This window comes from Leuresthes tenuis, unplaced genomic scaffold (genome assembly GCF_036924035.1).
Source record: "Leuresthes tenuis unplaced genomic scaffold, fLeuTen1.0.hap1 SCAF_5, whole genome shotgun sequence".
Classification (NCBI taxonomy): domain Eukaryota; kingdom Metazoa; phylum Chordata; class Actinopteri; order Atheriniformes; family Atherinopsidae; genus Leuresthes; species Leuresthes tenuis.
In genome coordinates this window covers 26,351,846-26,569,584 of record NW_027325359.1, presented here as the reverse complement: position 1 = coordinate 26,569,584, position 217,739 = coordinate 26,351,846, and the positions used below count along the sequence as shown (strand labels likewise).

The window sequence follows — 217,739 nt, the reverse complement described above, 5'->3', positions numbered from 1 at the left end:
TATCAATGATGCGTATCAGGAACTGAATGGCTTATTCTTTCTTCTTTCTTAGTCAGAACTGGCGCAGTGAGGCAATTCTAGAGTCTCTTGGTGCCCTCTACAGATATTCACAGGTCCCTCCGACCAGGGATCATCACCCTTACATAATTAATAATCTGACACTAACAAAAGATGTGAAATGTAAACACTGTTGTCATAATAATGAATTCCTCAAATGCAACTTTTGAATATTCTTTGGCATAGCTTTCACTACTCTTCTTCATTATGTAAAATTTTCCTAGTAAATATGATTTAACATGGCTCAAATACAGAAGATTAAACAGTGCTGAAGCCTGCATTATGAGTCTACAGGAGTACATTTACAGCATAATGCAGCACATAAATAAATAGTTTTCAGAAGCTTAAAGTCTACACATAAGGAAAAGAGAATAAAATGTACACACACAAAAACTTATATCCATGCACCTTAATAGCACACTACCCAGATTTCTTGCCTATGAATTCTATAACCTAGCATTCCAAGCTTGACTGTTAACCTTGGCTGGACACAGCTTATGATTACAAAATATCTATAATTTGATAACTAAAGAAAGAGCATTGTCCGAGTAAGCTGGTTTTGTTTTCAGCCTCCTAGCTCAGTAAACATTATGGTGTCCTTACCGCAACACGCAGGAAGTCAACAGGAGCAGGACAGATTGACCAGCTCTGAGTGAAATTAGCTTCTGTATGACCTGCACAACTGTCTTGATGTGTTTTTGCTCCTGACTGATAAGTTGATTGACCCGCCCTCACGGGCGCAACCGGCCGCGAGAGCGAGAGGTGGGGGCGGGGCCACCTTTGGGTGGTTCTGCGCCGGCCGACCACTGTCATTGCAAAGTTCTCCCATTGCTCTGTTTTCATTTAAACTTGGTCAGCCCCCGGAGCCCCCCTCTTCTAAAACCTTTTGCCTGCCCTGCCTGTAGGCAAGCAGTGCCTCGAACATCGAGGTCGGCGTCTTCTTAATGGGAGAGTAGGCAAATACACACACCCGTAACCCCTAAGAAGGGCAATTATTTGATGGCACACTCTGTAATGTGTTTTGCTGCAGCAGAACAACGAACTTAATTTACGATTTAAAAAAAATTAAGTACTAATGTGGTGAAATTGCTCATTCGCCTCCTGATATAAAACCCGAATCTGTAACCTCTGCAGGGCTACTTTACTTGAAAAGAAAAGAAAAAATTCAAGATCATTTACCTGTAAGAAGAAGATGTGTCCTTCGTGTGAGCGTTAGAAAGTGAAACTGGTCTGTAGGGTCCTGAGTTCTTCCCTCTGCGGGGCGGGCCGCATCTTTCTTCCTGTTCCTGTCTCACAGCGATCTGAGGCTCCTCTTTCTGGCACGCGTCAGATACTGTTCCCTACTCTTGGAAGCACAACTCACTGTAAAGGGAAGGAAGTGCTTATTAGCAGAAATCCTGACTAACAGCTTTCTTGGCTGATTTCTTAATGTCCATAGTTAGGAGACTTATAATGAGAGTAAAGGGACAACTACAGTTGACAAATCAGCTATAAAAATTGATTCCTGTAGCGCCAAGTAATGTTCTCTATATTGTAATCTTCTCTAGACCACAGTTTTAGAATATGTCTAGAAGAAAGGTCAAAATCTTAAAATATGACTTAAAACGGTACAACAGTACATCATATAAGGTAAAGCTCCATGGCAAATATAGAATATTTGCCCTTCCTTTGAAATAAAACTATGCCATTCAAAAAGCAACAACAGAAAATGAATCGAACCCTGTAGAACGAACCATAGACACACAAAGTAAACATGGGAATTATTGGGATACAAGGGATGAATTCTTAGATTATCCTCACCAATCTATGTTTCATTTTGAAGTTCAGGCTTATCATCTTCCTCTGTACAGGTGCCGCCTCTGATCATTAACTTCACTGTCTCTGATGGTTTGTGGGCTTTCATTTTGAATACATCCCACCTCTCAGAAATAAGTCCTTTGTTAAAGAGCAGTGAAGCCAGGTAGGAGGACAACAGGCAACCCTATAGCAGGCTAGCTATAGCTTGTAGTTTCTTGCAACAAAACTGAATATCCCAACATTTACTGTTTTCCCCAAACACTTAATCAAGCTTAATAAAACACACAAAATCAGAAATATAATGTGATCACTCAGAGCCTTTAAATATAATCAGACATAGCCTCAAATTTGTGGAGGGCTGTGCTCAGTGGAGCAGCCAGTAAGTCCCATTTTTTTATGCAAAAATGCAGGACTCAAAACCCCTGGCGGCCAAGTTTATGTTTATGCATTAAGCAGACGCTTTTATCCAAAGTGACTTACAAATGAAGATTTAACAAGCTATATAAAAAGCTAACAATAAACTACATTGAGGGAACCCACGAGTCAGACTCTGTCAGAGGTGACAGCGTAGAGATAGAGTGCAGGCATAGAGGGAAGTGCAGAGATGGGGGGGTAGGGAAGTACAAGGTAAGTGCTAGGATAGGAGATGCTCTGTGAAGAGCTGGGTTTTCAAGAGTTTCTTGAAGATAGACAGGGACGCCCTTGTTCTGGTAGCCAATGTACACACGTACACACAAATTATTTTATCTGGCATCAAGCAGGAGAATAGATTGACAGGAGAATGAGTTCTTCGGACAACAAGTTGCAAGTCTAAGCATGCTTTTCCCAAAAGCAGTATTGAAAAAATGTTTCTACTTCTCTACATTTTCAAGTCCTATCTGAGGTGAGCAACCACTTCCCATCTCTTTGGCTCAGATGCTTGTTATCACTGGTTGTACGCTTGCACTGTCAGAAGGAATACATGGGTAGTAGTACATACAGTACCATTGAGAAATTACTGAACGCCCTTCCTACCAGTAATACGAAACCATCCAGCCACTTCCACATTTTATCATTATCTACGGAACCAATCCAAGGGGCCTGGTAGGTGAAGTTGAAGGCGGTTTTGGTAATGTCAGTTGAATGAGGGTTTATCAGGAGGAAGGGGACACAGAGCCACTGCAAAAAAAGAGGGGGATTTCAAATCTAATTAAGTTTTATTCTGTGGAAAGCTGTCAAAGTGCAAGTTCGTATAGTTGGACTTAGAACAAAAGAGTATGCAGCCCATCCACCTGCTTCTGAACTTTCAGATTCCAACTGCAAATCAAACCAGCACCATCATCATGAATAAAACTATTCCCTTCTTCTTTAGGCTTTACTGATCGGTTGACCCCTGACCTCCTTCCATGACCATCTCCATCCCATTAGTCTTTTTGTAAGTTTCAGAGCATTGCAAGACATTTTTTGAGAGAAGTTTTGCAATTGTCAGAGTGCAGATTTGTCATATTACCTGCAGCAAGCAGATTAAAAAAAGTTGCAATCACTAATCTGGGGTTATACTGCAAAATTTACTCAAGTAAAAAGAAAATTAAATCAAGTAAAAACCCTTTATATACTTTTTAAACTGCCATTGCATTTGATTAAGTATGATTTGTCACTTTTGTCTGAATTTATGTTTAGAACAGCCGGGACACGGACAGAGACAATCTGAGGGTTAACAGTAGATCCTTGGGTTGCCTGTGGGTTGCAGGGTGGGCTTCCTTCTTTCAGATGCCATTAGACTGGTATCCGAGTAGTTTGGAGACCAATGCTTAACCTTTCCAAGACTTTCTTTGCATCGTAGCAGCTCCATTTGTATCTTCACAAAAAGACGACCCACATTTGAAAAAGCACAAGCCAAATTTAAAAAAGGGTGCGTAAATTCTAAATGAAAAACAGAAGGAAATGAAACCGGCATTTTATTCACATTAGGACATATAAGATCTCTCAAATGTTGAAAGACATTTTACTTTGTCAACAAGGTTATTTGCTCATCTTGAATTTGATGGCAGTAATAGGTCTCAAAAGGGAGTACAGTTTAGACATGAATGTCAAGCAGGTCAATGCTTGTATACATGAATTACGGATATCTACAACGTCATTTCACCTAGTCAAAACTTCATTTAAGATATCTGAAAAGGGACATATAGATATCTTTAATTGAGGTGAATTAAAGATATCTGTAACTGGAATTATGAGAAGTCGTAATTCACGTAGTGGATATCCGCAACCGAATTGTAGATATCTGGAATGACAAAAAATCCAAACACATGAATGGCAAAAGTGACGTCATTTGTCCTAGCAGGAATACAGTTGTGGGTATCTTTTTGACAAGGCAAAACTGAATTACAGATATTTGCAACACACATCCAGTCTGGCTATTAAATGTTAAAATGGCTTGCCATAGATAGTGTGGCTTTGACAGATTCAGATTAATTTTTCTTTTCTAGTAATCATCTCTTTAACTAAATGAAAGTGTTTTATTGTTCTTGCATCTATCATACAGGCATATATAACAGACTTTTGTCTCTTTCATGTAATCTATATTGTTTTGTAAAATAAAAGCAGGGGAAGTTTGTTGGCAAATAATGGAAGGAGGCAATTGTACTATTCCAACAGAAAAACTAAAAACCCCAAAACTGGGTGGGAGGAGGGGCCCGGAAACGCCGACGATCTGGCTGGAGCTTAAGGCGTTGGAGACTGAAACGCTGGAATGGCGGGAGCGAGGAGGCTGGGGTAGTGTTGGGAAGTTTGACTCTTTTTACTGACTCAGAGATTTTACTCTCCAACAGTAAATTAAACAAATCTTTGAACGAGTAATTTCGTTCATTTTTCCAGAAGGTGGCACTGTAGCCCTACAGTGGGAGTTGCACAAAAACGGCCACGGCTCTAAACACTTAACACTGAAGGAAACATAGTTTGCTTCAGCTGAGCTGACAAAGTACAATACACAAAATGCCACAAACAATTCAAACCATGTGAAAACCTGGGAAAGCAAATATACAACGCAATAAGGTGACTTGTGTCTGTATCCTCCCTGCAATTGTTGCTTAAAGCACGACAGTGACTCGGTAGCTGTCACGTGACAAATGATAGGGGACAAGTGAATGTAAAACTCATTCATTTTGACAATTAGTAACACAATTAAGTGAGAAAAAAAATTAACAATAAGTTCCTTAAAATGTTACATGGTGCATGTATTGTGTTCTATTATTGTCATCATTATTATATTATTATAGAGTATAACACAAAATCAACATGTTGATATAATTTTCAAAAGTATTTCACATTATCACTTATTATATACACAAGAACACTATACACATTTACAAGAACCGAAGACCACTAATTAATTACGATTTCATGACAAATGAATGAACATCACAAATAAGACGTCATTCATTTCCTCCTTCGTTTCTCAGTCCACAATAGAGTCATGCTGTTTTGACTTTTTTCTTCACCCTGCTCCCGCTGAATTTCTGACCATTACCACCTGCAATGTGTGTGTTACACTGCCGCCCGCAGCCGCAAAACTGAGAATTTATGCCCGCACAGTAATACCCAAACCAGGCAGACGAAGGGCTGACCTCTCCCAGAGCACGTCCATCATTTTGGTCGCCTCCATCAGTCTCTCCCAGGGACTGGACCTCACCACCAAGCAGCCATGAAAACTCTGGAGGGCTTGGCTGAGGGCCTGGAGGTCCAGAGATTCTGACGGGGTTCGGAAACCGGGGCTGGCCTGGGCGCAGTTGGTAGAGAAGCTGGAGACAGCGGTGCAGGAGGCCGGTTTGAGTCCGCTCCCTTCTCCACAGGGCGGAAGGTAGAGCCCCTAACTGGAATCATTTTCCCCCAGAAATCTCCACAGGGACAGTGGAGCTTGTGGTCGGCGGGAGCGTGTCTGCTGGGTCCGCAGTTCGGTCAGATCCTACTGTCACGGTTTTAGGTGGTGGAGGCGAAGGAGCAGGACCCAGATGGAGACACGGAGAGGAGCCAGAGGTAAACTCAAATGGTTTATTGGAGAAAATAGAAATCACAGCAATGCTGGAAAAAAAACTCAAAACTAAAGAACCAGAAAATGCCCTGGAAAACTAACAAAACTACACTATGCAAAACCATAAGGAAAACCACGGGGATGAAGACAGTGAGGATCTGACCAAGACTGAGAAGAAACCTGGAGACTAAATACTGTGGAGAGGATGATTAGTGATATACAACACCTGAGAAGAATTAGCACATGGGAGTGGAACTGATGGGAGTGGAACTGGTGACTGACACAGTAAATTGCCATAAAATTGCAATCTGAAGCATCATCCTTTGCTGGCTTCTCTGGCAGTTTAAGTCTGAGGACTGTGAGGGACATGGTTATACGTTACCATGATATGTTTTTGATTATGTGCATTGTGGATTTTTAGATGTGTTTAGGATTATTATGCTGTTGTAGAGACAATCCTCGTTTCATTGGAAACTGTTTTCCAATTTGTGTGATGCTTACCTCCAGAATTAGCTGCTATTTTATTGGATGCATTCTTCCACACCCTTGCTTCACAATTGGACTTGTGATTTTTCATAAAATTATTTTATCCATGAAGGGTGGCCTTCACAAAGTCAAATACAGAAGGTAAACAGGGAGAAAAGGCTGAGGTATGTCAAATGATGGAAACATGATCAATGGAAACATATGCATAAACATAATCTTTAGCGTCCTTCCAGATCAGTGCTAGTGCACACATCTGATGGTGACTGAAAAATGACACCCTACTCTCAGGCATAAGAAAACAACAAACACTGGAACACATTTACGTTTATCTCAAACTGTGCTGACGTGCCTACAGCAGAAGGTTTCTATGCAAAGATCTGCTTCTGAAACTACTATCAAAATTCAAATATGATGATTTGTTAGTATTCACCAAAAAATTGTAATGCCTCTGGCAGTTTATGTACCTGCAATATCTACAGCTGTTAAAAGTTGTTAAAAGGGACCATGTCTTGAACTAAGCCTAAATTAATTTAAAGCAACTGAACCTAGCCGATGTTATCAGAAGATATTTCCTCTCTTGAGTGTTCACAAGTCTGTTTAATGTGGTCTGTGGTGAGCTAAACCCACTGTTGAGGGAGGAGAGCAGTGATTCATGTTGACATTGGAGCATGTCGCTGAGTCATAGAGCACTGTTCTGAGGTTTCCTTTAATACAGTCCAACTGTTTGATTATGAAGGACTGAAACTGTCATAATCCAAACTAGAGTTTGGAACATGAGGGTTTCCAGTAAAGAGGGGTATCGGGCAAGAATGCAGCAGTTCACCCTTTCTGTTTATAATGGTTGCTAAGTTACTAGCTATAAGCATCAAAAGTAACGGAATCGAACGCTTTAACATTTTGGACTTAAACATTTTAATAAGCCTGTTTGCAGATGACAGTACATTGTTCCTAAAACATGAGAGAGAAATCCCCCTTGTAATTGATTTTTTGTAATTGATAATTCATTAATCAGACCTCAAAAGCGTCAGTTGTGAAGTTGATTATAGATGAATATGAGACATTTGCCATTCATGACAAAGTGGTGTTTGCTTTTGAAAAGAGTAGTCAGACTCACCTTTGCAGCATCTTATGGGGAATATATTGATCAGAACGACATAGAGACATGTACATGGCAGCATGCACGGAAATTCCCAATGACTTTAGTTTGTGAGATCTTCTTATACCTCCTGATATCATTCTGTGTGTATGTGGCCCAAACCCAATCTCTATCTGGCACCTGCTCATTCTGGTCCTAAACAACACATGGTTCAGTCAATTTGTGATATCAAAGTAAAAATTAATGTGAAATACTTGGGTATCACAGTTACTAAAAACCAAGATATAAAGGAAAAGAGGTAGGGCTCTCCCTTCCAGCAGCTGCAAATCTAAAATGTTAGATTAATAGGTGAGCAATAGTATATACAGAAATAGGGAGAACATGCAAACATCCATACAGAAAACCCAACCTAGGATTTGAACCAGCTATGAGGCAACAATGATAACCAATGCCCTGCTGTGCAGTCCATCAGTTAAGATGGTTCAGGCATTTGATTTGTAGGCCCCCTAGGCACCTTCCGGTGGAGGTTTTTTATCACATCCATTTTGTAGGAGAATAAAATAGAATTCAATGGATGTATGGATATATACATTTACTATTTTTTATATAATCTGTGTTATTCTTTCTATTAAATACAATACATTGAAAGAAAGAAGAAAAAGACAACAGACAGCCGCGCGTCCTGAATTCCCCACTTTTTAGTGGTGCAAAAGAACCACAAAGTCATCAGTGGATCATTGGAAACATTTATTTAGTGCTGCGTAAGCAATATTTATGGTCATAAAACCTTTTGACTTTCAAAATGTGGTTTGTGTGAATTTTAAGGTTTCACCATAAGTTCAACTTTCATTCTGGCCTGAAAGGATAGGACATTGAATCTTTCAGCATCTGGGCTTTTCATCCTCTGTGCAGGTCTTGCTGACAAAGAGGCTTTTGAGGAAGAGGAGCTGCAGGTATCCAGAGGTGATGATGAGGATGCTGAGAGCTGTCGACCACCACGTGATATACTTCGAGTTGGACAACAGTAGGAAGTAGTCGGCACTCTTCCTCATTCGGCCGAAGCTGTAGTAGCGGAACATGTGGAATACATAATTTTCCACTTTGTGGGTTGCACCCTGAAAAACCAAATCAAACATATCAAGCATTAGTGCAAATCAGTAATTTATTCATTTGGGACATAGCTGAACCTGATAATGTTGGGTAATATTGATGAATTACCAACATATAGCTATTTGTCTTTAATTTCTTGTATACAACTATAACTTTGTTATTTGTTACATCTATCAGTTATGCAGAAATATGGTGCAAGCAGTGACAGCAGGTGGTAGAAAAAGAGAAGTGAGGCATTAAATTGTGAACTTGAGAGGAAAAAAATGTGATTCCGGGGCATGTTAAAATTCTGAAATGTAACAGATTACTTTCACTAAAGCTAATGATCCACATGTCGCAAACACACTGAATAAAGTACTGTCGTGATGTATGAAACTGAGGTATGTGTCGTTTACTGCCAGAGATGGATAGATAGACACCCGATCACAAAAATATTGTATTTTTTCTCATTTGTGTATTATTATTGGACAGCTAGTGAGGTTTTAAAATAAGACTTTGGCATATAAAATTCACAAAGCTAAATGATATATATTGAACTGCGTTGTTATAGATGGTTAAATCATAATTTGTGTGAAAAGGATATTAGAACATCTCTTAGTTCTAAGGTTTTACTTACAACATTAAAAAAATATTACCCTTGCCAAATAAAAAAATGGTTTTATTCTTCCTTCTTCCTTCTTTTCGAATAAAAAACTAAGAGAAAATGCAGAGGCTTTATGTAATATAAGTACAGTCTTACTGTCTCCATAGAAATTAAGAAAAGCAGTCAGGTGCTGCTAATCAAATGCACTTGATTTCAAGTATAGGGTGGAGTTTTCTCCATAGATCTACAGAATCATTCTCTGCTACTAATGTAGCCATATGGGAAATTGATGGCAGATAAGGCTTAGCCGTGTATATCGAGTGAGGGGTCTGCAGTGTAGTTCCAGTAAAATCCTAACACTGATTGATCTACTGTCAATTCTTTGAGTTTACTGTGAAATCTCTGAAATAAGTTTATGTCACGATTTACGTTCTGTTTCATGTCTTGTCTCGTCATTTCCTGTTTTATTTAGAAAAATCACTGACTTTCCCCTCTCGTTTCAGGTATCTTGCCCTTCCTCCCGTGTCAAGCGTCTCATTGTCTTCCCTGATTCCCAAGTGTTTCCAGCTGTTCCCCTTGGTCCCTCATGTGTTCAAATAGTCTGCGTTTCCCTTGTCTTGTGCCAGTATGTTGTCTCTCCCCATGAGCTACATTACAAGCCTTACTTTGACCCATAGTTTCCACGAGCCTGCAGTGAAGCAATCCTGCTATGGCGCTATCTTGTTTTGTAGTTTATTCTTGTTCATAGTCTTAGTTTATTTATTCTATACGGTAAGTTTCGTAGCCTTGTTTGTTCCTCCCGTTTGGAGAGATTTTCAGTTGGTTAATGTTTCATAGAAACCTCCGCTAGTGGAGCGATTTTTGTTTGTTTGTTAAGACCTTTTTGTGCCGCTGTTAAAGGTGAGCTTTAAGTTTACAGTTAAAGTATCATAGTGCCTCTGTTTTTTAAGAGTGCATCCTTTGTTCATATCCGCCTCATTAGGAGAGCATGTCTTTGTTTTGTTAGATTGTTCATAGCATTTCTGTTTTCCTCCAGCGTGGAGAGATTTGTTTAACTTTCATACCTGTGCTCATCCTCCGCCATAGATACTGAGGAGAGCGCTTAGGTTTTCATAGCCCATTACTTTGCTCTGCTTGGAGATCCTCGTCCTGCCTGGCTGTGCTCTGTGTGTTTGAATAATAAACATCTCCTTGAATCTGAAAAGACCCTGAGTCCCAAGGTACTTGACAGTTTAACCTGTCAGAGGGATTATTATTACAATACATACATACAATAGTTTGTCAAACGTATTAATTCCTCCAGCCAAATAATTAAATTGAGGTGTATAAATCAAAGCACCTCGGCATGCAGACTGCTTCTACAAACATCTGTGAACTCCAGTGTGGTACCGTGATAGGATGCCACCTGTACAATAAGTCCAGTCGTGAAATATCCTCATTACTAAATATTCCACAGTCAGTGGTATTACAACAAAGTGGAAGCGATTGGGAACAACAGCAGCTCAGCCACAAAGTGGCAGGCCACGTAAAATGACAGAGTGGAGTCAGCGGATGCTGAGGTGCAGAGTGCACAGAGGTCGCCAACTTTCTGCAGAGTCAATCGCTACAGACCTCCAAACTTCATGAGGCCTTCAGATTAGCTCAAACAGTGCGTAGAGAGCTTCATGGAATGTGTTTCCATGGCCGAGCAGCTGCATCCAAGCCATACATCACCAAGTGCGACGCAAAGCGTCAGATGCAGTGGTGTAAAGCACCCCACCACTGGAATCTAGAGCAGTGGAGACGTGTTCTCTGGAGTGACGAATCACGCTTCTCCATCTGGCAATCTGATGGAGGAGTCTGGGTTTGGCGGTTGCCATGAGAACGATACTTTTATATGACTGCATTGTGTAAAGTTTGGTGGAGGGGGGATTATGGTGTGGAGTTGTTTTTCAGAAGCTGGACTTGGCCCCTTAGTTCCAGTGAAAGGAACTCTGAATGCTTCAGCATACCAAAAGATTTTGGACCATTTCATGCTCCCAACTTTGTGGAAATAGTTTGGGGACGGCCCCTTCCTGTTCCAACATGACTGCGCACCAGTGCACAAAGCAAGGTCCATAAAGACATGGATGACCCAGTTTGGTGACCTGACTGACCTGCACAGAGTCCTGACCTCAACCCGATAGAGGTCACTGTAGGCTGACGTCATATTAAACTCTATGGATTAAGAATGGGATGTCACTTAAGTTCATATGTGTGTAAAGGCAGATGAGCTAATATTCAAAGAGCTAAAAGCATTTTGAATTGCCTTGTCTACAAATATACTTGCCTTGCCTACTTTTGCCAATATAGTGTACAAATATATATATATATATATATATATATATATATACATACATACATAAATCAAAATAAAATGTGCAAAACGAATCGTTGCTTCTACCATTACAACACGTCAGAAACAAAGCTACAAGGAGGCGGAAACCGTCAAAAGGTGCATTGTTTTAAATGTGCACATTTAAATTCCAAGCTTTACAGGTCAGACATGAGAAATAAACATCTAACGATGTAATTGAATAAATCTGTTGTATGTACAAGTCATATGGAACTCTGTTCTGTTGTTGTTTTGTACCCACAACTAACTCTATGCAGCGGTGTAATCACTTCAGGTCTACATGACAACCAAAGATGATGCTGTTGTGTCAGCCATTACTTAACCTTTTTTGTCTTTAATTACGTGAGAGCGTAAAATTCCCTTTGTGTCTGTAAACTATGGCTTCAGAATTAACCTACATTTACTGGTTACTATTACCAGTAAACAACTCTTTGAATATCAACAGGAATATAAATGCACCTCTATGATGCTCAGTGTGTTGTTTAGTTCTTTGCCGATTTCCTCCTCCTTCATCATTTCTTCTTCTTTCTTCTTGGAGGGGTCTTGGTAGTTTTCATAATAAACACCAAAGCTGAGAAACACCTGCATAGTGCTCAAGCGGTTGTGGAAGTTGCTGAAACACATCTGATAGAAACCTGAAAAAGTAAAATACAGAACATAACACACCAGTCAAAATTTGGAGGCATTTACTGAATCAAAGATTTGTCATCATTACTTCTGCTGGGAAAAATATATTACCAGTTTGTTTGTTTACGGTGGGGGAGAGAAGCCAAGAAAGAATACAATTTATGGAAAATACAAATTGCACAATTCTGTAATTTTCTACAAACAGATTTATTTAGATTTGTGGTGGATGAGGGTATCAGGATTGGGTGTAAAAGCAGCGTCTTTTCATGCAAGGAAAGGTGCACCACTTCATGAAAAAAATCTCCATTGGAACAAAAAAAAAAGAAAAAATGCAAAGAGGATATTAAAAAGTGCCAGAATCACCAGCAGAAATCATCCACGCAGCACAGCATTATTATGTTTATTATTTACAATGTTATCTTATTATGTTTCTGTACCCACAAATATTCTGGTAAGAAAAATAACTACCATTCTCCATGTCTGAACTAATTTTGGATAAGTTCAAGCTAGGTTTTGTAAATCATGGATGTTGCCTCCCCGAAGCTGAAGAAGAGTGTGAGCACCTGGCACACATGAGAAATATTGTCAGCTGATGGTATTGAGGTGGGCCGTCACATATGGCATGGGTAACATTTTGCACATATTTTTCAAGTCACCATTAATGCTGAATTGTATTCGTAGATTTGGATCAACATGGGCTGCTACATGATATTGTTCTCAGTGAATCATTTTCACACAACAATGTTAAATCACATTCTGCCTGTTTCGTAATATTACAGTTCTGTAGTAAAAGGAAGTAAACAATGCACCATGCTCCTTTCTTGAACAAATAAAGCAACATCACATTTTGTTGAACACTTGTAAAACCCAGGCCCAATCATTAAGGACATGTAGCCTAATATCAGCTTATATTTTTTTTAAATGTTTAAAATTTTGACACAACATGTATTATGTATTGTATCACTTGTTGATTTGACAATACATAATATTATATTACTAAAACTAAAAGATATGGGCAGCTGTAGCTGAGGAGGAGGAGCAGTCGCATACCAAACGGTAGTTTGGTGGTTCAACTCCCGGCTTCCATGTCAAAGTGTCCTTTGAGCCAGACACTGAACTCCACATTGCCTACCAAGTTTATTGTGTGAGTGAATGGATGAATGTTGTGTGAAAGTGCTTTGAGTGGTCAGCTAGACTAGAAAAGTACAGACAAGATTTTTTTCTTTAACCTTTAAGGGTTAATACCTGGGCCATGAAGTTCTAATGATTAGAAAAAATAAGAGCAGAAGTAGAAAATAAATGACTATACATCACTTCCCATGGCCATTGCTGTGCAGCTCAATTCTCATGAAGTAGATAGATAAATTGACTGTCTAACTTTCAAGCAAATAAGCAGATACCTGTTGCCTTGGCCTCGAAGTTAATCTGACCCACTGCATCATCAACAATGGATTCTAAAAGACCGCTGGGAGAATTGACAGTGACTGATAGGTGTCTGTCTGTGCCAACTCCTGTCACCCACTGGACCTACAAATAGAGTTTACAGTTCCAAAGGAATCTGAATAGATTTTGATTGAGATGATAAGCACTTAATACAAACCAGAATTTTTGTCCGCATTCAGAGGAAATTACAGTATATACACAGGGTTTATCAGATTTACATAAAATGTACTGATTCTTTGTGAAAAGGATAAATTCTTGAAAATAAAATCTCAAAAAAGATTTTCTGTTTAGATAACATAAGTTTTAGTGTAAAAGGATGTGACACCTTCACGGCTTATATTGGTTTTAGTGTCACAGAGAAACAGGAGCTTGTTGAACTAGGAAAGGCTGTCTTTGTTTTTCACAAAACTTAGTTCAGCTACTATTCCAAAAGAATATATAACAACATAATGACAAAAAAAAATGATGTACTCCGTGTTTCTACTTACCATAAAGTTTAGGTAAAATATCTCTCCATAGTGACCAAAGTGCCAGAAACACTCTGTTCCAGCTGCAGGAAGCACCACAGAGAAGTCATACTGATCAGCACCCCAGAATAGCTCCTGATCTGTTATGTTGGGATTTAGGCTTGTCTGGGGCCCAGAGTAAACTGAACCCCAAAACACAAAGACAAGTAAAAAGTAGGGAATCCTAAACAACATGTCTGAAAAATGGGAAAAACCTCTTGTCTAAATGAATGGTACAAGCAGAGAGTTGACAAAATGGACACATCATAAATTATTAACTGGACCAAACTGGTCCCTCCATCAGTGGGAACACTGAGCTGTGTGTACAGCTGAGCTGGAGTCAGCACTGATAAGAAAAAAGATGATTTTACTGTGTACATTTACTTTACTGTAAATATTATCACAAAACTATTTCGAAACCAAATTATCTACCAAGAGAGTTTACCTGTGTTAGTCAGGTAGCGGTTTATATATTACCTGCTACTGCTGCCAACGACGTCTGTGACATCATCAGCTCAAACGTTGCCAGACTACAAATACAACATCCCAAAATAGTCATAGCGATTTCTGAAGGTTTCAAACAAGTCTCCCCTTGAGCTCCAGTTCCAACCTTTCAACGTTTTGAGCAGGCGGCTGGCGGATGGGAAGACAGGACGGGGACCTTTCAACCAGACCATAAGAAGTCCAGCAACATGAAAAACAGGGATCTCTCAGGTGCATGGCCTGGTGGTACGTCAAGTGGGCAACTAGGTGAATGGTGAAAAGGTTTAGAAAAATAAATATTTTAAAAAATATTTTCTATGACGATATCTCCTGAAAAGTTAAGGAATAAATCAAAGGAACCAAACAATTCAAAATTGTGAAGCATTGAATAATGACTGACTGACTGACTGCTGACTTGGTGTGTGTGTAAACTGGTTTGATTGTACTATTTCTGCTTCTGTGTGTGAAATCCTGCTGTTGTGTGTGGATCTGAAAAAGGTCTTGTGTGTGCTTATTATATAATTAAAGCACACACATAGATTTAGTAAATACAGCCTAAATACACATACACACACGTGGTGTAGGTTGAGGTTTTTTGTGTGTTCCTGTGTAAGAAAATAATTTTTAGGATAAGATTTTTCTTTTTAGCTATCACTGCTCACTACTGATACATTTGCTATAACACAAAAGACTTGAAAGAAATAACAGAGAATAAATACATTTACATTATACATTTTTATTTCTATTTAAACACTATCTGATGGTGTGTTTAGCCTTTTCCACTTTGTGTTTGTTTTAATTTATCTTGTATTTACCTGTAGATGTATGTTCTGTTTTTGTTAATAGCTTAGTTAGGCCTGTTTCTGGTTTAGGTTGCTGGTTTGAGTTTTATTGCATTGGAGCCCTTGAATGCTTAAATACTTTTCCATTCTGTGACCGTAAATGTCATTGTTATAATCATACTTTTAATCATGTTGTTGTAGTGTCTCCGGTTTTTATAATATGATAATTATTTTTATAATTATTTTTTTTATTTAACTTTATTTCTTCCTGTCTCCAGCCTGTGATCTTGTATTTTGGCCCTTCCTTAATTTCTTACAGAGTGTTACTAACATTTTGAGTTGAAGAATAGGGTGTGGTTCAGCTGGGTCTTTTGCCTGCTAGATTACAGATTGGGAGGAGTTAATAAGATCCTGTGAGGCAGGCTTAGTGGTGTGTTCATATTTAATTGGTGTCACGTTTTAGGTTTTGATTCATGTCTTGTCTCGTCATTTCCTGTTTTATTTTGAAATACTAACTGCTACTCTCGTTTCAGGTACCTTGCTCTTCCTCTTGTGTCAAGTGTCTGATTGTCTTCCCTGATTCCCAAAGTGTTTCCACCTGTTCCCCTTGGCTCCTCATGTGTTCAAATAGTCTGCGTCTCGCTTGTCTTGTGCCAGTGTGTTGCAACTTGTCACGTTCCTCACTCTAGCGTCCTTGTCCCACGTAATCCATAGTCACGAATCCAAGAGCCTGAAGTCGAGCGATCCTCCTTCAGAGCCATCTTTATTTGTAATTTATTCCCTAGCCATAGTTTATATTACGGTAAGTTCATAGCCTGATTTTTTTTTTGTTCCTACCTTTTGGAGTGATTTTTGGTTTGCTAATGCTTCATAGACACCTCCGTTAGAGGAGCGTTGCGTCCTGTATTTGGTTAAAGTTTTATAGTTCCTCTGCTAGTGGAGTGATTTTTGTGTTTTGGTTTTCAGTGACCCTGTTGTGTCTCCGTTAAAGGAGTGCTTAGATTTAAGAGTTAAGTTTAAAAGTACCTCCCTTCGTGGAGAGTTTTATGCCCCGTTTATTGGGAGAGCATCTTTTGTTTCAGTCCGCCTCTATAGGAGAGCGTGAGAGTTTATTTTGTAATAGTTTATAGCCTGTTCTGTTTTCCTCCTGGAGTGGAGAGAGTTTGTTTTTGATAATTTTCATAGCTGCACCCTCTTCGAATATAGTTATTGAGAGTGCTTCAGGAATTTCGCAGCCCTTTCCTTTGTTCTGTCTTTTCAAAGTAAGAGTGCTAGTAAACACTCTTACTTTGAAAACGACCCTGCATCTGTGTCTTCACGGTCCGTGACAATAGGTCAGAATTTATAGAGTTATGATGTGGATGGTTGTCTCGGTTACATGCTGCCATTCCGACATCTCGCCATTCCGACATTGGCCTCCAATTGTCCAATTGTTGATTTTTTTTTATTAAACGTCCCGCCATTCCGACACTTTTTTCCTCCTATGGTCGGAATGGCGGTATGTTTTTTTTTTTTAACATACCGCCATTCCGACAGTTCCTTTTAATAGCCTATGTTTTACCCAAAACATTTTGCACTAATGACATGCCGGTGCAAATACGCGCGCTGGCATATCAGCCTCGCAAACAAACTTTAATAATCTATTATCAAAATCCCCTGAAATGTCAAATATAAAAATACAGGTATTAATGTAACTCTGGCGAGACTGAAACTGATTAAGCAGAAATACAGTGTCAGTGACCTGTCTCAGCAGCCAGCTGGAGCGGAGCTCTCCACAGAGCCCATGCGTCTTTTGCGCGCTGTCATCATATGCAAAAGTAATAATTGCAATTACAGATATCACGGCTACTGCACAGGATACAGTTGCGAGCACTCTGCCTTGCCAATAGGAGAGGAGATAAATGACAGCATAGAACGTATAAAACACAACAAAATGCAGTAAAAACGTTTATTCATGTTATTCACGTGATTTATGAGTACTCGCTCCAATTATGGGAAGCGCGGATGGGCTTTGCGCATTTGGCACAAACACACAGCCGTTGCGCAAGGCTTTATACAGCCTGTTGATATCTTAAGGTCCTAACTGGTCACACCTGTGAGTAAATGTCATGTAGAGATTGTTTGGCATTACAGCTGAACATATAGCTTTTATCCACATTCCAACGTGGGAGAGCCCGAAGACGCATGTGCCAGACGCACATAGGCATGCGTAAAACCAATTTTGACCACTTCATGCTGTTTATTTGCTTTCTTTTAGTTAACTTTCGTTTCTTTTGGATTCTTGTGCGTATTATGGAGCCGTTTCGGTCCATATTTGTAAGCCTTTTTTCCTGGATTAAATTTTCGGAAGTTGAAACAAGTGGCATTGGAGTGTGTGATTAAAAACCACCACTGTCTGCTTCTCCTCCTCCAGTTGCCGAGACTTTGTGTTTTTAATAACGCTTATCTGTAAACATGTGTTAAACATTTAAATTGCATGAACAGAAAGAAGGGACTCACCTGTTGAGTAACGCACATTTCCCTATACGGAAAGCCTTGTCGGAATGGTCGGACGTTTGAATGTCGAAATAGCGGGATGTCGGAATGGTGTGGGATGTCGGAATGGCGGGATTTCGGAATGGGTGTTGCCACCCGGTTGTCTCATTTAGATTGGTGAAAGGTTGTTGTGCATAGATCCCATTGATGGATCTGGCATCTGGGTAGGGCAAAAGTTAGGGCAACGCCTATAGCTTGAGTCAAAATTAAAATGGCAAATCCTAACTAACTCCTAACTAACAAATCCTAACTAACTCCCAACTAACAATAACAATAGCTGCAGGCTACATTAGCCAAGCATTAAATTAGCATTGGCTTCAGCCTAGCCCAGAGCATAGGCCTCTTAAGATAACATAGTTTAACACCAGAAGTAGCCTAGCCATAAGCATATTTGTGCAAGATCCAAATTGACCTTTCCTAGTATTAAGCTAGCATGAGCTCGAGCCTAGCCTATACACAGGTGTGCAAAAAGTTTCTCTTTTTTATTTATTTTTTATTGCAACCTCGAATAAGTCACAACAATCAAGTGTTACCAACCCCAAAAAAAGAACACTGTAAATTTCTAGGGTGAATTGATTATTGGAGAATTTGGAAAAAAATAAGAAAATAAAGAGTTCATGTCTTTTGTTTAAACATATTTTCCATAATAACTGTGGGCCTGATAGAGTGGAGAAAAGATTAGATAAGTTGAAAGAAGGAATTATTTTTATTCATCATCAAATTTGAGGTCAACAGACCTACATAAGAGAAAAAGAAAAGAACAGCATTGGAAACTTGGTCTAAGAGCAAGATCTAAATCAAAATCAGCTGAGCAGCATCACAGTAAATAATTAATCTTTTTCAAATAACAGATAACCTCCAAACCAACATGCTGCTTCATAATGTTCTCAATTTAAGTTTTGACTTGTTTTGGTATCCTCAGCTTTGTCATAGACGCTCTCACCCTAAGATTATTTTATCTCAACCCTGTTTCCTTCTTCTCTCATTCAGCCCTGAGAGTGAGGACAGTCCAAACAATTCGACATTTTTCTACATATTCTGAGTACCTGGTGGTTGATCATCAGCCTATACTTTAAGACTACCAGAGTTACATAGTTATTTAATGGATGAGTTTACATATGGCAGCAATGGACCAACCTGCTCAATGAGGTGTCTATGTGTATATGTCTATGGTCGTAACTCTGTATATACTCTATAGCTCTGGGGTAGAGTATACATCATTTGGCGCCACCGACAGCGGGAAACTTAAAGTCAGTCAAGTACTGTCGCAACAAAATGTTCAGATCATTGTTAACTTACTTAAACTAAATGTCTATTTTTTCATCTTGATGTTTTTGTGACAAATTCTCAAATAGATGGACATACGTTATTTTTTTTTTAAAGGAAACAGCAAAGGGCAGGTGAGAGAATATAATGCCACTTAGTAGTATAGCAAGAAAATATTTAATAGATATTAACATCTATTTATTTTAGTTGATATAGTGTATTACTTTGTCTTTTTGATGGACAGTACAAAGAGAAGATGAGGATAGAGAGAGGAAACGGGAGAGAACAAGATGAAAGAGGTGAGAACATGAACAGGTAGTCCAGAATGCCATAATAATAAGCATCTTTTTGGCCACATTAATTGCATTTGCCCATATTTATTTACTCAATCTTTTAAAACTGCTCTGTCCCAATGTACATTGACAGGTTATAATGTAGGCCTGCATTTGCTGTATTTACCCCAGAATTTGGCCCACTGGGCTTGTTTGCTTTAAGTATTATTATAAAGGTTTATTACAACTTCCTTACAAAACATTTGTATGTATGTAAAGAGGGAGAGAGGAGCATGGAGAGAGGACAAGACCTGGAAGAAGCAGGTGAGAAAAAGGCATAGGTTGTTACCCACCTCACCAATTACCTATAAAAAGAAAGTACATTATATTTAGAGTAATTTCATGGATTACTTTCTTTAAATACTTCTGTCATTTTTTTACTAAGGAGAAAGAGAAGAGCAGGGACAGTGTTTTGCTGTTGAAAGGGAGCAGACCAGAGAGGTGCACGAAGAAGCACAGATAGAGGAGCAAGCAGAAGCATCAGTGTCTGCAGATGCAACTTTTGATTAGGGGATAAATCAACACTGGTCCTAAACAATTGAGGCTGCCTCCGTACCCTTTAAATCAGTTTGGCACGCAAAAGCGAGCCTTTCAGTCTAAGTGGTTCCAGAGTTTTATTTGGCTGGAATACTCTGTGAGAAGAAATGCTACATTCTGCTTTACTTGAAGGGTGTTTGCCAATAAATTAAAACAGGAGGAATTTGTGAATTGTGGGATAAAAAATTGGAAACATGCACTGAACTTGTTTCAGAAACATGAAACCGCACAATGCCACAAAGACGGTATAGTCTGCTGGCATAGTTATAAAGCAAGCCAAACAAAAGGCAGTGTTGTTCACCAAATAGAGTCTGCAACTTTCAGTGAAATAACTGAGAGGAGGGAATACTTGAAATGTGTCAACTGCGTTCTGTTAACGCTGTACTTGCCAATTTCCCTGCAATCATTGAGTGTCTCTCTACTATTAACACACCCCTTGCAGTGGGAGTGAAAGCAAAACTCTCTTTCTCATCAGTCTATTTGCTGTTTGTTTTCCACTGTCTCCTCTCAGATACAGCAGGTCTTCAGAGATACTTGCAGAATGAGACCATTGATCTTGCTCAAGCAGTATCATACAAAAATGCAGTTACTGATTCTCTTAAGGAGAAGAGGTGTGATGCCACTCCTGCTGTGAGTGGTGGGGCTGTTGAGAACATGCAGGCAGTATATAACCTGCTAGATGCAGACATGTTCCCCTCACTCAAAGCAACTATTCAGGCTGCAATGACCATACCGGTTAGCAGCTGCAGTTGCAAAAGGTCCTTCAGTGCTTTAAGGCGTCTCCATACCTGGCTTAGAAGGACCATGGAGCAGAAGAGGCTCCATCACCTGGTAGTGATATCTGTTGAGAGTAAAGTTCTTGAGAACAGTGTCAGGAACCGGCAGGACAGAGGCGCAGGGTGTTTCAGAATAAGTAGTTTATTTGACCACTTACAGTTCTCCAGGTCAGAAAAATCAACAAGCTATGGAAGACTAGCACACTTCCCTCAATAACTACAATGAGGGCAGTGTGGCTATAAAACTTATCAAAATAATATTCTCTCCACTCCAGGAGGAAAACTGAAAGAGCTATAAAAAGATTAACAAAATAACTTTAACGCTCTCTTCTAAAGAGGCAATAAGAAACCAAACACACTCCTGTAAACAGTCACTATGAAATATAACAAAACCAAAATCCCTCCACTAACAGAACTATGAAAGATTACAAAATCTCAACCACTCCTTTAACGGAGGCACTATGAAACTTTATCAAAACAAAGTCGCTCCTTATGGAGGAAGCAAGACAGGCTATGAATTTAGACGAGGCTAGACTATGACTAGGAATCAAAGGGTTACAAAACAAAACCACTCTGATGGAGGGAAACGCTTTCTCGCTAGGACTTGGGTTCAAGGCTGTGAATATCATGGAAGGCTAGGATGATCGTATTCTCACAAGGTTTGTAACGAAACACACTGGCATGGACAGAAGGAGACGCAGACTATAAATACACATGGAGGGAAAATGGGGGAACAGGTGGAAACGCTGGGATCAGGGAAGACAATCAGACTGGTGACACACGAGGAAGGGCAAATGACCTGAAACGAGAGGGAAAGTTAATCCTTCAAAATAAAACAGGAAATGACGAGACAAGACAGGCTAAAAACCAAAAGACCCTATGTGTATTTCTGGTAAAAGTCACAATATTTCCCTCAGAAATATAGTGGTGCAGCAACATCATAAAGCACTTCAACTTTGTGCTTATAAACTGAACGTGAGTAAAACTCATTTGTTGCAACTTGTCATCTCTTTCCCTCCACATCTCCACTTCTCAGTGCACTACTACTTCGGAAAAATAGTCGACAACCTTTACAATGCGTGTAATTGTATGAAATAATATAATGTATGTAAAACAATAACCAAATCAGGATATTATTAATAAAACAATCTAAAAGTTCTTGGAAAATTAAATTACAATGTCTTGTCACCTGAGATGTGACTTCTGACTCCATAGTGACCTCCAACGGTCAGAATCAAAACTTTCTGTTCGTCCCTTCCTCTCAAAAAGTGAAGCGTCGTCGACTAAACCAAGTTAACAGGTACGGTAAACTGTTTAAAGTAGATGAGTGACATATAGAGAAGCAACAGAATTTGGGCTTCAGCTTTAGTGAGATACGCATTTAATGTTAGTTTTCAGTTAAATTGTGTAAGGCTAACCTCACATTAGCGAGCTAGCTGATAGGCGCGAGTCAGTCTCAAACATCGAACATATTTTTTCTGGACTGTTAGCTAATGCATAATGGTGCTATCTGTTGTTCATTTAATTTGCAGGGTTTGGTTGTATTTAGATGGTGGTGTGGATTGACGAACCCCAGAAATGTTGAAGATATCCATTTTGAAGGTAAGCTAGTTTTTTTTTTAAACCCAATTAATGAACCCACACTTGCCTCACGCACTATTACCTTACCTTAATGTGAAAGCTGTAGTTTCACGGTGTTTGATAAACTTCGAAGTTTAACCGCTCGGTTTCACGTACGATTGCATTTTTGTGAAAGACATGTGTCCCATGGTGTGATCATAAACTTTTTTCGCTTGTGATATGGCAAAACAGCCAGACCGAGATCAAGCAATTAAAAAATCATTAAATCTTTTATCATTAAAAATAATCTATAATTCTATTTCCCGAACAGTTAAATGAGTCCCAGGATGTGGAAATATTTTCTGCTTTTGTAGTCTGAAATGCAGATCTTTAATAACAATATAGCAGTGGTGGAATCTTGACTATTTTTTTTTTTTTTTTGAACAACCCTTTATGTTGCATAAATCCTATAGCGCCAAATCCCAACATCTCATGTCATCTCAAGGCACTTCAAAGGTATAGTTAAATTCTAAATGAGTCCAGTATCTAAATGACCCCTAATGAGAGTGGGTGAGAGCCTTTGTCTCTGTGTGGCCTTGTGATGGAATGGTGACCTGTCCAGGGTGTACCCTGCCTCTCACCCAATGACAGCTGGGATAGACTGATGTTATGCACAGCTGTATATATATCTCAAACATGGATAGCAGCCATCTGCCTCAACTGGTTTGGGACTGAAAAACAGGAAAGAAGGTTCATCAAGCACCATAATACTAGGCCAGGGATACCCGCTGAGTGATTATTTTTTACCAAACAGTATCTTTGGTTAAGGCCATAAATACAGTTTTGTGTAATGTGACATTAAAAAAAACTATTTAAAAATTGCCCAGTTGTAGCTTGAAACCAGTCTCAAGCAATGGCTTGTGATTGACTAATGTGAAAACTAATGGAAATAGTCAAAAGTATTGAAATATTTTTCATGTCTGTGCCTTTTTGTCTACACATTTAAACTCTCGTGAAAGTTGTATTTTTGCTGATATGAGACCAATGTGGTGACCAACAAATGTATGTTAGAAACCTCTTCCTTGAAGCTCAACCTGCGCATCAGAAATACGCCAGATATTGAAACTCTAGATGGCACACAGCTGGGTACATACATGTACATACAAGCAGCCAGTGATGATTCTCCAATCTGCTGACTATCTTAGGGGATCTAAAAGTAGTTTAGTGCTTCTCATCTAACTGGAATTACACATTTATTCAAATCTTTAGCTTTTTAAAATTATTTCTATGTTGATTTGATTTTGGTCAAATGGCTTGTTTTTATTTTCTGTATTTAGATAATCACAGTATATGATAACATTTGAATTAAGTATTGTCTGAAATATAGAATAGTGGATCTTTTACAATGTGAGCAAAATGTTGTTGTGCCTGAAACTGGTATCTACTGCCAGGTGTTAAAATGTATTCTCACTTCTCCAGGTTGAAAATCCATCTAGCCTTTGGGGTCGAGTTGTTCGGGGGCCAGGCTGTGATGCAGAGACCACAGAACATTACAGCAATCTCCTGGCTCAGATGAACCTGTTCTATCATGATGTCACTCAGGACTTGCGCAAGCTGAAGCACATATCATTAGAGGAAGGGCAGGTATTGTTACGCTTTCAGTTATAAATCACATATTGATTAACTGTGCCTCAGGGGTTAGAATAATTGTCCATCTACCAGAAGACCAGTAATTCAACCCCCAACTCCTCTGTGTTGAAATGTCACTGAATTCTGTATAACCCCTGATTTTCACATTTATGCATGAGTATCTGTACAATAGAGACAAAAAGAGCTAACTCTGTGAATGTCTGTGTGAATGGAATAAATGTGAACGGTCCCGACTTTAGATAGCTTCTCGTTTCGCTGGGTCTCAACTTCGCTAGCTCGTCCTTGAAGTCTTTCTTTAAACGTCCTTTGAGTTTGGAGATGGCTAAGTGAACGTCATTTTTGAGGTCACGGACATTGTTTGAGATAGTTGACAGTTCCTGAAACAGCTTGTCTGTAGATTCACCTCCATCTTTGCTAGCTAGCAGATCACCATTTTCAAATAACAGATTTAAGAGTAGGGGCAATACTGTATAAAATAGTATCATCTGAATAATAATGAATGTTGCGGGTTGGGAAGGAGGGGACAATGTTATTAACGTAAAGAAAAAATAGGAGAGGGCCGAGAATGGACCCTTGTGGAACACCCTTGTGCAATACAAGAGAGTTGGATCTAACTCCGTCTGCAGAAACTACTTGCGTTCTCTCAGTGAGATAGTTGGAGAATCAGTGGAGAGAGGGGCTGTTGAGGCCAATGGACGAGAGCTTGTTTACGAGGATCTTGTGTGACCCGGTCTGAAACCTGACTGTTCTGGTTGAAGGATGCTGTTTGATTTTTGCTCAATATACTGTCCAATCATGCACAAGTGTCAAAAATCCCCCCAGCACTATGATGCCTTTGTGACTCTGAGAGGTATGTCTGAATAACGTGAACTTAAATGTATGCATGCTCTGCGGATTAAACAGTTGGTGTAGCATATCTCATGTGTAAGGATTGAACTCCAAGTAAATCAGAAATCAAAATGCATACTGAGTTTGTCACATCACAGAAATCTGTGTTATTAATCACTTGGGTTTCAGAATCCCAGGAAAATAAGTTGAGCTTCCGGTCTGAGATGCTTGTCTGCTTTGATTGACAGATCTCAGATCAGCTGAAACAAACCACATTGTTTGTACAAACAGAGTTGAGTTGGTTTTCACCTTAAGATAATCGCTCTGATTGGTTTTACCTGTGTCATGGATCCCTGGAAATCCAACCATCCATTTTCTGTACTACAAGTTACTGATATCTTCATGGGAATGCTGCCTTTGCTGTTTTTTTCTTCTTCTTGTCACATTTCCACTTTGAGCCTAACATTGAATGCACCTCACGAGTCTAATTAAACAATGTACTGCTTTAATGGAAGTATTTTGTTATTTATTTTTTATGACAAAGGGAAACTGCATTAATGTGTTTTTATTGCATTCACTTGACAGCCTTGATTTAGATATATTGCATGACAAAAAAATTAAACCCTGTTAATTTTGTCCTTCATTTATTTTCTACACAAGAAAATAAACAAAAGTCCCGTGTTTGCTCTCAGGTGTGTGTTGTGTACTGGGCAGTGATGAAGTCATGGTGTCGGGCTGTGGTGGAGTCAATTATCATGGACTCCATCTCCTGTCAAGCTCGTTGCCTCCTGGTGGACCATGGAGAACGCATTGTGGTCCCCTCAGACAAGTAAGAGTAGAGCAACATCACAACTCTCCTCACCTCTGGACCACTTTCATTTTACATCTACAGATGTAGGACTGGTCTGATACAAGATAATTTAATGGAAATTTTCTTCTGTTACTCGTCTTTAAGACAAGTAGATTTTCAATGATGTTAGATACGTTTATGTCAGAGATCATACATGTATGCTCGATGTGTTTTTGATGTCTCTTACAAGGGTGAGAGTGGCAGTGCCAAATTTCCTCCAGCTGCCATTCTGGGTGAGAAAGTTCCACCTGGCAGGAATCAAGCCAACAACCCTTCGAGTGTCTGTATATGAAGAGAAGGCAGAGCTCATGTAAGACGAGTGTGTTACTTACCTGGTTTTACCCTTCAGATGTACCCCCAGTTATTAGAATTGTTTACAAAAAGTTGATTTGATCCATTGCCATAGATCCATCTACTCAGTGTTTTTTCTAATTAAAAAGAAGTGTTTTTATTCGGCAGTCCATCCAGTCATTGGGACAGCTCTGCCACGCTCTACCTGCACAACCTACTTCAAGGTTAGCAAATTGGTTGATAGATGGATTACAATAGGAGTGTTATAAATATAAATGTTAGCAGCAGTAATTCCTGTGTTCTTTACTGCTGTCGAAACATTTTTGGGAATCAGAAAGTTGACCTCATTTCATTTCAAAGCATCCACCCGGACAGAGGCCATTTTGCTTGAATCCGAGTCAGGCTCCACTTCCATCCAGCTCTATTTGACTGTCAGCAGCATCAAGGTGAACTGAGTGATAAACACTCATTTTTACTTAGCAGATTTACACAGATATAAAATACATTGTGATTAAATACCTTCAATATTCATCCATGGTTTTATGCATTGAAAAACATTTTATCTGTATGGATTTTCCCTCCAGATCTGTGTGAATGATGACATGGTAGCTAAGAAGTTTGCATATTACAGTGGAACGTTTGCAGACAGTGGTGGTCTGGATGCAGGGGACCGATCCCCTGTCATGTTGTCCTCCAACATCTTAACTCAGACTTCCCCGAACAAGCTGACAGCTCAACCTCAACAACCTCCTGGTAAATCCAAAAGCGTGGCTGCTTGCTCAGTCACAAGGCAAACACAGTTAACTGTACACTATGTTTATATGAAGGATCTGTAGATTAAAGAGTACATTTATTTGACCATTTGTCCTTCTTTATGAAAGGGGAAAGGAATGATCAGTATTGAACTTGATTGTCATCAAGATAATACATTTATTTAGTTATATCTTCAACAAAACAGCCGTTGCTACCAGTTTTAGCTGTATGATAGTGTTTTTGGCTCTTCACCCGACTCTCGTGATCAGTTTTCCTAGTATTTCATTGATGTAGAAAGTTCTACATGAATTTTTAGCCATGGAGATGGCAATTCTGTCAGATGATCACAAAATGAAACTTTAAAGCTGCAAGCTTTAGTAACACATCGCATAGTAACCTGGCCAAGTTTGAAGCCATTACCATTACATCTGTAGCAGGAGTTCGATCATATGCGCGGTGTGGAAACAAAGTGACATTTCCAGACACCAGCAGGTGGCGCTATAGGTGAGTGTCAGTATGTGCATATGTACGCAGTCAGGGCAGAGTCCCCAGCAAGCCTATGAAGTTTGGTGAAGATCGGACAATGTTGGCACAAGTTTGAGGGTTTGCCACGGCCACACCCTTCAGACTTTAGAAAAGATTCTACTAACTTTTAATCCCCCATGGCTGAAGAGTAACCTGACCAAGTTTGAAGCCGTAACCATGAAATCTGTTGGAGGAGTTTGATCATATGCAAGAGGTGGAAACAGGTAAAACGGCACCAGTTTGCATCTTCCACTGAAAATGGCCGACTTCCTGTGGACCTGGCACCATGACGTCGAGGCTTTTTTGTGTGCCCGGGCAGGACGTTGGCGTGTACCGAATTGCGTTTGCCTACGCAAAACTAACCCCAACGACAGAGGCATTTAAAAAATTTGTAGGGGGTTCTACAGAATAATTTTTCTCCGCTCATGGACGCAACTCCACTCAAACGTATAGGCCACCAGGCCTGACGTGCCTGGCAAAATTGGCGCGTTTTAGTGCACGGGAAAGCGCAGAAAAATGCGGAATAATAATAACGGTTACAAACGGATACAATTATACGATATAATTTTGTGTGTGTAGATAAATATTTATAGATATTTATAGATATATATCTATATATATTCATCTCTTCCTTGAAGCATTTACTTTTTGATTATAATTTTAAGTGAAATAGTTTTTCTTCATCACTCTGATTTTGATCTTGCTTATACCCTCAGTAACATCGGAGAGCTTTCATTCAGCTGGAGCTGGTGACTGGCTGATGGCTCACCCTCTTCCTCAGGTCTGCAGCTAAATTCATTCAGTCACTTTAAACCTCGTCTATTAAACCTTTAACAACAACTATCTGATCATCTTATGACATAATTAGTTTTTTTTGTCTGTTTAAAATCATTTGAGAAACGGTAAGCATTTTATCTTACAGTTTTATTCCATTGGCACTCATATTGTTTTCACACTAAAAGTTCAAACAGGTTTTGTAAATCAAATTACACTTACTAAAACAAGCTGATAATAGCCTTACTCACTGGCTACAGTAGCAGGTTTATCGTCAGCCATCTGTGAGCTAAAACTTGCTGGTCCAGTGTAATTCTAGAATAGGTGTCTCACTACAACAGCATAAGGAATGGTGTCCTGCAGACTAGACTGTGCCTCTGACAGTCACAGCTCTGAAATAATCAGGCCAGAGTGGAACACAGAGTAAGCTTCCACCTGTCTTGACAGGTTAAAGAGTTCTTTGTCTGCAAGTTGTTTCAGTCAGGTTACAGAGCTGTGTGTTACAGGGTTCCCGCGGGCTCTTAAAAAGTCTTAAAAGCATTGAATTTATGAATTTGGAGAAGATACCTTAAAAAGACTTGAAAATGTCTTGAATTTTTAAATATGGGTCTTAAAACTTGTGCAATATGTAACTTCTCTGTATCGCATTCTCCTCAAAAGTTTTGTTTGTCAACCAATATTATTTTGATTAAATAACGTAGCCTAAATAAAGAGTGGTGGAACCAATAATTGAGAATGCAACTGCTCTGGGTCTGATCAGTCACTTTGCGACAGCACGGGCCACCACACAGACACGGGCAACAAGCCGAGCAGAAGCGCAACACAAGAAGTTTGTTTTTAACGTTAGTTTACCCATTTCATGTTTTATGGGGAAATTTAAATTTAACGACAAGAAATGCAAGCATTTTGTCACTGGTTAAAACCGGTGGACAACAGTGTGTTCCAGGCTTTTTGCACTGTATGCAAAAAAAACATTCAGCTTGGTACCATGGGCATGAAGGCTTTAGAGTCTCATGCCAAGTCGTCCAAGCACACCAAGTCAACCAAAGGGAAGTATTTCAACCCGCTAACGTTAGCAAGCAAGCTGTTAATGTGCCTGAAGCAGCTAACGTAAACCAGCTAGCTGCTAGCGCTACAGCCCCCCCTAGCTACGACTGCAACTAGAGTGGATCTGCGCGCAGCTTTTGGGTCCACACCAACGATGAAAGTTTAGTGTGGATTCAATTGTGCAGGACTCTCTCTACTCCCCATATTCCCAGCATGGACTAAGTAGCTAGCTGATGTAACCAATGTTAAAACAAGAACTGAACTGTGTTAGTCAAACTTTTGTGTGGCCTGCTGAAACTTTTTTTTGGTCCACATTTTAACATTTGTTTGAGAAATAAATGAACACTTTTTTTTTTTTTTATTATTATTTGCCGGTAGGTCTGTGAAATAGGTATTAAGTTTTTATATTAAGGGTCTTAAAAAGAATTTGACTTGAAGAAACCTGTAGGAACCCTGTGTTAGAGTTGGTAGACATATGAGAAAATGTGGGCTGTGCCCTTTTTCCTCATCCTGTATGCACCATCCTTAGTGAAACCCAGCGTCAAGTACACACAGGATTTGTGTTCTCCCTAATGCAGAGGTGAACTGGAGCTGATTAAAATCCATGTATACTGCAAAGTCATTTCATGCAGGACTGAATGCAGGATAAACACTCTCAAATTGCATTCTAGAGTCAGGTGTTAGCAGGTGTTGGCAACTTTTTTGGCCAGTGTAAAAGAGTTTAAGAGTCTGCTGAGCTCAGCTCTGTCCAGAGCAAAGCAGAAGAATCACAAACACTTTATATACACATCCAGCAGAGCAGAAAGAAGGGAACAAAACTCCAGTTGACACTCACACTGAGCTGAGTAAACAGATGATGTGTCGCTAAATGCTGATGTTAAACTAATCTGATTCCTGTTCATTGCTCCGTCATAGATTAAACTGATTGCTCTCTTGGTTTTGTGTTGTCCCTTACTTTTTTAAATGTATGATTTTGAAATGATGACTTTCAGAGTCAGCTGCATGTTGCCTCTGAAGGAGACAGAAGTTCAGAGGTGTCGAAAGTTCAAACGTCTTCAAGCAACGACTCCAGGAATGACTCTGAAGCTGCTGCTGCAGAGAGGTGAGGGTCGAGATTCTGTTCAGTAGTTCAGTCATGATTAGAATGATTTGATTGAGGCTGTAAAGATTTTTTCGAAACAGTGAAAAGTGCAAATATCCATGCTTGCATAACTAGAGAAATGTAAAGGCTGACACTGTATGGAAAGTTAATGAGTTGTGCCATCGGCCTTGTTTTTTTTGGTCAGTGTTTCTGTTGATTTTTGCATATTCAGAAACCAGTAAAAGTTTGAATTATGGTAAAGGTATAAGTTAAATCAGAGTATGTAGTTTGTTAATTATACATCCATGTCAACTGCCCTGGTATTTCAGTGACTCGTCAGAGGACACCGACTCATCTCTGGCTGCAGCTTTAACTGAAAATCTTGATATGTTCAGGTGAGAATAGGCTTTTCCCACTAACTTTAATGTGATTGGCTGACAATGACACAACAGAATCATATCTGGACTTGTTGCTTTGAACTGTGCAACTTTGTTCCTTACAGGTTTTTAAAGTTTATGAATCCTGGCAGTGGCTGCCAAGAAGCAGTTTCCATTGTGAGTACATTTAAAATCTGGGGTGTGGGTAAAAAAATAAAAGTTTCTTATAAAAATTGAATTTCTAAGAGTCAGAAATACATTTTTCATGACCTTTTTCTGTTATGCTTCTTTGAGCTTCTGTTGTTGATTAAGTATTGACATTGGGACTGGACAGTGGTAAGATTTCCTGGGTTCAAATCCCCTGCATGAAAGGTACTACGTCCAGTAAGGGTCCTCTGGTGAGACCCCTTTACCTGCCTGCCAGTGTAAGTCACTTTGGATAAAAGCTTCTGCCAAATTAACATAAACACTGCTGGAGCAGCAGCACTCAGGTTTGTTGCTGCTAAACTTAACCGTTAGAGTGAGCAATTTGATTAAGATAGCGCAGTAAGAAATTCAGCAAGAAATAGAGCCAGGCAAGTTCACTTTGGATTCTAGAATGTTCTGGGCAAGTGGGTGCCAGGCATGTGTCTTTGGGTAAGCAACTTTTGCTAAATGAAAGTCAAGTGCTTTGGTGATACCACAAATGTCCTGGCTCACATATGGCACAATCCCATTGAATTGAAAGAAACCATCTACTCATCACTTTACCAAATTCTCAGTGAATTCTGAACCAGACAAATCTGTCCTGGTTCAGCTTTCACTGCTTTATACTGAAGACTTTACATTTATAAGAGATAGTTGAGCTGGGATATATCATACCATCACATGGTATCCCAACAGAGAGCTATGTCAGCTTTACAAAGACTTGTAAGCCTTGTAAGTTGTAAATTTTTTTTTTTTTTACGTTTTGTAACATTTTCTACTGTGTTTTGTTCTGTAGCATCCATATTACAGGTTCATACAACCCCTGGAAAAACATTGTGGAATCACAAGATGTTCATGTCATCTTTTTCATTTTGTAGAAGAAATAACGCAGATATGACATGAAACAATTTGAATTAATCTGTGCATTTTGCACAAAATTCACATGAAATAGAGGGTAAAATTGTTTCCTTGTGTCATGAGGAAAAAATTCTGTAACCGAAAAAACAAACAGGAAAAAGAACACAGGACAAGGGCGGCTGTAGCACAGGAGGAAGAGCGGTCATCTGCCAATCAGAAAGTCGGTGGTTCAGCTTGAACATTGTTCTTGGGCAGGACATTAAACCCTGCGTTGCTTCCAACGCGTCCGTCTGTGTGTGATGGAGAGAAAAGTGTAGCCTGTAACAGTGTAGAGACTAAGACGTACCGTGTGAATGTGGCTTATAGTATAAAAGCACTATGAGTGGTTAAGAAGACTAGAAAACAGCTTCATAAGTACAGATAATTTACCATCTGCTTTGTTGAACCTCGTGCTTTTATGACAACTTACATTTGAGGCATGGACCTCACTAATGAAAAACTATATCTGCGAACAACCACAATCTTTTGCCACTTTAAGTTGAATAACCTTTTTTTTCACTGACAACCATGTTTCTTTTCAACTGCAGACTCGTTTGCAGCTTTAGACTTTTACAGGTATTGTACAGGTATTCTAAATGCAAATTACTGGGTGATTCCACAAGTTCTTTTTCTTCTTTATCTGAAGAAAGATTGCCCACACATTCAGAGCAGTACCTGCTTTTTGACTCACATCATCCACTTGAACACAAAGTGGCTGTCATCAGAACGCTACAGCCCCGGGCGGAGAGTGTACCTACCAAGGCTGAGGGAAAACGGAATGAACATCAGCACTCCAAGAAAGCTCTTCAAACCTGTGGATACCCAAACTGAGACTCTGTCAAACCAGCACAGAGAAATGGACCAAACCACACTGTTAGAGAAGCTAAGAGCGACAGACGCAAACATACTGTAAGTCCATATGTGGCAGGAGTCTCAGAGAAACTTAGAAGGATCTTCTCTAAACATGACACTCCAGTGCACTACAAACCCAAGAACACCCTCAGACAGAGACTGGTTCACCCAAAGGACAAAACACCAAACACAAACTGAGTGGTGTCGTGTCTGCAAGATTGTACGGACCTCTGTATAGGAGAGACCAAACAACAGCTCCACAAGAACATGGCACAACATAGGAGAGCCTGCTCTTCAGGTCAAGACTCAGCAGTGCACCTACATCTCAAGGAGAAGGGACACTCTGAGGACAGTAATGTCCATATTCTGGACAGAGAAGACAGATTGTTTGAGAGAGGAGTCAAAGAAACCATCTCTGTTACACTGGAAAAACCATCTTTGAACAGAGCAGGTGGCCTCAGGTATCACATTCCAGCACCTAAAATGCAGCATCGTCTCTCCCCCTCAAGCAGTTTCACAATCATTTGCACCTTGGATCCCATGACCAAAGCTCTCCCTTTCAGGCAGGTAGACAATTCAGAGGTGATGATGACTCTAATAACGTGCCCATTGGTGGGGGTTCAGTGACACATGACTGTAAGGACACTCAGATCCAGTCGTCCTTATTCAAGCTCTTATGATTACCATGCGGGTGCTGATTTCTGTTCAATAGTACTGTTCAGGTTGTGCAGTAGAATAATGCCATTGTCAGAGGTCTGTGGTTGGTTTGAATCTGTGCACTTTCTGATTAGCTCGTACTGTGGTCTTGGTCACCGTTACATCAGTCTCTGACTATTCCTGTATATTGATATGGTGGTTATAGGTCTCTGCCTGCTTAAACATATCAAAATCTGTGATGTTAAAGCAGTCTCAACGAGTGGAGAACTGATCTGGTGACTTTGACCCTTGGTCGGTATGCTAGAATTAGCATAACAGTGATGTGATCAGAAGCGCCAAAGTGAGGGAGGGGGTGAGGCCTTGTATGCTCATTTCTGGGTCCGGACTGTTGTTATAGTTGGCTTTGTTCGGAGACATTATGTATTCATATTCTGTATTTCTCTAAATAGCCTATGTTTTTATCTTGTTGATATGAATGGAATCTATTAAAAAAACATGATTACTTCATTGGCTCTTAGCAGGCTTCCATCAGACTTATTCTTCTTGACCTTAAAGCCGGTGATCTTTTTCATCCACACATCTCTCCTATTTTTCTGCTGGAGCTTGCTTTTCTGGCTTTTTTCTGTACACCTCCTTGCTGTCTGTTATCTTTTTTTCAGGTGTTTTTTTTTTTTAGTAGTCCTCACTGTTTTCCTCTTTCTTCTTTCCAGTTTCTTCTTAATGTTCACCAGCTTTTTTAAGGTCATTTGTGATCCAGGGTTTATTATTGGAGAAGCACCTCACTGTCCTTGCACTCCTTGGCTGCACAGTGGTGTTGTGGGTTAGCACTGGTTCCTCAAAGCGAGAGATTCTCCAGGTTTGAGTCCCAGCTGGGGCCTTTCTTGTTGGAGTTTGCATGTTCAGCTGTTTTTGAACAGTCCTCAGTAACTCGCTGTATCCCTGAAAGCTTTTTTCAATGTTCAGCAGCATTTTCAGATCACTGGTAATCCAGGGTTTTATTATTGGGGAAGCACCTCACTGTCCTTGCACTCCTTGGCTGCACAGTGGTGTTGTGGGTTAGCACTGGTTCCTCAAAGCGAGAGGTTCTCCAGGTTTGAGTCCCAGCTGGGGCCTTTCTTGTTGGAGTTTGCATGTTCAGCTGTTTTTGAACAGTCCTCAGTAACTCGCTGTATCCCTGAAAGCTTTTTTCAATGTTCAGCAGCATTTTCAGATCACTGGTGATCCAGGGTTTTATTATTGGGGAAGCACCTCACTGTCCTTGCACTCCTTGGCTGCACAGTGGTGTTGTGGGTTAGCACTGGTTCCTCAAAGCGAGAGGTTCTCCAGGTTTGAGTCCCAGCTGGGGCCTTTCTTGTTGGAGTTTGCATGTTCAGCTGTTTTTGAACAGTCCTCAGTAACTCGCTGTATCCCTGAAAGCTTTTTTCAATGTTCAGCAGCATTTTCAGATCACTGGTGATCCAGGGTTTTATTATTGGGGAAGCACCTCACTGTCCTTGCACTCCTTGGCTGCACAGTGGTGTTGTGGGTTAGCACTGGTTCCTCAAAGCGAGAGGTTCTCCAGGTTTGAGTCCCAGCTGGGGCCTTTCTTGTTGGAGTTTGCATGTTCAGCTGTTTTTGAACAGTCCTCAGTAACCCGCTGTATCCCTGAAAGCTTTTTTCAATGTTCAGCAGCGTTTTCAGGTCACTTTTGTATGGTACATTCTAGACTTGACAAAAAAATAACAATTTATCAGGTTTTTTTTTTAGGCATGTTTCCATGTTCAGCTATTAAATAACATTGATTTATGCTATATTTGTCTCTTTTCTTTTTCTTTGTAAATGTGCATCCTTGTGGTGAAATATGAAATGTGGTGAATTCATACTTAATTGGTGATATTGCAAAAAACTTTTGGTCTGAACAATTTGGTCTGAAATATTTGAACAGTGAAATCCAGAAGAATCCTTGTTTGGTTTGTTTTCTTCCAGATGGGTCAGAGTGATGAGCTTCATGATTGTGAATCTAAGGAGAGGACTGTTATGTCCACAGCTCGCACAGAACAAGAACTGGATCCCGTCAACTTGTCGTCAAACACCCAGTACAATTTTATTTGATCAATTTGTCTTACCATTACTTAAAAAAGAAAAAAAAATCAGTTGCAAAATGCATAGTTTTCATCTCTAAGGTTTACAGAATATTAATTCACATCTTAGACCATGCATGTTTTGTCACATAGATTAACGCCTTTAAACAAAAGTGAGCCGCCATCGCCAGGACAGGATGCATTCCTCGTTATGAGGTATGGCTGTGCCGTTTTGTTCTCACTTCACATTTCAGATTTAGTTCATTTTAACTCGTGTTGTGCTGTGCCTGCCTTTGTCTGAACTTTGTCTTTACAGCAGTCAAATTGAAACTCAATCAAATGAAGAAACGAGGTACACGCTCTGCACTCAAAGTTTTTTATATTTTAATCATGTATAAACATACAGTGTGTGTGTGTATATATATATATATATATATATATATATATATATATATATATATATATATATATGATAACAGCATTCAGTAGGATGCAGCAGTGGGCCCTGCAAAAACTGAAAAGTAAAGGCAAAATTCTGATAAGTTCACCAGGCCTCCAAAACTCGCCAGGTACCATTTAATGGCATCTTTAGAAAGAAAACCCAGACTGCAAACTCCCCACCCCATAACCCATAGGACTAAAAAAAAGTACCATTTTATTATTCCAGTACAAGAGCTTCTCTGTGATGGCATCTCAGTATTAGGAATGGACATAGTTTTATGGTTGATCACTTCAAATCAGATAAAGATTGATACACATACAGACATTGGATGAAAACCTCATTTTCTGTTTCTCAGCAGACTGTTTTCATTTTTAAACAGTTCCAATAAAGCAGAGTCAGGGAGAGCAGATACAGGAGAGACATGGAGAAGCGAAGAGGACTGGATCTGTTCACGGTGAGTTGCAGCTCTGACAGGACTATGTGCACCCCATACTAACCTTCATTTTTCCCTCCAGCAGTCAAGGGCTATGTTTACATGGACAGCAATATTCAGGTATTAACCTGGTTAAGACACTAATCTGAATAAGACACTTCTATGTGACAGCAAAGCCATACACCTTACCATATAAGGTCATATTTGGCATAAGCAGTAATCAAAATAAACTACTTTGAATGTGCTATATTATTCACATGATAATAACTTATATACTGTACATTTTTATGGCACTATCACGGCCCCCTAAAATCTTCAGTAGAATAGGGGTGGGTGGATGGGGGGCTGGTTTCATCCAGCATTATGCTAATGTTAGCAAAGAGTGATACAGCAGAGTAATACATTGTTCACATGCTGTTGAAGACCTTGGAGAAAGCAGATGAAGCTCCCATCTTAGACTTCACTTTGCAGAGATGACTAGACCTGCATCCTACAGCCAAACAAAAGCCCAGGTGATGCACTCGATGAGTGACAGTGGCTGGGCGGTGTCCTGGGAAGAGTGGCCTGTTAAGCAAAGAATATCATAATTTTTAAACTGTGATATATTAGACTACTTTGTAATATTCAGCTGACTCCAAATAGGCCAGTAGTATCCCAGTATATCATAGACTTTCTGCTGCTTGACATTAGGTAGGAAAGTTCAGGATATGAAAGTAATGCTTTTACCTAACCAACCACAGGCTAGTGGGGGACACTGCTAACCACTGAGAGTCAGAGAAGGGCAGGTCAGCTTTGGCTTAAAACAAACGGAAAAACTCCCATCGTCTTCAAAGTATTACACCACTTTTACTTACTGAATAGATATTAAATGTAGACTTCTGAGGTGATTGATTTGAATCCTACAAACAGTATGTACAATCCTGAGGTGGTTCACTCAAACATTGACACTGAATAGATGCAGCTGTTTTAATAAAGGAGAGTTGTCTGATTTTTGAAAGCACAAAAAAAAAGAAATTCAGACTGATAAATTGTATTTATTTATTTAAAAGTTCCTTTGTGTGGATGGATAGTATTTTGAGTATACAAAATACAGATATGCATGGATATGCATCTTAATACGAATTTGATAATTAATGGGATGATATACACATCAAGTTACCGTGCTATTAAAGGGGAACTCCGGTATTTTTAAACCTAGACCTTATTTCTGGCATGAAATACGTTTATCTACTCACCGAGAACAGTTTGGCGAAAGTCGGCGTCCTTCAGAAGCTATTTAGATAACTCGCGAATAACTCTAGATAACTCGAGTGAACAGGGCAAAGACGATGCAGCCTCTAAATAAGGCATTATTTGTCTTTATTTCACCAATACTTTAAGAAGAATGAATGAACGAATTTTTACTATTTATTATTGCTCTTTAAGCACATAACTACGGTTATGTGGCTACTTGCAGCTATAGGAGAGCTAACGGAAGGAATTCTACACACACCTCTACTGGGACCACTTTATCCACACGCATGGCTGCAGCACAGCTCATTCACTTGTTGCACAAAACTAGCAGCAGCAAACTCCGTGTGAAGTTAGCCCACTGTCACAGAGCAAGGAGTAAATAAACTGTGCTCCAGGGGGGCGTGTGGATGAAGTGGTCCCAGTAGAGTTCCTGTGTAGAAATCCCTACGTTAGCTCTCCTATAGCCGCAAGTAGCCACATAACAGCACCTATGAGCTAACAGAGCTATAGTACACATTCGTTCATTCATTCGTCTTAAAGTATTGGTGAAATAAAGACAGATAATGCCTTATTTAGAGGCTGCATCGTCTAAGCCCCGTTCACTCTGTTATATGGATCGCGAGTTATCTAAATATCTTGCAAAGGACGCCGACTTTTGTCAAACTGTTCTCTGTGAGTAGATAAACGTATTTCATGCCAGAAATAAGGCCTAGGTTTAAAAATACCGGAGTTCCCCTTTTAAGAGATTTGACAGAAATGCTATTTTGTTTTCTGGCGTCTCATACAGGCTTTTGGAGTGGTTGAATCCAGAGCCTCTTAACTCTGACCCAGACACTTGTAACAATGTGGTAAGTTTTCTTCATTCTGAATTTAAAAAAAAAACTTCTTTGCAAAAACTGTTGGTCAAAGTTTTTGTATGCGGATTGATGATACGTGCTGTGGTTGCAAAAGATCTTCTAAATAGAATCATTCAAGCTGAAGATGTGTCTAAATATAATGCACATCAGTTTAGAATAATAAAACTAAACTGATGACTGTAAAATTAAAGTAGTATCTGAAGAGTTGGATTTGCTGTTCCATGCCCTCTGAAAAACTCTGTTTTGATACATAGTTTGATAACCATTTTTCTTCCACCAAGAGCTTGGCTGTGTGGAAGAATCTTTAAGATTTAGATGTGGATTTAGATTATTTCCTTTAAATTTCTTTGATAGGGCACTGGCTCTTCTGGTGACAGTCTTATTTGTCTTCATCTTGTCTCCATATTGTTCTCAGGTTTCACCCAGTGATCCCAGGATGAATGGGATTCTGGTGCATTCAGCCCTCCAAGTCGAACCCTGTAACAGCATGGAAGATGCTCCCATCACAGATGCTCTGCGCTGGGTAAACAATAATGTGCTCTGAGATGTTTTCCAGGCTGTTTATGCATGAGAATAACACAGAAACTCTGCCCCCCACCCTCACTGCCCAAAAAACAAGACAAAAAACACAAATGTTGCAATAATGAGATCGGTAAAGTGATGTCACCCTGAGCTTCCATAGTGTGGGTTGCTCACATCCATCGTTACTGATTTCAGTACACTAACTTTAAGGGGTTGATGTTATTTTGGTTGTTAATTCACACCTACTGAACATTTTAGTCATTTGATGAAAGACTTGTTGTAACATCCATTAGAGTTAAAGGTTGTTTTTTTTTTAAAGTATCTTTACCTGCATTGATAAAGGTTATTTAAGAGGTGAAATATGGTTTATTTTAGAAGGGATCTATTTTATTTGGTATGCACTCTTGAACTGCAGCTCTTTTATAGTTGCACTTTGAAGCTTGATTTCAGCTTGTTGTATATGCCCCTGATTTTGGGCATCCAGCCCAGATAGCTTTGGTGGCAGATATTAAATGAAGAAACCAGTGAATAATTCTCACTTTCCTCCTAATTATCCTTTGTTGCTGTTGTTGGACAATGCTGCTTTATCCAGTCTGTTTGTGCTGTAGTGTTGTCACGATACCAACATGTATTTCGATACTTTTCCAAATAAAAAGAGAACACAAAAAATGTAATTTTTAATATAGTATTATAAAATAAATAATATAGTTAGGCTATTTAAACCAGAGAAAGTGGTAGGTAATTGCAATGTAGCTTTAATTTGTTTTCCAGAGCTTCTTTTGTGGTGAGTAAAGGGGGCTGGCGTTGCTTGCTTTTAGCACTGAATGTGGCTTTTTTCATGGGTATATCAATTATTACCTTATCCTTCTCTGGATTCCTCATCCAGGTCTGGGTGCTTGTACTTCAAGTGTTTTGCCAAGTTGGAAGTGTTTCCACCCTTGACTAGACATGTTTTGTAACACCGTTGGCACAGTGGTGCTTCGGTGTTAATGGCTTCACCGTCCATATAGCACTTGGCGCACCTGGTTTAACCCCCCGCAATGTGACCATTAAGGAGAGGAGATGTTGTCCAGACATTCAACTGCTGTCAGTTGGTTTCTCTGCGTTCTATGCGTCCAGAGAGTTCACATATACAGTCGTCATCGTTGTTTACATTCTACAGAGGGCAGCACTGACAACGGTGTGTGACGTCATCCATGATGCCGTTGCTAGGATACATACCCAGCATCCTGAGGCATTCATTGCAGTGACAGGAGATTTCAACCACGTCTCTCTATCCTGCCTGACTGGCTTTGTACAGTATGTGGACTGTCCAACACGTAGAGAAAGGACATTAGATCTGTTCTATGCTAACATGAAGGAGGCTTAAGACATATTTTCACCTGGCACGCGCTATGAAAAGGTGGCTTGGTGCGTAGTCGTTCACCAGTCAAAATTTGTAACTTTACGCATGCGGAGAACGACAAACAGGATAGACAAATTCGAATCCACACTCAGCGAGGAAGTGCGTCTGTAGTGCCTGTGCCAGTGCCTTCAACACCATACGGCCTCCCATACTGAGAGACAGGCTTCTATGTATGGGTGTCCTGTCCTTGTTTTTGAAAGTCCGATTTCCTATTATTTGATATTTGTTTAATGTCTTCAGTTGTGTAGCTTTTATTGTTTGGATACATTTTTGACTGTTTTAGGTTGGTATAATGGACTCAACACAAAAGTTGATGAAGTCTGTGGTAACAGTACATGCTGAGTCTAGAGTGCCCTCCCTCAGCACTCCCAGTTAGTGCAGTCAAAGCAGGCCACAAAAGTTTCTTTGTTATCCTGAGTGCACAGCCGTTTGACATTATTCTGAGGTTTAGTCCGATATGTTGGGATGAGTTGGACCACATTATGATCAGATGAGGCTATCAGTGGCTTGCTTCTGGTTTGATAGCCCCCTTCATGTGTATATATAACAATTATTCAGTGTACTTTCCTTTCTTGCTTTGCATTTGCAACGCAGGGTTCAGTTTCTTGCCCCAGGATGCTTCGACATGCAGTCTGGGAATGCCGGGAGTCGAACTCCTTGTTGCATCTTATGTGCTCATTGGTCACTTATTTTGCCAAAAAATCGTTTTGCAATAAATTTAAATGAAGAAATGGAAATGGCTTCAAAAGCAGTAGAACTCTCACAATTCAATTCAATTCAATTCAATTTTATTTATATAGCGCCAGATTACAACAATTGTCATCTCAAGGCACTTAAGTAATATAGTCCAATTCAAGCCAATTGGAATTCAATTCATTGTAATCATAATCCAATTAATTCATATAGAGCCAATTCAAAAAATTAATATCCTAGCTAAGGAAACCAACAGATTGCACTGAAACTTGTCTTCAGTCCAATCTCCCGTCCTGAGCGTGCCTGTGGCGACTGTGGAAAGGAACGACTCCCTTTTAACAGGAAGAAACCTCTGGCAGAACCAGACTCAGGAAGGGTGGCCATCCGCCTCGACCAGCTGGGGTTTGAGAAGACAGAAAAGAGGGGGGAAAAACACCATAACGCCATTCAAAGGATATCTGTAATAATCATATAATCATCTTATTTCACCAGTTCCCACACAAAAAAACCCTTGAACGTGAATAGTTTAGTAGAAAAGCACCATTAACAGGTGATATTTCTCTATGTCTGAGGCAATGTTGCCAAATCAGCTTAATGGAGTTTTTGCTTGCTTTGATAACCTCCACAAAGAGTCGGCTGCAAAGTCTACTCAACCTCCAGCACACCTGCTCCTGTCACCATCCACAGTGGATGTTAGAATAATTGTCCTGATAATTAACACAAGCAAATGTGGAGAGCACAACACACTTATAACAAAGGTCTATAAACAAAAAGAATGGAATTCACATGGTGGGTTTACTGGTTTCTGCACCAGATACCAGCCGGTCTTCAGATAGCAGAGGTAGCCTGTGTCTCGGCAAATATGATTATCCTTGATCCGCCGATCAGCCCCAACTACTCATGCTTGGCAGAATCCTATATTAACAATGAAAAGGCTAAAGACTGGGGTTATTACTTTGGTGTGGACAGTTTGCTCTGTATTTACACTGAAACTGCTGAAAGCATCTGAATTTGACTGAGTGACCGATCTTTCTCCAGGTGCTACAGAGGAAACAGTACTGCGCTTTGTCTCCAGCTGACTCTTACAGCTGGCCAGCTGTGGCGCGAGGATGCAACACTGTAATCATCTCCCACATCACTGACCAGCCACTCAGCTACCTCGCCCCACTCCTCACCCACATCCTACTAAATTCCATCTTCACCTCCCTCACGTCCAGCTCAGGAGTAAGTATGAACACACAAATACATGCAGTGGCTTTTTATTCCAGTGTCAAATTAAATAACATCACTTTTAAAAGTATACTCTTCATGTCACTGTATTTACGTCCAGCCAGTAGCAGTGGTGCTGTGTCCTGGGTGGGAGAGGGCCCAGGTTGTGTATAACTTGCTGGAAGAGAGCAAAGTTGCCAAAACTCTCCATCCTGTCATCGTAATTCTGGGCATAGGCAAGGACGAAGCCAAAGCTGTCAAAATCCCCAAAAACTGTAAGCCAACATATTTTCAGTCTGTCAGTTGTCAGAATGACTCCAGATTTTTTAAGATTTTTATTGGAAATCTCTAAATGTGTTTATTTAGAAATAGGAATCACATAATTTTATTTTCAACAGGCCTGCTGTTAGTGACCACACCATTCACTCTGGCCCGTCTATTGTCCTGTCACTGCTTCCTGTTCCTACGGCTGTACCACCTGGTACTGGACGAGGCTGACAAGCTCTTTACTGTTGCTCCTGATCAGGTAACGGATTATAATTTCTACAAAGAAAGTACCTGCTATCCGATTAGGATTAACTGATGTGGAAAAGATTATGAGGTCAGTATTTACAAAGATAACCCTAGGACTTTCAGTTGGGAGTTATGAATCGTCAGGAGACTGTTCTTTGTTCTCTTGAAACTTAATGTCAGACATTAATTTATACTAAAATGTAGTATCTGAGTTTGATACCGATTGTTGTCTACCTTGGATGATCTGTTAGAAATTCCTTTTGACTCAAGATGACTAATTTCAACAATAAATGTCTTTATAACCTCTATTAACAACATATCCCATGCAAAGATCAGGGCTGAATGGGAGAATGAATTGGGGGAGGAATTGAAGGAGAAACAGTGCTCTACGAAGAGTAAATGAAAGCTCTTCTTGTAGTCCAATACAATTTAAGGTTTTACATCGCAGTCACTATTCCAAAGCAAGGCTGGCGAAAATTTACCCTAATGCAAATGCATGCTGGGACAGGTGTCATAGCACTCCTGCCAACCTAACTCATATGTTTTGGGCATGTCCCTCCCTGACAACCTATTGGTCGGTGATCTTTAAAACACTTTCAGAGTGGTTGAATATTAATCTACAACGCAGTGCTGCTATCGCTATATTTGGTGTCACAGATAGGAACTGCTTTACAATTAGGAAAAGACATAAACATATCATTGCTTTTACCACCTTACTCACACGCAGCAGAATATTATTACATTGGAAATCCAAAAATCCACCTAAAGTGTCATTATGGTTATGTGATCTGATGCAATTCATACAACTAGAAAAGATTAAACATACACTCAGAGGGTCTTGGGAAAACTTCTTCTCTGTCTGGAACCCAGTGTATTTAGGTAGATTTAAAACCATGCCTTCTTGATGAGCGGTCTTTTCTCTCAGTTATGCTCCTCCATGGCTTTTTGCCTTCCTTGCTTCTTTAGGTGAGTGTCCCTTCAGTTTGTTATTTGCGGGGTGGGATGGGGGAGTGGGGGTTGGGTGAATGCGTGAGTATGTGTGTGACATATAATAAAAATATGTGAGCATTGTTCCAAGGATCTTCTCTTTGGTCTGTATTTGTTAATTGTCTGTGCTCAAATAAAAAAAAAAATAAAAAAAAAAGTAACCCTGATTCTCCACACAACATGAGTATCTCACATTGGAACTAGCCCCCATACACCATCCTCAGAAGCTCTGTTACATTACCCCAGTCTTCTTTCTTCAGAAAGAAATGATTTCTGCTCCCTAGGGGAGGCACTTCCTCCTACTGTAAGAGCTTGGCCCAACATTACTTCCTCAGTCTAGGTAAGCACACCTCTTCCTCCCTTCAGGCAAAGGGAGCGGTCTGATGAGACACCCAACTTAAGTTTCAGAGAACCGGGGGCAATTTCTTAACTTAAAGCACTCTTTCAACATTTGTTTTGATATTAAGGCTGCAGCAAACGTTTGTTAGGTAATCAAGAATTCTATCAATTATTCCATTGACTTTTACGTTTAGCCCAGTGTTTCTCAATTCCGGTCCTCATGACCCACTGCCCTTCATGTTTTCGATGATTCCCTCCTTCACCACACCTGATTCAAATGATCAGCTCGTCATCAAGCTCTGCAGTGGCCTGATAAGTAGGCATTCATTTGAATCAGGTGTGGTGAAGAAGGACTGCATTAAATGTGGCAATGAGACGGAGTACAAAGCTGCGAAGTATGAGCTGAGGAGAGCCATCACAGCGGCCAAAAGGCAGCACAGAGTGAAGCTGGATGGTTTCTACTCTTCTGCCGACTGCAGATCACAGAATGCAGGAACACCACCAACATCATTAGCTCCTCAGACAGCCTGCCTGATAACCTCATGAACTTCTACACCCGCTTCGAGACCACCAGCGGCATCACAGGGAGAAGTGACTATACCTGGCCCACCCAACCCCCCGCTTCCCCTCCACCAACAGTATCTTCAGTCAAGGTATTCAAAACCTTGTAGAGGATCAACACCTGCAAGGCAGCAGGGCCGGACAGCATCACTGGGCAGGCCTTCAGAACATGTGCCAACGAACTGGCAGATGTTCTCACCTCCATCTTCAACCTCTCCCTCATCCAGAGCACCGTCCCCTCCTGCTTCAAGACCACAACCATCGTCCCCCTCCCCAAGAGGAGCCCACCCACCTGCCTGAATGACTACAGACCAGTAGCACTAACTCCAATAATTTAGAAGTGTTCTGAGAGAGTGATGCTGGCCTACATTCAGAGCACCATGCCGGACACTCTGGACCCCCGCAGTATGCCTACCGGTCCAACAGATCTATCTCAGATGCTGTTGCTGCTGCCCTCCACTACTCCCTCTCCCACCTAGAAAACAAAGACTCCTACATCAGAATGCTCCTTGTTGATTACAGCTCCGCCTTCAGCACAGTCACAGTCATCCCCCACAAGCTCACCCATAAACTGTCTGCTCTTGGCCTGAACCCCACCTTCTGTGACTGGCTCCTGGACATTCTGACTGGCAGGCTCGGATCGGCAACAGGACTTAGGCCAGTATCATCACAAACATGGGCACCCCACAGGGATGTGTCCTCAGCCCTATCCTCTACACCCTCTTCACCCACGACTGTGTCGCCTCCCACAAGGACAACATCATCCAGAAGTTTGCGGATGACATCGCAGTCCCTGGCGGGGATGAAGCGGCCTACAGGAGGGAGGAGACCTCATCAGCCACTATTCATCCGAGACCTTGCGCTGGAGAAGGTGAGCACCTTCAAATACCTGGGGGTGCACATCAACCACACAGGTGGTGAAGAAGGCTCAACCGCGGCTGTATTTTCTGAGGAGGCTCAGGAAGTTTGTCATGTTGGCTGAGATCCTCAGGAATTTCTACAGTTGCTTTGTTGAGAGCATGTAGACCAGTTGCATCACTGTGTTGTACGGCAGTGCCGCTGTCATGGGCTGCAAACGCCTGCTGAGAGTGGTAAAGACAGCCGAGAGGATCATCAGGACTCCACTCCCCTCTCTGCAGTAACCTGTTTACATTTAATTTTTGCACTATTCAGTGTATATATATTCATTATTTTTTCTTCTGTTTATTTGTATTTTGTAGATAGAATTTTACTGTATATAGCATTTTTTACTGCTTTGACTGGCATTCTTGCAGACAGGAAAGTAAGGGCTCGTCCACAGGAGTACGCAGCCTCACCCAACACGCTGTCGTTTCGAAAAAAGTCTCTGTAAACATGGCGTTGTTTCCAGAAATATCTGCGTCCATACGGATTCACTGGAAACCACCCAAAACGCTGTAGTACATATGCCAGGCCTGTATGTGACGCTGTGATGCCGCCACACCAATACACTAAAACCAGAAGAGAATCCATGGAGCATGGGTATAAAGGCATAGACATATAAAGAATCTTTATAATGTCTATGTATTAAGGTAGTACAAGCCTGTAGTCTGCCATTGTTGTTGTTATGACCGTAGTACTTGTACTTGTACTTGTACTTTTTCTGTAGTTTGGAAAAATACAAGTACAATGGACTTGTTAAAGTTTTATTCTTTATATGTCTATGGTTATGACATGTCTAGCGACAGCGGCTGACCTTAATGGTTAGTGGGGCGGGGCTTATACGTCATTGTTTCAGAAAAAATGCGCATTCTTCGTCCATACGACTCCGGGCTATCCAGTGTTTTAGGATTAGGACGTGATTTTCCCAGACTCGTGGATCCGTCTGGACGCGAGGCCGAAAATATAAAGTATTTATGCGGATTCCACAAAAACATTCTCATGTGGACGGGCCTTTTTCATCGTATACATATGACAATAAAAACTTTGAATCTTGAATCTTGTGTATGTTCTGCTCAGTGGACTATTTGTGAACTGAGTGGGTGCCTTCTGCTCAGATGTAAATTCCGATTTACAATGGACCCACTTTATTTTTTTATTTGATCTGAAACTGTCCCAAACATTTTTTGTCTTTTTATCTAATTTTGCTCCAAGTTTTCTCCTGTTTCCTCCATTGCGCCATAAAATCAAGCTTGGTTGAAACGGCACGTGTAATAGGGATTGAGCCCATGACTTGAACGGCTGCTTCAATAGTTTTATTTCTTTTCAGCCCCTTGACACTGGCCGGAGACAATGTGCTCTCTTTATGAACTGATAAGTGATTGGGTGTTGCCTCACGGTTTTGCCTCCATAACCTATGTGACGAACTAGAATAGTGGCTAGGTACACTTTGGAATGTGGACAAAGCCAGATCTTTATCCCTCATGTTGACAGTGGGTACTAGGCTCTCAAGAGCCACCACCCCTGCTTTTGTGCAGCAGTCCTCAAACACATGCCATGTAATGTTATATGCTTTATATGCGCAACAGGTGGAAGAGGCTCTGACACTGAGCTACACACGTGGACAAAATTGTTAGTACCCCTCTGTTAATGAAAGAAAAACCCACAATGGTCACTGAAATAACTCTATTTTTAAAATGATTCTGTTGAACCACAATTCAAAAGCAATGTCAGATTTTCATTGGATCATTTTCAGTAAATGCTTTATTTTTTATTACTTTTGTCAGTTTCAAGTTATTTCAGTGACTACTGTGGGTTTTTCTTTCATTGCTTTCTGTCTTTTACTTTCATTAGGGGTACCAACAATTATGTTCACGTGGGCTGGCCCTTGGCAATAATAGGTGAGCTGCTCAATACAATCAGTGTGTCCCAATGGGTGCAGATAACATGAGCACAGCCCTCCTTGTCTGTTGATATACGCTATCATCTTGGTGTTGTTGTTGGTGTCATAATTTTTTGCTGAATAGTTTAGCATGTAATTTTGTAAAAGCCAAACAACGTATAAAGAAATCTGCATCATATGTCGACTACTGACTGTCCATGTTTCTAAAGATTGGCTTCGTCCAAAAAACCCCACATTTGTTTACTTCCTCCTAAAAGTCCCTTGTTCCAGGGAAATATCATCAGAATGCAGCTATTGGCTCATGTTTACAAAACTTGCAAACGGTTGCATGCAAAAAAATGTCCAACACAGCAAAATAAAAAGAAGCACAGAAAGAACAAGAGGGCAGTGTGTAGAGAAATACATCTCAACACACGTCATAAGACATGAACCCAGAAATGTTATGTTGCTTTAATGCAAATGTTATGCCCAGCCTGCCTTAAAACGTGAACACTCTCCTGTTAGATGGCAACCATCTTGAAGCATTTCCAGAGGGTGACTTCCAGCGAAGAGAAATGTCCGAAGCAGCTTGTTGCTTTGGCAAAAAGGTGGACCAGTCACATGGAGGATCTGATAACTAATCACATGCCTTACCCATGCGTTGTCATAACTGTCCCTGAGGAAGCTGCTCTTTATGGTAACGTTCAGCAGGTCAGTCATGTGGAAATCATATTGTTACCACGGTACACTTTGCTCTACTAAGTATGAGTGTATAATTATACAATCAGTGGCAGCATGTTATCTGGAAACATGTATTGGGCTCCTCCATAAAGGGAAATAAGGGGGAGGTGTTTTTATTAAGTGGGATGACAGACAGGTCTAAAGAAAAAAGTCTAAAGATGTCAGAATCCTAACTACAAGATATTGTTTGATCAACATCTTTCATCAGGGTCATAATCTAAAGAATTGTGTGACCTTAATGGAATATGTTCTGGAAGTCCATTATAGTCTGAGGACTACAGAGTAACAGTTATCAGGCAGGAGAATAAACAGGGCCTGTGGTGCATATTATATAGAATATTTTATGGGTTCTTAAATATTAAACCCTTATTATAGTGGCTGTTTGTTTAGCAAAAGATTGGCATAGGCTGTATTACTGTTTTTCTCATAAATTCGTTAAACATACATGAGAATGAACAAATAAAATGTGTATTTGTCACAACTTATACCAGATTTCTAAAATCTTTTTTTTTTTTCTCTGTGCAGGCCACCCTCATGACTCTGGAGAGCAATAAGATCTCAGCACTGTTGGACGTGCTGGATTTCAGCCCTGACATTGGGCAGAAGACTCTGATTGTAGCAAACTGTGTTCAGGAGGTAGAAGATGTTTACAACGTGAGTTTCGGTTATAAATCCCAGTGCTTTGCTTACTCTTCCTTTGTGCATGTCCTCTGCCTTTTTTTCAAACAACAGCTGCTCTATTAGTGACAAATATATTTTTGTGAAGTTGTGTCAGTAGCATGAGCTGTCGCCTTTTACTTACAGCTTTCTGTGTCCAGTCAAAGAAGCGTGAATAATTTGTCTAAGAAAAGACAACAATAATAAGTTAAATGTCAAGCACTGCTGTAACTGAATTAGAAACTGTATGAAGGACAAAACATGATTCAAAGGAGACATATTATGGAAAAAAAATTTTTTTTTCTGTTCTTGAGAGCATATGAAAGTATTCAGGGAGTCTGAAGTCATCAATAAGTTTAAAAACTTTTTTTTGTGCCCCTTGTTTAAAAGTTCCTCATTTAAACATTCTGATTATTATTTCAAATTTACGTCACTGCTCAAGTTCACTCCACCTCCTCTGCTAAGCCTCGATCGCTGAGCTCCTCCCGCTCACATCCAGCCTGTTGCCTGTTGTCAACTGTTCTAAGTAGCGTGCATCTTACATCTACCAGCAGCCTCAGAGAATATGAGAACCTGTAAATAAAAATAAATAACAATAAACTACGGTATATTTGAGGGTAATGTCCCAGCAAGAGTTATCTAAAGGCTGTTTATGTGCAGCAACCACTTATCATCTGACTTTTAACATCTTGGTCCAGTTCAACACTGGACTGAAGCGGCTGTGTCACAAAAAGTGATTAGTTCCAACTCGATGCCTGAACTTCGTTTGAAGAAAATGTAAGTTTTTCGATTAGCTGTGGCTAATGCTGACAGCTTTGGATAATGAGGAGGACATACATTAACTTCTAAGGAGTTATTGCTGTTACTTGCTGAAAGAAGAACATTATTGTTACCACATTACGTTTTTAACTGAAGCTTTCTAGTTTAAGCGTTACATTCTGTAGTTCCGGCAACCCACAGTTCTGTGGATAAGGTGTGTTTTCAACACACCACTGGTCCTCTCCTCACCCTCGTTTCTACATTTAACGCTGTGTACCGCTCTCGGTGTGTTAACATTACATTATTGGCATGTTTCCGAAAAATGTAGAAGTGGGGGAAAGCACTTGCTCAATCTACACCCTTCCAAAGAACATTTTTTACAAAGTTATCAAGAGTACTGACAACGGAAGTTTGAAATGCTCTTTTGCCACATAATTCAGATAATTCCAGGAAGTCTTCAGTGGACAATTTGAATACATATAAATGGAGGGAAATTAATCAAATTTTTGGTCATTTTGACATTTTTGACACATCTGAAATTATCTTGGTAAAATAACTAAATGTTTTTGGTATTCTGATCCAATGTTTATATATATATATATAGAGAGAGAGAGAGAGTGAAAAAGAGGAAGCATTTTCAAAATACAAATTAAAGTAATTTCTAGTTCATCTAAATCGTTGTTTCACCTACTTCCATGATATATACTGTTTATTAATCTCATATTTTCTACTGTCAACAAAGACACAGGAAGACCAGCAGGTGACTGTCAATGACTGTCTCCAACAGTACCATGGATCAGTGGGTTTGAATCAGTATAAACTTATGTTAAATGTATTGTCTGAGGAAATTTATTCTGAAAAAATGGAATTGGCCTCCATGTTTACGTATCTAATATTAACACATTTTTTCTTCAATTTCAGATTAGTTATACTGATATATTACTGGTTTGCATGTGCAGTAACCTATAACTGAAACCTGCACATTAAAACACATGTTTAAATTTGGGACTTTTTTTATTCTACTTATTATTTACTTATTCTTACAATGATTAAATGAATCTTTAACAGAAAGAAAAAACAGCATTTCAAGTTGTTTTTATTCTTTTATCCCTTTTGTTCCTATATAGTATTAAACATTGTTGTACTGCATAGGAATGCTCCAGTCGATCAGGAAAATATGTAGATAAGTATAAGTTGGTGGCTCAATTCAACAGAAGCAACACTGACAAAAGAGATTGTAAGACCACTCACTAGTTTGATATTTAGATTGATAAAATTAAGAGCGTAGCTGGCAAAATCCTGAACCTCACGTTGCCTACTGATACATCCGTCAGTGTATGAATGTGTGTGAATGCATAGAAGAAAGCACTGTGTAGACTCCATGTAGACTAAGATGTGTGTGAGATTTGAGTGTGTGAGTGAATGTGTAGCATATAGTGTAAAATCGCCCTGAGTGGTCAGCTAGACTAGAAAAGCGCTATACAAGTACGGTCCATTTACCCATCACCATTTGTTTTGGTTATACAGACACCGAATAGCCCACAATAGCGACTCCTGTACCCCATATTCCTGCAGCACCCCCCTCAGAATCCGTCAGGTAACATGTAGACTGGCTCGTCAAACTCCCAAGACCCCTTCAGTAACTCTACAAGGGTAAAGATCTGGTCCACTGTTCAACAATCTGTACGAAAACCCCGCTGCTCCTCCTGAATCCAAGGTTCGATTATTGTTTGGAACCTCCTCTGCCAACACCCCGGAGTAAACTTTCCTGGCTGAGTAGTGTGATCACCCTGTAGTTGGAACACACTTTCGGATCCCCTTTCTTAAAAAATGGGTACCACACTGAAGAGGCATGTCAGCCAAGACAGCCCCACATTGTCCAAAGCCTTCAGCATCTCAAGGACGAACCTCAAACTTTCTAAACTTTTTAACAACCTTAGCAACCTCTGCCAAGGTGGTGGGTGAGTCTTCTCCCATGTCCTCTGACTTCTGCCTCCTCATTGGAGAACATGTTGGCCAGATTGAGAAGATCCTCAAAGTGCTCCTTCCACTACTCGATGATATCCTTAGTTCAGGTCAGCAGTTCTCCGTCCAGGCTGTGCTTGAACTGCTGAGTTCCCTTTCTGAGTCGCCGAATTGCTTGCCAGAACACCCTTGAGGCCAACCAGAAGTCCTTCTCCATGGCATCGCTGAACTCCTCCCATGCCTGAGTTTTAGCTTCAGCAACCACCAACACTGCAGCCATTTTGTACCAGTCAGCTACTTAAGGTCCTTCACCATTGGTTTACATGTCCCCACCCTCCCATGGTAAATGAGAAAAATTCTCCCACAGGTCAGTTAAAGATCTCATGGACTGGTGCCTCTGCCAAACATTCCCAGTTCACCCTCTCTACCAGTTTGGGCTTACCAGGTCTATCCGTCAAGCTTCCTTGCTAATGAACCACCATGTGGTAATCAGTTGACAACTCTGCTCCTCTCTTCACCTGAGTGTCCAAGACATACAGCCGGAGGGTTTGATGATATGATTACAAAGTCAATCATAGACCTTTGGCCTAAGATGGTACACTCGAACATGGTTTTTGTGATGGACAGTCCATGACTGGCACAGAAGTCCAAAAATAAAATGCTGCTCGTGTTCAGATCAGGGAGGCCGTTCCTCCCAGTCACTCCTTTCCAGGTCACTCCATCATTACCCACATTAGCTGTAAAGTCCCCCAGGAGAACTATGTAATCCCCAAATGGCAACCCCCTCTAAGACCCCACCCCTAGGCTCCAAGAGGGCTGGATAGTCTGAGCTGCTGTTTGGTTTATGCGCACAAACAACTGTCAGAACCTTCCTCACAATGAGGAAACCGTCTCGCTCACTGGGGAGAATTCCAACACCATGGTGCTCATCTTGTGAGTACATGAGCTTTTAAGATATGACCTTATTCTATAAACGTTTTCCCCTTAAAAAGTTGAGAAAAAAAGTGCCCATGTGGTTGCATTGCTTATTTTTCTGATATTGCTTCATGTGTACTTCATGATCTGCCATTGCTGTTTAAAAGAGGAAAAAAAAAGGTCCGTTGGAGTGAACGGAGGTGACGCCACTCCTAACAGAGCAAGCATGGAATACAAACTCAAAAGAAACATGAACACAGACATTCATAGAAACAGATTCATGTTGACACTACAATTTGAACTTGGGGAAACAAATGCAAATAACTAAACAGGACACAGAATACAAACTCATGACAACAAAATCTAATACAAGAGGACTGAAGACTGAAAGAGAATCCGCACAAAGTAAAGCTCAGACAAAATACCAGAGCTCAAAGAGGAACTAAACCAAAACGGAGACTGAACCACTAAGAAAAACCAAACTATGCAACAATGACAATCAGATAACTAAAGTGGGTAAAACATAGGATACCAAGAGACCGAAAGACAAAGAATGAACTACAGTACAAAACCCCATGAACTAAAACCCCATGAACACAATAAAACCTAAACACTAACAATCATACTGTCAGAATCTCTAACAGCCAGTGATTACTGACGGCATGTTTCTCTTTTGTGAAAGTTCTTTACTTCTTTTAAATGGTAATCACTTTATTTAACACACTTCTGTTTGAAGTTGGGTGAAAATTCTAAAAAGGGAGGTTTACACCTTTCCCACATCAAGCAAATTACATGAGGTAGTTTCCTGTAAAAAAAAGAATGTAATACTAAATATATTACCAAAAACCATCCTCAAATAATTTTGACATTCTTACTCTCACTTTTACTGAGAGAGAATTTCCTCCTGTTCAGCTGTGCAGGTTCAGCTTGCTAACCTGCCAACACATAAGGATAAAGAATTTTCTAGATCACTGCAAGAAAGGTGTAGAGGCTGTTTTTGGGATGTTGCCTCGAACTGAAAATTTGTGGCTGAAGCCGAATAAAAAATCAAACGCTTGGCCGAATGTACCGAATGTGGTTAACTTTTTCATTATTTTTTTTCTTAGATATTACATAAATAAAATACATTTTAGGAGACTGAGATGATTTTCAAAGAAAGTAAATGTTTAATATTCTGACATTTGAATATTCCAGTAGTTTCACATTTATATTAGCCCTATATAACAGAAATATCTACTCTGTAGGCCTTCAAACAAAACTTGCATTACAAGTGCATTCCCAAAAAGCTGAAGTGCATCACTGCACATTTTTTGATTGTAAAACATAAACATTGTTTAAACATAAACAAAGATGTCGGCAGTGTGGAGATATTTTAAAGTGTCGGAGAGCGAGAAAAGAATCGCAGTTTGCAACGAGAGTTTAACCAAAGTATCTAGAGGGGATTCCTCTGCAAAGACCTTTGGCACTACTGCTTTAATGAATTAATTGCCAAAAGGACAATAATTAATTTGTTGTGAGTTTATTAAATAAATAACTCCTTGAAAAATGAATCATGAAAATAGGGCATACGCTCTATTTATATAAAACTGACCTGAATAGCTTTGCATTCTTACTTATCCTGTATTTTAGGCTGTGAGAAACAAATCGGCATTCTGTCTAATGACCCATGAGAGATCAACACACCAGTTTGACTTCGTCATCCAGCAGTGGAGGAAAAACATTGGACCTTGCACTCATGTCATTTTGGGTAAATTGATTGTAATTGTGGTAACTGTTGTCATCAGTAAAGATATTTTGCAGCCATTCAGTTCATTAACTTTAAATAGCAATACTGCTGCCGTCACTTTTTGTTTGTTCTTTGTCTTTTCATCTGTAGTCACCACCAATGAGTGTCTGAGGTGTCTTGGCATCAGAGATGCAACTTGTGTCGTCCACTACGGATTTCCCACCTCTCCCAAACTCTTTGGAAGCAGACTCTTCTGCATGGCTGAAAACTTCAGAAATCTTTCTGAACGAGTAAGCCCAAACAGACAATTTACAGTAGCGGTACAATTCTTGTCTAGTTCACAATCACAAAGCACTTTTTTGGAAGTTTCGGTTCATCTACTTATTCAGTTATCCAGTCAGGCATTGTGCGACTTAAAACTCAAAAGATTTGCTCGGGAGCATGGGTAAATAAGTCTTTCACATCGAGTGCCAGAATTAGAAGAAATTGTGCTGAGTGATTTTGATTCTTGCAAGTTGAGTGTAAATTATACATTAATGTAACTCCCATACATGGTTAGTGAAGCAAATGATCTAAGCAGCCTTGGAAAACTGTTCCATATGTGGACTGCAGAATTACATTTTTACAGAATGTGGTCACAATTGCACAAGTTTGATAACCGGGGCAAATGATCCTTTTGTTTCTTTGCCACAATTGGATTTCTTGCCATGTGTCCCTGTTGTCCGTGAACATTTAATGATGTCAGATGTGTGCATTGAAAGAGTTTCCCTAAATTCCTTTTCAGTGATCTGCCCATGACAGATAATTGAGTAGAGGCATGGCTTATGTGTCCTGCTCTTGATTAGTCTGTTGTCAGGACCCATCTGTTTTTCTCTGCATTTCATATGGTGACTTACCTAAGGATGTGGCTTCTTGTCATTTTAATAGCTATGCAACAGCATGTGTTAAAAGTCATTGCATTCAAATAAGTGACCAAAAAATGTCACAAAGTAAATGTCATCTCATCGAATGCCTCCTCAGTCACCTCCATCTGAATAATCTGGGATGTGGTAGAACAAGGATTTGCTGCATGAATGTGTATCTGACAGAATTCTTGCCATCAAGCAATGAATCTCTTTGGAGAGCTAAAGGAGTTCCTACACATTATTGACATGGTGTCTAATGAAATCTAAGTCAAATGCAAATGACATTAACAAAGTGTCCGTGTTTACAGCTAAAATATTGCCTTCATATATTTTTCTTTTGAGGATCAAACAGAGAGCTGCTCCCTCATCACCAGGTCGGTGCTGCTGATCTCAGAGAGGAACGCCCGCCATGTTTTTGGAGTTTTGCGCTACCTTGGACGAACTAATGCAGTGCTGCCCCCTGAACTGCTGTTGTTTGCCCAGGGAGTGCATGTGGCCCGCGAACACCAGAAGATAAATCGCCCTCTTTGCAGCTACCTGAAAAGCTTTGGATTCTGCAGGTCTGGCTTCCACCTCGTTAGATAAGAATAAACAGCTCTTTTGTCCATATATTGATATTTCTATATGATGTAATGATCTAGATGTTAGTTAATTTATGTAATATTTAGTCTATGATCTAAATTTAATGATTAATGTTGATAACAGCAAATCAATGTTATTTTTACCAGGGTCCTGAACTGAAATAATTGGTAATCTTTCATTTAAAAACAATTACAAAAGCAGCCCAGAATCAATACAGCCTTCAGTTATAAGTGTCTGTACTGTATGAACATACTATACCTTAACACAAAAATATCCCACGAATCATAATTCATAATCATCATATCATAATCATAATTGCATTTTTGACACAATTTTAATATGTCATTGTTAGCATTACAATTAAGATTAATAAACTGTAAAACCCTTGATTTGATTACATTAACTCTTTAACCCCATTGTTGCAGAACTGCGACAAGCAACTCCACTGAATAAAACTGGTTAAAAGTAGCATATAACGCATCAAATCTGGTTTCTACTCCCTACCACTAGATGGCATATATGTATTATTTGAATTATAAACCCAAGGTAATAGTAACGATAATTATAACTTATTAATAATAATAAGTATCTTCCCATAAAGAATTGTTCAAGTAACTTGATGTGGAAGTAAACTAAATAACCGTATTGGAGACGACCATTAGTTCATGCAGTTTTATCGAAAATGTCGGGGTCAAATTTTGAGAAAATGAACGAGGAATATTTAATGATAGAAGATGCTTTGGTTAAAATCTTTGCCTATGATATTTCAGATGGTGAGAATTTTTTGTTAGGGAGGGACAGTTCACTGCCAGAACAGAAAAGAACGTGGCAGATCGGAGGACAGTAAAGGTAATGATTTCAACCCGTTGCCCAGCAACAGTGGTTTAGGTCAGTGAAATCATAACCCCCTGGGCGATATTGCTTAAAAATGATATCACAATATTTTTCTAAAATATCTAGATGACGATATCAAAGACGATATTACACATTTCTGGTTTTGTACCTTTCTTTTAATGGATTTGGCCACACAATAAGTTGCAGCATCAGTTATGTCCTTCCACTGTTTGCTTGACTTGTTAAATAAAGCCTCGTCAATTCCGTGCTGTACTAGTTTGGTTTGTTTTTTGCTTATAGTCCCCGCCCCTTCTAAAGTCTCACATCTGCATACACTCTTCATAGAGCAGAGGATGTTTGTATTTTAGGTGGCTGAACAAATTTAACGTATTTCCACCCTTACCCGACACAACCTACTTGCATGTCTTGCAAAGGATAGTGGTCTGATGCACGTCTTTGTTTCTAAAGCAAAATACTTCCAGAAGTGGCTTCCTTTTTTTTCATCGAGTCTGATGGTATTGGTTCAACACTGCTTGGCTCCGCCATGTTTACTTGTTTACCCAGCTGAGCTCACCTCATGATTCACAATATTAAATATTCTACCGGTGTTCTCATGAATGATACAATATGGCACATCCCTGCCGGGGGGGATTAGACGCTTTGATGAGCCTGTTACTATTGAGGAGACAGAGATTTAGTCCACTAGTTTTGTCCCTCTTCCTAACTGATGATTTCTGTCACATTAAACTGACGGATACAAAGAAGTTTTATAAAGGAGTATCAGTAACCTATTGTTTTTATGTCGATAAAATGACAAAAACTGAAAATCACAAGTTTATCTTTGTTGATAGTAGTGTGCATTAATTTACTAAAGAAGCTGAATAAAAGAAATCTGTGTAATTGTGTTCTATGTCCACTGTTCACTAGAAGTTGTTCAATCCAAGATGTGCCACATAGTGATGTCATCAGTAATGTAATCACATGCAAATTAATCTCACACATTTCTAGAATCCCTGTATCTTAAGCCACTTTTAAAATGTAGCCATTTGATATTCTTTTGGCAAAATGAATGTTTTTCTTTTTTTTAAAAAAACCTAGCGCTTAAATGGTTAAATATGATCAAGAATATGAGAAAAGGGATTCTCTTTGCGCCATACAGCTGCTTATTGTTCCTAACACTGTAGGAGAGACGACGAGCCGCTGAGCGTTCAAGTGTCATTCAGATCAATTATAGATTTGTGATCATGGGACTTAAAGCATGAAAGAAAAATGTATCCATATGACAAAATTCCCTTTTTTTCCCTGCAGAGACATTAGTACGTGTCCTGATCGTCATAGGTTCAATTCCCAGCTGGATCAGTCTTTGCTCCCTGCATCTGGAATCATAGAAGTGAGAACATTTCTGTCTTTCTTGTTAGCTTTTCATTCTAAATTATCATCAGATACAGAGTGTGCTTCTTTACGAAATGTTTATCTGCAAACAGTATTACCTCAACAAGAATTAATGAGTCCATCCATCCATCCATCCATCCATATACTACACTGTTGATACAAAAAGTACTCTACGCTCTTTTTTGTTTCATGTTTGTACACAACATGTATTGTAAATTTGACACAGTTTGTTGTATCCGCATGTCTTCTAGGTTATACCTGTCTACATTAAGACTGCCTCAGTCTTTTATGGGCGAATGGTCAGAAAGCAGGACAGAGGTTTTGACGAAATGACTTCTGAGATGGCTACTTATTATGCTGACAAAAAACCAGGTGCCAAGGAGCTACATGAAGGAGGTCTTTATGCTGTGCAGGAGGATGAGCTTTTCTACAGGTCTGACAGAAATCCATTTCCATCACAAAAGACCGTACTAAATGCATAAAGAAGCTAAAAGCATTCCTCTTGTTAATCTGGCATCATATTATGTACCGTAGATAGTGAAATTCTGTGTAATGTTGCAAGTAAACAAACACTTAAAATATGCATACCACCAATCATCTTTTGTTTGTTTGTTTGTTTTAAACTCATCTGGGGTAGTTTCTGGAATATCAAGTTTTGTAAGCAGAAAAAACACAGGCGTATAACCACAAAGAAAAGCGGACGAAATTGCTACTATACATTAATACATGTTGAATTAAATGTGCTAATTGTCTGCTCAGTTTTCAAGGCTGTGCCTGCTAGCATGCTTTAGCTGATAACAACCAGTATACTGCCATAAGGATCAAGGCAAACTAAAGGTTGAGAACTTAATTTTTTGAAATTTGACTTTTTCGACAAATACTTTAAAGATACAGGTTGGATCACAGGGAGCATGAGTGCTCTGCAGCAAATGTTAGGAGACAAACACATGCACATTATGACCCTAATATGCGATGTACATTGTGATTTCTGGCAGGGTGAAGATCCTCTCTTTGCCCAACAGCAGTGACAGTCTTTTTGTCAGCATCTTTGTTCAGTTCATCGATGTGGGAAAGGAAGAGGAAGTCAAATCTCATCAGATCCTTCATCTGCCAGAACAGTTTCATTCACTGCCTGGCCAAGCTATCGAGATCATCGTCTGCCGGGTGAAGCCAGTTGATGTGGAGATTGACTGGCACCCCAAGGTTTCTTGTTCACCTCACTTTGCAACTGCATTCACAAAGTGTGTGTGTATATGCATGTATATATACACTACTGGTCAAAAGTTTGGATACACCTTCTCATTTAATGTTTTTTCTTTATTTTCTATTTACATTGTAGATTCTCAAGACATCAAAACTATGAATGAACACATGGAATTATGTACTAAACAAAAAAGTGTGACATAACTCTAAACATGTTTTATGTTTTAGATTAATCAAAAGTTTTGATGCCTTCAGTAGGTGCATTCCCATCAGCCTGTTTAGAAAATTATGATGGAAACGCTATAATTCAAATTAAAATCCCCTGATTCGCACAAATGAAAATACGCTCCCTTGCACCGGACTTTGGTTGATTCGAAAGGGATGGAAACAGCTGTGTTCGCATCAAGTCTGACGTAGCGCACTTTCACCCCAACTGCTTCCAGTGTTTGCGGGACACTCACAAACATGGCTGAGACAGAGACCGATCTCTGCTTGGGCAATTAAGTCAAAGTCAAATTTATTTGTATAGCATATTTCATGTACAAAACAATTCAAAGTGCTTTAGATAAAATAAAAGCATTGTAGCAGGGAGTGGAAAAAACATTAAAAGTATGTAAAAGAATAAGAAAGAAATAAAATAATTATATATGAATAAAAACCAACAGTCTCGATAAGTGAAAAGATATCGTGCAGATTTCATGCATAGATACATGAGAAAAGAAATGTTTTTAACCTGGATTTAAAAATGTCCACATTTGGTGACAGTTTAATCTCCACTGGCAGTTTGTTCCACTTGTCGTAACAGCTAAATGCTGCTTCACCGTGTCTGGACTCTGGACTGGACCAGCTGACCTGAGTCCATGGATCTAAGAGCTCTGCTGAGTTTATATTCTCTGAACATATCACAGATGTATTTTGGGCCTAAACCGTTCTGGGATTTGTAAACCATCAGTAGTTTAAAACCATCAGCTTTTAAAATCTATTCTGTGACTGACTGGAAGCCAGTGTAAAGATTTTAAAACTGGTGTGATGTGTTCAAATCTCTTAGTCCTGGTTAAAACTCTAGCAGCAGCGTTCTGGATGAGCTGCAGATGTTTAATGCTCTTTTTGGGAAGTCCAGTTAAAAGACAATTACAGTAATCGAGTCTACTGGAGATGAATGCATGGAAGAGTTTCTCCTGGTCTTTTTGGGAGAAAAAAACTTTAATTCTGTTGATGTTTCTGAGTTGGTGAAAAGCTGCCTTGGTGACAGCTTTGATGTGGCTGCTGAAAGTCAGATCTGAGTCTATCAACACTCCAAGGTTACGAACTTGGTCAGTGATTGTAAGGGCCCGAGTCTCAAGGTATTTACCAATGCTGACCCTCTTCTCTTTGCTACCAAACAAAATGATCTCAGGTTTGTCTTCATTTAATTGTAGAAAATGAGAGAAAGAAATGATTTCCTCCAGACACTGACACAGTACATCTGCTGGGCTGCAGTCGTTTGCTGACAGAGACACATAAAGTTGTGTATCTGTATAACTGTGATAATTGATGTTAAAGTTCTGTAATATTTGACCCAAAGGTAGCATATACAAGTTAAATAGGTGAAGTCCAAGAATTGACCCCTGGGGGACTCCACAAGTCATGGCCACTTGCTCAGATTCATAGCTGCCAATTGTAACAAAAGGGCATTAAGGGCATTAAATAACACCTCTTACCGCCTTCTCCTCATGACAGCCCCTCTAATCGCCAGGTGGGCGCTAACTGGGCTGCCAGCTCCAATACCACTTGCCCGATTCTTAATAAAGGTTCAAATCCTCTCTCCACGTTGATACACTCCGACTCGGGAAGCTGGTAAAGCGTTTACAGGCTGGTTGTCATGCCAACCTGTGGAAAACTTGCGCGAGTTAGTACTTTTCACCAAAGTCCGTACTTTTGATGGAAACATGACTATTGAGAATCTACAATGTAAATAGTCATAAAATAAAGAAAAACCATTAAATGAGAAAGTGTGTTCAAACTTGTGACTGGTAGTGTATATATATGTATATATTTATATATATGTACAGTGCCTTGCAAAAGTATTCACCCCCTTGGCATTTTTCATGTTTTGTTGCATCACAACCTGGAATTAAAGTGTTTGAGAGTTTGCAGCATTTAATTTACAGAACATCACTACAACTTTGAAGATGTATAATTTTTTTATTATGAAGCGAACAACAAATAGGACAAAATAACAGAAAACTTCAGCGTGCATAACTGTTCACCCCCCCTAAAGTCAGTATTTTGTAGAGACAACTTTTGTGGCAATTACAGCTGCAAGTTGCTTTGGATAAGTCTCTAAGATCTGGCCACATCTTGCCACTGGGATTTTTGCCAGTGTGATTTTTGGACTTTGACTCGAACAAACTTTAGCACCATCCATCTTTCCCTCGACTCAGTCCAGTTTCCCAGTCCCTGCTGCTGAAGAACATCCCCACAGCATGATGCTGCCACCTCCATGTTTCACTGTGGTGATGGTGTTCTTGGGGTGATGGGATGTGTTGAGTTTGCGCCAGACATAGCGTTTTCCTTTTTGATCTCCTCTGATCAGAGCACCCTCCTCCATACATTTGGGGAGTCGCCCAAAACGTGCCTTTTTATTTCTAACACTAAGTAACTGGGAAACTGTTGAATCTTCCACACAGCCCAGCTCTATGGAGTGTATGGTTTATTGTGGTCCTATGGACAGATACTCCAGTCTCTGCTGTGGAACTCTGCAACTCCTTCATGGTTACTATTGGTCTCTGTGCTGCCTCTCTGATTAATGCCCTCCTTGCCCCGCCTGTGAGTTTTGGTGGGCGTCCCTCTCTTGGCAGTTTTGTTGTGGTATCATGTTCTTTCCATTTGAAGATGATGGATTTGATGGTGCTCTGGGGATCATCAAATATTTGGACATTTTTTTATAACCCAACCCTGACCTGTTTGGAGAGCTCCTTGGTCTTCATGGTGTGATGCCTCTTGCTTAGTGACACTGCAGCATCTGGGGCCTCTCACAAAAGGTGTGTTTAAACTGACAGAGCATGTGACACTTAGATTGCACACAGGTAAACTTAATTTCACTAATTATGACTTTTGAAAGTAATTGGTTGCACCAGAAATTTTTAGGGGCTTCATAGCAAAGGGGACGGATACATATGCACATGCCAATTCTCAGTTTTTTATTTTTTTTTATACTTTTTTTTATATATATATATATATTTCTCATTTCATTTCACCAACTTAGACTATTTTGTGCAGATCCATGACATAGAATAAGATTTAAAAACATTTAAATTACAGGTTGGAATGTAATAAAAATAAAAATCCAAGTGGGTGAATACTTTCGCAAGGCTCTGTATATATGTATATATTAATGATGTGTGTATATGTGTGTATAAATATCTAAGCTTATCTGACTTTGCGTACATCTGAGCACCTTCTCAGTCTCCTCCCACTCTGGTAACTCACTCTACTGCACTCAAATTGTAAAACTCACTCAGTGTACACAAGACTTATGAGATTTTTGCATAAAAGGCTGCACTTTTATTTGTTTTGTCTTTAGTTAGATGACAGTTGAAAAAAATTTTGTTAATGGGACCAAAAAATACATCTTTGTCCAACCAAAATCGTATGAAATCAGACTTCTTAAAATGGGGCGAACACACCCAGATCATGCATTTGGGGACTGAATCATTATGCATGTATATGGTCACCGAGACTCCAATGGGTCTGAGTACTCTAGATCTGCTGCAGAGTTCTGTCTTTTTGTAAAATCAGTAAAGTGTAAGTGCATATTAATACAGCCGAATTACCAGTAAAGCTGCTCTCATATTTTCCGTTTCAGAAACCGTTATGATTTTTTTTATTGAAATTCAGCCAGAATATGTCAACTTGTGGTTATTTAAAGAACTTTCAGACTGCCGTTCTGCTCTAACAAAACCCTGTTTTAGAATTGCAGCATTGTCTGACAAAATCACCATTCAAGTAACTTAAAAACAACATCTCTGCATTGTATTCAGCTGCTCCGACATGTACGATAATGTCCTTCAGAAAGATGTAGAAGAGGCAGAAGGTTTGAATGTTTATTCACACAGTCCCCCGTGTCGCAGAGTCAGACATACTTCAGGCAGTACTTGATTCTGCGCTTATGTATGTGTCCTGGGACAAGGAGAGAGGTCCATTTAAATGGCACACTCAAGCTGTAACTGCAGCGAAACAAAACTGTGCATGTAACCATGCTAAATGACTCCGCCTGGGACTCATTTCTCAAGAGCCACCAGTGATTGAGTGCGTATTATCTTCATCCAAGCTTGCAGCCAAGAAAAATAATCTTAAACCACTTCTGGGTTCCCACTGATGAATACTGATTAACAGGGGTTTCCTGCGCTATAAAAATAGATTAATGGCACGCTCTTTCGTACTTGTGATATCTCCAAGATGATTGATTGTAACAACGTAACAACGTTACAATCAATCATCGATCAAAGTTTTCAGAATTAAGTGTCAAAATCGAGCTGTGAAACTTGAGACCTGTGTAAAAAGTATGATAGACTGGTGAAGAGATGCACTGGCAGCAACAGTGAATTGAGTAAAAGTGAGTTTCTTAATCATTCATAATTCTTGTACCCAAAGAGTGAGTATTTTCTTGCTGTTAGATATTACGTTATGCGCTGAGCAGTTTTGGCTGACTGCTCTCTCAGCTGTACGGGTTCAGCGGTACACAGCTACAGACAGCCATCTTGAAGCTTGAGTACAGGAATTGCTTATGAGTGGGACAGAGCACAATAAGCACACTAGTTACTGGTCCTTGCTGGATTTGCTGCAATTAACTGATAGCCAGGCCCAGACGGCAAAGGGCATAAGAAAAACCGCATAAAAAGAAATTAACGTCAACAGACATGCATGCTCATACTCGCATTTTTTTTACAGGAAAATTATTGGAACAGTATCTCACTTTGTAATGAGTTTAGTGTCAAAATACAGTGGTTTATGCATCAAATTTGCGATGCAGTTTTTTTTTTTTTTTTAAATGAAGACTGCAGACCTATGTTCTGACTTGTATTTTAGATGGAACATTGCATTTCCTCCAAATGAACAGAATCTAAATTCACATCTTTCATAGTTTTATTTTCATGCTTATGAGATTCTATTTTTTTTTTCATACCATCAATTGTTTGCAGCTCTTTTTCGTCTGAAATGCTCTGTTTAAACCTGTATCTTATTGAGATAACTGTCTTAAAAAGCCGAGATTTGCTGAAATCTGCCTTTTTACAGTCGTGCATAGCTAACCAGTAGGCTTGTTATCTGATGACATGGCCACGTGCCACATGGGGTTGAGTAATGCCAAGAAATCTCTTATCGGGTTTTTGCAGGTCAGCAGAGCAATCAGCCTCAAGATCCGAGGTCTGCAGCATCGAGCCAGAGCTGTTTTCAGTCTTGGAAACACTGTTTTTGTTGATCCTATGGTAAGGTGGCGTTTTACATTTTCTAAACTTTCAATCGCATCATTATATAGCCATTTATACAGAATTATTGATATTTATTCAAATAAATTTCACTTTCAGAATGCAAAGTTACATTGAAAGCCCAAAAATATTATGAAAATGAAAGTTTGTTGTGCATCATTGAGCCCCTTTTCTTTGTCTTTTTGTGGAACCATGAGTAGCACAGAGGAATCTGAGTGGTTAAGTTATGCAAATGATGTTGTGCTATTCACATTGGCTGTTGTCCATTTCAGCACATTTAGGAGTAATCTCTCTTTCAGAGTACATGGGTACACCAAGGGCTTCATTGTGTCACACAATGATAAACAAATGATTAACAACATGACAGAGCAGACTGACTGTCAGACACCATGTTTCAGTACAACGCAGCACAGAACAAATTTTCAGACCAATGGCGGAAGTGAGAAATATCCTTAAATTTATAATTTAGTAATGTATTCCCATGCACGTCATCAGTGGATCACCATGCCTTTCCCTCTGCTTTTGTGCTATTTTGGGGCAGGAGGGCAGCAGCAGCAGTAAGTTCCTAAGGACACATTTCCTGCCCTGATCCACTTATTCATATTCAGCCCTGGAAGTACTTCTCACTTTTATTAATGTAATCAATCAGACAAATGTAGAGTGGTGCAACCCCCAACTATTGAGATTTACCATCTGTTCAAAGTTTTTATGTTTGTTTGTGTTGTTTTTAGCTTTTAAAAATGACAACATATCAGTGAGAGTGCTTTTTAAGTACAGAAACTGTTCTGTTCTGCTGGCAAAACAACAGGTAGTCTTGTTTTTCTCAAGGTCCGGGTCACCCAGCTGCCAGGAATGAAAACTGTCATCAATGAATATAATGTCCAGTCTGAGATCCTGAACACAGGGATGGGAGTCAGCAACCCCAAGCATCTGGACCTTCTAAGGGCGCTATGTCAAGATGATCTGGCCAGCAGTGGCAAAGATGCTGGTCATGCATCTAGGTAAGGAAACATGAGAATTGGTTAAAATGGTGGTTATGAGTCATATTTGACCAGCAATCTTCACTAAAGCTGAGTTCACATTACAAGATTTTAAGACAGATCTTCACAGACAAATTGCCCAGATCTAAGGTGAATCTGACTCTGACTGGTTGCCAACAAGCGCTATGTTTGAATAGTCCACAGATGGGATTGTGAGGCTCATAGAGACATCCCAGTACTCATGTATATGTAGCACATTTGATACGTGAGGAGTTGTTGAGTAAGCTGTTTGTGAGAGGTTACAGCCAATGACAGCCCAAGAAACAGGTTCAGGGCACACAGCGGTTAAACTCAGAAACAGAAAACAGCAAAAACAACAACAACAAACATGATGGAGAACGTGGTAAAGAAACTGCAGTCTGCTGTGGAAACTCAGCATATTTTGGTTAATTGTAACAAGAACACCCAGGCTGGAGCCCTTTGACTCCTTGCCATAGGTTAGCCATGTACTTTAAACACTACGACTTCAAAACTCCCAAATGAACATGAAGCCTGCAGTGTAAACAATACAGCAACCTGGTGGAATATCTTGGCTTAAAACAAGACTGAAGTGCAATATTTCTGTTTACATTTGAAGGGGGGATGGTTCCTCACCTTTGGAGGTCAGTATCAAAGCAGAGGAAGAAGTTCTGGCTCCAGCCTTCAGAGTTGGTGAGGTCAGGAGTGTTGCTGCCCTTGACCCTCCTCAACTTAAGCCACATGAGACATTTACTATGTTGGCTTCAACAAACCAGTCCCTGGTCCAGGCATCACCCAGACCTGAAGTCCATCAGGTCTCAATATGTGATCAGCATTCACCGTTGGAGAGCCAGAGTGACAGCAACCCCACTGGGCAGATGGAGAGGTTGGTATCTGTAGGCTGTGAGTCCTGGGCAGTTTTTGGCACAAAAATGCTCTTTCAGTTAAGGTTTTTTCCCGCTCTTGCATGCTGAGAATACAGATGCATTTTCTCGCACAAATAATTAAAAAAAACTCAATACTTGGTGTACTGAAGAGAAACTTTCATCTCAATCCACAGCTTTGCAGATGGAAGAGAACTTAGCGCAGTAAGCAAGCTTGCTGCCTGTCTGAGCATCTATGAAAATGGTAAAATGTAGTTATTTTTGTATTCTGTCAATTTAAACTGTATAGTCCAAATCTTAGAAGAATTGTAGAAACACAAGTAGTTGTGACATTTTTATTGTCACTTAGAGCTTGATAATCAGTCAAACTGTGCGGGATTATACACGATAGATTTTCCAAACTTCGTATACTAAGAAAACTATTCTAAGAGTTAAGATGATGCTTTTTTTTAAAACTTTCCTGTCCTGAACCTGGCGATTATTTTCTACACATTTGTCTCCAGGTGTGCCTGAAGGTGATGATCAAAGGAACAGGTATGTTATTGGTAGTAATTGGACAGACTGCAATTCTTCGACAAACAGGTGCATAAGACTTTAAGAGTTTTCTTATACAACATCTGTACTGAAATGTCCAGTGTAGAATTTAATTACAGCCATTATAGCTGATAGTAAATCATTAGATAGTGGTCCTTAGAAAAGTGAAACTGAGAAATAGCAGGGCTGTAAGTTAACTTTTACAGCACATAGCACTAGTGCTACAGAGGCTGACAGTTTTTTAGCACAGGACCAGAGTTGTAGCACACCCTAAAAATGCCTGTCACCTCTACGGAGGACAATTAATGCAGCTCATCACTTACACAGTAACATCAGCAAGTGTAATTCATACATACCTACATAAGGTAATACAATTATAGGATTATGACCTAACATGTTTTCAGATACAGAAGAAGCATCTTTATTACACTTTAAACAACTCATTTTTACATAACAGGCGTGACATATTTACACATAAAGCACTGCCAGTCTAAATACTGTCTGCTGACAGAGACAGACAGACATACAGAGACAGACACACACGCAGACAGAGACACAGAGACAGACACACACACACGCAGACAGAGACACAGACACATACAGAGACAGACACACACACACGCGCAGACAGACCCAGAGACAGACGGACACACACGCAGACAGACAGACACACACACACACATATGCAGACAGAGACAGATACACACACGCACATACAGAGACAGACACACACGCAGACAGAGACACAGAGACAGACACACACACACGCAGACAGAGACACAGACACATACAGAGACAGACACACACACGCGCAGACAGACCCAGAGACAGACGGACACACACGCAGACAGACAGACACACACACACACATATGCAGACAGAGACAGATACACACACGCACATACAGAGACAGACACACACGCAGACAGAGACACAGACACAGAGACAGACAGACACACACGCGCGCAGACAGAGACACAGACACATACAGAGACAGACAGACACACACGCAGACAGACACACACACACACACATGCAGACAGAGACAGATACACACACGCACATACAGAGACAGACACACACACGCAGACAGAGACAGACACACACATACAGAGACAGACACACACATACAGAGACAGAGAGACACACACGCAGACAGAGACAGACACAGAGACACACACACAAACAGAGACACACGCAGACAGACACACACACATACAGAAACAGAGACAAGCAAACATACAGAGACAGACACACACAGACAGACAGACAGACACACATACAGAGACAATTTGCTCGAGCCAGCATGTGACAGTGGGATATATTGTGTTTTTACACGTTGTCTTTCTTTAAAATGCGGTTGCACACAACATGAGGATTATCCTTTCTTATTTTAAGCGGTGCTGTCTGACATTTGGAGCAATACATAACTTTAGCTTTGTCGCATCGAACTTTAGCCAGGCGAACTCCTGCTCCCACTTGGTGTTGTAGCTATTATACATTTAGCTTTCACTTTTATCGTAGGCGCGTTTTTGGTCAGTGTTGGTGGGTCCTCGTTAACTTAATTTACGTTGCTGTCTGTGTGGTCCGGGGTGTCTTTCATTTCGTGTCCTCACGCGAACAAGTTGGAAAAAATCTCTTCCTGTTTGTTGGGACAGAGCGGGAAGCCGCGACCGTGAGGAATTGTGGGAATTGGCGTTCAATACACAAGACTTAAGATTAAACACTGATCACAGTTGACTGCAGCTACCAGGGAGGGTAGTCGTGGTGCCATCGTAGACATACAGAAGGATTTATTTTTTATTTTTTTCCAAACGCGATTTGAAACAAGATTATGGGCTAAATCTGCCCTTAGCACCCATGCTACAATTCTTAGCACAGGCGTGTTTTGATGTAGCACATGCGGCATTTATGTTGCATTGTACAGCCCTGGAAATAGTCTGTTTTAACTTGGTGCATAAAAACAGCTGGTTCTCTTACTTTGTGTAACAGTAGATGTTTAAAGAGTGCAGAGGAATTTCCCATTTGAATTTCTACTGCAGAAACCAAAGCAGTATTTTAGGTTTTCCTAATTTCTTTTTTTCTTTTTTGGTTTTCAGGTTCCACCCTCATGTGCGCTGGCACCAAACTTCTGACTCTGTGATTGTGAAAGTGAAGCTGACGAACCCAGAGAATCAGCACTGTGATTTCTACCCTGACAGAGTCGTATACAGGTCTGTCACCACCAGACCAAGGACGGCTCAGTTGCTTCTAATCACGTCCAATATTCAGTGGAACTTTTTCTCACTGGTGGTAGTAGGAACATGTTTAGGATAGCCAGTCTGTGTGAGAATTATTTAAACACACATAAACATGAGTTTGTGTCTCAGCTCAGGGATGTAAAAGAAACCTATGTAGGTATATATATTAGGGATGTCAAAATGAATGCGTTAATAACAAGTTAACTATGGACAACCATATGATTAATTATTTAAAAATTAACCAAATAAGAAATATCTGGCACAGAATTGTGTGGTTAATAACCTTCTGATGGATTCCACTTTCTGAGTGAAGACATGAAGGAGATGATTTTAAATAGAGGTGTTGACAGACTGAGGTAATGCAGTAACGCTCTCCTGATTGTTTTCAGTGGCAGAGTGGATGGTCGGTCCTACAGAGCCGACCTGGAGCTTCACCAGAATATCTTGGCTGAAGTTTGCTGCTGGGAAATTATGTCTAATGAGCCTGTTCTCAAGCTGGTGAAACAGCAGCAGGGATACTGGGAAAGACTCGTGAGGACCAAGGTACTGAAGTCGCGTTTCTTTATACACATACTCACACAAATGGATACGGACATGATGGATTTGAACCATTTCTTTCCATAGAATATTTTTGTGAGTTACGACATGGAGCACATTGATGAAGATGTAGAAAATGCATCAAATGGTGAGACATCAAAAACCTGCAGACATTTACATTTAACTGCAATGTGTGATATCAGAAAGTAATGACAGAAGATGTTGATGCCTGCAGGGCAGTTCCATGACCTATGTCTGCTTTTTGTGCGTTGGTTCTCAGGTCCGTGCTTTGTGGAGAATACAGGAGAGGAAAACTGGTATGTGAATTCAGAGAGTGGCAGCGAAAGCGACTGAAGAATAAAGACAACACCACCATGTGAAATAAAATTACCCGTAGGTGTTCAGTTAGATTGAGATTATGTGTCTGAGCGGGTCACAGTATATTCACTTCTCTGTCATACTGATTAGGCTTTTCAAAGATCTCTCCTGCTTTGTATGGAACACTATATAATTTCCCTCAGCTTTTTCCATAAGTTAAACCTTCCTGTGTATGTGCTCTCATGAGAATCTGTCCTTTCATTTAAAGGAGAAAACTTCAGAAATAAAAGGTACATTTTTTGTTCCATGATAGTTCTCCACTATACTTACCGCATTTCTTTAAATGAATTTGATCTGTTAATCTGATTCATCATCGTAAATTTCTCTTAAAAGCTACGAGGGAAAGAATACCTCAACTATGTGGCATTAGGACACAGGTCATTTAGTAAAAGTATTAGTGTGTTTAAGCTACCAGCACCTACTTTAATATACAAGTATCCCAGGAACCGTTAAATTAGTAAAGAGGAGATCCAAATAATCACCATATTTCTATGTTTCAGTGCCTTCTGTTGATGCCTTGTCAAAGAAAGTGGAATAGACATCAGTGGACAGCAGCAGATAGACAACACATTTAATGCCAGTAATAATTTGGCCAGCTGTCCCTATGGTTCTATTTCTTTCTTGTTGAGTTCATTCAAGTCTTTTGATATTCAGGCACTGTGTCCAGTGTTTTCTTTATTTTTTTTCCTTATTTTCCTAAATGCAACTCTGGAAAGAAATATGGATCTCCACACATGGAGGATCTTCAGCTGCATTTCATAGCTGAACATATTTACCCAAAATTACACATGAAAAATGGTTCAAAAATGAATCCCTCAGTTCAGGGATGTCAAACTCCGGTCCTCGAGGGCCGCTGTCCTGCAGGTTTTAGATGTTTCCCTGCTTCAACGCACCGACTGGAGTTTGACATCCCTGCCTTAGTTCTTTGTTGCACCTCCTTTGGCTTTTAGGACAGCTTGAAATCTTTTAGACGTCACTAATGAAAAAACACTACGCCTCATTAATTGAGTTCCAACTTCTTTATGTAGCAGTTGTCAGACCAGCTTTGCAGATTTTTTTTTTTCTTTTTCAGTTTCAACTTTAAATTTTCAATCGGATTGTCACTGCATGTCTTTCCTCAAGTAAAGTTTGAGCTGTCTTTGCTCTGTGGTAAAATGTATTATCATTATCATAGCATCAGCACCACCAACCCTCCTTTTGATTGATGGAATGAGAAAAGTGTCCAAACTGTCTGTGTCCTCATGTGCATTTACTGTAGAGGTAATGGCTCTGCTATCTCCGCTGGTCCTTTACCTGACATCAACCCCATATTGTCAATGATTGATCAATTTTCTGTTTAATTGGACCTGAACAACATCAAAGTTCCGACATCATCTCTTAGTCCGATGCAGATTGGAGATTCATCGCTGAATATCCCTTCCATCCAATCATCCACAGTCTTTAGCACTTTACACTGGGCTAAAGACTGCTTGTCTTTAGCCCAGTGTAGCTTCTGTTTAGGTGTTAGTGATGCTTTACATTTAGCTTTTCTGGATGGAAATCCCATTCCCTTCAACTAGTTCCTTACAGTTCAGTCACAAACATTGCCTGCTATCTCTGCTCCTTTATTTGTCTTTTCTTTTGTTGTACATTTTCTTTTTTCCAAGTTATATTGCTTTGAGTTTTCTGTCCTGACCAGGGCTGCCCCCCCAAAAAGCTTGTCTTGGTTGATGAGCAGTTAAAATGTTCTGTTTCACTCACGCAGACACAAATAACGTCATCCTCTCCTCTCTTAATACACGATCATGCACAGAGAAATGCTTGCTTGTTGCTTTTGACACCTTTAGACCCTTTTGCCATAGTTTTTTGGGATTACGTAATGCTGATGTACTGAAGCTGATTCAGTGAACAAGAATCCAGAAAACAGCTGAAAAGAGTGAATGTGAGTGTGAGAGAGGAAAATGTAGGTGTACTGTTGCTGTTCATCTGAAAGTTTTTGAACCTTAAAGCTATGTGCTTCTGACTCGTTTTTGAACAGCCTGAAACTGCCCTGAAGACTCAGTAGTTTCCAACTTTTATTTTCAGCGCTGCACAACACTGTTTTGCTTTATGGTCCTTTGACATATTTGTGGGCTTCTGATGGCCTCTTCAACATGACAACAAATTCATGTATAGTATATACTGCATGTACTCATATTTTAAAGTATGGACACCTCCCCCACCATTAACTGACCAGTGAAATTCAGCCAGCTAAGATTTTTATTGTCAGTTAAAGCTTCGTTGATTATTAGTGGGCAGCCCGAGTCCTGACACCATGACTCTTTCTTGGTCGAAATGTTTGCCTCCCTTTTACAAAGTTCCCATTTTGTGTGCAATTACTCCAGATTTTAGACAGCTGAATGAAGCAACGAACATCTTTTTCCAGACTCTAAGTTGAATGAGCTGCATTCGCATGCTCCGCAAGTTACAGAATGATTCCTTCAGAGACTCCGTTCTTCCTTTACTTCATTTGAGAAAAGAATTTACAATTCCAACAATTTTACCAAAAAAGTTTTTAAGGCTTCATTGTGCCAGAATGTTCAGCTGTTAAATGAAAGAGTTTCATTTCATCAGTTTTTTTATTTATTTAAACAGGATGGACAGAAAGTGTGGTGATTTCATAGTTTTTGTCAAAGGTTGTACCGGCACAAGTGTTGCCTCATTGAATCGGTAACTGACCTGTATTCTACAAAGAAAAAGAAAAAAGCACCAGCAAAGGTATTTTGAGTGTTCTCAAAGTTTGTATCAACAATTTTGTGTCACAACCAGGCTGGAACTCAGGACGCAGGTGCAGGGATTCTGGTTCCTCAATAAACTATCTTTATTGAAGGAAACAGGGTCAAATCTCCAAGACAGAGAAATCAGTGCATGCTAGCAAATAATCCCTGATACACTTCTTCCAAAAATGGAAGAAAGTGTGGCCATAAAAATGACAAAAATAATAACTGCTCCACTAAAAGGAAGAAAACACAAAAGACTGTAAAACGTCATCAGTAACTGAAAATCACTCCCGCTGTGGAGGCAAAGGTCTGGCAAAATAAAGTCAATATAACAGAAAACACTCTGGAGGCACTAGTCTATGAAAAGGTGAGCAGAGGGAGACGCAGACTCACCCACAGGGTGATGGAACAGGTGGCAGCATTCGGTAGACAATCAGACCGAGACACGAGGAAGGCCAAGTGACCTCAAACGATAGAAAAGTTACCTTTTCAAAATAAAACAGGAAGTGACAAGCCTAGACATGGAGACAGGCCAAAAACCCACTGTGACATTTTCTTCCGAACGTTTTATTTTAAATCAGTAAATGTCTTCTTTGCTTTGTTCTTTCCTTTTTGAACTCAAACTTGAGGAGTAGTGAGTTTCAGTTGTCCTTCACGATAAAATAGTCAGTTTTTTTGTTCAAAGGGCGTGTAAATAGAATTTTGGAAGTATCAGCAGAATTTTTCTCATATATGTGGTTACATTCATACATTTGGTTTAACTGTATCTACTCGGGCCATCCATTGTATTTTTAGTGGGAATAAGTGAATAATGGCCAGAGGTGAAACCACCAGAATAAACTCTGACCATTCCGGGTGTGGATAAAGAAAACCTTGAGGCCTGTCTCAGTTGTTTCCTCTCTCATCCATCCATCTTCCTGCCTGCGATTTGGAAATCAATCTCAGCAAAATATTTGAAAGTATGTATCTCAAATTGTAACATGCATGTGGATTAGAAAAGGTTTGCTATAAACAAAGACATCAGTACATTCTTTGTGGAACTCTTTCCAGCATCTGTGACATGTTAATTTTATACTGTAAATTGAATTAGAAAAAAGTACATATATTGTCAATGTTCATTTGAAAGAAATAATTAAATCCAGCAGTTTGCTACAACAGAACATTTGTTTGATGATGCAGTTGTGTGACATCTTATTTACTTCATATCTAAAATGAGGCTTTGAAGTAAGGACCATACCCTTGGTCTAAAATGTTTATTCTGTGTTTATGAAACTGTTCCAAGCATAAATGAAGAGTGCTGCTTTTGTATTTACAGCTGCGGTACAGATGAAGGCAAAAACATTCACCCTCATGACTTTTGACTTGAATTCTGGTACAAAATGTGCTATTACATCATTCTTTTTTCTACTTTGGACATCAAAAATATGAAATAATGTATCATGTGGTAAGTCCCTTTGTTTTACACATGGCTTATTCTTTCAACCAGCTCCGAGGTGCCATAGTCCCTTTTATCCTTCTTTAAAGAGTTTCCAGACACAGTTAGGTCTAGAAATATCTGGACAGTAACCTTATTTAGCTGTTTACGGAAACTGTATCTTAGTTGCAGATGAATAGAAAATTTTGCCTTTAAACTCAGACTTGGTACTCATGTCCCACATTGGAGGAAGCGCGTTGTTTTCATAGACTCAGATATAATTGGACAGTTGAGTGAAAAACTTTAGTGGACTTTAGTTAAACTCGTAAAAGACCTGGAACTGATTCCAAGCGTGGCCTTTGGTTTTGGAGGTTGTTGCTGTGAATCCACGAAATGCAGGCAAAGTAAGTGTGTTGCCTCTAAACTTTCAAAGGAGAGATAAGCATTTATGACAATTGAAAAATGTAACTGCAGGTACACCTTATACGTCCTTCACCTGATTTAGTGCCACACACCTACAGTAGGATCCATTATTGCAGTTAAAAGATGGCCTTGATCAAGTGTTTTCCCCTTGGATCAAACAAAGAGCTGCTCTAATGTCACTAGGTTGGTGAGGGTCGGTCCAAGGGTTTTGCACAGTTATGTACCTCTACATCTAGTCCCATGCATAGACAAACATCAACACACTACTCCTTACAAAGCTACAAGCATGCATCTGATATATGCAGTGTTCATTAGTTGGCATTATTGTGTGCATGGAAGTTCCCCATAACTACACACAGAACGGGACCTCTAATCATTTAAACTAACAGACACGATATTGCAGCTAGTAATATTTAAAGCTTATTTTATTGTTTTATCCTAATCTGGCCTTGCTTGATACCAGGAGTGTCATTTCATTCCACTCTGAGTGATTTCTGTGAGAGCAATGAAATCAGTGTGAAAGACTCATTTTAAAACTGCCATAAAAAACAAACCTTACACAAGATCAGAATAAAAATTACACCTCTGGCTTCCCACATCCCTTCTGGCGCTCACGGGGCAAGAATTATTGGGATACGACTTCTACTTTTCGAACAGCGACCGTTTGTTCCAGACTTGTGCTTCATTATTAAACCCCCAGATTTTAAGGGGACAAAGTGAGGTGCAGATTTGTCAGTGTGCCCACTGTGCAGCTGTTGCTCATAGCAACTAATGAGGAGGCCAGACTCAACGAGCCCCAAACTGTCCTATTTTAGAGGGCAGTAACTCAGCCATAAGGTATCACAGACACATCATTCAAACTTTAAAATGTTCACAAGACATTCAGCTATCATCTGATTATGCAGCTTTTTCAAATATTAAGCCAATTCTGAAATATGACAGTTTAAAAAACATGAACATTTTTGCTCCTTCTTGATTTTTATGAATGAGAAGATTAGAGTGGCAGACTGATCATTTTAACTTTTTCTGATATTCAAACAAATTCCTCTAACTTTCATGCTGTTTAACTCAGACAAACAAATCATACCTTAAAATGTAGGTACACTTGTCCTCTTTCAGCTGACGTAACTACTAAATAGCTCACATTTACAGAATTTCAGCTATGAGCCTTGAAGCGAGAGAAACCTTTCAATTTCTCTCACTAACTCCAATGGAAATTTGTTGGAACGCCAGAGACAGGTTCAACTGTGTTCAACTCGCTGCCGTTTAAATTTTTTTCACTCCTTTGAAATAAAAACTACATTGCCGCGTTCCTCCAAGCCTTCTGCTTCTTACGGTCTTCAAATGATTTACCTCGCTCTTCCGGTTTTCTCACAGGAGGTCATAGTATCCAAAAATGCAATTTCTGCAGGTTATACAGGGAGAGAGCTGCAGCTGTTGACAAACATTGCTATCACTGATGACATCACTCTTCCACTCCCTGCTGTATATTACACTGAAGCCATTTTAACTATTATTCACTTGATTTCTGATAAATTTCCACTCGATTCAGCTATTTGAGCATGTTCAACTAATCCCATTCAGCTACTTTTCTGCCTTCTTAAAGCTCCAGCTCCTTTCAAAAAGACATTTCAGGCCTTTTGAAACTGCAGCAAATTACTTTTTACTAATATTTCAACTGCACATTTTTCCTCAAAAATTTTTAACCTTTCAACTTCTTCAACTAAGACTTCTGCAGTTTTTTCCAAAAGGTTTAAATGATTCCACTATTTTATTTTCATCTTCACTGCTTCAACCAGGATTTCAGCAACTTGCTTTCTGCTAAACTTTCACTATTTTTAGTTTTAGAAATGTCACACTTTAGAAATGTCAAGACTTTTCACTTATTACCTGCTTGAAATCCTTTTGTTGTTTTTAACCCTTCAGCTTTTCTTTGCTGACAGTTACTCCAGCCAACATGGCGGCCCTATTGTAAAAGCTTTATGCCAGCCTGTGTTATGTGTGCTCCTAATACAATGTAACATGGCGTTATCTGTCTCTCAGCCATCACAGCACAAACTTCCATGATAAAGAAGCTGCACTTCTCTCCTTTAAACTGACAGTGAGGGCTGTGCTAAAACTGCCATAAAACCTGTATTCTACACAGGACCTTGATAGAAATGACTTACCTGTCTGCAGCATACCTTTCTGCTATTAACAGGTTAAAATTGTCTTTTACTATGACTTATAAATATATTGAAGCAGCTGATTGTTCTGAACAGGCACAACCTGTCCTCCTCTGTGTCTCTGGCTTAGGACGTCCTTCTGTGTGCTTTCCCTCATACTGTCCTGGTAAAACCTTACTGCTTTTGGCATCATGACTGTCATATTACAGACTGGATTTGCCATATTTAATGCTTGACTGGTAACTAGCTGGCCTCTCAGCACAGCATCTTCCAACAACCAGTCCTTTTTGCATGTTTCTTCTCTTTTCTGTACTTTTCTGACTTCTTAAAGCTTCAGCTCCTTTCAAACATACATTTAAGGCCTTTTTGAAACTCCAGCAAATCATTTTCTGCTAAATATTCACATTTTCCTGCATTGTTTGTCATCTTTCTGATCTTTTTCCCTTTTAGTTTAGCATTTTTCTTCTCTTTCCTGTACTTTTATGCCTTCATCTAGCTTCAGGTGGCTTAAACATTCACATTTTTCTGCATTATGAACAGAATTCATCTCACATCTCCTTCTTTAAACCTTCATTTTTTTCTGCTAGGTCTTGTAACTTTTTTATACGACATTTAATCAATTCTGCCTTTTTTTCCAGTAAGTTCAAGTCATTCCAATGTTCAAATGTTCAATCTTCAAATTCTTTCAACCCAGATTTCAGCAACTGGTTTTCTGCTAAATTTTCACTATTTTCAACTTTTTGAGCATGGTCAGCTGTCCCCATTCAGCTAATAAGCATTCTCACAGCTGTTTCGCAGGAACAGCTTTTTCTAGTTTCCTTTGGACTTGTCTGTGTTAAACAAAGGTTTAAACAAATATAATAAATCACAGATTCAAGTTTTCATTACATTTTAGAACATTGCTGGAAATATGGTTTGTCGAACCAGTTATTAGTCTCCCAGTATGGGATCTGGAAGCAGATGCCCTCTCTACCTTCCAGATTAAGGTTTATAGACGACGCTGTCTCAGGTGATCCAATGCAATCCTTCCATTATGCTTCTATAGGCCTAGACTTCTGGGGCAGGTTCCACACTGCACTGAGCACCTCCTCACTCTACATGTATGTATGCTGGTATTGCTATATCTGACTTTGTGTTTTTCTTTTCTCTTCCCCACAGCAGGTAACCACCTGTCTTCCTACCAGCTGTGGCAGACTGAAACCCTGTCTGAGTTTCAGTGGAAGGCCACAATGGAGATTTAATCCAACTGAATTTGTGATGCATTCTGTTGGTTTGCTTTGCTTGACAACTTTTTACAAAGTAGCATTTTATAAATACCTTTAAAATGAATTGCTATGAATTGGATTATCATTGGATTTGACTGTATTTATGTATTTACCTTACCTCTAACAGACTGTCTTTACTGTCTCTATAAAGTGTCCTGAGATTAATTTACATTACTTTAAAAAGAAAACAGCTCAATAGAATAAAAAATTAAATAATGGATAGACATTGAGATGATTTTATGGTCATGATTTAAGACAATTTTGTTGGTGAGTGACCAAAAGCTTATATCCAAAAGCACATAAGGATGCTTAGAATTAAAAGGGTGGATGTTCTTTTTTTTTTTTAACACGGTCAGACAAGATTCCAGACTTAAATGACTTGAAACCTGCCACTGCAAAAAGGAGCTTGAATGTGTAGCAACAACAAACATCTTAAACTACCAGGAGACAGGTGAATAAAAAATGTCTATCACCTAATAATTGAGAGGGATGCAATTGGTTTGTTTTTATTTGGCATCTTTTGTGGTCATTGTTCAGCAACTTTAGACATATCTGATTATTGGTTCCTTGTATTTATTGCAATTAGATGATGTTTTTTAGGTTTAACTGTGTTTTACTCTGCCTGTGGTGTTTGGTAGATGGTAACTAAATCCATTTACTGAATTCCTTGGTTTAATACTTATTAAGTATTTCCTGTTTCTTTGGCTTTGTTGTTTTACTCCAATACAGTTCAATCAAATCAGAGGTTTATATGGCACTTTTTTGGTTTACTGGTATAGAATATTAAAACATACATATAATTAACATGTAATAATGTGTTATAGATTAACCTCCAAATAAACAAAACCAATGAAATTGACAGCCAATGAAACGCCTCACCTTTGCCAGTTGCACTGTTAAAGTGATGCACATAGAACTGACCACATCATCTGCTCTGTCTTACACTTCCGCTACTCATTTGGCAGATTGTCTTGATTGTCAGCGCTCTTTTATTCAGCTGGTTTCCTTCTAGCTCTTTGTTTTAGTTTTAATAAGTAAAGAATAAAGCTTGATTTTTATTTGGCCTGTAATGTGCATTTAGACACCCTGGTCTGGACCACCTCTAGCTGTAACGAGTACTTTTGAATTTTGTACTCGTCATAAGTATTGATACTGAGTCTTCAGTTAACTTTAACATATAATATTCAAAAGTAGCAGTCTACATGCAGGACATTGCATATTTTGCACATTGACATTTCATTACAGTAGAAGACATGAAAAATGTCATTCTGAATATATTCCATGCACCATGTTTTTTTTCTTAAAATGATAAGCACCATTCCATCACATAATGGTATAAAGCTATAAAGCTATAAAAAAAATGGATACTGACAATTAACCTCTTTATCTTTTATGTGTGGAGAAATAATCTCATATCAGCCGTTTTACTCAGCCCCAGCTGACAGTTAAGAAGTGGCTAAAATGAACTTTTATTACAAAGCGTAACAGAAAATCGTGGTCTCTGAGATTTGGATTCTGCCATTTAGATTTCAGATACCCCAGACAGTCCTCTTAGGGCCACATGGAAAACCTCAGATCTTATATCATGATGCCACATTTTTGTTCCAACCTCTTGAACTGACGCTCAGATTGTAATGGTCTCTGTGGACGATGACATGAGCATTTTCTGGGTTTTGACAGCTCAAATTCAAATTAGTTAAAGGAAAAACATACACATTTACATTTGTTAAATGAATAAAAACAGCATCCATCAGTTGATGTTCTATACCCCTACCCCTACCTGCTTCACCCTGTTCCGGGTTATGGGGAGCTGCAGCCTATGCCAGCTCATCGGGTAAGAGAACCGGTACATCCTGGACAGGTCACCCCTCGATCATAACAACTATTTCGTATTTATGTCACATAGCCCCCTATGTGATGCACTACACTGTTCTGGGCGATAGAGGTCAGCTTGTACCACAGTGTATTAGATGTCCCCACTGATATCTGAAATGAACCAAACAAAAGCCTGATGGATGAAACTACTAGGTGTTACCACTTTCTGTATATTCCGGTTAGTAAGTCTTGAATTAGACTGCACACACGTTGATTTCAAAAGCATCGTTTTCACAGCTAACTTAATGCATTTCCTCTCAGATTTCTGGCAACTTGAAAAAGAAGATGAGGTCGTCAGCTGTTCAGTAGCCAGATGATCGCAGCTCCTCACGGGCTACTGTAGGTGTTTTGCACTGCCATGTCAAAGCCTGAATGACTTGAGGGACTTTACAATAATAGGTAAATACACCCATCAAACAACTCGTCGTTTATGTTAGCTGAGCTCCATGTGTTAATGTCTAGTTGCTATGCTAACAGAAGCTAATACCGTACTCCATAGAGCTACTGCTAGCTTAGGTGTGTGTGTGTGTTTTTGCTACTTGACGTACGTTCATGTCACCCATTGTCGTTTAGCAAGCTGGCTGACCTGAACATTTCAGTTCCCGACGTCTGTTAGGCTGAGTCACGTTAGCATGTGTGTTAACTACAGAGCAAACGCCTGTTCACGTTAACTGCTAATCAAGCCCCATATCCGTCCTATCACATGCCATGAGCATGGTCAAATCCACTCTTATTAGCTGTCATGAACGTCAGTGTGAAAGCTATGCCATCTCTATTTAAAAAAAAAAAAAGATGCAGTGGAAAATATCATCTTGAAAAATGTACGTCGCGTTTTAACCAACACGATTAAAAAGTTAAAGTAGTGAAAGTAAAAGCAAGCTAGTTTTTCTACACGTAGAACTGAGCCGCTTCCTTTATGATCATCGGGAGTGCTCTATTTAATCTTTGGGGGGCACATGCTTGTACTTCTACGTGTTAAGATGTTTGCCAGTGATTACTTCCATGTTAAATGCTCCCGGAAATGTCGTCCATCAATGTTTGCTTGACATTTCCTTGTTTTGAATGAAAGCCCACTGTGGTTCTCAGACTGGGCGCTTGTTTGTGTTCACGGCTGATCACGTGATGGTGATGCGGGCGCGCCCCCGTTGAGTAGATCTTCTGATCCTTTTCTGTCTCTCTGTATACGCACTGTTGCAGTTAAGATGAGAGGAATGCTGTCAATAAATGTTAGTTGAACAGTTGACAACAGCACACAAAACTCTTAAACTTTTAATTTGATAAAAAAAGTGCATTTAGGTCTGACAAATACAAAAATCACATAAGCCATTGTTCATCAAAACAACATTTGATTGATTAGAATTCTCTCAGATATAGTACATTGGCTTAGACTAAGTAGAATGTGTTTCAGATGCAGCCTATAGAATGGACTTTTGTGCAAATAGAAACAAGATTTGAAAACTAAAATAGCTCATTCAGCATCAACTGAAGGCTTGGTTCCTGTGGCAATGCAAAGTACAACCCATGTTTTTTCATGCTAAAAATGCAAAACATCTTTGGTGGCACAATGTCAGGCTCAACAGGTTTGGATATGTGTGTATTCCTTCAGCTGATCATTGAGTTCTAATCCAAAGGGACTGATTTTTAGGTAGGATTAAAATTCACGGTGGATCAAATGTTAAATAGATTAAATACTGAAGAAATGTCACCAAGCAACATTGTATTGTGGTTCAGTTTGGCAATTAAGATGCCAACATTAAATCAACATCTAGGTTAAATGTGATCCACGATTAAGATGATGGTTAAACAACAATTTGTCTTTTTTTGACAATCCAGTGTGTATTCCCTTAATCACTCTCTATTTTGCTATGTTAGACATCAACTTTCAATTCTTCTGCCTTATGACGTTTAAATGTTGTTTCAGTCTGATTTAGCTGTTTGTGATATCATCAGGGGGATAATTAGTGGAAAGAGAGAGCCTTTTTTTCAGATGATTTAATCCGAAACTCCTAACATACATTGCTCTGGAGCAGGTTACGAGTTCAGCCTATGTTACTATGGTGATATAGCCAAAGACAGCCACCTTCATGACACCGAAAACTCTGATTAGACTCAACATAAGTCACTAAGCCATTATTCTATGGGCTTAAATTTGTCTAAAAAATAACTGCAAATGCACAGGGGATGATCTACAAATATGCCTTGAGTTACACACGTGTTTTGCTATCCACAAATTTCCTGTTTGTAACTTGTGTGTTGGTTTCTACAAATATGTGTATTTGTAAATATATCATTTTACATTTGTAAAACAAAAAGCCATTTGTGAAACTGAAAATTCTGTTTGTGAATCGTGACTCAGCATTTGTGGATCACCAATTACACGTTCGTATTTTTGAGACATTCCTTCCCGCAAATTCACACAGATCCACAAACAAATAGCTGGGGATTCACAAAGCACCATCCATTAGATGGCACTGTTGTTCACTGATGGCTCGGCTTAAGAACGACAAGAAAGAAGATCGCTGATTAGCAGTAACCATAGTAACGACATGGATGCGTCAGTCGGATGCGATAACCTTTATGGATGGTGTTTGTTGTTAGTCTGTAGGTTTAAAGTTCAAGTTTATTTCAGTCAATCAGCCTAACGTTAGCAACGGACTGATCCGTGAAAGGGTCGGTGTGGCTGCTTTGCAGTCTGAACCAGTTCAGTTGATTGAATGAAACAAGTCAGCTGTGCTGCTGCATGGTTGGAACAAAAACCTGCAGCCACACCAACTGTTAGTTTAACTGGCTACCGTAATATCAAAATTGGGCCAGCTTTAACTGGGGACAGGTCACCAAAATCGGGGAATCACCCTGACTCCCTAGCTGAATAAGTCTGTCATGGCTGTTGAGATTATCTTGGCCTGCATGTTTGCGAGTACGTTGCTAACGTTAGACTGGTTGACTGAAAACAACACAAAGGTGTTGTTTTCAAATAAAACTTAAACTTTAAAACTACAGACTAGCAACAAACCATCCATAAATGTTATCACATCCAACTGAGTCCATGCCGTTACTATGGTTATTGCTAATCAGCGATCTTCTTTCTTGTCGTTCTTAAGCCGAGCCATCAGTGAACAACAGTGCCATCTACTGGATGGTGCTTTGTGAATCACCTATTTGTTTGTGGATCTGTGTGAATTTGTGGAAAGAACGTCTCAAAAATACGAGCGTGGGATTGGTGATCCACAAATGCTGAGTTACGATTCACAAACAGAATTTTCAGTTTCACAAATGGAAAATTATATATTTACAAATACACATATATTTGTAAAAACCAACACGCAAGTTACAAATAGGAAATTTGTATTTGTGAATAGCAAAACACGTGTGCAACTCGAGGCATATTTGTAGATCACCTCTGTGCATTTGCAGTTATTTTTGAGACAAATTCAAGCCCATAGTATTCCTGCTTTGTTGTTTACTCCTCAGGTAACAGCCAATGAGCATCAACCACAAATTAGTAGGAGCGGTGGAGTAGAACATCCTGCACAGTACACAGTACAGTATCAATGGTTGAACACATTCTTATGGGGAATGTAAGATGCATACATAAAAAAAAGGTTTCCATGAGACTTGTACATTTTAGTCTGAATAGTTTCATAATGTAGGTGCTTTAGTTTCAGCCATGATGTGATAGGAGCATGTTATCAGGGTTGATTAACATTAATCTCTGCATTTGTTGCTGGCTGCTCTTCTTCTGAAATAATTCAGGCAAAACAGGATGACTGTAAGGGGAAGGGTGTAATGTAATGCTGCGTGTTGTGCCTGAGGGGATGGACATTCCTCTGAACCACTGAATGCTGTTTGCTTCAAATCCGTGAGGTCACGAGGACTACAATGGTCATGTGACTCATGCCTCAGTTTCATCTTTGCTGAGCAGCCGACATGGGGCAGCTTGGGTGGGGATACTGTGTCTGCTCTGCTGAGTTGGTTCCTGATTAGTGGGCTGAAGAGCTGAGAAAGATGAAGCTGATCTTTGAGCACAGTGATGAGGTGAGTGGAGCAGATTTAAAGGTGTGGATGGTCAGGTTGATTCACGTCTGAGGATCTTTAATGACAGGTTGGTCATCAGATCGTCTCAGTGGTGCTTTAAAAAGCCCCGTTTTGTTTTTATGCCTTCATATGAAACTTCTTATGGCGAGACCATCCAAGTGTGTCTTCTTTCTGCAGGATTTCTTTCAGTATTTATTTTCTTATTTATTGATTTGAGGGAATTATATAAAACAGGCATTACATTTTTTACATTACAGAATGAAAAATAAATTCCATATTTTTGTATATAATTTATCCTGGTATTTTCTTCTATTTGCTTTCAGCCTAAAACTAACATTTGAATTAGTGATTTAACAGTGTTAGACTGCATATAGACATGAGAGATGGTCTCAGCTGCATGGCTGTGCTTCATATTGTTCTCTTAATTTCTTTCATATTCTTTATAGTAAAATAAGATAAAAATGTACTTTTATTGATGATGAGTTTGCCATTTTTGTCTACTTGTGAGCTTATTCATTTTGTAGGAAACACTTCCTCTGAAACTCCCAATCTTGGCTATGAGCTACCAAATATGAAATGTTCAATTAATACGTTATTAGCCTGGAACTTACTCATAAAGAAGTGTCAAATTACTAAGTGACTCACTTCCAAGTCCTCTTGGCATTGAAAAGGTCTCTGAAGTTTGTTCTTTGTTCTGACGTTTTTCTCTTTGTAGAATCTTATGAGCCGACACCTGCCTGGTTTTCCCACTTCTTTCTTTGCTCAACAATACAGCAGTATCAGATAATCATACTTCATTTTTTGGCCTGGGTACAGGTGGACCACACAATGCTGTCACTGTTTTATTGCACAGCAGTGTGGATGCTCGCATTGTTATGGTCATCGTTGACGTTCTTGGTGTGAATGATCCTTTTGGATTGGCTTTTTGGTGAACATTTGTCTTGATCAGTAATTATCACCATCTTGACCTTTTGCCAGAGGTGGTATTTTTTTAACAAGAGCATGGAGATGGAGAGTGATATTTGAATGTGTATCCTTATAGTCTCTTTAGTTGTAATGTAGTTGTTGGAATTATATTCAGAAAGACAACTGACACACTTATTAGAAAGAGTGACTCCAGTTAATGACACCACAATGACTTTTGGATAAAGAATTGTGATTTATTATTTCATGAGTATTTGACTCTTTTTGAATGGAAGCCTGTGAGAGCCAGAGATGTTTATGATCTTAGGACCAGTCTTCTCATTCTTAAAGGCACCTCACTGAGGGTGAGTGGCTGCATCCATCATTGTTCTGGAGCCAGTCTTTGTGCTCACATGACGAACTGCAGTTTTTGGCCTAAGTGTTGAGGTTACAGTGTGGTGTTTTCATTAATTCATTCAAAAATGGTTTGACAAAATTCCTTGTGACAAAGATTCTGTAGTTGACGATAGGCCTGTTACAGTGATTTATTTTTATACAATTTATGAGCAATAACTTGCAGATCATACTTCATTTACATGCCAGCAGGATACAGTATTAGCCATTATGATACTCAAATAAACTGGATTTTCGCGCTACCATTGTAAGACTTTTAGAAATCAAACTTTAGAAATGAAGGAATTACAACCCCCAACACAACCTCAGAAACCCCTCTGAAAGGCACTTTGTCTGGTGCCTTTTCCTCAACTCATGCTGCGGATTGAAAAGAAATTATATTAAGACTCATAGTGCAGAAACTCATAGCTTTCTTTTTGCTCAAAGATTAATAATTATCTGTAAAGAAAGTTTTTAAAACATGGTAAGTATTTCCCCATGCTTTTCCTCAGAAACGCATGTTACCAACATGTATCTTTTCCTCACAGTTGCAAGACAATGTTAGTAAACCATATAGATTTCTCCAGTCATTACTTATGAAATATTGTATTATCTTAATCAAATTCACAATTATAGACACACTATCTAGGTGAAGGAAATATTTACAAGTAGTTGTAGTTTGAATAGAAATAGAAAAAAACTTTATTCTTCTCCCAGTGAGGGAAATTCAAATTAGTCGAGTAGCTCAAACAATTATGAATATTTACAATGATTGCATACTCGACAACAACAACAATAATAATAATCGTAAAAATAATAACAGTCAATGACGAAATAAATAAATGTGAGAAGAACATGTCAGAAGTCACTGTTAAAAAGCCTTATGGTTGTGGGGACAAAGGACCTCCTGAACCTCTCAGTCCTGTGAGATGAGCCTATGTCTTTACTGGACACATTGAAATGCTGTTAGTTCAGTCTGGAAGTGGGTGAACTTTTCTTATAGCTTCCAAAACTGCTGAGTTTGGTGTTCAAATTAAGGAAATAAGATTGAAAGTGTTGGTTTCCCTGTCTGTTACTAAAAAAATACAAAGTTTGATTCACACCATCACCTGCTTTTCTCCAAAGAGTTGATGTAAAATAAGCCTGTATCGCAGACAGTGTGACGGCACCGTGTTTAGAGGTGCACACTAAAACCTTCCACTTGTGAAGCATGGTGGAAGGAGCATTATGGTTTGAGCTGCTTTGCTTTGCTACTATTTGTATGAACATTTTTAGGTCATCTACAAGGGAATGGTGCACCTGAAGCTTTGGAGAGGTTTGGTAATTCAGCAATTAAACAAGACAATGACCCAAAGCACACAAGTAAATTAGTTCAAAAAGAATTCCCAAGTCTGAGTCCTTAATCCAGTTCAAATGTTTGAATGAGCTGAATATGGCTGTTAAATGAAGACCTGAAAAAGATCGATTGATTGATTTTTGCTTCATCATTCAGATATTTGTAGTTATGATTGGAATGTCTGGACAGATCTTGGATGGATTGTCTTTCCAGTTAAAAAATGTTGATTCATCCAGTTAATGTAACTCTCAACAGAGTCCTGTTTAATTTCAAGGGAACAACTTCCGTTATGATTACTCAGCAACAGTGTGAAATCCCAAACTTTGTCAGGTTGATCACATTTCTAATACATGCCATGTGCTGGAGAATTACTGGAAATAAAAAGGTTTTTTTTGCTGTCTCTCAAAGCTCACCTTGGAAAAAAACACTTCTCTCTTCCCTGTAAACTATATCTTGTGAAGCTTGATTCAGTAATTCTGATCATTCTGCATTACTCATTTGCTCCCCAGATTCCAGACCTGCAGCTCCCCATGGCTGTATATGATGAGAACATCTTGAAGAACCCTTTCTACTTGGCGTTGGAGAAACAGAGACCGGACCTCTGCAACCGAGTGGCAGAGCTGCATGGCATTGTGAGTCATGTATGTTGTCCATTTTTTAGATGGCTAGACTTCCCAAATGAACAACCAGGCATTATTCACGAGGAAGCCATGATAGCTGAAAACAGATGGGAAAATGGCAGAAGAAGAGCGATACAATGTGGGGCTTATGCTGGTCAGCTCCTTCCCGTGTGTGCACTTTAAAAAAAAGAAGAGGAATCAAGAACAGATATATCTGCATACATAAATTCTTTGATTTCTTACATGATGGAAAGATGGTTAGACCACAGAAAGAAAGTAAACAAAATGGAACTGGTGCAACAACAGGGAAGTGTTGCTGCTTATGTCCAACACAATTGCAACACGAACAAGCGTGATCAACAGTGTAAGAACATTTTTATTGTGTAATTATTTTTAGAAAGAGAGACCACAGCTTCAGTGTTGAATTCGCTGTGGGTTAACACAGCTGAAAGGTAGCAGAGATGACATCTGGGTCACGTAACACAAAACAGAATCTGACAACAGTTTGTTCTATCATTCTTTTAATTTTGGTTTAGGAAATGAAAATTGGGAAAGTAACAAAAACCTAGATGGCCCAGCTTTCCACCAGCACTTAAATGTAGCTTATCTGGATCTAGGGGTTGTGAATGGAGTTTCAAAAGTCCACATGCACAGTAAGCTGATTCTTGCGCAGTGTAACTTGATCCATGTGCATTAGGATCTGCAATCACATGCATTTAACAATACACAGGAAACTTTTCTAATGTGAATCTGTGAGGTTGAGGGTAAAATCTGTGTAAGATCCATGTTAATGTGCAGTTTGTAATGTGTGCTAGTGTAAAATAATTGTACACGTTCAAATGATTTGTGTGTGGATTTCAGCACTGTTGTACACGTTGGAACTATTATGAAACCATACTTTCTGCTCTGTAAACATAATCAAGTTGAGGTTTAATATTCTCTTTCCTGTAGCATTGTGCCGTCTGTGTCCAAAGTGCTGATTCATTTAACTTTGTGCACCATCTGTAAATATTACCTTAAAACGTTATTTCTTCATTTAATTGGTTCTATTTCACCTTTTTTTAAATCCAAATTTTTATTTCTGTTATTTTCCCTGTACATTTTCTCTCTTCTTTCATCATTTTGTTTTCATTTTACGATTAATTTCTTTTAGTTTAATAATTTTCTTTATTTATAGATGTATTTATTTCATGGATTGGGGTAGAAAATGCATAAATAAATACATGTAAGAATACAGAAAAATGACAAAAATAAAATGAAAAAAATCTGAAAAAATTGAACCATATTCTCTCAGCAAGAGACATCACATCTTGAAAAATAAATTAAGACAAAGACTCAGTGATAGCTTCATCCTGACGTGCACATGTATGCCTGCTGTTCTTGTCTTATTCGTCGTCTTAAACAGTGTTGGTTACCTGAAACTGTGGCCGCTTCTCACTTCTTTGATGCGACCAAATAGAAAAGCAGAGGCTGTACAGAACCATCGAATCTAATACCATGATAACTCAAAAGATGAATCGCACAGATGCAAAGCGTTGATGTTTGGCCGCCTGACGTTGAGAATTGTTGCAACAATTGTCAAGAGATTAGACACACGACTCGTTAGATTGGCCTCCGCTGCTGATGTTCTCGATTTTCCACCACAAGCTATGACAGCAACGTGAAGCAATAAACCCAGAATTCAATTTGGCATCATAACACGCCTGAAATACGTATGAAATATGTATGTTTGAATTAGACTTGGATTCATGGATGGCAGAATAGTTGCAACCAGCTCTTTGTACTGTGGCAAAATTTGCTGCCGTCTCTGCACACTACCAACCCTTTGTTATTCTATCTTTTAACTTCATTCTTTTAAATAATCTACCACACTGCTGGCGTAAGGTTTCTCAGCAGAATGGAAGTAGGCATTTGTCCACTGAAGCTTTTCAGTCAGTGGGCTATCTTTAGTCACAAGACCTGATTGGTTAGAAACCTCACTGCACAGAAACGTCTTGCAGAAAAACAAGATTGTGAAGAAAGAGACTCTTTTCTAACATGTATAGAGCTTGTACGAAACTAAACGGATAATAACCATTAAAAAAAATTAAAATTTTAAGGCAAACTTAAGGCAAACAAATTTTAAGACAAATTATGATTGGTTGTACTGTCATTTTCTTTTTTGCAGAATAGAATAGAATAAAAAAATTTTTTTTATTATTCATCCGCCAGTGGGGGAAATTCAAAATTAGTTAAACTACTCAAAATATTTTCTTTTTTAATACAATATTTACAGTGATTGTATATTAGAACAATAGCAGAAACAGTTGACCAGCACAGTCCCTCAGAAGACTTGGACAGACTCCATCTGGGCCTGCAGCCCTCCCTGACTGAAGCCTCCTGAGCTCAGCTCCAGCCTCCTCTATAGTTAGACACAGAGGTTGTAGCGGAGGGATGACGACAGGAGTGATGTTGCTATCAATCATAGAGATGGGGGTGGGGGTGCAGCTGGACAGAAGAAGTCTGTTGGTGGGAGTTGCTGCAGAGGTGGAGGTGCAGTTAGTTGGAGGAGGAGGTTTGGCGTTGCCATTGAGGTAGAAGTACAGCTGGGCAGTGGAAGCAGTATAGAGGACGCAGCTGTGGGGGTGGAGGGAGCAGCAGCAGAGGTGGAAAAAGCCACACTATCAAACCTGTTGAAATATTGATTAAAGTATTGGCTCTGTCACCATCACCTTCCACAGACAGAGTTTTTCAGTCTGTATCCAGTGATGGTCCTCATGCCCCTCTACCTTTTTCTTGTACTCCACCTCAGCTCGACGTCTTTTTAAGCTCCTGTTGTACATACCTCCGCCTTTCTCCATCCCCAGTCTGGAACGACATCTTTTTCTGGTTCAGGAGGTCTTTGATGTCACTGGTGATCCATGGTTTATTATTAGGATAGCACGTTACAGTTCTTGGTAATGGCCAAATAATTTGAACAAGGTGTGTTGTAGCAGGGAAACATCTAAATGATGCAGGGCAGTGGCCCCTGAGGACCAGAGATGAGGAACACTGACTTGCAGGAACCACCATTACCCTTTTATTTTACTTATCAGTCACCGTGTCCAAACTTTTTACAGGTACTGTGCTTCAGCTAAGAGGCAACTCGCAACCAGTCATTATCTAATGCTGTCAGTTATTGTGATTTTGTCTTGTTGGGATGTGTCAGTTAAAATCTGTGTTGAGGGAATTATGTAGAAAATAACCTGTTTTACTTAAAACTTGCAGGTTCTGGTGCCTTGTTGTGGAAGTTTGAGTGTCCACAGCTTCTCAGACTCTCACTTCGACAGCTATGTCCTACAGCCTGTGGAGGACAGATACAAAACTGCTGATGGAAAGGTTTGCCTTCTGTTTTACTACTAATCCTCACTTTTTCAAATCTGCTTCAGATGCACTCAAAAACTCAGTAAACTGCACTCGAATGACTATGACGGGGTGTCATCACTGATGTCCTGATTCAATTCTGATTCAGTGTTTTCACAAACCTATACATCTATATCTATATATGTGTGTGTATATGAATGTATGTAGGTTTGTGACATGTCCCAAGTCTATTATCTATTTGTTGTAGGAGGTCAAGATCCAGGACAGGCAGGTCCTGCTGGGCTCCGGCTTCCCGACTCCATCAGTGGTCCCCATCTTGTTTGAGGAAACCTTCTACAATGATCAGGAGCAGAGCTACAGCATTCTGTGCATCTCCAGGCCAGTGGAAGTGGAGCAGAACCCAGCTGAGGGCAGTCCGCCACCCTCTTACTGCCTGAGGAGCCTGGAGGACGTCAAGGAGTTCCTGGGCCGTCATGCCCAGAAACTGGACAAGTTCATCCACAGCTTTAGTCAGGCCTTTAAGGAGCAGGAGAGGAAGGGACTCCGACACCACATAGTAATAAATACTAAAGTTTTTCTACTTTTTTTTTATCTGTAGTACCTTTTATTGCTCATATTCTATTTTCAGTGGTAGAAAGCAAGTATTAAAAACAGTGAGTGAGTGTTGTGATTTGGGAAGAGCTTCTTGCAATTCAAACTCTCCTTTCTTCCATCCATTAGGACTCTGTAAACGGTCTTTACACTAAATGTCTTCAGTGTCTTCTGAGAGACTCTCGGTTGGTAAGTAGAAACCAATGTAAAAGGCCAGCTGTCAGTCTGGAAATTGGAGACTGATAGTGATTATGGTGTTGTGATGGTGTTTGAGGACTGAGAGGTGGAGTGTTCAAATTTAAGATTTAAAAACCCTTCCCAGCCTGTTATGACATCATTTTAAAGTGCTGACAAATGTGGCAGAGAAATGCAGCCATCTTGTGGAGATGAACAAGGATTGTTGGCACCATTAGCGATCATGAGTTACCCCACATGAGGTGGACCATGTTTCTTTATTTTTCAGCCTCTAAAGGAAATAAAAACTTAAATTGAAAGACATTTGAGAATTTAAACAAATTCTTTGGACAGACAATCTCTCCACAGGAATCTTCTGTCATATAAGGTCAATGATAGTCATTGTAATGAAAATGTTTTTTCCTTTTGAATTTTTTTTCTGCATCTGAACTGTTTCAGATCTTCAGATGAAAACTAATATGAGTCAACCCTCTTGTGCTTTGCTGAGCTGGAATTGTTGGGTGTCTGAGTGAAGTACATTGAGATGCTTTTTGCTGAGAATTGCCATCATTTGCATTCAATTTAATTAAATTAGACTTATATAAAGTACTCTTAGAAAAAAAGAGAAACACCTACATAGAAGGTTAAGTGAGAGTGGTGTGACTGCTCGAGCGCGGCATTTCATATGATGCACTGTCAAAGTTCGTCATTAAGTATTTACTGCTTTTAATGTGAGTTAGAAACAAGCTGCAGTGCTTGTGTAGATGTAAATCGCAGCATATCTGATTCCTAACAGTTACTCAAAGCTGTGAATGATCTGACCTCTGATCTGAGACCCTCTACCCTCTTAATGATTGCTCTGCCTCTTGTGTGTTTTCATGGCTGTTGGTGATGGTGAATGGTAAAACAGAGAGATTGGCATGATGTGAATGGATAGTCACTTATTAATTCTTTCTCATTTGTTGCGGTAGATGTTTACATCACTTGTGGTTGAGCTGCTTTCAGTCTGTGCTGCCTTTGTTCAATTTTGTGTCTAATCACATTGAAAGGACGAGTTGCACCACATCTTCTGCAGTGACACATTTTTGTGTGTTTACTGGACTCTGTATTTATTTCTTTGAACCCTTTTGTTTTTTACAGAAACTTCTGGCAAAGCAGGAGCTTCAGATGACTCTTCTCAAGCAGGCAGTGGAGGTACCTTCATTAAGTGTGTTTTTCTTGGTTTTATTAAAGGAGCATGTAAAAAGCATGTTATTAGTTTCAGTTGAATTGCTTTAAACTGCCAAAGCACATTTCCGCCCATACATGTTCAAGATAGAATTATCTTTTTTTTTAGTTCCTTAGGAATATTGTGACTATCAACCTATGAAAACCAATTTATAACACAAGGTAACACAGGTTGAGCTCAACATGAAGCCTTTGCATAGTTTTACTCTTACTTATAAATGCCATTTATATCATGCGAAAAAGTCTTCAGATGGAATATATATATATACAGTATATACTGTGTGTGTGTGTATTTGGAATACATTTAATTCCAACACAGACAAACCTGTTGTAGTTGTCTTTATACTCAGTCTGACTTTATGCCAGAATACTACTTTGTTTGAAATGAAAAGCAACTGTTAATTGGTTGACAGTGTTGCCTTATAAAGCCACAGTTTCAAATCCTTTAGTGCAAGCAAAATTCTGAGGTGTACAGACCACCTGAAGTCAGTGTAGTGGGTGTAAATAACTCTGGATTGTGTCTGACAGTAATATGCGAGGACTGTTTTTCTTCTTCTCTGCAGATGTATGTTCATCATGGTATCCATGATTTAATCTTTAACTTTGTTGGAACACTTGAAGCCAGTCAGGTAGGTGTGAACTCTCTTTACAGACCTCTGCTGCATCAGCACGATGGTTTTGCTGATGTATACATAGCACACAAGTACAATACTCAATTAGAATACACTAAATGCTGTTTTATGTCATTGTGGACAAATGTAAACTTTTTTTCCTGTTGATAAATTGTCCGATAGTGACCTGACAGCAGCAGCTTTGCATAAATGAAGAACCATGTAAAACTTTTAACAGTTTCAGTACATAACTGTCATTTTGACTAACTGGCAGATTTGGCTGTTGGTGTCTAAGAAGATTAAGTTTATGCTACAGATTTGAGCTGTTCCAGATAAAAAATGACTAACTTGAAAGAATCATGGCAGTATCTTTAGTCATGGCTTAAAAACACCTCAGGATAGCCTGGGACCAAATTCTGCCAGCCTCAGAAATGTGAGTCCTGCTCCAACCATCTACCAACCCCCAATAGAGATGGAGTATGAAATGGCAGGTTGATCAGTGGTGCACTGGTGTCATTGTGAAAAAAAACAAGGGGGAAAATAATCAATTCCAACAGAGAAGAAAATCTAGTTAATCTTATTTGTATGATGCATCCTTCTGCTTATTTCAAGGAGAAGGTTACATTGAAAAAATAATGAAATGGGAAAATGACCTCTTTGTATCGTAGCCCACATTTCAACAGGTATGATCACTGCACCATCTACATGCATCAGAAATACTGTTGTGAACAAGTTTATTCAATCCATGCTCTTCAGTGTGGTTTTCAGTAAACTTAGAACATTCTACAGGTGCCTTTCAAGGCAGAATGGAATGACAAAATATGCATACATGAAATGAATTAGAGCAGATCAGAGTCGTTTTCTATTTATTCATTCACAAGTATTTCTTTTTCGATCTTGATTTAAAACATTGCTGACTTTACTGAAGTCTCCTCTGCTGCTCAACAGGATGCTGCCTTCAACAAAACCACCAGGAGTCTGCAGGAACTTCAGCAGAAAGATCTTGGAGTTAAACCTGAATTCAGGTCAGTTCAGTACATCATAAATTCAGTATGGAAAGCCATCGTAATCTCCAAATGAAAAAATGGACACCTTTCCCATGGCTACGACTGCCATATCTCACGATTATGATGTAAGATTTTAAAACTATGAGATCCTGATCTTTGTACTGCATAATGTGCATCATGGTTTGATTCACAGAATTAATTAATGGGAGTTGGCGGATCGATCTGGTAAATCATTTTTGGGGTACTGTTTTTTTTCTGCATGTGGAGAAAAAAACTTCAGGAAGTTAGGGTTGGTGTGACAGTCACTGCTCACCTAAATCTGAACACAAAGACACAACTTGCATATTTTAGTCTTGATACGGTTTAGTTTTAGCAGAGCTTTCAGTCTTATATGATAGCTTCATAGGATGCAGAAGAGTCCCAGAAATTGTGTATCACATGACCTGTGAAGTATTGAATTGAAGTATTTTAAAAAAGCCACTGTCACTCTCCAATCTTATGATATTTAACTGACTTTTCCATATTCATTTTTGTTTGAAACAGCTCTGCTGACTGAGTCTTTCTAAGTGTGTATCCAGGCTAATCTGATTTGTGTGTTATGTGTGTTTCTGTAGTATAAACTTGTCTCGTGCAAAGAGAAAGCTGAGTCAGCTCAACCAGCAGACGTCCCCCCTCCTCAAACTGCTCTGCTTGCGTAGAGTTGTCCTGACTGCCACCCAGACCCCAAGATACACAAGTAAATACAGTACATTCTCTTTGTGTGTGTGTGTGTGTGTGTGTGTGTGTGTGTGTGTGTGTGTGTGTGTGTGTGTGTGTGTGTGTGTGTGTGTGTGTGTGTGTGTGTGTGTGTGTGTGTGTGTGTGTGTGTGTGTGTGTGTGTGTGCGTGCGTGCGTGCGTGCGTGCGTGCGTGCGTGCGTGCGTGCGTGCGTGCGTGCGTGCGTGCGTGCGTGCGTGCGTGCGTGCGTGCGTGCGTGCGTGCGTGCGTGCGTGCGTGCGTGCGTGCGTGCGTGCGTGCGTGCGTGCGTGCGTGCGAACGTCCCACAAAGAGTTTCATTGTAATCAGTTTACCAGATCTTGAATTGTATGAAAGAAAGGGGGACACTGAAATGGCCTAAAGTTCTCAGAGATCGCTACCTTTGAAAAACTGACTAAGCATCTCTGAGAACTGGTTCTTCCTGAGTTTTCTGAAATTTTCCATACCTGAGGCACTGGAAGCTGACAAACAATGACTCACAGCTCTGGCTACTCGCCCTGAGAAGGTATGCCAGGAGAATAAACTGGATGTTTTTCACTGAAGCATCCAAAGTGTACTCTCAGTGTCAGGGTAATTAGATGAGAATTGGGCTGAGACTGAACAATACTGAAAGAGGATATGGGAGAAAGAGGCATCAGATAATATCATTGCTCCATGGCTGGTGGATGAGAGAGCAGTGATCACAGCAACAAGAACCAGTGACCATCATAGTATGAAGCGCTGGACTGCACCAGACCCTGACATGATACACACCTACTGGCTAAAGAAACTAACTGCGCTTCATAAATGTCTAGCAGCACAAATGCACCAGTTGCTGATGGATGGGACCCACCCAGACTGGTTAACCCAAAGTCGGACAGTACCGATCATGAAAGAACCCCAGAAAGGGTGGTTCCATCCAGCTACCAGCCAATAACCTGCCTCTGTACAACATGGAAGCTTCTGTAAGGCATCATAAGATGAGTAAGCACAGATTGTGCAGGGTGCAGAGGGGAATTGGGAGTAACACCCAAGGAGCTAAACACCAGCGACTGATCAACAGAACTGTCACTAAAGATTGTAAGATCAGACATACAAATTTGTGCGCTGCCTGGATCAACTTCAAGAAAACCTACAGGACACTAAGAGCCTTCATCAGGAACTCAGTGGAAGACAACCCTTGAGACCAGTTCCAAGCCAATTGTACAAGTTAACATCAAGTGTGATATCTACCAAGGAGATGCTCTGTCCCCACTGCTGTTCTGCATAAGCCTGAACTCCCTCAGCCACATTAGTGGCTATGGATACTGGTTCCGAAGTGGAGTGACCGTCAGCTGCCTCCTTTGCATGGACACCATCAAACCGTCTGCCAGATCTGAGCAAGACACCGATACACCTCTCTGAGATATACAGAAAGGACATCAGGGTGTCATTTGGACCAGATTAATTAAGAAGAGAGATGACAATGAATGGATGAATATATACATATACACATCTGCTTATATATATATTTGTATGTGTGAACAGATAATACAGTATATGCAGTGTATATATATATATATACTGTGTGTGCATATATGTAAATATATATACATTGTATAGACTGTTCATATATATTTCTATATATACATATATGTGCAGTTTTTAGAGGAGCCAATCTGATTATGTCTTCAACAACCATGAAAGCAGATCTGAAAATTGAATAGTTTTAAATACAGTTTCTGGTTATTATAACATGGAAACTTTTTTGATAAGATATGTCACACAGAATAATGAAACACTCACTAATATTTTGTACTGTCAGAGTGAGTCAGTCAACTCTATGAGCAGGCAGACTGAACTCTGTATAATCAGATCAGCAGGCAGCACAGTACATACTCTGTCAGCCTCTAATGTGTTTATTCAGTTTGCTTTGGAAATCCATACTTGGCTTACAGCAGCCCCACTGTCAGTCTGCAGAGTGGGATAATCTACCCCTAATTGAGCAGTAATTGCTTTGAACAGAGGAAGAGTCTGGCAGTATCACCAAAACAAAGCAAGATGAAAACATGCTGTTTGATTGAAACCGATTGATTTCATGAGTTTCCTATGTTGACTGTCTTCCTCTGCAGTCAGTATAGAAGCTGTGAGTGCAGACGACCTCCTCTCTGTTGTCCTCTATCTTCTGGTGAAAACGGAAATCCCCAACTGGTGAGCAAAGAGGGAACTTAACTGTGACCATCACCTTGTTTCTGAAATAACATATAGTAAGGAGACCAAGCCATTCAGACCACATGCAACTTCTGCATGCTCACTTTGCAGGTTTGATCCTTTCAATAGTTTCTACTCGACCCTTATCTGTGTTTGTTGTCTTTCAGTACACTTTTAACAAGTAAATATGGCAATGTACACAATAGTTGCTGACAGCAGAGGTCTCAGCCAACAGTTACTAAATCAGTTGGGTGCTTTAGTGTAGTAAAGCTCTTTGGCTTTAACTTGAATTTTAACACAGCCGTCACTGCTGAGCAAACTTGGCAAAATGAATTGTAACAAGAATAAACTGAAACTCTTGATTCTTATTCTCTGAGTGATCATAATATCACTGAGTGGAAAGTTAATCTGCCAGTGGAAGTTAACCTCATCAAAGGTAATTAATTAAGCTTTTACTTTTAAGTTGACTTCACAGAGAGAAAAAATGGTCTCAACTTTCTTTTGTCTGCTAAAGTAGTTGAGTGGAATGTTTTCATGCTGCTTAAGTGATTGGTCATTGAACTGTCCTGTGTGTCTCAGGATGGCGAACTTGAGCTACATCAGGAACTTCTGCTTCAGCCACTCCAGTAAAGATGAGCTTAGCTACTGTCTGAGCACCTTTGAGGCAGCAGTGGAGTACATCAACCTGGGGAAGCTACAGGACACTGTGAGAAAAGTGATATTATGCAGTCAAGCCAGTGTTTCTCAGAAAATGCACGACACTACTGTTCTCTCCCTTTTTTTCCCCCTTTCACTCCAGGTCTCAGGTGAAATTAGTGACAAGGCACTGTTCAAGGAGAGGATGAGTCTGCTCGCTCAGAATGCTGCCATGCCCATTCACTGTCTGTTTGAGGTTAGCTGCATCACTGCTCATACAACATTCAAGGTTACCAAACCGTTATTAGGGCTGAGGGTTCAGGTTAAGGCAGGCTTACCTTCAATTACTACATTTCTGACATAAACTTGGAAACTCAGGATGGCATGTTTCAAAATGACTGCATATCTTTTCCACTCCGCTGTGTGGCATGCAGCTGTTGGTAAATTTCTATGGGGGTGACTCTGGCTGTTGACTGTTACAAACTGCTAAAGCAACATAGCATGCTGACTTTTTACATTTAGCATTTTCCTGTCATACACTTAAAAAAGAAATAACACTATTAGTTGCCATAAATGAATAACAAAGCTTTAAATCATGAAGTTAGCTCACTACCAAATGTGGCACAGTTGCACAGCTGAAGCACATGAGGAAAAGCAGTCGTCTGTCAATCCAGTGGTAGACAGTTCAACTCCCAGCTTCCCTGGACCACATCTTGAAGCGTCCTTGGGCAAGATACTAAACCCCAAGTTGTCTATCGATGCGTCCATCAGTGTATTAATGTGTATGATCGAGACGGAAAAGCTCTGTGCAGCCTGCAAAATTGTATAGACTAAGACATGCTGTTCGAGTATGTGTTTGAAATACAGTCCAGGGCTGGTGGTTAGCACCATCGCCTCACAGCGAGAGGGTTCCAGGTTCAATCCCCACCTGGGGGCCTTTCTGTGTGGAGTTTGCATGTTCTTCCTGTGTATGCGTGGGTTCTCTCCGGGTACTCTGGCTTCCTCCCACCATCCAAAAACATGCATGTTCTAAAATTGTCCTTAGGAGTGGAGTGAGTGTGTGTGTGTGTGGTTATTTGTCGCATTTGTCTCTATGTGTCCCTGTGATGGACCGGTGACCTGTCCAGGGTGTACCCCGCCTCTCGCCCAATGACAGCTGTATTAGAATGGAGTTCAGTCCATTTACCATTTGACGGAGAATGTCTCATTGGTTTAAGAAAGTGAAGTTGTAGAATAGCAGCAACACTAGAAGCTTTAATTCAATAAAATTCAACTCAGTTTTATTTATATATTGCCAAATTGCAACAAATGTCATCTTAGGGCACTTCAAACATACAGTGCAATTCAAGCCAATTATAATTAAATTCATTGTAAATCAATCATAATACCATACAATACAATTCATTAAATTCCAAATTAGTCCAAATCCTACAGAACCATAAAAAGAAAAAGTTGCCTAGCTAAGGAAACCAACAGATTGCACCGAAACTTCTCTTCAGTCCAATCCCCTGTCCTGAGCGTGCATGAGGCAACTGTGGAGAAAAAAAACTCCCTTTTAACAGGAAGAAACCTCCATTAGAACCAGACTCAGGAAGGGTGGCCATCCATCTCCACCAGCTGGGGTTTGAGAAGACGGAAAAGAGGGGGGAAAACACCATAACACCATTCAAAGCATACCTGTTGGAACAGCGAAACACAAGTTAATAACCACAATAATGTCATATGTACATGGAGAGTTAAGAGAGCAGAGGGAGGAGAGGTGCATCATGGGAGCTCCCCCAGCAGGCGAGGCCTATAGCAGCTTAACTAGGGGATGTTTCAGGGTCACCTGAGCCATCCCCAACTATAAGCTTTATCAGAAAGGAAAGTTTTAAGCCTAATCTTAAAGGTAGAGAGGGTGCCTGCTTCCTGAAGCTATACTGGCAGCTGGTTCCACAGAGAGGGGCCTGATAACTGAAGGCTCTACCTCCCATTCTACTGTTAGAAACTCTGGGAACCACAAGGAAACCTGCAGTCTGAGAGCAAAGTGCTCTGTTTGGAAAATATCTAACAATGAGATCTTTAAGATATGATGGAGCTCGATCATTAAGAGCTTTATATGTGAGGAGAAGAATCTTAAATTCTATTCTGAATTTAACAGGGAGCCAATGAAGAGAAGCTAAAACTGGAGAAACATGATCTCTCCTGTTCGATCTCATCAGAACTCTGGCTGCAGCATTTTGGATCACCTGGAGGCTTTTCAGAGAATATGTGGGAGAACCCAATAATAAAGAATTACAGTAGTCCAATCCTGAAGTAACAAATATACATTATATAAAAACTTGTATACTTGACATTTGTGCAGCTTTAAAAGATCTTTAGTTGGTTTATGTAGAACCAGTCCCACAAGTCTTGAGTGTCATTTTAATTTAATTTTTGTTTTATTTACTTTTTTTCTGAAAAAAAAGTTTCAGAAGAGTTGGAAAGTTTTTCTGAAATGTAACAAAAACTTTAGCTTGTAAATCCATTTGGACCTTTATTTTGTCCTCACAGGTACAAAATGATTTTTGAGGGTCAAGACAAGTTATAGTCGAGTGTAGGGTAAGAGTTAGGGTTAGTCATCCAGTTGTGATGGTTAGGATGAGGCTTAGGAATGCATTGTGTCAATGGAGTTCTCACAGTCACTATAAATCTGATATGTCTGTGTGTTTCAGCACATAGCAAACGGAAATGAAGCAGAAGTGGAACGTCTGTTAAGTGAAAGCGAGGGCGATGAGGACATCAGAATGTGTCACCCCCTGTGCTCCTGTGACCTCTGTGATGTCCAGCTGTCTGGGTCAGTGTCCAGACTCACTCACATGAACACTCACTTGCACAGTAGATGCAGATATGAAGTAAGAGCATTCAAAGGAAATCAGCTTTGAGCCACTATCACCTGCAGAGGACCCTGGAAGGATTTGAAAGTCTTTCCACACAATGTATCTGTGAGCACTGCACATCGCAGGCTCTGCTCTTTGCTCTGCTCTTTGCTCCGCTCTTCGCTCCGCTCTTTGCACCGCTCTTGGCACCGCTCTTGGCACCGCTCTGCGCTCCGCTCTTCGCTCCGCTTTTTGCACTGCTCTTTGCTCCGCTCTTTGCTCCGCTCTTTGCACCGCTCTTTGCTCCGCTCTTTGCTCCGCTCTTTGATCCGCTCTTTGCTCCGCTCTTTGCACCGCTCTTTGCTCCGCAAAGCTCTAGCTCTGAATTTATTTTTGAGTATGCTATACGATACACATTTAGTACAGTTTTACCGGAATGGGAAGGGGCTCAAAGTGTTTTTGTAGTTGGTTTTTCCAATACACTGATTTTGCTAAACTCTCAGAAACTACTGTCACCAAATCTGGGAAAGACTGCTGTTGTGAACTTACACTGGTTGTTTGCTTTGTGTTTCAGGCGTTTGAACGATTTGTCCATCGTTACACCGTTCTCCAGAGATGACAGAGGATACACTCCACTGCACGTTGCTGCCCTCTGCGGTCAGCTGCTGCTTTCAAATTGAGAGATAAAATATGGCTTTGTTTTACACTTAGAGCCACAACTTGCATATAAAAATGATCTGCCTGTGCATGTGTGTTTCGCATTGCAGGTCAGGCCCAGTTTATTGACCTGCTGGTGCACAAAGGGGCTCTAGTTAATGCTACAGACTACCACACCCTCACTCCACTGCACCTGGCTTGTCAACGTGGATACCAGGGAGTCTCTGTGAGCACACGCTAACACACACACACTTACTTTGTTTGTCTATCTCCATGAGGGATATTCATTTACACAAATTACTTTAGCCCTTACATTAAGGCACTTTGATTAAATTTAAGCCATGGTTAAGCAAAATTTTGAACAGCCAAATAGAAGATCTTTTGTATAAAGTAAATTTTGCGCTGAATGGGAGAATATCCCCAGTTCTCAAATTCATTGTTCAAGAACTACTTGTTTGCCATGTATTTCTGTGAGATTGATAGATTCATTGGAATGTTTCCCTATACCGCATTGTCCTTTTTTTTTTTAATCGGAGCCACATCCGGAGATCCAGAAAGCAGCCATTTTCCCTGTTGGCTTTTTTTTTTTCTCATTTGGGGGTGCAACAAACTTAGTAACAGAATAGTTTCCTTCGCTATGGCCAGAGATGGCTTCCTTACCGTCAGCAACAGAGCCTGTGTCATCCTCATATCTGTCACTAGATGTGAATATTTTGATGTTTGGGGTCACCATCTGTCCATATTTAGTTTTAGAGGCATTAACAATTGTTGTTTTCAGTTTGAGTAATGTTCTTTTCACCTGCCCCTTTCTTATTGTCCTCCTCTCTGTCAAACATGCACAGTGAAATGGCAGCAAAAGAGAGGAGATGCATATGATGCATAAATACAGTTTAGACTCTCACACTGAGCTATTTTAATTTCCTTTGGTTTGAAAAGGTGAATAGGTGGTTTAACTGCATGTTGAATGTTATGGCACAAACTACCAAAGAATTGTGAATTATTAAACAAAATCGAATATGTGAATAATAATATGATGCCTAAAAATACAAAGTTTGAGTACACGCAGCCTGCAGGTTTAAAAGGTCTAAAAATGGCTGTGATGATGTACTGAAAATCCAATATTGTTTGTTTTGTGACAGTCAGATAAAATCGGTTAAACATCTTTATGTTTTCAGTACTAATGCTTCAGGGAAAAACCGTTACATAAAATATAAGTGTAAAGCTAACATTTTTTAGCCCTCAGTCTACTTCCAGACCAACGCAAATGGAATTTTATTAACTAAGAACAGGAATAAAGAGTTCATATTTTTTTAATTTTGTGACTTTGTTTAAAAAATGTTTAATTTTGCCTTTCATTTTTAAACTGACATGATCTTGAAAGTATTGCATTTGATTCTTAGTTTTTCTGTTATTTAGCTACTGCTGCTGCATTACAAGGCAAATGCGGATGCTCAGGACAACAATGGCAACACACCACTGCACCTCGCCTGCATGTATGGACACGAAGACGTATGTCAATAACTGACTGTCTTTGTCAGTCAGTAGATAAAATCATTTAATGTTCAGTTTGAAAATGTGCTCATTAGATTGGTTAAAATGCTAAACATTTACTGGTTGTAGATGCCCAGTTTTGAGGATTTTTGTGAGGATATGATACTTTTACGTGTATTATTCCTTCGGGCTCAATAAAGTATTTATCTATCCATCTTTCTATCGTATTATATTTAAGTTTTATTTGCTTTTAGATCTTTTATTGTTCTCTGTGTTGTTCGCCACAGTGTGTGAAGGCCTTGGTGTATTATGATGCACAAACATGCCGTCTGGACCTGCAGAATGATAAAGGTGACACAGCACTGCACATGGCGACACGCTGGGGATACGAGGGAATCATTCAGGTGTTGTTGGAGAACGGAGCAAGCACCCACATCCTCAACAAGAACAAAGAGTCACCACTGCAGTGTGCCCTCAACTCTAAGGTCAGCAACAAGTTGGCCAACAAAATGAAATGTTCTCAAGGTCTCTGATGTTCATAGTTGAGTGTAAAAAGGAAGCCAGACATAGGTTTTCACTTGGCACAATGACTTCATACATGTTCAACGCTTAAGAAAAAGCAGCAAAACAGTGGCTCAGGTTTTAATAAGATTTAAAGGAATCATTTGATCCTCTTTTTCACAAATTGATACACTTTTCTGAGGTCGTGATAAAATATTTTTGACATGCCTCTGTTAAAACAGCCCAGTGACACATTACAACCGCTCGCATTTCCAACCATGTCTGTACAGCACTGTTTATACTGTAGCAGTTGTTTTAGGGTGTGGAGAGAGCCATCACCCCGTCTTTTGTTGGAGGTGGCCTTTTTAGATCGGTGGTACAGCTTTACAAATATGCAAATGTACATAGAATAATCCACTTAAGTGGAGTAATAACACCTGAAGCCAATCGTCTGATATGTACCACCTCGTATCAGTATGTAATTAACTGTCAGACAGTTTTACAATTATCAAAATGTAATATTTACCATTAATGTCTGCATCAAAGAGAGAAAAGTATCAACATTAACAGATGATGTATATTAACTAGACTTAAATTAATTTCAATTAAAGCTCATTGCCCTTTGATTGTAACAAACAATCCTACATTTACTTTTCCAGATCCTAAAAATGTTGATATAAGATCCATTTGTGAGCTGTACGAATGTAAATGGATGGTTTAAATAAGGCACAAGGCACAATAAGGCATAAGGTGTAGTTGCCATTCGTTCATTCTATTTACAAAATAAGACAAAAAAAACAAAATGAAAAATCGGATAATGGACTTTGTGTTTTCCGATTTTGTGCTGAGGTCAAAACATTTCTTACAACAACGCAAAAGACCTGTTAGAGAATCTGCAGATCTCTGGTACTGAATGAACAAGGCAGATCATTAAAATAATACCGAAATTAAAGCAATTTATTTACTTGTTCTCACATCAAATGATTTTATGAAGTGCTGTCCTCTGTGAAAGTAACATGTTTTTTTCTTCCCCTAAAGATACTCATGTTGTTGCAGACATCTCAGAATGGGATTGATGTGAGTTTCATCTGTTTCCATTTCTTGATCAGCTAAAACCTGACAAATACTGAAAATATGTGACCCTAAGATTATCTCATTTCTTCTCAGTAAAACAAGCTATCAAAAGCCAGCAAAAATGTTTCATTGCAAATTTTTACTTTTAATTTATGGTAACACTGAAAATCCTGTCATGCAAATGACCAACTGTATATTACAGACATTAGTGCACAAAAGTGTTCAACCACCCCTCAGTTTTAGTTTCCAAGCAGCCACACTTTATTATAATCTTTTAAAGTGGTCTTGAGCAATAATTCTCCACCTTTGTGAAGGTCTTTCAAAGTTCTCCTTTGGACGTTGGCTGCTTTTTCACTCATTTTCAGTCTGGTCCTTGCACCTGACCATTTTAAGAGGAATGTGGGTGTTGTTTTTTTTCTGAAGCCACTTGACATTGACCTTTGCATCACTGAAGTATAAAAGAAGGAGCTAACTCGTTGGATAACAATGTTGTGCCTATAAATAACTGACAACTTGGCAAAGAACCTTTTTTAGGTTGTAGCCTGTCACAAATACACAAAATTTGTTCACCTTTATTTAGTTGTATCTACAAAAAGACGACACAGTCTAGCAGGTGTAAGATGGTGATTTTGCACAAACAAGGTGATTCCCAAAGAATTACTCACCAGAAACTAAGCCCATCTCTGCAGTGTCCTTTAAAGATGTTTCCAACTAAATAAGAAGTTGCAGGCAATTAAACTACCAGCAGTAGATGAAAATGATTTTTTTTTTTTTAAATCCAGCAAAGGCCTGACACAGGACCTGAGCGATGCATCTGGACCTTTTAGTTGATCCATTTACTGTTGGCCCAAGCCTCATCAGAAATGGTCTTCATGGAAGTGTGGCCGTTCTTGAGGATGGGTAACAGGCTGAAAAAGTCTGAAAAAAGGGAGAAAAGGCTGATATATGCCAAACTACACAAGAAGTGGACTGAAAATCAGTGGCAACAGGTCTTATGGAACTTGACCATTACTGAAGCACTGTGGGATTGTTTTGACAGGGAATGTAACAAAAGGCAGTCAACATGTAAAAAAGAGCTTTGGAACGTTCTTCAGGTAGCCTGGAGAACTACTCTGACAAATTCTGTCCCTGTTTCAGTTGTGTAAATTGCACCCTTGTATGGATTTTTCTGCTCTGTGATTGATTTTATCCAAGTTTTAATTTAGTTATGACAGGTTAGCCAAAATTCTGTTGTGAAAGAATACTTTAAGAGTTGTGTTAGAGCTGGCAAGTTTAACAATTTGAGCTTTGGATGTCCCAATATGAGATCAAATTATAGTAGCAGGACTTCACTGCACTTTTTAGCTGCTTGTACATGAATCTTTTACATATAGGGGCTTAATATTTCTCCCATTTATGGTTGCAATCAATGACCATTATGAGATACTCCAGTATAAAGTGTCAAGAATAGATACAGCAGCGCATCATGTTCAGTAAATCAATATATTTGAGCAGAAACGAGGCACAAGACAATTTCTCAAACACTTGGAATTTTGTTTTCTATCAAAATAACTTCCAATCATCATTCCTCAATATAGAAGACATCATCGTTGTTATCAAGCACTAAAGGCCAAAAAATGTATTTGCATGTGGAAAATCTGTTCATTTGCGGTCTGGCGGAGGGGATTAGCCACATAGCCTGATTATAACATGTACTGTTAATCATTTTTTCTCTTCTCTTCTCTTCCCTTCCTCCTTCTCCACAGTCTCCCACCTGCTCCCCTCTGGCCTCAGACTGCAGCAGCCGTCGCTCATCCATCTCCAGCACATCCTCTCTGGGCTCCGAGCCCAAACCAGAGGCAGAGAGAGTTCGGCACAGAGAGGTGAACAATTGCAAAACACAGCTCTGAAAACCGAGAAACACTGAACTGAGCTGCCCTCACATCAGACTCAACTAAATGACAACTAATATTGAATACAGTAACAACAGGAACATCAGCAATAGCAATCATCAGCAGTACTAATGTCTGGAAACACTAGTTACATCAACAGCCCCAATGAAGTGGCAAATTGTTCTGCTGTGCTTCTTACAGAAAAGGAGTAGCAGTTTCTTCTACAATTCCACTTCCAAAAAGGTTGGGACGCTGTGTAAAATTTAAATAAATGCACACAATGCAATGATTTTCAAATCACAAAAAATAATTGAATTAATCAGAAATATTAGCTCACCTTGAATTTGATGGCAGCGACACATCTAAAAGAAACAGGTGGACGGTCGGTATGGCCCCCCTGACCAGCCTAAACGGACTGTTCAGCAATCCAGACTATCAGGGGTAAAGTGGACATTGCAGAGACGGGTGGTGGTGGTGATTATTAATTTTCCACAGTAGCTCCTAACAAAATCGATCCACCGTTTCTTGATGCTGTTGTCAGTTGGAAATTTGAATAAAGTAATGGAGCCACTACCCTGGACACTGTGGCATCCAGGGAAGATGCACAAACAAGGAGGAGACATGACAAGTAAGTTACAGTTGTTAGCCAGCTAGCTGCAAACTACCGTGCTATGCTATCCGAGACTCGAGACCAAGCGGGAAAACCACCGAGGCTAATGCGCTGAATGTATTCATGCTGCTACAGCAGCAAGTGATCCACAGTGATTTCAGACCCGCCCATTAAATCCTGACACAGAAATGTTGAAACACGGTTTGTGAAGCCTAGCTCCACAATTCCAATCTAAATGGTTGAAATGTTTTTTACACATTGTTGAGAAATACATTTATGACCTATTTAATGAAGAAGAAGAAGAAAATGACTGAATTCACTTTACACGGTCTTTAAGGTTTTTGAATTGGTCTTGGAAGCAACTCTTTGGATCATAGGACTGCTCAAAGCCCTCTACCACATTAAGGTGGTGATTCTACAGGGCTGAATATTGGTTTATAAGATTCACAAATCATTTCATTATGTTTTTATTTCCATTTTATTCAGTGTTTTTAGAATCGGTGTGCCACTGGTGACCACAACGCTGTGGAAGCAATAAGCTGTTGCTATATATTTTGTCTGACCCTGTCTGTGTTTGAAAGGTGGAGAAGCTGCTGAGAGCTGTAGCCGATGGGGATGTTGAGATGGTGAGTTGAATGACGAGCGTTATCTCCAATATTGCCATCATGAGATCCATCATCTCCATCTCTTCACCTTGTTTTGGGGAAGTAAGCTCAGGAGTAAGTGTGTCTCTGTCTCAGGTGCGCTATCTGTTGGAGTGGATGGATGAGGAAGAGGAGGATGGGGAGGATGGGGGAGAACTACAGTCCGAGCCTCTGCTTTGCCACCCGCTCTGTCAGTGTCCAAACTGTGCTCCCAGTCAGAAGGTCTGACATCCTTTTTGAGTGAACTTTTTAATTGAAACATTCGCAGTCAAAGACTGTGTTAAATATTGTCTCTGATGCGTTGCAGCTGTCCGTGCAGCACGCCGGAGCTCTCGGCGTTAATAGCTGTAATAGTGATGGATTCACTCCACTACATGTTGCGGCGCTCCATGGCCACTCGGCGCTGGCTGCCCTTCTGATACGCCACGGTTCCAATGTCAATGCTCGCACCAACCAGAACGCCACGGCGCTTCACCTGGCCAGCCAGAACAGTCATGTTCAGGTAAGAGCAAAATCAGTATGAAAGGTCACTGTTTGTCAGGAACAGTTTGGAAAAATTTCACTCAGCCACAGAGCCATTTACATTACAGAAAACCTTCCAGAGTTTCCCAAACTTGTCAAGCTTATTTTTCAAGGTGCAGCTTATCTTTTCTAATCCAAATTAAAAAGACATTCCTCTCAACCATTGTGAAGTGGCACAAGGTTTGTCTTTTCTCCATGAACAAAAACAGAACATTTAAATCTTTTAGCTTCCAAAAAACAAATATTGTGCAAGGATTTTTCATTTTTTGGAGGTCACAAAGTCACCCAGGTAAATATTCAGTAAACAATAACTTTGGTTTGAGAGGTACTTATTTATCAATGACCATTATCTGGACCAATCTTCCATGAGTGTAATATGTATTGTGATGACACTTTGAATTACTTACAAGCAAATTGTATAAAAAGGACACCTGCCCCTTGGAGTCTAAAAATGTCATTGTAAAGCCTTCAAGGGTAGGCAGCAGGGGGAGATTCAAACCATTACACTGCCTGGCCAGCATGAAACTTCTCAACTGAAGATATTTAAAGAATGTTTTGAGGATATTCTACATGTGGCCTTAAGTTCTTGGAAAAACATAAAAGTATGATTGAACGTATCCTGGCTTGGTCACACTTCTGCAGCACACCACCCATCCACAGGGGTCCCCCAAGGTTCAGTACCGGGACCTCTTCTCTTTGCCATATCCCAGTTTACGAATTATACAGTGACAATTATACAATGACAATTGACAGTTGGTCAACATTTTCTCCAGGGTGTAAACCCAGTGCAGCGTATGCACGTGCTTCAGTTAACAGAAGTCTTACAATCCTCACAATATTGCTTGTTCAACTAAATGTCTGCAGTCTGTAGATGATGATAAACCAAATATTACATAATTTTACAGTTCATTGGGCACATAATGTACAAAGTATTGTAGACCCAAACTACCAGCAAATCAGACACACACACACACTGCTCAAATGCAGATCTACACGATGCTGAACCAGAAACAAACACTATTAACATGTAAAAAAGAGAGGCAAATGTCTTAGCATACATGCTAATGTGGACCTGTACCTGACCCAATAATCTATAGACTCAGTGATGTTTATATTTTCAACTAATTCAGGAGTGACAATAAAATTCACCATTATTCATGCTATAATGCTCAGTATTAAGCATACATAACAACCACAGAGAAGGCTGCATTATTAGGTCCTAATGCTCTTTTTTGGCACCAGAATAGTGTCTGATGTCTCCTCCTTTCCTCTTGCTCTGCTCGAAACCTGACTAGAACCAGGAAATATGACAATATTAGTCCAGTACTCAGGTCTCTGCACCTTCTTGTCGCTCAGAGAATAGACTTTAAAACACCTCTGCTTATGTACAAGTCTCTTCATGGTCTAGTGCCAAAGTACATCTCTGACATGTTAGAACCATACGAACTAACTGAGACTCTGAGAACCTCAAGGAGGGGTCTCCTGCTGGTGCCCAGAGTCGGGACTAAACAAGGTGAGGCTGCGTTTCAGTTTTATGCTCCTAAAATCTGGAACAGTCTTCCAGAAGATGTGAGACAGGCTTCAACTCTGACAGTGTTTAAATCCAGGCTGAAAACAGTTCTATTTAGCTGTGCATATGACAACTGAAAGTATTTTATCTGCACTCGTTGCTTTTAATTTAATTAATTAACATATTTTTGTTTTTGGAATGATTTTATTTGCCTTCTTGTGATTTTATGTAGCTGTAAAGCACTTTGAATTGCTTTGTGTACAAATTGTGCTCCACAAATAAACTTTCCTTGCCTTGCCTTGCCTTGCCTAAATTGATGTGTTTAATTAACATCTGCAAACCTGGAGTGCATCTTACAGCCAGAGCTGTACTACTGTGGTACGGACATGCACATCCCAAGAGAGAGCTGCAACTGCATCACTCCATGATTCCGACTCTGAAACTCCAAAAAGACTGTATGCAGGCCATCGTGAATGATGTGATAAATTGAAACCAAACTTGACTCAAACTTGACTTGGACAAAATTGAAACCAACTCAAAATTGAAACTTGAGTGTGACATCTGCTGTTAAAAACATAGCCCTGTTGGACACTTCAAACTTATGTAGGGTGTAAATTCTTGCTCCAGATGTGTTTTAAATACAGTTGGAAGACCTGAAGAAAGCTGATGTCGTGTCTATAGCAGTAGATGAGTCCACAGACAAAAGTGATACTGCACAGTTTTCATCTATGGCTGTTTTTTAATGGCAAATACTTCAGCACGTTGGTCAGCTCCTCAGATGATATCCCTGCACTGCATTGTGCATCAGACTATGTTGTGTGCAAAACTACATTGGAGCATCACAACCTGCTTTTGCACAATGATATCAGATGACTGTCCAAAGGCAAAGCTCTGGGGTGTTTCTGTGATATCAGAAAGGAGATCACAACTTTCCTCTGCAACATGAAGCAAAAAATACACTTGAATGCCATGCTGGATGACAACTTCACAGCTGATATCTGCTTTCTGAGAGACATATTCATACAATTCATGAACTCAATAAAATGCAGCTCCTGTTACTCCATGACTGATTGTCAGAAAAATTCTGGCTCAGAGTTGCTGGTGACAATTAATACAAATTTTATTTCTCGCAAGAAAGAGACAAGTCCGCACAACCTATCAGGAAGCTGACTCAGAGTTGTCTGCCTTCACAAAATTATACCATTGCTATTTATATTATTTATGTTTACTGGCCATTCAATGTTGTGAGACATTGAGTTCAGACAGTGAAAAACAATTTCACTAGCTACACAGTGTCATGAGAACCAAGAGGTTGGAGGAAACCTCCCCCCATCACATAAACCTTTATTCTTGCAGCTTTTCTCATGGTATAACTTTTTTCTAATACTGATGCTGCTCTTTACCACAGCCTTCAGATTGTATTGACACATTACAAACCAAAGGTCACTGCTGTTGCTCATAACAAAGCATTTTACATCACATTAAGAGAGTCAGCAGGGTAACCCTAACCCACCAAATGTGGGATGTGTAACGTAGCAACCAGACAGAATGGCAGGTGGTGATTTCCAACAAACCTATGTTCACCAGATGTGTACCAGACCTGTTCATGTGTTATTGTTATCATTTGTAATGGGTTTGTTCACTGATACCTTTAAGAGCATTGACGGTTCTTTTTTCCTATTAAATACACTTTTAGATATGCCGGATCATGTGACCAAATTTATTTAAATGGTACTGTAGTGTGTATCATATAGTAGTGTAGAATATGATAATATGTTATTTTTCATCATTATTATTCTAACATATTGTTTGTGTATTTGATGTTTAGGTTGTGAGGTTTCTGTTGGAGTGCAATAGCAAACTAAATAAGAGGGATAACTATGGAAACACACCTCTGATCCATGCATGTCTCTGTGGAAACCTGGAAATGGCCAGTACACTGTTACAGGTAAACACACACACACTTGCAGTCAGATAGTACCCTTTTACAATATGAGATGAACTGATTTCCTTGAAAAAAATGAGTGTCTGCAGAGTAATGCATTGGTGAACATAGCAAACCTTCAGGGGAATACTGCTCTCCATGAGGCGGTGCGAGGTGGACACCAGGCGCTGGTGGAGCTGCTGCTCAGGGGCGGGGCCTCGCCTGGCCTCAGGAACAAGAGGCAGAGGACACCGCTGGACTGCGCATATGAACTTGGTGGAAAGGTGCTTCCATACAAATACTGCATAGACAGATGGCCAGCTCTTTTGGTCAGTGTGTATATTGTGCATCATATACATGCTACAAAGGTTTTGGGGAATAAGATTAAAAAGAAATATGTAAAAAATAATGGTGTCAATACTTTATTTGTTAACTTCATGCAAGTTGCAGTAAAAAGAATAAACATATCAAACTCCCCAGAGAGTTTCAGGTAGTTTTGCTCCGAGATCGTGGAGCTTGTCACACTTGTCACACTTTGGATCTGTGGATTCTCCTTTTTTCTGTATAGCAATTTCTTTTGTTAAATCTGGGTCAAAGGCCTAAAATGGAACTGTGAGGGATGCGTAAATGATACACCAGTTTTAAATTAGTACTCTGTTATACATTTTATGGGTCCAGATATCACACATACATGCTTGTCGAAATGTTTACATGTCAGTTTTTCTTCTAGGGATATGTATGCCAAAGATTTTCAGCCCTGATCTTTTTGAGCACTGTTAAAGTACTTGAAAGTTAAAGATTACTTGAGCTGCAGGGCTGCATACAAGAAATCACCCAAAGTGAGAATATTACCAGCAACAATAACTTTTTCATGCTTTCTTCTGCAGAACACTGAAATCCTGAGAGCTCTGCAGAAAGCATCTGGACTTTCCCCTGATGCTGAACCAATCAAACTTCTCTCTGTGCCCAAAGGAGCCCTGGGTATCAAAAATAGGACCAATTACTTTGTTGTTGTTTTTTTTAAAGAAAAGGCACAAATCATCTGTAAATGTTGTCTTGAACCTTGTTTCTCAGTCTTTGGAACAAATCTGTTATCTATTCTGATGTAACAGAAAAATGTTGAGGCTCATCACGATTAAATACTTTTTGTGCTTGTTGCAGCTCATTCATTCGTTCAGCGCCTGAGGCTGCAGGATAACTCCAGCGGCAGGAGACAGAAGCTGGCCCAATCCATCAGCAGGTTGGCTGTGACAAAGCTCCACCATCTCATATTCAGCATTCACATTCGCCAAAACCAAAAGGAAAGGTCATTTAGATGATTGGTGTGTTTGCATGTGCTTTGTTGTAGGATGCAGCAGATGAGAAAAGGTTTGACTAGTTCACCGCCCAGGAGTTCACCGGTTCTCAACCAGGTACACTTTTCCCACTCTGATACGTTACTCATTCACTTATTCATCCATTTATGTATGAATTAATTTGTTAAACTTTTATTTAAACTTGTAAGATTAAATAGATAAAGTGCTGGTACATTATTTAGTCAAATTTGGTTAATTCAATATCCAGTTGATAAATTGTGTCAGATTCACAGCTGTGCCAGTTTTTTTAATCCAAGTTAAATTCAAAGTCTAAGGTATTCTTTTGGTGGATAAAGACAGTTAAAATCTATTACTTTATGCTGAAGCATTAGCTAACTTTCATGTTTTACAGGCTTTCAGCGCCCACTCAGAATTTCATAGCAAACAAATGTAATAGGACCACAGAACCCATCTGATTTTAAGAAATAGTGTGTAACAGCTACTGACATCAAGCAGTATATTCAGAAATAAGCAGAGAAATCTATGAAAACAAGCCCAAAAGGAACTATTAAGTTCTAAAAAGAAGCTCAGAATCACATGATCTATGCAATCACTAGAACCAACAACAATGACATATGTGTCATATGTATAAGTATCGAGTCAGTTTTATTGTCAATTTGCTATATGCATAACATACAGCTAAATTGAAATTTCGATCCTCAGATCCACGGTGCAACATGCAGAAACAGTAGAAAAATAATAGAAAAAGATAATACACACAGTAGAAACAAATACTTACATCTCAACTGTTTTTAAAAAAAAGTGAAATGCAAAGGAAAACTTAAAAAGAGAGCGTTAAACAACGATAAATATACAGTAATAACATAAGGCACATTACAGGTGAGGTGAGGTGTGTGTGTGTGTGTGTGCAGGGGGCAGGAGGGCATAAAGTGGCTGGTGCAGTGCAGTGTGTGACAGAGAGTGGACCCTGGAGGTCCCTGGAGATGACAGGATCTCAGATGTGGGGGGGGGGGGTTAGTACATGACAACCTTAAGCCAATTTGAGTTCAGTCTTCTGACTTGATGTTGATTTCTCTTTGCAGGTGAATCCAGACAGGAGGAGACTGAGGAGGGGGGAAACATTGGAGGTCAGCAGCCCTTTAGGAAGCCCTCGTGCTCAATCATGCCTGAAAGAGCGGCCCTTTGGACGCTGTCACACCCTGGACTCTGGAGTGCTCACACCAGAGGAACCTGAGCTTACCCACACTCCAAACACCTCCAAAGAACATTTTTTCGAAAGTGATCTGACAGATTGCGTACACACTCCCAAAGAAACTGAAGGTGCTCAGCCAGCAAGTGTTCAGACCTGCAGGGATGCAGACAGTACACAGCCTGACACCAACGTACCATGTTCCACAGTTGTGTCAAACTGCAGCACAGGAAATGAGACCTTGTATTCCTTGCCCTCAAATGTGTCTTCACAAGCTGACTGCTCCGCTGACTCCCATCACAGAGTCCCGAGCAATCCCGATCCACATCACCCTGAGAAGCCATCTGACGCCCACTGCCAGAGTGCCTTGCCTGTAAATACAGATTTTAAGGAGTCATCTCAAAGCCAGACTCACTTTCATGTTGAGACTGAGGCATCGCAGTTAGAGGGTGGGGAAGATGATATAAGTCCAGTCTGTCCTGCTGACATGCATCCTCCCAAGACACAAGAGCAGAGTGGAAGCAGGGACGGCTGTGACTGAAACAGAGATGTTGGGAAGAGTTTTCTTGACCAACTTTTAGAAACCTGTCAAATGGGAAGAAAGGCTTTTTTTTTTTTATATATAATTTTTTCACTTTAGAATGACCAAAAAAAAAATTTTTTTAAAAAGCACATTATTTGAGATTAAATGTGACCAACTCTAACAATCTGAGGTAATTCATACAATAGAGAATTAAAGTTCAGAGGTAGATTCAGCCAACTTACAACACATTTTCCCTGCTTTCCCAGCAGAGTTTGTGGTTTTGTTCGTCCCAGTTTTTAGATAACTTTCCTGGGCTGCTGCCTCTATTCTAATAGAATGCAGGTTAAGAAATTTTCTGTGGCGCTCTAAGCATAAAGAATAAACTTATAACTTGTTTATTAAGTCTGTGTCCAGTTTATTCATAGACTTTTGTTGAGGTCAATACCATGAGACATGAAATGCAATTCAGGATGCCCACTACGAGTGGTAGATCAGTATGTTTGAAGATGTAATATGTACCAAAGCCCAGTAGATATTCTTAATAGATAAAGTATCTCAAAAGCTGCATGGATTAGCTCAAAATTATCACCATTTCCTAATCAAATAGTTTTTTCAGCAAACAGAAAATTTAGTCTCAATGAAGAGAGCTGGTAATCAAACAATATGCTGAAAATACCACAAAACCTTGCCCAAATAAATTAGATTGAGTCATAATGCTGTCTGCACACAGCAAATGTGTTTACTTACAAATATGTGTATGAAGAGACTGTTATCTCCTCTTCAGAGTTTTAAAGCACTTTTTTTCTAGCCTTCATAAGAAAAGGGACATAAACTGACTTCAGTTAAATTTAATATTGTATAAACAGATGGTAGCTTAGAGTGCAACATCATATTATATTTGATGATAACTCTTCTTTAGTTTTTAGTTTGATATAAGTTTTAAAAATTGCTTCTTATTTTTTTATTTATTTTTAAGTGTGTTAAGTGTATCTGAACTGTCCCTCAACATTAATAGATGTGACCTAGTCCCTATACAGAATCTACTATTGCTTCAGTAAAAAAACATGGAAATAACAATATAAAATATCCTGTTAAACGAGAGAACATTAACATTTTTAACCGTATAGAAGATGCAAACAGGTGACTGTCAGTGGCTCTGCAGAGATCTTTCACATTAAGATGAAGCTATCTCCAAATTAATTTATCTATGTAACTCCTTTTATATATCTACCGACCAATATTAAAAGAGCAAATTCTCTTTATTATCTACCCCTTTATATGGAAAAATTAAACCCAATTTTAAAAAATCTAGAGGTCATTAAGAAGTATTGCAAAGAGTTTCTGTCAAAGCTCTGGATTTTGAAACACTAACCTTTAGGGTTAACTAGATCAAAGCATTCCTCCTGCACCAAAAAGCAGAAATAGTATCACATTTTATTGGCAGATCCCCCTTTTATGAGCATGATATTCCCACACAATCTTCTATAACTTCATGGGGGGGGGGGGGGGGGGGGTGAGATCGAGTCTCCGCCCGTCCAGTAGGGGGCGACGTGGAGGCCTGTGCATCTGATCAACGGCAGACGAGAAAAAGATTTTGACGTTCTGGAGGCAAAATCTATCCTTTGTAAAGCTAAGCAAGGAAAGTCAACAGTTTTGACTATAGTTTGCTAACTTTTGACATACATTATCCTGTAATCATTCAGTTGGTTTCACATTAGTTGGAGGAGGCTATTTGGTGTTTAGCGACATGGAGACCAAAACGCCTGATTTAGTCAATTCTGTTCCTCCTTACGGTCATGTAATTTGCAACGAGAAATGGAGGAATTCTTCTCTTATTCAAAGCCTAAAAGGTAATGAATAGTTTTATAGTCGTAGTTCAATATTCAATAAGTGATGGTCTGCCAAATACTGATACTGGTCACTTTACTGTTTCAGTTGCTCTTCTCAAAATCAAACCCACTACATTATTATTTTTATTAATTAAGCCATTTTTAATCCATTCAAGACAAATGAGGGAGTAATCTTACATGATGTTGTTCATAAACTAATTTTAGAGAATGTATATTTTACACGCAGCCGTCGTCAGTTTGCAGATGTGTTTATTTTTGAATGTTTGCAAAGTGTTGATTATAGAATCCTAAAAATAAGGCTCTGAAATGAACTTGAGCCATTGTAAAACAGAATACATGTTCAGTCTCGAGCTTGAAGCCATAACCACTTTTTAGCTGAATAAACACTGCATTCATGCTATTTTGAAGGCATAATAGTAATCTTTACTGAATAACTTGAGTACAGAAACAGCTCTTAGCTTTTGTTAAAAGGAAAACTCTTTGGGTTGCATCTTTTCCCATTGGATATTACAGTATTGAACGTGGCTGAATTCATATTAATGTCAGACACAAAGCACCTTAATAAAGCACTGTCATAAAAAGGCCTTCAAAGGAGAAGATCTCTGTAATAAATAATCTTCCCATTGATTATGTTAATATCTGTACTTTCTAAACTCAACCAAGTATGAACCATAACCACACAGAGCCTAAACGGTAACCCGTGTAAAGAAGATGCCTTGTTACAACAGCACAACGTTTCACGGTGACTGTCACCGTGGGCATGATATTATGGGTATTTGCTGGTTATGTCAGTTTCAGAGTGGCGGTAGACCACAGAAGGAACGGCTCTAACAGGCGCCTCTGTGCAACAGGGGAGTCCAGGATCAAAAGTGTTTGAAAATACTTTTAATTTGTGAAATTATTGTTTCTCGGCATTTTGAGTGAATTTTCATACATTTTTGAACGGCTTCCTGGTTAAAGATGAACACCTAATATGGCCAAATTTAAGTCCTCTTTCTTTGTTTATTGCATATTACTGACTAGCAACAAACTTATGAGCACATTGTGCACCTATAGTCTTTGCAGTTTAGTCAAGTTTCTGCTTTATGTGGCCTCTAATTTCTGAAATATTTAATCCTACTTTGATTTTCAAAGAAACCTTTTTTTTAAAAATTCCAACAATTGAAAAAAATGCAGGCTGTCAGTAGACTGAAATGACGCATATTCTTTTGTGTATCTCCACTCAAAGGTTACGGCCTTTATAACCAAGCTAACTTCTGCCGTAGGTGGAGATGTGAAAATCCTCTTTGAAAGTGAACTTGGTGTGGCTGATTTTCACCTTCCCAACAAAAGCAGCATCCTGTATGTGTCTGAGTGCGACGTCATAGCAGGAAACAGCTACAAGAGAAAGCTGGTTCGCTACCGTAATGTATGATAAATGAGTGAGAAACCTGACCAATTACATCTGTGAAAAGCTTCCCTGTGCTGTTGTCACCAGTACGACCTGGGTCCTTGTGTTTTTAAGGCTGGAAGCAGTTTCCAGCAGCTGGTGTTGGTGGAGAGGACCAGACTCAGTGAGCAGTACTTCTCTGCTGTGCAGAAGTTTGTGGTATTTGACTTGGGTCTGTCTCTGCTGCCAGTTGGTGGGCAAACGGAGGCCTTACAGCTCATCACTCAGATTGTAAGTATTTAACATTATAACATTATCATATTACCTCCAATAACTACATAATATATGTGTTGAGACTGACCCAACCAGGTCGTCTTTGCTCTGTGAATTTTAGGCTGTAATATTCTGCATTTTTCTTGTTGGTGTGCCCCACTAACATTTTTCTGTGTCCAGTATTAATGCTCTCTGCTTTTGATTGGTTCCTTCTTGCCACCTAATAAAAATGTCCAATTAAATGCCATCGAGCCAGTCAGACACATTCAAGCACAAATGATGTTGTGGGTGTTATTTTTTCCACATGTGCTGCCAAATTCTGCTGTTATTTGAAAGGTGCGGAGAACTGGACTTTCTACTGATGGAAAAGCTTTTTGTTATATGCAGACACAGACGAGGCATACATTTCATCACCCTCCCTCCTGTAGGAAGATCTTATCACAGCCTGCTTCATCTCCTGCCTATATACAAGCCCCTTGTCATCAGGCAACCGGTTGTGTCCCGCACAGTGAAGAAGTGGACTGAAGGGACCGAAGAGGCCTCGAAGGACTGCTTCAACACAACTGTGTAAGATGTAGTCTGGTACTCTCATTGGGGAGGACGTTGACGGCCTCACAGACCGTATCAGGGACTACGGTACATAAACTTCTGTGTGTAGAACGCCCTCCAGGACTATACAGTGTTTCGCCATTAACAAACCTTGGATTAATCCTGACATAAATGTCTTTCCGAGGGAGAAGAAGTCAGGAAACAAGGATGAGCTGCTCCTGCTCCAATGGAGTTAGGAAAGACAATCGGGGAGGGAAGGGACATGATCAGCAGAGTTTGAAAAAAACATGAAAAACATCTCAGGCCACAATGAGCCAAAATCCCTGCCAGCTGGGGATCAACGATTGGTAGATGATTTGAGTTTGTAGGTTTGATCAGACATCTCACCCCTGCAGCATCGCCCCGCCTCTGAATCATTACACTGCCCAAACCCCTTAATTTACCTCTCCTTGTGAAACATTCAACACACCTCTAACACCTCCATCCCCCACTGGTAATCCAGGAATTTGTGGACTGGTGTCAGCAGAACTACCTCCAGATCAATGCTGGAAAAACCAAGGAGCTGGTTGTGGACTTCCAAAGGCACCCCAACTCCACACTGACACCAGTGAACATCCAAGGAAGGGACATTGAAATGGTTACTTCTTACAAATACCAGAGTGTTCATCTGAGCAATAAACTGGACTAAACTCTGAACACAGAGTGCTGGAGGAGCGGCATCACAGCAGCTGGCAGGAAGAAGCTGGGCTGTCGGTGCAGAAAGGCCAGCTCTGTCCTGGGAAACCCTCTTCAATCTGTGAAGGTGTGATGGAGAGGTATCGGAGGTCATTTCTTCCTGCAGCTGTCAGACTCTACAATGAACACTGCTCCCAGTGACAGGCCACATCAACTGGACTGCAGTATTTCGAAGTTGACTGTGCACGGTAGCATATGGATATATTTGTATGTATAGGTGCAGTACAATAATACCGCCATACCTGACTGGTATCAGCATCGTTAGAAATAAGTTATAGTATAGGTGAAAAGTAGGGATTTCTTGCTTTAGTTATTTTTCAACACCTTTGTTATTCTTTATGCTCTTTTATTTTTTTACTATTCCTATTTCCAGTTCTGTGTACTATTCTTTACTATTGCTGCTGTAACAATTTGGTGTTTCCCCTAGTGGGACAAATAAAGGTCTGTCTTATTTGGCTGAATCTTTGTAAAGCTGCAGGTGCTTTGAGTAAAAGGATACTGATCTTTCACTTGCTCTCATTGCCTCCAGGTTCACGGGGAGGGCAGAGAGAACCCTTTCAGGGGAAGGAGTGCCTGCCGGCTGCTGGATCCACTGGTTCTGACTCTGGTCCAGCAGATCCCTGGGGTTGGAAAGGTCAAAGCTCTGACGTTGCTGCAGAACTTCACCATCCTGCAGCTCTGCAACGCAGCTCCTGCCGAGTTGGAGCCCATGGTGGGCCAGGCCAGCGCTCAGCAGATTCACAGCTTTTTCCACAAGTACACTTCTGCTGGAAGCTGAAGGTCCCAGTCTAGTAACCAGTCATTATTGGACCATCACCAAAGCACTATGGATACACTTTGATATAATGTGATGTTGTGTGTGTGTGTGTGTGTGTGCAATCTTTAAAATGTTATATTTGTTTGTCATGTCAGTTTCAATCAGCAGTTTACACATTCTGAAACTAAAAAATAAAGATATATTTACATTATTTTTGGAAGGATAAGTGTGATGTATGTGAGATGACATGTCTAATAATGGAACATGGAAAAATATGCCCTCAAATTTTTAGCATATACCATGTTAAGTACATGGATGTCCATCCATTTTCTATACCCGTTTAATCCAACTGTAGGGTGGAAGGGGGGCTTATCCCAGCCGTCAATGGGCGACAGGCAGGGTTCACCCTGGACAGGTTGTACATGAATGTACTTTATGTAAATATACATAATCTTTTGCCAATCCATGAACTATATCTAACTAAGAATACCGTAAGTGAAGAAAACTCACAGGAAAAGGTCATTCAGTGAAATTGATCGTCTGTAGACTTTGAGTATGGAAATCTACGTGTTCATTCGTTCGTCTTAAAGTATTGGTGAAATAAAGACAGATAATGCCTCATTTAGAGGCTGTATTGTCAATACCCTGTTCTCTCCCGTTATATGGATATACACGGATCTCGAGTGATCTAAATAGCGTCCGAAAGACGCCGACTTTCACCAAACTGTTATCGGTTAGTAGATAAACGTATTTTGTGCCAGAAGTAAGGTCCAGGGTTTTTTTTTTAAGCGAACTTTAACCGCGACCTAATGGACAAGATTTCATGTGCAGAAGAAGCACTCGACCTGGTGAGGGGGAGATGGGTTTCGGATGGTCCCTCCCGGTGTCCCTGAACGCCTCATGGTGAGTCCAAGGTATTTAACATTCTACCCTGGACAGCGGCAGGTTGTTGCGCAAGCGCAGCCCATTCAATCTGCATGAATACAAAGTGAGGAGAGGGCAGGAGAACTGAGAGGACTGGGATAGGGACGAACTCAGTGGACTGGACGGAGCGGACCTGACCGGACCTTATCTGGGCAGGACATGGATGGACAGAATGGCCGCAGCAGCGTCTGCTCCCGAACACACCGCACCGCGACGGTCGAAAAGAAGAAAATCCCCGACAGAGTGACTCTGAAGAAAGAAATTGGGCTGCTCAGCGCCTGCACCATCATCATAGGTGAGACAGGAAAACAAGGGAGCTGCTGCTTAGGATCAGCTCAGTCTTCATTCTCAATAAGTATTCCTGAAAGTTGGCCTGGTTTGTTTTTGTTTACCAGACACAGAGAAATGTTCAGTTTAATAGTTTGTGGCATTGGCCATAGAAAAAAATTTGTCCATATTTGTTATGAGTTAAGCTAAAACTTAGTTTTAATGCTTATGTGGCTGGAATATATTGTTGGCTGGGGAAGAATGAACTGTGGGGATTGTTAAACGCACCTAACAATAAATATGATCATTATCCAGGATGGATGAAGGGGGGAAACTGGCTGACTGGAGATTGGGCTACTGGTGTTATGTACAAACACCTTTAAATTTGTGTGCATCCAATGTTGATCAAAGTTTTAGTGAGTAAGCACATTGACATCATCAAACTTTTGTGTATTATCTCTTGAGATTTTCTGATTTCTATTGAAGGCAGGAACACAAAAGTACGTACTGTATGCAAGTGCAACAAGGGCCTACAGACCTTTGATAGGTGTCTAACTGCTGACCTCACGCTTGGTCAGCCAGGGTAAAGAGACACTATTCTTTTTATTTAAAAAAGAAAAAACACAGAAGGTTGTTCATAGATATTTTTTAGATAGATATCATATGTGTTTTTTAATTGGAACAGCATTCTCTAGGTGGTTGTCGTAATTATTACAAAGCAGAAAATTAAGTAACATAATAGGATGCTGGAAGGATGGCTTGAAAGAAAGTTGAACTTTAACACAGTTTTTACTGATTGTTTTTCACATTACAAAGCTGCCTGTACTATATCCTAGTTTCTTATTGACAGTATTTAGAGTAAAGAAAAAACATTGAAAAGAAGTTAAAGTGTGGAGAAGTTGCTGGGGGGAGAGTAGGGTCCCTATTAGGGAAATGCACAAGCTGCTTCACAGAATTGCTCATGTTTACTGAAGAGTGCTAGAAGAGGAGGCGCCTTGGGGTCATTGTTCATTCTTTCTCATTCTCCTTAAGATTTTTTTATTACAGATTAAAGTTGGATGAGTATAAGTATTTAATTTGAAGCTTCCTCTTTCTTGACCATTTCCTTCATGTGAGCGGACGTGCTGCTGCCACTCTCAATCTCTGCAATATTGCTAGTTTGTTTTTGCATCATTAAACAACCCAAACCACCCAATAATAGCATCTCACTTTTAATGACAATTCCCATTATTTCAGCTTTTGATGTCTTCTGATGATGTTGTGACTCTTGAACACTTGTGCAGATAGGTCAAATATTAGACCTACACCTGCTAATTTAACCACTTGTTTCCAAACCACAATATTGGCATACTGATCCCCAGTGTCAGCCTTGGCAGATAGAAAGGCAGTGCTTTTCATGTGAAGCTCCTCTCTTTCTGTGTTAAATTAATTTTCACTCAACATGAAGGAGCAACGACATTTTAACCTCTAAAAATCTGCTATGAACTGGCTGACATCCATCGTGTTTGTTAAAGAATAAAAGGTTACACGGATAATTTTCTCTTCAGTGTGTTACAGCTTTTTGTACATGCAAAAAGTCCAGACCAAGGGAGCTATTTTTCCCTTTCTGCTCCTGAAATAACACGACCGCCTCATCTGTAGTGCAGACTTTTCTTTCACCACTTAAAGCAAAGTTAAGGTGGACTTAGCCTGGAAATTGAAGTAAATGCAATTTACAGGTCCCTAAAGTCTCCCTCTCTGCTGTTTGTCAGCTCTGCTTTAAAAGCCCCTTCCTGCAGAGAAGGCTGTCATGCATGTGCAGTACAGTTACTGAGGCAACGGTTGAAGTGGCAGTGATTGACACTGGTTAGAGACTCCTCCTCACTCTTGCTTTTCAGTTAGCCACACTGGATTCTTGCAAGTTGCATTAGAAGCACATAAAAGATTGAGAGGAGGCAGATTTTTTTTCCCCACAAGCTGTTGTTCATAAAATATGTATTACTGTCAGGCCATTACGACAGTTTCAGCAAAAATAAATTACTGACTTATGTATTATGGACATCTACAAACAAATTTGCATGATGCCTAACAGCTACTTTGGCACCTCTTAATCAAAGAATGAATGACTGTTGTGTACTCATGTCTGACCAGTCAGGGCAGCATGAACCTTTCAGGAGAGGGGCTTACAAAAACAGCCTCAAAAACTCAGCATTTCAGGCAGAGAATGTCATGTTTCCGTCATGTTTGGAGTCTTATGTTTTGTATTTTTTGTCATGTTCTGTGTTTTTGCCTCGCTCTTCTGCTCTGCCACCAGCATCACTCACGTCACCTGTGTTTCTTCCCTCAGCTTCACTCACTAATCACTTTCCTTGGTATTCAGTCTCCCAGTTGGTTCATGTTCATTGCGACATGAGTGATTGAGGCAAAAACACAGAACATGACAAAAAATGCAAAACACAAGACTCCAAACATGACAGACATGACAGGATTAAAGGATGCTGCAGGAAGGAATTGGTGAGCCAAAAAGGAATTATAAGATACTTATAGTGTCCAAGTCGGGTACTAAACTCAGCCCTCTATTATCCATTGTCTCCAGGTGATATCCAGTTTTCAAATCGAGTTTTGTGAAAATATTTGCCTCAAACAATGGAGAAAAACTGAATTAAATTGAATTTAAAAAAAAGTATGATATTCCTAAAGGGGGCCTGCACGGTAGTATGGTGGTTAGCAGCGTCATCTCACAGTGAGACGGTTCCAGGTTCCACCCCCGGCTGGGGCCCTTCTGAATGGAGTTTGCATGTTCTCCCCGTGTATGCGTGGGCTCTCTCCGGGTACTCCATCTTCCTCCCACTGTCCAAAAACATGCATGTTAGGTTAATTGGTGACTCTAAAATTGTCCTTAGGAGTGAGTGTGTGTGATTGTGTGTCTCATTTGTCTCTGTGTGGCCCTGTGATGGACTGGTGACCTGTCCAGGGTGTACCCCGCCTCTAGCCCGATGATCGCTGGGATAGGCTCCAGCCCCCCTGCGACCGGACCGACGGATTAAGTGGGATTCCCCTGTGGAGTTTCAGCACTGCAGACGGTCTTCAGTGTCACAAACTGTGGTCTGTTTTTCGGGTAATCCAGGGGGTTGTGGAGGCACCCACCAGTAATTTTCTGGAGCTTCATACATAACAGTGCAGGCTGAACTGTATTAAAAGCACTGGAGAAACCAAAGAATTTCACTGTGCTGCCTGCTGTGTCCAGATAAAAGTGAGCTCGCTGAAACAGGTAGATGACGGCATCTTCAACACCAGTTCCATGATGATAAGCAAACTATAGTTGGATGAGTTGATATTTTTTAGATCATGAAACAAGGCTTTTTGTCTTCCACAGCACCAAAACTTTATTCTGACTCAGGCTAAAATTGAACTTGTTGGGCCCTGGAGCTGGCACCATCTGAACCTGCAGCATTATTACGATTCAGCCTCTCAGTCTCATTGTCTCACTCTTATAGTCTCTCAATTTTTTTTCTTTTTCTGTACACTCCTCAATTTTTTTGTCAGCTCTCCCTCCCTGAAAGATTCATTTTCTATGGTCAGCAGGTCACTGATGATTTAGGGTTTGTTAGCACCTCGCTGTCCTTGAAGGGATGATATTCTCCGCTCAGAAGTTAATGTAGTCTGTTACACACTCAGTCATAGCACATTGCTTCCTAAGACCACTTCTTCCAAGTATGCATGTCTGACTGTAGAAGAGAATCAAAGAGCTTTTTCCCACAGTGTTTATCTTTTGTCAGTTTGGATTGATAATTAGTTTGTCCTTATTTTTTAGGTCATCTCAGGAGGCCTGCTCATTTAAAGCTTTTTCAAAAAATTCCAACCAGGGCTGCATCATTTCAACTGTTATATGCAGCAAGAGTTTGAAAATCTGTGCCAAATTCAGCTACACAAAGATTCCCCTAACTAAGAGACAGAGGGCATCAGGCAGCATCTGTCCCCTTCACTGGATGATAAAGTCTTTGTAAGATGAGCAGATGCCAGAGTGGATCCCCCACACTGCCAGCACCAGTCACAAGAAGTTTACCTCAGCAAGCTCCTACTATACAGACAACACATCTCTTTTAACAGTGATGAGGAGGCTTTGGTTGTTGCCTCAGGGAAGATTGGTTATGAGCAGAGCGAGAAAATTACAGGCAGCATGGATGAAAGTTTATAGCAGTCACTAAAAAGAAGGGTGAAAACACTAAATATTTGCTGGAATAGGCTGGAAATATGATCTTATAGTCAAATGGAGCCGCATAAGTGTCAGCCTGTTACTGTAGCTCTGGACATTTTTTTTTTTCTTTTCACATTTTTTCTTACCGCAGATGTTGAATACTGGCTGTGAGTTTCCATCTGCGTTGTTAACCAAGAGAGTTCAATTGTGTTACCCTCCAACACTGCATGTGTTGTCATCAGCTTGTTTGTTGCTTGGCTCCAAACACAATTTCATAATTTCTCTCCAAGAGTTTCTCAAATAATTCCTATTCATTTATTTATCTATTTATTTTGGGCTGCATGGAGGTGTGGTGATTAGCACTTTGGCCTCACATCAAGAGAGGTCCTATTTCGAATCTCGACCTGGGCATTTCTGTGTTGAGTTTGCATGTTCTCTCTGGATACTCCGGCTTCTTCCCGCCATCCAAGAATATGCACGTTAGGTTAATCGGTTATTCTAAATTGTCCCCAGGAGTGAATGCGAGCATGCATAGTTTGTCCCGTTTGTCTCTGTGTGGTCCTGTGATGGACTGGTGACCTGTCCATATCCCCACCTCTTGCCCAATGGCAGCTGGGATGAACTGGATTTGGTCGATATAGAAAATAGATGGTTGGATGGATTTTTTTTATGCATTTATTTTTGTATGTATGTATTTATTTATATGTCTGTCTTTCTTTGATTTACTTTAGAACTAAGTGAGCTGTATTATAAGTATAAGTGAGTTAGAAAACATCTTTTTTTGGAAATTAGTTTGATAATTAGTCTGATAATTATACACAGTATAGCTACCTACTTTTAGAGGAATTGTTTTCTTGCCCAGATCATATCGTACTTTGGGGACAACATCCATAGAATGGAGATCGTGATCTTCATGTTTCCTTGTCAAAAGAGAAAACAAATAGGAAGGAATGATATCCAGAATGGTTTTGTTCATAAACACATACCAATAACTGAGGCGTCAGGCACATAAAGATGTCCAGTTAACTTTAGAATAGAGTACACAATGGTGAGTAAGAGACCTACAGTTGCCCCATTGTACCCACCATTCAGCATGCGAAGACGATAAGCAGAAGTATTAATATACAACACATCACCATAGCCAATAATAGACAAAAAGGTTGTTTCCGCTAATTTCTGTTTCACCCAAAAAGAAAAGCAAGACTTATTTCTATAATAAAATACAAATAAAAATGTGTTGTTGTTTTTTTTACTACATACTGAATATGCTCCTTAAAAGACAACTGGTCATCAATTAAAAAAAGATACCACCTCAATTTGTTGACCATTTGTTGTTAAAATTTTCTCAGACAATGTTGATCTTCTGTTTTTTGAAGTGGTAAAGAGCATGCATGGTAATCTCACCAGCATTCTTGATTGTTCTCTAACCTTCAAACTGACCAAGAAGAAACACTTCCGCTATCAGTTTAACCTTGACTATGACTGAATGAATGTAACACATCCTTGCTTAATGTTCACTATTTTAACTTAGTCCATTGAACATCTTAAACACATCATCTTAAACACATCTTAAAACCTTATGTATAACAGAGCAAATCATGAAATGCTATTACCTATTAATATGAGAATAACATGGAAAAAAAGGAATTTGGGGTCTGACACAGTGGATGTCTCACATTTATTTACTATACTCAATAAGCTTTTCTGAAAATATTTCCAGGTCAGTTGAACATCATCAAAGGAAGCAATTCTATCCCAGTTAAAAAGATACAAGTCTCAAATAGCTTCATATTGCTTTTTTCAACAAAACAAGGCCTACTTTTGGTAACCTTGTGTCTTGCACTAGTGCAATCACATAATGATCACTCACATGAATGGAGGGAAAACACCTGATGCAACAAATTTAAAAGGCATATTTGTTCAAATTAGGTCAAGAGTGTGAATTTTTGAGGGCATTTGGGATTAGGTATTTTAGGTGAGTTGTGTATGATTTTAGGATTCACACTCAAAGGACTCAGTGGGTCAGACACAGATGTGAGCCAGCAACCAACACTATTTTACTGTATTTCAGTTGTAACAGAAGAGTAGATTGTGAGTTACAAGGACCAGATGGAGGCCATTAAGTTGGGTCTTAAACTCCAATATCAGCATTTGTTGAGTCTATCCAGATTTTTACAGTGTCCAGTTTAGAGAGTAAACTCCTAACATTGATATGAATAGTCCCAAAACCAGACTTCTGCAGGTGTAGAAGATTGAGCAGGTGTGTCAGGGCCTGGATTAATCTCAACATTTCCGAAGAGCACTAACAATAATACAACTAAATATATGTGGACTTTACAATTGTATGCAGCCATTTTGTTTTGTTCACAGTCACAGAAATGCTAAACTGAGATGATGCTGAGGTTATTTTGTAGCTTTCCCTATGATGAAATGTTAAATTATTGTAGTTGTCAAACTGTGCATTGAAGAAACATACACTATACTGCCAAAAGTATTCGCTCATCTGCCTTTACACGTATATGAATTTAAGTGACATCCCATTCTTAATCCATAGGGTTTAACATGACGTCGGCCCACCTTTTGCAGCTGTAACACTTTAATCTCTTCTGGGCAAGCTTTCCACAACATTTAGGAGTGTGTTGATGGGAATTTTTGATCATTCTTCCAGAAGCACATTTGTGAAGTTTGACACTGATGTTGGACAGAAGGCCTCGCTCGCAGTCTCTGCTCTATTTCATCCCAAAGGTGATCTAACGGGTTGAAGTCAGGTCTCTGTGCAGGCCAGTCATGTTCTTCCACACCAAACTGGCTCATCCATGTCTTTATGGACCTTGCTCTGTGCACTGATGCACAGTCATGTTGGAACAGGAAGGGGCCATCCCCAAACTGTTTCCACAAAGTTGGGAGCATGAAATTGTCCAAAATCTCTTGATATACTGAAGCATTCAGAGTTCCTTTCACTGGAACTAAGGGGCCAAGCCCAGCTCCTGAAGAACAACCCCTCACCATAATCCCCCCTCCACCAAACTTTACACTTGGAACTATGCAGTCAGACAAATACCGTTCCCCTGGCAACCACCAAACCCAGACTCGCCCCCCACATGATTGCCAGATGCAGAAGCGTGATTGGTCACTCCAGAGAACACGTTTCCACTGCTCTAGAATCCAGTGGCGGTGTGCTTTACACCTCTGCATTCGATGCTTTGCATTGCACTTGGTGATGTATGGCTAATCTGAATACCATCTGAGAAAAGACTGACTGCTTGGCACATAGGACCAAACCAGCATAGAAAGTGATTTGTCAATACGTTGAAAAAAATCAAAATTTTGTTCTGGACCTAAGTCCCTACAAAAACAAGTTTTTTTATTTACCGTATTTTGCGCACTATAAGGCTCACTTGATTATAAAGCGCACCCTCAATTATGGGGTCCATTCCTGTACTTAACCCATACATAAGGCGCACCTGATTATAAGGCGTACATATTACCTGATGTTCTCTGATTGGTTTATTGCTGCCAGCACACGTAGTGTATATATTAAGTCCCTATGTCAGCGGGAAATGGTCCGACGGTCAAGGACAACATCGTCGTTTTTGCACTTAGAAACTTAAAAACTGCACATCGGTCTGCATTAGCGGGCTGCATTGGGATTGGGTCCCCAACTCAAATCTCACAGGAGCGGGCGGTATGAACTTTGCTGCGGGCGGGAGCGGGCGGCTAAAAAAAACACAGAATGTCAATAATAATGATGTTAATAAATCATGTGGAAAGGAAGCTCAAATAAGGTCTTTACAGCACAAAGACAAACAAGGCAAGTCTGACATTTGGAGAAGTTTCTCAATTGTCCATGAGTCTCTTTATTAATAGCCTATAAAATTACATGTTTTCTCCTGCGGGATGAGAGAAGACACAAAATCAAAGCATTTCTATTATTGTGCGGGCATAAATTTTCAAGTTTCAACATTGCGGGTGCGGATGGGAGTGGACACACATGTTGCGGGTGCGGGCGGTAATGGTCAGAAATTCAGTGGGAGCGGGATGAAGAAAACAGTCCCGATCTGGGCGGAAGGCTTTGCCTCTATCCTCCACGGTAGCCTTTCCATTTCTTCTAACTCTTTCTGATATAGCCCTATTTGTGTTTAACCCTTTAGAGGGCACTCATTAAAATATTTTGAAATTCAGAATTTCAGCCTTAGATTGTTATTCTAGGGCATAACAAGAGTTGATTAAACGTTGTTAATTTTTCATTTTCATGTAGAAATTAATTGGCTGCGTAAAGATTTATTCTTTCTGTATGACATTTAAAAAAAATATATAGGTATCTTATTTGGGTCTTTTATATGTTGTAACTTTGAATAGCCACACCTCTGACTTTGATAGGCAGATATCTGTTTTCCTTTACAGGTGTCTCCTAATTATGAATACATATACTGATTGGTGTTTCAATTTACTTGTGTATCATATTGTTAAATCTTATGTCTTGCTTTACAGTGATGACACCTTATTGCTGAAACATGTTTGTGTTGATTCTTGCCCCCATAAGTCTGTACATACAGTATTATCAGTAGATAAGACCCTGCACCAGTGTTACCTCTTTACTTACTCTAAAAACTTCTAAAAAGTTGTTTATGACATGGTCAAAGACCATTGCAAAGAGTCTGACGTGTTCGCCCAGCCTCCAAACTCTCCTGATACCAATCTGGTGGAATGTGATGGCATCAGTGGGAAGCAAGTCCAATTACAGAGAACCTACCCCACAACCCACAGAGCCCAAAGGACTTATTGCTCTTTGGGCAGCATTAGAAGGACCTGCTCAATATAAGATGGGTGGTCATAATGTTATGGCTGATTTGGGGTAAGCTGTATAACATAGTTTCTTATTTGGGAAAGCACAATTATGACAAGAGAGTAAAAATCCCCAAGAGTAAACTGTAAGCATATATCAGTATAACTTTTTTTTCATGTGTGTATTATCAATGGCGTAAAACTACCCATGCAAGTTTCTAATATTGTACTGTACCGTCATTTTTAAATCCTCAGGGAACATCATTGGCTCTGGGATCTTCATCTCTCCAAAGGGGGTCCTGGAGCACTCGGGCTCGGTGGGTTTGGCCTTGGTGGTTTGGGTTCTGGGTGGCTGCATCGCTGCACTGGGCTCCCTGTGCTATGCCGAACTGGGTGTCACCATTCCCAAATCTGGAGGCGACTACTCTTATGTAACAGAGATATTTGGTGGTCTGACAGGGTGAGTAAAGCCTCTTCTGTCTTATTTGTATAGTCAAATGGCATTGTGTTTATGAAAAGAGCCTGCTTGTGTCAGACTTCTCACTATTTATTCAAGCAGCCGATTTTTGCAGAGGAAGATATCATGTGGTAAATGGCAAACAAAATCCAAGTGGAACCTACTTAAGATATTTCTTTTTGGAAATTAATTGGTCGATTTTGCTTAGTAGCCATGATTGAAAACAGAATTTGAGATTGCCACATCAGCCATAATACATTTTAAGATATTGAAACAGTTCCTAATAGACCTGAAATATGACAATTTACCAAATTTTGAATAATTTCAGACACTGTAAATGATATTATGATGTTATGACTTTGTTTTCTGGTACATTTTTGCTGCTTTTATGATGCAAAACACTAGAAATCATGGACTCATTCTGTCTTCTATTTTACAGTATTTCATTCCATCACACCAAAAAACTTTTGTAACATCGAAGAGATCTAATTGATGAAAATGCTCAATTATGTAAGAATGTTAATTTTAAGACTGCTTTGGAGTATATGCTAGCATTCTGTTGTGCTTCAGATTACCATGTCAGTTAAAAGAATTTGTTTTGAACATTTACACACTAATTGTTAACCAAAGTACTGACCATACAAATAATATCAGAACAAGTGAATGGAATACTAAATTAACAACTAAGCTCACAATATGAGCATTGACAAAAAAAAGACTTGTAGATACCAACTTCTACTAAAATCAAAAGAGAATGAAAACAGGTATCCGTTTAGAAGCAACTTAAAGGTGTTTAAAATGGATATTAAAAGATAAAGTGTTCAGAGATTAGAGACAACCATTGCAAAGGTTGAATCACCTCTTGACTGAAAACATCAAAGGGTGTTCGAATGATGAACTCAATGTTCTAACCTGGCTATAAAAATGCAAGAGTTCTGACCGATAAGGTGGACAAACCCTCGTAGACCCTAAAAACAAACATTACAAATTCTGAATCAACCCTGAGGCTGGATTGTTCCCTCGGATGATGAATTCAATGTTCTAACCTGGCTATACAAATGCAAGAAATGCAACCTACCATACTTACATGCAGAAAGTCACTACCATACTTTGTTGTTTTTATAGAAATATCTATACATGCTAATGCTACCTTACTTTACTTACGCTAAAGCTACACTGAAAAAAAAAAAGGAAATTTAATGGAAATTTAGCTTAAAATAAACGCAAACCCACATGAAGGAATGTTATTCCATCTTTTTCATTTCTGCTTAATTTTTCTGCCACTACTTACTTGTGTAGAGTCACTGAAGGTCCCTCTCTCATCCAGGTTTCTCTTGTTGTGGAGCGCTGTTCTCATCATGTACCCCACCACACTGGCTGTCATTGCCCTAACCTTCTCCAGCTATGTTCTTCAGCCCGTCTTCCCAAATTGTGTCCCCCCATACATGGCAACTCGACTTCTGTCTGCCACTTGCCTCCGTAAGTGTCTTCACCAATTATGACTCCTTGATTAAGTTTTTTTTAATATTTTTGGTGTGGTGGTGAAACAGGGCTGCTGATGAAATCTATATTATGGGGGGAAATTATCAGATTTTGAAAGGCTACATAATCTCTTCTAATTCTCTGATGCTGATGCAGCTTAAAGGGTAGATGCTCAAGAGACAGACATGTTGCATGATGGTTGCTGTGCTCCTTGTTTTGGTCTGTCCCAGTCTTTCATCTGTGCTACTACTTTTCATTGAAGGATGTTGTCACATGTAGAATGTCTCTTGTGAAACTGAAGTATTCAAATATCCTTGTGTTGAAAAATACACTGCATCTTTGGAGGAGGGAGGAGAACAGTACTATGCTCTGTCAAAATAAACTAAAAAGTCAATCATAAATCACTCTAGATGAAGAAATTCTGAGAAAACGTATCAAGAAAAATGCAAAGTAAGTTTTGATTTTGCTTGGGGTTAAATAGATTTGATGGGTCTGATACAAATGTTTTTACTGTCAGACTTGGACTGAAATATTTTGCCTCATAATATGGCCATTACTGGGTTTGGATAACTTGGTGCCTGAATGTATTAAAGCTACAAAAGAGATTCCATTTTTTTTCTTTGAGACAGTATGCCCCTTGTATCTCATTATGCTTGAAAGGAAATAGTTTGTATAAAGCGGACTGTTTATAGCTGTTCTGAAAGGCCACACTTGAAAGCAGAGTGAAAAGTCTGCCTCCCCAGAGAGGGCCAAATTGCAGTGAATACGACTAATGTGGATTGTGGCACACACTTTTGGGCAGCTCCTTTTAGAAGGCATTCACGGTGGTAAACTTATGCACACAGGGCAAGAGAAGAAGTTGTGTGAAGAATGAGTCTGAGAGAACGGTAAAAAACAATTCTGCTTATGTACTCACCTCCACAGACCTGGCAATTTTCACTGTTAAGCTTTGGTGAGTTACGCTTTACTTAAAATATAAATATTTTTACCTTTTTAGTAAGCACAAATGCATAAATTACAGTTGTCACTAACAGTATTTTCCAACTGTTGCCATACATATTGACACTTTAGTGACGAAAGCTTTAGTGAAGAAAACCCAGCCATCATTTAACCCTCTGGGGTCAAGGGTATAATTGGCCATTTTTTACTACTTTTGACTTATATTTCATCTTAAAAATGGTTTACCTTATCTATTTGGTGTCTTTTTTTTCAGCACAACCTCATATGTGTGATTTTACAGTTATTTTTTCATTTTGACAAACATCAGACTTAAAATCATAGAAAAAACATCAAGTCCAAGTAGAAAAAATTTAACATTTATCACTGTGAAAACCACAGCAAGCCCTTTCCTTAGAATAGCTTGTTTTTACCGTTTCTTCCTGCACCAAATCATGCTTACTTATTTATCATAAGTCTGGTTTTACTTGGCTAACACAATTTAGAAACTATGATATAGTTTCAAGTCTGCACTTTCAACACAAGTTGAAACTGCTGTGTTTTGCTGCCATTTGGAGGTGAATATCAGTGCCTCCTAATAACAACGATGATTTTTTTACTTCAGTTGTTTGCTTTATTACTTTAGATATACATGATAAGTTTAAATGGTACAGGATACATGGCTACACTGAAAGTACTTAAGCATTGTTGTACATTTTTTCCCCTCCATAGAATCACCACCTTCATGTATAAGAGGGTTTTGAGTACTCCCAGGATCCTGAAAGCTGTTGGGGCTGCATTGTACATGAACATGCCATATGATAGCAGGGACTCTATGGTTGCCTGGTAGAAGGCCACCATCTTTGTCTTGATCTCATGCTACCTGTGCACTTTATTGTGCTCTCTTGATGATTGTGGTGATGTTTGGCAACCAGGTCAGCTCTTCAGATGTGATTACTCCAAAAAACTTGAAAGTCTGCTTTGAATTGAATGAAAGCCAAATCTTCAGTCTCTCTAGGACTGGATAGTGTAGTGGTATGATTGCCACTTTCCGTGTGGGAGACCTGAATTCAAATCCCCTGCATGAAAGGTGATACCTCCAGTAGGGGTCCTTAGGCAAGACCCCCTTACTCTACATGCCTACCTGTAAGCTTTGGATAAAAGCATCTGCCAAATGCATAGACATATATTCTCTGCATATATCCAATTTATGCAAAGAGGAGCCAGATCTGTGATGCATTTCCTCCTTAAGTCAAGTATAATCTCTGTATCTTGTCCCTATATGATGACTCATCTTCCCCTGCGATGGCCCTAATGACGGTTAGTGAATATCATCACTAAATTTAACAATGGTGTTGTAAGAAATTAAGTAAGTAAATTTTTATTTATATAGCACCCTTTCAAAATAAAAATCCCAAAGTGCTTCAGAACTACAAAAGTTAATCAAAAGCAAGTGTAAAAAGATGGGTTTTCAGCTGAGTCCATGGATGGACATGACCTCAGGAACCTGCTGGGGTTGTATGAGGGTTGTTGTACGGGTGGACTCATTAATGGAAGTAAAGAACTGGAATTAGCACACAGTCTTGGATTGCTTTGGTGATGGCATCTTTAATAGATCTATTAGCTTGTGTTCCACCGATTCCTGGCTATGAAAACTCCAGTAAAGAAAATACCCTCAGAGTCAGCTAGAGCTGGGGTTGAAATTGACTCATCAGTGGATAACCTGATAATTGACACAGGCACAGAATAGATGATGAATTGAATTAGCAGCATACTTGAAACTGCAAGACCAGCAAGAGAACAGAAGCTCCAGAGGTTTATATTTCGTTGGGCACAGGACTGAGAATACAACAGGGAAGGAAAGACTGTCTGAAGAAGGAACAACATGGGACAAGCATTGACCGCTACTTTTTAAGAAGCAGGTCGAGTTAGTCGTCTGAAGTTCAGCAGCAGGTCAAAAACCAAAGTCTGTAGGACATCAAAAACCCAGTCCCAGTGGAGAAAGAGATGGTCATGGGAGAGCAACCTGAAACTAGCCCAGTACAGCCAACAGAGGAGAAAAAAGATCCAGGGGTAAAAGCAACGGATGAAATGGCCAAAATCCTGCGAAAAGGCAGTGTGGGGGAAGGTCAATGTTGACCTCAGCAACCTCATCGGGACTTTCCACACCCTGAAGAAGCTGGATTGTATGGGTGAATTAATCTACACCTATGGCACAGAGCAATTTGGAACATATAGAAGGAGAAAGGCACCAACAATCCCTACTATGTCCAGAGGCAGAGAGAAATAGGTGGCCTGGTCCGTCAGAGAAGGCAGTTGAAGAAGCAATGGCGGAGGCCACAGAAGAGGAAAGAGATGGTATGCAATCATAGATCCAGTGCAGGCTAATGATGCTGAGAAGAGAATAATATCTTGTGAAGAAGTGCAGGAGGAAAGAAAGGACAAGAGCATGCTTCTACAAAGACCCCTTCAAATTTGAGAAAAGTCTCTTTGCAGGCAAGAAGAGTGGAAATCTCTTAGTATCAAAGGTAGACCTGAAGAAACATCTGAAAAGGTCCTGTGAAGATAGTTGATACCACAAAAAGATCACTATTCCAGCTGACATGACTCCAATCCATCCTCCAATACATTAGCGAGATATCAGCCCACCCAGATGTGCTGAAGTGCTGAAGATTGTGCACAGAGCAAGGGCTTTATCATTGCCAGGTCCCAAAATCTTTTTCAGCATAGTGGCTCAAAGGCTATCCAGTTACCTGCAAAGAAACCACCTCATCGGTACATAAGTTCAGCAGGTGGGCATCTCAGGCTTCCCTGGCTGTCTGGAACACACCAGCATCGTCTGGCACCAGATCTAGGTTGCCAAGAAGGAGGGAACAAATCTAAACGAGATTGGCAATGCCTGGATCTTGCCAATGCCTTTGACTCAGTCCCTCATAACTTCCTCTGGACAGCTTTTGACTTCTTCGGGGTACCAGCTGGTCTCACAGATCTTGTCAAAGGCTATTTTCAAGACGTGCAACTATGCATAACAACAGCAAGTTTCACCACAGAATGGCGGCACCTGTAAGTGTGAATCATGGCGGACTGCACCATCTACCCTCTAGCCTTCACCATGGCCATAAAGGTGATCATTAGACCGTTTCGATGGGTGATTGGAGGACAGCGCATAGTACCTGGTCTGAGGATGTCACCTATCAGGGCATTTATGGATGATCGTACAACACTCAGCACGACCAAGGCTTGTACTCAGAAAGATAACATTGAGATGACCTGGATGAAGTTCAAGCCAAGCAAGTCCAGAAGCATTTCCATTGTTAAAAGAAAGCTGATTGACCAATGCTTTTATATTGGCGAGGAGGTGATTCCTACAGTCTCTAAGAAGCCAGTTAAGAGTTAAGTGTTGGTAAAGCACATCCCTTAAGGACAGCGACCAGGTAGAACAGGTTGGGAAGGATGTTGTCCATGGCCTGGAAACCATTGATGAAACTACTCTCCCTGAAAGCTCTGGTGCTTACAATTTGGCCTCCTTCCATGTTTCATGTGGCCACTGACCCTGTATGAGGTTCCAGTAACAAAGGTAGAAAAGCCAGAGTGGCTGCTCAGCTCCTACATGAAAAAGTGTCTTGGTCTACCCAAGTGCCTCAGCAGCGGCATATTGGAACTACTCATGTCCAGTCTCACAGAGAAGTACATGTGTGCCTAGGTGAGATTGGAGTTGAAGCTAACAGAATCAAGTGATGCTGTTGTTGCCCAAGTTGCCCCAAATGTTGCCACTAGAATGAATGAGAACTAACAGGAGAGATCATATTTCTCCAGTTTTAACTTCTCTTCATTGGCTCCCTGTTAAATTCAGAATATGATTTAAGATTATTCTCCTCACATATAAATCTCTCAATGACCAAGCTCCATCATATCTTAAAGATCTCATTGTTAGATATTTTTCAAACAGAGCACTTTGCTCTCAAACTGCAGTGTTACTTGTGTTTTTGAAAGTAGAATGGGAGGCAAAGCCTTCAATTATCAGGCCCCTCTCTTGTGGAAGTAGCTGCCAGTATATGTCCGAGAAGCAGACATCCTCTGTAACTTTAAAATTAGCCTTAAATTTTTCCTTTGTGATAAAGCTTATAGTTTAGGATTGCCTTGGGGGATCCTGAAACATCCCATAGTTAAGCTGCTATAGGCCTACACTGCTGGGGGACCTCCTATGTAACACCTTTCCTCACTTTGCTCTCCTTTTTCCCCTTTTTATTTCCTCATATGTACATATGGCATTATTGTTGTCATTAACTTGTGTTTCTCTATCTCAACAGGTATCGTGTGAATGGTGTTACGTTGTTCGTTGTCAACTCTTTTCTGTCCTCTCAAACCCCAGCTAGTCGAGGCAGATGGCCACCCTTCCTGAGTCTGGTTCTGCCAGAGTTTTCTTCTTGTTAAAAGGGAGTTGTTTATCCAAACAGTCGCCTCATTCATGCTCAGAACAAAGGATTAGACCAAAGAGAAGTTTCGGTGCAATCTGTTGGTTTCCTTAGATGGGAAATTGTTTTTGAATTGGCTTTGTATGTATGAATTTAACAAATTTTGAATTTGTTTAATTGGTTTTGATTGGATTATGATTACAATGAATTAGACTCTAATTGCCTTGAATTGGACTGTATCTTTGAAGTACCTTGAGATGACATTTGTTGTGATTTGGCACTATATAATTGAATTGAATTTAAATGGACACCATCAGAAGCAACCAAATTTGCAAAGGCAGCACTTAGTCACAAGGACATTGTGGGCCAGGTCCAGCAAGGGAGGGGTGGTTGTGATCTTGAGGGCAGCACACCATCCTGGAACAAGGCCACATAACCTAAGAGATGCAGACTTATGGTGCAGGAGTTTCACCAACAGGAAGAAGCAGCAAGGCAGGTAAAGGCCATTGCATTGGCTAAGCAAGGGCAGTGGGTAAGTTGGGATGAAGTAGGGAAGACGAAGATCTCTTGGAATGATCTGTGGGAGATGGAGGCATTTAGAGGGAGCTTCACCAACACGCTGCCTCTGATGTCCTGTTGTCTTCCAAAAATCTGAGCTAGTGGTATGGAGAAGATCTGACATGCTCACTGCCCGTCACCAGCTACGTTGAAGCATAACTTGGTGGGGTGCCAGACCAGCCTTTTTTAAGGCTTATATACGTGTTGGCTGACCAGATGCTACAGCCTTTGGCAGATGTGCTGGAGAAGCAACGGAGCAAAGGTCAATGCCCTGTCTCCCCCTTTATCCCACTGGCTGGCAATAGCATTTGTCCAGGGAAGAGAGGATCGAGCTGAACGTGCCCCCTCAGGACTAGACACTGAGCAGTTGGCTGGTGCATGAGATTGGAAGCTGCTGGTGGGCCTGGGGCCAAAGCTCTGCTTTCCAGCTGAGATTGTGTCTACTAGCCTCAGACATGACCTCAGCTCGTCTACATTATTGAGCTCACTGTCCCCTGGGAGGATGCAGTAGAGGAGGCCTACTAGAGCAAAACACTGAGGTACGCTGAACTTACAGCCGATGCAGGTTAAACCAGTCGAAGTAGGCTGCAGAATATTTATAGCTACTTCAACATCAGAACTACTCCAGGAGTTGGGAGTGCAAGGTCTGTCAGGCCCGTAACTGATTGTGTGCTGTTACACTTGCCATACTTTCCATGTGTCATTATGTGCCAGATAGTTTTCAAGGTTATCAAAATTATAATCTTGAATACAAACAAAACAAAAAAGATTATTGTAGATTTCAGGAGCCAAACACAGTCTCCGTCATAGGTGAAGAGGTGGAATTGGTTAAGAAATATAGATGCCTCGGAGTTTACCTGGACAACATACTAGACTGTAAATGCAACACTGAGGCTGTCTTCTATAAGATTAAGATTAAGATCAGATTTATTGTCATGCATACAGTCATACACACAAAATGTATCCTCCGCTTTTAACCCATCCAGGTTGGCACCTGTTGACACGCACATGCACAGGGTCACACACTCATAGAGACAGCCATCTGTAAGGGAAGCAGCATCAACTCCAAGAAACTGAACAAATTGATAAAGATGGCTGGCTCTGTGCTTGGGACTGTTCTGGAGAGCCTGGAGCTAATTGTGCACTTACTATCCACCCTCCACAGAACAGTGCTAAAACGATGGAATGTGTTCAATAAGTGGCTTTTTCAGTTCCAACAACACAGAACAGTACAGGAGGTCATTCCTGCTGACAGCAATAACCATACACAATGACATCCTATATGACTACAACATTGGAATTTTCATTTGGGATAAATAAAGTTCTTTAAAATTTCAATTAATTTTAGAAAGCACTGTTTCTTTGTCTTCCTCCAGGTCACCTTAGTTGAATTGAATTCAATCCTATATTGTGCGATCAAAACAATCCAACTGTGATAGGGACTCATCTGTCCAAGTTGTAATGGTCATGTACTTGGCTTTGTTGTTCCCATGAGGGGGGTGTATGCCGGAAACAGGAGCAGTAACAGTCTGACTGTCCAAGGATAGAGAGTTACATTTCTGTAAGCATGTTTTATGTTTATATCCAATGTATGCCCACTTGATACTCAAGAGCAAAGCTATGTGTAGTTGTTACCTTAGGCTAAGTTTACTACAAAATTTGACTATAAAATGTCAGAGTGTATTGATCATGCTACAAAACACAAGTGTCTTCTCTACAGAGACTTTTGAAGTTGTGGTGTGTACCCACACTACACATTTGATCTGCAGCAGGGGCTTCCACAGTACAAGATTTTTCAATCCCCTCTACTCGTCCGACTGGTGGTCACATTATCACAGAAACACACGCAGGAAAAGAAAAAGGGAAATGATTCATGCCCATGCTTTATCTGTGTATTTTCAATATGAACATTTGACAGGAACTCTCTGGGTTGTCAACAAGAGAATGTTGGTGGCTGTTTGTTCCAGCTTACTGTTTATCTCCCCTCACTCCATCTCTTGGACTCTGATTTAGAGGGCTGCATTGGGATTGGGTCCCGCTGGGCCCCGTGGGACCCACCTTAAATCTCACGGGAGCGGGCGGTATGAACTTTGCGGGCGGCTAAATAAAAAACACTGCGGGATCGGGATGGAGCCTAGCACAGGATGTCAATAAATGATGTGGAAAGGAAGCTCAAAGAAGGTATTTACAGCACAAAGACAAAGCAAGGCGGAGAAGTTTCTCAATGGTCCATGAATCTCTTTATTAATAGCCTATAAAATTACATGTTTTCTCTTGCGGGACGGGAGAAGACACACAATCAATACATTTCTATTATTGTGCGGGCATAAATTCTCAAAGTTTTGCAGGTGCGGGCAGGAGTTGACATACACATTGCGGGAGCGGGCGGGAGTGTAACACAAGTTGCGGGTGTAGGCGGTGATGGTCAGAAATTCAGCGGGAGCGGGCGGGATTGGGATGAAGAAAACAGTCCCGTGCAGGGATCTACTCTGATTAGTTGCTGTTCCACACCTGTTAGTCCCAACACCTCCCCTGTTGACTGCCTCAGAATATCACTCGTTTATTCAGTTTGGGACTGGAAGGCATACGTAAGCCTCACACTTATTTATGGCTGCTGTTCAAACCACTGACTTGCCTCACATCTGGCAGTTTTGTCTGCAACCTCAAGCAACAATCTAGAACATGAAATCAGACCAAAAACATTCTAGTGTTAATAAGGCTTTAATCTAGTTCGCACACCTGATCTGCATTCTTGCTTTTGCCTGTGCTCTGTATGGCGCTTGTGTTGCCTACAGGTCCATTTTACAATCAGTGGCAATCCTGGTTGTCTCGCCACCCTTCCTGAGTCTGGTTCTGCCAGAGGTTTCTTCCTGTTAAAAGGGAGTCGTTCCTTTCCACAGTCGCCACAGGCACGCTCAGGACGGGAGATTGGACTGAAGACACGCTTCGGTGCAATCTGTTGGTTTCCTTAGCTAGGATATTAATTTTTTTAATTGGCTCTATATGAATTAATTGGATAATGATTACAATGAATTGAATTCCAATTGGCTTGAATTGGACTATATTACTTAAGTGCCTTCAGATGACAATTGTTGTAATCTGGCGCTATATAAATACAATTGAATTGAAAAATTGAATTGAATTGAACTTGTGACAATTCAAACGTTTGTGTGGGTTGTGTTTAGGGTGCCAGGTTAAACAAAGGAGGGTGCTTCATTTGATTGTAAGATCCTTGTGTGCTTTTTAGAATGATCCTGGTTGCTTCTTTGTTGTCTTTGCAGAGTTAGCATGGACTGTATGCTGTACAGACTGTACGATGTATGCTTGCTGTGGAGCCATGTTTTTGATATTGAGTTTGTACTCATTTTTAGACACTGAAAAATATGCTTTAAATTACAGAAAAAAATCATTTTTCATTAATATTTCCCCTAATATGTCAAATCAGGATAGTTCTTTCATCTGTTAACGTTTCAACTGTGGACTTACCACAACGTATGCATTTTTTCAATTCTCGTCTTGACTGGTGTAATTCGCTATAATTGGGTATTATTTAGAGCTCCATCCATCGTCTCCACTTGATTCAAAATACTGTACCTAGACTCATTCCCTGGACAAAGGGAAGAGGAAATCAAGCATCACTCCAATGTTTGCTTCCCAGCGTTGGCTCCCTGTTAGGTTTTCATATTGATTTTAAAATCTTACTTCTCACATTCAAAGTCTTAAATGGCCTTGCCCAAAAATACAAATCAGATTTATTAACCAGATATGTTCCTACCCAACCATTGAAATCTGCAGATACTGTCCTGCTAAGTATTCCTAGATCGTATTTTGTGACAAAAGGTGATCAGGTCTTTTCCGTCTGAGCCTTGATCCTATGGAATATTTTGCTCATTGAAATTAAGCCACACAAGCCCCTCAAATCCCTCCTTAAAACTTTCCAATACGAGGAAGCCTTTGACAATGTCTAATACATTTATCACACATTTAATAAAGGTTATTTTTAACATTCATCCAGCTCTTAACTTAATTAAAAACTTTGATAATAAAGTTTTATTGCATATCATATCCTATTATTATCTTTTAGCCTTTGTGTAACATTGAGTAGATTGCACTAGATGAAGTATCTGAATAACTTTTTGTGAACTATTTGTTGAACATCTGGAGTTCAAATGATCCAGACCCACATTACAGGTGGTTGGATCCTCATTGTCTTTTCCTGACAGTTTTTTCTGACCATCTCTCCTTAACCCTATTACGCTTTCTGAAGAGGTTAAAAAAAAAAGAAGAAAAGGTGATATAAGGTTATTTATTTGACTATTCAGCCATACCATTTTCCTTTCTTTGAGATATTTACTGTCAAATTTTCAAATAATCACTACTGTTATTAGTAGTATTAATGTTACAATTGATAATAATAATAACAGCAACAACAACAATACTACTACTACTACTAATGATTATAATAATAGTACTATATGTATAGCACTTTTCTTAATATTACAAAATGCTTTACAAGGATGGATAAGACAAAAAAAAATAAGTAATTGTTAGCACAGGCTCCACACGCTCACCCTCTAGTTGACTGGACTGAATAAAGCTCCTTGCTTTCATAAAGAATGCTCAGCTGTATCCTGTGCTAACGAAGCTCCTAAAAGAAGCATTGAAAGTCCTTTCCTTAACAGTTCGAGAATTCAAACAAACCCGATCATGGCTGCCACTTTGAAATGTATAGATACTCTCCTTCCTGTTTTGTTAAAAAAGAAAATAAATAAAAATAAATACAATAAAATTACATTATATATATATTTTCTTTTAAATGGCAGTTTTTTAAAACATACCCAAAAATATTATGTTAACCTGAAAAGCACATTGCACTCTGCCATACAGACTTGTAGAAGATATGTGATTCTGTCTATTCTGTCATTTCTTGTCGACAGCCTCAATCTTGTATTTACAGTCCAGTCTGCTAAAGCCACAGGTAACTGTAAAACCACCTCCACCTTCTGACCCTGGATGGAGGCAGTGTTTGGCCTACTCATGGTCCTAAAATCAACAACCCTCTCTTGTTTTAGATCCATCCATACAGGGACAAGCAAGACAAACAACCATGCTCACTGTGCAGTAAAGTAATGATAATATTTTTTTGGTTCATGGTTCTATCATTTTTTTTCTCACAAGTGAGTGGTTTTGTATTTTTTCCTCTTATTGATCTGAATAAAAAATGGCCAATTTTTTTAGATATATTTTTGGTATGTTTTACAAACCCAGAATAATAGAATGTTTACTGTTAAATTAAATAGTTTTGTGTCTTATCTGGGATTTGTTTTGCTGAGTAAACATCCTCCAGCAGTTATGATTCCATCATTTTTGCCAGGGTTGTGGAACTTTAGGGACATTCAGTACTAGAAGGGACAGTGGCAGGAGAAGCCAAGCAGATGCCATGTAAGACCACAGAGTTGTGCATTAGTAAATGTAGACTTGTCAGGCTCCCTAATTGTTTGGTTTCTGGCCTTTGACTACCTGCTACAATTAATCCTTTTTGTTAGATCGATGAGTAAATTATGTTTACCATGAAATCCAGTCAGTGAGGTGAAACGTTAGGCTTTCCTTGCCTCTAATGCTATCACTCTTTGTTTTCAAAGCTGGATCCTGAAACTTGAGTTCTACGAAGAGTGGTAGAGTTCACCCAGACAGTTTTGTTTGTCCCTCGCAACGGAAGTGGTTTGTTTTATAGGTCTGACAGCTTGTCTTTGTGCTGGAGAGTGAGGCCGCCATGAGAGAGAGCAGTGCAAAGCCAGTGGCAATGATGGACGAGGTGAAACAATTATGCCCTCCCTTACTCGGCTGTTTCCCACATTCCTGCCTCCCATGGCAACTGGCTGCTGCTGCTGCGCACAGCGCCCTGACATAGAAATAGTACTATATCTTGCTCCTGATAACATTACCGGAACACTCAAAACATTTTTAGTGTTGAAGTCAAATTGCTCGTCATGGTTAGCATTTTTTAGCTTATAAGAACTAATAATAAAAGATAAACACACACAAAGAAAAACATAAAGATGACTTATTTTAGGGATGATGTGAGGGTGATGAGACCACAAGCTGTCTGTGTTAAAAACTAGAAAATATACTGCACTTTTTTATTATCTTACAATTCCCTCAGTTTTATGGGTGTTATAAAAATCCAGAGACCTTCTTGCGACAGGATTTGTCTTGATGCCAGTGAGTGCTCAGACCACACACATGGTTGAATTAGGCCTGGTAAATTTGTGACTCTTTCTTGCATCGTTGTGGCATTATTGTGTAAATTATATCTGTCCAGGGACATATAGACACACATACTTTGCAACATCAGACAAAGCACATTACTGTGAAAAGTCTTGAGCCATTTCTTTATATTTTTTTTCCCTCAAGGAGCCAGATAGTCTTTAAATGTTTTGAGCATTGAGCAATTTTTTTTTGGGGACGTTGACTTTTTCATTCATATGAAATCCAGTCCTTGAACCTGATCCCATTATCCACTTAACCCTGACCTGCGAATCATTCAGGCATTGAAAAAAAGATATCCATCTCAAGGTTCTAACAGTGTTGTGTCTACACATAACAGTCAACTTAGCAAGGAAGTCATTTAAATTTGTATTATCAGGCTCTTCATTACTAGAAGCTTGTTGCATAGACACACAATATATATATCATTTGTTTTGTTGCATTGACAAAAAATACCTAAGATGACAGATGCAGAGTACATCCTGGAGTGGTCGCCAGTCTATCTTAGATCAATACAGACACCAACGAGCAACAGCTACTCAGCTGATCCCAGGGTGATTAAATAAAAAAAGTTAAACCATTGAGCTGCTATTTATAATTCTGAGTGAAAATAAGTGGGACTGATTGTGTTCAGAAATTTGTGTTCCTCTCAGGGGTTATTACTGTGACTCTAATACTCTTTATCAAATGTCAAATGTTTTAATTAAACTGCAAAATTAGTGACCATCAGCCTTCAAAGTGCTTTTGCAAAATATTTTTAGTTTGTTACCTGATGCTTATTGCTAAATAGCAAAACATAAAAAATGGTGAACATGGAAAATATATCAGCCAAACAGCAGCATGAGCGTCGACAGCTCATGTTTTGCTTGTGCCAACATACAATATGACATACAATACGACAACATAATACGACCTAAACTGTACTTTTGTGTTTAAAGCTACTTTGCTTTGGGTTGACCAGAAGCCTGACAGCCTAACTTTATATTATTGGATAAAGAAGACTGTAATATATCAAAGAATGAAAGAAAAAAAGACGAGATTATGAAAATGAACGCAATATTTACACTTCATTATCCATACCTAGAACCTGTCTGTTCTGTGTGTGCTCCTGTGGTGGAACTTTCATCAAACATTTTCATGTTTCCTCAGTGCTGCTGACCTGGGTGAACTGCTCCAGTGTCCGTATGGCCACCAGGATCCAGGACGTCTTCACAGTGGGGAAGCTTATGGCATTGGGCCTCATCATTGTGGTTGGTCTGGTGCAGATCTTAAATGGTAATTCTTTCAGTCTAAGTCATTTTACTGCTCCTGTTTATAAACTAAACTAATAAATCAAAAATGTAATTTCATACCAGGCAAGTATGAGGCGCTGACTCCACACGTGGCATTTTCACTGGAGAGGACACCATCAGTCGGACAGATTGCTTTGGCATTCCTGCAGGCATCCTTTGCTTTCAGTGGCTGGAACTTCCTCAATTATGTCACAGAGGAGGTGGTTGAACCCAGACGGTGAATATTTAGAGTTCTCATGACCTTCCAGCATGTCGTTTCTTTCTTTACTCTGCTTGCACAATTGTCAGAAATATGCCAGACCTCGAGGAACATTTTTGTTGAGATTTAGTTTGAAATCTTTTCATTGATAGAAATACTATAGCAAATAATTTAAAGACTTCCAATCCAGTTCAATCCAACTTTTTTTTGTTAAGCACTTTAAAAGAACCACAGTGGACCAAGGTGCTGTACAGGATAAATAAAGACAATAAATAAAAAGGTTAGCAAGAAATTGCAATAAAGAAATGAATAAAAGAGAAATAATTTAAAAAGTGAGAGCATGAGTAAAAATGGCAGCTATACAATAAGAGAAACAATAAAATAAAATAAAATTCAATGTCTCACATAGTGTTAAAAGCCAAGGGGAAAAGATGCGTTTTAAGGAGGGATTTAAAAACAGACAGTGAAGAGGCCTGTCTGATGTGCAGAGGTAGATTGTCCCAAAGTTTTGGAGCTGCAACTGCGAAAGCATAATCCCCTCTGAGCTTCCTCTTAGTTTTGGCACACTCTGGAGCAGCTGGTCAGCTGACCCGAGAGAGCGTGTGGGTGCATATGGGAGTAGAAGCTCAGAGAAGTAGGGTGGGACAAGGCCATTTAGGGACTTAAAAACAATTGAAATCATTCTGAAATGGATCCTGAAGTGTATGGGCAGCCAGTGGAGTGAGGATAAAATGGGGGAAATGTGCTCATATTTGTGTGTGCCAGTTAAAATATGTGTGCCAGCTGCTTCAACTGGAAAAAGCTTGATTTAACAACTGACCCGATGTGGTCCACTTTAAACCCCAGGCTAGTGATGGTGGGTTTGACCACCGGGGTCATGGAACCAACAGTGCTAACCCACCGCTCCAAACATGAAATAAAAATGTCATGGTCCACTGTGTCGAAAGCAGCAGTTAAATCTAACAACACGAGAACAACAGTCACCGGAGTCTGTAGCTAAAAAGGATATCATTAAAAACTCCAAAAAGTGCTGATTCAGTGCTGTGCAGATTTTGAAAACCAGACTGGAAAACCTTCAGAAGGCTATTCTCTTCGAGATAGGCCATTAGTTGACAGTGGACTACCTTTTCAAGGATTTTTTAAATAAAAAGGTAGTTTGGAGAATGGAGAACTACAGGATCTAGACCAGGTTTTTTAATCAGCGGTTGAACTACTGCATGCTTAAAATTTTCAGGGGCTACACCTGAGGACAGACTTCTATTTATGACAGCAGTGACAGATGGCCCTATTGTGGGGAGAACCTCTTTAAGTAGTCGAGGAGGGACAGACCAACAATCTTCTGTAAAAAGGACAGAGTCACTGGCTCAAACTGGTTAAAAACAGCAGAGCAGGGAACAGAGATTGAAGGGTCGTAAGCAGGAGGTGAGATAGGAGCCCTAATAAAAGAGACCTTATCAATAAGTTGGGTAATAGCTATTCATTAAGCTGAGCTGAAAAGACCTAAAAACTGGCAGTAATGGCCAACTTCCTCAGTGGAACCTCAGTGGTTCACCAATTAAGAGGATTTTAGCTAACTTACTTGCAAAATATTGTTTAGTTTTTTGTTCTTTTGTTGGTTTGGTGTGTTTTTTTTATGGGGTTGAGGGAAGATTTGGTAAGGTGAGTGGGGGGATGGGAGTTGGGCTAATGTGCTATCTCTTAGCTGCTTAATATGTTTTTTTCCTGTTTATCGTTTACTTTTCTGTCCCATGACACTCATACTATCTGTGTGCTACCAGTTCTTTATGATTTTTCTAATGGTAAAGCCCCTTTTTTTTTATCAGTAACAGTTTTTGTTTAAAATTGATAGTTGAAGTGGATCGAAATTAAAATTCACCAGACCTCATATTGCTTGGTATCAACCTTTGTGCATGTTTAATTAATTTGGACTTGTGACTCATTTGTACATGGTGTCTGGCTTCGGTCAGGAATCTACCTCGTGCCATCTACATCTCCATTCCACTGGTGACCTTTGTGTACACGCTCACCAACATCGCCTACTTCTCCTCCATGTCACCTGAGGAACTGCTTTCATCCAATGCTGTGGCTGTAGTGAGTAATGTGTTTAAACAATGAGTGGTGGCAAAAGCCTGCAGTCACATTTATGTATAATATAACATTAATAGATAGATAGATAGATAGATAGATAGATAGATAGATAGATAGATAGATAGATAGATAGATAGATAGATAGATAGATAGATAGATAGATAGATAGATACGATACGATACGATACGATACGATAGATACGATACGATAGATTACACGATAGAAAACTTTTAATGTATGTTCTAAATACACCCTGAGAGGATATTTTGAATACTCTTATCAACATAGGAGCAGACAAATATAATTGCTTTATGGAAATGCATATTATATGTATTCTACAATCCAAGACAAATTGTTTTGTCAAAATACTGTCCATTGAACACTGAAACAACATTTGAAATATTCCACAATTGCATGCAAGAACTCAAATGTTTACAACATTTGCACTTGACATCTTGCAGTCAGCTACCTAGTAAGTAGTGTAATAGATCAATGAGTATGCCTATGTTTGAATTCAGCGGCAAATCTTCTGAAGCATTTCTGGTCAATTAGTGTTTCATACTCTTGTTTGCTGCCCTCTATGTTGATTGTTGATATTGTAAATAGTTTGAATATATCTGATGTTGCTACCAAAAGAATAAAAAAAAAAAGCTCAGCTCAGAGACTTCGTTCTACATCCTGAAACAGGTCCGACCTAGCAGGCACAACTAGCTTGTTTCAGTAATGCCCGAACCAGTGTATCAGAAGCAGTGCAAATTAGCTCAGTTACAAACAAGTCCTCATCAACAAGCAGACCTGTTGATAATTAGAAGCTTGTAGTTAACTAACACTTAAGAATGAACCTGATCCAACAAAGACAGGGTATTTCTGTGCCAATTTTAGAGAGCACTTGGACATCCCTTTACAAAAAAAAGTTATTATAATGATAAAAAAACGTTGCTATTGTAACAGGCAAAATGGTGCAGTGATATGGTGGTGATAGTCATGCTGTTAAAATAATGTATTTAAGACATTGCCATGATTGTTTTCTTACCATATCCAAGTAATGTTATTACCTGAATCCAACCGGTAAGTGACAAAAGTGTTTTAGAAAGGTGTTGGTGTATTATCAATGGAATGTAAAGGCGCCACACTTAGCTGCTCCATCCAACCACCCATCCCTCCTCTTGATGAGGACTCTGGCTTCTTAAAAGAAAGACTTTAATGGCGTTCATTCTAATCTGGAAAAACTCAACAGATTCCTGTTTCCCCTCTGCCACTTGTAGGGGTGGTACTTAAGAGGACACAGTTACGAGCCATTTTGAGGACTACAAACAAAGCCTTTATGACTGTTTGAGTGGGAAGACTTGTTGACCACAACCACGTCAGGCAAAAAAGTTAAGGCATGCTTTTTTTGGCAGTGAATAAGGGTGCACACGGCAGTGATTTGTGAGGCGCAAATCTCAGTAGATAAGTCTCTGTAATTGATTTAAATACTCTCCTTGCTAAATTTATGGCAAACTTCCATAATATTACATCACATATTTACTTCATCTACATCGTATTTATTACATCACTGGGCAAGGCGCACAGATCAGTATCCATGCCTTCTAGATACAAATGTACTACTGTGCCTCACTAATTGATGCCAACTGATGGTAATGCTTTTAATGCTAATCTAAAGTGTTCGAGTACATCTGGGCTTTAGAGTCTACAGTGTCCAAATGATGTGCTCAGGCAATGCATTGAGTTGTGAGCTGAGCTGATCTATGATAAACTAGAACCATTCCCATATTCCATTGAGTCATAGACATGTTTCACGTAGGGATTTTAGATGTTATGCCAATTATTTTTTATGAAGTAAACATCCAGAAATGAAATATAGACTAATTGCTGTAATACACTGAAATCACTTAAGAACACCTGAGCTATGTCTCGTGCATATGCATTGAATCATTGTGAATTAAAAGTGATCATTTTGGTTAGCTTAGAACAGTGGATTGAATTGAATATATTTTGGTGTCAGAAAACATGAATTAATGCTCTGACTAAGGACTCTTTCATTTTTAAATTTTATGTAACCTCTTGTCACTGTGTAAGACATCCAGAAATTGACCAAATTAAGACGGATATCCCTGATTATGGTAATCAGGGATATCCGTCTTAACGAAGACAACCTTTAAGACAGCCCAGGCTCAACTTGACTCTACTATACAGTGCTAGCTGAGGCACAGCGTCCATCAGTCAAAAGTGTCACATTACATGCACATCAGCTTAGCTGTACCCTAACCTTAAACGGGATTTCCTATAGCATTGGCATATTTTTCTTGCAGGTTGGTGTAGGGCAGATATTTGCAAACTACATAGATGCATGCACACGTCTAGCATGCTGACAAGAATCTTGTCTATGGTTTCTTTGTTTTTGTAATTGTTGGGCATCTGTTAAATTACACTCTTGGCTGAGCCAGATAGAATGACAGGAAATGCATCTTTTTGATGGAGAATTGCTTGTTAGGCCTAACATCTTTCAAATCAAACCCTTAGGAAAATACACTTGAAAGATGACCTTGTATAACACATTATCTCTATATCATATTGAGGATTTGTTTCAGGAATGTATATGTCAGTTTTTTCCCCGTTGTTCTGCTGTTCAGACATTTGGGGAGAAGTTGCTCGGAGGCTTTTCTGTCATCATGCCAATCTCAGTGGCCCTGTCCACATTTGGAGGAATCAACGGCTACCTGTTCACCTCTTCCAGGTGAGCCTAAATTCCTGTTTCAGCATGCTGCACGCTGATGCTGTGTGATCACAGCTGCTGATCATTTGCATTATGTTTCTGCAGGCTGTGTTTCTCAGGAGCCAGAGAGGGCCACCTGCCCAGCCTGCTCGCTATGATCCACTATAAGAACTGTACACCCATCCCAGCCCTACTGGTTTGCGTATGTGCTGTCTCACATTGATATCTCAGATATTACATTTTGCCTTACCTTTTGTTTTCTTATACAGTATTTTGATAGTATTTTAATTAAATTATTTTAAACCATGTGGTTTAATTGAGTAGATTATCAATTTTGTAGATTCATGATATCTTTTGACTGTTAACAAACATAATCCAGGGTATATGAAATATGACAGACAATCCAATATAAAGCCAAGCTACATTTTATTTACATAGTCTTCCAAACACTAATATGTTTCAGTTTTATGCTTGTTGTTCTTTGGCCAGCTGAATCTGTCATGAAACTAATTACCTCGCAAGGAAGTTTTCCCATGTACAGTATTGTATTATTGCAGCTTTACTTCAGATCAATTCAATAATACTTTATTAATCCACAAAGGATTAGATAAATCCAAATAGATATAGAAATAGATATGTCTTATACATAGATAACAAAATAAAGCAAAATAGATTTAAATTTAAAAACAAAAATTTGTGTACAAACTTTTATAAATTTGAAATGTTGTGGAGAGAGGTTTGACTGAAATTCTCAGATATTGCCGTGAATAGATTGGGGTGTTGTTTTTTAGCTTAGCAACAGTTTAGCTGATGAGGTCACACACAGCGTTGGCAGTTAACATATGAACATTCAGAAAACATTAATAGACACTGGCAGCCAACAGTTCCACATCTGGGGTGCAGAAACACTCCTAGTGTTAGCAAGCTGCAATCCTTCCTCTGTGTTGCTGCTCTTTCTGCCCATAAAAGCCAAGTAGATAGGGGTTAGAGTTGTTTCTGAAATCATGTCCAGAGCACTGCAACTGCAATGTGCTACCAATTGTTTGGTGTCTTTCTAGAACCATCTATTAATTGTACAAAACTACTATTTGGTCTGTAAATATTTGGAAGTTGACTTGTCCAGGGTGTACCCTGCCTCTCACCTGCTGTGATAGGTTCAAGCACCCCCCCTAAAATACCCTGAACTAGATTAAGCGGGTATAGAAAATGGATTGATAATTGGAAATTGACTAAATTTCCAATTATTATTATGACAAAACATATTCAGTGTCATAGTTTGAATAGTTTAAAGTTAATCTATTTAAAAGACTGTCTGCCTGAACAAACGCTACATGGGCACGTTTTGGGGAGAAATACAGATACAACCAATAATTAGATTAATAGAATATATGATCATAATGGTTGTGAGGGTGTCCATGACTGTGGAAGTCATGCGTTTTTAAAAAAAAATTATAACCAACAGTTTATTTTATGTATTACCCTGACCATGTGATTTTACAGCTTGGATGGATGAATGGATCCATCCATCCATTGTCATCTGTTTATCCAATGTTGTGTCTCGGAAGCTCCAGGTTCAGGAGAGAAACTCATACATCCTTATCCCTAGCGAAACTCTCCAGCTCCTCCTAGGGGATTCCAAGGCCAGAATTGGCTATATAATCCCTCTAACGAGTTCTGGGTCTGCCTCGGGCCTCCTCCCAGTAGGAGATGTAGGGGAAAACCTCCAAAGGGAAACAAATAGGAGGTATCCTAACCAGCTGCACAAACGACCTCAGCTGATGCCTTTTGATGCGGAGGAGCAGTGATTCTACTCTGATTTCAATTCAACTAGTTCAGTACAGTTTTATTTATATAGTGCCAAATCACAACAAACGTCATCTTAAGGCACTTCAATAATATAGTCCAATTCTAGCCAATTCAAAAACAATTTTCTATCTAAGGAAACCAACGTATTGCACCGAAACTTCTCTGCCGTCCAATCTCCTATCCTGAGCATGTATGAGGCGACTGTGGAGAGAAACGACTTCCTTTTAACAGGAAGAAACCTCTGGCAGAGCCAGAGCCGAAAGTCTTGACCAGCTGGGGGTTTAAGAGGACAGAAAAGAAGGGACAACAAGCACCATAACACCATTCAAAGGATACCTGTTGAGACAGTCTATGGACAGACAGAGACTACAGACATAGGTAATAGTAAAGGAGGAGGGATTGCAGTGCTTTTTAACGACACATGGTGAAATCCTGGCCATGTCACAGAGAAGGAGTAAATCTACATCCAACTGTTGAACTGTTGGCTGTAACGTTCTTATCATGTTGTCAACCTCTCACTGCTATACTCCAACTTACTAAATGATTGTCAGCTGATTTATTTTATTTAATTATCTATGTTTGAAAATAGCATTTCTTTAATAATAATTTAAACTGCAGCAATATAATTTCCCTTTGGGGATTGATAAAGTTTTGTTGAATTGAATTCAATTGCCTATCTGTAGCCAGGTATAAAAATTAAAGCTGGAGGTTGTCTGGACCTGCAGATTTTTTAGAATTTAGGTGTCTCTTTAAAGCAATAGAAACTTCACTGACAGAGAATTCAGTAAATTAAAAATTGTGGTTAAGACACAAAGCCCCAACACTGTACCAGGGTCTAGAGAATAACAGAGGAACTTCTACACTGTATATAAGAGACAGATGGGTAAAAGAAAGTAATATACCATTAACTGAAGAGGACTGGCATAACATATGTGATGTACGGCGAACCACCACCAGCTCCAGGATGTGCAAAAAATGTTGCTGGGAAAATATAATCAGGTTCTTTATTGCTCCCAAAACAATGTGCAAATTTTCAATTACACAACAAACATGCTGGAGACGATGTGGAGAGCGGGATGCAGACCACAGTCATGTTTTTTGGGAATGTACTAAAATGAGAAATTATTGGTATGATGTGTGGGTAGAATTGAAAACAATACTGGGATATGAACTACCAAAGTCAGGTGAGATATTATACCTGTGTAATCTGATAAGGGAAAATGTACAATATGAAGACGAATGTCTGGTAAAAATTCTGCTGGCTGCGGCCAAGAAGCCAATTACCAGTAAATGGACCCTCCCACTCGGAGGAACTGGCTGGATACAGTCGAGGAGATAATTAACATGGAAAGACTCGCATATATATAGAGCGAGAGACTCCAGCAAACAAAATTGGATAAGAAATGCGAAAAATGGACAGGATACAAATCTCAAAGCAGATACACCACCAAAAACCTTTGATTGATGTCAGAGACATTTGAGTATTATTTCTAAGAACATGTACCCCACTGATGCTGTGCTGTGTTCTTTACTGTTCTATACCAAAAATTAATAAAATGAGTATAAAAAAAAAAAAATAAAAAAAGCCCTTTGTGTGGAGCCAAAAAGTTGGTGGTTATCCATGAGAAACTGTGTCAAACAGGGAGCTGGAGGATTTTAGCCAGTCAGCCTCAGAACCAGACTTCCCAGCAACCACTCACCAGCTTGGAAGTGAACCAGGGGCTGTCACGGCCCTTTACTCTGAGCAGGTGAAAAGGAGCATCTTTATCTATGAAAATAATAAATTTGTCACAGAAATACTTTAATACAAAATATAACCATAGTTAAAATCATACATATTCCAGGGAAATAAGTGCTTAAAATTTATTTTTTTAATTAAACGTGGCCTAACGTGTTTTTTTTTCTTTTAGCATCCCTAACAGCATCAACTGTAGCAATCACTTAAATCATTGGCAAAGACCCAGATTGCAGAGTATTTATGGGGCATATTAATAATAAAAAGATCAACAAGAGATTATTTGCCTGAACATTTATGATTAGGATAAGTGGGGAAATCAATAAGTAGTAACTTATTGATAAACAACATCTTACTAAGTAATAACTTAGTAAGATTGAAATAAGGCAATATATTTTTAAATCATTAGACACAGCCAATCCCAGTTAAAATCACAGGATGAGTTCCTTTAAATGAAATTTAGATAAAAAGCTGCTCTGTTGACACTAAAGTGTCAGCGGTGGCTGAAGGGGGCCTATATTAGCCAACAACTGTTAAAAACTGATCACCAGACAAACCAATAATTAATGCCAAAATTTCAAATAGCTCAAGAACAGATTTAGAGAGCAAAACTTGTGAGGGAAGACTAGATTCCCCATATATTGCTGTATTGATTTGAAAGAGTCATGGAGAACCTTAATGACCATGAGCTGTGAATTGGCTTGAGCTCCTTCAACATTCATGACATTGTTATACTTTGCCATGTTTTACAGTGTACTGCTACCATTGTTATACTGTGCATTGGAGAAACACACAACCTGATCAACTACGTCTCCTTCATCAACTATCTATCATATGGTGTCACCATCGCAGGTCTGCTGTACTACCGCTGGAAGATACCCAACCTATACCGGCCTATTAAGGTTCAACCAACAAAATCAGTGTCAGAAGTGACCACCCATTATGAACACGTAGTCATTTTCTGTTATTTGTATTTGTAAACTACCATCACATTTGCCTTGTGTCTTCTTCCTCAGGTAAACCTACTGGTTCCTGTGTGCTACCTAATGTTCTGGGCAGTGCTGCTGGGATTCAGTCTTTACTCAGAGCCGGTGGTTTGTGGTGTTGGTCTGGTAATTATGCTTACGGGTGTACCTGTCTACTTCCTGGGTGTCCACTGGAAAGAAAAACCAAAATGCATCTACAATTTTATTGGTAAGTTTTAAAAAAGTTCTTATTTTAAGAATTTGGTTTGACCCCTACTCTTTCTAAAATAGCTAATACATATATCCTGACTTGTTTTTCTGCAGAGAGGGCAACATACGTGGGCCAGAGGTTGTGTTTCGTGGTCTTTCCTCAGTTTGACCCCACTGAGATTGCCAGTCCTTCAGAGCGGACTGGTCGGTCATCAGGCAGGAGCAGTTTCTCTGACAATTCTTAAAACCCTTTTCTGAATATGTCAATATCTTTGTGATTTTACTGCAGTTTCACTCTATCATTATGTAAGCTCAGGCATCTGTTCCTGTCATGGGAACCTCCTGTCTGATCTTTGATACTGAAAGACTCAGTTGTTTCTTATAGTCCAGTGGAAATGCCCTCTGTTCTGTCTGGGCTGCATGCACTTTTTGTTTTCATTAACTCGTCAAGCACAACAATCTAATGGCCACAGTGCCATGCTGTGAAAATGTCTTGTCTTCATTTTGAACCCATTTGTAGCTTTCTCTGTAATATGATGGATCAATGACTGACAATTCCATGCTTACTCCTTCTGAATATTACTGGTGTTTTATTGTGCCTCAAGATCTTTTTACACCAAATCCAAAACAAAATTATTGTCAGAAACTCGCATATTTTGTATAGAGCAAATTATTTCATAAACCTAAAAGAATACTTCTATTGACATGCACACTGAGCACAAACTCCACAGTGCCCATGGGTCTTTGCTCCTTCCACCTGCTGTTTAACCACTTTAATCATTATGCAACTTTGCATTAGTGCACCTAATGTATACTTTTCAGGGGTTTCTCCAATGATATGTTTGATCCCACAGTAAAAGATGGGTTGAGACATCATGTCAAATGTGAATATCTTTACAAATTGCTAACGTACACCCAACAAACAGAAACTTGGAGCTCTGTTGGCTGCTAATAATGTAAATCATCTAATGACCAACATGGAACAAAAGCTTAATCATTATCATATTGTGCAGTTCACTCCATGTCTTGTTACTGTGATTTCTGACTGTGAGTGGAGGGATGTCATTATTATCTTTTTCGACGTTGGACCACATTTTTGGTCCACAATGAAACATCTCTACCTCTACAAAAGAATTTACAGATTTTTTGGAGGGCAAATAGTAATGTTCTCCAAGAACTAAGTCATTATAATGATTTTATTTAATCTATCCCGTGACTTCACTCAGCTATCATTTGGAAAATTTGTGTAAACCTTTTTTTGTTTGTGTGTGTGTGTGATTTGATCAATCCAGCTAACTCTCAGGAGTTTGCCTTCACCCCAGATAAGGATAAATTCTGTGGTTTACAACAAGATCATTTAGTTACAGAGAATTTAATTGTATTTTCACCTCAGAATGAATTTGACAGTTTTGGTCTCCTTCTGATTTTCCATGTAGCGCCACTATCACAACTTCAACATTTTAACTTGTTCAATGCTTTTGACCTCAGTTTACCCATATGTGTAGTTATAGTTAAAAATGGTTAGCATCCTAGATTAAGACGGCAGTGTGTGAGTGTGTTGATATCATCTGGAAGCATTGCTGTACCTCATAACAGCAGCACAGAGCTGCTGGTATGGCTGTACTGTTGACTTTTTTGTTTGTTTCTTTTGTTAGAAAGTCATTGATTATATTCTTTTTATGTTTATCATTTGAAGGTCTTAAGCACAAACCATTTATGACATGACTAAGCTAAATAATAAGCAACATAATTCCATATGTCATTGGATAAACATAGGAAGTTAAGTGATAAGTGCTCTCATCCCCAAGACAGATACTGTTAGGAATTGAGTGTGTATTCGAATTAAATGTTTTGCCATATTCATTGGCTTTAATCCCATTAGACAATATTTCAGACTACTGTAAGTTGTTTTGATTAGCTTATTCTTTTTCATTTTCCAGACAGCATTATATTTTCAAAGTATAACATAAAAATGTTATAGAAGTACAAATACATTTACTCAGTATAACATGAAAAATGCATTGACATCACCAGTCAAACAAGGGAGGGCAAGGGTTGCAGCTGGTTGAACATAGCTATAACAAAGATCAGGTAGGAAAGGGCGATTTATTCATAGTCAGTGTTAGATTATAGTTTACAGATTAGTTACTTTATTTGATGAATTTCTGTAAGAGCAGTTATTTGCTGTTTGCTGCTAACAAATTAATTGCAAACTTTGTTACAGTGACAAAGGATCTAAATTCTAACCAGTTACTCCAGGAGATACTCATTTGTCTTTGAATATAAGCAGTAAATAATACAGGTTTCACTTTTCTCAGAAACACAGATGGAAGTTACTCTCAGTGAGAGATTGTACTGAATTTCTAAAGCAATGGAACAGTGCAGGTCAGATGTGGTTGTTATGTTATTATGTTATTCTCTGTGTTGCATAACTTTCTAAGTTGCCTTTTACTCATGGGGTTTGCAGAGTTATCTATATAGATAATCTTGAAGCCTCGAACATGTTTTGAACATGAAATGAAGGTAACACCACAGCTGACCTGTACTTGCTTTATGGAGCAGCTCCTCTGTTTAGTGAAGTCCTGCTGACCATACAAGTCTTGATCAAAAAATCAGCTATTGGGACAGTTTCAGTTCCATTCAACAGAATGCTGGCTTTTTGGTAAGAATGTCAAAAGCACCATTTACGGAGTGTCATCAACTGCTTTGTTAAGGGTTGATTAATCACTTATTAATGTTTTACAGACCCTTTTAATAGTTTTGCCTAATGTTTTTTTTTGAGAAAATAAAGGCAAGGAGTGTTATGCTAAAGCAGTAATTTCTTGCAAGCCCAAAACTATTCTTATTAATGGCTTATAAATGCTTTATTAAACATTATTAAATGGCTCATCAACCAGTAAGCGAGCCATAAATGACATCTTATAAACTATGAATAAAGGGTAAGGGCAAATGGTGCTGTGTGTGACTGTTTTATTTAATGATCTTACACAACTAAGACATCAAATAGAAATTCACAAATTGAAATTTCCCACATTGTGCAAAAACATAATAGATACAAACAACTTTGTAGTTTTTTTATAAATACATATTAACTGCATATTCAGATGTGATTTATCAACTGATTCATTATATTAGATTTGAATTAATTTTGTGGGTGCTCTTTGTTTTGATGATTTTATAGTTATTTGAAAATACTTTGGTCCTTAGTGATCTCTTCCTTTGAAATGCTGTATGTAAATGGATTTAAACCAACTAGATGCTGCATAAAACACTGCTGTTTCTTGCACAAGATGAGTAATCTATAGTTAACAAAGTATTTGAGTTAACTTTACCTGCTGGTCTCAGCCCAGTCCTGCAGTTAGATGGAATTTATTATTGACTTCTACTGTTTTACTAATCAGACACTTAAAAATCCTTCAAACCCTTTCTTCATGATTTTTTTTTACAAAGCAAGAGTCTAACTTTTATGTGGTACCTTACTGTATGTTATGTACTGTGTATTATTAAGTCAGTCTAATGCAAGATTTGAATGAGACAGAATAGGTCTTTTTTTATAAACAAATATCACACATAAAGCTCCACTTATTCTTGATAAGTACTGGATTTCTCATATCTACTGCTCAAGTAGATAGTGATAAATAGGTACCCGTGTGATACCTATTTATATTCTTTGATATAACATGTACCAAGCAAGTATTACCACTGATATATCCATTGGACAGAACAAAAGGAGTTAGTTTAGACATTGGCCACATAGCATTGCATGTGACACGATTCGAAAACTATCATTGAGTTTTCTTATCATCCTATATGTGTTACAGCAGAGGAAGGATACGTTTGTCATATTTGTAAAAACAGTCTATTCTTCAGTTAGCCATTAATCTAGATCAGTTTTGAGGAAAAATTGTCTCTGTGGTTTACATTGTTGAGATTTAGACTTGAACAGACCATGCTAGTCTGTGAACCCTCAAGCGATGTCTCATTTATATTTTACATGCCAACAAAGCAGTGCATTTACCTTTTGAAGTTACTGTGTAATACATGAATGTATTTTTTACTTAACAGAAATATATCTCGTCCCCCATTCAACCGTTTATTTTAAAGAGTAATTGCATCTATTTTTAACTTTTTGCAGTAGAGTGGTGTCTCTACTTTTTGGGTACTTAAAGCAGTAATACAATGCTTTTCAATTTAGTCTGTTTAATCGGTTACTCAGTAAAAAAAAAAAGAAACACTTCTAACCGATCTATGATAAAATTGGGACGCAGTCTTATTTGTTTGTGGCCAGGTATATTAGTCCTTACCCTGTATATACTATATATACTTGTATTTTTCCTATTTTTTCGCTTCTACATGAATGTAGAGCTCATCTGATGCTTACACAGCTGGAACCTTGACATAAGACTGTTGGATTTTATCACAAAACCAAACATGATTGCTTGCAGAAATAAGTCAATGAAAATATTTGGTTAGACAGGTCATCAATTAGTGGCGATTGCTGTAAGTGATGATTTCTGACATTTTGGTTTTCTAATCATAACCAGATTAGATTTTCATTTCAACTAATAGGCCTGTTTACATTGTATGTGTCCTTACTCAAAACATAATTGCTTTCAAGGGTTACTCAAATAATATAGATCTTTTTTAAACACGAATGTTCAGTACATTAGTATGGATTAGTTCTGCTATTAGTTGAATGAATGAGTGAATGAATGAATAAATAATGGAGAAATCAAGGCACAGGATCTGCTGCAGCTGGTGTCATCACAAATTTATCTTCAAATAAAAGCATATTTATGCTGTATATTTCTTGTAAAACATTCAGTGTTTTACAATGAGATTATTACGTGGAACATCAACTTGAATGGTTTGGAATGCACTTTTTTGTAAAAATGAAAGACTACAGCGGCACAATAAATTGATTTGAAATTTGAACTGGACACATTATGCTTTTTGTCTGTTGGAGCATTTCTGATGGGCTGAGGTACTGAGTATGTGAAAAAAAAATTAGATTTCAGTGACACAACCAAAATACAAAGGGTTCGTGTTCATTTTGATTTTGATCTACCGGGAGCGTATCAGAAGCGTCACTCTCGCAGAAAATAGTTTTATTTCGAAAACCAACCGGATTTTCTTGCGTTTCACAAATTCAACTTCCTTTTTTTTTTTTTTTTTTTTACCATTAACCATCAAAAAAATAAAATAAAATCATGACAGCACATTGTGGTATTTCATGTTTTCTGTTGAACTGATATCGGGAAAGAATGAAAATTGTATCTTTATTTGACAAATTTTAAAACAATATTTTGAGAAAATATTTCTCCAAATGCAGTGGTTAAGTTCACGTTAAATAGGCCTACCACCTACGTTATGTAGCCTAAGTGTATGGTTCATCTACACGAGAATCAACAGTTTTGTGGTAGTTTTTCTGAATAAAATGTTTCTCAAAATTACCCTCTCCCCTTTTTTCACAACTTGCACTCTGTATATATACTCACTTCTCTATAGTGTTGATGTACATTTGAGTGCGCGAAACGTCATGATGACGTACAGGGCTAAACAGGAAGTTTGGCAGCACGCTTCATTTTCTGGCACATGAGTACACGTTACTGTTGCTGTCATCAATACATAAATGCCGGTGAGTTTAGTTAACTGAAAGTTTTACATTACACACATATATACCTATATAACACTATAGACACCGTATGTTTCATACCATATGTTAAAACCTTATTGAGGTAAGGTTATGTTGAAACAATTTTGAAGAAGCCTGCTAGAGTGTTAGCATAGCCTTACTGCGATCAATTAGTTCCGCCGAATCTCATCCAGAATTATTGTAGTTGTCATGTTGCACTGTTGTCGGTCAGCGGATAGACTCGGTAGAGCATTAATTCTGCGTTTCTTCAGTTCATTATCATGTTGTCGTCATTTCGGCTTAATTCTTATTTCAGGTAACTGCAGCAGTTTTAGTTAATTGATTAATAAACAACAAATACCGATCGAGAGTCATGATACCTCCCGAGCTGAGTTGTTCGAATGTGTAAAGGTTAGGATTTTTGTTTTATGTCTTGTATATTGTTTGACGTTGGAGTTAAAACATTTTTTAATATGTGAAGAATTGAAATATTATTTTTAGTCGTGTTCACCTGTTAAATCAAAGTTAATTAATCAGCTGTTCCTTTTAAAAAGAGTTTAATGTGGTCATCCTCTGGAAGAAAACAGGGTGTATCGCGGCTAAAAGAACAGACAGGGCTGCCAACTTTTGAGAGAAATTGGGGAGGAAGTTGGGGGGTGCGCACGGGGGTTGGGTGGGAGAGGGTGGGGACGACGACCCAGTAGCCACTCAAGCTCTCAATGCTTAGTTATGTGTATAAAAATGATGTGCTTCTTGGACGTTATCGTTGTTTTTCTAAGTAGTGACACCTTCTGTTTGAGAAGAAAACTGCAATGTGTCCATTATACTTTAAGGTCCAATATGAACAGTTATGGTTTTGTTTTGACATCACAGTTAGTTTCTGCAATGATCAGTTTCGAATTCAGTGTCCCCCTTAGAAAGAGGAATTGTTGTCATGTTTTTAACAAACAGTGCGTGTAGGCTTCACGTGATTAGGTCAGTGAAATTTGGACTGTAAATTTGGATTTAAATATGTCTCCAAGGGTGTTGTTCATGTATGATCTTGAAATATCTGTGCAACAATGTTTTTTTCTGTCTATTACAGCATGAAAACAAAACAGAATTACAGTCTGAGTTCTTATTCAATGTAGTCCTACCATTGTTAGCAGCAAAAAAAATACAAAGAATGAATTAGAATGGTGTTTTCTATTTTTCTAACACTTTATTTAAATGAACTAAACCTGACTCCCTGTGTCTTGTGGATGCTTTAGAATATGAACAAACTGTATCTTATCTAGCTGGAACCCTCCAGCTCTTCCAACATCCCATTTGTCTTTTGTTCTCCTCTCTCCAAGCCAAAATCTAAATACATTTCTCCCTCTTTGATCTTATGATCATATTCTGGCTTATGTATTGATTTACTTTCTACACAGACTTGAACTAGTGGGTTGTTTGAACACAAGTGTGCTTAAAATAAGTTTTATTCATGATTTGTGCTCTGACAGTTATGCTCTTAGATCAAAGTCTTACACTGTAGATTTTGAACTATGGTTATTATTTTATTGAGTTATTTAATCTTATTGAGCTAATAATGTTCATGGATTTATATATTTTCTGTTACATAATTTCCCAGTTTTATTTAAAGAGTTTCTAACATAGCTTTAATAATTAGTAAAGTGTGCCCCTGAAACTAAAATAAATTTTTAGAAAAGGCTACCGGACTAGCTGGATAAAGATCCCTCTTCACCAACCTGAGCCTGTCGATGAAGCAGCTTCTCTCAGCAACAGAAGTTAGATTATTCTCCAACACCTGCTCGTTTTAGAAAAACTCTAATGTCCTCAACACAACCAAGCGACCACGAGAACAGTTATCAGCAGGTGCTCGCACTTTCTCTTTCCTCCTGTCGAGGTGCGCAAAATACATGCGTGCCAGATGGAGACAGGCTATTGTCCAGGTTGTGTGAATGAAAGAGAAATAGAACAGGATATTTAAATTTTTTTTTTAAATCTCATACTTTTTGATGATTTTACACGAGGCTGCAGTAGATGTGTTTTTGACATCTCTTGTGAGATCCAGAACCTGTTTAGAAAACAGAAAACCCAGACAGCCAGTCTCAGTGACACCTTCCAACACATCACTCTGAGATGCAGATGATTAAAGCTGTTAAACCAGGCACTGCTATTGCTAATACTCACTAGGTCATTAAAGACAAAAAAAATTCAAGAACCGACCAATAATTTATATGAATCTAATAGGAAAGTTTCAGAGCAATAGAGGTGCGCATTTTTACTGTAACTAGAGAGGAGACTGTCACACCTCTGATAAGTCATCTACACAGTTCTGGGCGCACTGCTCTTGTGTCAGAATAATACATGCAATATTTGGAATGAAATGTTGTTAGTTATCAGTCATCATTTTGTCAATGTGTGAGGAAAAAGGGAATCACGCTCAATGTGTTAAAGTTGGTAGCCCAGCCAGCAGATCGCTCAAAAAGGCAGTGCTTTAAGATGAAACTTTGTGTGACTATTAAAACTATCATCTGTGCTGTTTTCAGATGGACTGAGCTGCTATTATGGCAACAGGCAGGCTGACTTTCAGTAATATCACTGCCCTGGCCCCGATGGTCCGGGTGGGAACTCTGCCCATGAGGCTGCTGGCTCTGGATTACGGAGCTGATGTGGTTTACTGTGAGGTGAGGACGCACGTTTTATCAGAAATGCACAATGTGTCAGAGCTGCTGCCAGCATTAAAGTGTTGCTCATTTTCTGTTGTCTGTCCCAGGAGCTGATTGACATCAAAATGGTCCAGTGCCAGAGGGTGGTGAATGGTAACAATACTTTTTGTTCGTTATTTTTTTCATTACTGACATCTCACAAATAAGGGTTTGCAAGATGGGCAAGCAAAACAATTCTTGTTTTCAAAGTATGCGTTAGCTTTGTCAAAATTCTGTTTTTCCCAACAAAAGATAGGATTGAATGTGACACAAAAAAAGAAATAATATCAGATCCTCTTAGTGTAATTCTAACTGTACTCAAGAATAACTACTATATTTAAACATTAAACAGGATTTAGAATGATCTTAACAGTGAGGTTTTAAGCAGTTTTGTTTCACGTAGCAGGAAAAATGGTGAACAACCCCTGTTTTTTTTTTTTTTTTTTTTTAAAAAGGAAAAAATGTCATCATTCTGTGTCACAGGATTCCATCTTACTCCTGCATAATTTTACATCCAGTTATATGATGATAGATGGTGCTTGTAAAGGTCATTGGGATGAAAACTGACAGTAATCAAGGTCAATGGAACTTATTTTATAAATTCTAAATAAAAATAAATAAAAATCTGACCAAAGCAAATCTCCAGCTTGCACTAAACATCTAATTTAATTTGAGTTAAATCAACCCCGACTAACAACACTTTCAGGCCTTCATGTGTTCTAATCACCCTCTCATACTAAATTCTGTTGTTTAGAACACCAGAAATACTTTAAAGTTATCAAAATGTCCAAAGCTTATTCTACACTACGGTGCCCACAATATATTTCAGTTTAGTCATGATGTTTAATTTCAAAGACATTTGTGTCCTGCCAGACTAATTCATAGGGAGACCTCTTTTTCAAATTCAGTTTGACTATTTGGTACAAAGTTGTGACAGTTATAACATATCGACATGTTAAAATTGATTAGTTCTAGTTATTAAAACAATGCTATTTTAAAACAAGTGTATGGATTTAACTGAACCAGCGTCTTCTCTCGTCATCGCCCCCGACACGTTTGTCATTGTGTATGTTCGTCAGAGATGCTGGAGACAGTGGATTTCGTAGCTCCAGATGATCGCGTCATGTTTAGAACATGTGAGAGAGAGAAGGACAGAGTGGTCTTCCAGATGGTGAGATTGGACACATTTGAGCTGCTTTCACTTTGCTGAAGATTAACATATAGTACAGAGTCTTCCTTTTGTTTTTAGGGAACTGCTGACCCAGACAGAGCGTTGGCAGTGGCTCGTCTTGTGTGAGTTTGCATCGTCATCGCTGAGCCTTCACTTGAAAGTCTTGTGAGATACAGTTGTTAGCTTTTCCCCTCTGTTAATTCCTCAGATAACTTGAATGGTGATTTTGTCAGATGGAGCCGCAGTTAGAAAATCAGGGTTTTAATAGAGCAAAGTGACAGTTGGGAAATGCTTTAAGCATCACATTTTCTGACATGTTCAACCAAATGAGAGCAGCTTTATTCAGAATTTGGCTGAATTATTTTACAATTAAACTTCACTTTTTTTTTACAAAAAGATTAAAAACTATGGAACTTTGGAGCATGTGCAGAGCACCTAGGCCCAATTTAGCATATGCATGCCAGAGTGATTCGGTCCCCAAATGTGTTATCTGGGTGAACTAGTCCAAAGTTCAGTTTCCTACGATGTTGGTCGGACTAACATGTTTACATACATGTTAAAGGTGCTTACTGTCTCCATTCACGCGCACACTTAGGCTTCATTCCTGTTAGCACATAGGTATCTGTCACTGTCACCCCACAGGGAAGGAAGGATTTGGAATAATGAACCAATGCAGACGGGCTGAAGGTAGTCCTCCAGAAAGCCATCATTGAATAACCTTTGGAGATGCTGTTATTTAACAGTGGATAATGATTGGTTGAAAGTTGCCTTGAACCAGAAGGGAGACGATCACAGCAGATTTCCATGCACGGTCATATAGCACGCTGGGTGGCTTAAGCTTAGTGGGACCGTTATTATATTTTCATCACCTCCAGCGGGGTCCAGTTAGAAATCATGGGTATCACTATGGTGGTTCTCAGCTTTTTTTTGTTAGATCAGGCTCTCTTCTTCAGGCAAGGAGTGTTTGACTTTTTATTTGATAGTTTGTCACCACAAAATGCATCTCCTTTAGTTAAGAGAAATAATTAGTTGAAAATAGAAATAAGAAATAAGTTGTTCAATAAAACAGGAGCTCTTAACATTCATTTTTTTGCATGTAAGCATAAAACTCCGGAAGATTTTTGTGGTGTGACATTTTCCTTAAATGAAGGATACGTGGAAATGACTTCAGTTACAATGAAAGGTTGGTGATTCAAACCCTGGCTTCCTCAGACCACATATCGAGGTGTCCTTGAGCAAGTCTCTCAACCACACATTGCCTCTGATGTCTCCATTTGTGGGATAGAGAAAAAGCACTATGTAGCCTGTAACAATGTTTAGAGGCTCCATAGTCTACATAAGTGCGATATGACAGTGAGTGTGAATGGTTGAATGTTGCTTGTGGTGTAAAAGTGCTTTGAATAGGTGGTCAAATGGACTAGAGAAATGCTATATGAATACAGCCCAGTAACCATTAACATTTAACTGACTGTGGTAAATGCTACTGATAGACTCATTTGTTTCCTGATCTGTTCTCTACTGACTGCAGTAAAATTGAGACAAATCAAGCATAAAAATGTTAATGTAAGTATTAATGTAATATTCTGGATTTCTTTTTCAGCAAAATAATACGTGTAGGTACCTGCAGACACATACAACTAGTGCTAGATTTTATATATTGTTTCAAGAGAATATTATCAGGAAGAGAATCACACAAAGGCAGCACTTACTACAGCTGGTTTAAATGCAAAACTCCGAATATGACCTTCTCCACAACAGGTCATGTGTTCGTTAGTTCCTTTAAACAGTATTAACAATATTATTTGTTGTCATACTGATTTCAGTTGACAGAATAATGATTCCGTATAAGTAAAAGCTGAAGTTTCATGTTATTGACACACTACTGTCATTTTCAAAATAAAAGTTCTCAAGACCCCATAAATTAGAAAAAAACTGCGTTAATGAAAGTCTGCATCCACCATATCTTAGAACAGTAGATGTCACATAATATCACATGTGGAAAATAGCAGGAAATGACATCATAGCATAACCTGAGAGGATGAGCCAGCTGCTTTGTGTGCCATGGTGCACTGCTGAACCTGGCACATCATGTGCTGTCTGTGTTTGTTTTATAGGGAGAAGGATGTTGCTGCTATTGATGTGAATATGGGATGCCCAAAGGAATACTCCACTAAGGTGAGTTAAGCGTCAGCCTGCTCTTGATTTGAACTCTGACCGTCTGGCTGACCATTCATCTGTATTGTCTTGAAGGGTGGGATGGGAGCTGCTCTTCTGTCGGATCCTGACAAGATCGAAGCTGTGAGCACTTCCACTAAAGATAATTAATTGAAAATCAACCTCTTTCATAAATTGATGGTTATATTAAACAACAATTATATCGCTTGTTTCTGGACCTTGTACTTCCCTCTTTCCTGTAGATTCTTAAGAAGCTTGTGACAGGAGTTTCTAAACCAGTGACGTGTAAAATCCGAATACTCCCTTCGGTAAGATGTGACGTGAACTTCTTTTATTTCAAATGCTCATTAGTTTTATTTATCATTTCACTTTTGGTTTTGCTTGGATGTAATTGACTTATTTGATAGCTGGTTGTTCCTATACCTCTTTCAGCTGCATTTCAGTGATGCCAATGTGAATCTTTTGGTCGCCATTGGTAACCACGTACATTCTAGGGATTTTACTCTGATCAGACCGACTGTCAGAAACACTTTTAAAAAGTCTCCCGTTTTATTTGCGAACTCAAAATTATCAGTCACACAAGTGCTTAAGAAATGTTATTATTGATATTTTATTGTAACGTAGTTAGAGCCAAGAGTAGTACCCTACCAAGAAGTGGCATAACCATTTATTTTGTTTGTGAGCTCTGTGCCATCAGAAAACATAGTTATGATGTACAAAAGAGTGGATTGGCCTGCTCCTACTGATGAATGGATAAACTGTCCCGTTACAGAGAATCGGATCAGAACTTATTTTTCCTCCGTCTTGATTATTTGATCCACACTAAAATTTGTTTGTAATAATAGAAATGAAACACCTAAGACTTGAACTTCAAAAGAATAATGGAACATTTCAGTTACAAAACACAGGTCCACACATTAGGTTTTACTGCTACTACAGATTTTAGCCAGAATTCAAATGTATGGGGAGAGTTCAGAGAAAATGTTAGTAAATGTAGTCCAATCATAATTATTTGCTGACAAGAAAAAGGGAAAAAGCGGGAACTGGTTATTGAAATGACAGATTGTTGTGAGATGTGCAAAATGAAAAGTTCAGCCTCCTGAAATGGTGAATTCGCACAGAAACTGTTAGGAAACATGCTCATGGCAAAGAACATTTGAAGGATAGAATAAATGAAACTGCAAGTAGAATTTCTTATTTTAGAGCTCTAGTTTATTGCTTAGTTCTGCTTCTGGCTGTTTTCAGCTGGAGGAAACAGTCCAGCTGGTCCAGAAGATCGAAAATACTGGTGTTGCTGCTGTCGCTGTTCATGGCAGGTAAGCTGCTTATCTGGACAAGTTAGCATGCTTCCCTTTTCATTTTCTTTTAAATTAGTGTTAAAAACCAAAGCATACGTGTAACTTTTAACCTTGATGTTTATTTAGTTTGTTATTTTCATACATGTATAAAAGTACATGTCTGGTTCCATTCATTCAAAAACAATTAATTTTCTGGTAACCTTCAACATTTTGGGTTAAATTTGGGAGGAATAAGTTTGTTTGAAAATGTAATCATCCAAGAGGGGCATTCATGTCAGCCACATCTACTTTAATTTGGTTTCTAAAATGTTAAATGAAAATAAAACTGAAATTTCTTGTTTTATTCCAGCAACTGCCAGAAAGAAAAGAAAAACAACCAGAAGACAAATATACTGGGTGCTCAGGAAGTTTTTGCTGCATGCAGTTAAATTATTTTCCTGTCTGTGTTTTTCAGGTTCAAGGAAGAGCGTCCCAGACATCCTGTGCATTGCGATTACATTCAGGCCATCACTCAGGCTGTTTCAGTCCCGATCATTGCAAAGTAAGTAATGATCAATACAAACAGAGGGGATTTTTCTCTCGCTGTCAGACAAAAATGAGTCTACATTCCTACAAAATTCAGTTTTAAGAATGTCTGCAAAGGCTATTTTGATCAGACGTGCAGATCAGGACTCTATGGGCAGCTTACTGTCTGTTGGAGGACTCATTGTTCTTCCTTGAAATTAGGGTAGTTGTGTTTGATGGTTGATATTATCAGATGGAGAGTAGAGGGTCATCTAAACATCATCAGTGGCTTAAGAGGTTGCACAATTCTGTATGACAATACTAACAAATCTCATGTTACTAGGGTCTCAGATATGTTTCTTTTCAAAGTTATAGTTAAGAATTCACTGGTTTTCTTTTATTCTCAGTGTTATGTTTTTTCATTTGTGTGCAGCAGCATCAGACATCTGTCTGGAGTTTTTACTAATCCAACCTGAAGCTAAAACAAATATATTGTTTTTGTTTCATTGCCATTTTTTTGTAATTCACTTGGTTTGGGTTGGAAAATAAGATGTTTTCAAAGGTAAGTTTGTTTTTCTGTAAATCATTTTTCGAAGTTATGCCCACAACAGAGATGAATTTACAATAATGTACAATAATGATATGACATAAAACAAAGCTTTGACTAAACCTTTTGTACATCACTTCTCTGAAGCAGATTTACCCCGTTGATTTTTTTTCTTTTTCATTTCTACAGTTAGATAAACAGAAATTTAATCTAAGAACTTCTTTTTTTTCAAATCTTTCTATTTTAGTGGAGGATCTCTGGATCTTGTGAAGACCTACGCAGACATAGAGGAGTTCAAACAGGCAACCGGTGCCTCGTCAGTCATGTTGGCCCGTGCCGCCATGTGGAATGCATCAGTATTCAGCAGCCTGGGACCAATTCCTGTGGAGAAGGTTATGGAGGACTACTTGAAATATGTGAGTTGCTTTATCCCTCTGAGGTCTATGATCACACCGGGGTGATCAGTTTGCATGACGTCATTATGGTGCCGTAGAAAACAAACTGGGTCACCTGGAGCGCTGCCGTCAACTTTACTCGAAAGTGCAGATTTAAAACTCTCTCCTAGTTTTTATTTGACTTTGATACATTACTTGAAATCGGCGATATCATAGTTTCAATTTGGTAGTAAAAAAAAAAAAATTTATCCAATCGTAAAAGTGGGCGGGATGGGAGGGGCAGAGGTTACATTTCTTTCCATACCATGGAAATAATTTTTTGTGATTTTACAAAACGGGAAAAAAGTGGTCGAACCTGTAAACATATATATAACCTGAGTACTACTCTACGTGATCAATGTACTAAAGACGTTTAACGTTGATCAGGGGAGGGGGGGAGCGCCAAAATCGTTGAACCGGAAGCCGACCATGGGAGTTAGCGGAACAGCGCGCTGGTACCGCACCATTTGTGTGCACCTTGTGGACAGTGCCACCACCATTGCCTACCTTCTGCATTGCAACATTAGCGCCTCAAATGAAGTGAGGCCCATGTCCCACAAGGACTTCCAGAGAGAACTGGTGTCCCAGCTGTGTGCGGTGAACGGGATGGGCGTGTCCATATCCCTGTTCCCATTGTCGTGGTAACAGATGCCACCCTGAAAGCCACACAAGGCTGCAGGAGTTGCCTGCACTTGCACCAAGTGGACAAAAAAATAAATCTCACTCCCTGGAAGTGCCAGTCCTGTGACATGCCGCTTTGTCTCGTTGTGGACAGAAACTGCTTTGAAGACTGGTACAGTTAAAAAAAAAAAAAACAGAAAAAAACTGTCCCATGGTATATTGATTAAAATATTTGTATATAGTTTGATTACATCTCAATTTTACCTCTTATATTACATTTGCACTATTTGGAACTCTGGGAGCAGCTATTTGAGACTCTGGGAATACAAAGCACCGGTGTAGCTCTCTGTATAATTTCGCACTTACTTTATTTTGAGGACTTGCAGGTGAAAAATGCCTTGTACTTTTTACGGTAAATATTTGTATAAAGTATTACTTTATTTAAATGTTACATTCATTTGTTCATATTTGAAACCCATCTTTGTCATTTCAATTCCATAACAGTTCATTGAGCATGTATGTTTTTTTTATTGTAATAAATAGTATATTTTTTCAATTCGAATTTGATAATTTCTGTGTATTTTTGGGCCCAATGTGTTCATAAATGATGTCAAAGTGAAAAAATAATTATCAGATCATATAGATGAGGTTGTGCTGAAAAAAAAAAAAAAAAAGATACCAAGCACATGGGTATGGCAAACATTTTTTTTGGTGGTATATAAACACAAAATCAAAAGTATTCAGAAATTACCAAAATGGGCGCAGACCCCAGAGGGTTAAGCTCACCTCTTGTTTTGTATCGCCAGCAGTCTTAAACAAGTAACAAGAAAGAAAAGTCTCACTTTGGAGAGGCTTGAATTAGCATGTTTTGCATTTCAGCATGATTATTGATTTCATCTCCGGTTTCATCTCTGATTTTCATATCAGGTTACATCTCTGGTTTTATCTTTGATTTCATCTCTGCTTGACTCTATTTGTAATAATTTTTTTAAGTTTGTGAGGGACAGAGCTAATTAGACATGAGGACACAATGGTAATTTTGGAAGAAAATGATTTATTTACCCCAAAATGCAAAAAAAATAAAAAATCAACTAAATACTCAGGGCCTTTAAAAGAGGCCATATAAACAGAATTAATCTCAAGTCATAACAGCAACTTAACATAATATCTGCTCAACAGAATCAAACTGACCTAACACACAAGAAACAAAGAGGACTTGAATACTGGTTGATCAGACCAGTTTGACACGTGAGAGTAAACATCAATGGAGCAAAACCAACAGTTAGTTACATCAAATTACCGGTAATCAAACACAAGACTAACTAAATGGGTAATTCATAAATCAAAGAGAATACAAAACATTCAAGATAAGTTACATAATTTGTAAGTTCGTGTAAGACGCAAAAGCAAATGCTGCTTTGTCAGTGTGTGAAGTCTTCCTTTGTTGACCGAAAGCTGACTGTATGTCTGATATTGTTATTTTTCACAGGCGATCCAGTATGACAACAATGTCTTCAACACAAAATACTGCCTGTGTCAGATGCTGAGAGACAAGGTGGAGTCTCCACTGGGGAAGCAGGTGCAGGCGGCTCAGACCAACGCTGAGATCAGGTGCTTTTTTTTTTTTTCCTGATCACTGAAAACCAGAGGTGACACAGCTGTATCGTGTGAAGTGACATGGTGCAAATTTGTTACTGTGCTGCAGTGAGGCGTATGGGCTGCAGGAGTTTTACCAGCAGACTCAGGAACAGCTGCGAGCCAGGCAAGATGCCTGGCAGAGTAGCAGCCAGCCTGACAGGCCTACCATGGATGGAGACGTCACCACAATGGCTGTCAAGTTTGAACGGTTAGTTTATCATTGTTAGAATTGAAAATAACAAAACACAAATTTTCAGCAACAACATTTCAATTCCAGTGATCAGATTTGTGCCTCCATACACCTTGATTAGAGCAAGACTGAAAGGGTTGTTTTTCAGTAAATAATTTCTATTCAGATCCAAATTCTTTTTGATAAAATATCTGGATTTATGAAGCTATAACACTCTAAATCTTGACTATAGAATGAGACATTGTGAATTCAATTCAGTTTATTTATATAGCGCCAAATTACAACAATTGTCATCTCAAGGCACTTAAATAATATAGTCCAAATCAAGCCAATTGGAGTTCAATTCATTGTAATCATAATCCAATGAAATCCAATTAATTGATTTCAAAATAATCCAATTCATTCATATAGAGCCAATTCAAAAACAATATCCCAGCTAAGGAAACCAACAGATTGCACCAAAACTTGTCTTCAGTTCAATCTCCCGTCCTGAGCGTGCCTGAGCTGACTGTGGAAAGGAACGACTCCCTTTTAACAGGAAGAAACCTCTGGCAGAACCAGACTCAGGAAGGGTGGCCATCCGCCTCAACCAGCTGAGTTTTGAGAAGACAGAAAAGAGGGGGGAAAAAAAACACCATAACGCCATTCAAAGGATACCTGTTGGAACAGGGAAACACATGTTAATAACCACAATAATGTCACCTGTACATAATATCATTTGAGAAATTAAACGAGGGGAAAAAGAGAGCAAAGTGAGGAAAGGTGTGACAGATGAGGTCCCCCAACAGTCTAAGCCTATAGCAGCTTAACCATGGGAAGTTTCAGGATCACCTGAGCCATCCCTAACTGTAAGCTTTATCAAAAAAGGAAAGTTTTAAACCTAATCTTAAAGAGGGTGTCTGCTAGAGGGTTTCATTGGGATTGGGATACAACTCAAATCTCACGGGAGCGGGCAGTATGAACTTTGCTGCTGGCGGCTAAAAAAAAATTTTTAAACACTGTGGGATCAGGATGTAGCTAGCGACAGGATGCCAATAAATGATCTGGAAAGGCGAATTTAAATCCTTTACAGAAGTTCAAGTTGGCAGAGGTACAGAAATCAACTCTAAAATGTGAATTAAGCATGTATGTGGTACTGTATGGCATCAAGAAAAGCTGATGAATGTCTACAAGTGGCATATTCTCTTTTTTTCTGTTGCACCTGAGATTAAAGGGGATGTGATTTGTGTATGTGTTTGCAGGAGGTTTTATCCCCCTCAGATCACACCAAAAATGTTCCTGCTGGAGTGGAGCCGCAAGGAGAAACTGGAGCAGCCGTTTTATGAAACAGTAAGAAAATGTAGAGAAAGCATCTGGGTTTTTTTTTTAGATGCTGAAAAAGATGACAATTACTAGAATTAGCTTCCTGTTCAGTCTTTATTTGGTTTATATGTATGACCTAATACAACAACTGGCAAAAATGATGAAATTACTCCACTTGGAGGATGTTCAATCATCTTTTTTATTTTGTCAAAAAAATGAACACCCATGAAAACGAAACCCATGAAAACTCATTTATGTAGTAGTTCTGGGTGTGTTTTGTCAGTGCAAAAAATAAATATTCATGGATGTGGATCAGGGTTGCATGGCTGTGACCTTACACACATCAAGCAGAATCAACTGAATGACGACAGCACTCCAAATAATATGATGCCGATTTCTTTAATTAAGTATGAAGCTGAAAAAGTCAATAATTGCGGCATTCCTTCAGTCAAACAATCGATGAGCCTAGTTTTCTTCCTGCTCGTGCTTTTGGATGAAAGCACCCCAAACGGGCAGCTGCTGTAACTGTGTGACGTTGTCCAAACGGTTCGACCCGCTATCGAAAGTGCAGTGTGAAAGTAAAGCAGACCAAATGAAGGTGTGTGAGTTTTTTGGCATTCCTCGTCCAATCAAACTGAGTCTCCTGGATCATCCTGATGTGAAAGCACCCTTAGTTACTATCAAACTTTTTCTCCGAGTGCATGTTGAACATGGCAACCAGTGTTCGACAAAAGCTAAAACAAATCCTATTTCATCTGTTAGAGTAGCTGCATGTCGTGGCTATGATCAGTGTTTCAAAGTGACTAAATTGTGTTTGCAGGTGCAGCGGTCTCAGGATCGAGCTTTTCAGTCTACAGTGACTGTAGCAAAGAAGAAATACAGGTCCTCACTCTGGTCAGTACATTCATGAAGTTGATACTGTATTATGCTTCATCTAAACATCCTGAATTAGGTTGATTGTCATAACAAGGTGAATAATCTGCTAAAGACTGTCCTGAATCAAGCTTTGAAAGTGAATCATCTGTTTGATGTATTTAATACTGTATGTTTTCTACATGAGAACATTACTCTGAAGCTCTCTAATATCAACGCAACCTGTACCTCATGGCATTATAAGAAGAAAAGATATAATTTAAAACAATGAACATTTTGAAGTCTTGCAGTTAGAACTATTTTAGTTCCCTAAAACCTTAAGGCTGTTGAGTTTTCGTCGTATTGGCTCTATTCACCGTCCTCCAAAGAGTACATTATAGTAACTTACTTAGCAGATGCCTTTAGCTAAAGCTAATTCAAATTGAGGAGCAGCATTTAAGCTTCACTTTAGTAAGAAACATAGGTTTTTCAACTTTATGAAGTTACTTGTGGAAATATTTGGCCTTAGAATGCTTCTATCCCTTTCAGCTACATGAACATAACTGATAGTCTTCACTTCACATTGTGATTAATTTTCTCTTAAATAATAAAACGTGAGCGGAAATGACAAAGAAACAGTTTTTTACTCCAGCAGGAAAAAATGGATTTGCCATAGAATACATCCTGTAGAGTAATTTTTCTAACAAGAAAATCAGAAGAGAAACATGAGATAGTACAACAAATTTATTTAGATTAAATGAATTTGATATTTTATTTTGCCCATAAAATGCCCCCCAAATTTGCAAAATTCCTATTTAGGAAGTTTAAAAAAGGGGCTTTTCTGTCTGACTTTAAAAGTTAATTATTATAATGCCTGCTGATTGTTTTTATGTTTATGTATTTAGCAGACACTTTTATCCAAAGCGACTTACAAATGAAGATATAACAAGCTATATAAAAAGCTAACAATAAACTACATAGAAGGAACTCACTAGTTCAGAGGTGACAGAGTAGAGATAGGGTGCAGGCATAGAAAGAAGTGCAGAAAGATGAAGTGCAGAGATAGAGGGGGTAGGGAAGTACAAGGTAAGTGCTAGGATAGAGGAGATGCTCTCTGAAGAGCTGGGTTTTCAAGAGTTTCTTGAAGATAGACAGGGACGCCCCTGTTCTGGTAGTGCTCGCTAGGAGCTGGGTGGCGTGTTGGGTTAGGTGTGGTCTGATCTTTCTTATGTTTAGTAATGCAAAGCGGCATGAACAAGCAACCGAGGTAACGTGATCTTTGAAGGTTAGTTGGTCATCAATCATGACACCCAAGTTTCTAGCAACCTTTGATGGAGCAAGAGATAGGGATTCAGTTTGGATGCAGATGCTGTGGTGTATGGTTGGTTTGGCTGGGAAGACAAGCAGTTCAGTTTTTGGGAGGTTAAGTTGGTTCACACATTGAATTCTTGGCTGATTGTTGCTGCTCTTTGTTGTCAATAATCTGAAGATATTTAGCTGATGCAGATGTACAGAGAGGATATGGAGCAAGTTTCTAACAACTGATGAAAATTTACTTTTTTCATGGAGATACCAGATGAATGACTTGATCTGGTAGGACAAGGCATCAAAAACTCAGCTCATATAATGGGACTGCATTTGAGTCCCTAACTCCTGTCCAGGTTTGCAAAGCTGGCATCACGTATTTCATCAAACTCATAGTAATGTTTGCTTATTCCCTTACTAACGTGCACACGTGTGTCATGAGTGGCTGGCATAAACCTGTTATAACACGTAAGATCCATTTGATGTATTCAGAATTTGGGGAAAATGTATTGATTACAGTTGCTAAGCGCCGGCCTTATCTGCAGCAAGTCTGTGTAGCTCGAAATTTTGTTTGTCGTTTATATAATTATATGTAGTTTTAATTTTAATCTAAACATTTTTAGTGATCTGCTTTTTATTCACCTTTCGTTTTATTTTTATTTTTTGAGACTGTGCACTGCTACCAGCAAAGCAGTGTACACAAGAGAAGAACTGTTGGCACTGTCAAGGATTGGACGCAGAATTAAACATCCAATTCCGACCAAGCTAAGAAAGCTTTACTGTGGATGCAGAGCTGGAGCAAAACTAAAGGCAAAGAGGGACAACAGGAGGTGGAGCTACAAGCCTTTTCTGGCCTCGGTGATTATGGGAAACGTTAACTCACTACCAAACAAGCCAGAGGCGCATATACGGGACCAACTCGCTGTATGAGGAGAGCAGTTTGATCTGTCTGTCTGAGTCCTGGCCAAACGACAACACACCAGACTTATGTGTGGACATACCTCGACATACCTTCACAGCCGTAGGAGCGGATCGTGACCTAAGTACGAGTAAGCGGAAAGGCGGGGGTATTATCCTTTTTTTTTAAATCAGAGATGGCTTAACACCCGCAATGTGACCGTTAAGGAGAGGGTATGCTGTCCAGACATTGAACTGCTGTCAGTTGGTTTCCGTGTATTCTATGCGCCCAGAGAGTTTCCATATACTGTCGTCATCGTTGTTTACATTCCACTGAGGGCGGCACCTACAAAGGCGTGTGATGTCATCCATGACGCCCTTACTAGGATTCAGACCCAGCATCCTGAGGCATTCATTGCAATCACAGGGGATTTCAACCACGTCTCTCTGTCCTCCTGCCTGACTGGCTTCGTATTGTATGTGGACTGTCCAACACGTGAAGAAAGGGCATTAGATCTGTTCTATGCTAACATGAAGGAGGCTTACAGGGCATGTCTCTTCCACCACTGGGTAGATCTGGTCACAGCATGGTCTATCTACAACCCACATACAGACCTTGTGTACAAAGACTTCCCGTTACTACCAGATCTTACAAGAAGTGGTCACCAGAGGCGAGTGATGCATTGAGAGACTGCTTTGATGTCACAGACTGGGAGGAAGTTTCTGTACTGCTGGAGGAAGAAGAAATGGACATTGACATGGATAGGAGGGTCAGCACCATCACTGACTACATTAACTTCTGTGGGGATACTGTGATTCCATTGTAGTGTTTCCTTACTTCTTTTTAACATTAATAATCAGACTCCAGTCGGACAGTCGTCACTATGAGAGGTCGTCAGGCACCTTATTCAGAATTACCTCACACACACACACACGTGAAATGCTCTCACACACAGTACTGAAACACACTCGCACGCACTTAGGGGTGGGTATCAAAAAAAATTTCGGTACCAATACCGATACCTTCACTTCAATTACCGATTCCTAAGCAATACTTTTTTCGATACCAGTTTTACAATATCAATTCTAACAAAAAGGAAATTACATTACACATAACAGTGCAAATCTACAGTCTTATTTTTCAGCTCAGTATTTTTCCAATCCAAGCAGTTCTCTTACAGAAAAAATTAACAACAAATAATTTCCAATGCAAAACAGTTCCCACCAAACACCAGACACCATTTTGACGTTGGTTTTTGGGCTAAATCTGGTCGGTCCGTCATAGTCTTGATTTAGTCAAAAAATAGTTGTTGAAAAGACTTTTTCAATGGCCTGAAAATGACGGCTTTTCACCTTTCACTTTTCAACCAAATGTAGACATTGTTTGGACGCATACCATGACGTCTTTTCAATGTCTTTTCAACTAATTTTTGCTCGGTGGGTTGCAAACAAGTGACAGGTTTGTGTCTAATACTATCCTACATACTGAGGATACTTTTCACCTAGCAGTTTTTCTTCAGAAAAATCAACATGTCTGCTTTCTGCCCGTATTAAGTTGCAGTAACATTGAGATTACTGCCGGATTTCGCTAAACGTTCATTTACCTTTTTGGAGATTTTGAATTATGGCGCTCGGGCTCTGTAGCATCCACAGACTGACTTGAATGCTGAGAGGAGGATGGTTGCGGTCCGACCTTCTTGCAGTAAAACACGGAGCAACTTTCTGCTCTTAAATTGATTTTGTGCACAGTCCAATAATTCATTAAATTAGTCTTGTTGCTGTCCTTAGCAGCAATGAGTTTTTGGCATATGTTGCATCGCGCACTATTGGCATCAATCTTGGTGAAATGGAGCCACGCTTTTGACCTCGATGGCATAGTTTAACCGGTTCTACAACACGCACACAACTACAGTTCCCAACGCAGATACACGTGCATCCCGTCTGTGGGCGTAACCACATTTCCCTGCTTTTGGCAAAGTGCAACGTTAATAAAGCCAATCGAGGGTAGAATTTCGGTCGGTGCCTTAAAAGAATCGAAGATCGTTACCCAGCCCTACACACACTACTGACACACTCCCACACACTACTGAAATGTTCTCATACATACAAGTGACATGCTCTCACTTGTATCTATATTATATATAATATATAACGTATTTCATTATAATGTGTGAGTGGATTTCAGTTAAAACGGAAGGTGTTTCAGTAAAACCGGAAAGTCTTGGGTCAGTGCAATTCACAGCGCGATTCACGCGTTGATCGTCAGCCACACTAATGTCTGCCCAACAGCCTGCAAGTACTCTAACCGAGGCAGCAGCATTACTAAACAATTTACTAGCGTCAATTTGCTGGCTTGGAGTTGGACTTGGAGCAGCGTTCTGTTGCTGCCCGACTGTTGTCGCATTTGACAAGGTTCTGATGGTCTCCGCTGACACTGAGCACTATTAGGAGTGTCTTGTTCAGGCTCAACCCATGGCTTCACAAATGATACATAACGCAGCATCTACTTGCCATCCTTTTCAATAATAACCAATTTACCTTTTTCGACTTATTACTATGTAGGGGTGATGTTCATATGGTGTTGAAAGTTTGTTTTGCTTCTGCTGCCATAATAGTACTTTGTCGCCCTGTTTCACTGTGCTTTCTTTTACTCTTCTAACTCTGTTTGCATTTACTCGTCCCATCTTCTTCTTCACAGCATCAGCCTTACGAACAGCAGCATCCGGTAGTGCAGGTTGCAGCTGTGATCCTGAGAGTTCAGGAAGTTGGGTTCTGATCTGGGGTTGAATAGTAGCTCGGCCTGACTGCGACCTGTGACACAGTGAGGGGTGCTGCGATAGGCTAGAAGAAATGCGTCCAACTCAGTGCGCCAGTCTTTTCCTTCAGCGTGAGCTGCACGTATGGCTTTACAGTGTTCTGTTCTGCCTTTCAACTTCACCATTTGCTTGAGGCCAATATGGCGTGACACGGTGATGTGTGATCCCATGTTCCTGTAGATATGTTTTGAATTCCTTTGATAGAAAGGGAGTGTCGTTGTCTGTCACGATGCATTCTGGGAGTCTGTGTGTTGCAAATGAGTGTCTCAGACGATTTATAATGTTGACAGAGGTGGGATTATGAAGGATATCAACACTCAACCACCTGGAGTAATAGTCAGTGAGTACCAGCAGATGGTGACCTGATTGAAACGGTCCACACAAGTCCATTGCAAGCATTTGCCATGGTCTTGCTGGGTCTTGCTCTGTCCTAGTGGTAGGAACCTCCCGTGAAGTCGGACTGTTGATTTGGCATGCATGACATGACCTCACAAGCTCCTCTGCTTCTTTATCAGCCACCACACTTTTTTTCTCAGTCTCTTTCGTTTTTACAATTCCTTGGTGACCTTCATGTGCTAACATTAGCTTCTGTTGTCGTGTAGCCTGAGGAATTACAATTCTGGAACCCATCAACACTATTTTTCCTACAGTGGAAAGCTCAATTTTAACTGTCTGATAAACGGGTTCACATTTATTCCAGTTACCATTTTTGATACAGCTCCAAACAGCAACTTCTCTGCTGCCGACAATTCCTCCATTTGTCTTGGTGTGAAAGCATGTGGCACTGCATGTTGAGCCACCCAGTAAACGTGGTCCTCCGTAGTTCCTTTCTGTACTGGCTGGTTGACTGTGAGACGTGACAGCAAATCAGCTGCGTTCTGTGGGCCTGGCTTATACACGACCTTAAAGCGATAGAGCTGCAGCTGCAAAGCCCATCTTTCAATCCTGGTTGGAGGTGTAGACTTGGGAGAATAGATTGTCTCCAGAGGTTTATGGTCCGTGATCAGCAAGAAGTCTTTTCCATAGAGAAATACATGAAATTTCTCACATGCCCATATAATAGCGAGCGCTTCTCTTTTGGTTTGGGAATAGCGACACTCCACATTAGACAAGGCTCTGCTAGCATAGTAGATAGGTTTGTGTGTTCCATCATTTTGTTTCTGGCTCAGTTTTGCTTCTAATCCCACTGAACTAGCATCCACCACCACAAGTGTCTCTGCATCTTGTTTAAAATATGCCATTACGTGTGAACTGGCCAGCTGTCTCTTTAATTCCAGAAAAGCTGTTTCCTACTCTGAGCCCCATGTCCATTTGCAGGATTGCCTTGTGAGCCTCCTCAATGGTTCTGATGTCGTGGCTAAATTAGGGATGAACCTTCCACAATAGTTCATGTGCCCTAAAAAGCTTCTCACCTCAGCAGCATTCGTTGGTTGACGTGTATTCTCCACCGCCTCAATCTTAGACTGAGGTGCTCCTATTGCATTCTTAGACAATACATGCCCCATGAATTCCAGTTGTGACATTCGGAATTGGCACGTTTTGCTGTTGCCCGTCAGTTGCCTCTCTTGCAGTCGTTGCAGTACTTGATGTAGCCTCTCATCATGTTGCTGTATGGTTTCTCCTGAAACGATGATGTCATCCGATATGTTGTGCACACCAGGGATGCCTTATAGAACTTGTCCAATGATGTGTAGATATGTCTCAAGTGCAGATGAGATACCAAACATCACTCTCTTATAAAGCCATAGTCCTGTGTGTGTTACAAAAGAGGTGAGTGACCCCGTCTCTTCTTTCTGAGACGGCTCAGGTCCGTCAATGTCTGCAGTGACATGATGTGCATGTTTTATCACACTATTATTGAGAGTGCACTTTTTTATGCTGTTGCCAGCTGGGGGACTTACACAAAAACTGTAGGCGCCTGGACAAACTGGTGAAAAAGGCTGGTTCTGTAGTAGGCAGAAGGCTTGACCCTCTCAGTACTGTGGTGTAGAGGGCTGCATTGGGATTGGGCCCAGCCGGGTCCCATGGGACCCAACTCGAATCTCGCGGGAGCGGGTGGTATGAACTTTGTTGCGGGCGGGAGCGGGCAGCTAAAAATAAACACTGCGGGATCAGGATATATCCTTGCAACAGGATGTCAATAAACTATGTGAAAAGGGAGCTCAAAGAAGGTCTTTACAGCACAAAGACAAAGCAAGGCAAAGTCTGACATTTGGAGAAGTTTCTCAATTGTCCATGAATCTTTTTATTAATAGCCTATAAAATGACAGGTTTTCTCCTGCGGGACGGGAGAAGACACAAAATCAATGCATTTCTATTACTGTGCGGGCATAAATTCTCAAAGTTTTGCGGGTGCGGGCGGGAGTGAACATACACATTGCTGGAGCGGGCGGGAGTGTAACATTGACGTTGCGGATGTGGGCGGTAATGGTCAGAAATTCAGCGGGATGAAGAAAGAAAGAAAGAGAGCAACGGATGAGGAAGAAGTTATATTCTGTTTTGGGCTTTGTTCTTTAAATGTGTAGTCACATCTGCAGGGGGGGCAGGATGCAGTCTTGATGATAATTAAGAACAGGAGGTTAAAACAATTATCTTGTCTGAGTGTTAATTAAGAGGTAAATAGTTTAAAACAATTAGCGTGTCTGGGTGATACAAATGGTTAATGTGGATTGGAGAGTCTGTCAGTCCTGAGACATAAATTTTACCATCACAAGGTTCAGGAGGTCCTTTGTCCCCACAGCCATAAGGCTTTTTAACAGTGACTGCTGACATGTTCTTCTCAGAATGATTTATTTAGTCATTTAGTAATTATTATGATTATTGTTGTTGTTCTAATATACAATCATTATAAATATTAAATTTTTTTGAGCTACTTGATTAATTTGAATTTCCCCCACTGGGGGATGAATAAAGTATTTTTCTTTTCTATTCTATTCTATTCTACTAGTTTGTGTCTGCTTGAGGTAAAACAGCATTGAACCTTTAAGAAATAATTTGACATGAAAAATGGCTGTGTTGTTTCCAGGGAAAAATCAAAGAAATTTGCAGAGCAAGCGGCCGCCATAGTATGCCTGCGAGTTTTGGGAATACCAGAGGGTCGCATTGGAGAAGAGGACTCTGGCCTGGTCTGTAAGAGGAAGAGGGAGAGGAAGATGAACGGCAGTACAGAAGAAGAGAGCAGAAAGAAACTACATGTAGCCAACACCCGACAGGAAACAGAAACCTCAGAGCCCACTGTGGTGACGAACAATGAAATTGAAAACTCAACCTCACCTCAAAAAGAAATGTAGACTTCATCAGGAGCTTGTAAGAGCAATCAGCTCTTTTCAGTTCAGACAAAAAGAAATATTTCTAATGGATGGATGTTAAAGAGTAACCTTTAATTGTTATATTTTCACACTGACTTGATTCCTTTCCTATTGCGCTATTATGGAAAAAAACAAAAAACATTTCATTTGAACACAAACAGATGCTGCTAAAATCTGCCATTATGACTCTGCTGGTATTGGCTCAGCCAGTCAGCAAGAAGAGAGCAAGAAGAGAGTCAAAACCACAGTTCTGATCCATAGTGGCTTATTTTTCTTTGTATTCCTCCTTTAAAAGTTTGTTCCAGATGAGACTTAAGATATTTTTTCCCCATACTTGCCTTGTTTATTTATTTTTTAATGAAAACTAGAAGGCAATTCAATTTATTTGTACATCACCACTCACTAAAGATAGGATACCATGCTTTTATTAATACGTCTCTACCTCTGGTTCCATGAGCTGTTTTCAGATTATAGTCCACACACTTTCTTTCTTTTTTTTTCTTTTTTTTTGTGCCATGTTGTAGGATTGGCCACTGTGTTTTTCTTTAATTTTGTGAATTCAATTCTACTCATGAGTACTGTCATTATACCAAATAAATGTTTCTGGCATAAATCCAAGCTGCTTTTATGTTCATTTTCTGTCATGATCAAAGCCACTGAGTATTAATTTTTGAGAACGAGTTTAAATTCGTTTCAAAAAGACCTAAATTGAGCCCGAGAGACGTACACTATCAGTCACTGACGTCAACACGGGGTGGTTCAATGATTCCTTCAAGAATACTGGGAAATTTGGCTAGCACACCAATTAAGAATATTGAGAAGAAACCAATGAGTACTGCGGTGTAGCGTCATCATGCTTTAAATGTTACCTCTCCGAATTACCATAAGTGTCGCAAACAAACGTACCAGTCAAAAGTGATTGACACAACTACTAATTAGTTTAGTTAAATTTGGCATTGTCAATAATATTTAAAATGAATGACTTTAATCATAAGTATAACAGTGGTACGATGTATAGTTTTTTTGTATAACTGTTGTGTAATGGAAAAGTAAACAATATCAGAATACATTTTAAAAAGAAAGTATTTTCTCACTGGGTGGTGAGGAATTCTGGGAAGTAAATAAAGAAGTACAGTTGCTGACAGAGAATTATTGTTTTTAAAGTATTTCAGCATTTAACTTTATGAACATGAACGTTTTTAAATGTATGCTATATATTCACAGACTGCAAAGGCGTTTGCTACCAACTGTCAAAAGCTAATTGGTAATTAACCTGCAGCACGATTGATGAAGGCATACATTTCAGGGCCATTTTCTATATGATAGTAGAATTTACGAGGACACATGAAGGTAGCGCAAGGATCAAGCAGGAGGAGGGTAAAACTCGTTGCAGCCGAAGAGTAAAACCGTAGGCGAAAAGTTAAAACAGTTATGGGACTTTTACTGAATAACAACGGTGTACAGACTTATTGATCGTACAACTGTTGGTTAAGAAATTTTTCGTTTGGAATTTCTCTTTGTGTTGCCGCCTCAGTCGAGACGTAGTTCTGCTTTTAGGCGGATGGAAGTCAGTGGGACAGGTCAGTGTTGAAGACAGATAGGTCGGTTTAATAGCTCCCCTTGAGAACATTAAGTGTTTTATTTTGGTTCAATGTCCACATTTAACTGCGCGGAAGAGCTGGACTTCAGACTTATCTTTGAGGAAGACGTTAGACAGACAACAGGTACGTGTCATTTTGACTAGTGGTTGTTTTGCATGAAATGCATCAAGCTGAACAGAGAAACAACTCAACTGGAAGTCAAGTCGGTGACTTCAAAATAAAATAGATACGCTGGTTATAAAAGTTTGTAAAAGGCTGACTGAAAATATATATATTATCGAAGGAAATTGATGTTATCGGACCCTTCTTGTTTTGCATGTGTTAGTAAAGATGACAAATCCTGATGTAACATTACAACGGCCTAAAAGCATTTAAAAATGAACAAGTCCATGTGGCCCTGTCATGCGTCGTGTTACAAATGTCTTTTCTCTTTTACTTGGTCCTTGTATGTTGCGATGACGGTTAGGTTCTTATTTTGAAAACTCTAACCGGACGCATGGGTCTCCGGTGTTGGCGGATGTGACAAATCTTGTTGTTAGATGGTGAATCTTAAATGTCAGGTAAATAGTGGATTTTGTAACCCGCTAGTAAAACATGTGAAAGCAACACCGCCAACTTGTCGTCACCAACGCATTTAGCATAATTTATTTGCTAACATTATTAACTGTTGTACTGAAAAGTGGCTCGTAGGATCATTTGCTGTTTTTGACTTGGCTCAAGGCGTTTATCGGATAACTCAACTGAACTCATTTTCTCGTCACGTGGTGTTGACTGAAATTACATTATACTCGTACAGGGACATGATTTACATTTTTATCTTTTCATTGCTCATTCCTGTGCGGGATTTTAATTTGATGGCACTTCTGTGAAATATAATATTTTCTTGGCAGAGCGCAAATAATTTAAAATTAAATGTTTGGTTTGAAAAAAAGTGTTCACAGTTGAGGTGTAATCTGTTGAATAAGTTTTCTTTAGACAGGAAATTAAGCAATTTTCTTAATAACTCTTTTTATGTCACTTATTAAACAGAAATTACTAAAAAGTTCTCGAACTTTGCTGAACATGTAATAACTACTGAGTGAGGATTTTACACAGGCTTGAATGATTCAATGTTTTCTTAGATCTTAAGATCTAATTGATTTATTGAATAGTTATTCTTTTGTGAAAGAATACAAACACTGATTCCAAACTCTTCAGTAAAGACTTGCATTAGGAAGTTGTTTTATAGAAAAAAATCATTATTAATCATCATCAGCCTTCGATCAAATATAGATTGTTTTGGAATTTGAAGCAAGCTCTTCATGACATCAGAAATGGATGGAATAATGACTGGATGGTGGTGCACATCTGTGTAGGCTGCTTGTTTTTTCAGGCTCTGTGCAGACACCCAGTCTGTTGACAGGTTTTACTTCCTCATTTTCTGAACACTGTGGCACCCAGCTGGTGGAGGTTATTGCCTCCTCCCCTTCCTTCTCCCCTTCTTTTTGAACTAAACGAGAGTGGGGGAGGGGGTAACATTTGCATCACTTCTCATTTATTACTAGGCAGTTTATTGAGGGTTATTTGTAAAGAAGCAGATCACAGTGGGTGTTTTCAAACCCTTTTTGCTTACATATTATGTCCGCATCTGTGAGAGAGAGACGTTGTATGTATAATAGAGATAAGAATTGTGTGCCGCTGTATGATTTCCTGAATTATTGTACATAAACCATCACCATAATTAGTCCAGTGCATGTAATATTAGCTGCTGCTGTAGAATTGATACATGCAGCTGCATATAGATGAACATCAGGCTAACAAATAAAACAAGTGCTTTAGATGCATATTGTAATATATAGTAAAAGTGTGGTGATATAACAATACTAGTGTTGGCGATATATGGATATTGAGATTTGAATTATTGATATGATGTTAAAAATGCGATTTTATTTGATGTAACATTGTTTTGATGGCGGATGTCAAACCTTTTGGAGCTGCTGTGTGTCAGCTCATAGGTTACTCTTTCATTGCTCATTAAATGGAACTGTTGTGGTTGTAGACTTCACTAATATGTTGAGGAGTTAGGGTCATTTGCCCAAAAGAGTCCAAACTAATTAGAATGAAAGCATTTTTTTTTCTTTACATATTGCAATGATATCATAATGGGGAACCATGATAATCCTGTCGTGAAACTGTGGTGTGATGACAGCTCTAATACAAATGACAGTCACATCACTGAATGACAAACAAAAAAAGGAATGTTCCCAAACCACCACATACTGGAGTTTTCCTACTGGCTGTTCTTTCAAATTATTTGACGCGATCTCTCTCTTGGATGCAACACGTTTCCACCCACAGTGAGCGGTACTTTTTGTGTCAGGAACTATTTTTAAGTGACTAAAATGTTTCTTCAGACTATAATTCTCTGCATTATCATTGTAGTCTCAAGAGGTACAAATATTTGTCAGATTTGTGCACGTCTGTGACAGTCAAGGCTGAGCTGTAATATGCAAATAGAGACAACAACAACTCACTTTGGTACCATCCTGCAGGGTTATGCACATGTGCTTAAGATTATTCTGTTTTAGATCTTTATTTGATTTGTACTTTATTTAATACATCTACATCTATTTTGCAATTGTGTCCTGGGCCATACAGACAACAGCTCAAGTCACAACAATACACACAATTTCTATGCTCTTTTATAACACTATATTAATTATCACAATCAATGCTGGTCAGAAACTGTGGGCTGTCATAATATTTGCTGCCAGATTTGCCTGCTTCAAATAATGTATTTTCAACATTAGCTCGAACTGATTTGATTAAACTGTCTTCCTGTGTTTTAGGTGATTTTGAACTTTATTCCAAATGTTAAATGTTTTCTTTTCCTTTAACTTTTCAATGATTCCCCATCCTAATTGATCACAGCTGCACTCGTCACTTCCCTTTGCATACCTTCTTGCTTTAGTTTCAACTTTTCTTAACCTCAGTATTGGTTATGACAGGGGTAGAAAATGTATTAACCTTTCTTTTTTTCGTGGTTCTTGAATGATATTATTCTACAACAAGTTACGTCACGTGTTGATTTACGTGTTGGTTCTTCTCTTAATCCCTCACCTCTCCAGATCGCGATGTGAAGACGACTCCCAACTCAACACAGGCTCTGGCTGAGCAGCTCTTCAGCCAGGAGCTGCAGAGTCATACCTCATATGCACCTACCACAGATTATATCCCTCATGCTGGTTACCAATATGAAGGGCCTTACTGTGGCCCCCAGGGGAACCTCAGGACCTTTGACTGCCCCAGCATCCAGATAACCTCCATTGCTCATAACCATCATGTCGAGCCTGGCAGTAGCCAGGAACTTTTGGCAGTGGGTGGTGCAGACGGGGGTCACACTGAGCCACTCTGGTCCAGAGATCAGCTTTACCTGCCTCTGGATCCCTGCTATCGGGAGACAACGCTCTGCCCAAGTCCCTGCAGCAGCCTGTCCTCTCGGAGCTGGATGTCAGATGTCTCCTCCTGTGAGTCCTTCTCCCATGTTTATGACGACGTGGAGGGAGAGCTGCGTGATGCTGCCCTCCTTTCTCTGGGGTCCCCGGGCTGTGGGGGTGGAGCATTTGGTGTGGAGCTGTGGCAGCAGAAGTACCAGCATCCTTCAGCTTTCAGCCCAGTGTTGTCACCCCATCAGTCACCCCGTCAGTCACCTTGCCACTCCCCTCGCACCAGTATCACAGAGGAGAGCTGGCTAAATCGCCGGCCCACCTCCAGGTAGGTCTCATCATGGGGTCTGAATATATAATTAGCTGCCTGATTTATTAATAAAAGGGATAGAACAGACCAGGTGACTGTATAAAGAAATAACAGGTTTGTTAAAATTTTCCCACCCTATATGATTTGAACAAAAGCATGTGTGATTGTGATACATTTAGGATAAAGTGCATTGGAGGCATTAGACATCTTGGAAGTATTACTATGCTGTAAAAAGAAGACATCACTGCCAATATACTTAAGACAAACGCCAGAGCAGCTGAGATTCGAATTACCACTCGCCTTACTATCAAATAACTGCTCAAAAGACAAAGTAGGATTTTTTTTCTTCTTTTGTGACAAAGTAAGTCTTCTTTATATGATCGTCTGCTACAGGCACAGCCTACCTACTTGACAGTTACAGTTGTTAGGTCCATGTAACATTTTAATGTGCTATGCTACTTTAATTTTAGTCAGCATTATAGCTCATTTCCCATAAGTAGCTTAATATGCTAGTTGTATAATATCAAACTGGAAAAAAAATTAGAAATGGCTACTGGTTAAAAGTGTACATCCTGTAATATATCTACTATTGAACATAAGATATACAAAGCATAGATTTCCTTCTCTAATCTTTGTTGCTGCTTTTTCTCTGATTTTTATGGTTTTTAATTTTTTAAATGCTGAGACATTAGTAGTTTGAACTAGTTAAGTACTATCTTTGTTCTGTACCATTTTTCTTTTACAACCCAAACTGATAAAAATTGGGTGAAATGTAAATAAAACTAAACACAATCATCTGCAAATCCCTTAAACCACCAATAAAGATAGAAAACATTAAATGTTGATAATTAGACATGTTACTGTTTCACAGAAAATAGTAGATCATTCTGAACTTGATGGTAGCAACACACTTTGTTTTCCCCTCTTCTTTTAACAACAGTCTGGTAACATCTGGGAACAGAGGAGACCAGTTCGTAGAGCTTTGGGAGAGGAATGTTGTCCCCTTCTTGTCTGATATGGGATTCTGGCTGCTCAATAACTCTTGGTCTTCTTTGCTGTATTTTTCTTTTCATGATGTGCCAAAGGTGTACAGTTGGCGAAAAGCCTGAAATGCAGGACCCAGACCTCTATTATGAAGCCATGTTATTGTAGTAGATGCAGTATTCAGTTTAGCATATTCTCAGAAATGTGCAAGGCTAGACACTATCTGGGTGGGAGTAGGTTAAACCTGGGTTTACATTTCTGCTTTGGCAGTGCTTTTCCAGATGTGCAAGTTTCCAGTTCCATACGCACTAATGCAGCCCATACAATCACAGACGCAGGCTTTGGAACTGAGCACCGATAACAAGCTTTCGTCTGGAAGACACGGTGCCTGATTTCCAAAAAGAATTTGAAACTTTGATTCATCTGATAGAACAGTTTCTCACTTTGCCTCAGTCCATATAAAATTAGCTTTGGCCCTGAAATCAGGGCAGTGTCTCCAGATCATGTTCACAAATGGCTTCTTCTTTGCATGATATCGCTTTAATCTGCATTTGTGGATGGCACAGTTAACACAGACAATGATTTCAGGAAGTGTGTCTTGGCTCTCTGAAACAATTTCCATGACAGAATCTGACAGGGTCATGGGATCATGACAGTTTTTAAACAGGTATTGTCTGAGGGTCAGAAGACCACGAGCATCTAATATTGAATTTTGTCTGTGTTCTTTGCCCACAGAGATGTGTCCAGATTCTTATAATATTTCAATGATATTATGTGCTTGTGCTGATGTAATATTCAAAGTCTCTCGCAACCATATATTAAGGAATGTTATTTGGAAATTGTTGCACAATGTCTGCATGCAATCTTTTGCTTATTTCTGAACATCTGCTTATTCTTCTGAGCAACTCTGCGTCTCTAGGGGCTCTTTTTATACAGCTAGTTCACCTAATTAGTTGCAAAATGTCGCTCCAGGTATTTCTTTTTACTTCTGCTTTCCCATCGTTTAGTTAAAATCTTACTTTTGTAAAGCTTTCTGTGTACTAATGTGAATGAAATTATTTCATTCTGTTTTTATTTACTTACACAGCATCCCAACTTTTTTAAAACTGGGATTGTATTGAGAATATTTATTGAGAACAATTATCTGTTCCATATATATGTGGTGATAAAATAGGTAAGCTGTAGTAGTCTTATACCTGTGATAATTGCTGTCTTGGAGCATGTCTTGGCGTAATTTTAAACAGTCTTCTAAAACCTGAAGATTTTAGACGGTCAAAAAAACCATTTTATTTCTCATTCAGCAGCTGAATAAACTACAAGCATTAAATAAAAAAGTCATGTTTGTCAGTATTTTTAAATGCCACTCTGGCAGTTACTAATTCCCTAAAAACTCATCCGTTTTTCAGAATTGTACATACCCAAGTTTTTGCCATGAAAAACTCTCTCATGGCCTGAAAATGGCTTTGAAGATCTGTCCCTACCAACATGGCCGTCTGTCAGCAGCTACTTGCTGCTGCTTTTTTTACCCTTCACATTTCAACAGTTCCTTATGATACATGCAATATAACTGTGAGCCTCGACCCACAAGTAGTAAGGGTCGGTTCCTCCAAACTTCAGTGTGGAGCATACGGTCTGCGTGACCTCGTGTTTCTGAGATTTTAGGTGATGCTCTGCATATTCAAAGCAGCATGTCTTGTAACACATGAAATGCATCTTATCAATAAGTTTGATGAGCTGTTTTTACAGTGTACACAGAACAGAGCATTTAGTTCTGTACAGAAAGCCTTCTTTTCTTTTTGTTCTTTTATTGGATTTTTAAGTCGACCAGTTCATAAATAAGTTGAATTGATATCCTCTCTCAGGCCGTCATCCAGACCAACTTCCCCTTGTGGGAAGAGACGTCACTCCAGTGCTGATCCTCACGCCGGTTCACCCACCCCTCATCACTCAGCCAGTCCCACTCCACGCACCTCACCGCGTGGTAGCGTGACAGATGATACCTGGTTGGGAAGCCCTGCCGGTGCCATTGGACCCCTCCTCATTTCTGGTTATCAGGAGCTTGATGTCCCTTCCAAAACCAGAAGGACATCAGGAAGCCAGCTTGGCCTCTTGTCCTGTCAAGGAGAACCCGGTCTTGAATCCTTCCAGGATTCTCCTGAAGAGGAAGGACGAGAAAAAGATGGCCTAGCAGAGCTCTTCCTTCAGGTGCCTTCCCACTTCAGCTGGAACAAGCCTAAACCTGGAAACCCTCCATTGTTCAGGTTGGCATTTTTGTGAATATTTAACATATTATTTAATGAAACTTGTATAATAGTCCTCATAAAGAATAGTTTTCCTCATAGTTTAACATACTAAGAAACATGCACATTTAAAAGAATCATTAGCCAAATTCTGGCCAAAGTTAACAAAACCCATATACTGGCCCCTCTGATGCTCAGTAGTTAACCCTTTGTCTCTTTGTATCTTAGTGCTAGCTTGTTTAATCTATAGACATGAACTAGACGTTTTTGAGGTGTTATGGAGTTTTGTGCTGTGGTACGTATGAAAGTCATTCTTTTTCTGGAATCTGCTGATGAAATGGTTCAGAAATGAAAAGGTCAACCTAAAAGAGTGAGTTGTATTTGTGGACATCTTCAGTGTTGTCTTGAGTCTTAACAAACTCGATCACTATTTAAAACATTCATGAGGAAAAATTCTCAGACTTTCTGAGACCAATGCACTCAGAAGTTTACAGTTATCGCCAAGATGCTAAGCATTAAAGATTAGGTAACAATAAATACAATTTTTAAAAATACGATAGATAAATGTTAAAAAAATTATAGTTTTTTGTTAGAAAGCAAAATATTATCAGCTCCTGTCACGTCCTTTTCTAACAGTTGAGAGCATAATGACTGGGAGCAGCATCACAGAATGTTTTTGAATGGGAGGATCTGAGTGTCCTTCAAGGCTTTTAAACTTTAAGCATTTCAGAAAAGTAAAGTTGTGCAAGGTTTTAAAACCAATATAATAACTTTAGAATAGTTGAAACGTTACTCTTTGTATTGATTTTAACAAAGGAAATATTTGCAATTTTTTTTTTTTTTGCCGTTTTTTTCTTTTTCTTTTTAGCTGATTAATTTTTTTTTTGTAGGTACACCAGTTAGGAGAGTGCTACTGTAGCCTTTCCTTTTAGTTATGAGTGGGTCCATTAGCCCCCTTGTGTTTCTTATGGAGAGAATTGCATCATTTTTGGTGATATTTTACAAGTGACAAGCCTTGAGAGTAAAATCATAATCAACGAGCCAAGTCCAATGTATTTCATTTTAAACCAGCAACCAATACCTTTCATTGTTGTTGTGTTGTAAGAGGTTCTGTGAAATCCAGATCCCTATATCTAAAATACATTTTAAAAATCCAGTGGCCCAGAATCACAATGACACACAGCCACATAAAGCTGAGTGTCATAGCTTTGGAAAGAAATGCTTTATGTCCTTGATGATACTGTCCAGATTTAGCATATATGGGAAGTAATGGTCCTAAAATTGAACCTTGTGGTACCCCACAGCTACTCTCAATATGTTCAGTAGAATAGTCATCTATGGATAAAAAAAAAAAATAAAATTTCTTCCTCAAAGACATTAGGATTATTCAATTCAATTCAATTCAATTCAATTTTATTTATATAGCGCCAGATTACAACAATTGTCATCTCAAGGCACTTAAGTAATATAGTCCAATTCAAGCCAATTGGAATTCAATTCATTGTAATCATAATCCAATTAATTCATATAGAGCTAATTCAAAAAATTAAAAATTAATATCCTAGCTAAGGAAACCAACAGATTGCACCGAAATGTGTCTTCAGTCCAATCTCCCGTCCTGAGCGTGCCTGTGGCAACTGTGGAAAGGAACGACTCCCTTTTAACAGGAAGAAACCTCTGGCAGAACCAGACTCAGGAAGGGTGGCCATCCGCCTCGACCAGCTGGGGTTTGAGAAGACAGAAAAGAGGGAAAAGAGGGGGGAAAAACACCATAACGCCATTCAAAGGATATCTGTTGGAACAGGGAAACATAGGTTAATAACCACAATAATGTCACATGTACATAAAATCAATTTTGAAATTAAACAGGGGGAAAAAGAGAGCAAAGTGAGGAAAGGTGTGACAGATGAGGTCCCCCAGCAGTCTAAGCCTATAGCAGCTTAACTATGGGATGTTTCAGGATTACCTGAGCCATCCCTAACTGTAAGCTTTATCGAAAAGAAAAGTTTTAAGCCTAATCTTAAAAGTGGAAAGGGTGTCTGCTTCCCGGACATTTACTGGCAGCTTATTCCACAAGAGAGGGGCCTGATAACTGAAGGCTCTACCTCCCATTCTACTTTTAGAAACTCTGGGAACAACAAGTAAACCTGCAGTTTGGGAGCGAAGTGCTCTGTTAGGAAAATATCTTACAATTAAATCTTTAAGATATGATGGAGCTCGGTCATTAAGAACTTTATATGTCAGAAGAAGAATCTTAAATTCTATTCTGAATTTAACAGGGAGCCAATGAAGAGAAGCTAAAACTGGAGAAACATGATCTCTCCTGTTAGTTCTCATCAGAACTCTGGCTGCAGCATTTTGGATCAGCTGGAGGCTTTTCAGAGAATATGTGGGACAGCCCAATAATAAGGAATTACAGTAGTCCAATCTTGAAGTAACAAATGCATGAACTAGTTTCTCTGCATCACCCTGAGACAGGATGTTCCTGATTTTAGCAATATTACGAAGGTGAAAGAAGGCAGTCCTAGAAACCAGTTTTATATGTGCGTCAAATGATAAATTCTGGTCAAAAATAACTCCAAGGTTCCTCACTGTAGAACTAGAAGCCAAAGAAATACCATCTAGAGTAACTATATAACTAGACAATTTCTCCCTGAAGCGCTCAGGTCCAAAGAGAACAACTTCAGTTTTGTCTGAATTTAGAAGCAGACAGTTCTGAGTCATCCAGGTCTTTATGTCTTTAAGACAGGCTTGTAGCCTGACCAACCTGTAGGTTTCATCTGGTTTCATAGATAAGTACAGCTGAGTATCATCAGCATAACAATGGAAATTTATGCCATGCTGTCTGATAATGTTACCTAATGGAAGCATGTATAAAGTAAAAAGAATTCAGAACTTTTCCAGAAAGGCCCACAGCGCTCAAACCAAGCAGTACCAGAACTGATGGTTTGTGTCTCTCAAGACTTGTCTGGATATCGTTCATTACATTTGGCAGGTTCTTTGAACACATTTGATGTGTTCTAAAACCTGAAACATTTCTAATTTTGTTTTGGATTTTAGAAATGCACATAGCAGTTTAAAAAATGGTTTCTCAAAAATTTAGTGTGAGGTTTGAATGAGTGAAAATACAATTTTGCACAGATGATTGAAGTATAACTGAATATCTCATGATAACCATGCACAAGTTTTTGTTAATCTTGGACGTTGTTTTAAAGATCAAAGCAATTTTTGACAAGGAATTATTCTGACCAAACAACTTGGTCTGAGCCCTGAAACAACATGTCTGGGGTGGAAAGTTGCAACTTAAAGGACTAAAATTAGTTTCTGCTAATATCTTTTTGACAGAAAGCTCATGGAAAACTCTTAGATCCATTTTTAAATTTTTTTTTATTTAAAATTTTCGTGTTTCGGTGAAATGTGAATGATAGTTCAATATGTAGTAGTGGTCATAATGTTTTGGCTCATCAATTATATCTAGCTTAAAGGGGAACTCCGGTATTTTTAAACCTAGATCTTATTTCTAGCATGAAATACGTTTATCTACTCACCGAGAACAGTTTGGCGAAAGTCGGCGTCCTTCGAAAGCTATTTAGAAAACTCGCAATTTGGGTATATCCATATAACGAGTTAATGGGGCTGGGAAGATGCAGCCTCTAAATAAGGCATTATTTGTCTTTATTTCACCAATACTTTAAGAAGAATGAATGAACGAACGTGTACTATAGCTCTGTTAGCACATAACTACTGTTATGTGGCTACTTGCAGCTATAGCAGAGCTAACAGAGGGATTTCTACACACACCTCTCCTGGGAGCACTTCATCGACAGCATGGCAGCAGCACAGCTCATTCACTCCGGTTAGAACGTCCATCTTACTCAAAGTTGTCGTTCACGTTGTCAAAATTTGATAAATATCCTGCCATGTTGCACAAAACTAGCAGCAGAAAACTCTGTGTGAAGTGAGCCGACTGTCACAGAGCAAGGAGTAAATAAACTGCTCCAGGGGGGCGTGTGGATGAAGTGGTCCCAGTAGAGAGCCTGTGTAGAAATCCCTCCGCGAGCTCTCCTATAGCCGCAAGTAGCCACATAACAGCACCTATAAGCTAGTAGAGCTATAGTACACATTCGTTCATTCATTCATTCGTCTTAAAGTATTGGTAAAATAAAGACATATAATGCCTTATTTAGAGGCTGCATCGTTTTTGCTCCATTCACTCCGTTATATGGATCGCGAGTTATCTAAATAGCTTCCAGAGGACGCCGACTTTTGCCCAACTGTTCTCGATGAGTAGATAAACGTATTTCATGCCAGAAATAAGGTCTGGGTTTAAAAATACCGGAGTTCCCCTTTTAAGAAGCTTAAGAAATGGCGACTGTCATACCATAACTGACCATTATGTGTCTTTACCCTAGGACCTCATCACCCCCTCCTTTGGACTGGCCTCTGCCCAACCAGTATGACCATATTGAGCTGAAGCTGGAGATCCAGCCCAAGTCCTACCACAGGGCACATTACGAGACAGAGGGCAGCAGAGGATCCATTAAGGCAGCTTGTGGGGGACATCCTGTCATCAGGGTAAGTCCTTGCTTATGACTGTGTAACTTAATGAGTTTCACATGTCCAAGTTTTCCTTCATGTATTGTTCTTCAGCAAGTTTTTTTTTTCTTCTTTTTTTTTTTTTTTTTAATTAAAGGTTACTCTCATATTTAATTAAACTTGAGACCGACCTCTGTTGGAAGGTTTCTTCTGAGTAAGAAGCTTTAAATATCCATTAAACCCTAGGATCGAATTAGTGAATTACTTTGGGTTTTCTGGATTTCTCCACAGCTTTAACCTACAGCACAATCAGATTTCCACAAATCTTTGAAAAAGATGATTTAAAAAAAAGAGACTGTGATTTAACAAATGGGACTAGAATATTATACTAAACAAGTGAGTTTTGTGTATGTATGTGGAGCAGAGGCATATTTTTCAATACTCTGGTATCTGGCATTTGGTGGGTCTCCCCTTGTTCAGCAAGAGCAGAGCAGTTTCAGCTATGGGGGTCTTTACATCTTAACTGCTCGTTTCAAGAATGGTCAAGACTTTAGGTTGGTGATTTGGTAGAATGTCTTTTGTTTGATGGTCATTGTCTTGATGAATGATTCCGTTTGCAGACACATAAGTCCTGACATTTATTGTGTCATCAGTAACTGCAGGCTTCCCAGGCCTAGAGGCAGCAGAACATTCCCAAACAATGATTCCCAAAGTTCTTGTGCTGAAATACAGTGTCTTCCTGTTTTTTCACCATATATACCACATCTTATTTGAACCAAAAAGTTTAATTTACATGTCCGCTGTATGTTCACAAAGCATTTTTCCAGATATGTAGTGCTGTACCCATTTCAACTATTGCTAATGGAGCCACTTCCGGTTGGCGTCTTCACCACCAACAACAACAACAAACTAAGGCATTTGAGAAATATGGCGAACTAAGAGCAAGATGAAGCTACATCCCTCTACATTTCGTTTGTGATGAGCATGGTTATGACACAAACGCGATGCACAACAGCGCATTCTCCATCACGTTGTTTATTTCATTCCGATGGCGGCGACAATAACAATAATATCGTCTCCTTTGACTTCCAGGCGAAGATCGTGGGAAAAAATCTCGAGCATCCGCAAAATGCTCGATCCGATCCACTGTCATCTACATGCACGTTCAGTGTACATTTGGATCGGGTTATCTCGGGGTCTTAATTTGATTGCAAGTAACCCAATCCGATTTGATTTCTTGTCAGATTAAAACTGAATAACTCAATCTTATTGTAATTTAGCCATTAATCCGATCCGATGGCATGCATGTAACTGCACTGAATGGCTTTTAAGTCTGAAAGCTGGATAGTGGGGCGTGGGGGTCTGGAATATGGTTCAGTGACGTCCCAGTAAAACACAATGTTGCACACCTAAATTTCCTGCTCGTTAGTACTCCAAGCTAGTCGAAAATTTATCTGACAAAGTTTTCAAATGACCCATGTCAATCAAGGGCAGAAATGGTTAACCCTTGCTCTCTATTTTGCTTCTGCCCTGCTTCCTAGGTGTCTTATTTTCATCTTGCTTTCATCTTAGGTCTGGTTTGTTAAAATGTTCAATGATCAGTCCAGCAGCACCACATCCAAATCTGCATGGAAAACAGATGAAAATAAAAAAGCTCATCAGAAAATCTCAAAAATCTGTCCAGAGCTGCTACAGCATCACTAATGCGGCCAAAGTAAATTATTCATTTAAAAAACACTATAACATATAGACAAACAATAGTTACAAATTCAAGTGTAGGAATTTTACTGGAAAGCCACAAAAAACAGTAGTGTTTTAAGTCTGGACTTAAAGTAATTCTAAACCTTTTGGCAAGAGTTTTATTCTTTGGCTCCCCCAACAGTTGTGATATGTAACATCATCATAAAAGGACTCTGCGCGAGTCCTGCAAAACAAAGACGGACATTAAAAACCCACAAAAATGTAAATAAACCATAAAGTAAAACAGTGTGGTTCAAGGCTGGAAACCAAAGTTGTAAACTGCGGTGTCTCACCCACCGGGCACTCAAGTGCAGTCTCAGGCCTGGGAATGTACATAACAAAAGTCAATTTACTTCTAAATACATCAGAAGCACATAAAGGATCCCAATCTTCTCTAGCTTTCAATGAACTGACATTCTCTAACATCAAGTGATCGAAAGTTTGTTGGACAGGTAGAGAGCATGAATGCCAAACACTGCTTCAGCTCTCAGCCCTTAGTAATGATCCTTGGAATACTGAGATAATCTGACCTAAGGGGCCTAGGTGTCTCATAGATTCAAGTAAATCAGAAAAGTTTTTCATCCAAAAATAATTTTCTAGTGTTCTATGGTCAAGTGATTTTGACCTGCAGGGTGCCGGCAAATTGAATCAAGAAATGATGTAATGTACTCCACTTTCTTGGTGTTGCTGAGAATTCTGGCAGCAAGATTAAATATTTATAGTAATCTGGATGAGTTCATGAGCCAGCTTTTCCTTGTCTGGAAAGACATTACTTGATTCCTGCTATGTTTTTAAGGTAGTAGTATGCTGACTTTATTATATTCTTTACACGCCCATGGAATGTGAGGTCCTTGTCCATGAATATGCCAAGACTTTTGGCTTGATGTGTACATTTTAGGGACATGAATCAATGGTGAGAAAGAGCCACGATCTATGAATTAAACATGACTAAAGCAAATACAGTCCATATTTAACATATGGACTGTACATAGCATAAGTCAACAGCTCTGACACACTTAAAACTGTTATTATTTGCTCATTGTGGTTTGCTTTCTTTCATTGCAGGTAAATGGGTACAGTGAACAGCCAGTCAGCCTGCTGTTGTTTATTGGCACTGCGGACGAAAGATATCTCCGTCCTCATCCCTTCTACCAGGTTCACAGAGTGACAGGAAAAACAGTCACCACAATCTGCCAAGAGAAAATAATGGCTTGCACCAAAGTCCTTGAGATCCCTCTGCTTCCAGAAAACAACATGTCTACCAGGTATCATAAGCCAAATGGGGTGGGGTGGGGGAACAGCTTAATAAAGCACGCAGGAGGCAGCACGTGATGCAAAAATTATGTTTTTGGAAATTGCTGTTTGCTTTACAACATGTTGAGAATAGCAGATGAGCCACCTTATTGTGTTGACACGATTATTGCACGTATTGGTACATATCCACAGCTGTGGGGAGTGAGCTGAATGTAGCATACCTGTCATCAGAAAGGACAATGCAACACACAAACACTCACAGCTGCAACAAATGCCCCAGAATGTTTGCCGACATGTCTCACCTGCTGACATTCTGCAGATTTCACGAGGGTCCTGCGTAGATCATTTCTGCAAGAAGTTGAAAGCAAATGTATGAAGAGATTTGCTTTCTCACATGTTACCGCTTCGGAACATCTTTAGAATTTTTAAGGACTCGAGCATGTGTGAAAACAACTACAGGAAACAACAACAGATATACTTTTGATATGTTTTAAAAAAAAATTTAAAGGGCAGCCTGATATCTGAAGACAACTGTGTGAATAACAGCACTACATTCTTTGATATTATGTGTTTACTTCTGAGATAAGTCTGACTGCAATTACTTATTCCTCCAGTCAAACTAGTTCACTCTTCTGCAAATGAAACACTGTGTCACTACCTCGATTGTCAGATGTTATTATAGATAATAATAAATAAAAAAATCCCTATTATCTTTATCACTAACAGCTATACAAGTTTGAAAAAGGTAGGCTAGCAGGTACACTTATGGTAGTATCTTTAGTTTTAGCAGTGGTAGTTGCATTAGTAGAACTAGCAGTATATAGTTTTGGCATTTCACTGAAAATGTAAAAGTCAAAGGGATGTTGTGTGTGTGTTTGTGCTTGCTGTGTGATGCGATGTATTATGTACATATCTTAAGGTCAATAGAAGAATGTTACAGCCACCTACTGTAGTGCATAATAAAAGCTTGCTAAGTTCTTATTTTCAAATACATCCTTTAAATTCAGATAAACTGTGATTTTGTTTACCAGAACTCTGAGATGTTTCTTCAAGAAAATTTAGCTCATCTTCTCCTGTTAACAATATTCCTCTCTGCATCATGTTTGAACAGTTTGTCTTCCTTTTTTACTGCACTTCAAACATAGACACAGAGTATTAAAAAAAAAAAAAAAAAAAAAAAGGTCTCATCAGCTTAATGTTTTTTTGCATTTTAAAAGAGCAGAACATGCTAGAGAGGGAGGATCACTTATCGGAACTTTAATTTAGAACCCCACTTGCTGCAAAAAAAAAAGATCATAATAATACTTTATAAACTGTATATTTTTGCATTTCTTTTTTGGAAGCATTGACTGTACTGGTATCCTGAAGCTGCGCAATGCAGATATTGAGCTGAAGAAAGGAGAAACCGATATAGGGCGGAAGAATACAAGGGTGCGAATTGTGTTCAGAGTCGCTGTGCCTCATCAGGATGGCCAGATGTTGTGGCTGCAGACAGCATCTATTCCTGTGGAGTGTTGTAAGTGAATTCCAGATATCTCTGTTAAAAATTTCAGTCACAGAAAACAGATTATGTATAACAAGCAAGATTGAAATTCAGGTTCCTATTAAACATTCATTTCAGTGCAAAGGTGAAGCAACATATTTTTTCTTTTGTCAGTAAGAAAATGAGTGTGTCGTGTAACAAGGAGAAATGATGGGTACATTTAAATCCTAAAACAAGCTGTTGTTTCTCAGCCCAGCGATCAGGCCAGGAGTTTCCTCAGGTGGAGAGCTTCAGTCCATCCAGCTGCTCTGTGGATGGTGGAGAAGAGCTACAAATCACAGGATCCAACATTTCTGCTCAGTCCAGAGTTATTTTCACAGAGAAGGGGCCTGGTAAACAGATGTTTATACTGGTCTTTTTTTCTATTTCTATAATCGAAAAGGGGATATTTTTGAGTTTGCATGTTTTGTCCCCTCAGATGGAAGATCACTGTGGGAAATGGATGCCAGAGTTTTACCAGAAAAAAGTCATGAAGTAAGTAAAGAAATATCCAAGATCAGAAAAAGGATGTGATAAAAGATATATGTTGTAACAGCTTGGGTGTGGGGGGTGCTCCGGGAATATGGAGTGCCGGACCCCTTGATAGGGGCCGTTCGGTCTCTGTATGACCTGTGCCAGAGTTTGGTCCGCATTGCCGGCAGTAAGTCGGATACGTTTCCGGTGAGAGTTGGACTCTGTCAGGGCTGCCCTTTGTCACCGATTCTGTTCCTAACTTTTATGGACAGAATTTCTAGGTGGAGCCAGGGCGTTGAGGGTGTCCGATTTGGCGACCTCAGAATCGGGTCTCTGCTTTTTGCAGATGATGTGGTTCTGTTAGCGTCGTCAGGCCGTGACCTTCAGCTCTCACTGGAGCGATTCGCAGCCGAGTGTGAAGCGGCAGGGATGAGAATCAGCACCTCCAAATCCGAGACTATGGTTCTCAGCCGGAAAAGGGTGGGATGCTCTCTCCGGGTCGGGAATGAGATCCTTCCCCAAGTGGAGGAGTTCAAGTATCTCGGGGTCTTGTTCACGAGTGAGGGACGAATGGAGCGGGAGATTGACGGGCGGATCGGTGCGGCGTCTGCAGTGTTGCGGGCTCTGCACCGACCCGTCGTTGTGAAGAGGGAGCTGAGCCAGAAGGCGAAGCTCTCTACTTACTGGTCAATCTACGTTCCCATCCTCACCTATGGTCACGAGTTGTGGGTAGTGACCGAAAGAACAAGATCGCGAATACAAGCGGCCGAAATGGGTTTCCTCTGCAGGGTGTCTGGGCTCTCCCTTAGAGATAGGGTGAGAAGCTCAGTCATCCGGGAGGGGCTCGGAGTAGAACCGCTGCTCCTCCGCATTGAGAGGAGTCAGATGAGGTGGCTCGGACATCTGGTTAGGATGCCCCCTGGGCGCCTCCCTGGGGAGGTGTTCCGGGCACGTCCCACTGGGAGGAGACCCCGGGGGAGACCCAGGACACGTTGGAGAGACTATGTCTCTCGGCTGGCCTGGGAACGCCTCGGGGTCCCCCCGGAAGAGCTGGAGGAAGTGGCCGGGGACAGAGACGTCTGGGTTTCTCTGCTCAAGCTGCTGCCCCCGCGACCCGACCCCCGGATAAGCGGCAGATGATGGATGGATGGATGGATGTTGTAATTAGAACGGCCTACTTCATACAGTTTGCAGTAAATACAACGCATCTGTATTGCATGCTGCATTCTATAGTAACATGCTGTGCGAAACTGTTAAAAGAAATGTAATAGTATTTTACAGTTCCTGGAAAAAGGATCAAATTTGATTATGGCCCACCCTGTACTTTGAGGTGTACACAAAAATGATTTTGTTTGATTGTGTTTTTTTTTCTAAATTTCGGCTGAACTTATGCAGAACAACGGAGAGTGTTTGCTCAGGCCAGTAAGGCTGACTTACCAGACCAGTTAAAGGGCGTTCAGTCTCCCTATTTTCTGTTCTTCCAGGAAACATGTTGTGTGTGTATTCAAATAGCACTGCGGTAGCACTTCATGTGATCTTGAAAGTGTTTAGAGTAAGGTCGTGTGCCACCTTTAATCCTGGAAGTATATTACAGTCAAATAAAAGCCTCCCTAATTTGAGGGATGGGACTGTTGCTGGATTCTGAAATATTTTCACTATATGGGGTGTAAAGTGAAGCTCCTTCTCTAATGTGCGAACAGTGTAGGAGGACTTATTGAGGGTCATAAATAACAACAAAATAAAAACAAAACTAATTATATACTAGCAGAACCTGGCTTTTTTTATTCAATTCATTTAATTTTTCATTTAGTCTCCCATTTATGTAAATATGTTTTTTAATGATTGAACATATCAGTTATAAATGATATGGTCAAAACTAACTCCATGTTGATCATCTACAGGAGTTGGAAAAAGGAGGGTGAAAAAATGTATTTGTACCAGATTTTATAAAGTTACACTGGATGCAATTTGGCATAATATCTATAGACTTTATCATTAGTTTGAATTTAAAGATGACATATTTTTCCATTTTATACTTTTTTTTAACAAATTGACACAATTTTCTGAGGTCTTAGTGAGATGTATGAGGAGCCTTTGGTTTAAACACAGTGACTTTTGTCTCTGCACTGTTTTCACAGTTGTCTGTTAAGAGTTAAGAGGGTGGAGACTTTTTGGTGAGGTCAGCAGTATTCAGTCAGCTTATAGTGATTTTCCTTAATATGTCACCATTAAAGACAGAAATTTAACCCGTGACTTGTCCTTTACCATCGTTGCAAGTTTAGTTAAGCAAAAGATCTAAATAAACTTTCAACCCTGCTACTGTGATGATTTTGTTCTGTTTATGTTACATATGTAAAAATACAATTAATAAGACATCATATGGGCTTGTATGTCTGTTCTGTTGCATATAAGCAAAAGGATTCGTGAGATGGCATTGAGTATTTTAGATAAGATGTTGATCAGCAATTCATTGAAAGTTTTTAAACCACAAAAATACAAACCAGAGCATGAATCTCTTCATTGTAAAAAAGAGTGCTAATTCTCGTTGAAAAGGAATGAGTTGGTTCAGGGCAACTGTCCAACTCCAGAGTAGTCACCCATACTTAAATATTCCCACAGCCTTTGATGCACTTTGGTATCATTATTTTCCATGCTTGCCTCTCACAAATTCCTAAGGGCTCTTATACACCAAGCCAATAATCGTCTGTCATGAATGTCTGAAGGCATGTTACCAATTGTCTCTGTTGTCTTTGTGATGTTTTAATGCACCGTCAGCTATGTTCAACCCTGTGGGGGCTTTTTTTAGTCAATTTGTGAAGGAAAATCAGCGATCTGGCAGTGAGAGACATCACTCTGACCAAGAACTATGTTGGATAATAAAAGCTGAACTAATAATGACTCAGCTTTATTCAAACACAGTTTTATGTACCTTTTCTGACTAGTTTACAGACTTTGCTGCATTCTGCGCTGCAGTTGCACATGTACAGTACATTATGGGTCAGTGTTGGCAGTAGGAGGTAGTATTTGTGGTGTGTTTTAAGGGATTATTTTTTTCTCCAATGTGAAGAGACTTGTTTTTCTAAAATAACAATTTTGTTCATGTGCAAATATGTCTGGATCTAACTTTACTTAATACATTTTGTATCTGTGAGTCAGTTGCTACTTTGGCTCACAGTGAACAAGCAAATCTATCCACAAAAACCTCCATTCAAACAATTATTTAAAGCTGAGAAAATTCCTAATTGCTTCGATGAACGATCCGTCTTCTGACAGTTACAACAAATTCTGATTCTATGTCTCCCATCATCATTATCTCCCAAAGCCGTACTTTACCACTTGCCCTTAACACTTAGCCCTATCCCTCCATTTTGCATGTTCAATTCAAGAGCTAGGATGTAATCATTCCTTTGGAGTGATAAAGTGATTGACCTCGTTATCTGGGGTATCTGTGGTTGAAGGTGTGTGCCAAAAAGTACTGCTGCAGTGGTTCATGTTTTGTATTTCTATGTTTCAGTCCAGCATTGTGGTGGAGATTCCCCTTTACAATAAGAAGACAGCAAACCCAGTCCAAGTTCAGTTCTATGTCTCAAACGGAAAGAGAAGAAGAAGCTTAATGCAAAGCTTCACTTACTTGCCTCGAGTCAGATGTGACCATCCTTCTACTGTGGGAGTCAAACAGGAGAGCAGATGCCATTATCAGATCTCATACAATCCACCTGGTTTCTGTCCTGCCTCTGGTCAGGCACCCTCGCATGATGTGCTTAGGCCAGATGTGATTTGTTATGATTCCTGTGACCTCCCAGTGCACTATGGTCTTCCTTCCCCAAACTCTCCTGGTCTCTGCCATCCTCTTTCCAGCTCACTTCCCCTTCAAGCCTCTGCAGTGTTTCCTCAGTCCTCCTCAGTTCCACATCAGACCTTGATTCCACTACTTCAGACTTCGACCATGCCTCCTCAAACCATAACTATCCCTGTACAGATCCCCACAATTCCTTCACAGGCTTCTTCTGTCCCTCCTCAAACCCTGAGTGTTCCTTGCCACACCTCCTCTGGTGAACCTCTGAGGAAACAGTCTCAATTTCTAAGCTACAGTAGCACCTTCAAAACCCTCACTGACCCCCAGAAGGACTCCCTGCTTTGTAGCCCAGGAGAAGTGCTGAGCATCAAGCAAGAGCCAGATGACCAGCCTCATCTTGGATCCTTGGGCCTCCGGGAAATCACACTGGATGATGGTAGGAAGCAGATTTTAAAGACACAAATTCCAAAATAGTATATAAAACGTCTTTAGCGTGTTGCATATCATTGTTGTACATGCTGAACTGCACTTTAAACACTTATTTTTTCATGACATAAAAGCTACACACACAGCTCTGCTGAAAATGACAGATTGATTGGAAAAATAACATCATAAACACAAATCAGTCAGGGTTGTAATGACTTTAAAAATTTACGGGCCGCAGTTTGGTTCATACCAGTCCATACCGCATCATTATTACGGTCAAGGCATCTTGTAACCTCTAATATTTGAATATATTTTCAGAACAGGACTTTCCTGAACAATTTATTGTCAGCCAGGTCCCCAGTCAGAATTCCAGAAAATCTTTGTATGAACCCTTGTGTCAATAACACTAATATAACTGAGCAAGCAGGCTGATAGTGGTGATAATGACAATGCTCATAATGGTTGCTGCCTCATTCTCTTCTTTGTTAGCCTGTATGCTCAAACATCAATTCACCCGTTAGTGATTGAATAATTTTGATGGATGTATGTGTAAATGGGTGAATGAGAAACACATTTGTAGATAAAGTTAATGAGCTGTGTGTAAGTGTGTATCAATGCTGTGGGAGGACAGCATTGATACACACTTCTACATTGTAGGTGCTGGGAATGTGATACCTGAGGCCACCTGCTCTGTTCAAAGATGGTTTTTCCAGTGTAACATAGATGGTTTCTTTGACTCCTCTCTCAAACGATCTGTCTTCTCTGTCCAGAATATGGACATTACTGTCCTCAGAGTGTCCCTTCTCCTTGAAGCAGGCTCTCCTATGTTGTGCCAGGTTCTTGTGGAGCTGTTGTTTGGTCTCTCCTATACAGAGGTCCGTACAATCCTGCAGACACGACACCACTCAGTTTGTTTTTGGTGTTTTGTCCTTTGGGTGAACCAGTCTCTGTCTGAGGGTGTTCTTGGGTTTGTAGTGCACTGGAGTGTCATGTTTAGAGAAGATCCTTCTAAGTTTCTCTGAGACTCCTGCCATATATGGACTTACAGTATGTTTGCGTCTGTCGCTCTTAGCTTCTCTAACAGTGTGGTTTGGTCCATTTCTCTGTGCTGGTTTGACAGAGTCTCAGTTTGGGTATCCACAGGTTTGAAGAGCTTTCTTGGAGTGCTGATGTTCATTCCGTTTTCCCTCAGCCTTGGTAGGTACACTCTCCGCCCGGGGCTGTAGCGTTCTGATGACAGCCACTTTGTGTTCAAGTGGATGATGTGAGTCAAAAAGCAGGTACTGCCCTGTATGTGTGGGTTTCCTGTAAACCTCAGTGTTAAGACTTGTGTTTAAGACTTCTCTTGTGAACTTGATGTTGCTGTCCACCAAGTTGATGTGCTCCATGAAAGCCTCCACTTCTTGGGTTTTGATCTTGACCCAGGTGTCGTCCACATATCTTGGTGTTGTTCCTTTGTATGAGCTCAGTGCTCTGCTTTCCACTTCCACTGGAGATCCCATTGCACAGCCATGCTTTTGTCTGTAGAAATGTCATTGTACTTGAAATAGGTGGTGGAGTGATTATGTTTGTGTATGAATTTGGCAGACGCTTTTATCCAAAGCGACTTACAAGTAGGAAGATAGGGTAAGGGGTCTTGCCTAAGAACCCCTACTGGTACTAGTACCTTTTATGCAGGGGACTTGAACCCAGGTCTCCCACACAGATGGTGGCAATCATACTATTGTTATTTGTGCTCCTAGGCATTCATGAAGTGCAGTTATTTTAATTTAAATTCAGTTTTATTTATATAGCGCCAAATTACAACAAATGTCATCTCAAGGCACTTAAATAATATAGTCCAATTCAAGCCAATTGGATTTCAAATTCCTTGTAATCATAATACAATCAAATCCAATTAATCAACTTAAATACATCCAATTAATTCATATAGAGCCAATTCAAAAACAATTTCCTTGCTAAGGAAACCAACAGATTGCACCAAAACTTGTCTTCAGTCCAATCTCCCGTCCTGAGCGTGCTGAGGCGACTGTGGAAAGGAACGACTCCCTTTTAACAGGAAGAAACCTCTGGCAGAACCAGACTCAGGAAGGGTGGCCATCCGCCTCGACCAGCTGGGGTTTGAGAAGACAGAAAAGAGGGGGGAAAAACACCATAACACCATTCAAAGGATACCTGTTGGAACAGGGAAACACAGTTAATAACCACAATAATGTCACATGTACATAATATTTGAGAAATTAAACGAGGGAAAACGAGAGCAAAGTGAGGAAAGGTGTGACAGATGAGGTTCCCCAGCAGTCTAAGCATATAGCAGCTTAACTATGGGATGTTTCAGGATCACCTGAGCCATCCCTAACTATAAGCTTTATGGAAAATTTAAAGTTAGAAAGAGTGTCTGCTTCTCGGACAGCTGGTTCCACAGAGAGGGGCCTGATAACTGAAGAGAAGCTAAAACTGGAGAAACATGATCTCTCCTGTTAGATCTCATCAGAACTCTGGCTGCAGCATTTTTGATCAGCTGGAGGCTTTTCAGAGAATATGTGGGACAGCCCAATAATAAAGAATTACAGTAGTCCAATCTTGAAGTAACAAATGCATGAACTAGTTTCTCTGCATCACCCTGAGACAGGATGTTCCTGATTTTAACAATATTACGAAGGTGAAAGAAGGCAGTCCTAGAAACCAGTTTTATATGTGCTTCAAATGATAAATTCTGGTCAAAAATAACTTCAAGGTTCCTCACTGTAGTACCAAGGAAATACCATCTGGAGTAACTATATAGCTAGATAGTTTTTCCCTGAAGGTCCAAAGAGAACACGTGTATACACTAAGCTCCTGTGTGGTGTTGGTTATTTCTGTTTTTCTCTGGTCTGCACTAATAATAGCAACGTCTGCTGGTTGCTGGTGTAAATGATGCAGATGGGGTTAAATCTGTTGCAATGTTGGGAGGCACCAGTTGTCGTCAGGGCCCCTACCCTCCCATTCCTGTCACCATAGCTTGACTTTGACCCTCAGCACCCTAATACCTCTTTACTGGGGAAATCTGTTCAGAGTTACAGGATTATTGTAGCACCACTGTGACCATAGCAGCTTTAATAACTTTTACTGCCACAGCTGGCTCTCTGTACTGATTGACTCAGAGATTTAAAGGTCAAATATATCATGTGTGTTTCCTTATTCTTTTGGGCATGTTTTTGTGACCTGTTACTGCAGGGCTTTTTTTTAATTTCACTTATTTTTTACCAGGGCCCCCTTTTCTCATATAAAACACATATTCCAAATATTGACAAAATTAGGAGGGTTTCTTTGATTGAAAACTCCTGCAGTTTTTTTTTTTAATTTTTTTTAATTTATTTTTTTAAAGTCTAAATTTGACTAAAATGCAACTTCAACTTCATGTGTGAAAACTTCTCAGCAATAATGACACTACTACTCCCACAATCTTTGACTGGTGTGGGCTTGCTTTGCGCTGCAGATGTTCTCAAATTGGGGATGCAGCTGTGAGACTTCCATCCTTAGCTCATAGATGACTATAAAAAAAAATCAAATATATACATTACTCACAAAAAGTCAGGGACCTAAAATGCATTCTAGCATTTACAGATGAACTTAATGTGACATTCTGTAAACTGTTGAATGCACATACTTTTTGCACAAGTTGCTGTTCTCTAAAATGGAGCTTAATGGCAAAACAGGTGTTTGATCCAATAAATATCCTGGTTCAATTAGAATTGGTATTTAAACAGCCCTCTTCATCATGCTGTTTACATTTTGACATTATGAGAGAAACCTAATAATTGATCAACAGTACCTCGTCATTGTGAGGCTTCAAACAGGATGTTCTCAGACGGATGTGACCACAGAGCGACCAGGTCGCATCATTAGGAGATGGCTGCTGGGGACTGGGGTACCTCAGATGGAGTGGCCTGCACTGAATCCCATAGAAAACCTATGGGATCAGCTGAGTCACCCGTTGTGTACAGGCTCGTAACTCTGCACCCCAGAATCTCAATGACCCGAGGGCCGCCCTTCAAAAAGAGTGGGATGCCATGCCTCAGGGGACAAGAAGTCGACTTGTGAACAGCATGAGACGTCATTGTCAAGCTGTTATCAATGCTCAAGGGCACACGACAAGTTATTGAGACATTGACCTTTTTTGTTGTAGTATACCCACCACTGTTGTTGGCTTTTGTTTCAATGAATTGTTTGAGATGAGGAAATCACCAGTGCATGCTTCTACTTAAATGCCCTACTTTCATCATATAATATCACTGTAGCGTGAACTTTTTACAGTTTCCATAAGTTTCACCTGAAAGCCAAATATCCAACTTTTTGTGAGTAGTGTACATGTATACATTTTTTTAAATTTTTATTAATTCATTACTGTTATTCTTTATCTAATAAATGAACAAATTCATGATAGCACTGTATGTTATAAACCCAAACAGCAGAAGGCAGAGCAAACACACGGAGCCAAGCAACATACCTGGATAGCATAGGTCTATACGTGTATTTGCGTGCTGTCTTTTTGATACTGAGAGGACCAGCCCAAATGCAAACAAACTAAACAACAGAACATCCCGTCTGGTACTGGAAGCGTAGATGCTAATGGTGCTCCAACAAGACAAACGTGCAAAGCAACAGGCCGCAGCCATCAACCACTTCGTGGAACAAAAATTACATTTAGTGGAAACTCATCCAGGTAAAGCTGGTATGTTCTAATCTTACCACAAGCATGAACGGCCATTTGAGAGAGAAGCACTTAAAAAAAAATGAATGAGCAATGTTTTAAAAAGTTTGTGATGATATAGTATCTAACTTTTTTCATGATATTATAAATCATTGCAACAAAAAAGAGCTTGATGGCAAATTAAACTGGCCTTGTGATTAGGTCATCGAGCTTTACGTGTGCACATCTATTTTTTCCAGGGGGGTCGTGGGTGGGCTCAAAGAATTGATTTTTACAAATATTTTCACTTGAAATGCACATCACATATATATATATCTATCGATTATATATGCTATCGAGCTGCCAGCTACCACCAGCATAAAAGGGATACTAACTCACAAAATATGTTAATACATTTGTGCTTGTAGCTCATTTCTTGCAACTGAGTAGTTCTACATTGCGATATTGCTGCTGAAAAGCTTCAGGTTTCACAGCAGAGCCATGAATAAACTGAATGGAGCAGACAGAAATAGCCATTAGCTGCTCTGCAAATAAACTTTATCGAGCAGCTTTCACAAATACTACTGATTATCACCCTCACTGAGAGGCCTCAAGGCCAGAGTTTACAGTGCGTGCCATATTCAAAGCACCAGTTTATCGTGTTGAATTTTATTAGTTAATAATGAATTAGTCAGAGGATGCAGGGTATTAAATTTTTTAAGCCAATTTGTCTTTTCCAACCACACAAACGTGAATGAAATAGGAAGAAGAGGAGGGGCTTAGAGAACATAAAAGCTCAGTCGCATCCCCATGTGGTGTGTACAGAACTACAATGTTGATTCCATTATTTTTAGAATGTGGTTTCATTTCTGCTTAGTAATATGAACAAGAGAGACGTCTGAGTTGCTATTTTTATCTGGAATTTATCACACTAGATGTGTACCCTCTGCACCTCACCCCAGCAAAGCAGCGAAGAAACCATGTAATATGTAGGTTCATGTCCAATGTTTAAACCAGTGTTTTAGCGGTTTCTGTCTGATTCTCTTTTCATTGCAGTGAATGAGATTATCGACAGAGATATTGGCAGCCTGAGCAGCAACACACAGCATGATCAGTGTGACAAGCACCACCAGTTCAACTAGAAGCACCAGTCCAGCAACTCCATCATGCCGTTCTGTAGAGGCCGCAGTAGTTTCTGAGAATAACTGTTTAATGTAAAGGTCATGATTGCACAAAGTGCTCCAATCTGATCTTCAAGTGCCTGAAAAAACAACCAGCAGCCTTTAAGTCTATTGGCACCATGCTTGATGATTGTTCCCTTGTTTGTCTCAGGAATTTTAAGGCAAAGCCAACTTGTACCTCACAGGCAAACCAAAGATTTTGACTTTACTAAACCAAAATGTAAACATGATAAAAAAAAAGGGTTGTAATTTGACTTTAAACAGAAATAATAACTTGTCATTAAGAATGCAAAAGTTGCACAAAAATAAGATGAACCTGTCATTATTTAATTGCCAGTAAATTTAAAAATCTATTTTTGATACTCAGTTGTAAAAACTGACGTCCAGATAATCATTTACATTTTTATAGCTTCATCATACATTTCCTTTGCAGGCTCACTATGCTGTTCAACCTGAAGTGTTGTGGCGTGAAGTTTAATGTGTGTACTGAAATGTATTGGAAGGTTGAAATAAAAATATCTGGTGTTATGCACCTGGAGTCATTTGATGGTGGATTCTGCTAGACTGCAGAAAGGATTTTACAACCTGAACTCTTTTTGTGTAAATCCAATAGTGCACAGAAGCATCCCCTCAAATTCCCCATTCAAACCTGAGGAGCTACAGGGAGCAACTCTCGCCCCTCATGTTTTACATAAGGGACATCATAACAGTATGCCAAAAACAGAACAGGATATAAAGGTTCGACGTGTCATTGTAATGCTGAAGTTTCTTCCTGTTTTACACTGATAATCAGAGCAATGCACCTGTTCAGTCATTTAAAGAGCTGCTGGTCAGGGTCTGATTGAACAAAGCAGAACTCCTCCACAGCAGAGTTCGATCCTGATGTCCAGCAGCTGTTTGTGCAGGTATAAACCACCACTGTTCCAAACTCCAGCTCCACCTCTGTGCTGCCATCCTTCCTCTGCAGCAGGCTGACCAGAGCGGGCATCAGCTGCAGTTCAAAAGTCCTCGATCCTCCACAGTAGTTGCACACTGAAACCAGCTGAGCCATGTTGGATGGTGGCTTGGAGATAAAGATTGGTTTTCCGCCACGACAGTAGCGCAGGATCTGCTGTGGACACACTGAGATAGTCTTCATGAACCTGGAGAAGGTGACATCTCCGTGTCTGGCTCTGCTCTTCTCATACTTCTCCCCACTGACGCTGCTCTCTTCTAGCTGTCCCACTGCCGCTCCCTCTTTCCTCTCGTACTCTTTCAACAGCTCCTGCGCATGTTCCAGGTCAACTTCTTCTCCACACAGATCCGATTCCTCCACCACACTAATGAAGAACGGACGGAAGACGGGAATATCTTTCAATTCTGCAAGACTGAGGTCCTGAAAACTTTTGCTGATGTCCGGCTCGCAGAGCTGAGGGTTGTCTGATAGAAAAACAAAAAAAAAAACCCACATAAACCACACAGGCTTCATCTGACACATTTAGAGCACTACTACTACGGGTTAGGGTCTTTATTGGAGCAGAGTTGAAGAGGTTTCTGACTAAAGATATTGCAACATTTAATCACAATGTTACACAGAGCATGTGCCATATAAATATATTGGAAGTCTGAGGTGTACAGTACAGTCCCCTGTGGTGATCCTGTGCAACCTGAACACTTTTTCCAACACAAAACACTCACTAATCTGTTTTATAACTAGGTCATGATTTAATTCTTTAGGGTTGTAATGCTCAGTTATTGTTAAAACTGTCTTTATTGCAGATATAACACACTCAGTTCTACTTGTTGAGGCAGCACAGGCTGGACAGTCCAAGAGGCAACACAAAGATGGCATCTTATGCAAGCTCAGGCACAGTGAGTGTGGTGCGTGTGGATAGTCAGATAAACATGATCCACAGTAAGAAATCTACTATTTCTGTAAAGAAAAATAGCAATTGATAAGTTCTAGGTTTGTTTAAAACGTGAAAATAAAAATGCACTGGGTCAAAGTTACATTTGTATGTTTAAAGAAAAAACTAATGAACTGAAGACTTCCTGAACCAGGGCAGCAAAACAACCAATTAGCTGCTAAAGCTAAGTGAACTTTAAAAGAACAGGATCTGTGTGGACTGGAGGCACGTTTGCTCCACTAGATGCCACCATTAGGCTGTAGAAACAAGTGGTGCTGACTCAGCTGAATACTGGTTCTGGGAATGAAAGTTGCTAAAACCTTTTTGACCACCCTTTCTATATCAATTTCACAAAGCTAAAATAACAGAAATATGTCTGTATATGTTGCCTCGTATAAAGTACAGTAATGTAACATAAAACTGATCATGATATGACTGCTGCATTGAACTGCTCAGGATTTAATAAATATCTGACAATGTAATGTATTTCACACACCGCTGTATTAGATCAAAGGGACATTTAAAAGTAACTTTCATTTTAAAGCAACCACTGGAAATTGATGGTATTATATAATCTCACACTGACTGAGTATAAATTATGAGGTATAGACATAGATAACACTTTAACTCAACACTTAACTTTTTACACATAAGGTCCGACATGTGTCATTAAACAAGAAGCTTTCTACTGCTGAGCCCACTGACACCATCTGTACAGCTCCTCAGGAAATACATACTAAGAACTGTTGTGTTCGTCAGACAAAACGAGACGTCTGAACAACTGCATCCAAACAAAAGTCCCGACAAAGAATACAGACACTTTATACAATCTTACCTTCTGTCTCAAGAACAGGTGCCTCTTTCCGAGCCTTGGTTTTCTTCTCCACACATCCTCCCCATCCATCTCCTGCTTCCCCCTCCACCCCCCAGTCATCAGCGTTGTCACACCAAGCCGTGGTCGCCTCCTGAGGCGGGGCAGCCCTGCTGGGTGCCTGCACCGCTGCCGCTTCAGCTTCCAGGCACTGGGAGCGGAGCACCACCCAACTCTCTGACCGTCCGCAGCACTCAGCACGCAAACACGCAAACAGGTGGAGGTTTCTGTGGTAAGGGGATGCCTCCAGCGGGCAATACACCTGTACCACATGGGCTAACGGGGCGCTGCATCGTCTACACCGAGGAGGCTGTCGGGAGAAGACCGGCAACCAGTCCGGCGAACCCCCGACTTTGTTGGTCAGATACGAGGACTGGTACCTCTTAGAGTCGAGTTCTCCATCACAGATACCGATCAGAGTAAAGTTGTGAGCGGCTGAGGACATCTTTCACATGTTGAAAATACCGGCCGGAAATAGAAGTCCGCGACCAATGTCCCTCACCGAAACATTACCCCCAGTTTACCTCTGGTTCTGAAAAGAAGCCAGACACATACAATGATGTCTGTAGCATGAAACCGTTCCATCACCAAATCTTAAAATAAAAGAAAAAAGACCTTCAAGAAATGTAAAACAGATATTGTCACTGTGAATGAGACAGAGAAAAGTTCCTATCGGCCCCTTCAACTAAGCTGCCGGGGGGAAAAAAACACGTTTCCGTTTGAGCAATTTGGTTGTAAAAGACTGCCGCTCACTACAGGGGTGCCTACAGGGCGACCATCTTGGTAAAGTGCCACTCGCTCCTACAGTACATTAAATCTATGAAGGAATGGTGTTTCTACACAATAAAAGTGATAATAAATCACTCAGTCAGTTGTCAAGTTATTTTGTATATATGTCTATGTGTAAAATGCCGAATATTGTGTTCACTTTATTATCGGGTATAATTTCTACCATTGCAAAGAAGCGCAGACCAACATTCCAACATAATCCTACAGAAAATAAACGTATAGAATTGTTAGCCCGATTCTTTCATTGGAAGCCCAAGAACAAGCCGGGTAAATCTTAAGTTAAACAATTTATTAGTGGTCACATGTAAACAAAAACACTTGGGATATAACCTGTAATTTGATTTAAAGATTATTACAGGCAAACTAATACAATACTTAACTTAATTAGTAAAATAAAAGGGAAATCCATCTATCTTCTAAACCCGGTTAATCCAATTTAGGGTCGCAAGTCACACAACCATCCACACTCTCACTCACTCCAGGAGGACAATTTAGAGTCACAAACGAACCTAACATGTATGTTTTTGGACGCCAGAGTACCCGGAGAGAACATGGGGAGAACATGCAAACTCCACACAGGATTCGAACCTGGAACCCTTTTACCGTGGGGCGACCACACCACCGTGCAGCCCGGGAAATGCATAGTTTTCTAAATGTTGTGTTTCAGTGAGAAAGTGATGTATGATATACAGTTTTTGTTCTTTATTTTCAGTGACTTAAGTTGCAATATTAATTGATTTAGAGGAGACTTCATCATTCTGTTGTTATGAATGAAAAGTTTAGCAAAGCACAAGTTTATAGTATAATGAATTTAATTATTTTTCTTTTATCAATAGCTCCTTTTTGGCTTTCTGACCTCTTACACACAGAGACGATCTTGCCTTTGCTTTTGTGCTTTTTGTCTTTTACATCACTTTATGAGTCTTCATTGTAAAGTACTTTGGTCAATGGGTGATTGTTTTCCAAATGTGCTGTATTGGATACTGGTTTGGATACTGTGCAGTTGGAATTATTTCTGCCAGCAATCCTGGCACTTCTTTTTTTTACATCTGTTTTGTTGTGTATACATGCCAACAGGACAGTTGTTTGCATTTGCAACTTGAAGAGGTCCATGATGCAGTGTAGGAACAATACAGAGAACAAGGAAGAAGATTAAACCATTTATTTCCATGACTGTCGTGAAGAAGGTTAGATCACTGGTAGATAAAACTGGATGATCTTGGAGCACTGCCAAGGATGCGTTGGGAATATCAGAAAGGCAATATTATTTGTTTCACCAAGACATGGCTACAAAAACAACTATAACACCCCTCTATCAGGCTTTCAGACTATACAGACACAGACTGCAGAAGGACTATAGACCTTCTACAGTCTTTAACTGCCCGCTCAACCATTTGGTAGAGCACATTTTGAGTCACTATATCTAATTGAGGTGAGTGTTGAAATCAATTCAACTTGATTGAGCCATTTCTACCGTTCAACTGAGGTATGTTATGCCAAAAAAATACATTAGATGATACTGCTTCTTTAAATAGTAGGTGTGTCCATTTCCCCTTGAACAAGGAAGTGAAAGGCGGGAAAATCAATGCATTTGATCTACTATTTTAGGTGAAATTTTGAAAGGTAAGTATATATTTTTTAGACATATCATACTGTCAGAGACTTCAAGGAACATAACTATTTATTTCCACAAAACAAGTCTAACAAATGTGAAAGAATTTTTTGAAAATGACCTCAACCAAACGTTTGATTTTTCAGTTTATGGTAAAACTAGCAACATTAAGCTAGTTTGATTAAAGTTGACTATTTCCTATGAAATAAAAACTTTAGATTATTTATTCTTGTCAATATGAAAGATTTAATGTTATTCCATCATAAATATGTTGAAAAAGTTTCCTGTGTTTGGAGTTTTTCTCACTTTGAGATGTTTTCAAAGTAGATATGCTAGATATCCAGAACGTATATATGAAAATGTTTGTACTGGTACTGCGACTACTTCCATTTTTACAAAATGATACATGCTGGTATACAAATATTACTACAATGGTAAAATGTGGTTTTTAATATCTTTATTTTTTCTTTTCATTTTTCTTAAAATAACTAGATGGATGCTAAAACATTTTACGGTGCAAGACCACGCACTATTCTTGGCCTTGTATCAGAAAATCCTCAAGACTCTGATGGTGATCTGAGTGAGGTTGATGACCACACAAGCAGAGCTGAGTGGTGACAGCTCCTTTGAATCTTTAGATGAAGAAGACACTCCCTCAACAAGCAGATCTACAGAGCTGCCACGTAAAAAAAGGAAAAAAGGCAAACAACTGTTTCGATGGAGCCAGAGGAGCCCCTGACCCAAGTCCCCCCCTCAGACTCAAACAAAAGCACAAGGAGAATCTGGAAGCTCAAAGACATTGAGGAATTGCAGGTTCATGATTCACATTTTGACCCACCTGAGGCTGTAAAGACGCCCTTCCAGTATTTCAAAATGCTCCTCACTGTTGAGATACCAGCCCTCCCTTATACACACCTACAGTATTTCCTCTCATACTACAAGACATGCAGGCTCAGAGCCGTATTAACTGTGGATCAGTCTTTATCCTTTATTCCGCCTCTGCACTTTCACACATGACATGATGTGCAAGAAAGGTGCATGAATAAGCATACAAATGAGAAGACTTACATAAACAGATGTATTGATGAGTGAATAGGGAAAACAGTGACTGCATAAGCAATCGTAATTGAACAGTGAGTGGTCTACTGGAGCAGTAAGAGTTGTACTGTTTGGTGGTTCATCCCAGCAGCTTTCAATTCGAAAATAAACAATACAATGGAAACTGATAGTGGAAACAGCTGGAAGTGGTGGAGGACTGCTGTCAGAAAGGTGTTCACTGAACTGAACTGGAAAAGCCACACTGACTGTTTACAGGAAGGGAAGGACTAAACTCTACTTCTTGAGGTCTTTAGTGTTTGCCACAAGATGTTGCAAGGAGTGCTGCAAAAGCTGAATTTTTTTTGCAGTTGTGCAATTGCTTATGAGAGTAACTCCATGTTTGAGTGGTTGTAGAAGCAACAAACAGATACTTTCAGTTATCTTGTGTATACATTTATTAATACAAAGTGCCATTAGCGCCCTTAGCTGACTTTTCACTCAGCGTAATGAAGATTTTTGTACTAAAATCAGTTCATACATCAAATGCCAGTACAACAGATATTTAAAACAATTTCGCTCATCTTGCTGTTCAGACTCGTGTCCTTTTAGCGTTGAATCGACCACGACTGTCAACTTCTGTCTTCTCGCAATATCAGCGTTATAACTGAGCTTTGCTCAGACAGCTGTTGTCCGTAGAATGTTGCAAACAAATCCAAACCTCTTCCCGACTCTGTTGCTGGCCATGAAAAAGAAACATCCACTGAACCAAAATGGCTTTGTCTTAAGGAGGCTGAAAGGGTTCGAGCTGTCCACAGAACCCTCGGGTACATTTCTTGAGGAAGTCTCTAAAGCAATAACAAAGTATCAAACTCTGCAAAGGGTCGTCACACCATCCATATATACAGGGATTATTGATCCGTCATCTGTAGCCTTGATGTGATGTATGAGCTGATGCAC

General features: G+C 39.6%; 8 protein-coding genes across 13 annotated transcripts; 6 read left to right on the top strand and 2 right to left on the bottom strand.

Moving 5' to 3' along the window:
• Positions 1–8,306: 8,306 nt before the first annotated feature.
• tmed6 (transmembrane p24 trafficking protein 6) lies at positions 8,307–14,310 on the bottom strand. Its single transcript, XM_072385279.1, has 4 exons — positions 14,071–14,310; positions 13,540–13,666; positions 11,972–12,147; positions 8,307–8,560 (listed from the first exon to the last, which is right to left on the bottom strand). The coding sequence occupies exons 1-4, from the start codon at positions 14,281–14,283 to the stop codon at positions 8,327–8,329; spliced, it is 750 nt and encodes a 249-aa protein (XP_072241380.1). The 5' UTR covers positions 14,284–14,310; the 3' UTR covers positions 8,307–8,326.
• An 8,067-nt stretch (positions 14,311–22,377) lies between these two features.
• Positions 22,378–69,999, top strand: tdrd12 (tudor domain containing 12). The gene is made up of 32 exons (XM_072385333.1): positions 22,378–22,401; positions 23,839–24,003; positions 25,530–25,666; positions 25,878–25,997; positions 26,147–26,202; positions 26,339–26,424; positions 26,563–26,731; positions 27,973–28,037; positions 30,070–30,179; positions 30,488–30,553; positions 30,661–30,712; positions 35,093–35,202; positions 38,083–38,143; positions 38,568–38,675; positions 41,811–41,996; positions 42,103–42,256; positions 42,380–42,507; positions 47,686–47,871; positions 48,427–48,555; positions 53,827–53,944; positions 54,074–54,237; positions 55,171–55,388; positions 57,553–57,634; positions 57,888–58,069; positions 58,632–58,839; positions 64,215–64,307; positions 65,136–65,308; positions 65,925–66,191; positions 68,823–68,936; positions 69,353–69,506; positions 69,588–69,648; positions 69,781–69,999. Exons 1-32 carry the CDS (start codon positions 22,378–22,380, stop codon positions 69,852–69,854), a joined length of 4,020 nt encoding a protein of 1,339 aa, XP_072241434.1. The 3' UTR covers positions 69,855–69,999.
• Positions 70,000–79,858: 9,859 nt separating this feature from the next.
• Positions 79,859–114,628, top strand: ankrd27 (ankyrin repeat domain 27 (VPS9 domain)). Of its 4 annotated transcripts, none has more exons than XM_072386509.1 (28): positions 79,859–79,936; positions 80,020–80,157; positions 86,935–87,057; positions 90,292–90,402; positions 90,635–90,943; positions 91,108–91,167; positions 92,293–92,346; positions 92,943–93,008; positions 93,939–94,015; positions 94,612–94,733; positions 96,843–96,921; positions 97,501–97,813; positions 100,251–100,372; positions 100,969–101,051; positions 101,162–101,277; positions 102,468–102,560; positions 102,830–103,027; positions 104,082–104,120; positions 105,863–105,979; positions 107,180–107,224; positions 107,339–107,464; positions 107,550–107,744; positions 111,103–111,222; positions 111,309–111,482; positions 112,086–112,179; positions 112,360–112,438; positions 112,547–112,610; positions 113,597–114,628. In XM_072386509.1, the coding sequence occupies exons 3-28, from the start codon at positions 86,956–86,958 to the stop codon at positions 114,242–114,244; spliced, it is 3,606 nt and encodes a 1,201-aa protein (XP_072242610.1). In that variant the 5' UTR covers positions 79,859–79,936; positions 80,020–80,157; positions 86,935–86,955; the 3' UTR covers positions 114,245–114,628. The 4 variants fall into 4 exon arrangements, with proteins under 4 accessions (XP_072242610.1, XP_072242609.1, XP_072242611.1 ...); XM_072386510.1 differs by lacking the exons at positions 79,859–79,936; positions 80,020–80,157 and adding an exon at positions 83,695–83,793 and having other exon boundaries at positions 97,501–97,627; positions 97,721–97,813; XM_072386508.1 differs by having other exon boundaries at positions 79,905–80,157.
• Positions 114,629–115,879: 1,251 nt separating this feature from the next.
• Positions 115,880–119,890, top strand: faap24 (FA core complex associated protein 24). 2 transcript variants are annotated; one of them, XM_072385278.1, is made up of 4 exons: positions 115,880–116,076; positions 117,342–117,469; positions 117,581–117,736; positions 119,532–119,890. In XM_072385278.1, exons 1-4 carry the CDS (start codon positions 115,974–115,976, stop codon positions 119,778–119,780), a joined length of 636 nt encoding a protein of 211 aa, XP_072241379.1. In that variant the 5' UTR covers positions 115,880–115,973; the 3' UTR covers positions 119,781–119,890. The 2 variants fall into 2 exon arrangements, with proteins under 2 accessions (XP_072241379.1, XP_072241378.1); XM_072385277.1 differs by having other exon boundaries at positions 115,881–116,076; positions 117,342–117,484.
• Positions 119,891–120,780: 890 nt separating this feature from the next.
• On the top strand, positions 120,781–160,160 carry slc7a10b (solute carrier family 7 member 10b). The gene is made up of 11 exons (XM_072386506.1): positions 120,781–120,978; positions 130,168–130,372; positions 131,697–131,848; positions 145,177–145,302; positions 145,383–145,536; positions 147,486–147,609; positions 150,241–150,344; positions 150,429–150,525; positions 154,617–154,766; positions 154,881–155,058; positions 155,154–160,160. Exons 1-11 carry the CDS (start codon positions 120,843–120,845, stop codon positions 155,282–155,284), a joined length of 1,557 nt encoding a protein of 518 aa, XP_072242607.1. The 5' UTR covers positions 120,781–120,842; the 3' UTR covers positions 155,285–160,160.
• A 432-nt stretch (positions 160,161–160,592) lies between these two features.
• dus2 (dihydrouridine synthase 2) lies at positions 160,593–183,020 on the top strand. Its single transcript, XM_072386505.1, has 16 exons — positions 160,593–160,677; positions 163,209–163,346; positions 163,436–163,481; positions 164,447–164,538; positions 164,617–164,660; positions 166,653–166,713; positions 166,789–166,836; positions 166,956–167,021; positions 167,959–168,029; positions 168,466–168,552; positions 169,310–169,478; positions 171,607–171,728; positions 171,823–171,963; positions 173,187–173,274; positions 174,068–174,141; positions 182,143–183,020. Exons 2-16 carry the CDS (start codon positions 163,227–163,229, stop codon positions 182,405–182,407), a joined length of 1,494 nt encoding a protein of 497 aa, XP_072242606.1. The 5' UTR covers positions 160,593–160,677; positions 163,209–163,226; the 3' UTR covers positions 182,408–183,020.
• A 760-nt stretch (positions 183,021–183,780) lies between these two features.
• Positions 183,781–211,114, top strand: LOC140307556 (nuclear factor of activated T-cells, cytoplasmic 3-like). Its single transcript, XM_072386502.1, has 10 exons — positions 183,781–184,149; positions 187,134–187,779; positions 190,608–191,006; positions 195,398–195,560; positions 198,327–198,526; positions 199,859–200,031; positions 200,250–200,390; positions 200,477–200,532; positions 204,026–204,743; positions 210,462–211,114. Exons 1-10 carry the CDS (start codon positions 184,077–184,079, stop codon positions 210,545–210,547), a joined length of 2,655 nt encoding a protein of 884 aa, XP_072242603.1. The 5' UTR covers positions 183,781–184,076; the 3' UTR covers positions 210,548–211,114.
• On the bottom strand, positions 206,562–213,802 carry pdcd2l (programmed cell death 2-like). Of its 2 annotated transcripts, XM_072386504.1 has the most exons (3): positions 213,308–213,802; positions 211,390–212,005; positions 206,562–206,908 (listed from the first exon to the last, which is right to left on the bottom strand). In XM_072386504.1, the coding sequence occupies exons 1-2, from the start codon at positions 213,786–213,788 to the stop codon at positions 211,398–211,400; spliced, it is 1,089 nt and encodes a 362-aa protein (XP_072242605.1). In that variant the 5' UTR covers positions 213,789–213,802; the 3' UTR covers positions 206,562–206,908; positions 211,390–211,397. The 2 variants fall into 2 exon arrangements, with proteins under 2 accessions (XP_072242605.1, XP_072242604.1); XM_072386503.1 differs by lacking the exon at positions 206,562–206,908 and having other exon boundaries at positions 211,123–212,005.
• Between the last annotated feature and the right edge of the window lie 3,937 nt (positions 213,803–217,739).

Excerpts from the sequence above, each read along its gene's own strand:
- tmed6 (XM_072385279.1), bottom strand. The coding sequence starts at position 14,283 with ATGTTGTTTAGGATTCCCTACTTTTTACTTGTCTTTGTGTTTTGGGGT. Across the intron at positions 13,667-14,070 it reads TATTTTACCTAAACTTTATG|GTCCAGTGGGTGACAGGAGT; the intron begins GTAAGTAGAAAC and ends CTCTATTTGTAG. Across the intron at positions 8,561-11,971 it reads ACACACTGAGCATCATAGAG|GGTGCAACCCACAAAGTGGA; the intron begins GTGCATTTATAT and ends TTGGTTTTTCAG.
- ankrd27 (XM_072386507.1), top strand. The coding sequence starts at position 83,764 with ATGAAGCTGATCTTTGAGCACAGTGATGAG. Across the intron at positions 92,347-92,942 it reads TTCTCAAGCAGGCAGTGGAG|ATGTATGTTCATCATGGTAT; the intron begins GTACCTTCATTA and ends TCTTCTCTGCAG. Across the intron at positions 105,980-107,179 it reads AGAGAGTTCGGCACAGAGAG|GTGGAGAAGCTGCTGAGAGC; the intron begins GTGAACAATTGC and ends TGTGTTTGAAAG.
- faap24 (XM_072385277.1), top strand. The coding sequence starts at position 115,974 with ATGGAGACCAAAACGCCTGATTTAGTCAATTCTGTTCCTCCTTACGGT. Across the intron at positions 117,485-117,580 it reads AGCTGGTTCGCTACCGTAAT|GCTGGAAGCAGTTTCCAGCA; the intron begins GTATGATAAATG and ends TGTGTTTTTAAG. Across the intron at positions 117,737-119,531 it reads TACAGCTCATCACTCAGATT|GTTCACGGGGAGGGCAGAGA; the intron begins GTAAGTATTTAA and ends CATTGCCTCCAG.
- dus2 (XM_072386505.1), top strand. The coding sequence starts at position 163,227 with ATGGCAACAGGCAGGCTGACTTTCAGTAATATCACTGCCCTGGCCCCG. Across the intron at positions 166,714-166,788 it reads CAAAGGAATACTCCACTAAG|GGTGGGATGGGAGCTGCTCT; the intron begins GTGAGTTAAGCG and ends ATTGTCTTGAAG. Across the intron at positions 171,729-171,822 it reads CAGACCAACGCTGAGATCAG|TGAGGCGTATGGGCTGCAGG; the intron begins GTGCTTTTTTTT and ends ACTGTGCTGCAG.
- tdrd12 (XM_072385333.1), top strand. The coding sequence starts at position 22,378 with ATGTTGAAGATATCCATTTTGAAG. Across the intron at positions 22,402-23,838 it reads TGAAGATATCCATTTTGAAG|GTTGAAAATCCATCTAGCCT; the intron begins GTAAGCTAGTTT and ends TCACTTCTCCAG. Across the intron at positions 68,937-69,352 it reads CCTGACAGAGTCGTATACAG|TGGCAGAGTGGATGGTCGGT; the intron begins GTCTGTCACCAC and ends GATTGTTTTCAG.
- pdcd2l (XM_072386504.1), bottom strand. The coding sequence starts at position 213,788 with ATGTCCTCAGCCGCTCACAACTTTACTCTGATCGGTATCTGTGATGGA. Across the intron at positions 212,006-213,307 it reads ACCTGTTCTTGAGACAGAAG|ACAACCCTCAGCTCTGCGAG; the intron begins GTAAGATTGTAT and ends TTTTTCTATCAG.
- slc7a10b (XM_072386506.1), top strand. The coding sequence starts at position 120,843 with ATGGATGGACAGAATGGCCGCAGCAGCGTCTGCTCCCGAACACACCGC. Across the intron at positions 131,849-145,176 it reads TCTGTCTGCCACTTGCCTCC|TGCTGCTGACCTGGGTGAAC; the intron begins GTAAGTGTCTTC and ends ATGTTTCCTCAG. Across the intron at positions 150,526-154,616 it reads TCCCAGCCCTACTGGTTTGC|TGTACTGCTACCATTGTTAT; the intron begins GTATGTGCTGTC and ends CATGTTTTACAG.
- LOC140307556 (XM_072386502.1), top strand. The coding sequence starts at position 184,077 with ATGTCCACATTTAACTGCGCGGAAGAGCTGGACTTCAGACTTATCTTT. Across the intron at positions 198,527-199,858 it reads GAAAACAACATGTCTACCAG|CATTGACTGTACTGGTATCC; the intron begins GTATCATAAGCC and ends CTTTTTTGGAAG. Across the intron at positions 200,391-200,476 it reads TTTCACAGAGAAGGGGCCTG|ATGGAAGATCACTGTGGGAA; the intron begins GTAAACAGATGT and ends TTGTCCCCTCAG.